General features: G+C 36.0%; 1 protein-coding gene and 1 long non-coding RNA gene across 12 annotated transcripts; one reads left to right on the forward strand and one right to left on the reverse strand.

Annotated features, from left to right (window-relative positions):
• Nucleotides 1-23713: 23713 nt before the first annotated feature.
• LOC112579949 lies at nucleotides 23714-25730 on the reverse strand. The gene is made up of 2 exons (XR_003104290.2): nucleotides 25580-25730; nucleotides 23714-24055 (listed from the first exon to the last, which is right to left on the reverse strand). It is a non-coding gene; the product is annotated as an uncharacterized LOC112579949 (long non-coding RNA).
• Nucleotides 25731-25860: 130 nt separating this feature from the next.
• On the forward strand, nucleotides 25861-232698 carry KIAA1109 (KIAA1109 ortholog). Of its 11 annotated transcripts, none has more exons than XM_025268008.3 (88): nucleotides 25861-26066; nucleotides 27482-27568; nucleotides 44656-44785; nucleotides 48051-48167; nucleotides 49167-49245; nucleotides 50361-50425; nucleotides 59030-59216; nucleotides 64134-64215; nucleotides 65011-65204; nucleotides 67165-67244; nucleotides 69031-69181; nucleotides 72965-73121; nucleotides 74139-74217; nucleotides 76777-76868; nucleotides 78165-78282; nucleotides 88007-88162; nucleotides 88423-88520; nucleotides 90616-90794; nucleotides 90957-91063; nucleotides 92051-92256; nucleotides 94335-94562; nucleotides 95356-95493; nucleotides 102242-102421; nucleotides 105120-105248; nucleotides 107211-107330; nucleotides 108038-108318; nucleotides 112646-112896; nucleotides 115828-116086; nucleotides 117258-118095; nucleotides 121475-121545; nucleotides 122067-122240; nucleotides 123680-123800; nucleotides 128243-128389; nucleotides 128925-129052; nucleotides 129378-129577; nucleotides 131064-131261; nucleotides 135446-135657; nucleotides 139427-139578; nucleotides 140042-140192; nucleotides 140356-140508; nucleotides 142202-142442; nucleotides 143537-143679; nucleotides 146378-146597; nucleotides 147059-147217; nucleotides 149184-149359; nucleotides 152226-152401; nucleotides 154850-155556; nucleotides 156083-156322; nucleotides 156824-156917; nucleotides 158834-158884; nucleotides 163258-163464; nucleotides 165169-165407; nucleotides 169182-169426; nucleotides 171533-171638; nucleotides 175809-175906; nucleotides 176650-176835; nucleotides 178809-178977; nucleotides 180781-180992; nucleotides 182073-182271; nucleotides 185237-185296; nucleotides 187101-187327; nucleotides 188078-188278; nucleotides 188473-188603; nucleotides 189888-190011; nucleotides 191762-191871; nucleotides 192932-193022; nucleotides 193540-193602; nucleotides 196104-196357; nucleotides 197141-197356; nucleotides 198506-198686; nucleotides 201092-201293; nucleotides 202960-203121; nucleotides 204031-204170; nucleotides 206384-206585; nucleotides 208305-208505; nucleotides 209245-209424; nucleotides 212047-212184; nucleotides 212859-213116; nucleotides 213582-213732; nucleotides 214141-214298; nucleotides 214411-214603; nucleotides 214823-215040; nucleotides 217953-218204; nucleotides 218884-219087; nucleotides 220806-221000; nucleotides 221427-221561; nucleotides 230089-230254; nucleotides 231956-232698. In XM_025268008.3, the coding sequence occupies exons 3-88, from the start codon at nucleotides 44689-44691 to the stop codon at nucleotides 232170-232172; spliced, it is 15273 nt and encodes a 5090-aa protein (XP_025123793.2). In that variant the 5' UTR covers nucleotides 25861-26066; nucleotides 27482-27568; nucleotides 44656-44688; the 3' UTR covers nucleotides 232173-232698. The 11 variants fall into 11 exon arrangements, with proteins under 11 accessions (XP_025123793.2, XP_025123796.2, XP_025123802.2 ...); XM_025268011.3 differs by having other exon boundaries at nucleotides 102245-102421; XM_025268016.3 differs by having other exon boundaries at nucleotides 25862-26066; nucleotides 201092-201188.
• The last annotated feature ends 13851 nt before the right edge of the window (nucleotides 232699-246549 follow it).

Below are 246549 nucleotides of genomic sequence, written 5' to 3' on the forward strand. Positions count from 1 at the left end.
GGGAGAATGTGTGTGTGTGTTAGTTATTCAGTCATGTCTGACTCTTTGTGAGCCCATTGACTGTAGCCCACCAGGCTCCTCTGTTTACGGAATTCTCCAGGCAGGAAGACTGGAGTGGGTTGCCATTTCCTTCTCCAGGGGATCTTCCTGACCCAGAGATTGAGCCCACATCTCTTATGTCTCCAGCATTGGCAGGCAGGTTCTTTACCACTAGCACCACCTGGGAAGCCCCCATCTGGGGGAGAATGAATTCATGTATATGTATGGTTGAGTCCCTTTGCTGTCTACCTGAAACTATCACAACATTGTTAATTGGCTATACTCTAATATAAAATAAAAAGTTAAAAAAATAGTAGCTGTGAGGATTGCAGTATTTGGGTGGTATTGCTAACCTCCACTGATGCCCTACATAAAGTTGAGAGCCAGGTAGCAGACAATTAAAAAGAACTCTGGAAGCCAAAAGGCCTCTTTGTTTACATACAAATAAGCTCAACTCCTATAGCAAGAGAGCCGAGAAAGTTGAGGCTCAAGATCAGACATTATGGTCTAAGTGGCTGAATTTCAGAGAAATTTAATGTCCAACAATAGTAGTCTGTTGGACTAAGGTAAGGCCTCTGATGGGGAAAACTTAGGCAACTCTTGGATGGAGGCATCTGAGCCAATGCTTCCAAAGGGTTAGACTCCTCATACTCCCCTGAAACTTCTGAGTCTGTAGCAATGTCCCGGTCCTCCCTGTTGAAAACTAGCAATGCACCCACATTGGAAGAAGTTTTGGAGTCCTCTGCACCAGGAAGAAAGCACCCCTCTCACGATCTGCCCCATCTCCCCTCTGCCCTGTTGTTGTTCAGTCATTGAGTCATGTCCAACTCTTTGTTGGATGCCAGACTTGCTAGACTTTCCTGACTTTTGCCATCTCCCAGAGCTTGCTCAAACTCATGTCCATTGAGTTGGTGATGCCATTCAACCATCTTGTCCTCTGTCATCCCCTTTTCTCCTCGTCCTTCAATCTTCCCCAGCATCAGGGTCTTTTCCAATGAGTCGGCTGTTCGCATCACATGGCCAAAGCTTCAGCTTCAGGATTAGTCCTTGCAATGAATATTCAGGGTTGATTTCCTTTAGGATGGACTGGATGGATTTCCTTGCAGTCCAAGGGACTCTTCCGGAGAAGGCAATGGCACCCCACTCCAGTACTCTTGCCTGGAAAATCCCATGGACGGAGAAGCCTGGTAAGCTGCAGTCCATGGGGTCGCTAAGAATCAGACATGACTGAGCGACTTCACTTTCACTTTTCACTTTCATGCATTGGAGAAGGAAATGGCAACTCACTCCAGTGTTCTTGCCTGGAGAATCCCAGCGACGGGGGAGCCTGGTGAGCTGCCGTCTATGGGGTCGCACAGAGTCGGACACGACTGAAGTGACTTAGCAGCAGCAGCAAGGGACTCTCCAGAGTCTTCTCCAGCATCACAGTTCTAAAGCATCAATTCTTTGGCATTCAGCCTTCTTTATGGTCCATCTCTCACATCCATACATGACTACTGGAAAAACCATAGCTTTGACTGTATTGACATTTGTTGGCAAAATAATGTCTTCGTATTTTAATATGCTGTCTAGGTTAGTCGTAGCTTTCCTTCCAAGGAGCAAGTGTCTTTTAATTTCATGGCTGCAGTCATCATCTGCAGTGATTTTGGAGCCCCAAAATGAAGTCTGTCACCATCCATTTGCCATGAAGGGATGGGACCGGATGCCATGATCTTAGTTTTTTGAATGTTGAGTTGTAAGCCAGTTTTTTCACTCTCTTCTTTCATTTTCATCAAGAGGCTCTTTAGTTCCTCTTCACTTTCTGCCATAAGGATGGTGTCACCTGCATATCTGAGGTTATTGATATTTCTCCTGGCAATCTTGATTCCAGCTTGTGCTTCCTCCAGTCCAGTGTTTCTCATGATGTACTCTGCATATAAGTTAAATAAGCAGGGTGACAGTATACATCCCTGATGGACTCCTTTCCCAATTTGGAACCAGTCTGTTGCTCCATGCCTGGTTCTAAATGTTGCTCCTTGACCTGCATACAGATTTCACAGGAGGCAGGTCAGGTGGCCTGGTATTCCCATCTCTAAAAATTTTCCACAGTTTATGGTGATCCACACAGTCAAAGGCTTTGGCATAGTCAATAAAGCAGAAGTAGATGTTATTTCTGGAATTCTCTTGCTTTTTATATAATCCAACAGATGTTGGCAATTTGTTCTCTGGTTCCTCTGCATTTTCTAAATCCAGCTTGAACATCTAGACGTGCTTGGTTCACATACTGTTGCAGCCTGGCTTGGTGAATTTTGAGCATTACTTTGCTAGCATGTGAAATGAGTGCAATTGTGTGGTAGTTAGGGTTAAGTCACAAAATAACTGGGACTGATCTGGGCCTGATCATGGAGGATAAAAATTATACCTTAAAGGAGCTGCTAGACTATGGTAGCAGGTATTAGGAGCTGGGAGATTATTTTTTTAAGATCTAACATTTAAAAAAATTTTTTTGAATTTCAGAAATTTTGTTATAATTTTAAAGATAGGTATTACATTTGGGGTAAAATGTTTCCCTCTAAAAATTTTTTTATTGTAGTATAGTTCCTTTTCAATGTTGTGTTAGTTTCTACTGTACAGCAAAGTGAATCAGCTATAAATATACACATATCTCCTCTTTTTGGATTTCCTTCCCATTTAATTCACCACAGAACATTGAGTAGAGTCCCCTGTGCTGTACAACAGGTTCTTATTAGTTATCTATTTTATACATAGTATCAATAGTGTATATATGTCAATCTCAGTCTCTCAGTTCATTCCATACCCTCCTTCCCCACTTGGTATCCATATATTTGTTCTCTATATATGTGTCTTTATTTCTGCTTTGTAAATGAGATTGTCTATACCAATTTTTTTCAGATGTAGAGATGTGCGTGGACCTAGAGATTGTCATGCAGAGTGAAGTAAGTCAGAAATCAAACAATGAATATTTTATATTAATGCAGATATGTAGAATCTGATAATATGTATTGACTGGATTCTGAGGGTCCTGATCAAAGGAAATGTTTATTGACTAGGGAGCATTCTACTAAGATGAAGCATTTAATAGTCTTGCAAAGGGCCCAGGAGATGGTGTGAACTTGCTTCTGATATGCCTCCTAGAGGCATGGATAAAGCCTGTCAATATGACACCCATATCATGGCCCACACTGAACAGACTTGAAATGCCACAGTTTCCCTGGTAAACAGCAGTGGGAAGGATTTGAAAGATTGGGGGAGTGAGCATGTGGATGGATGCAGCACAATGATAAAATTTGGCAGATGATTACATTCCACAGGAAGGCCCAGGGGATGTATCATTTACTAAGGCTATGAGAATGAACTTGGCTCACTGACAGAAATGAGGATGATAGAATCCCAAAGTAACAGAAGGCAGAGGGTGGCACTGAAGAGGCAGAAGCCAAAGGACAACAATTATTATGATGAGCAAGATCAGATTGGAAGCCAAGAGGTCTGATACAGAAAAAAGTACAGAGATTATTAATAGTATAGAGCATCCCCAAGGGTAAAGTCAATGGGTAGCAATCATGGAAGCTGTTTCACTTATATCAGCAGAAATGAAGAACAGATGACCCACGGGTGAGAAATATGATTCCTTGCACAGTTCTTCACCTGAGTGAGGTTTCAGATGAAAAACTCATTGACTAAAAGTTGGCAGTGGGAGGGAGCCTGTAACACCATGCCAAATACATGGTGATGATTTCTTCAGTCCTTCCCTAGAGAGATTTATAGCCATTTGTATAGGTAACTATGCATCAACGAAAAGGAAATACCCAGACATTCTAGGACTGATGGACCCAGTGTCTAGGTGACATTGTAATATGGAGTGCTGAAGTATCGTCATGGTCCCCTGTTAATATGGAAAAATATCAGGATCAGTTAACAGGGTTCTGGTCAAGACGAGGCTTACATTGCATTCTCTGAGTCCCATTGGTCATTTCCCCAGTCCCTGAATTGAGACTGATACACTTGGCAGTTGGCATAACCCTCATATGGCTTCTTGGTTTATGGATTGAGAGTAGAGAAGACCACTACTTCAATGGTAGGGTGAAAGACTCTACCATCCCTTGCCAAAACATTAGATACAAAACACAGTATTGCTTCCCAAAGGCAGCAGAAATTAGTGCTGCCTTTAAGACTCTAAATGATGCAGCAGTTATGGTCTGCATTCACTTAATTCACCAGTCTGGTCCCTGCTGAAACCAAATTAATGCTGGAGGATAATTATAAACTACCATAAGTTCAACCAACTGATACCCCTGGTCACAGCCACCATGCTGGATGTGGTATCTTTGCTAGAAAAAATGAATATGGCCTCATAGATATAATACAGCCATCAATTTAGTGAATGTTTTCTTTTCTATCCCAATCAGGAAAGAGGATCACATTGAACTGTTCTACTCCAGATCTCTGTTAGCCCTCTTATCCTCTATCATAATATAGTCTGAAGAGGTCTGGACTATCCAGACTTTCCACATAAATGCACATTATTCCATTATATAGATGGCATTATGTTGATGAGACTACATAAACACAAGTGGTTGGTGTGCTGGAGGCCTTAGTAAGATCCACGTGTTCCAGAGTGTGGATGATAAACCATGGAGTTTCAAGGGCATAGTACATCTGGAAAAATGTTTAAAGTTTCAATGGTCAGGGTTGTGTTGAGGTTATCCCCTAAAAGAGAAAAGTTAAGGTTTTGCCTTTGGGCCTCCTTCCAGGAAAAGAGAAGTATTGGTAGGTTTACATTCTAGAAACAACACTTCTGGTCATAGAATGAGGGATGAATGGCTGCCAATTTTGAATAAAGTCCAGAGCAAGAAAGAGATCTGCAGCAGATGCAAATTACTTTCTTTTTAATTTACTTTTAATTGGAGTATAATTGCTTTACAATGTTGTGGTAGTTTTTGCTGTATGACCACATGAATCATCTGTAAGTATATATATATATATAGATCCAAGTTTCTATGCAAGCAGTTTGACCCCTGGGTCAGGTGCACTCTAGAACCTATGAAAGTCACAAAGCTGGGTCCCTGCAGTTCCAGAGCAAGGCCACACCATCTGTAGCAGAAAATTATGTACCTGGCATGCTTCTTGGACCCTATAGAGGTGGAGTATCATGGGGGATCAAGTGACCATACCTCAGGAATTGCCTCTTATGAGAACTTACAAATTCATAAAATTGAGCAGGTTCCAGCAACAGTCTCTCATAAGATGGAAGTGGAACTTTCAGCACCATTGAGCTCAATCAGGGCCAGAGGGCACAGAGCAAGCTGCATGTGCAGGTAATCCAGATTTCTATGACACCCACCACTGTTATACCAGTGCCTGTCACTCAGAGGAAAAAGGGAAAAAAAAATCTGATCTCAATTTATGGATGAGTCAGCTCTATGTGTGGATGCAAGCTGAGATGGAAGACAGCTGCACCATAGCTTCATTCAGAGGAGGCCTTGGCAGTGATGAGAGAAAATTATTTCAGTGGGCAGAGGCCTCAGGAGCAGTGGCTTGACCAAGACGACCAATGACAAAGAGTTCTGGAATAGAAGCATGTGGGTGGACATTCGGAAGTGTACACTTGTGGAAGGAAGATTTTTACATTATATCTTAACGCACACCAGAGAGCTTCCATTATGAGAGACAACCAAGTAGACAAAACGATTTGGCCAGTCAATGCCTACCCATGTACTAGTGTGTTAAATACAAGTATCAATATGATATGTTTATTTCCTACCACAGTCCATGGGGTTGCTAAGAGTCAGACACAACTGAGCGACTTCACTTTCGCTTTTCACTTTCATGCATTGGAGAAGGAAATGGCAACCCACTCCAGTGTTCTTGCCTGGAAAATCCCAGGGATGGGGGAGCCTGGTGGGCTGCCGTCTATGGGGTCACACAGAGTTGGACACGACTGAAGCGACTTAGCAGCAGCAGCAGCAATGAGTACATCTAGTTCTCAGATCTTGGTTTTTAAAATACCAATATCCATTTAAAAGAAAGGAGGAATCCTCCAACATTTCCTCATTGGAGAAATGGTTGACTCCAAATCTGGGACGGAAAAAGTACAAGGTGAGCCTGAAACGCTTCTTCATACCAAAAAAGCAGTGAAAAGCTGAAAAGGTCACAGGTGCCATGGTGAAGGAGTTCCCACTGACCAAACTTGGGACAGTTTGAACATCAAATTGAATAATGATGCTGATGAATTATAACACACTGAATAAAAAGGCAATCATAAGTCCATAGTGTTCTTTTCTAAAAATGAGAGGGAGAGGAGAGGAAAAAGAGAAAGCTTTTATATATAAAGGAATACAAGCCAAAGATGCAATGGAAATGCTAAGTAAGAAAATCGCCATTTTGCAACCACCGATTGATATAGGTGGGAATCATTAATGGATGCTAAAACTCAATATAAAAAGTTATTGGGGAACAGGCTATTTACACAGTTTTCAAATAGCATGCTGCAGATTACTTATTCATTATAAACAGCGGGGGAAAGATGTGATTTTATAATAGATCTGGTGGACACCAGTGTAACCAAGTAATGAAATTGCCTTGTCAATAATGGAGTGGATATTTTTAACTTCTTGTTGTGATGAACAGAGAAAGACACAACATCATCTATGCTATGCTCTTGCCAGAGTGTTAACCTGAATATAACTATGAGAAAAACAATCAGGTAAATCCAGATTATAAGACAATTTACAGTAAAACAAGCTTCCCAAAATGTCAATCATTAAAAGCAAAACAAAAGATAGGGGAATCTCTTCTATATGAAAGAAGATTAAATTCTTCTATATTAAAGAAATGCAGTGCATGGCCTTTGATTGAATATTAGGTCAAAAATTAAAAATGAAAGATAATTAGAAGGCACATTTTGGGGACAATGGGAGAAAATTAAGTATTGGACAGTATATTAGGTTAAAATAGTGTGTTGGTGTTAAATTTCTTAGGTATGATGATGCTATGGTGGTTATATGGCAGAATGTACTTATTCATCAGAGATATAAATACTTTGTGAAGTATTTAGGGATGAAGTGTCCTGAGAGAAAAAGAGAGTGTGGCAGAATATTAACAATGGGTAAATTAGGTTGCAAGATAAGAATCATTTTACTTTTACTATTTGTTCAACTCTTTTTATTGGTTTGGACTTTCTTCAAAATAAGCAGTGGGGGAGGGAGCAAACTCTTCAAAATATGATACATTCAAACACTTTGAAGAACTGATTTTGTGCTATTGATAAACAATAAAGCAGTTTGAAAAGATAAAAGACAACGAGAACAGCATTGCACGACGGAGACAAGGCTGAAAAACAAATGATTGAGAAGGAGGAAAAGCTTCCATCAGTTGCAGTGAACGCCGGGGAGAAAGATGGAAATTGACAGGGAGAGGCTGCATATGCAGTGCAATAGTGTTTCCTGCAGCTAGAAGGAAATTGGTGCAAGATAAAGATTTGAACAGGACTCCCCCTAAAAATTCTCTGGTGGCTCAGAGGTTGAAGCGTCTGCCTGCAATGAGGGAGAGACCTGGGTTCGATCCCTGGGTCCAGAAGATCCCTGGAGCAGGAGATGGCAACCCACTCCAGTATTCTTCCCTGGAGAAGCCTATGGAGGGAGGAGCCTGGTAGGCTACAGTCCACGGGGTCACAAAGAGTCGAACACGACTGAGCGACTTCACTTTCACTTTCTCCCCGGCAGAGGGTGAAGTTTAGGGAAAGATGATGAGGATAATGGAGGGGAAGTGGAAGGAAAAAGCAGATTGAAGAAGTGTTATGTCACCGTCGCTACCAGCATTCTCTGCTCTTCCAACAAGTTCATGCGATTGAGGGAAATGATACACAGACCCACTCAACCACCTAAAGCTTTTGTACACCCTTGAGAAAGGTGTCAGGTCTTTAGGTCACCTTGAGACGTCAGTTCTCTTGGCTTTTTCTAAATAACTCATTGTTCCAATTATATTGACACCAGAGGATCTAGGATCATGTTTTTCTTAAAGCTTCCTTTAAGAAAGGTCCTTCTTCCATGACCCCTGAAAATAAATTGAGATATAAGCAGTGCATGAATTGGATATTGGAGATAAATTATTGAAAAGCCAGCATTTTCTAGGCTGTTATAATTATGGAATTAAGTTTGGAAACATGTGGTGCTTTCTCCAGACCGGATGGAAGATATGACACATTTAACAGCTATATAACTTTCTTTCTGTTGCATAAACATTTCCTCATTATTAACATTTCATTCTCAACAAATCAAAGTGAAGTTAGCCATGTAAAACTCTGTGTTTACCTGCTCTGGGGACAGTAATGTACTCCACTATAAGACAAGTGATAAAATTCATATTTTCCTTCAATAAGAATAAGCCATAATAAGGCAGGAAAAGATTTCGTAATTAAGGTTTCCAATAGTTGTTCTCAGGATTGGAAAAAAATTTACAACTTTTGTATCACATTCACATGTACTAATTACTGTTTTGGCAAAATGTTTTGTTGCCATCTAGAGGATGTCTGGCTTTTAAAAAAATATAATTTGATTCCAGTCAGAAAAACACATCCATCTGAGTTATTCTTTTTAAATTGATTTTTCTCACTGGAGCATAGAATAGTACTGTGGAGGCTGAAGCTCAGAAGAGGAATAGGACATCCTAGGATGTTAGGGCTACAAAGTGCCTTGGAGGTCATTCAGTGCAATCCATATCCGGTTCATGAAACCTGCACACATTGTCCTCAATGACATCAAGAACTGAAAGTCTATCCAACAAAGATGAGAGCAGAGCTACTTGTTTTTCAGACATCTTGAGCAAGAAGCTTTACAATTCTCCTTTTAAAACTATGAAACTGAGTCTGAAATAATCATCTGGGTTAATATTAACAAAAATGGCTAAGAAGCCAAATTCCTTTCTTAAAACAATTTGTTTGATTAGTGTAATAGACTTGCTAGACTACATGAAACAGCCATGAAGTGTTTTTATTAGACGAACAATGCAGGTCCTATACATAAGAATGAAATATCCTTTGTCAACTTGTGCACCTGCTGTATTTATTTTCAGGTGCCTATAGGGCAGAGAGTTGGGCCAATCTTGTTCAGTCTTTCAGTAATATCCAACTCTTTGCGACCCCATGGACTGCAGCACACCAGCGGGCTAATCTTACTCCTTAGTTTTAAGTACTTTATCAATATCTACCCGTAACCTCATATTCTTCTCTTCCCTTAGGCCTCCATTCTAATTAAAGACAATTACAAGGATAATGTTTGCAACTATATTTATCCTTGTAAAATATATAGTATTAGATGCAGTGCTATTTTGATAAGTATAGCATTGTACTATAAATCTCATTCTTTATTTTACTATTTATATTATTTTTGATACATATAAATTTGCTTTATATAATACGTATGATGATTTTTTGGCTATAGTATGCACCTATCATATTTTATATATCCATTCTTCCAGCTTCAGCTCCCTACAATCACTAGTAGCGTTACTAGTGATTGTAGGGAGCTGAAAATAGCCCTTCAAAAATAGCCCTTCAAGGACTTGTAGAAAGATTTTCTCTGGGATATACCAGAATAGGTCACTGGGTCACAGGATGTACACATATCTCCTTCCTTTGTCCATGATCAGATCATTTCCAGAGTGACTCACATTAGCAGTGCATGATTATTCACCAAAACCTTAGCAACATGCATCTTTATCATTTAAATAACATGATAGGCTAACATAGCATATTATCAAATATTTCCATTTCTCTGGTTACTAATGAATTTGGGACTCGTCAGTATGCTTGTTGGACATTGGGTTTCCTCTTCTGTGAATGCTTATTCATGTCCTATGCCCATTTTTCCCCCCATTATATCCGAACTTGAAATTATACCTTCACTTGCTTTTTATGCTCCCTTGTTTTGTTTCTTTTTATCTTAATGATGGTTGGTTTTTTAAATACTGCAAATATATTTTCTTAGTCACCTGTGTACTAAAGATACCTGTGATATCTTACCCTGAACAAATATTGTTTTCTTTAATTTGGACATAGTCAGCATCATTTTTTCATCTTATTGTTTGCCTTCAGGATCTTGTTTAGGAAGCCTGTCCTCTGCTTTTTTTTTTCCCTCCATATTTTTTTCCATTAGCGCTGTTGTTTGCCTTTAGTCTACCTGTTTATATGAATAAGGTAGGAATACATATATATTTTTATATACTGAACTAGTTATTGCAGTGCTCCTGAAAATAGGCACATTTTCTCCACTGTTCTGGGGTAAGAATTTCATATAACAGCTTTTACACACACACACACACACACACACACACACACACACTGTTCTGTTCCACTGGCTTATTTATTTGTTCCTGTTCCAGTACCATATTGTTTTTACTAATAAAGCTTTGCTTTAGTCAATGCCTAATAAGACATGTCCCTGCTCTTTCGTTTATTAAAATTGATTTAGGTATTTGTTAGCTTCTATCCATCAATATAAAATTTAAAATGAGCTTGTTGTGTTCCTCATACTTCAGCTGCATTTACTAATTCAATTTCATTGAATTTATGTATTAAATATAATTCACACTATTCTAAATTAAAACATTATGAGCATAGCTATATTTTCACCAACTTAAATCTTTTATATCCCTTAAAATTTTGTTCATAAGTGTTTATGCATTCTTTCATTAATGCCTAGTTCTATTAATAGTTTTGTTAATGGTGTCCCATTTTCTATATTTCTAATTGGAATTGTTTAATGAAGATATATTATAGTATTTATATACTGTAAAAAAATAATACCACTGCCTTTGAGAGGAAACTAAATTTTGTAGTTAAGTCCATGTTTGTAAAGTGAAGACACTTTTAAACCACTGTGTGTATATCTGTCTCTTTCCATGGTAAATTCCACACCCAGTTCTAATCTTCATTTCTACTCAGCTCAGATCCCCTAGCTTGCCTTCTCACAGCATTAAAAACATGCCCTTTAAAGAAACTAAAATGATGTGAAGTATAGCCTCTATATTTATATACTTTTTAAAGTTTTATTCAGATTCTTCTCGTCTCACTCACTTTCACTTCTTAACTCAAAAGACAGGGACTTTCAAAGTGTTTTCAGACCAAAAAGCTCATAACCTGATTTTACTATCTGCTAACATTTGTGTTGGCCACTAGGGAGATGATTAGTTTATGTAAACTTAGATGAAACTTGTCATAAATTGTTAGATTTTGCAACTATCATTAATTTAGGGGAAAAGTAGCAAGGGATTGCTTAAGATAGCTGTATGAATGGGGCAATAATTCAGTTACATGTTATTAAAGTGGGAGTTTATAGAAGAGAAAATATGATTAGAGTGCAATAAAAGTGTACGTTAGAGAATTACATCTTTGATGTAGAGTAACAAGTAAACAAACTACCATATTTTTTTCTAATGAAAATGCTGACACTGATTTGTGACATTGAATAACTTAGTGTGTCCCATAAAAATTGCCACTGAGAATTATAGCTATTGCTGAAAAGCTTTAGTAATTTTATTTATTTTTTTAATTTTATTTTATTTTTAAACTTTACATAATTGTATTAGTTTTGCCAAATATCAAAATGAATCCACCACAGGTATACCTGTGTTCCCCATCCTGAAACCTCCTCCCTCCTCCCTCCCCATACCATCCCTCTGGGTCGTCCCAGTGCACCAGCCCCAAGCATCCAGTATCGTGCATCGAACCTGGACTGGCAACTCGTTTCATACATGATATTTTACATGTTTCAATGCCATTCTCCCAAATCTTCCCACCCTCTCCCTCTCCCACAGAGTCCAAAAGACTGTTCTATACATCAGTGTCTCTTTTGCTGTCTCGTACACAGGGTTATTGTTACCATCTTTCTAAATTCCATATATATGCGTTAGTATACTGTATTGGTGTTTTTCTTTCTGGCTTACTTCACTCTGTATAATAGGCTCCAGTTTCATCCACCTCATTAGAACTGATTCAAATGTATTCTATTTAATGGCTGAGTAATACTCCATTGTGTATATGTACCACCGCTTTCTTATCCATTCATCTGCTGATGGACATCTAGGTTGCTTCCATGTCCTGGCTATTATAAACAGTGCTGCGATGAACATTGGGGTACACGTGTCTCTTTCCCTTCTGGTTTCCTCAGTGTGTATGCCCAGCAGTGGGATTGCTGTGTCATAAGGCAGTTCTATTTTCAGTTTTTTAAGGAATTCCACACTGTTCTCCATAGTGGCTGTACTAGTTTGCATTCCCACCAACAGTGTAAGAGGGTTCCCTTTTCTCCACACCCTCTCCAGCATTTATTGCTTGTAGACTTTTGGATCGCAGCCATTCTGACTGGTGTGAAATGGTACCTCATAGTGGTTTTGATTTGCATTTCTCTGATAATGAGTGATGCTGAGCATCTTTTCATGTGTTTGTTAGCCATCTGGATGTCTTCTTTGGAGAAATGTCTGCTTAGTTCTTTGGCCCATTTTTTGATTGGGTCATTTATTTTTCTGGAGTTGAGCTGTAGGAGTTGCTTGTATATTCTCGAGATTAGTTGTTTGTCAGTTGCTTCATTTGCTATTATCTTCTCCCATTCTGAAGGCTGTCTTTTCACCTTGCTAATAGTTTCCTTTGATGTGCAGAAGCTTTTAAGGTTAATTAGGTCCCATTTGTTTATTTTTGCTTTTATTTCCAATATTCTGGGAGGTGGGTCATAGAGGATCCTGCTGTGATGTATGTCAGAGAGTGTTTTGCCTATGTTCTCCTCTAGGAGTTTTATAGTTTCTGGTCTTACATTGAGATCTTTAATCCATTTTGAGTTTACTTTTGTGTATGGTGTTAGAAAGTGTTCTAGTTTCATTCTTTTACAAGTGGTTGACCAGAGTTCCCAGCACCACTTGTTAAAGAGATTGTCTTTAATCCATTGTATATTCTTGCCTCCTTTGTCAAAGATAAGGTGTCCATATGTGCGTGGATTTATCTCTGGGCTTTCTATTTTGTTCCATTGATCTATATTTCTGTCTTTGTGCCAGTACCATACTGTCTTGATAACTGTGGCTTTGTACTAGAGCCTGAAGTCAGGTAGGTTGATTCCTCCAGTTCCATTCTTCTTTCTCAAGATCGCTTTGGCTATTCGAGGTTTTTTGTATTTCCATACAAATTGTGAAATTATTTGTTCTAGCTCTGTGAAGAATACCATTGGTAGCTTGATAGGGATTGCATTGAATCTATAGATTGCTTTGGGTAGTATACTCATTTTCACTATATTGATTCTTCCAATCCATGAACATGGTATATTTCTCCATCTGTTAGTGTCCTCTTTGATTTCTTTCACCAGTGTTTTATAGTTTTCTATATATAGGTCTTTAGTTTCTTTAGGTAGATATATTCCTAAGTATTTTATTCTTTCCGTTGCAATGGTGAATGGAATTGTTTCCTTAATTTCTCTTTCTGTTTTCTCATTATTAGTGTATAGGAATGCAAGGGATTTCTGGGTGTTGATTTTATATCCTGCAACTTTACTATAGTCATTGATTAGTTCTAGTAGTTTTCTGGTGGAGTCTTTAGGGTTTTCTATGTAGAGGATCATGTCATCTGCAAATAGTAAGAGCTTTACTTCTTCTTTTCCAATTTGCATTCCTTTTATTTCTTTTTCTGCTCTGATTGCTGTGGCCAAAACTTCCAAAACTATGTTGAATAGTAATGGTGAAAGTGGGCACCCTTGTCTTTTTCCTGACTTTAGAGGAAATGCTTTCAATTTTTCACCATTGAGGATAATGTTTGCTGTGGGTTTGTCATATATAGCTTTGATTATGTTGAGGTATGTTCCTTCTATTCCTGCTTTCTGGAGAGTTTTTATCATAAATGGATGTTGAATTTTGTCAAAGGCTTTCTCTGCATCTATTGAGATAATCATATGGTTTTTATTTTTCAATTTGTTAATGTGGTGTATTACATTGATTGATTTGCGAATATTGAAGAATCCTCGAATCCCTGGGATAAAGCCCACTTGGTCATGGTGTATGATCTTTTTAATGTGTTGTTGGATTCTGATTGCTAGAATTTTGTTAAGGATTTTTGCATCTATGTTCATCGTGATATTGGCCTGTAGTTTTCTTTTTTTGTGGGATCTTTGTCAGGTTTTGGTATTAGGGTGATGGTGGCCTCATAGAATGAGATTGGAAGTTTACCATCCTCTGCAATTTTCTGGAAGAGTTTGAGCAGGATAGGTGTTAGCTCTTCTCTAAATTTTTGGTAGAATTCAGCTGTGAAGCCGTCTGGGCCTGGGCTTTTGTTTGCTGGAAGATTTTTGATTACAGTTTCAATTTCCGTACTTGTGATGGGTCTGTTAAGATTTTCTATTTCTTCCTGGTCGAGTTTTGGAAAGTTGTACTTTTCTAAGAAGTTGTCCATTTCTTCCACGTTGTCCATTTTATTGGCATATAATTGTTGATAGTACTCTCTTATGATCCTTTGTATTTCTGTGTTGTCTGTTGTGATCTCTCCATTTTCATTTCTAATTTTATTGATTTGATTTTTCTCCCTTTGTTTCTTGATGAGTCTGGCTAATGGTTTGTCAATTTTATTTATCCTTTCAAAAAACCAGCTTTAGTAATTTTAGAAAAATAATTCAGTGGTAGTGTTCAGTTCAGTTCAGTTCAGTCACTCAGTCGTGTTCAACTCTGTGACCCCATGGACTGCAGCACGCCAGGCCTCCCTGTCTATCACCAACTCCCAGAGTTTACTCAAACTCATGTTCATTGAGTCAGTGATGCTATCCAACCATTTTGGCCTCTGTTGTCCCCTTCTCCTCCTGCCTTAAATCTTTCCCAACATCAGGGTCTTGTCAAATGAGTCAGCTCTTCACATCACGTGGCCAAAGTATTGGAGTTTCAGCTTCAACATCAGGCCTTCCAATGAACACTCAAGACTGATTTCCTTAGAATGGAGTAGTTGGATCTACTTGCAGTCCAAGGGACTCTCAAGAGTCTTTTCCAACACCACAGTTCAAAAGCATCAATTCTTTGGCACACTGCTTTCTTTACAGTCCAACTCTCACATCCATACATGACGACTGGGAGAACCTAGCCTTGACTAGATGGACCTTTGTTGACAAAGTAATGTCTCTGCTTTTTAATATGCTGTCTAGGTTGGTCATAACTTTCCTTCCAAGGAGTAAGCATCTTTTAATTTCATGGCTGAAGTTACCACCTGCAGCAATTTTGGAGCCCCCCAAAATAAAGTCTGTCACTGTTTCTACTGTTTCCCCATCTATTTGCCATGAAGTGATGGGACCAGATGCCACGATATTTGTTTTCTGAATGCTGAGCTTTAAGCCAAACTTTTTCACTCTCCTCTTTCATTTTCATCAGAAGCCCTTTACTTCTTCACTTTCTGCCATAAGGGTGGTGTCATCTGCATATCTGAGGTTATTTTCTCCCAGCAATCTTTATTCCAGCTTGTGCTTCTTCCAGCCCAGCATTTCTCATGATGTACTCTGCATATAAGTTAAATAAGCAGGGTGACAATATACAGCCTTGATATACTCCTTTTCCTATTTGGAACCAGTCTGCTGTTCCATGTCCAGTTCTCACTGTTGCTTCCTGACCTGCATATAAGTTTCTCAAGAGGCAGGTCAGATGGTCTGGTATTCCCATCTCTTTCAGAATTCTCCACAGTTTATTGTGATCCACACAGTCAAAGGCTTTGGAATAACCAATAAAGCAGAAATAGATGTTTTTCTGGAAATCTCTTGCTTTTTCAGTAATCCAGTGAATGTTGGCAATTTGATCTCTGGTTCCTCTGCCTTTCCAAAACCAGCTTGAACATCTGGAAGTTCATGGTTCACATATTATTGAAGCCTGGCTTGGAGAATTTTGAGCATTATTTTGCTAGCATGTGAGATGAGTGCAATTGTGTGGTAGTCTGAGCATTCTTTGGTAGTGTATCCAACATTTAAATTTGATTGGGACAGAAAAAATTTAATTCCAGAGTAATAAAATAGGATATATGTACACTAACTGAAATATGTTTCTTTATGCCATTAATAGAGTGAAGAGGGCAACTTTTGCTGTTATTTATCTTTGCTGTTACTCAGAACTTTAATTCTGCTAAGGAGAAACACAAGAAAACTTAAGTCAAATTTAGGAAATTTAGAATTTTATTTTGCATATTTATTAATTCATCAAAAATAAAATCAGTTCTATAGGTTTTCTGTATAGATAAGCTCCCCTAAGTTCTCTGTAAAATGTCTATCTTACAATTTCCACCCATAAATTGTAGTCATATTTTGCCTACCTCCTTTTGTTACTGATGAAAAAGTTCATCTTTCAGTTGCAATTGCATTTTTAGTCTATGGAACATATCTCCATTGTGAAATATTAACCTCTCTTGGCTTCCTTGCCATACTGCCTTTTGTGGTTTCCTTCCCACCTTATTTGCCACTTGGTCCCATTTTGTCTGGCTTTTCTTTCTCTATCCCCTGGTCAATGCTAGAGATTGTTACAGTTCAATCTGGAGCTATCCTTTAATCTCATGCGTTACTTCCTTCCTGGGTGTTCCAATGCATTTTCTTGACTTTCAGTTCAGTTCAGTTCAGTTCAGTCACTCAGTTGTGTCCGACTCTTTGCGACCCCATGAATCGCAGCACGCCAGGCCTCCCTGTCCATCACCAACTCCTGGAGTTCACTCAGACTCATGTCCATCGAGTCAGTGATGCCATCCAGCCATCTCATCCTCTGTCTTCCCCTTCTCCTCCTGCCCCCAATCTCTCCCAGCATCAGAGTCTTTTCCAATGAGTCAACTCTTTGCATGAGGTGGCCAAAGTATTGGAGTTTCAGCTTTAGCATCATTCCTTCCAAAGAAATCCCAGGGCTGATCTCCTTCAGAATGGACTGGTTGGATCTCCTTGCAGTCCAAGGGACTCTCAAGAGTCTTCTCCAACACCACAGTTCAAAAGAATCAATTCTTCGGCGCTCAGCCTTCTTCACAGTCCAACTCTCACATCCATACATGACCACAGGAAAAACCATAGCCTTGACTAGACGAACCTTTGTTGGCAAAGTAATGTCTCTGCTTTTGAATATGCTATCTAGGTTGGTCATAACTTTCCTTCCAAGGAGTAAGTGTCTTTTAATTTCATGGCTGCAGTCACCATTTGCAGTGATTTTGGAGCTCAGAAAAATAAAGTCTGACACTGTTTCCACGTTTCCCCATCTATTTCCTATGAAGTGATGGGACCGGATGCCATGATCTTCGTTTTCTGAACGTTGAGCTTTAAGCCAACTTTTTCGCTCTCCACTTTCACCTTCATCAAGAGGTTTTTGAGTTCCTCTTCACTTTCTGCCATAAGGGTGGTGTCATCTGCATATCTGAGGTTATTGATATTTCTCCCGGCAATCTTGATTCCAGCCCAAATGTACATCCCTGGAGGTCACCCTAAAAATGAAAGCACATCAAATAAACTAAAAAATCATATTTTAACTTAAAGACACAAAGAAGTATGAGGGAGCTAAATTGAGAGAGGGACAAACCCTTTTGAATTAGCAGGAACCTGGGGCTGCTTCCATCCTGAGAGCTATTTGCTGGGTCTTGAGACATAGGAGGGTGAAGGAGCAAGTCTGCTATAGCTAGAACTCTGCTTGGACAAGGAGAAACCAGTCAGTTTTTTAAATCTATTTTTAAACTGTTTTATAAGATAAAATCTATACCATTTTTCCATACAAAATATATTATTCCATGTTTTCCTTTTTTTTTTTTCATGTAATCTTAGGATTATGCAATCATCATCACAGTCTCATTTTAAAACACACTTGTGCCTCTCAAAAGGAACCCTATAACATCAGCAGTGAATCCCCATCCCCTCCTCCTCCAGCCTAAGCAACCATAAATCTACTTTGTATATCTATGAATTTGCCTAATCTGGATATTTCATATAAATGGAATTTTGCAATATATGGTCTTTTGTGACTGACATTTATCATAATGTTTTCAAGTTTAATCATGTTGGAGCAAGTATCAGCACCTCATTTTTTATTGCTGAATAATATTTCATTTTATTGAGGTAGCACATTTGGTTTATCCACCCATCAGTTAATAATATTTGTTTTTCCCCTTTTGGGTTTCATAAATGATGCTGCCATGGACATCCATGTATACATTTTTATGTGAATATATGTTTTCAATTTTAGAATCCACCTCCCAACGCAGGAGGCGTAAAAGACCTGGGTTCAATTCCTGGGTTGGGAAGGTCCTCTGGAAGAGGAAATGGCATCCCACTCCAGTATTGTTGCCTGGAAATCCCATGGACAGAGGAATCTGGTGGGTTATAGTTCATGGGATTACAAAGATTGTGGACATGTCATTTTACATTCCCATCAGCAAAATATGAGGGCTCCAATTTCTCAACACATCCCATTCCACACATCTGTTGTTTTGATTATGGCCATCCTAGTTAGTGTGAAAAGGCATCTCATTGTGGTTTTGATTTGCATTTTCTTAATGAGTAATGACATTGGGCATCTTATGTGCTTATTAGCCATTTGTATATCTTTTTTGAGGAACAGATAGTCAAATAGTTTGCCCATTTAAAAACTGGGTAATTTATATATTTTTTGTTGAGTCATAGTAGTTCTTTATGTATTTTGGATATAAATTCTTTATCAGATATGACAAAATTCTTATCCTATTCTGTGGGTTGTCTTTTCACTTACTGATAATACCATTTGTAGAACAAAAGTTTTTAATTTTGATGCACTCCAATTTATATTTTCTTTTGTTTCTTGTGTTTTTGGTATCATATCTAAGAAGCCATTGCCTAACTCAAGGTTATGAAGATTTATCTGTGTTTTCTTCTAACATTTTATATGTTTATATTTTATATCTATATAAATGTGCATTCTCCATTTAATTGCTTTTGCTCCTTTGTCAAAGATCAGTTGACTATATTTGTGTGGGCCTACTTTGAGGCTCTCTTTTATGTTCTATTGATCTATGTGTCTCAGTTCAGTTCAGTTCAGTTGCTCAGTTGTGTCCGACTCTTTGTGACTCCATGAATCGCAGCACGCCAGGCCTCCCTGTCCATCACCAACTCCCTGAGTTCACTCAGACTCATGTCCATCGAGTCAGTGATGCTATCCAGCCATCTCATCCTCTGTCGTCCCCTTCTCCTCCTGCCCCCAATCCCTCCCAGCATCAGAGTCTTTTCCAATGAGTCAACTCTTTGCATGAGGTAGCCAAAGTATTGGAGTTTCAGCCTTAGCATCATTCCTTCCAAAGAAATCCCAGGGCTGATCTCCTTCAGAATGGACTGGTTGGATCTCCTTGCAGTCCAAGGGACTCTCAAGAGTCTTCTCCAACACCAAAAGAGTTCTATGTGTCTAGTCTTTCACTAATGTCACATTGTATTGATCTAGTAACCATTGGTGTGATAAAAAGAGAGAACTCTGATTTAGGCCAAATAACAAGTGGTCCTATAGAAATTCTAAGGTTTTCACTCTTTACCACTGCACATGCATTGAACCACTGGTCCACTGACAGAGTGTTAGCATTCATGAACCAGTATCAGTGAGAAGATACTAATAGGGCCACAAAAAGTATCTACCTCACTGGTCCTACCTTTCCAAACTAACCGAGGGAAGCATGTTCATACTACTCCCTGACATTTAAAACTGCACAATGGACCATTTGAGGTTTGGCAAATGGATTTCATACATCTGCCTAGTCTCATAGACCTAAAAATTTTTTAGTTGTTGTTTGTATATTTTCATACTGGGCTGGAGCTTTCTCTTGTAGGCAAGTCAGTGCTTCTTCCATGGCTAAAATTTTGTCAGAAAAGATTATTCCTACCAGGGGAACACCTTCCTTCCAAACTTCACAGTGTTTGAGGAATCCGTTTTACTTTCTAGATACTTCTGAGAAGTCTTTGCTGTTGGCTGGTTTTATAACACTTTCACTGTGTTTACCATACCCAATCCCAAGAGTTAGTCTAACATACAAATGGCATTATTAAGACACAATTGGCAAAATTTGTAGAGACCCTCCAAATACCCTGGCCCAAAGCACTGCTATTAGTCTTTCTACATCTCAGGTCTACCCCTTTCAGAACTCATAAACTCTAACCCTTGGAGATAGTCCCTGGACGCCCAATGCACTTGACCTTTGCCTCTTTTCATCTGTAGCTGATAAAAGGAGATGTATTTCAACATTGTAAAGGCCTAACTTCTTCTCTTAAAAATAATCTTGCTCTGGTGGAGCACCTTTTCACAGTGTGCTCTTGGAAGATGAAGACCTTAAGCATCACAACTAGAGATTTTTGTCTATTGGAAGAGATACCTCCAGAAGGATCCTTTTCTGTCTCACTAGAGAGGGCCCTATCAGGTACTGTTAACAAACCCATGTGCTGATGAGCTCAGGGAACAGACTCCTGGATTCCAATGATTCATCGAAAAAAGCACCAAGTCCTGAGTGGACCTGCACATTATCTGGGGACTCAAAGGCCAAAATTTCCTGGAACTGAAGCAGACAACAACTGGTAAGCCAGCTTTTCTAAGATATCCAGATCAGGCCTGTCAGAAGGTTTAGAATTCACAGAAGTCTCTTTTTCATCTGTGGACTTCCCTGGTGGCTCAGATGGTAAAGAATCTGCCTGCAATGCAGGAGACCCAGATTCCTGGGTCTGGAAGATCCCCTGGAGAAGGGAATGGCTACCCACTCTGGTATTCTTGCCTGGAGAATCCTATGGACAGAAGAGCCTGGTGGGCTGCAATAGATGGAGTTGCAAGGAGTCAGACATGACTGAGTGACTAACACTTTTTTTTTATCTAGACTATGAACTGACTCTGGATCCTTTTCTAAATTCATAGTCTGAATTTGCAACCTACAAGCTGTATTACTGATAAAGCAATTGGTTCCAAACAGTTTCTTTTGAGATAACAGCATTGTTTAATTACTTCATGTTTGTTCCTGCACTATGTTTTCCCAAAGAACTTGTTTAATTCTTTCAATTTTGAGTGTGTTCTTGCTGGATGCACTATACTAAGATACAGATTTTAGGTAGGAAATGCCTGAGACATCCTCCTTCTACCCCTTCTGTTACACAAGCGTGACCACACAATTGGTTTCTGAACTGTGAAATTTCCTTCTGACATGGGAAATGACACTCAGGAAAGGTCCTTCTGGGCACTGAGGAACAAAAGGCCACTAAACGCTGATAAAAAATAAAAGTAAAACCTAACAGTCTTTTATCTATACAAACAAAGTAGCAGTGGTAGCTTGTATACTTTGGTCATGTGTGAATATTTCTATATGATTTGTTTCTAGAAATGGAATTGCTGGGTCAAAAGATACAAGCACTTAAAGTTTTAAAAAGATTGCCCTCCATTAAGGCTAAACCAGTTCATGCCCACCAGCAAGGTAAGAGAGTGTCTATTTCTTCAAACTCTTTCTAATATTGAGTTATCAAAAATGTTTTGAGCTTTGTCAGTTGAAGAGAAAAGAAATGGTGCAACTTTAGCTTTAATCAGCCTTTATACTTTTATGAGAATTATGACCATCTTTTTTAATGTTTTAGGTCCAGTTGTATTTCTTTTTATGTGAACTATATGTTTGTATATTTTGCTCATTAGGTTGTTGGTTTTCTTGTTGATTTGTAGGATATTATATGTCATTACAGTTCAAATCCTCATTAGAAAGCTGGATTTTTCTAGCGTATCAAAAGATGTACCAACTTCCTCTTTTAAAACACATGTTCATCTACTTTCACTTTTTCATCAGCTTTAAAGTATGTAATTCTGGTTTTCTTAACATATTTTCAACTTAAATGTCATTGGTTTGTTTGTTTTAGCATTGGTGGCTCCTGGGACACAGAAGCTTGAATTGTGGCCTACGTTGGCTGGGGTAAGTGAAATGAAAGAAATAATTTAAGTTGGTATATATATTGGGAAATAATATAGGAAACTATTATTTTTGTGTGTGTATGTTTTTATAGACTTACTGGTGTTACCTTTTTCTTCTTTTTGTTATGAGAATTAACTTCAGACTTGGTATGGTGCTATAAAAAGTGTATAACAATTTTGGAACATTCAAGTTTGTACATGGAGAAATTGTGATTTTAAGAAATTATTAAAAGATAGTGAAATAAAAATCTGAAGTAAACATTCACAATAACTAACATATTGATGCCATTAAATTCCTTTATGCATTAAAATACAGACAATATGCTGCTGTAGCATTATTGTTTTAAAATTATCTATACAGTAGTTGTGTTGCTGAACCAAACGAGTCAGCTTACCCCAGTGCAATAAAGCCCATCTACTGACACTGGATGGTTGTGGAGGAAAGTGCAACATTTATTGCAGGTACCAAGCAAGGAGTCCTGGCAGCTAGTGCTCAAAAGGCCCAAACACCCTGATGGCTTCCAGGGAAAGGTTTTTAAAACCAGAGTGAGGGAGTGGGTTGCGGGGTGTGTGATCAGCTCACGGACATTCTTTTGCGTGATTGGTGGTGAAGTAATGGTGAGTCAGCATCATCAACCTTCTGGTTCCAGCTGGTCTGGGGTTTATGTGCTTGTGGGCAGTATACAATTAACTTCTTCCACCTCATGGGGGTTTCAGTGTCTGTAAAACAGCTCAAAGGACATGGCTTAGAATATTATCTATAGTCCTTGAAGAAGAACTGATTTAATCAGACATCAGAATGGCTTCTATATGTGAGCCAGTGAGTGGCAAATGAGAGTAACAAAGGGAAGAGACAAAGTTGAAAAAGGTAAATTTCACCTTGGTCTCAACTTAAAAAAAAATAGTCCTCTGCAGTGGGCCAAAAGAGATGAAGCTAAAGAAAATACAGTTATTTACAGTAGCTTTATTTGTATTAAACCCACATGAAGTGAAGTGAAGTGAAAGTGACCCACATGGGAAACAACCAAAATGTTCCTCAGTAGGTGAATGGTTAAACAGATTGGAACGCTCAGCAATAAAAAGAATAAACTGTCAATATATGCAACAACTTGGATAGATCTCAAGGGCATTGTGCTGGTGAAAAAAGCCAGTCTTTAAAGGTCACTTATATGGTTTCATGAAAATAATATTCTTGAAATAATTACATTTATAGAGATTGAAGACAGATTAGTGATTGCCAGAGGCTAGTAATAGTACAGGGAGAGTAAGTGTGACTATAGCCTGAGGGGATATATTTATGGTGATAGAATAGCTCTTTTCTTGTTTGCAGAGATGGTTACATGACTTTACATGTGATAAAATGATATAAAGCTATATATGCACATTACACCAATGTCAAATACCTGGTTTTCATGTTGTATTGTAATTATGTATAATTATATAATTATTGGGAGAAACTGGGTGAAGTGTACACAAAATCACTGTGTATTACCTTTGCAACTTCTGTGTATCTATAATGATTTAAAAGTAAAAAGTTAAAAAAAAGACACCAAAAATCATTCAAGAGAGGGCTTCCATCATGAGAGCAATTCTTATTGTCTCTGGATGGAGATAGTTGCCTTTGTATTCTTAGTTTAGTGGGATGCTGGTGAAAAAATGAAGGTAGATGGCAGATAAGTGAAGGGAATAAGTAAGCTTTTTCCTGAAAAGTAGTGAATGAAATGGTCAGATAGCTTAATGATCTTCACAACATTAAAAACCTTAAGAATAGAGAGGCTTTTAAATAATTCATTTTTATGATGCTATCTAATGCATATCTGCAGTTACAAGGTGGCTCTTGGTCTTAGGGATGAAAGGAAGTAGAGTCAGAAACTTTTAGATTCCAGTTCTCCACTCAGTGATTAGATGAACATAGTGAATTTCACCTCCATCTTCCCTCTTTGCTATTAACTCCTTGCGTAGCTCCAGGGCAATTTAGTTTCAGTTTAGTTTTTAATTTGAGGAACGTGAACCACATCTTAGTATTCCTCGTCCAGAGAACTTGTGCTGGGACAATTTCCCTCTGGAAAAGTTGACTGTAGCAAACTTGAATCCTTGTGGACGTCTTGGAGTCTCACTAGGGAATAAGGATTAAGAATGACTGGAAGATTCTTCTAGACTTTCAAAGAGATTATTGAAATTAATTTGTTTGTAGAAGTGCAGAAATAAGCTCTAAAGAGTTCATTCAAATAAGGGAGGTAGGTGTGTCTTGGTGGCAGGTGGAAGTAACTAAGATAATGTATACTTTTTTCTTCTTGGCTTTCATTCAGTCCCTTCATAAACCACTCTTGCTTGGGCCTCCATTTCCTTATAGGCAATAATGGTGAGTACAATACTTCATGTGATTACCTTTCTCTGGCTTTATTTTAAATTTGGCTTCATAGCTGTTCTGAGGTAAAAATGGAGCTCCCACATAAAAATGTTAGGGGAGTGGCACTTCAGCTAAAGGAAATCACAACGCGAGATTTAGATATTTAGAATTTAAGAGGCAGACCCTGATGCTGGGAAAGACTGAAGGCAGGAGGAGAAGGGGACCACAGAGGACGAGATGGTTGGATGGCATCACCAACTCAATGGACATGAGTCCATTGAGCAAGCTCTGGGACATGCTGAAGGACACAGAGGCCTGGCATTCTGCAGTTCATGGGGTCGCAAAGAGTCAGACACGACTGAGCAACTGAACAACAATACAATAATGCTTAAGAGCATACACTTTGGAGTCATACTGCTTAGGAACCCTAGCTCTACAGTTTGGCAAGTTATTTAGCCTCTTTCTGTACCTTAGTTTTTAATTTGTGAAATGGAAGTAAGTGGAGATAATAGTAATATTTATCTCACAGGGTTTGGGGAAGATTAAATGTCAGTAAATATAAAGTGCTTAGAACAGTGCCTCGCTCAAGCTTGACACTGTATTAGCTATTGCTAGTGCCACTCCAGTACTCTTGCCTAGAAAATCGCATGGACGGAGGAGCCTGGTAGGCTGCAGTCCATGGGGTCGCGAAGAGTCAGACACGACTGCGCGACTTCACTTTCACGCATTGGAGAAGGAAACGGCAACCCACTCTAGTGTTCTTGACTGGAGAAACCCAAGGACGGCGGAGCCTGGTGGGCTGCCGTCTATGGGGTCGCACAGAGTCGGACACGACTGAAGCGACTTAGCAGCAGCAGCAGCAGCAGCAGCATTAGTATATTATCGTTTGCATTTCTAGTTATCTTATGTACGTATCCTACATCTGCCCCAAGCAATCAGAAAACTTTTATAGAGTTAAAGGCTGTTTCTCACCTTTCTCTTTCCATTACAACTGGTACCTAAGACGTGTGCAAAATATCTATAGTAAGCCTGTAAGTCCAGGAAGTCATTTGCTTTGGTTCACCCTCGAATATTACGAAGAGCTTTTCTCTTCAAAACTGGTATCAAACCACTTGTCATTAGTGTAACAATAAGAGACTTAGCTGAGCGATTCACCGTGGCAGCATTTCACACTGTCAAGCTCCCCTATGTTGATAAGAGTCATAGGAATACTGCTCTCTATTCTGAGCGGATTCACTTCAAATCAGAGCACCGGTCTGATTCTCCTTTTTGTTAGCGATCTGTCCCTACCTTTGTTCATCTCTCTCAGGGCCTCAAGTAGAGCAATTCATTAACATTCCTTTACGGTGGGTAACAAAATGATTTTTCACATTCGCCCCTTATCTCCGCCTCAACGTCCAGGTTCCGCCCCAAGTCCGGAGAAACGGGAGAGGGGCGGGGCGCCCCAATTCCTGGGCGGGGCTCGGGTGGCGTGCCTCGAGGCGCCGGCGCCGTGACGCGTGACGTTACCAGTTGACGCAGCCGCAGTGCCGCCCGGCCCCCATCTCGGACCCCTCCCATCCTCCTCCGCCCCTCTCTGTGTCAGAGGTTGGGGCCCCCGGCCGCAGGTCGGGCGGCGGGCCGGGTGGCTGGGCGAGAGGGTGTGGACCCTGGCAGCGCTCAGCAGACTGTGTTTGGCTGGGCGCAGCAGCTGCCGCCGCCGCCGCCGCCGCCCAAGGCCCTCGGCGTCCCCGGGAGAGAGACCCGAGCAGTTCCGATAGCCCCGGCGCTCGCTCAGGTGAAGGGGGGACGGGTCGGGCTGGGCAGGGTCTGTGTGGGCAGCACTCTTCCCAGCATCTCTGGACCGCAGCCTGGTCAGAATCAGGGAGGTGTGGCTTCGTCGCGGCTGCTTGCTGCAGCGTCGACTCGTTTGCCATCTTGACCTGCGGCACAGAGACTTGAACACCGGGTGTCCGAGGTCAGTGAGAAGGCCTGAAAGGGCCATGACAGTCAGGTGATTAGGGCCTCGAATGCAGGAACTGGCCCGGTGAATGGTGGTAAGACAGGCGGGCGACGCCCACCTGCTGGTATGTGGGAAGGACCATATATATACCTGTAAGCTCTGGCTTTAGCCTTGTTAGCTGCATGGGGCTGCAGGAGACCCCAGAGTGGTTAACGCAGGGTAGATTGTGGACCAAGGGCAAGGGAGCCTTTGAAACCCTCTCTACTCCTCAGGGGTGGTGTGCTTGTATTCTGATTATCGTTGCTTGCTGAGTCTACACTATGGAAGAGTACATTTCAGCGGAAACATCTTTTGACAAAGGAAGGTGAAGGGAAGTTGATCTTCCCTCTACAGAATTGTCCCCCTCCTGCTTCTTGGCCTTAGTCTTGACAGAAGCCAGTTAGGGACGCTTGTTAAAGGGAGAGAGTTCTTGTAAATTTCTTCTGTAAGGAAATAATTGTTTTCCGTGACTGTTGAAACATCTGAGTTTCAACTGGTTTCACGTTGCTGCTTTCAGCTCTGTGCATAGCAATGAAGCTGATTTATTTTAAATTAGCGAGATATATGAAGTATAAAAATAAATGAATTAACCAGAGTATTTATCTTATCGAAGTACTGGTGTTACATGCTTTATGTTCATATCTCATTTAATAATCATAACAATCCTGTCATGTAAAGTCTGTTTTTAACTCTCATTTTATAGATGAGAGAACTAAATCCCACAGCCCTAAAAACAACTTGTCCAAAGTCAGAGCTGTGATTTAAATCAGGTAATTGGACTCTGGTTCAGAGTCCTTTAAGTAGTATGGTTTACCACTCCCAAGCAGCTTGAGAACTTGCAAGGTGATTTTCATTTGATAAAAAATGCTGGGAACAGGAAGGAAATTGAGGCATCATTTTTGCTGGCAAGGACCCAGGAGTATGTTTTAAAGGTAACATCTGACCTCTAGAATCCTCTGATTACCAAAATCATGCTCTTTCCATCCGTACAGTGGGTTTGAAATCTTTGGAAGACTGTAGTTTGGAAACGTGTGGTCTTCTAGTTTTAGAAATATTTTTTGAAGAAAATATAACATTGGATTAATATTAGTTTCCTTGTGTGTGCACACATGCAAGGGCATGTGTAATGAAATCATTTAATCTGAAATGGTGAAACTGCTGATAAAGCCAGAATATCTTGTATAATTGGTTAAAATTGGTATTCTTTTCAGATGTGTTAAGATGAAACACTTCAGATAGGCCTTCTGATCAAGAAAAGGAAAACAACATTACAGACTCTGGAAAAAAACAACTACTTGGTAAATATTTTGGGTTGTCAATTAAAGTTCACGTAGAGAAAATCTAACTTGCTGCTTCAGTCGTAATTTAACCTGCTTAAATTAACCGGCTTAAATTGGTCTAAGAATGGGGGTGGGTGACAGTGTTGTATAAGGACCTGTCAGTCATTTTACCTGAGTTTTGAACTGTTGCTACGACTGACAGTTGAGTCATGTGCTTAGCTTGTGTGTTGGCAGGAGAAAGCCAAGGGAAGTGTTTGTTTGATTATCTATTAAGTGTCAACTTTCTGTTCTCTCTTTTGCTTCCTCATCAATCTGCCCACGTTATAAAGGATTTTAAAAAGAAAGGAAGAAAATTATAGTTGATTTTTGGTTTGTTATTCATAGAATACTGTGTATAGTTGAACATAAGTATATTTTTCACCATGAGTTCTACAGAGAATAATAGAAGACATAGTTAAACATGATTGAGAGAATCTTAATTTCATAAATAAGTACTCAATTACTGTTTGAGTACCATATGTCAGGCATTTTTTTCAGGCTTCTGATAAGAGTTGTGGTCATCATGGCTCTGGAGAGTACTAGAGTAGTGAACTTTTTTCTAGAAGGCAATATTTTTGTTAACCCATATCTTTTTTAAAAAGTTTTATATGCAGGAATGTTTTTGGTTTATGTAAAAACTAGGAAAACAGCACTACTCATATAGTAGTGTTTATAATCTTTCATATTATTGTAGTTAATAAAGGAAGGTCCTCTTATTAGTGCTACTTTAAGGTGCAGTGGGAAACCAGAATTCTTACAGACTTCACTTTTGTGTACTGTTTTCCATGACAGAGATAGTTGTAGACCGTATCTTCTTATCCATTCTTCTTTTGATGGGGCTGGGTTGTTGCCATATCTTGGCTATTGTAAATAATGCTGTGATATATACTCAGCAGTAAAAAAGGATGTAACTTTGCCATTTGTTACAACATGGATAGCTTTTGAGGATTTAATGCTAACTGAAATAAGATGAAATGCAAATACATGATTTCATTCATATGTAGAATATAAAAAACAAGGTGAAATAGGAAAATAAGATCAATGTATGCTAATGAATAGAAACTAAATTTTTGGTGGTGAACACATTGTAGTTTATACAGAAGTAAAACTATAATGAAACTTAATATTATAAACTGATGTTACCTCAAAAATAAATTAAAAACTATAGTGTTAGAATCCCAAAAGTTCAAGGGAGATTAAGAAAATTAACTCTTTAATTTGAGAAATTTTCAGGGAACTTATATATGACAAAAAGAAGAGACATGGTCAGAGAGGTAACAATCTGCATGATAATTGGAGAGAGATGAGCTTGGAAGCATGGCAGTCAGTTAGAGGCTATTGTAATCTAGGTGGCAAATAAGCCTTAGAAGCAAAGCAGAGCAAATGGGAATTAAGAGATGGCGATGGATTAAATAGATACAAAGGAGATAAAATGGGTAATATTTAGTAGGCTTGAGGGAAAGTGGAGTCAGGATGACTTCTAGCCATTATCATGTTCAGTTTTGTTATTAATACTTAATATTTTCAGGATAAATGAACTAAATTATCTGATATCTAGCTGATATCTAGAAACTGAGTGGATTCTGGGCCCATTTACTGAGGGAGTATGTAGGAAGAGAAATATATTGAGATGCATGGTTGGCGGAGACAAGTTCAGATTGGGGCTTTTATATTTTAGGCATCTGTGACTTCCAAGAAATGTCATTAGGTAGTTGTATATATGGATCTGAGTTAAGAAGAAGACTCAGCCTGATATTTAAATTTGAAGTCTTAGTTTATAGATGATAGTTAAAAGCAATGGGAATGTGTGAGATCAGTAAGGGAAAAACATGTCGAGTAAAAGAAGAGATATGAGAATGGGGAGTAATATTTAAGGGTATTTAATAAGGATAGGATTCTCAGGTGTCTCAGGGGTAAAGAATCTGGCTACCAATGCAGGAGATGTGGGTTTGATCCCTGGGTCAGGAAGATCCCCTGGAGAAGGAAATGGCAACCCACTCCAGTATTCTTGCCTGAAAAATTCCATGGACAGAGGAGCCTGGAATCTCCTACAGGGCTACAGTCTATGGGGTCACAAAAGAGTTGGACACAGCTGAATGGCTAAACAGCAATAAGGGTAAGGTGAAAGGAAAACATACCTCAAAGATGAGGTAGTAGGCAGGGAAGTAGAAGAAAATCAGTCACAAGTAAATGAAAGTCCTGAATTTGGAAGAAAGGAATGAGTATTAGGCATCTTTGAGGCATCAGCTAAAATGAAGATAACAAAAATATCCACTGGACATGTCAGTTAAGTTGTTGACCTCAGCAGGAGCAATTATGTAGATGGATCCAGTTCACACTGGGTAGAAGATAGGGAAAAGAAATAGCTGATGTCATTTGCCCTTTCAGAAAGTTTGGCTTTTAAATAGTTAATGGGATAGTTAGAGATATGAGTTTGATAGAGAGTGTTTGTTTTTTAAAGGTATGAATGATATGAATACATTTATAGTTTTTATTTGCTGAGGATAAAAAATCATCAGAAAGAGAATTTGAAGACAGAGGAATAAAGGAGAAGAATTGGTGGAGCAGGGTCATTAACCAAGTTGGAAGGGATAGAATACAAGGATGCAGGTCAAGTGTGCTTTAGATGTCTCCTTAGACAAGAGGGAAGGAAGCGGTGATGATTATGGGTATAGATAAATTCGTTGGAGACAGGGTAGAGGTTGCTCCCCAGAGTCCTTGCAAGAGATTTGCACTTCATGGTAGAGGATTTGGTTCACTCATGTGATCAGTGGCCTTCTCCATGTGGTTTTGCTGACTCCTAATCATTTGGTGAAGAGGAGTGAGGGTAGTGCAGCTTAAGATGGCAGATTTGAATCATCAGGGTAGAGATAGCTTGCAGATATCTCACAAAATTACCTTTCTCATACTTTGTATTAGTTATCTGTTGCAGAGTAAGAAATTATCCCCAAACTTAGTCACTTTTATTATCTCAGAGTTTCTGTGGGTTGGGAATTTGGGAGTGACTTGAACTGATTGTTTCTGGCTTCAGGTCCCTCATGAGGTTGTAGTTGATTGGCTGGGACGTCAGTTAGGTGAGTGCCCAGTTGGGGCTAGAGGATTTGCTTCCATGATGGTTCATTCACGTGGCTTTTGGCTGGAGGCCTCAAATTCTCACCACATGAACTCCTCTAGGGCTTCCTAAGTGTCCAAACAAAGCACCTGCAGCTGTCTTGCTCTGGAGCAAATGATCAGAGCGAGAGAGAGCACACGCACACAAAGAGGAAGCTATGATGCCAGTTTTCACAGGGTGAGACGTCATTCCATTGCCCTGTTCTTTTAGAACTGAATCGGTAAGTCCAGCCCACACTTGGGAATGAGTTAAGCACCACTTCTTGAAGGGAGGAATATCAAATACTTTTTGTACATATTATTAAAGCTTCCACATAGCTGCTATCAATTGTCAGTTTCTTTAGGGGGAAAATAAGCTCCGTAAAAATATATAGCTACAGCCTTTATGTCTTCCAGGAGAGAGAGAAGTATAGAAAAGTGAGGAGGTGGTTCAGTCAGATTTGACTTTACAATTTATCCTCCTTTACCATTGATTAGGCTCAATAACTTGATGTGTTGCCTCTTGTAGTTAATTTTAAAAAGTGACTACTGGCCTTTAATTTATTTGAGAATTCTTTTAGAAGAAAAAAAAATGCCATACTGGGCAAAATATGAATTTTTTATACCAAAATGTGGATTTTGGTAACATTAAATATTAGTTCCTGATCTAGAATTTAGAGGTGGAAGGAAGGGATTCATTTTTGTAGTTAAAAAAAGTGGGAACCAAAAGACAATTACAGGCTGATTTCTGTGAACGTATGTATGAAGCACAAGGTGAAATGAAGATTGCCAGGAGAAATATCAATAACCTCAATGCAGATGACACCACCCTTATGGCAGAAAGTGAAGAGGAACTAAAAAACCTCTTGATGAAAGTGAAAGAGGAAAGTGAAAAAGTTGGCTTAAAACTCAGCATTCAGAAAACTAAGATCATGGCATCTGATCCCATCACTTCATGGCAAATAGATGGGGAAACAGTAACAGACTTTATTTTCTTGGGCTTCAAAATCACTGCAGGTTGTGACTGCAGCTGCGAAATTAAAAGATGCTTGATCCTTGGAAGAAAAGTTATGACCAACCTAGACAGCGTATTAAAAAGCAGACACATTACTTTACCAACAAAGGTCTGTCTAGACAAAGCTATGGTTTTTCCAGTAGTCATGTATGGATGTGAGAGTTGGACTATAAAGAAAGCTGAGTGCCAAAGAATTGATGCTTTTGAACTGTGGTGTTAGAAAAGACCCTTGAGAGTTCCCAACCAGTCCATCCTAAAGGAAATCAGTCCTGAATATTCATCGGAAGGACTGATGTTGAAGCTGAAACTCCAATACTTTGGCCACCTGATGTGAAGAACTGACTCATTAGAAAAGACCCTGATGCTGGGAAAGATGGAAGGCAGGAGGAGAAGGGGATGACAGAGAATGAGATGGTTGGATGGCATCACCGACTCGATAGACATGAGTTTGAGTAAGCTCCAGGAGTTGGTGATGGACAGGGAGGCCTGGTGTGCTGCAGTCCATGGGGTTGCAAAGAGTTGGACACGACTAAGTAACTGAACTGATATGATATGAGAGGTAATATAAATTTACACAGACTGTAAAGCCAAACTGTATAGGTTCATATCCTAGATTGGCCATATCTTAGCTGTGTTTGTGCTTTGCTTCTCATTGCCACAGTTTTCTGTCTGTAAAATGGGGAATTGTTAATAAGTAGTTATTTCTAACAGATCAGTAACTGTATGTAAAGTGTTTAGAACAGTGCTTAGCACATAACAGGCAGTGAATAAATGTTGGCCATTTTATAATGGTAGCTATATTTTATCATTATAATGGTGAGTTAATAGCATGGAATGAACATTTAAAAGAGGAATATAACATTGTCCAAAATGTTTGTAAGTCTAAACTTTAGAGTACTGACCTTATTGGACCTTGTCACTTTTTATATATATGTGAAGTGTGTTTTATCCAGCTCCATATCCACTTAAAATACTGTTTCAGGTTTCACCTGTAGTATAAGGTTGTATCTGCATAAAATTCCTAAAGCAGCCTCTTTATGTTATAGTATTTATGTAAAAGTTCAATTTAACTGTTCTCAGTTCATAGAGATTGGCTATTAAATGGATGTTAGTTCTCTGCATAGCAACATCCTAATAAAAATAATTGCTTTGGACTTCGTACGATGAGAATGTTGGTAAACACACATGGCCAGTTACTTCCTCCCTCTCCCCCATATCCATATCCCTTGTGACTCAGCTGGTAAAGAATCCGTCTACAATGTGGGAGACCTGGGTTCGATCCCTGGGTTGGGAAGATCCCCTGGAGAAGGGAAAGGCTACCCACTCCAGTATTCTGGCCTGGAAAATTCCATGGACTGTATAGTCCATGTTGTCGCAAAGTCAGACCTGACTGAGGAACTTTCACTTGCACTTTGAGTCAGTTACTTCTTAATTAAGGCAGACATAAAATGACTTTGAAATTGAGACCTGTACAAAGGTATCTCAAGATAATTTCTTACGAATGTGCAGAAACCAAACCATACCTGGAAAGTTTTCAAGTAAGTTTGAAATATATTCTGTAACAGTTAATGTAGAATCTGTATATATTGTGTAACAGTTAATGTAAAATCAGTCTAGTTTGGTTTATGGGCAAACAATGCAGAAATGTCTACAAAGTGAATGCTTCACAGAATTTCTAGTGTACAGAATGCTGCTATGTGCTGATAGATACGCTTGATGTTGAAGAGAATGTCAGTGTTGATGAAGTTTAAAGGAAAGCTGTAAAGCTAATGTATTTTCCAGCTCTTAAAACCTGTTTAGCATAGTAATCTATATGCAATATCCTGTGTATAAACCAAAATGACAAACCAAAATGAAACATAATATATAAAAATGTTTATATATAAACATTTATATATATATATATAAATATATAAAAAATATAAAAAAAAAACTGAGTTACTTTGCTGTACAGCAGAGATTGGCACAACATTGTAAGTCAACTATACTTCAATAAAAAAGAAATTAAAAAACCCCAAACAACCATATAGTTTTCTTTATGAAAAGGAACTGTGGTTAAATTCAAAGAACTTTAACAATCTGAAGATATGTGAATAACTTTTATACATATAATTGTGACTTAATTGTTACATGAGAGATTTGAGTATGATTATTTTTTCCTTCATTTTTGTTATATATGGAATGGGTTATCAAGATGTTGAATATCCTTTTCTTAAACTCAAGTAAATGAAAACCAAATTTTCTTGAGTGTGAAAAAGATCATCTAGGAGTCTCTTGGCCTTGAATAAGTACTTACCTTTGGCAATAGTTCATAATTATGTACTTTGTACAGTGATGCGCTTATTTCATTCATTTATGAAACAAGTATTTATTGAGAGACTACTGCATACCAGGAACTTTTTTGACTATTGCATAGGCAGATGAATAGGGCAAAGTGAAGTTGCTCAGTCGTGTCCAACTCTTTGCGACCCCATGGACTATAGCCTACCAGGCTCCTCTGTCCATGGGATTTTCCAGGCAATAGTCCTCGAGTGGATTGCCATCTCCTTCTCCAGGGGATCTTCCCAACCCAGGGATCGAACCCGGGTCTAACGCATTGTACACAGACGCTTTACCATCTGAGCCACCAGGGCAGACAGAATAGCAAAGACATCCTTAAAGAGCAGTTAGCAGTCTTGTGGGGAACAGACTTCGAAACTAATAGTTAAAATGTGATGAATGCTAAGATACAGTTACTACTGTGGGCAGCTGGAGCTCACTACCACTGGGGATCTCTCACAGACCAAATAAAATATGCGTCAGAGTTATCCCAAGTCAAGAGCAGGGAGGCTGCAGGTGTTTATCCAATGACTTTCTAGGCATCATTGACTTTAATTCTGGCATTTCTGGCCTACCCTAAGTACAGACTGAACACATTTCTGCAGTCAGAAAGCAGCCTACAGTAGGGTGTTACAAGTGTTCAGAATGAGTAATCTTCTGGTGTAGAGGTGAATATCAACAGTATACGGGTAAGGCACGAGTGGCATTGATTGCCAGCATCAGGCATTTACACAGTATATTAACCTACTGTGTGCCAGAGTTGTTCTAAATGCTTTACGTGTCCAAACTGTAAACTCTGTGAGGTAGATACTATTAGTGTTCTCATTTTACAGATGAATAAGAGCACAGAGAGGTTAGGTAACTTGCCCATGGTCACATAGCTATAATCTTCGAACTGGTTTTTGAATCCAGGCAGTCTCAGTCGATGCTCTCAATCCACACTGTGGTCTGCTTTTGGAACAATACAGTCTGAAGCAGGGCCTTTTGACTCTTCTTTTATTCCTTGATAACTGCTTCCTCTTTCTCCCTTCCTCCAATCTCTTTCCTGTTGGTGTTTTTCCTTCTTTGTTTGTAACCTAGCCCTTTCCCCTTTTAGATAATGGTACAACTGTTCAGCTTCCGTTCTTACACTCAGAGCTATCAAATCAAGTAATTCTTGCTGAGGTGTTAGCTGATATTTCTGAGGTTTTAATGAAGCCTTTGAGTTTGATATTGCTTGGTATTTGCATTTTAATTTGTTTTTAAAAGACAAGGACTTAAGAACTGAAGAAAGACAGACTTGGTGGTAGAATGACAGATGATCAATTGACAGATGATCAAGTTGATATTCTAGAGGTGGGAGAAACCTGTTCCTTGGCCATAGTTATAAGGAGAGGCTGTGGCGTGTGTGCTTGGGCAGGAAAAGCCCCTTTCTTGCCTGTCATGTCCTGTCTCCCAGCCACCACCCTCCTTTTTTTTTTTTTTTTTAATTAAGGAATAATTACAAGCCAGTTGTAAAATATTTAAATAATAGTTATCTCTCAGAAGCAATGGCTTTGCTAATGTCTTTGCAGATTAATAAAAGTATATACATATACACATCACATATACATATATGCATATGTGGTGTATATATATGGTTTAGATATGTAATACATATAATGGATAGTCTATTATTTTTAAATATAAGTAGAGTACTATACAGCTTTTTGCTCAACTTGCTTTTCTCCTCCTAACATTACATATATCCTGAACATTTCTCTATATTCCCTATAGAGCTGTTTTATTCTTTTAAAAAGGCTACATATTATTTCACATAGTAAGAGTATTATATATGGTAAGGGTGTCCCATAATTCAACTGTTTTCCTATTAACTGACATTTTTCTATTTCCTCAGTATGATATATAATGCTGCAGTGATTATCCTTGAAAAAACATCTTTGTTTCTAAGTATTTCTGAGAAATAAATAGAGCCCTGGAACTGAAATTTTTAAATCAGAACATGTACATTTTTGTAGTATCTGATAAATTGTTCTTCTCAAAGTCACTTTACTTCTGTCAACTATAAGAGTGCCCATTTCCCTGTACTTGTGCCAATGTAGTTGTTTGTAATCTTTCTAAAATTTTTTGCTTTTATGACTGCTGCTGCTGCTGCTAAGTCACTTCAGTCGTGTCCGACTCTGTGCGACGCCATAGACGGCAGCCCAGCAGGCTCCCCTGTCCCTGGGATTCTCCAGGCAAGAACACTGGAGTGGGTTGCCATTTCCTTCTCCAATGCATGAAAGTGAAAAGTGAAAGTGAAGTTGCTCAGTCATGTCCGACTCCCAGCGACCCCATGGACTGTAGCCTACGAGGCTTCTCCGTCTATGGGATTTTCCAGGCAAGAGTACTGGAGTGGGGTGCCATTGCCTTCTCCAGCTTTTATGACTAGTGAGTGATAAATTGTGAATGTTGCCAATTGCTAGTGATATTATCTTTCTGTATGAATTACCTGTTTATAAATTTTCTCATTTTTCTGTCAGATTATTTGTTTTTTTTTTTTATTGATTTGTAGGCTGACTTCTATTCTTGTAGGACCAGATCAAGATTTGGAGTTCTGTATTTAAAAATCTGATGATGCAAGTATTAGATGTTAGTTTTGTTCCTTCATGCAAGTGGGAGAGAAAATAAGTTGAATATAGTATTTGAAAGGTTTTACAGATAATTCACTAAGAAAAGTAATTTTTTTTTTTTGAAAAACTGTTTCTAAGAATTGTGATAGTGGTGGTGGTATTAGGAACTTTGATAAATCTCTGGCCGTTGCTGTGTTTGATTAAACTGTTTCACATTTTTGTGCTTTTCTTTGTACGTCACTAAAATAGTAATTGCCACAATTTCTTTTCTAATGTGGACAGCAGTTTTGAAATGAGTCCCATGGATTTCAGGAAGAATGAACAGAATATAGGTGAATAAAATACTGAGAGAACATGTCTTAAAACGTGTAGATCAATGTTACTTTTTGTGTAATAGATAAAAATACCATTTAAAATGACATACTTGAAATTAATGGCTGTGTTCAAGGCATTGTTACTGGTATTGTGGATACAAAGTTGAATAAAACAATCTTTATTCGTCATTATGATTGAGAGGAGAGAAGCAGGATAGATTAGATTCAGGTTATGTGTCTTTGCAGGAATATCAAGGAAGTGAGACGGTTTTCTTGGAAGGCAGCTATGCTCACCACTATACTACCAACACTAGGCTGTTTTCTTCATTAAAAAGTAAATGATTTTGATTTATACCTATATTGATGGTGTTTACTTTGATCACTTGGGCTTCCCTGATAGCTCAGAGGGAAAGAATGTGCTTGCAATGCAGAAGACACAGGAGACGCAGGTTTGATCCCTGGGTCAGGAAGATCCCCTGGAGAAGGAAATGGCAGCCCACTCTGGTATTCTTGCCTGGAAAACCCAATGGACAGAGGAGCCTGGTGGGCTACAGGCCAAAGGATTGCAGAGAGTCGTACACAACTAAGCACACAGGAACTTTGATCACTTAATTGTCAGCTGTCTCAAACTTCCTCTTTTCCCCTTCTTCATTAATAGTTATTTTGGAGACCAGTTATTCTAAGACATAAGTATGCTGTTGCTCATCAAAATTTAGTTGATTTTTTATATTGGTATGGATTCATAAATTTGTATTTATTAAATGGGTTGTGGTTTGTTACTATTATTTATGGCAGTGCTTAAATTGTCCCAGATTTTGCCAATGGGAGCCTCTTAAAGCTGGTTTTTACTTCCTTTTAACATTTTCCATCATTCTTTGACACTTCTTTCCTTTATGGAAAAAAAGCTCATCCTGACTTTCCCTGCCCTAGTTGTAGAATTAGCCATTTCTTCAAGGACCCCTCTAAAGAGAAAATGGTTTTCAGAAGAGAAGTCTTCTGTTCATTTATATTGGGTTGCTGCTCTCAGGGTCTGTGAATGAACTATGCACACATATACATATGCAGCTATAGCTATTTCTGTATCCATTTATATTGAAAGCCATACCTCTAGTTTTTATTCAACACCACAGGGTTAATTCTGATTTTCTTCCTTTATATATCCTCTGACAGTGAGAAACTTGGCTTCCATTATTCTTGATATACTTACTAGATTAACTCCCTCCACATCCCCTGCATGAGCCACCTCCCAGGTGTTTGTCCTCCTATCCTGCTCCTGTCGTATTCCAGATCACCCTCCTGCATGGAAGCTCTGCTTATCTCTTTGGGATCTGATGCCTTCCTCTTGGGTTCTGACACCCTGCACTAGGAAGCCTCCCTGTTTGAATGACCTTCTTTCCTCCCCAGGCTCTAATACCTGAGCTGGACTGCTCCTGCCCTCTCCCCCTGCCTTGGATGCCCTTGTCCTTCCACCCAGGCTCCAGCACCTGAGCTGGACTGCTCCTGCCCTCTCCCCCTGCCTTGGATGCCCTTGTCCTTCCACCCAGGCTCCAGCACCTGGGAAGTACTCCTCCTCATCCTGCTATGGCTTTGATACCCTAAAATACTGCTGCTTTCCCTCTACCCTTTTCAACACACAAATGGATACTTAGAGTATTTAAGGTTTTATTTGGCTCTGACTTTCTTCTTTTGGCCATTGAGACTCCTGTCCCTCTCCTCCCCAGTACATATGCCTTACTCTAGTTCACTTCAGTTCAATCACTCAGTCATGTCTGACTCTTTGTGACTCCATGGCCTGCAGCACACCAGGCCTCCCTGTCCATTGCCAGCTCCTGGAGTTTACCCAAACTCATGTCCATTGAGTCAGTGATGCCATCCAACCATCTCATCCTCTGTCATCCCCTTCTCCTCCTGCCTTCCGTCTTTCCCAGCATCAGGGTCTTTTCAAATGAGTCAGTTCTTTGCATCAGGTGGCCAAAGTATTGGAATTTCAGCTTCAGCATCAGTCCTTCCAATGAATATTCAGGACTGATTTCCTTTAGGATGGACTGGTTGGATCTCCTTGCAGTCCAAGGGACTCTCAAGAGTCTTCTCCAACACCACAGTTCAAAAGCATCAATACTTCAGTGCTCAGCTTTCTTTATAGTCCAACTCTCATATCCATACATGACTACTGGAAAAACCATAGCTTTGACTAGACAGACCTTTGTTAGCAAAGTGATGTGTCTGCTTTTTAATATGTTGTCTAGGTTGGTTATAACTTTTCCTCCAAGGAGTAAGCATCTTTAAATTTCATGGCTACAGTCACCACGTGCAGTGATTTTGGAACCCAAGAAAAATGTCTGTCACTGTTTCCATTGTTTCCCCATCTATTTGCCATGAAGTCATGGGACTGGATGCCATGATCTTAGTTTTCTCAATGTTGAATTTTAAGCCAACTTTTCCACTCTCCTCTTTCACTTTCATCAAGAAGCTCTTTAGCTGTTCTTCACTTTCTGCCATAAGGGTGATGTCATCTGCATGTCTGAGGTTATTGATATTTCTCCTGGCAATCCTGATTCCAGCTTGTGCTTCATCCAGTCCAGCATTTCTCATGATGTACTCTGCATATAAGTTAAATAAGCAGGGTGACAATATACAGTCTTGATCTACTCCTTTTCCTATTTGGAACCAGTCTGTTACTCCATGTCCAGTTCTAACTGTTGCTTCCTGACCTGCATACAGGTTTCTCAAGAGGCAGGTCAGGTGGCCTGGTATTCCCTTCTCTTTAAGAATATTCCAGAGTTTGTTGTGGTTCACACAATCAAAGGGTTTATAGTCACAGTCATAGTCAATAAAGCAGAAGTAGATGTTTTTCTAGAACTCTTGCTTTTTTGATGGTCCAGTGGATATTGGCAATTTGATCTCTGGTTCCTCTTCCTTTTCTAAATCTAGCTTGAACATATGGAAGTTAACGGTTCACATATTGTTGAAGCCTGGCTTGGAGAATTTTGAGCATTACTTTATTAGTGTGTGAGATGAGTGCAATTGTGCAGTAGTTTGAGCATTCTTTGGCATTGCCTTTCTTTGCCATTAGAATGAAAACTGACCTTTTCCAGTCCTGTGGCCACGACTGAGTTTTCCAAATTTGCTGACATATTGATTGCAGTGCTTTCACAGCATCATCTTTTAGGATTTGAAATAGCTGCACTGGAATTCCATCACCTCCACTAGCTTTGTTTGTAGTGATGCTTCCTAAGGCCCACTTGACTTCGCATTCCAGGGTGTCTGGCTCTAGGTCAGTGATCACACCATTGTGATTATCTGGGTCATGAAGATCTTTTTTTGTACAGTTCTTCTGTGTATTCTTGCCATCTCTTCTTAATATCTTCTGCTTCTGTTAGGTCCATACCATTTCTGTCCTTTATTGTGCCCATCTTTGCATGAAAAGTTCCCTTTGTAACTCTAATTTTCTTGAAGAGATCGCTAGTCTTTCCCATTCTGTTGTTTTCCTCTGTTTCTTTACATTGATTACTGAGGAAGGCTTTCTTATCTCTCCTTGCTATTCTTTGGAACTTTGCATTCAAATAGATATATCTTTCCTTTTCTCCTTTGCCATTTGTGTCTTTTCTTTTCTCAACTTTTTAAGGCCTCATCAGACAACTATTTTGCCTTTTTGCATTTCCTTTCCTTGTGGATTGTCTTGATCCCTGCCTCCTGTACAGTGTCACAAACCTCCATCCATAGTTCTTCAGGCACTCTATCAGATCTAATTCCTTGATCTTTTTATCACTTCCACTGTATAATCATAAGGGATTTGATTTAGGTCATACCTGAATGATCTAGTAGTTTTCCCTACTTTCTTCAATTTAGGTCTGAATTTGTCAATAAGAAGTACATTATCTGAGCCACAGTCAGCTCCCAGTCTTGTTTTTGCTGACTGTATAGAGCTTATCCATCTGTGGTTTCAAAGAATATAATCAGTCTGATTTTGGTATTGACCATCTGGTGACCTCCATGTGTAGAGTCTTCTCTTGTGTTGTTGGAAGAGGGTGTTTGCTATGACAAGTGCATTGTCTTGGCAAAACTCTATTTGCCTTTGCCCTGCTTCATTCTGTACTCCAAGGCCAAATTTGCCTCTTACTCCATGTATTTCTTGACTCCCTACTTTTGCATTCCAGTCCCCTATAATGAAAAGGACATCTTTTTTCGGTGTTAATTCTAGATGGTCTAGTAGGTATTCATAGAACTGTTCAGCTTCAGCTTCTTCAGCATTGCTGGTCTGGGCATAGACTTGGATTACTGTGATAGTGAATGGTTTGCCTTGGTAATGAACAGAGATCATTTTGTCATTTTTGAGATTGCATCCAGGTACTGCATTTTGGACCCTTTTGTTGACTAGGATGGCTACTCCATTTATTCTAAGGGATTCTTGCCAACAGTAGTAGGTATAATGGTCATCCTAATTAAATTCACCAATTTGAATTTTAGTTTTTAGTTTGCTGATACATAAAATGTCAATGTTCACTCATCATCTCCTGTTTGACCACTTCCAATTTGCCTTGATTCACAGACCTAACATTCCAGGTTCCTATGCAATATTGCCCTTTACAGTGTCGGACTTTACTTCCATCACCAGTCACCTCCCCAACTGGGTGTCTTTTTTTTGCTTTGGCTCTGTCTCTTCATGCTGTCTGGAGTTATTTCTCCACTGTTCTCCAGTAGCATATTGGACACCTACCGACCTGTGGAGTTCATCTTTCAGTGTCCTGTCTTTTTGCCTTTTCATACTGTTCATGGGGTTCTCAAGGCAGGAATACTGAAGTGGTTTGTCATTCCCTTCTCCAGTGGACCATGTTTTGTCAGAACTCTCCACCATGACCCGTCCGTCTTGGGTGACCCTACATTGCATGGCTCATAGTTTCATTGAGTTCGACAAGGCTGTGGTCCATGTGATCAGATTGGTTAGTTTCCTGTGATTGTGGTTTTCAGTCTGTCTGCCCTCTGATGGAAATGGGTAAGAGGCTTATGGAAGCTTCCTGATGGGAGAGACTGACTTCACCTTGTGGCTTTTAGCATAAACTGTTTAGGTAGGAAAGAGGAAACAACCAGGTTGTTTTTTATTCCATCATTTACTCAGTGAAGATTATGCAGTAGGTTCTTAAATCAATCTCCACTTCATCTTCTTTAAGGGATTGTCTGTGTGGCACTTAAGCAATGTGGCAAAGTGTATAGCCCCAGTTCAGTCTGGGTTTTCTGTGTCCAGTGTTGTTTTTAGACACTTCCCTTAGGCCAGAATGTCTCCTTTATTTTAGGGCCTTTGTTAAGGCTTAGCCTTTACTTCTATACTTGCTCAAAATATATTCTTTTAACTACTGTTAACAACAGTATAGCAGCCTTTGTCTGTTGATTTCTGTTAATGATTTTGCATTAACTAGTAATTGGACAAATGTTGGTAAAACTGTGATACTGCAGCTTTCTGTCTTGACAATTCTTAAAGTGATGGGTGGTCCAAGTGATTTTGCAAGAAGACTGTGGATCCTTTTGGCAGAGAGATCACTTCCCCTTTTATATGGAGATCTGAATGCCAGGGTATATCCCTCATGGAGTAACCGCTAGGAGTCACTAGGTGTTCTTTTCATCAACTCAGTAGTGTGCTGGCGATACATGTCTAAAATGGAAAAATAAGTTTGAGATAGGTTCAGACGTTATTTTATAATATGTAAACCATTATATAATATATGAATATTTGGTTTAGATTGTAGGCCTTCTCAAAGTGTTTTCTCCCTTTTAAAATTTTTACTTTTTTTAGTCTCAAAAGATAAGAAAGAGAAAGCTCATGTTGTAAAAATTAGCCTCCTAATTTTGCTACTAGTTCATAGATTTTTTTCAAAGTATTGTAAAATGTAGCATTTCACCTCAGTTTTATTTAAATATAATTGACATATAACACGGTATTACTTCAAGGTGTACCACATAATGATTGATATATGTATATATTGCAAAATGATAACCACAATATGTTTAGATAACATCCATCATCTCGAATAAGTACACATTGTTCTCATGATATGAACGTTTAAAACATATTTTCTTAGCAGCTTTCAATATGCACTGCACTATTGTTAACTACAGTCACCATGCTGTTTTTACATTCCCAGAACTTATTTATCTTATAACTGAAAGTCTGTATCCTTTGACCCTCTTCAGTCATTTCCACCACCCCATGCCCTTGCCTTCCACTCCCTGGATGAGGGTATGGCAGCCCACTCCAGTTTTCTTGCCTGGAGAATCCCCTTGGACAGAGGAGCCTGGCGGGCACAATCCATGGGGTCGCAAGAGCTGGAACAACTGAGTGACTAAGCACAGCACGGCATGCCTTTTACTACCACCAATGTTTTCAATACATGAACATTTCTTACTTACTTTCTAAACCATAGGAAAAAAAGTTTACTGAAAAATGAAAACATTAAAGTTGCTCTAGCAATTTTGCCCTAGGTTTTCATATACTTTTAATAATAAACCTTTTGTTATTGAACTCATTTTTTTAAAATAAATTTTTAATTTGCCTCTAAATTATAGTGTTTTCAGCAATGCAGACATATGAAATGTTGTAATCCTCTTGTAGACAGTATATTGCAATGTTGTCTCATCCAGTTTTTAAACTTGTTTTGTGACCTGTGAAGATAGGATTGTGGTGAGTAAACAGAAAAACATTTTGAGAAGGTGATAAGCTAACTGTATGGAATTTCAACTAGAAAGTTGTCCTCACATATCTTTCTATTTTAAAATCTGTTTTTCTGACTCTCCATAAAAGTCATGTATGCTCTTTGATCATAAAGGATTTATTAACTGTGTAGCTTTCTTTGTCTAACTTTTCTCCTCCTTTTCCTGATTTATCACAAGGTAATTTTGTTATAGATGGGTTGGGTTAGTCATGTTAATACTGTACTGTCAGAGGGATAATTTTCTGTTTCTTAGATCATAAAAAGAAGAACTTGCATTCCTTTTTGCTGATTCTCAGTCCATATACATATATACACACATACACGCACATATACACATACACATACATACACATACTCAGTTACACACACATAAATACATTTGCACATCTGGTCACAATTTGACGTGTATTATATTTTATCCTGAGCATCTGATAGCAGGAGATCTGCTTAGTGTCCAAATTCTATCTAGAATGAATTTAAACTAGGAAGATTGTTTCTTCATGGAATAATGGGAATACACAGCTGATAGAGGTTAAGAAGGATTACTAAAGCTTAATATATAAATACATTATAATTAAGTGGTAGTTTTGGGTACAAGTCTAGATGAATTTGTCTAATATTGATGACTGATATTTCCTGATTGTTGAGAATAAATATTGGGAGTTGGTGATAGACAGGGAGGCCTGGCGTGCTGTGATTCATGGGGTCGCAAAGAGTCGGACACGACTGAGTGACTGATCTGATCTGATCTGAAGACTAATTATGTCCCTCTTATTTTGAGCCAGAGTTTAGTAATTGAACTTGGATCTCTATTCATACTTAGATTGGTGAATCAGGACTTTAAAAATATGATACATTGTTTTATATTTTATGTAGAAATGTGGACATCTTTGTTATTACTGTTTGTTATAGTTTTACATTCCTCTCTTTGAAGAAAGCAGAATATGATTTAGTAAACTTTCACATTTATTAAATTCACCTTTCTTCCCCTTGCATAGGTTAAATTCTGAATTTAACTTTTGATCTCTTTCAGGCCTTTAGATGCTATTCTGGAAAAATTTTAGTAATGGATCAAAGAAAGAATGAGAGTATTGTTCCTAGTATCACTCAACTAGAAGATTTTCTTACAGAACACAATTCCAACGTTGTTTGGCTCCTTGTTGGTAAGTAGAATATATTTTCTTGTACTTTATTTTGTGTATGGATTAACAGCTGCCAGATTTTAAACAGTAGTTCACTGAGGTTAGAGTGCTTACAATACCATTTGTTTGTGTTTTTGGAGACAAGTATTTTAATCTGTGTTTCTATGAATATTTGCTCTGGAAACTGCTCTTGAGGGCTGTTTTCCTTAGGCTGCTTCCTTGTCTGTGTTAGGGGAAGTGGGATGATAAGAGACCTAGCTTTTCTTTACTGTTTCAGATCAGCTCTTCCATTTCCCGTCCCAACATACACGCAAACACTTTTGTTTTATTATAAAGTGGTAAATCCTCATGGTAAATGTTTTTGCCTAATTAAATGTTATCTCTTTCCTCACTCCTTATGTACCTGACAGTGGAATTTTCCAGTAATGATTTTTTTTGTCTTCCAGAACTTTTCTAGGTGTACACAAATAATACAAAGCAGTATATAATTGAATTGCAGAGAGAGGGAAGACGTATGAGTGAGTGAATGAATATGAACAGATAAGGAGAAATACATCAAGTACTGAGGAAGGGAGCAATTACTGTAGGTTGTTACTGTCCAGGATGTTTCATGGAAGAACGCTATTTGATTTGAATTTTAGCATAGGAATTAGAAAAGTGCAGAGAGGAAAATAGAAAGGGTAAGATGGAGTGAGAGAGGAAAGGGAGGTAATGGAAATATTTATTAAACATCTGTGTACCTTGTGCCACAGGCATTTTGTGTATGTTATCTCAGTAATGTTCACAGCAGACTTATGAAGGTAGCTGATATTTTCCTATTAACCTATTGGGGAAATGAGACCCATAAAAATTAAATAACTTACACAGGTTACACAACTGTTCTTTTTCTTGAGTGTAGGCTTGTGCTTCTTTTATGATGCTGTGTGATAGGGTTACAATAGAGGAGAAGTGTATATAAAGGGAATTATGATGATTTATGGTTTGTAGGTAGGATTGGCTTACCATTTAAACTTTGTTTTTTCTCCCCTGATTGATGAACATGAACTATTCTAAATTATCATAATGAAAACTTAAAAGTAAAATGAAGTGCAAAACAATAATATGAAATGTAATTTCATAAAAACAGCATTGAAAATTATCTTTTAGTTTAATTAAAGGCAGACATCTTTCTTACATCCTGTGTGCCCCCTTTCCTATCATTTAGAATTTCTGGGTTTTTTTATGCATGGTATACAGCTCCTTTCTTTCAGGTGAAAATAATAACAACAACCAGGAAAACAATGAGGGGCTGTTTAATCTCTTTATTTTACTAATGGTCTTACAATATGGAAGGGCATGGAGAGGGGAGGGACATGATACACTGAAAGGGCCACAGCTCCCAGGGGGTCTACTTTCTGAGATGAGAGCATGCTTTCTCAGCAAATACCTTTGCCTTTCTGAAGAGCCCATAGCAACTTGCTGTTCACACAGTGATTCACGGTAAAAATTAATACAGGATGACTGTAAGTTTAAAATAATATTGTATCATCAAAATAATTGTTCAAAAGAATTGTTCTAGAAATAATTTTTATGGACAAATCATAGCACTTGCTACCTCAAAGCTATTAACATCAGTCTAAGCTACCATAAGTAATTAATGATGTATTTTGACTCTCAGTGACTGCTTTGTTTTAGGTATGTTAACATAATTTTTTAAAAGTACAAACTTAATGCAGTGTTGCTAAAAGGTTACATATATTAAATTGCTTTATATTACTTTGTCTTAATCTAGAAAATAGTTATATTTTTCAAATGCATAAGTAAAAGAAAATTTATCAAAAAATACATTCTTGTATTTTGTCATTTATGAATTAAGGAGCTAGGTGTTTTGGGAGGAATATTACAGATTTTATTAGTGACTATAAACTTTTCATGAAAAATGGTCAAATATAGAATACCATGTATTGAAGTGTATTTAATGGTGTTCTTTAAAAGTAAATTATTGTCTTACCAATTGCAACATAATAGTATTAATATTTGGTGGCCTACTCAATATAGATAGGCCTTTCAGTTCAGTCACTCAGTTGTGTCCGACTCTTTGCGACCCCATGAATCGCAGCACGCCAGGCCTCCCTGTCCATCACCAACTCCCGGAGTTCACCCAGACTCACGTCCATCGAGTCAGTGATGCCATCCAGCCATCTCATCCTCTGTCATCCCCTTCTCCTGCCCCCAGTCCCTCCCAGCATCAGAGTCTTTTCCAATGAGTCAACTCTTCGCATGAGATGGCCAAAGTACTGGAGTTTCAGCTTTAGCATCATTCCTTCCAAAGAAATCCCAGGGCTGATCTCCTTCAGAATGGACTGGTTGGATCTCCTTGCAGTCCAAGGGACTCTCAAGAGTCTTCTCCAACACCACAGTTCAAAAGCATCAATTCTTCGGCGCTCAGCCTTCTTCACAGTCCAACTCTCACATCCATACGTGACCACAAGAAAAACCATAGCCTTGACTAGATGAACCTTTGTTTGCAAAGTAATGTCTCTGCTTTTGAATATGCTATCTAGGTTGGTCATAACTTTCCGTCCAAGGAGTAAGCGTCTTTTAATTTCATGGCTGCAGTCACCATCTGTAGTGATTTTGGAGCCCAGAAAAATAAAGTCTGACACTGTTTCCACTGTTTCCCCATCTATTTCCCATGAAGTGATGGGACCAGATGCCATGATATGCCTTTAAGTAGGTTAAATTTCTCACTTCTTTCCAACAGTATTTTAAAAGCAGAGACTGTTGATTTTTTTTTAAAGTGACTTTTCTCCGATGTAAAAAAATCATCAGTTTTCTTGGTAAGTGACTGTAGCCTTTAGGAAATAGCTTAGAAATGAACTCTGAGTCTAATAAAGGTAGATTTTTTTTTTTTTTCCAGAATATTTAGAAATACGGGCTTTCTCTTCCCAGAACACTTTGTGTATGTTTAATAAATAAAACTGTACAAAGTAGTGTAAAATGAAACAGAAAAAAAGGAAAGTAGTTTTACTTGAAACATTGTTTTACTTGATCTGATTGAAATCTCTATTTTTCTGGGGAATGACTAAAGAGAATGAATTTGAAAGGTGGGCAAAGTAGAATCAACCTCTGGTTTTAAAAATTCAGGTATTAAATTATAAGAGGACATGTTACCGTTTGGAAGAAAATCTTCTCGTTTCTGAACATGATAAATGATCTTTTACTAACAAATTTTTATTAAAATGTTAAGGTGATCAAAAGGAAATATATAGTGAGATCCTTTTTTTGCATTCTTTTCTTCCAACAGCTACTATTTTGTCTTGTGGATGGATTATTTATCTCACATATTATAATTCTCGGAATGTTGGCCTTATTTTAACACTGGTTCTTAACAGGTTATACAAGCATGGCTATATTCATATTGGTAAGTCTGAGTAATTTTTTTTTCTTCTGTGTAATCTGGAAATTGTAAGTTTATTTTGTAAACACGCAATAGCTTTAGAAATTTACTTTTGTTTCACGAAAGTTAAACTAATCTACCTGAAATTTCTCTAATATAGTACCCCAACTAGAGTTGAACTACGATTTGGTTATGTCCTTTACCTCGTTCTTATTTCTCAAAGGGTTTCTGTAGTAGCCTTTTGACTTTTTTGGATTACAAGAGATCCTCATTAAAATAATTTGAGATATCTGGACACATATAAAAAATGGAACTGGATATTTCTCAACATTCTACCATCCAAAGAAAATTTCTAATGCTTGATGAAGTTTTGCTTTTTTTAAAAAAACTGATACCTAAAAAATCTATAACGAAGTGGATTCATCTTGTGTACTTCATTTTGTAGCTTTTGTTATTAATTTAACCTACTTATAAATGGGAAGTTTGCAAGTAGATAGGAGGGTATATTAGGAAGTCATATTCTTTGGAAAAATCCTGAACCACTGGGAAAAAGAGGTGAGGGATCACCCAATAGAATATTTCTGCTCTTCCTTAGAGTACCTCTTACTGGTCATAAATAAAAGTTCTCTCAAACATAAGTAGTCTTTCATTAATTTGAGGTGATGACTGGTTCCTGGAGTCACCGAAATTAATGGAGAAAAATGGTGAACTGCTTTGGGTTCATTTAATGACTGTGCCTAATCAAGAGAATTATTCATAGAAGTAGCTGTTAAACTAACGTCCTCATATAATTATTTAGTAACTCAGTTCATAGTAATGATATCTATGGCACTTTTTCTTATATTTGAGGGGAAAATGACAAGATTAATAAGGCTGTAAGGATATCAGGAAAGAAGTAGGAAAAGAACATTTAATTATTGAATAAATTGAATGTGAAGATTATTTAAAGCTTTTAGGGCTCTACTGTTTTTCAAAGCAATTACAGTAATTGCTGTTGGTTTGTTTTTTTTTTTCCTACAACAGGTTCATTTTCTTTCTCTGTTCTTTCTGGAAAAGTCATGGTTCGTGAAATCTATTATATTACAGAAGACATGTCTATTAGGTAAAAATAAATGTCCATCTTAAATCTGAAATTTTATAAACTTTTTAAATTATAATACTGAATTGAATATGGCTTGCTTTTTCATAGGAACAATGTTGGATTTTCAAATAAAACCATAAATCAGCAATCATTTTTTTCAGTGGTTCATACCTGGTGAATTGATTTTTTTTTTTTTTAATGTTTCTATCCATGGATTAATTTAGCTAAGGTTCACATTGGCCAAAAAAATCATATTTGAATAGCAGCTTATAGAAATGGACAATCTCATATCATCCCTAGTTTTAAAAATTGAGCATTAGATTACTTGAGCATTTTTGTTGTAGAATTCATTGTGGTCATTTATTATATAAGCAAGGATCAGGAGTGTTGATATCTCTTATCCATTATCCCCTTTTTATATATAGTGAATTTTTAGAATAATTTAACCTTAATAGCATTTCTAGTTTTACCTAATGAAAGAGATGAAAATTGAATATAATGAAAAATGATAATTCATATATTTGATATAGTCTGTCTTCTGTAAGCCTTGAAAAAAAGCTTACTCTATTCATGTGATTTTCTTAAAATTTGTTACTTGGATAAAACTTGGAGACACTAAATTAGTTGAGAAGTGCTAGAGTTTAGCAGCACTCATACCTCACTTACAATAGTAGAGGTAACTTCTTTAAGAGTCTAAAACTATCTCCAAGTTAAAAGTAAAAGTTAGGCTATAATTCTACCCTTTGGGGAGATGTAGTGATATGTCATTATAGAAATGAAAGAAAATCTTTAAAAGTTTTCCTTTTGTGTGCTAATATCTCCCTTTCAAGATTTGACTTTTAGTTTATATAATTTTCATTTAAAAAATATCACTTGAAAAAGAAAAAGTTTTTTCTGTTAACACTTTATTTTCCTACTAAATGTTATTTGGTATTACAGTTTACCTAAACAGAAGAATCTAAGAGCTTTTGCAGATCTTTTCCTTTCTTAATTGGAAGAGTATGAAACGTCTAAGTATGCTAGTGTCCAGTTTTCTGTATTTCCCTATTATCAGTTTCCTGCTTTTTATGATAACTAAGAAATGAGTTAAATAAATTGTTGTTTAAGCTTTCACTTTTGTAATTTATCTTGCTTAGAATTCAAGATGGATTTATAATTTTTCGGTGGTGGAAAATGTATAATCCAAAGCAGAAGCAACATGGTAAGCAACATGGTTTCATTTTTTCATGTATTTGAAATCTTCAGTAATATAATCAGAATTTTCATTTGTAGATGTTGAAATGTTTCACAATTTGTAATAGATAAAAATATTTTTAAAAGCTTTGGAGTTTACAGAAGTGATTTTAACATTCCTTAGCTGAAAATCCTGCAGCAGCTTTCCTCTGCATGGTTGAATTTAGTTTCCTTAGTCTATTGTTTATTTAGGGTTATTCTCAGTATGACCTTTACCCACATTTCTAGTCTTACCTCCTATTACCTCTGTGGACTTAATCCCATACTGTGGTTAAAGTGGCTTTCCTAGCACTCTTTGATCACTCTACTAAGATACTTATCTTTTTAGCTTCTTTGCTTTATTCATACTTTTACGTAACATTGCTACTAATTCGCATTTATCTACTATGGTAAGAATGTGTAGGAAAGAGGAAATGCATACTCTAGACTCTACTGTTTCTGCTTTTTATCATCAGAATTTTATCTCAGTATATTCTGTTCACCTGTTCATTTCACAACTCTAGGTGCCCCTGTCTGTGCCTGTAACTTTTCTTCTCTACATTAACCACACCAGTGGCCTCAAGGAGAGGAAACCTTGTCTTTACTTTCTAGAATAGTAATTCGCAAACATGTTTGATCTCAGGATTTGTTACATTATAAATAATTGAGGATTCCAAAAAGGTTTTATTTATTAAGTTGTATCTGTTTAATATTTGCTGCATTCAAAATTAAGCCTGGTCATTATAGAAACATGTTAATCATTAAAAATATTTATAATAAATCCATTACATGTTAATGGAGAAGACAATGGCAACCCACTCCAGTACTCTTGCCTGGAGAATCCTATGGACGCAGGAGCCTGGTAGGCTGCCGTCTACGGGGTCGCACAGAGTCAGACACGACTGAAGCGACTTAGCTGCATTACATGTTAAATAGCACTTTATGAAGAATAATTTTTCCAAATCAAAAATATAGTGAGAAGACTGACATCGTTTTAAATTTTGCAAATATTTTAAATGTTTGTCCTAATGGAAGGTAATTGAATTCTCACCTCTGCTTTCATATTCATATAATTCTTATAGCCTTTAAAAAACCCCATTGTCCACTCATTTGAAAATGACTCTTAAAAAGTCAAATATCTTAGTATAATAATATTATCAAAATAATTTTGACTTTGTGTTCCCCAAGAAAGGGTCTCAGGCTCCCCCCAGAGGTCCCTGGACCATACTTTTTGATAACTACTTTTAAGGAGAATTTAAGTGCCACCTGGGAGTGTAGGGTCAAAAGGGAATGAAACCCCTCCACCTTTTCTTAGGTATGAGGACCTGCGTTTCAGGCTCCCCAGTGAGATTCTGAAATGGTGGTTGGTTCTGTATAATTTTGGAACTTTACAACTAAGTGTTGGGTTGTGTGTGTGTGAGCTCCCCTAAGAATCTCATCATGATGTATACTGTTTTTTCTATGGGAAAATAGATTTAAAGTTCTGAAAGTTTTAAAACTTAGCAAAAGTTTGAGCTACCCTAAATTATTTTTAGATTTCCCTATTGTTTCACTGTTGTTTAGTCTTTTTTTTTTTTTAAACTATCATTGCCTTGCTCCCACATATCTTTCATCCCTCCTATATAATACATAATGTACTCTACCTTGAAAATGTTGGCATTAATGGGTTAGAATTTGACATCTGCAGAGTTAATGAAACCTGAATTATTAGAAAGAATAATGGGCAAATTTCATTTCTGGAAAAAGTTTTCTAAAAATTAGAGTTGTATATTAGATAGTTTTGAACAGAAGCTCAGTGACTTCTTATGATAAAAGTGTTCTGTGGACCTTTGGAATAGGCTTTTTGCAGTCTCTCATCTGTGATTGAGAATGGCTCTGTGTTATTACCTGTCTTCAGTTTATGATTTTGGAATTTTGGTTGTTAAACCAACCTTTTTACCTCATTTCTTAGTAGTTACTTTAAGCATTCTCACAGGAGAATAAAATGTCCTTTAGGTAATATGTTAGTGCATTGGGAATCTTTTGTTTTTAAGTTTTGACTTTTTATTAATATGAAAGCACTTTCCTACATTGCTTAGGTATTGTGGAGAGATTATTCTTGATTCTTTTTTAAATTTGACTGTAAGTCTTACAGGTGGTACTTAAAGATATCTTAAACTTTAGAGGTGGTTAAAGCTCATTCCTGAGAGCCAGGTTCTTTTGAGTTTAGTTCTAGTTTCTAACACATTCACTTAATTTTGGGCATGCCCAGTATTTCTACCCTTGATTTAGTTTGAAAAGTGCATCTAGCTTGTGCCTTAGAGATAGATTTCTTTAGCAGAGTATTTTTCCTCAGCATGTCATGCTTCTGTTAATCTTGCAGTCTGTGTGGTAAGGTCTTGCTGTTTTGATTTAATCTTTTTTCTTTTTACATGTTAGTTAACATAAATTTTGAAAGCCAAAACAAAAGTTCTCTTCATTTATATAGCTCGTTTGTAGTAAAACAAACAAACCCACCCTATTTTATATTTGCATTAGAAGTTTTATTCCAGATTTTTTCCCCCCTTGGTGTTTTAAAATGATAATGTGAACTGATAAAGCTGTAGGGAAATGGTGGGTTGAGGAGGCCCATTTGACCTAACACCACCCCACCCAATGCTTTTGACTCCAGAATTCCAAGGAACACAGAAAACAACCGATTTTTCTCAAAATCCATCATCAATTTGGAAACAGCTAATGTCCTCAAAGCCCCCTCATTTTGCAGATGGAAAAATCATAAATTCCTGTGATTATAGCTGTTAAAATCAGGGCAAAAACCCAGGTCTGCTAACTTCCAGTCTAGTGTCCCTTGTATTTATTAAATAACCTTGTCAAATGTGGCCCAAGGGGGTTCTTGAAGATTCTTATGTATAAATAAACACTTATCACAGCTTATGGGAGGAATGAAGGCATTTGCAGTATCCAGAGGTAACTGCAGGTTGTAAATTAGGCCTACTGGGATTGCCCACTTGAGAATTTTCATTGATATGGGGGATACCGTCTTAAATTGTTTATAGTCTTTTGTTTTGAAGAAAATAATTACTTCAGTTTATCATGAAATGTTAACGTCTCCTTAAAGTGGTTTGCTGTTCACCAAAATTCTTGAATGAGGGTCAAGAATAACTGACCCAAGTTCTTTAAGAAAGAGTTAACTTTCGATGAAAATCTTAATTTAACAGATACTTATTTTACATTCACTCTACTGTGATCATTGTGCTAATCTGGAGGGGGAATAAAAAATCAAAGAGTATTATCTAAATCTATTTGAGGGAATAAATGCATACAAACAATTGTAATTAAAGAAAAAAGGGAACAATGAGTGTGTGTTGAGGAAAAACAGTGAACCATCCTTAGAATTACCAGTTTTGATATGGACCACTTGATGTGGTCCCAGCAAATTCATGGTGTTTAAAGTTCTATTTGTCAAAGAGGCAGAATGGTAGAGGGCTTCCCAGGTGGCGCTAGTGGTAAAGAACCTGCTTGCCAGTGCTGCAGATGTAAGAGACCTGGGTTCAATCTTGGGTTGGGAAAATTCCCTGGAGGAGGAAATGGCAACTCACTCCAGTATTCTTGCCTGGAGAATCCCTTGGACAGAGGAGATTGGCAGGCTACAGTCCATAGGGTCCCAAAGAGTCGGACACATCTGAAGTGACTTAGCACGCATGCAGACACGCACAGAATGGTAAAGCTGTTGTGAAAGTTCCATCTCTTAAGTAGCATGCTTGGTGATGACAGTGAATATAGGATTGTGTCAGGTATAGGTGGAGTGGAAGGGAGGGTAGCTCAGATGGAATAACTGGTTTGACCAATGGCATTGAGGTTGGAAAACAGGTGTGTGCAATGGCACCCCACTCCAGTACTCTTGCCTGGAAAATCCCATGGATGGAGGAGCCTGGTGGGCTGCAGTCCATGGGGTCACTAGAGTCGGACACGACTGAGCGACTTCACTTTCACTTTCATGCATTGGAGAAGGAAATGGCAACCCACTCCAGTATTCTTGCCTGGAGAATCCCAGGGACGGGGGAGCCTGTTGGGCTGCCGTCTGTGGGGTTGCACAGAGTCAGACACGACTGAAGTGACTTAGCAGTAACAGTTAGCAGGAATTAACAATGCCATATGGTGGTAAATATAAGGTAAAGGAATAATAGGGGATAAGATGGAAGCTATGTAATGGAGGATGTTGAACACTGGGAAGCCACTGCCATGAAAGGTTTTGGGGCAGGGGAGTGACATGAACTTAGCTCATTTCAAAGAATATAGCAAAATGTAATCACTACTTAAGATGCATAAATGCAGTCTAATATAAATTGCTCTAATATTGGTTCTTTCATGACTGGCTCTCCCCTGTCATTTCTTTATGTCTCGGATTCTTTTTGTCACTCTTAATGCTAACATAAATCTCTGTTTCTGCCCTCTCTGTAATTGTCCATAATGTAGAGCAGAAACATTATCATGATTTTTGGATATTTTATGTTCTTCTTAATACTGAAGAACATTTAGTCTAAATTGTTCTTTCTTGTTTTTTTATGCCAGCAGTTTGCAGTAGAAAAAAGATTTCAAACCTCCATTTTACAGTAATGTTAAAAGTTGGTAGGCTTTACCAGTTATACTTTTATAATTCTAATTATTTGCTCATAGTTTTACCTACATTTGAAAATTTACATGTATGTGCTCATGAAGAGCACAACTTTGATGAATGGCCAAAGAAGTTTCTCTTCCATATGCTTTTAAAATATATTCTCTGTTGTACATGTATACCTGTGGCAGATTCATTTTGATATTTGGCAAAACTAATACAATTATGTAAAGTTTAAAGATAAAATAAAATTTAAAAAAAATATATATATATATTCTCTGTTGTAAAGGATGACATTCTTAACAATGTGCTCATAGTCACATCCTTCAAAGGTAAAGACACAATGCCAAATAGCAGTGCAGGAATAATCAGTTTGGTCTAAGTACATGATTAGTCTGGCATGATTAATGGGCATCATTTAGAATATAGTGTATGGAGGAGTGAATAGGCCAAAAGTAAGCTTTTGATAAAAGTTGTACAATATTGTAGAATATGGGTTAAAATAGTAGGCTATATTCAATAATATGACCTTACAGTCTGGTTATTATTTCTTGCTTATTAAGGGCAGATCCATGTGTGTTGATAGTTAATCAAGAGGAAATAGAGATAATTGATGTTTCTTTGTGACAAATTTAAAAGCCTAACTGGGGCATGTGTCTGAGTAGATATATGGCCACTAGCCATCTAAGGAGACAGGTCCCTTCTGTGAGTAGGGTCAAGATTTTCATTAGGAAGTTTTAGAACTCCTCTATTAGGAGAAAAGAAGAGTGTCCAGTGCAAAACTACTATGCCATAGAGCTTGGTTGAGATAATTTAAGCCAGGAGCAGTTTTAAAGTTGTTACTTGTCCAGTGTAACTCTTTACAAAAGAGAAAAAAATAATACATCTAATTTGTTTACCATAGAATTTGTTGTAAAATATTTCCTAAGTCATGAACTAGTGATCCTGTTATAGATGGTTGTTGACTAAAGACCATTTAATGAGAATTTCAGTCAAAAGTCTTTATTTTGAGGATACTTAATTTTAAGGGATTCTTTTGGGAAACAAATAGCAGGACCAGTTACCTCTTAATATATGGTGATATATCATAGTATTTAAATTCATACTAGTCTGACTAGCTAGACATGCATCCTTCTTATCCAGAGGAATTCTTAGATTATTAAGGAGTGAAAAGGTGATGGTAAAGTATGTCCCTATTATTTTGTTGCTTAGAAGTTTTAGCCTGATATAATCTAGTACTGTTAAATTTGTAGCATCTAAATCTTGTTTGTTAAATACATGAAGGAAATAAAAATCCCTGAACAATTTTTGAAAGGTCAATAGACTTGATTCTGAGTATATTACAAGGCCTTGGTAGCACTTAGATTTTTTACTACAAATAACATGTGTCCCAGTTGCATAATTAAATAGTGCCTTTTTCCTGATTTCCCTTTGGAGAATAAGTCTCAATTAGCTATTTGTTCAGGAGACTTACACTGTTCTACAACATTTATTTACTTTTTTCCTTCATAAATTAACTGCTTGTTAAGAGCCTTTTACGTCTGTACTTATATCTATTGGGCGATGCTTACTCCTTGAAAGGAAAGCTATGACAAACCTAGACAGTGTATTAAAAAGCAGAGACATCACTTTGCCAAGAAAGGTCCAGACAGGCAAAGCCATGATTTTTCCAGTAACCGTATACAGATGTGAGAGTTGGACCGTAGAGAAGTTTGAGTGCCAAAGAATTGATGCTTTCGCACTATGGTACTGGAAAGACTCTTGAGAGTCCCTTGGACAGTAAGGAGATCAAACTGGTCAATCCTAAAGGAAATTAACCCTGAATATTCATCAGACTGATGCTAAAACTGAAGCTCTGATGCGAACAGCCCACTCATTGGAAAAGACCCTGATGCTGAGAAAGATTGAGGGCAGGAAGAGAAGGGGGCGACAGAGGATAAGATGGTTAGATAGCATCTCTGACTCAATGGACATGAGTTTGAGCAAATTGTGGGAGATAGTGGAGGACAGAGGAGCCTGGCATGCAACAGTCCTTGGGGTCGTAAAGAGTCAGACACACCTTAGTGACTGAATAACAATGAACACTTTATTAACAAATGAATTTGGGAAGCTCATTATATGAATGTTAGATGACAAGAAGTATGAGAAGAAGATTCTGCCTTCAAGTGTAGAACATTATTAATGTAGAGAGATTTAAAAGAGCCAGTTGATTATACCTTTCTTAAATTATGTATTAATTAAAATTTTCTGTTTGACTCCAAGTGTCATCAGAATGAATGAAACCTAAAAATTGCTTTTAAAATTTCCAGGAGAGATAAATGTCAGTGAGAAATCTAGTGTTACCAGAATTTAACAATTAAATACTGTGTTTAAGGTATGACTATTGATCAGTTTTTTGTAAAATGCAAAGAAATAACTGGACCCTTTTGACACATTTTTGTTTTCAGGGATTAATAACACTTTTGCTTTTGAAATAGCCATTATATTTATTGATAAAATTATTATTAAGTAATTTTATTTTGTGTTTAAGAACCAGTATTTGGAGACCTGGATTTTAGTCTTCCTCTGAGTTATATAATCTTGGGCTCTGACTGCTAAGGTTTGTTGTGAGGATTAAATGAAATTCTATGAGTAAAGTGCCTAGAACAGTACCTAGAACATAGCAACTGTTCAATAGAGATGAGCTGTTTTTATTATATCACACTATGAAATGGAAGATTATTTAAAAAGAAAATTTGTTATAAGTCAGTATAATTAGTAAGAATTTGACCTGCTAAAGCAAGGAAACTAGTATTTATGGTATAACCATCTTACAGGTAGGTAGAGGTATTCTCATTTTATAGAGAGAATGAGGCAATGAGGCTAAGGGTGGTTAATGTACTGCCTTAGATCATAACATTTGTAAACAGTGTTACAGGAATTTACATCCTTTTTACTGTTTATTTACTGTCTTTTTCTAGTTCCTGGAGAATCTAGTGTTGATTTTCCCAACTTTTTTTTTTTTCCCCCAAAGAACCTGTGTATGTGTGTTGCTGAAATTTGGCCTGTGTACACTGGTGCTGGATTAAATCTCGGAGTCAGAGTTTTGGATGAAGTCGAGAGAGAGAATTTCATTGCTTTGCCAGGCTAGAGGGGCTACTGCCCTCAAGACTGTGTGTCCCACCTTGGAGAGAGTCTTATAGTGTTCAAAGGGCAGGGCGTGATCAGCTCACAGACATTCTTCTCATTGGTTGGTGGTGGGGTAATGGGGAGTCAGCGTCATCACCCTTCTGGTTCCAGCTGGTCTGCGGTTTATGTACTAGTGGACAGCATACAATTAACTTCTTCCCCCTTACAGGGATTTCAGTATCTGCAGAAGAGTTCAGAGGACATGGCTCAGAATATTATCTGTAGCCCTTGAGGAAGAACTAAAGGTCCTTGACTTTGTGTAATGGCTAAACTATTATTATTTTGTCTTGCTTGACTCTTTTAATACAGTTACATCTTTTATTTGAGATTATTATTAATATTTGAACCTACAATTCATGAAATCTTTGTTTTAGCATTGTGTAGTTTTTAAAAACAAACTATTATTTATAAAGTCATAGTTTCTATGATGCACAAGTTCAAATACTAGTGTGATATTTTAATGCATTATAACTTGAACATTTTACTATGTATATTTTAGTATACACTTATGGCTATATTGGGGTAAAGTTTTACTCTGTAAATGGCATTGTGCTCTTCTTGGCATAAAATCTTTTTGTTGTTATACAACTGGGATGTAGAAATTCAGATTGTTTTGAAATGCCAAGCTGAAATACTATAGTGACATCAGCTTTTTTTCTTTGTCGATGTTTTATTACTTTAAAAATGTAATTCCCTTTTATCGTAGAATTCTATTTTAAAATAAATCATTTGAGTTACTTTAGCTTTGGAAAAGGATTTGACTTAAAACTCTAACTAAAGTTTTTAAAAAGTTGACTAAAAACTTTTTTTTTTTGTAATTGATATCTTTAGATCCAAAAGCAGAAACTAGATTATACATCACAGTCAATGACTTTGAATTTCATGTCTATAATCGTTCGGATCTTTATGGACATCTTCAAGAATTGTTTGGTTTGGAGCCAACGATAATTCCACCCAAGAAAGAAGATGATAAAACACGAGAAAATGGAAGAACAAGAACCCAGTCCAAAATTGAAAGGTTGAAGTCACAATTGAATTTTATTAATCTCCAACATTTAAACATCTGCTTTTATTAGAGTATTATTAACACTGTTCACCTAAATATAGCCTAATCTTTCTTTGTAGATTAACTAAAACTTTTATTCTTATAAGATTCTTTAAAAATTATATAGAATAATATAGAATAGATTATGTAAAATATATAGAATTATGTAAAAAAGATTAGATCTCAGCTTAAAGCTGTCCAGTCTGCTCTGCTTACCAGTTCTACTTCTCTCATGTTGATAACTACTGCTATCAATTTGTTTTTTATTCTTTTAAATACACACATATAAGTCTAAACATTATTTTTCATGCCAAGTTAAAAGCACATTGTATTTCCTTCCTGACCACTTGCCCAGTCCCCATCTCTTCGAGAGAGAAAAGCTTCATCTAATTTATTTCATCTGATTGATGACTGTTATTTATAACTTTATTGCTACTTCTATCTTGGGTATTCCTTTGGAAAAGGTATATGGATTCATTACATATTCTAATGTATTTCTATAGATTATAAGATAAAGTCAAGCATGTATCTGCTGATACTTTTTAAGTTGACCTGTCTTTATACTTAGAAATGTCTCTTAATAGTAGGCGTCCCTGGTGGCTCAGATGGTAAAGACTCTCCTGCAATGCAGGATCCCTGGTTCGGGAAGATCCCCCGGAGAAGGAAATGGCAACCCACTCCAGTAATCTTGCCTGGAGAATTCCATGAACAGAGGAGCCAGGCAGGCTACAGCCCATGGGGTTGCAAAGAGTCATGAATGACTGAGCAACTATCACTCTCAAGTCTAAAAATATATATACATAGTTAGGTGCATATACAATTATACAATTTCATTTTATTGGTTTCTAGGTTCTGTGTTCTGTTTCATTGACCTATTCATTTTCTTTCACACAATTCCACAGTGTGTTGATTTCTGTAGTTTTGTGGTTTAAGTCTTGAAATCAACTGATGTCATTCCTCCAACGTTGCTTTTCTCCTTCATTATTTTCTTGGCTATTCTTGATCTTTTGCTTCTTCAAATAAATTTTAGAATCCATTTGCCAGTATTCACAGAATACCTTGTTGAGATTTCAGTAGGGATTGCATTGAATCTATAAATCAAGTTGGGAAGAATTGACATCTTGACAGTGTTGTGTCTTCCTATCAATGAACATGGAATGTCTGTCTAATTATTTAGTTCTCTTTGATATCTTTCATCAGAGTTTTATAGTTTTCCTCACATAGATCTTATATAAAAATTGTTAAATATACACCTAAGTGTTTAATTTTCTGTGGTGCTAAAGTATAGTAATATGTTTTAAATTTCAAAATCCATTTTCTCATTACTAGTATATAGGAAAGTGATTGATACTTGTATATTACTAATCTTGTATCTTGCAACCTTGCTATAGTTACTTATTAGTTCTAAGAGTATTTTTGGTCACTTCTTTCCAATTTTTCTACATGGATGATTATGTCAGCTGCAAGGAAAGACTCTTATTTTGTCTTATTTCTTCCTTCCAAGTCTTTATACCTTTTCTTTCCTTTTTTTTTTTTTTTTTTGGTCTTACTGCAGTAGCTAGAACACTTCTAGTACAAATTTGGAGAAAAGTAATGACAAGGAACATCCTTGCTTTGTACCTAGTCTTTGTGGGAAAACTTCTAGTTTCTCACTATTAAGTATGATGTTAACTGTAGTTTTTATGGTAGATATTCTTTATCAAGTTGAGGAAGTCCCCCTCTATTCATTGTTTACCATGAGGTTTTAATCGTGAGTAAGTATTGGATTTTGTCAAATTTTTTTGTGTCTCTTGGTATGATCCTTTGATTTTTCGCTTTTAGACTGTTGATTTTTGAATGTTGAAGCAGCCTTGTATACAAAATAGTTTTTTTTTTTTAGATTAATTTATGTATGGCTGTGTTGTGTCTTCATTGCTGCATGCGAGCTTTTTCTAGTTGCAGTGCCTGGTCTTCTCATTTCAGTGGCTTCTCTTGTTGCAGAGCATAGGTTCCACAGCATGCAGACGTCAGTAGTTGTGGTGCGTGGGCTCTAGAGCTCGGGCTCAGTAGTTGTGGTGCACAGGTGTAGTTGGTCTGAGGTATATGAGATCATCCTGGGTGAGGGCTCGAACCAGTATCCTCTACATTGCAAGGCGAGCCCCTTAACCACTGGAACACCAGGGAAGTCACCTTTTTTTTTTTTAAAGTAGATGATGAGGATGTTTATTTCTCAGTTAAATGTGTAATGCATATTATGTCCCAGGCATTGAGCTTAGGTACTGAAGATAGTGAGAATATGATAACTTCTTGAGGGAATTTACAGCCTACTATGGGAGTTCGAACACTTAATAGACAATTTTAGTGCAAGAAATATAACAGGGACAAAACAGAATTCTATGGGCACATACAGGAGGATCAGGAGTTTGAAGCCTTAAGGGTAAATGACTTAAGCAGAGAAGGAGATGCAGGGTCATGGAGAAGAAACGTCATATGCAATAGAGAAGTTGTTACTGAGGCTGGAGTGGATTACTTGAGGTGAGGATAAATTAAACTAAAATGGTTAGCAGGATTCACTGTTAGAAATGATGTTCAGTTCAGTCGCTCAGTCATGTCCAACTCTTTGTGACCCCATGAAATGCAGCACGCCAGGCCTCCCTGTCCATCACCAACTCCCGGAGTTAACGCAGGCTCACGTCCATCGAGTCAGTGATGCCATCCAGCCATCTCATCCTCTGTCGTCCTCTTCTCCTTCTGCCCCCAATCCCTCCCAGCATCAGAGTCTTTTCCAGTGAGTCAACTCTTGCATGAGGTGGCCAAAGTACTGGAGTTTCAGCTTTAGCATCATTCCCTCCAAAGAAATCCCAGGGCTGATCTCCTTCAGAATGGACTGGTTGGATCTTGCAGTCCAAGGGACTCTCAAGAGTCTTCTCCAACACCACAGTTCAAAAGCATCAATTCAAAGTGTTAAAAATGACCTGGCCTTACCTGAGGTCAGCAATGCTGTGTTATGATTGGAGGGAAATAAGACTGGAGGCAGGGAGACAAGATAAAAGGGTGATGTAACAGTTCAGGGTAGAGATGATCATCAACTGGCTTGTCAAAAAGAGGAAGGGAGAAAAGTGGATGGATTCCAGATACACTTAGGCAAATGGATACTTAAGAGAGTGATGGAGGAAATGTGGAGAATGAATAAGAAGAGTGAGTCAACGATGAATCCAAATTTCTAGTTTAAACAGTGGTCATGCTTAGTCTTAGGAGGAGAAGGGACGACAGAGGATGAGATGGATGGCATCACCGACTCAATGGATATGAGTTTGAGCAAGCTCTGGCAGATAGTGAAAGACAGGGAAGCCTGACGTTCTGCGATCCATGGGCTCACAAACAGCTGGACACGACTGAGCGACTGAAGAACAACATGCTTAGTTGGCTTCCCAGGTGGCATGAGTGGTAAACAATCTGCCTGCAATGCAGATTGACCCGGGTTGGGTCCCTGAGTCAGGGAAGTTCACCTGGAGGAGAGGGCACGGCAACACACTCCAGTATTCTTGCCTGGAGAGGAGCCTGGACGACTATAGTCCATAGGGTTGCAGAGAGTTGGACATGACTGAAGTGACTTGGCATGCACGAAAGGAACCTTGGAGAAAGAGGTTCGGGGCTGGTTGTGAGGTTAGTTTTGAATTTAGTTTTAAGCACTGAGGGCCACCTTACAAATACAGCTCTAGAAGTGTGACTTAGGAGTTACCGAATTATTGAAGAGACGTGCCTCAAGTTTTTATATGAAATCTTTAGTGAATTGCTAAGAATTTTTCATTTCTTGAATTTTGTGTACTTTGTGTATGGACAGTTCCTTTGGAAGGAAAGTTATGACCAACCTAGACAGCATATTCAAAAGCAGAGACATTACTTTGCCAACAAAGGTCCATCTAGTCAAGGCTATGGTTTTTCCAATAGTCATGTATAGACGTGAGAGTTGGACTATAAAGAAAGCTGAGCACCGAAGAATTGATGCTTTTGAACTGTGGTGTTGGAGAAGACTCTTGAGAGTCCCTTGGACTGCAAGGAGATCCAACTAGTCCGTCTTAAAGGAGATCAGTCCTGAGTGTTCATTGGAGGAACTGATGTTGAAGCTGAAACTCCAGTACTTTGGTCACCTGATGCGAAGAGCTGACTCATTTGAAAAGACCCTGATTCTGGGAAAGATTGAAGGCAGGAGGAGAAGGGGATGACAGAGGATGAGATGGTTGGATGGCATCACTGACTCAGTGGACATGAGTTTAAGTAAACTCCGGGAGTTGGTGATGGACAGGGAGGCCTGGCGTGCTGTGGTCCATGGGGTCACAAAGAGTTGGACACGACTGACTGAACTGAACTGAACTGAATTTCCTTTTTTTTTTTTTTTTTATTCTTGATCTATCCTTTTTCATTTTATTAAAAGAAAATTATTTTGTCACCAAGTGGTGGGAGTAGGGAAGGAAAAGGATCAGCTGAACTGTTAGAAGTACTTGAAGCACTTAAAACATCTGAATGACGTGTACCTTGATCATTTTTGTTTTAATTATAATTTTTGCTCTTTTGTAAAATGTTACATTTTTGTGTCATGGACATAATGGTAGATATAATGACAGCAAATCAAAATTTAGACTTTTGTCATTAAAGTTTGTCATTCTAAAAATATTCTTTTCTGTTACAACTTCTTATGTAAAAATTGATATGTGGTAAGAGAACATTTTATGAGACATTTTAGGGATATTAGTTTTCCATTAGATAGTCCTTTTGTTACTCAATAGTCTTTAGCTATATTTGTAAAGGTACAGCTAATATTAATGATGTGTATTGTGAGGAAGTCAACAGTATTCTTAGGTACTTATTCTCATTTTCTCATATATGTCAATTTTTGTTTTTTCTTTTCAGAGTTAAAGTAAAAACAGAATCTCAAGACCCCACATCTTCATGGAGATCACTTATTCCTGTCATAAAGGTCAATGTTAGCACAGTAAGTAAATTCTGCTATAGTTAATATTTGATGGGTAATAGCTAAGAGTCGGACATGACTGAGCGACTTCCCTTTCACTTTTCACTTTCATGCATCGGAGAAGGAAATGGCAACCCACTCCAGCGTTCTTGCCTGGAGAATCCCAGGGATGGGGGAGCCTGGTGAGCTGCTGTCTATGGGGTCTCACAGAGTCGGACACGACTGAAGTGACTTAGCAGCAGCAGAACCTTTTAATTTTGTGGATACAGTTTTCACTTAAGAAAAAAAGTAATTAGTTTCTGGGCTACATTTTTTGTTTAGTGAAAGAACTATTTCAATACCAAGACCATTTTAGCACAAATGTGTACACCTTAAAGGCTGTTTATTTATTCACAGGTGCTTGAATTTCTTTAAACACTGGTCTAAATTGATTGGTGTGCATGTGTGGTCAGTCATGTCTGACTCTTTGCAACCCCATGAACTATAGCCTGCCAGTCCTCCTCTGTCCATTGGATTTTTCCAGTGTTTCTCCAAAATACTGGAGTGGGTTGCCATTTTCTCCTTCAGGGAATTTTCCCGATCCAGGAGTTGAATCTGCTTCTCCTGCATTGGCAGGTGGATTCTTTAGCACTGGACCATCTGGGAAGCCAAAATGGAGCAACTTAAATAGTATTACTGCTAAAATGAAATCATTTAGTAGTTGTTTGAAAATGCTTGTTATTAGGTCACCTAAGGGAAAAAACAATATCCTAGATAGTATGCCATATCTTTTTAATCTGTTTTTTTGTTTTTTTTTTTGTTTTTGTTTTTTTTTAGGGGCGTTTGGCTTTTGGAAATCATTACCAACCTCAAACTCTGTGCATCAACTTTGATGATGCTTTCTTAACTTATACTACAAAACCACCTTCCAGTCATCTTGACCAGTTCATGCATATTGTGAAAGGAAAGCTTGAAAATGTTCGAGTCATGCTTGTTCCTAGTCCAAGATATGTTGGTCTTCAAAATGATGAGTAAGAAAGTCATAAAAATAACAGATAACTTCTTTATATGTAATGTAGCTATCATTTAGAATCTTCAGTATCCTTTTAATTTCTTTGCTGTAAGTTTGGCAATAATTAGTTATACCTTTCTGTTAAATCAGTTGATAATATTCCTGCTTTATAAGATAAATGGAGTTTATCCATTGGTCTACCCCTATTTTAAATATTTTTCTATAAACTTATAATTTTTCTATCCTTTTCTGCTTAGAGTATTTGGGAAATTTATTTTGGGCAGTTAAGCCTCGATGTTTGTATGTTAGAAAATACACTTTACAGGTAGGTTTTTACTTTCAGAAGGGATGGATAAATAGCAAATTTAACAAATTCATTATAGTGGAATACCATTTGAGTTAATGAAAAGTTGAAAACGAAATCAGAATTAATCTCGGAAAACTGATGAAGTTAAGACAGTTTTGGGGCTTGCTTGACATTTAAGCCCCTGTCAGTTTTCCACCTAGCTTTCCAGATTTCCTTTTCTTCAGTGAAGTAGCTGCTTGCGTTTAGGAGACATGTTGTAATGATGCACACTAGAGTCGTCTCATTGTGGTGGGATGCTTCCTTTCTAGAGGACTGCAACCCTCAGTTAACAGCAGACACATAAATCCCATCTGACTCCAGTCCATATGCTCATGAGTTATATTAGGGCTCTTGTAATTTTTATTATTCTCAATCTCTGTTATTTTTTGTTAAGGAATCTCTGTGGTTAAATTTGTATAATGTAAGTACTCATATGATGAGTTTCTGCTGTCTCAATTTTTAGCTTTGTGTGTAGGCAATATAAAGTTTTAGGTTATGAGAAGCATGATTATTCCTTTTTAGTTCAGCTTTTGAATAGCTTGCGATTAGATTTTCTAGGGCTTGGCTAGAGTGACATAGTCATTTTCTCTGCTTGTGTACCAGGGAGGCTGTGGATCTACCTGGTTTCACTCTTCAGATCACTGAATTTGCTAAGTATCTTGAAATGTATGCTATGCACACTGTTCTATATTTATGGGTACAAGTTGTAATACTGAAAAAATAAATCCTGGGTTTTGTGAAAATTATAGAGAGTAAAATGAAAAAGTATCCCACTGTTTTTGTAAGAAGAGTTAAAGTTGTATTTTTCATTCTTCAAAAGTAAGCATGGAGATAGTATGATGAAATTGAATGCTAAACTTTATGATTTAGTATACATTTAGAAGAAGACTGTTGAATTTGTATGTGCTATATTATCTAATGATTTAGATGTTAATTTTGATATGGAAGGAAGATATTGTGGTATATGACAAAGATAAGGGTTGTTAAAGCAAGTAAAGTGGGAAATTGTTTGATGGCTCAGAAACACTCATTCCAGAATGAGTTCAAGATGTGTGCTTTAAATTTATTTTGATTTATTTAAGTTGATCAACTAAATATTCTTGGAAATACATAATATAAAGTTGTTGAAAATGACAAAAGATTTTTTTATTTAATGTTTCTGAAAGGTTATACTTTGTTTTACAGTATATAAGGTGATATTTCTCAATAAGTTTTATAGTATTATTATTATAAATTGGTTGAATTCAAAGTCTAATTTTAAACTTATCATTGAAAATGTAGAATATGATTATTCCAGTGAACATTGTTTTTCATTGTATTTAATTAGACTTTGTTTTAAATTGATTTCTCTTATTCAAAACAAAATGCCAAACATTTTTTTCTTTCTTAAACCAATTTACTGATCAAAAATTTTTCAGTGCCTACTTTTTAAATAGTCTAATATAGAAAGCAGTTATGGAACAATTTATTGTAAATGTGAAAGATGTTTTCCCTTTTCAAGATGCTACACTTGATTGCTTTTTAGTTTTCTTTTTTCTTTTTTGCTTTTACCTATTACCATCATTAATTAAAATACCAAACATTTTATATTCTGGAGATGTACTTAGTTTGCCTTCTTCCTTCCTTTGTGTAGACCACCAAGATTAATGGGAGAAGGTTTTGTGGTGATGCAGTCAAATGATGTCGACATCTACTATTACATGGATGAGCCAGGTACTATTTTTTAAAATATGTTTTATAGCTACAGTTCTGTTTGTTCTATGAAATGCTGATATGTACTATTATTTAAGTATCTTTACTTAGGATATAAATAAGCATCAGTAATGGTAAATGTGCATGTGAGAATGCCTGCCTAAAAAATATCTGTGTCATTTGTCCTAAGTTGAATATTATTAATACTTCAGTATTTCATATCAAAAAAGAACAGTATAGAAATCATTCCTTCAGATTCCATTTTTGCAAGTACACTTCAGAAATTGTAAATACAAATGACTGTGAGTGAAAGCCATTAGAGAATGTGGTGATAGTTAAAGTAGTTCATGCTGACCTAGGGAGGAAAAAAAATCACACTAAGTTAAATTTGAGGCTTAAAGTTTAAGGATTGAATTCTAGCTATTTATAGTACTTCACAGGTGGTCTCAGTTTTATAAAGTAGCTAAATATTGGATTTTTAGTCATATTTTCCTAATTCTCTTTTTCATACCTTTCAGGAGGTTTATGAGGTCAGAGTATTTTCAGAATTAGGACGTTATTTGCCTTTTTTTTTGGTCATATTGTACTGATGATGCAAAAGTTATGGTGGACAAAACTGCTGATGCTTTAGCATGAATCAAAGGCAGTGATTCCAAACTATAGCAGTAATCTCTTTTTTACTGCGACACATTCACAATAACAACAAATGCCAGTATGCTTTACTGTGTCTTTCTTTTATCAAGTCTTGACCCTTAACTAAACTTCTAAATATTCACTTCTTAAAATAAGTACACATAATGTACTTCTGCCCCATACCAGAGTACACTGATGTTTTGAGGAAAATCACCGTGTGATTGAGTTTCAAGCTGAATTGTTTGCACTTTTCAAGGAATACCAGTTTTGCTTCAAAGAGCAACTAGAGACAAACGATAGTTTTGTGCTTTCATGTGAAAATTTGAATTTTGGAAAATTAGAGTCTGCCACTGTGAGCTTGACGACTTTTCTGATGAGACTACCAGTGATATTAACAATATGAATTTTTAGATATTTAATAATGAAATTTGTCTGGGAAAAGTATGCATATTTCAGTGAACCAATATTTTCCAAATGATCAATTCATGATGTCTGTAAAAGATTTATTCAAAGTGCAAAGGCAATCAGTAAATTTTAATGTATCAGAATGTGAAAAGTTCAGGGATTTAATTTCAGATTCCACATTGCAAGTATTCTCTAAGAAATTACCACTTGTTGAAATTTGGTGTAGTGTCAAAGAATATTCAAAATTATCTGAAAAAGCAGTTGAAATAGTCCTCCCTTTTCTATTTGTATGAGGCTAGATTTTCTTCAGATCCTTGAGTAACAGATTAAATGCAGAAACAACTATGAGAATTCACTTGTTTTCTATTAAGCTGAATATTTAAGAGGTTTGCCAAGATAAAAACAATGCCAGTGTTTCTTATTAATTTGTTTCAGAAAGTAATAATTATTTAATATTTCAAGTAAAAAACTTTTGTATTTTCATTAAAATGTAGTGGTTTTTTTGCATATTTTCAGTAAATCTTAGACATTTTGTTTTGTCAACATGTAATGAGTTTTATTTAAAAGTAAATTTTAAAATATGGCTCAATTCAAATTTCAAAGTCAGTAAAATATGATAGATATAATACAAAAAAAATTCCCACTTTGGTGTCCTCAATAATTTTTTAGAGTATAAGGATTTCTTAGGTCAAAAAATTTTTAAAACTGTTGGTCTAGGGAAACCTTTTAATGGTTAAGCTGTCTTCATATTGTATATTCTGCAATATAGGACTTGTTCCAGAAGAAACAGAAGAAAATGTTGAAGGAGAAATGAGCACTGAAGATTGCAAATTACAAGACTTGCCTCCGTGTTGGGGATTGGATATAGTTTGTGGTAAAGGAACAGATTTCAACTATGGGCCATGGGCTGATAGGCAGAGGTACTTGATTAAATTACATTTCTACTAAGTCAAATGTATTGGGATAATACCATAATTTTTATTAAAAAACTAGCTCAGTATTTTTATAAGCTATTTTATTATGGCAGGGTAAAATATCACTAAACATTTTAATCCAAATAATTTGTAGAACAATTGGTATAAGCAAGTTTGCTCTAAAGGAGGTGCTAATTCATTAGAAAAGTGGTGAATGAGCAGCATATTATTGGTTGGTTGGTTTTTTCTTTTGTATTTAATCAGTGAATATACCAGGATTGTTGGGATTATGGAGATTTCAGAGCTAAAAGTTCAGTTTAGGAAAAAAGAAACAAAAGAGTTTTATTAAGATGAAGAACTTAGAAAAGCACTGTGTTAGTTTTACTAAGGCTGCCATAACAAAGTACCACCAACTTTGTGGCTTAAACAGCAGAAATTTCTCATAGTTCTGAAGGTTAGAATTCTGAGACCAAGGTATTGGCAGGATTGGTTCCTTCTGAGGGCTGTGAGGGAAGGATGTGTTCAAGGCCTCTTTCCTTGGGCTGTAGATGGTCATTCTGTATCTTCACACAATCTACCCTCTTATATGTTTTATAGGTCTCTGTGTCCAAATTTCCTCCTCTTAGAAGAACGCCAGACATACTGGCCTAGGGCCCACCCTATTGATCGCTTTTTAACTTAAGTTTTAACTTAAGTGATTTCTGCCTAGCATTGTTAGAATTATATACTTTGTCAAGTACTACATTCTTTTAACCTTGGTATCTCTAGTGTATAGGAATACCAGTTGCCTTAAGTAGCTATTTAAATAACAGTTGAATGGTAAATGTGTAAGTAAGTATGTTTGAAAACTTGCAATATACTAATATAATAATTAAATTTTGGGTTAGATTTTTAGAGTTGAAAGTAAACAGCTTAAAATTTCAGGTTAGGAAACAAATATTTTTCAAATTACTGGATTTAAATGTTCCTTTTATGATAAAATTTTTCATACACTAAACCATGATGCTTTTTCTGTGGAATAGTTGAAAGTGAGGAGCTTTACATTCCATTAAGTAACAGTTATATTTGAAAGGAAAAAATTAAAGCACTGCTTTAACACAGACACATAAAATATTTTTGCATTTTAGCATTTGAATAAAGTGCAGTTCTTCTTAAGCTGTATTTAATTTTAATGCATTAAAAAAAAGTATTAGGCTATATTTACATGAAAATCCAAGCCGAAATTCCTTTAGTATATCGTCATAGAGAAATGATACTGAAGATGATGTGAAAAAAAAAAAGTTGTCTTTACCAACTCCATTCAGTTAGTCCTGCCACTGCTAGGAGAGAACAGCAATACATTTCTTAACCTGAACTTAACAGAACCATTCAGATTTATTAAAAAGAAAGAAGAAAAATTTATCACTTGAGTTTAGTTTCCTTTTGTGAGTAGCCATAGTACTTATCTCCTCCCTTACATACTAAAATTGTGCATTTCCTTTTCTGTAGCCGTTTCCTTTACTCCTTCCCCATATTGAGTTTCTAAACAAATATGAACTGTTATCAGAATGTTACTTAGGTCAGTTTTTTTAAGCATTTACCTGTTAGTGTAAAAAATGTAGGAGAAAATCTCACCTGTTTTATTATTGGATAGTTTACTCAGCATGGTGAGTTGTTGGTTTTTGTTTTTTTTTTTAATATTTACTTATTTGGCTGCATCAGGTCTTAATTGTGGGTAATGGGTTCAGTTCTCCTGGAGCACGTGGGGTCTTTGATCCCCAACCAGGGATCAAACCTGTGTCCCCTGCATTACAAGATGGATTCTTAACCATTGGACCACCAGAGAAGTTTTTAATCTCTGATTAAAAAGGCATGACCTTATTTAGCTTGTAGATTTTTTATGTCTATCACTTTTATATGATTTTCTCAATCTTTAAGATATTCAGCTTTTCAGGTGTTTTCATGACAGTTAAAATCCAAACTTTATAAATTTGTGCTTAACTCCTTAATGATAAACTATAATAATGCTAATATTCCTGACCTTGTCTGGCCTCTTATTGCTTTCACTTAAGTGCTTTCAGAGCTTTCCAGGTGGGGCTAGTGGTAAAGAATCAGCCTGCCAATGCAGGAGACATTAGAGACATGGGTTTGGTCTCTGGGTTGGGAAGATCCCCTGGAGGAGAACATAGCAACCCACTCCAGTATTCTTGCCCAGAGAACTCCATGAAAGAAGAGCCTTGCGGATTACAGTCCATGGGGTTGCAGAGACTGAAGCAACTTAGCACTTAAGTGCTTTCATTTATATTTTCACAACTCAGTGAGAGACACTAGGACAAGTGTGGTGAACTGATTATACCTGTGAAAGAATGGAGATGCAGAGAGGTTCAGTGATTTGGGCAAGATAAGGAAGCTGTACCATCTGGAGCCAAGATTCAAACCAACCCTTCAAGTCTACTGCTCTTTTCATTATATCTTGCTGCCCATTTTATAGTCCCTGATCATCTAATGATCAGATGGATTCTTTATCATTAATATCTTAGTTATATATATTTGTGTGTCTTCACCAAAACATTTATAAATTTAATTTTCTTTTCATGTCGTTAATGATGGCAAATTAAAGTCTAAAATCAATCAGTTTGCAAATTTTGTTCTGTTCATCTAATTTTTCTCTGTTCATTCCAAGCAGTATTTCCAGTTACTTATGACTCCTTCCTCATATTTTCCTTTTAAAAGTCACAAACTGATACTTTTTCTGAATGTATGAGTAACATGCTAATTTTTTAATTACATAGAAGAGTCTGAATTGAAAATTTCTTGATTTCTTTCATCTTTTGTCACATAAGGGGAGGCAAATACATTAGAGCTCTAGCTTACAAACACTTGCATCTTTTTAGAAACCTGTTTCTCTTTAGACTCTTATTGTTATAATATTGATTAAAAATGATTATAAAAATAATAGAATAACATTTCTTTCTATGTGCCATGTACTACCAAGTGTTTGATGTGTGTTGTCATTTAATTCTTGGATCTATTCTCTGAGACTGGTTATGATAAACCTCATTTACAAGTGAGGAAGCAGGCAAGTATCCTCAGAAAGGTTAAGTGATTATCCAGAAAGTAAAAATGATTGTAATTAAACCATTCCCCTTCAACTCTTTATTTGCCATTTGTACATTTGATATACTTGTAGAAAGTCTTTCTCAACGGTATTGGTTGAATAGTGTAAACTGGGTCTTGCTGCTGCTGCTGCTGCTGCTGCTAAGTCGCTTCAGTCGTGTCCGACTCTGTGCTTCCCCGTAGACGGCAGCCCACCAGGCTCTGCCGTCCCTGGGGTTCTCCAGGCAAGAACACTGGAGTGGGTTGCCATTTCCTTCTCCAATGCATGAAAGTGAAAAGTGAAAGTGAAGTCACTCAGTCGTGTCCGACTCTTAGCGACCCCATGGACTGCTGCAGCCTACCAGGCTCCTCCATCCATGGGATTTTCCAGGCAAGAGTACTGGAGTGGGGTGCCATTGCCTTCTCCGAAACTTGGTCTTACCCACGTCTTATTTTATAGCAGTATATTAGGTGCTCAAAGTTCATTGATCTCTGAAAATAGAAAACAATGGAGAAAATATGTCTTTCATTTTACTGAAAGGAAACTATAATAGGTATTATTTTGTGACTTATTTTTTTGAAATTTATGTCCAATTGTTAAATGAGATAGCAATGATAATATCAGTATAAAGTATAATACTGATTTTAGTCTTTTTTATGAGAAGCAATTTTATTTGAATAACTTGTCATTATTCTTTCTTCCTCCTTATTTAGAGATTGTCTGTGGAAGTTCTTCTTCCCTCCTGATTATCAAGTTCTGAAAGTTTCTGAAATTGCACAGCCTGGGAGACCAAGACAGATCCTTGCTTTTGAACTACGAATGAATATTATTGCAGATGCTACAATTGACTTGTTGTTTACCAAAAATAGGGTAATTATTGAAATAGTAGAAAGTAATGTTTAAAATTTGACCATTATCTTCCAGAGTGTTTTTCTGGTAATTAGTCCCATGCGTGTGTGCTAAGTTGCTTCCAGTTGTGGTTGACTCTTTGAGACCCTATAGACTTTAGCCTACCAGGCTCCTCTGTTCATGGAATTCTCCAGGCAAGAATACTGGAGTGGGTTTTCCTCCTCCAGGGTGTCTTCCCTACCCAAGGATTGAACCCACATCTCTTATGTCTTCTGCATTGGTAGGTGAGTCCTTACCCTAGTGCCACATGGGAAACCCGACTAGTGCTATACTTGGATTCATTTCTGTGAGCTTTGCCTGACCCCTATCCCCAGTATGTATGTTACATCATTAAGTGCCAAATACTGGAAAGAACTAATGAAAATAGACTTTGATACTGTAGTCTCCTTCTTCTTCTCCTTTGAATCTAGCCAAATTGTTTTAGTGTATTTTTGGTATAAATTTGAACTTTTGCTCTTAGAACTTTTAATACCTATTTAATATTGTTGTTGTGGCTCAGTGCCTAACTCTTTGCAATCCCATGGACTGTAGCCTGCTAGGCTCCTCTGTCCATGGGATATTCCAGGCAAGAATACTGGCGTGGGTTGCCATTTTTTTCTTCAGGGAATCTTCCCGACCCAAGGCTTGAACTTTGGCGGGCAGAGTCTTTACCACTGAGCCACCTGGGAAGCCCTATTTAATATTGTGGATGTGTTCTATGCTCAGTTGTGTTTGACTATTTGTGGTCCTTTGTACAATAGCTTCCCAGGCTCCTCTGTCCATGGAATTTTTCAGGCAAGAATACTGGCATGGCTTTCCATTTCCTCCTCCAGGTGATCTTGTTGACCCTACGAGTGAACCCATGTCTCCTGTATTGCAGGCAGATTTCTTTTCTGCTGAGCCATTGGATTGATGATTGATTTTTGTCTGCGTTAATAACTGAAAAGTAAAGATGTGAGAATAATTATAGTGTCTCATATGAATTTTTTCTTTTGGTAGGAAACAAATGCTGTACATGTAAATGTTGGAGCTGGTTCATATTTAGAAATTAATATTCCAATGACGGTTGAGGAAAATGGTAAGCTACAATGAGTGTTTTTCTTTTTAAGTGATTATGGGCATAATTAATATATAAATAATTATTAATCTACTTAGACTAAAATTAATTGAGTTTTCTCTTTCAGTTTTCTGTTATATTTTAATGTGCCCTTGAAAAGTGAAAGTGAAGTCACTCAGTCATGTTCAACTCTTTGCGACCCCATGGACTGTAGCCTACAAGGCTCCTCTGTCTATGGGATTTTCCAGGCAATAGTACTGGAGTGGATTGCCATTTCCTTCTCCAGGGGATCTTCCCGACCCAGGGATTGAACCCAGGTCTCCTACATTGTAGGCAGGTGCTTTACCATCTGAGCCACCAGGGAAGTCCTATGTGTGTCCTTAGTAAATGCTATATAATTATTCATGCACCTAGAGAGAAGAGAAAAACTGTTTTATTCAAGCTAGGTCTTATTTGTGCTGTCATTGTACTTTATACCTTTCTTTTGTAAGATTGTGCATAATTTGCTTAGCATATGGTTTTCCTACTAGTTTATTGCTCTGTAAAAGCAGGTGCTGTATATTTCGTTTTACCAGTGTATACCTGGTACCAAACCCAAGACCTGGCACATGAAACATGGTCCATGGGCAGAAATTGATCCAGTAGCTAATAAGCTTTAAGTTATATCTTTAGTAGATTTTTGTCAGAAAGTAAGCTTGTTCTTTGAGTAGCATAACTTTAAGAAAGCAGAATATTTCATGTTTAACATATTAAATCATGTCCTGATAGTTGTAGTTTCATCTGAGGTAAAATAATCTAAGTTCATTATGCATTTGAAATTTGGGCCCTGATACAGATTAACCAGTAACATTAAACATTAAATACTTTTTGTTAAATTTATCAAAATGTCAAATAGTCTTCCTAATTTTTCTTTGTTTTTCCTATTCTCTTATTACATTTGTAATTGAGAACAATTGAAATTCTGCTTTATTCACTCTTGAGAGTGTGGAGAGTAGCAGCTTACCCTTATTTTTAAATTACCGTCTAGCAATGTTTCTATCACTTTCCCAGAAGCATGAGTAGAGTAATTTTTATATGATTGGCTCTCTTTCCTTGTTTCTGTCACTCATTTTGTTTCTACAATAAGAAGAAAGCAGGCAAAGGGGTTGACTAGATTTATTAGTTTGTGTTAAAAAGATAGCAGTTGAGTCTGCCTGCTTAGATAATTAATCGAAAAAGTGATTTAAAATGAGGTAGTATCTTTTCCCTTTAACTTTAGAGCTATTATAGTGAAGAACTAAACCTTATCTTAGTTACTTTTAAAAGAATAATCATACTAAATCTTAAAGCAGATATTGAGATTCTCTAGGATTCAGAGTAGTCGGTTGGAAAGTAGCATCTTTTAGGATAGCCTTAATTACTGACATATAGGTAATTCTGTAGGGGAAAGACAATTGGGTGTTGCATAAAATTGAGACTAGTTCAGTTAAGGGAGTGCTTTTGCCTTTTTAAACTGATGATGCAAATAGGATAACATTTGTACATATTTTTTAGGGGTACAGTTATTGGTGCACAGGGGTAAAGGGGCCATTTGAGGACTGAGGCATCATCATCTGGACCTATCATGAATTCATGGGAAGTGCCACAGCACAGTGACTGTGGAACTACATGAGCAAAGGTCTAAGGAAAACCCAGTCAGATTCTTGGTAAAGTTGTTGTTTAGTTGCTTGGTCATGTCCAACTCTTTTGCAACCCCGTGGACTATAGCCTGCCAGGCTCCTCTGTCCATGGAATTTCCCAGGCAAGAATTCTGGTGTGAGTTGCCATTTCCTTCTCCAGAGGATCTTTCTGACCCAGGGATCGAACCCACATCTCCTGCATTGACAGGAGGATTCTTTACCACTGAGTCACCAGGAAGCCTGGTAAAGGTTAGATGGCTTTTAAGATGACTATCTTCAGAGAGAAAAATAGACTGAAGTCTTAGATAATAACAAAACATTTAAAACTTCCCCAAAAGATTCAGGTGTTTGGGGGAAAAAATGCCCAGAGTGGGATGCATGTTGAATTAACCATATAATAATGATCATAGTTTTAGTGTTCATAGGAGGACAGTCCATCAAAAAAAGAAGTGAAATACTCTGAACTTTTCTGCTTTTATTCAGAAAAGGGCTGTGTTGTTTGATAACTGTCATTATGTAAGGAATAGCTGTTGTTCAGAAACTCACTATATAATGAGTAGTTGAAAATGATGAATATATGTACCCTTGAGTTAATGGGGAAAAAAAAATCATGGGAGCAGTCTTAAAAACTTGCTTATTAATCATTTAGAAAATAGACTTGTAGTTTTGCATTAGAAAGCAAGATCAGGATAGATATTATATGAAAATGGAACTTTTTTTTTCCATCAGAGCTGTCCAAAATGAGAAAGGTTATGGATTAGATAGCATAGTCTACATTATTGGAAGTGTATTTAAATAGTAACTAATCACCAATTTTCAGGAATTCCTTCTTTGGGTGGTGGGGGAATTTGTTTCCAGTTTCTGAAAATTTTAATTATCTATTTTTTTAGGTTCTTATTTTTTATGTTTTCACCTATTTTAGGTTATACCCCTGCGATTAAAGGACAGCTGTTACATGTTGATGCCACTACGAGCATGCAATACCGGACTCTCTTAGAAGCAGAAATGTTAGCAGTAAGTCTTACGTATATGATGATATGCATATACCTATAAAATACAAATTTGGGTTTTATTTTTTAATATAAAATTTTAATGGTCAAGTCATCAAATGATCTGTCTTCTTACTCAGGAACCACCAGGTGCTCTTGCCCATATTTTTGGGAAGAAGAGTAGATTCTCAATGCTTTGGATTCCTTTTGGCCTCTCCCTATTCTCTTCTTTTAGGGGAAATGAATATAAGGCAGCAACACATGGGTTTTTGGCCTTTAAAAATTTGAGAAGTTGTTAGAAATTTTTTTTTAAACTTTATTGTATGGCTGGACACTCTCCTGTGCTGTAAATAATTAGATAAATTTTTACTGTATGTTTCCTGGCCCCATCAGATTCTTTCTCAAGGTTAATAGTTCACTGTCCTTTTTACTTGATGAATAAAGTACAAGGAAGAAAATCTTATTGATACCCTAAATTGCACCACATTAGAAACAGAATTAATGTGGAAACACTTATGATTAAAAATTGCAGGCCAGGAACTCATTAATCAAGCTGATTGTTATTTTTTCTCAGGGATAAAAATAATAACCAAATTTACTGTGTGGAATAACTAATATTCAGAGAGGATTGTTTTATTTAGATGGTATCATTAGGTCCTTAATTGTTTATCTAAACAAGCACATTTACACAATATATGTAAATTAAGAGGAAAATTTTACAGTTATCCAAGAATATATTGAGTACTATAAATATGTGTTAAACTGACATATTTAGCATTTTAATGAATTCCTGAGCTATTGCTGATAAATGGTACTCTGCAATACTGCTATTCCTGGTCAGGCAGCTCTTGCCTTTGGAGAACTGCCAAGTCTTGGCAGGTGAAATATATCACAGAGCACCATGTCAGGTTTATAACTACTGTGCTGTCAAATGAGAAGCCAGGAGGCACTGGTGGCCAAACTTCTGTGTGACAGGGTGCATTGCACTCTACCCTCCTTGACCCTGAGCCTCTCACTTAATAGATTAAGTTTAAAGAAGAATTAATGAGGTTACTCTCTTTGTTTAGCTACAGTATCAAAACTGTAGCCTGATTTGTTCTTAACCTTTTTTGGCCACATCATGGCTTAGTATTTCATGAGCTGGATGTAACCATGGGTACTGACCTTTAGCCACAGCAATTTGAAAATCTGTATAGGACCCTCTGTTCAACTCGGTAGGAAAATAAGTTTTAATTACCAGTTTGTGTGAGTTCATTTCTAATGCTGTTCACACAATGTCATGTTTTAACGTCTAACATTTTGCTTAACATTTGGTTTGCAGTTTCACATCAATGCCAGCTACCCCCGAATATGGAACATGCCACAAACGTGGCAGTGTGAATTAGAGGTTTATAAAGCCACCTACCACTTCATCTTTGCACAGAAGAATTTTTTCACAGGTAATTTTCTAATAAGTAAAAATACAGTGAGATTTATCAGAGAGAATTTGTTTATATTAATTAAGTTTTGCTTTTAGATTCAACATAGAGACTTAATAACACAATTCATACTTTTTCACTTTTATACTTCTTTTGGGGCTGAGATTATTAGAGGAAAAATTTAAATATATATGTTCTGTGCTGTCTTTTAACCCATAGAAGGAAACTGGGAACCCAAAATTGACCTTGGAAGGAAGTGCAAGAATTCTTTTTTGTGTCACTCTAACGGGGGAGTTAGATGGGGAGAATGAATTGGTTTTTTCCTCTTTATGAATTAGGCATCATAGTGGATTTATTATTTTGTTTTAATTATTATAATCCACAGACAATATATTCACATAGTCAAATATGTTTTTGTATTCAGAGTCCCTACTTAACTCCTTTCTGTTGATGTGTATAATTGAATTGATACTATCGTTAGTTGGAAAAATTCTTTTATTTCTTGCAGCATGTTATGATAGCTACTTATTACATTTTATGAGTATGGGAATGTGTAGTCTTAGTCTCTGAATAACATAAATGTTTAATCACTACAGTAATTTAAATTATTACATAAAAGTAAGCATCTTTTTAGCCTTTCTGTAAGAAGTTTAACCAAACAGAATCAGTCTGCTTTTCCAGGATCAGCGGCTACCCCAGAATTTCTGATATTTGTTTGACTGATTGCTACATTTATCCATTTGTTTGTCCACCCACCAGTTGTTTATTTGTGGGTATAGCAGTGATTAAGATATGCATAGGTAGTCCTGTCATGACATTATTTACTAGTAATATGATGTGGGCCAAATTGTTTAATTGTTTAAGCTTCAGTACCTTATCAATGAAATAGAGACGAGTTACATGATTCTTCTCCAGGATTCAGGTTTCAAGGTCTCAGTAGTAGAAACTTTTGTCAGTGAAGCTGGACAATGAATACTTAATTCAGGTTTATGAAAAAAATATATATATCTAGAACTTAGTGTGTATTAGTGTCTGTCTCTGTTTTAAGCAGTTTCATATATTAAATCATTTACTTCTATAATAACTCTCTGAGGTCAATTTTATTATCATTATTTTATAGAAGAGGGTAGTCAGTTACAGAGTGGTTAAGCACTTTGTCCAGGTTTAGGTTGACTAGGTCAGGTTAGGATTCCAACCCAATAGTCTGGCCCAAGAATCTGTTTTTATATAAATAACTTCTTTTCCTTCTCACTTAATATTTTGTCATTTCTAACTTTGCTTGTCTTTTAAAGTAGATTCCAGTTTCTTTATTTTAGATTTTTTAGATTATAAATTATTTAATTTATTTAAACTTAAAAAACCCAACATTTTCAAGCATGTTATACTTTACATTGTGTTTCCTCCAGATTTCACAATCTCAGACACAGTAATGCTAAGAATAGTTAGATAGAAGTATAAATTCCTCAAGATTTAATGTTTATTTTGTAGTAGTGCTTACATTTAGACTGAATATTTTATTAAACAAGTATTCATTTCTTAAATTATAATTGTGTTTTTCTTGAATCTTTTTCTTTCTCTAACTCTAATCTTTATGCTTCTATCTGTTGAAATTCATTTTTGAGTTACTTTTTTTCTAAAATTGATTTGGAGAAATATTTAAAATGTAGAAAGGTACAAAGCTTAAGTTCTCATTTCCCAGATTTAACAACTGTAATATTTAGATGTATTACTTCTGAAATCTTTCTGCTGCCGTGTGCATGCTCAGTAGTGTCTTACTCTGCGACCCCATGGACTAGTAACTCACCAGGCAACTCTGTTGATGGGATTTTCCAAGCAAGAACACTGGAGTGGGTTGCCATTTCCTTCTCCAGGGGATCTTTCCAACCCAGGGATCGAACCTGTATCACCTGCATTGGCAGGAGGATTCTTTGCCGCTGCACCACCTAAGAAACCCCCAGAAATCTTTCTAGAATCCTTTAAAAACTTTTTTATTCTTTAAAAAAGATAGAGTAATATTAGTCTAATCTTGGAGAAAATACACTTGGTCATAGTGTTTGAATTGCTTTTCTTTTTTCTCAGTTTTACATTTCTTTATTGACAGATTTTTGCAGAAAATAAATTATCTATTTGTATGTCTCATGAACCATTCTCACATTAGGCATTAGTGAGCTAAAATTTTTCATAAGCAATTTCAATGTGAGACAAAGATCACTTCATGATAAAAACAATATAGAGCTGCCTCAAGAACGAAAGATTCAAAATAAAGGCAGAAGTAAAGTCTTTACTGGCAATAGTGAAATTGACTTATATTTACTCTAAGAGAAGAACACGACATTATAATAGTATTACAATCCCAGTACCACTTGATGGATATTTTATAGGGTGTAGCTTTCCTGGTAGCTCAGCTGGTAAAGTATCCACCTGCAATGCAGGGGACCCCAGTTTGATTCCTGGGTTGGGAAGATCTCGCGGGAGAGGGGATAGGCTACCCACTCCAGTATTCTTGGGTTTCTCTGGTGACTCATCCAGTAAAAAATCCACCTTCAATGTGGGAGACCTGGGTTCAATCCCTGGGTTTGGAAGATCCCCGGAGAAGAGAATGGCTACCTACTCCAGTATTCTAGCCTGGAGAAATCCATGGACTATATTACAGTCTGAGGGGTCGCAAAGAGTTGGACACGACTGAGCGACTTTTGCTGGCCTAACAAATAGGCCAGCAAATTATAAAGCAAGTTGTAATTATATAGTAATTACTTAATTACTATATTACTTAATTAATTATAAGTAATTAATTATTTAAGTAATTATTACAACTTACTTAATTATAAAGTAAGTTGTAAATGAGGTTTTTTCCCAGACTAATATTTAGATTACCAACTTCACAACTTTTTTTTTTCCATTCCCAATATTTGTTGAGACATGTTTTATAGTTTGGTCCATTACCATTGAAAAAAATTCCATGTATATTTGAAATGCATGTAGTTAATAAATTGCCTATTAGTTCATGTTTAGCTGAATTTTTCAAAAATTCTGTATATTTACTGATATTTAGTATGCTTGACTTATCAATAATTAAGCATCAAGCATCAAAAACCTTCCTTTTTCTGGTAAATTTATTTGGTAAAACCATCTGGTAATAAGAGCATTTTTTGGTTTAAAAAGAAATACATATTGGAAATAGTTTTTGAGGTTCCTAGTAAAAATATTTTGTTACCATAATTTTTAATATTTATCAGTAAAGATGTTGTGTAAGCTGGTGGGGAAACTGTACTGCAGAATATATTGAAATTGTAGATAAGATACTTGAAAAACTTGTAAGATATTAAAATAGAAATTGACTAATAACTATAAAATTACATTGGTTTCCTTAGATTAGTAGATTATTTGAATTTTTGTTTATTTCATTAGCAATTATATTTCAGCCTTTTAATTAGTAGTATCAACTAAATAAATGCAACCACTATAAGCTGAGAGTCTCTTATGAATGATGATTCAAAACAAATATAAACCATGATCTCAACCTGTAGAAAATTAGGAGGGTATCGGGAGAGGGAGCTCTGGAGCCTGAGCCTACCTTGGAGCAAGGGAGTCTTGGCTCCAGGCCCCCTTCTGGGCATGGAGGGCAGCGTGTGATTCCTGTAGGTCAAGAAGGAGGTGGGCTGGGGGCTCAAAACCAGGGGCAAAAGGGACTTAGCTGCAGCGTCTGTCACCCCCATCCCTCTGGCCTCCCTCAGTTCCCCACACTTAGGTCTTTACTTCCTCTCACTCTGACTCTGTCCCTTCCCTATAGCCCAGCCTGGATCCATCCCCATGACCTATCTGCACCCTCCCACTGCTCCCCTGACCACGGCCCTCCCCCTGCAGCCACCCTCTCTTCTACATGGGTGATCCGCTTCACTCTATCTGGGGTCTCACCTCTAGCCAGTCTCCAGCTTTCTGCTGTAGTCTAACCTCAAGCCCTTCTGTTGTGGTCTAACCTCTGAACTTTCCACTGTGGTCATGCCCTTGACCTGCAGTCTAACATCCAGCCCTCTCCTGTACTTTCACCTCTCACCCTCCCACAGCAGCTTCACTGCCCTTATGGTGTAACATCCAACCATTCCAGTGGTCCAAGGTCCACCCTAGAACTCTCCCTTGCTATTTAACCTCCAACTAATGTGGTCTAGATTTCCCTGATGGCTCAGCTGTTAAAGAATCCATCTGCAGTGCAGAGGAGACAAGAGAGGCAGGTTCGATCCCTGGGTCGGGAAGATCCCCTAGAGAAGGAAATGGTAACCCACTCCAGTATTCTTGCCTGAAAAATCCCATGGACAGAGGAGCCTGGCAAGCTACGGTCCAGAGGGTTGCAAAGAGTCAGACACGACTGAGCAACTGAGCACATCGCTTATGTGCATATCTTTATTTATCAATCTCAAGTATATTGCACAGCCATGAATTGTGACCCTGACAAGTACATGTAAGATGTGAATACAGAGGAAATCCCCATGATCGGAAGGCAATTAGAGAAAGTAAGGAAGGGCATTAAGATCTGAAATAATCTTTGTAAATGAACTCAGTAACATTAATGAAAATTTGCATAGTGTTTTCATAAAACATTCCAAAGCATATTCATTTTTATCACCTTCACAACTCTGAAAAGAGACAGCTGTTACTGTTATCCCTGAGTTAATGGTGAGGAGGTTGAAGAAACATTCAACAACTTGGGCAGACTCATGAAGTCAATAAGTGGGAGAGACATTTAAGAACAATTTTTTGACTATAGACCCTTGTTCTCTCTGTATGGTCATGCTATTGTTAAAGATGGTTAGCATTTTCCTTAACAAAGAGGTTACCAAAGAGTGTGTTTATTTTAGAAGGGATGAATAATTTGAATAAAAGTACAGAACCAAGCATGTTTATGAGGAAAAAACATGAGGAAAAACAACTTGATGAGTGATAAATTTTGTTTTGTGTAGTTGGTTAATCGCAGAGATGACGTTTGGGCACCTCCTGAGTGCTGACCATTGTGTTAAAGCCAGTGATGATGCAGTCAGGATAGTTAGGTACAATAGTATGTAGAAATAAAGTTTTAGAAGTAAGCATAGATACTGTAAGATATGATGACTATTGGGATTGCTTTTTAAAAGAAATAAAAATGTATGTAAAATAAAGTAAAATTAAGTGGAATTTTCCTTTCTCTAGTCTCAGAATAGGTTAATTGGTCATATGCCTTTTATTGCTGATATAGTAAAATTCTGCATCTTATTAATATTAATTTTTATTGAAACTTGATATTAAATTATTTTGTCATTTTCCCGAGAGGATTTAATATATGTGTACAAGTTTCTGTATGTTGCAGTTATTTTTAAAATGAGTTCATACGATATTTGACTTCTGAGTTCTTTACTGAATCTAATATTTCCCCTTTAAAGATATCCTTTAAAATTCAAGGAAAATGACTTTAAATTTATAATTAATTTTGCCTATTATTTTTCTTAGAATATCTTTAATAAGTGCCACCATTCATGTGCTATCTTGTGACAGTTTCTGTGCTAAAAGTTCACTTATTATCCCCTCAATTTTCACAATAAGTCTTTGCAGTTGTCCCCATTTTGTAAAAGAGAAGACCAATAGAATTTCAGTCATTTGTTCAAGATTATATAACTAGTAAAATGATAAGCCAGAATATAAACCCAGGACTATCTGGTTGTCAAGAGTTTGTGTTATAACAATGGTACTTGCTTCTCTCCATCAAATACACAAAGTTCTGGTTTTGTAGCACTGTATTATGTACTGAGTGTACAAAGATGAGCTTGACACCTTTAGGAGGATACGATTTATTAAAGAATGTGATTCCTGTGAGTATACAATACATGCAAATGATGTGAATGCCAGAAGGAAAAGCACTGTGACATCTTTATATAGTATAAGGAGCTTTTGCCTGTTGGGTTTAAAAAAATATTTAAGTATGAAAGGATATGCAGACAAAATATATGAACACAATTTTGAAAAGCAACAAATAAACCATCTAATGCAGCAGTACAATAAATCAGCAGTCAGTAAAGCTGATTGACTGTAATTCTACAGCCAAGACTTTGTTTTGCTCACATTGTATTCCCAGGGTCTAGAACAGAGTATGCACACAGTAGACATTCTGTAGATATTTGTTTTGTGAATAAAGTGACATGAAAAAATATTCAACCCTCCTTGTAACTAAAATATTCAATTAAACTGAGATATCATTTTTCAGTTATCAGAAATCAAGCTGCAGCACCCCAGCTGCCATCAAAAAAATAAAAATAGAGGTAGAAAGAAATATAATGCAGGAACAGGTACAGTGAAACAGATAGTTGACCATACATTTTTAATAACATAAATTGATCTACTACTTTTGGAAAGCAGTTTGTGATTTATTGTTCCTTAGTCACTCAGTCGTGTTCAACTCTTTGCGACCCTATGGACTATAGCTCTCCAGGCACCTCTGTCCACAGGATTTCCCAGGAAAGAATACTGGAGTGGGTTGACATTTCCCTCTGTAGGGGGTCTTCCTGACCCAGGAATCAAACCTGCGTCTCCTGCATCTCCTGCGTTGGCAGGTAGATTTCATACCACTGAGCCAGCTGGGGAGTCTTTGTGATTTATAATAGCCTTCAGTTCAGTTCAGTTCAGTCGCTCAATCGTGTCCGACTCTTTGCGACCCCATGAATCGCAGCACACCAGGCCTCCCTGTCCATCACCAACTCCCGGAGTTCACTCAGACTCACGTCCATCCAGTCAGTGATGCCATCCAGCCATCTCATCCTCTGTCGTCCCCTTCTCCTCCTGCCCCCAATCCCTCCCAGCATCAGAGTCTTTTCCAGTGAGTCAACTCTTGAATGAGGTGGCCAAAGTACTGGAGTTTCAGCTTTAGCATCATTCCCTCCAAAGAAATCCCAGGGCTGATCTCCTTCAGAATGGACTGGTTGGATCTCCTTGCAGTCCAAGGGCCTCTCAAGAGTCTTCTCCAACACCACAGTTCAAAAGCATCAATTCTTCAGCGCTCAGCCTTCTTCACAGTCCAACTCTCACATCCATACATGACCACAGGAAAATCCATAGCCTTGACTAGACGGACCTTTATTGGCAAAGTAATGTCTCTGCTTTTGAATACGCTATCTAGGTTGGACATAACTTTCCTTCGAAGGAGTAAGCGTCTTTTAATTTCATGGCTGCAGTCACCATCTGCAGTGATTTTGGAGCCCAAAAAAATAAAGTCTGACACTGTTTCCACTGTTTCCCCATCTATTTCCCATGAAGTGATGGGACCAGATGTCGTGATCTTCATTTTCTGAATGTGGAGCTTTAAGCCAACTTTTTCACTCTCCTCTTTCACTTACATCAAGAGGCTTTTTAGTTCCTCTTCACTTTCTGCCATAAGGATGGTGTCATCTGCCTATCTGAGGTTATTGATATTTCTCCTGGCAATCTTGATTCCAGCTTGTGTTTCTTCCAGCCCAGCGTTTCTCATGATGTACTCTGCATAGAAGTTAAATAAAGAGGGTGACAGTACACAGCCTTGACGTACTCCTTTTCCTATTTGGAACCAGTCTGTTGTTCCATGTCCAGTTCTAACTGTTGCTTCCTGACCTGCATACAGATTTCTCAAGAGGCAGATCGGGTGGTCTGGTATTCCCATCTCTTTCAGAATTTCCCACAGTTTATTGTGATCCGCATAGTCAAAGGCTTTGGCATAGTCAATAAAACAGAAATAGATGTTTTTCTGGAACTCTCTTGCTTTTTCCATGATCCAGCGGATGTTGGCAATTTGATCTCTGGTTCCTCTGCCTTTTCTAAAACCATCTTGAACATCAGGAAGTTCACGGTTCACATATTGTTGAAGCCTGGCTTGGAGAATTTTGAGCATTACTTTACTAGCGTGTGAGATGAGTACAATTGTGCGGTAGTTTGAGCATTCTTTGGCATTGCCTTTCTTTGGGATTGGAATGAAAGCTGACCTTTTCCAGTCCTGTGGCCACTGCTGAGTTTTCCAAATTTGCTGGCATATTGAGTGCAGCACTTTCACAACATCATCTTTCAGGATTTGAAATAGCTCAACTGGAATTCCATTACCTCCACTTCTTTGTTCATAGTGATGCTTTCTAAGGCCCGCTTGACTTCACATTCCGGGATGTCTGGCTCTAGGTCAGTGATCACACCATGGTGATAATCTGGGTCGTGACGATCTTTTTTGTACAGTTCTTCTGTGTATTCTTGCCACCTCTTCTTGATATCTTCTGCTTCTGTTAGGTCCATACTTTTTCTGTCCTTTATCAAGCCCATCTTTAAAAAATTCATAAACTTTGATCTAGCAAATCTACTTTTGAAATCTGTCCTGACAGAATAATTCTGAATATGTAAAATATCTTGTATGGAAATATATGCAATAATATCATCTACAACAAAAATTTGAAGAAAGTCTAAATATCCAAGTACAGTAAATGGTTAAATAAATCTTTACAGATCTTTTTAATGAGCTATCATTAAAATCTTTGTTACTGTCTATTAAATAACATGGCAAAATTTTGAGTTCAGTGAAAAAAAGTAATACATAAAACATGTGCATCTTAGGATACTATAAAAATTTACATTGAGAACAAACTAGAATGAGATATGTCCACAATATTAGATATTTGAGTAGCAGAATATCAGGTGATTTTCTTGCTCTTTTATCTTCTTAAGTTTCTTTAAAGATATAATATGTATATGAAATACATTAAAAATTTTCTTATTTGTAACTGTGATTAGTAAGTAAGCATTTTTACTGTCAAACTGTTTGTTATTGTTGTACTTCAGTTCCTAAGTCATTTCCAACTCTTTGCGAACCCATGAACTGCAGCACATCAGGCTTTTCTGTCCTTCACTATCTCCCTGACTTTACTTAAACTCATGTCCGTTGAGTCAGTGATGCTATCCAACCATCTCATCCTTTGTCGCCTCCTTCTCCTCTTGCCCTCAGTCTTTCCCAGCATCAGGGTCTTTTCCAGTGAGTCAGCTCTTCACATCAAGTAGTCAAAGTATTGGAGCTTCAGTTTCAGCATTAGATCTTCCAGTGAATATTCAGGATTAATTTCCTTTAGTATTGACTGGTTTGATCTCTTTGCTGTCCAGGGGACTCTCAAGAGTCTTCTCCAACACCACAGTTTGAAAGTTGTCAGTTCTTTAGAAGGCATTCAGCCTTCTTTATGGTTCAACTCTCACATCTGTACATGACTACTGGAAAAACCATAGCTTTGACTATACTGAACTTTGTCAGCAAAGTAATGTCTCTGCTTTATAATACACTGTCTACGTTTGTCATAGGTATTTTTCAAAGGAGCAAACTTTTTTAATTTAGTGGCTGCAGTCACCATCTGTATTGATTTTGGAGCCCAAGAAAATGAAATCTGACACTGTTTCCACATTTTCCCCATCTGTTTGCCATGATCTTAGTTTTCTGAATGTTGAGTTTTGAGCCAGCTTTTTCACTGTCCTCTCTCACCTTCATCAAGAGGCTCTTAAGTTCCTCTTCATTTTCTGTCATTCAAGAGGTATCATCTGCATATACGAGGTTGTTGATAATTCTCCTGCAATCTTAATTTAGCTCCATTTTAATCACCTTTTAATATTTTTGTATAAAAATTTTTTTAAGTTACAATTGAAAACATCATTTTTGATGTTAAAATATTTTTATTTTGTTTTCTGAATTTCAATTAATTGTACATTTTGTCTCCTACTCCAATTATTTTAGATTTAATTCAAGACTGGTCAAGTGATAGTGCACCAGACATTTTTTCATTTGTTCCATATACATGGAATTTTAAAATCATGTTTCATCAATTTGAAATGATTTGGGCAGCTAATCAGCACAACTGGATCGACTGTTCCACTAAACAACAGGAAAATGGTAGGTACTTTAAAAAAATTAGGTTAAATATTCTGTTCATTAAGACAAATATCAACAAAGAAAATTGGTGTTGATTTTGTAGTTTTAATAGGTACTAGAATTGACCTTTTTTTGCATTGTCTTGTGAGGCTCTCAGAGAACTATTTCAGAATTCATATTGAACTAAGCAGTTAAATTTAATTTTGTTTAGGTATGTAGTTAAGGCAGTTTTTATTTCTTTTTTTTTTGGAAATTAAATTTCTTTTTCTCTTTTTTTGCAGTGTACCTGGCAGCCTGTGGGGAAACATTAAACATTGATTTTTCTTTACCTTTTACGGACTTTGTTCCAGCTACATGTAATACCAAGTTCTCTTTAAAAGTACGTATAATTGGATGCATTGTTTGTTCCACAAGGTCTATTAATAAGTTTGATTTCCCGGTGCTTATCTTTATTCTCTCCTGCCCATTCTGTTGCCAGCCTGCAGTATTTTGGCTTTCCTCCACTGTTCAGTAACTTTAGTGTCACAGAATTGCTTCTGGTTTTTTTTTTTTTTTTTTGGTAGTTAATTGCAATATTCTGCCATTCCTGTAAATTCCCTAAGTTCCCCTAAGAAATTGCACAATAATTTGAAAACATATGTGTACTCCAGTATTCATGGCAGCATTATTTACAGTAGCCAGGATATGGAAGCAACCTTAGTGCCCATTGACAGATGAATGAATGTGGATGAAGAAAATGTGGTATATATACTCATTGGAGTATTACTTAGCCTTAAAAAAGAATGAGATCGTAGCATTTGTGACATAGATGACCTAGAAATGGGTATTATGCATAGTGAAATAAGTCAGACAGAGAAAAACAAATACTGTATGTTTTCACTTATATTTGGAATCTAAAGAACAAAATGAATGAATAAAGCAGAAATAGACTCTCAGATACAAAAAACAAACTAATGGTTACTAGAAGGGGGAGGGGTGAAATAGGTGAAGGAGATTAAAAGGTATAAATTACCAGTTATAAAATAAATAGGTCACAGAGATGTAATGTAGAGCACAGGGAATAAAATCAATACCTTGTCATAACTTTGTGTAATGTGTAATCCATAAAAACATTGAAATACTCTGTTGTGCAACTAAAACGAGTATATTAAATAATATTGTACTTCAGTTAAAAAGAAGTTGGCTCATAAAAAATAATTCCTTGAGTCAATTATTTTGTTAGAGCTCATTTCTAACCTCTATGTAGAACTAATCTTTATTTTCTCTTAAGAATTTATTGTAGCTCTAATGTTTTACTAAGTTTGTGAGCTAGATTTTACATTTTTTTGTACAGTTGACCCTTCAACAGTCTGGGGATTGGGGTGCTGACTGTCCCTCCCATCAGAAAATTCATGTGCAACTTAGAGTTGGTTCTTCTTAGATCCTCCATATCCTTGGTTCCTCTGTATCCAAGGTTCATGATCTGCAGATTCAACCAACTGCAGAGCATATAGTAATGTAGTATTTACCACTGGAAAAAAAACCCATGCATAAGTGGACTTGTGCATTCACACCTGTATTATTCAAAAATCAACAGTATTTCATTTCTAATTGTACCCTTGAATTCAGGGAATAAACACAAGGACCGTCTTCCTTTTATCCAAAAGCCAGCTCTGAGGAGTTCAAAATTCATGGTACATCTAATTTTAAGGTATATACAGTCAATAGTAGTTGTAGTATTGATGGAGGTTATGGTGGTAAGAAATAAAAACAGTAGTATGAGCAGCCAGCACTTTTTAACATCTTCTTAGTGCCAGACACTATTCCAATTGCTTTATGTGTAGTAATTCATTTAATTCTCAGAACAGCCTTCTTAAAGTAGTTGTTATGTGCATTTATGGAATGGGAAACTGAGGAGGCAAGTTTATGTAACTTGTCATTAGCTAGTGAGTGGCTAAGTTGGAATTTGGACCCAGGCAGTAAAGCTGACTGTGGTGCCTGTTAAGAAACCAGGCATCAAGATGAGCAAAGATTAGGGCACCTGTAAGGGAAAAAAGTGAAACTCAGTGAAGATCCTTTGATATAATTCTTAAAAGCCAGTTGAGGAACCAAAACCTACTAAATATAAACAATCATATTTTTAAAATTAATGAAAATATTGAGCATATTCCATCTGAGCTTATATTAGATAATTCTGGTTTTTTTTTTAAACTGAATTATATGTGAAATATCCAAGGAAACCTTCTTACTGTTCTCTAAAAATTTTGCAGTTTGTTTCCCTGGTTTTTTTCTTGACTTTCTAAGCAGAATTTCAGATAATGTAAAATCTTATTCCAGTTACTTACCTGACTATTCAGTGTAAATTTGCACTTTCAGATTTATTTTTTACTAAATTTATTCTCAAGCGTATTATAGATAGACTTGCTTGTAAATAGTATTCTAACAAACTTCTGTACCTGTTTTATTACTTTGGGTTATTATAAACTATTTTTTAGGGTGAAGATGTTGACCTTCATTTGTTTCTACCAGATTGCCACCCTAGTAAATACTCATTATTTATGCTGGTAAAGAATTGCCACCCCAATAAAATGACTCATGATACTGGTATTCCTGCTGAATGTCAAAGTGGCCAGAAAACAGTTAAACCAAAATGGCGGAACATCACTCAAGAAAAGTAAGTACTTAATATTAGCAATTTAAGTATTTTGTGTTAATGTGGAAAAATTATGCTTTCAGTCCTTTCAGAGAATAATAGTAAAATTTGTTTATATGTAACTGGTGTCTACAATTAAAGGAATAAGTACCTGACTAGAAACTTTATTTTTTACTCTTAAAGGGCTGGTTGGGTTGAATGCTGGACTGTCCCAAGTGTCATGCTTACAATTGATTATACATGGCATCCAATTTATCCACAAAAAGCAGATGAACAGCTGAAACAGTCGTGTAAGTGTTTCTGTATAATCAGTATCTTAAAATGTCAAAATTGATAAACATCAAGGATACAAAGAAGAAATTAAAACTTTTTGGAAATGCATCTATTCTTTTGACTTAATTATGCTTCTAAGATTTTTGGTATAACTTTCTTTGGGCATTTGCTATCAATTACTAGACCAAGCTGTTCCTTGGTTTACTTTATCTCATTTAATCCTTAAAGCAACTCTGTGAAATAGATATTAAAATATTATTGTCATTGTTGAATTGAGGAAATATGCTCAGAGAAAGGAATAATTTTCTCAAGGTCTGGTGGGCAGACCTGGAGTATGATATCAGGTATATGTACATCTATAGATTTAGAGTGCTTGATTTTGTAAAATGTTAGTTTCTTTAATGCATTTTGACAGCTGTCATATTATTTATAGTTTCCCAGAGGCTTAAGTGTGGCTTTATTTGGGTTCAAAGTAGAATTAGAATCTAGTGAAAATATTTTTTTTATATTTTTCCAGTAAGTATTAAAGAATAGTTTTTGTAACTTTCTTATATATAGATCTTGATAATGCCACAGTGCGTTTGTATAGCTGTTTATGTGAAAATAACTTTATAGTTTAATGTTCAAGTATAGTTAGAGCCTACTTCTGACCCAGCTTTACTGTATATTGCCAGAACTTGATAATAATATTGCCTTTGTTAATGAAAACTTTTTATTGATTCTTTGTAGTAGTAATAATAATAAGCAAAGACTTATTTGGAGCTCTTTCTGGATTTGTGTATTTTTATATGTATTTCATTGAAGTCTATTCTTTATTGCATTTTTAATTATTAGTCTTTTGGTTTTGTTTTCATTATATACTGGAGACATTTTATTAGTGTTGGTTGATTTCATATTTACAAAATAGAATTTTTCAGTGAATAGTTTCTTGAAGAACTTTTAAGAGATCCTTTTCCCCCTTTCCACTCAAACATTATTCTTTTTTTTCCCTCCATTTATTCCAGTGTCAGAAATGGAAGAAACAATGCTATCTGTGTTAAGGCCATCTCAGAAAACAGACAGAGTTGTTTCTTCTCCCTCTACTTCTTCACGTCCTCCTGTTGATCCCTCAGAACTTCCACCTGATAAACTTCATGTAGAAATGGAACTTTCTCCAGATTCTCAGATAACTCTCTATGGACCTCTATTAAATGCCTTTCTGTGTATTAAGGTAAGATTTTTAAAAAGAATGTCCATATTTTTAAATGTAGGAAAAGCAGTTAACTATCTAATTGATATTGAGACCATTTGAAATGGCCAGTTTTATGATTTAAAGCATTTAGAATATATTATATGTTCACTGAACTTGTGGTCTTAGGCTCAATTATAAAATTATTTTTTAAAAATAGTCTTAAAAACTCTTCATTTAGCATTTTTTTTGAGAAGTTAGTGTATTCTAGGAATTTTGTGCCAGTTACTAGAGATAAAAGATATAGCATCTGTTGCTAAGAAGATAAGCTAGAGCAGGATAGATATGTACCTGGACAGTTTTAACACATTGTAATTAATGTGGCAGCAGAAGTATAAAGAACTTTGTTATCTGAGGATATGTACCAAGAAAAGGCTACTTCAAGCGAGTTCATTAAAAACCAACAATTTTACTTCATGGTAAATAATAAGCAAAGAGTTATTTGAAGATCTCTCTTGAGTTCAGTTCAGTCGCTCAGTCATGTCCGACCCTTTGTGACCCATGAATCACAGCATGCCAGGCCTCCCTGTCCATCACCAGCTCCCGGAGTTCACCCAAACTCATGTCCATCAAGTCAGTGATGCCATCCAGCCATCTCATCCTCTGTTGTCCCCTTCTCCTCCTGCCCCCAATCCCTCCCAGCATCAGAGTCTTTTCCAATGAATCAGCTCTTCTCATGAGATGGCCAAAATATTGGAGTTTCAGCTTTAGCATCAGTCCTTCCAAAGAATACCCAGGGTTGATCTCCTTTAGAATGGACTGGTTGGATCTCCTTGCAGTCCAAGGGACTCGAAAGAGTCTTCTCCAATACCACAGTTCAAAAGCATCAATTCTTCGGCGCTCAGCTTTCTTCACAGTCCAACTCTCACATCCATACATGACCACTGGAAAAACCATAGCCTTGACTAGACGGACCTTTGTTGGCAAAGTAATGTCTCTGCTTTTTAGTATGCTGTCTAGGTTGGTCATAACTTTCCTTCTAAGGAGTGAGTATCTTTTAATTTCATGGCTGCAATCACCATCTGTAGTAATTTTGGAAAAAAAATAAAGTCTGACACTGTTTCCACTGTTTCCCCATCTATTTCCCATGAAGTGATGGGACCAGATACCATGATCTTCGTTTTCTGAACGTTGAGCTTTAAGCCAACGTTTTCACTCTCCTCTTACACTTTCATCAAGAGGCTTTTTAGTTCATCTTCACTTTCTGCCATAAGGGTGGTGTCATCTGCATATCTGAAGTTATTGATATTTCTTCCAGCAGTCTTGATTCTAGCTTGTGCTACTTCCAGCCCAGCATTTCTCATGATGTACTCTGCAGAGAAGTTAAATAAGCAGGGTGACGTACTTCTTTTCCTACTTGGATGTTGTTTCATGTCCAGTTTTAACTGTTTTTGCATCACCACATGTATATTGAATCTCAGTTGTTTTAACTAAAAAATTCCATAGTAGTACATAAACAAAAATAAGAACAAAGAACATAGAGAAAGAAGGATGTGCATTTACTTTAAATTTCTTTGTAAATTCTATGTTACCTACGTTAGTAGTTTATTATGTTTTGATGCAGACTCTGCATTACAGATTTTATAACAACTTTTTATTTGTGTCAAAAATTTATTACTCTAAATATTACTACTCACATTCTTCATGTTAATTCAGAACTTGTATGAAATATCTACTGAAACAAATTAAAAATTATTAAGTTTTGACACATTTTATAAGATAATTTATAATCCAGTGAACTCTCTGCTTCCATTTATTAAGAATATATAACACGTAGCTGTTTTTTGTTTTTGCCTTAGTGTCATGCTGACTTCGAGTTGTTACCTATCTTAAAGGTCTTTATTACTTATTTTTCCTCTTTAGTTTTAACTTATGTTTTATTTAGTGTCAGTGTTAGAACTTGAAAGCTTTTTGGATGTTTTATCTTGTTTTCATTTTAGGAAATAGACTAATACTCTAAAATAGGATAAGAAATGCTTGGTTTACAAATTTCAGGCTCTAAGGTGAAACATTATTGTTACATATCTCTTTTGATAGCAATTTATTCTTAATATTTATAGGAAAACTACTTTGGGGAAGATGACATGTACATGGATTTTGAAGAGGTTATTTCAAGCCCCGTTCTGTCCCTGTCAACATCATCCAGTTCTGGATGGACTGCTGTTGGGATGGAAAATGATAAAAAAGAAAATGAAAGTTCAGCAAAGTCAATTCATCCACTTACCTTGCGTCCTTGGGATATTACAGTACTTGTTAATTTGTACAAAGTTCATGGACGTCTTCCTGTTGTAAGTGTTTGCATATCAAAACAGTTGAGTCTATTATGAAATCCACCTAGCATAAGAAGTGATGTAGTTTGTGCACATACTTACATAGAATAATTCAGATTCAAAACTGTTCTATATTTATCCTTTTATCTTTATAAAGCTAGTATATTATTTTCTTCATAATCACTTGATCATTGACAATTTTCCTATTTCTCTTCTTTCACTTTAGCTCCTTCTTTGCTGTTCTGTATAACTTTAGAATATTTTGCCATGTTGTTGAATTGCTAGCTTTACAGTTAGCCTGATGGATATCATAGGACTTTACACTTAGTCTTTATCTCTGACTCTAGATCACTTTGGGACCTTTTGTTGGAACTATACAAAATCATGATTTAGGTTTGACCCTGGAGGTTGAATTGTATCATGGGTTTGGATTCTCCATAGTATCCTAGTTTACTCTAAAGATGACCCTTTGGCCTGTTGGGGCTGACCTGAAATGAGATTATATTGCCCAAAGAACCCGTGTCCGTTGGAGCCAGGCCAGATGGGGAGAGAGTGGCCCCTGGAGCATTGTGCTGCATAGTGGCTCCATATTATGTTCCTAGGGTCTCACAGGAGAGAAATCAGCTCTGGTACTTAGTTAACCTAAGATCATTTTCTGGGATACAGAATAGTTATTTTTGTCAGTAAGCACCATTCTTCCTTTTGAAAAAAATCAAAAATTTTTAATTGTATAAGTGTAATTTTTATTTTTCTGTACTTCCTTGGTCTTTAATTTTTCTATATATTGATTGTGGTTTTTGCTTGACTTTAGCATGGAACTACTGATGGTCCTGAGTGCCCTACAGCTTTTTTGGAAAGACTATGTTTTGAGATGAAAAAAGGATTTAGGGAGACCATGCTGCAACTTGTCCTGTCACCCCTGAATGTGTTTGTCAGTGATAACTATCAGGTAATGTGAAAGTGAGTTGTGGTAGAGACTCGGAAATTTATTGTTACTATTTATGTGGTGAAAACAATGTGTTAACTTCTGTGCATGGACTGTATAGCTTTTTAAATTAGGGACCTTCAGTTTAACTGTACTAAGCAGTTTTGTATTGTGTGAATTGTTTCAAGAATTTTAGCTTTTCTTTTTTTCCCCTGCTGTTCCTTATTTATGTGATCCCAAACAATTATTGTTTTTAGAAATTGTAAGAAATACTTTCTGTCTTTCTCATATGTTTATGAAAGGGTAAAACTAATTGTATAGAATGTTAGTAGAGTCTGTTGAAAATCAGAACCTAGGTTGTAATATTGTTTGTTAATTGCTCAGTCGTGCCTGACTCTTTGCAATACCATGGACTGTAGCCTGCCAGGTTCCTCTGTCCATGGAATTTCCCAGGCAAGGATACTGGAGTGAGTTACCATTTACTTCTCCAGGAGATCTTCCCAACCCAGGGATCAAACCCAGGTCTCCTGCATTGCAGGCAGATTCTTTACCATCTGAGCCACCAAAGAAAGTCCAAGTGTTAATATTAACCAGTACCATAAACCATAAATGTTGGTCATGGACAGGGAGGCCTGGCATGCTGCAGTCCATGGGGTTGCAAAGAGTTGGACACGGCTGAGTGACTGAACTGAACCATAAATCTTGAAACCATGCATATCTGTATGAACACTGATTAATTCTTTTCATGCAACATACTTACAAAGTTCTTTGTTAATACCTTCAAGATATCCCTAAAGCTCTTTTGGAAGAGAACTGGTAACATTCATCAAATGGGAATATTTTTACATTCCTGGGTACATTATCACTTTATTATTCTTTTTTTAATGATAATGACTTTTTTTGGCATCTACCCCTTCTTTAAGTCTCTTTCCTCCTTTTAATCAAGTGGTGTGCATTAGAGCTGAGATGGATTTTAATGTAGGACAAAGTAAAATTATAGACAGGGTGATGAATCTGACAGTAAATCATCAACAAATGATAATTCACCATGGATTCTGTGAAATAACTGACCATCTTATATAAAAGAGCATACCCCTTTGCACTCTTCTGCTATAGTAGGCTTCCCTGGTTGCTCAGCTGGTAAAGAAGCCACCTGTAATGTGGGATACCTGGGTTTGATAAAACTATTATTTTAATGTAGTAGCTAAAACTTAACACTTAGTGTATACTAGTTTTTGCCATAGAACATGTTTCTTTTTAAAAAACTTTTATGTCAAGCAATTATAGATTTACAGGAGATTACAGAGATAGTACAGAGAGTTTCTTCCATGTTAACCTCATACATAATTATGGTAAAATATCAAAACCTGGAGACTTTGCTGGTTATAAAAAATGTTTTATTGAGTTTATTATGAGGGTCCATATTACCCCTAATTGCACAATTATTGGCATACTTGTAAAGAAACAGAAGTGTAAAGTGTGATTTATATGGTGATAAGAAGAGGAATTCGTGGAGTAGAGATATCAAGGCAGTAATAGAAGTATTGATACTAGTGACATTTTGTTTCCCAGATGGCAAACACTTTATTATTCATGCTGAAGACAAGCATAGTCTATACATATTCTCTAGGAATTTGCTTAACAAGCATAGTCTATACATATTCTCTAGGAATTTGCTTATCTACTTAATTTGCTTACATTTTGTAGTGCTAGCATTTCTAAGAAATACTTTTTTCTTTTGTTTCTATACTAATACTCTTTTATGATGGGAAGCTTCACACTGTGACTACCCTCAAGACTCAATTCTGGGTCACTCATCTGTAGCTCCTTATTTCTGGTAGCATTTGTCTTAGTGCACAGCTTCAAGGCTAAGGCTCTAATGTGATGGGTCAGTGACCGTGTCTGACTTATGAAGCCACATACTTTTTACTTGATCATCTTATGTCTATTAGTTTTATATTAGGGCTGCCAAAGCAAAGTACCCTACACTAGGTGGCTTAAAACAACAGAAACTTACTCTTCCACAGTTCTGGAGCCTACAAGTCTGAAACTAGTGCGTTTGGCAGGGCCATGCCCTCTTTCAAGGCTCCCTTGTCTTTTCCTAGCTTTGGTGGTTACTAATAGTCCTTGGCATTCCCTGTTTTATAGCTGCAAAACAGGGAATCTGTTTTGCATCACTCAAATCTCTGTCTCCATCTTCACTTGGCATTCTCTTCATGAGTCTCTGTGTCTTAAGTTTTCCCCTTACAGAGACACTGTTAATTGGAATAAGACCCATTGTAATCCAGTGTAACTACATTTTGACTTGATTACATTTACCAAGACATTGTATCCAAATAAGATCACACTCACAGGTACCTGAGCTTTGGAATTGAATGTCTTTGTAGGGGACACAGTTCAACCCACAGAGTGATGTAAGCCATAGTACAATTCAGAATGTAGTCTTTACTGATATACCAGGTAGTCTTTACCTTTAGGACAACCCAAGATCCACATGTTTGTTTATGTTTTTGGTTTTTTGACAGTGAGTGGTGAGAGAAAGTATAGAACCCTGGATGATGTTTGGTTTTTGGCTTGGGCAGTTAACCAAGCTAGTGCATGATAAAGAATATGGGAGTAGGAACTGCTTTACAGGGGAAGAGTATGAGTTTCTGGGAATGTCGGGTTTGAAGTACCAGGAAATCAACCTTTATTTTCTAGCATTTTCCAAAGAATGAGCTGCATTATCTTTGTGAAGTAACTCAGATAAACTCACCTAAGTGTCTGTGTAGGTAGAATGTCTTTCAGAAGTCATAAATAGTTGAATTTTTGATGGTATTCTAATACACTAACAACAGATGCATATGCAGGCATCCAGCATTCTTGGAAAATACATTTGGATGGTCCCTGTGATAAATACATTTGGATAGATAGTCCCAGCCAACCATCTCATCCTCTGCCGTCCCCTTCTCCTCTTGCCCTCAATCTTTCTAGCATCAGGGTCTTTTCCAATGAGTTGGTTCTTTACATCAGGTGACCAGAGTACTGGAGCTTCAACGTCAGCATCAGTCCATCCAGTGAATATTCAGGATTGATTTCCTTTAGGATCGATATTTGTATATATATACTCACTATAATTTCTTTTTCCATTCATCCACAGATAGACACTTAGGTTATCTCCATATCTTGGCTGTTGTAAATAATAACTGCAGTGAACTTGGGGATGCATGTATCTCTTTAAATTAGTTGTTTCATTTCCTTCGAATAACTACCCAGAAGTGAAATTGCTGAATCATATGGCAGTTCTGTTTTAATTTTTGAGGAACCACCATTATCTTCCATAGTAGCTTTATCAATTTATATTCTCCTTAACAGTGCACAAGGGTTTTTTTTTTTCACATCCACACTAACATTTGTTATTTGTTTTTGATGACAGGCATTCTAACAGGTGTGAGGTGATAGGTCACTGTGATTTTGATTTGCATTTCCCTGATACTTAGTGACATTGAACATCTTTTCATGTGTCAGTTGATCATCTGCATGCCTTCTTTGGGAAAATATTCATATTCTCTGACCATTTTTTATATTGGATTGTTTGCCTTTTTTATATATTTTAGATTTTAGTCCTGTATCAGATTTATGACTGGCAAATATTTTTTTCCTTATGCTGGTTGCCTTTCCATTTGTTCATAATTTCCTTTCCTTCGAAGAAGCATTTTAGTTTGACATAGTCCCACTTGTTTATTTTTACTATTGTTGCTTTGCCTTTGGTGTTAGATTCAAAAATAATCACCAAGCTTATGTCAGAGAGTCTACTGCTGATATTTTCTTCCAGGAGTTTTATGGTTTCAGGTCTTACATTCAAGTCTGTAATTCAATTTTAGTTGATTTTTGTGTGTGGTATAAAATAGTGATCATGTTTCATTCTTTTAGTATGTGGTACCCAGTTTTCCCAGCACTGACTATTGAAGAGGCTCTTATTTCCTCATTATATATTTTTGGATCCTCTGTCATAAATTAACTGGCCGTATATATGTGTGTTTATTTCTGGGCTCTCTATTTTGTTCCATTGATTTATGTGTCTGTTTTTATGCTAATACCATACTGTTTTGATTATCACAGCTTTGTGATAGAGTTTGAGGTAAGAGAATATGATGCCTCCAGTTTTGTTCTTCAAGATTGCTTTGGCTATTTGGGATTTTTGTGTTTCTATACAAATTTTAGGAGTATTTGCTATTTCTTTGAAAGATGGCATTGGAATTTTGATAGGGGTTGCATTCAGTCTATCAATTGCTTTGGGTGGTGTGAACATTTGAACAGTATTGATTCATCTAAGCCAAGATCCATATGTATCTTTGAACTCAAGAAAAGCTATCAAAAACTTTGTATTGAGAATTATAGAATATCAATGCCAGAAGTCATCTTCATTGACCATCCTCTCCAGCTGCCTCACAGAAAATAGAAGGGAATTGATGCCTGGAGATAGGTGATTTTATATACTGTCACACAGCTTAGACAAAAAATGTATCAGAAGACTCTCTAGAGCTTTTATAGTCACAATTTGAAATGACCTTTTAAGAATACCATATGAATTAGATTTAGCCCTATCCTTAAAAACACTTGTTAATGAATGCAGTCTCCAAAATTTGTGCTGAAACAAGGAACATTAACCCTGTAAGATGGCCTGCACATACACAAAAAAGACTGTCATGGTAAAATTAAGATGATTAATTTCAAGTGTAAAAAGTGCTGCATGGAAAGGAATGAAGTGCTTTGGTAGCATATAATGGCTTTGAGATAACTGTTGTTATTCAGTCACTAAATCATGTCCTACTCTGCAACCCCATAGATTGCAGCATGCCAAGCTCCTCTGTCCTCCACTGTCTCCTGGAGTTTGTTCAGATTCAGGTCCATTGAGTTGGTGATGCTACCTAACCATTTCATCCTCTGCTGCCCTCTTCTCCTTTTGCCTTCAGTCTTTCCTAGCATCAGGGTCTTTTCCAATGAGTTGGCTGATTGCATCAGCTGGCCAAAGTATTGGAGCTTCAGCTTCAGAATCATTGAATATTCAGGATTGATTTCCTTTAGGATTGACTGGTTTGATCTCCTTGCTGTCCAAGGAACTCTCAAGCATTTTCTATAGCACCACAATTTGAAACCATCAATTCTTCAGGGCTCAGCCTTCTTTAAGGTGCAACTCTTACATTCGTACATGACTACTGGAAAAGCTATAGCTTTGACTATATGGACCTTTGTCGGCAAAGTGATATTTCTGGTTTTTAATATGCTGTCTAGGTTTTTCATAGCTTTTTCCAGGAAGCAAGCATCTTTTAATTTTATGTCTGCAGTCACCACTTGCTATGATTTTGGAGCCTAAGGAAATAAAATCTGTCACTATTTCTACTTTTTCCCCATCTGTTTGCTATGAAGCAATGGGACTGGATGCCATGATCTTCATTTTTTGAATGTTGAGTTTCAAGCCAGCTTTTTCACTCTCCTCTTTCACCCTCATCAAGAGGCTGTTTAGTTCCCTATCACTTTTCCCATTAGGGTGGTATCATCTGCATATCTGAAGTTTTTGATAGTTCTTCCAACAGTCTTCATTCCAGCTTGTGATTTATCCAGGCTGGCATTTCTCATGATGTACTCTGCATATAAATTAAATAAGCAGGGTGACAGTATACAGCCTTGTCGTAGCCGTTTTCCAATTTTGAACCAGTCAGTTGTTCCATGTCTGGTTCTAACAGTTGCTTCTTGACTTGCATACAGGTTCTCAGGAGGCAGGTAAGGTGATCTGCTATTCCCATCTCTTTAAGAGTTTTTGATAGTTCGTTGTAATCTACACAGTCAAGGGTTTTAGTATAGTCAGTGAAACAGACATAGTTGTTTTTCTGGAATTCTCTTGCTTTCTCTGTGATCCAACAAATGTTGATAATTTGATCTCTGGTCTTGAGGTAAGAACATGGTAAAACTTGCCTTTTTAAAAGATCTCTGTGGTGTTGTTGAGTATGAAGCAGAACAGTGTAAAAGCAAATGCTGGGAGATCCTGGCAAGAGGTTGTATTATTTGAACCAGGATGATAGCAGGAAGCAGAAAGAAACTCAGTGCATTTGTGAGAGACTGGGAGGTAGATTCTATAAAAATTGGCAACTGATGGGTAGGGCATTACCAAACTTACTTGACTCTCTGTTCCTAATAACAATCTGTGAACCTAGTGTTCCATGGAATGCCCTATTTTAGGACATATCCTTTAGCTTTCTGAATAAGTGTTAGAAATTTTCTCTTTGAAATGTTGCTGCTTTTTAGTTACGAGTATATAATTATTCTCTGTAAAAGGAATCTCTTCTTTTAATATTTACATAATTCTCAAAATCTTTCTGGAAGATGGTTTTCTTTGCTAGTTCCTCATTATGGTCTTAATGGGTCTTTTTTCTTCCATGTTATTTTCTTCTTTTTGATACTTTAATCTCATGATTCCTGCCTTATCACAAAAGATTGGTCTCTCACATTCCCTGTTAGTCAGAATACTTGTTTCTTTTTATTTATTGAGGCGCCTACCAAAGAGAAGTCTGCATTTTTTTAAGACTTTGCTGTCTTGCTTTGCAGTTGGGCTTTTACAGATAATGTCACTAAAGAAGCTGAACTCAGACTACTTTTATGGATACAAGGTTGTGTTAAGAGCTTTGTATCCTAAAGTCTTATTTTCCATAGAGCATGTTTTACCATTTGTCTTTGGGGAAAAAAGCAACTAGCAATTATAAATGCTGATTTTTCTTATGCTTATTGTTTTCAGCAGCGACCGCCTGTGGATGAAGTGCTGAGGGAAGGTCACATCAATTTGTCAGGTCTCCAGCTGAGAGCACACGCTATGTTCTCAGCGGAAGGTCTTCCTTTGGGAAGTGATTCCTTAGAATACGCATGGCTAATTGATGTGCAGGCCGGAAGCCTTACAGCTAAGGTCACAGCACCACAGGTATGTTCTCAGGTCTCGGAGTGCTATCTCCTGACTTCCTTTTTCCTTTCCTGACCCACCTCCCCAAGAAAAAGTTGTATACCCATTTGAATGTTCATTTTACTTCCACTTGCCATTAAGGATTTTCTTAGTCATGGATGAGTCAGAGACAAGTTTCAGTTTTCTGGGCCACATAAAATTGATGGGTATAATTTTTTGTAGTCCTGTGTAATATTTTCAAGACTTTCTTTGAGAAGAACTCAGGATGAGAAGTTTCTGGAATTCAAGTTATATATTATTAAAATTATATTACTTGACTCTCCACTGTCGGAACAATCTTGTTTTTCCAGTACATAGGATAATTTTCGGAGAACATTACTTTTTTGTGTATTTCTTAGGTAGGATTTGAAAGAGGCATTTATAATTAAGGTAGCATGTTTCTCCACTTGTCATGTCCTAAAGCAAGGTAGCATTATTTGAATCTGCACTTAGTGATATGGATACTGATTTAGAAAAATAACAGTGAATTTATTGGCAGAAAATCTCGTGTAGAAGACTAGTTGTAATCCCTTTGGATAAGTTCTCCTTCCCTCTCAATGTCCCACTTAGTCTTTAGGAGTCTCAGAGGGCTTAAGGTTACTGTCAGCCTTCCTAACAAAGGTTCTGCATCCACAGGTTCAACCAGTCATGGATTCAGCCCACTGCAGATGTGAAGCCCATGGATACACAGGGCTGACTGTAACCCTTAGTTCTAGAATGGGCCATTGAAATTTAGCGAAATGTTTGTATTACTGTAAAATTTCACCTGTTGAGACAAATATAGTTAAACCTCATTTTCTTGTGTTTCACAGATTTTGCTTTCTGGTTGTAGGTTTGTTTTTTTTTTTTTTTAACAAATTGAAGGTTTGTGGCAATGCTGCATCAAGCAAGTCTGTTAGCACCATTTTTCTGACAGCATTTGTTCAATTTATGTATCTGTGTCACATTTTGGTAATTCTTGCACTATTTCAGACTTTTTCATTATTGATCTTTTATGTTAGTTGCTATTTCAAAAGGATCGTGACTCATTGAAGGCTCAGTTTAGCATTTTTTAACAATAAAGTGCCTTTTAATTAAGATATATATGTTGTTTTTTTAAGATATAATGCTGTTGTACACAGGATAGACTACTAGTTACTTGTAAACATAACTTATATGCACTGGGAAACCAAAAAATTTGTGACTCACTTTATTGTGGTATTCACAATGTTGCAGATTTACTGTGGTGGTCTGGAACCAAATCCACAGTGTCTGTGAGGTATGCCTGTGTTTATAATATGCATTTCATAATTAGTGTTTCAAAAGATTGAAATGTGGTGGACATGTACATACTCAGGTTTTGGTAGAATTACAAAATGAGTGTGAAACATGTAATTTAGAGGTAGATAGTGGCAACCTGCAGATAAATAAAGACTGTTGTTTGTTGTTGTTGTTGAATTGCTAAGTAGTGTCTGACTCTTTGTGACCCCATGGACTGTAGTCCACCAGGCTCCTCTGTCCATAGAATTTCCCAGGCAAGAATACTGGAGTGGGTTGCCATTCCCTTCCCGACCCAGGGATCAAGCTCAGGTATTCTGCCATGGCAGGCGGTCTCTTTACCACTGAGCCACCAGAATAGATAACTTGTATTGATTATATCTGAAGGAAATAGTTGAAGGGAAGCAAAAATTAAGATTCTGGAAATAGTAGGAAAATGAGTAGAATTGAAAAGGGATTTTTATATAAAAATGATGGAAATAAACATATAATAATGGGTAAAAACAAATATTTAGTGCTTACATACCTCATAACTATTTTTATCTGCCATTTTCTGTCTCTAAATCTATAAGTAAAAACTGAAGCATATAATAAAAACAGCTTATTCCCTAACAAGCATGCAATGAAGCCATGCTGACTCTTCAAGACTGGACACAGTTCTTTTAATCTAAAGATTGCTAGAATCTCAGCTTTTATTAGAAGTTGAAACATTTCTCTTTCTTCTACACTGAAATCCTGGCATCACTGTTTCTCTCAAGGTTCATGAATCCATTGGTGCTTTTAGTGTTTATTCCATTCTTTGTGTATTTTAAAAGTAAATTCATATTTTCTGAGAGTTTATGTACTTTTGGTGGGGGTGGGGATAATACAGTGTATACCCCTGGCTCCGTGTTTATTGTAAACTAATAAATTATGACCCTAAGATTTTTAAAAAACTCAAGATTTGATGAAAATTGATATATACTTAAACTTCTATTCATGAAAGTTCTTTAATCTTCAGAATACCTGATTTTCTAAAATTTTTGCTTAATACATATACATTTCACTTTGAACCTTGGTTTATTGTCACATAGAGAATTCTAGGTGCTTTTCTGTGCACGAAATTCTGACTAGTCATGTAAGAAGAAAGATACAACATTAAGAAAAATAACTGGCTTTAGAGGTTGCTGAAGTTTCATTTCTCAGTTGAAATGATTTTTCATTTTGGCAATGCATTTTGTCATTTACAAATGAACAGTAACATAAGCTTATAAATGATGTCAAGGTAGAAAAATGATATTGGCTAACAAGTAGATTATATAGCAGGTATAAGGCACTGTTTGGATTCTTTCGAGCTGTATTAATATTCTTGATAAACTTTTGAACCGTGAACACTTATTTAGGATGCTAACAGTGTTGTCAACCTATCATGGCTTATTTGTAGCTGGCTTGTCTCTTGGAGTGGGGACAGACATTTATTTTTCATGTGGTATGTCGAGAGTATGAACTGGAAAGACCAAAATCAGTAGTGGTATGTCAGCATGGAATTGATCGACGCTTCTGTGAATCCAAGGTATGTTAAAAATATGTTAGCAGTATTACAAATGTTTATGGGTTTTTTCAAAATGAAAGTTCACTTTTTTCAATTAAGAAAATTATTTTGCTTATTTATAGTCATTTTTATTTAGTTGTAAATATCTAAAATGAGGTAATTCTTAAAACATACATTCACAAGTAAATGGAGATATTATAAATTTGTATCTCTTAAATTTTTATTGTTAACATTAACATCTTACTGCGTTATTACACTAACTCTTTGGGATATAGCTGTGCATTTATGTAGAAGATTTAGAAGTTGGAGGAGGAAGAAGGTTGAATTCCTTGCATGACGTTGTTGGCAGACCCTTCTGGAACATACACCTTCTCCTATAATACGATAAATAATGTTGGGCATTTGCCTAGTTTCCTGACCCTAAATCTTATGCTCTTTCTACAACATTGCACTACTGTGGCTAAGGGTCATTACACTACTTTGAAGAGGGTTGTAAGAAGTATATAATAATTCCTGAAATCATGTACAGTGAGATGCATGGTGTTATTTTTTAGTAAAGAATGTTACTTATGAATTTGGGGTGTGGAACATTTTTTAAAGTATGTTCATTTGAGAAATGAGCAACTTGAAACATCGCAGTTTCAGAAAAGAAAAATAGCTGACCCTAGTTCTGCATCATAGAGATAACCATTTCTAATAGTTTGGCTTTTCTTTCCAGTTTCTTTTCTCTATGTCTTTCCTTTCTTTTTTCTTTTGTATACAAACCATATGTTTGCTATTGTATTACTGTGAATTGGAAATAATTCATTCAGCTTTTAATTTTATATCCAAAACAGTAACCTGTGCTTATTTATCATCAATAAAACAGCTATAATTGGTGATAAAAATTACTTTTTTTTTGTTACAAACACAATGCCAGGCTCTGGGGAATTGGTTCCTTAGTCATTAGTTTCTTATGGGTAATTTGTTCATGCTTGTACGCATCTCCTCCCTTTATTTTTTTTTAATACTAAAAGCTTTTTAAGTTGTATTGTAATTAAAAAAAAATCAACTTAATTGAGCCATAAATTCCATACAATAAATTCACCCCTTTTAAATTGGAGTTTTGAGAAATGTTACATGTACTGATGTAACCATTACCGCCAATAAAGATCTAGAACATTTCTGTCACCTTAGCAAATTCCTTAGTAACCCTTTGCAGTCAGCCACTATTCCTTGCAGCCCCTGATATTCTTTCTGTCATTTTAGATGAGAGTTTTTAAAAGGCCTGTTTTGTGTGGAGGAAATACATTAGTATAGAGCACTGACTGTCATATGAGACATCTTCCTTGTAGTCCTGGCTCTGCTACTGATGAGCAGAGTACATGCTGTTGGGTTGATACTTCACTCAGAACTGCTGTTTCACAAAGAAGTTCCTTGAAGTTGGTGATGTGTATGTTATCTTCCAACCTAATCATGACTAAATCTATGTTTTAGGAATAAATAATAAAATAACAAAAATAAATGTGTGTGGACTTTTCAAGATATCAGCGTAATGTTACAGTTCGTATATTTGTGGATGTGTAAAAATGTGCATGTGTATCGAGTAGGAAATACTCTTAAAATCTTAAAACTTTGAATTCCTATACAGTTCGTATAAACCTGTGATATTATTTATCAGTTTACTTTGCTATTCTTTTTAAGTTTTAATAACAAATTACATTTGTATTCTGTCAATTTAATGTTGTTGCGTGCCACTTTTGAATGAAAGTGACACATGGTTATTTATGAGTTTTCTTAATTGGCAAGAATTTAATTACTGATTATTTCATTTATCATTATAAATATATCTATATATAATTTATCATTATTAAAAGGTGAAATTTAATTGATAATTTAAAATACATATGTAACCAGAATTTTGTTTTGTTAAATAAGCACACTTACATATCAAAATAATTAATTGATGGTGAAGAATTAAGAGTTGAATCCATTTCATTTTAGTTGAGTTGTATTCCTGGGCCTTGTCCAACTTCAGATGACTTGAAGTATACCATGACTCGTTTAGCAGTAGATGGAGCTGATATTTATATTGTGGAGCATGGCTGTGCTACAAATATAAAGGTACACATTTGTCTGTTTCTTGGTCAGTGTAATCCTTTTTCCTTTAACCAAACCAAACCTCTATTTCTTTAAGTAAATCACATATTTATAGTTTGCCATCACAGAATACTACGAAATTCTAGGAGGGAGCTTTCTATTTTTTCACCTGTGTTCTTTTCCAGTCTTATTTTCTTTCAAGGCATGCTTTTACTACCTTTTTCTTTTACTGAATTTTTATAAACTTGCTTTATGACTGGAATATAAGCTAGTAGGTTGCTTTTATGACAGGAATATAAACTCATAATGTTTTTAGACGATTTACTTTTGAATGCCTTTAGGCTTTATTTATTTAACTTCTTGCCTGGCTCCTGGAAACATTTATTTGCCACCTCTGCTTTAAGGGTTACTGTTGAAAATCAGGCATTAAGATTCATTAAGATTACTTAAGGAATCAGGCATTAAGATTCATTTGTTGCTACCCTTCTTATTTTTCTTTTCTCCTTCTCTCATTACATTTGGAATTATAGTCTTCTCCTTTCATCCTCTTTTTAAATTTGAATGTTTATTTTTATTCTGTTGCTTTTTCTGTTTCCACTTTCTCATTTTTCCTTTCTTTCTTCCATTTGTCAGGCTATTTGAAGTAATTACCTATTCTATAGTTTATTGTAATAAGTTGCTTAAAAATACAGAAACTACAGTTTTGTTTCTTTTTCTTCATTCAACTTTAGATGGGTGCAATTCGGGTTGCAAACTGTAATCTCCACAATCAGTCGGTTGGGGAAGGAATAAGTGCTGCAATTCAGGATTTTCAAGTGAGACAGTATATTGAACAATTAAATAATTCCAGAGTTGGACTTCAGCCTGCAGTACTACGGAGGGCCTGTTGGCTTGAAGCTGGGTCAGCCAACTTAGGACTTATCACTGTTGATATTGCATTAGCTGCTGATCATCATTCTAAACATGAGGCACAAAGACATTTCTTAGAAACTCATGATGCTAGAACTAAGAGGTAAGTGAGATTTAGGAATGGTAATCAAGTTCAAATGAAAAGTATTAGATAATTATAGAGGAAATCCTACTGTTAGAAATAAAATAAGAACATCTTAAAGACTGAATGTGATCATGCTGGGTACACTTTAATGAGTAAATAAGAATCTCATATTTAAGTAATCACATGGTATATATCATCTCTGATGGTGTGGTTGCTGGGAAAAAAATATTTTCTGATATGTTTCTAAGCCCATGCTATTTGTGTCAATAGTGAAACAAATATAAATTACTGACCCCCCCCATAACATTTTGTAATACATTTACACCCCTTCTTTCTCACCATAGCCCTCCACTTCCAATTTGTCATTCCTAGAAAACACCATTACTAATCACCATTTATTCTACAAAACTTCTGTTGTAGGTCTTCACAGTTGCAGGGAAGACAAAAAGTACCTAAACCTTAAGAAATGATTTTTAAATAGTCTCCAAAGCTTCTTACTGAATTACATCTGTTTAAAATGATAGTATGACTTTTTCCATCCTCATCTCTTCCCTTCTAAAGTTTCTAGAGCTTATTTTAAAAATAGAGAAAACTACTAAGAAATAAAGGACAATAATTATCATAATTCTACCACATTGAATTTGTTACATTTCTTCCCAGTATTTTTAATGTATTTCTGTTAAACTTGAAATCATCCTGTATTTGCACTTTAAAATTCTGCATTTCTGTAATTGTTGCCTTTTTATAAAAAAAAGCAAAAGAACCCATTTTTTTTTTGTTTGATTTTACCAACAGCAAAGTAAGATTTTGGGGGAATAGTAAAGAATTGCAATTCAAGACAAGCAAACTTTGGCGAAACATAGGCAGGTTTGGAGAACAGAGGAGAGGGGCTTGCTTCTCTAGAGGAAAGGAAATTGGGGAGGCTGTCTGCTTCTTCATTGGCTGCAGCCCTTCGGCAGCTTGTTTTTCCTGGGTCAGAAGGCTGGGGTCAGTGAGCTGTACTTAGCCATTTCCCATATTTTAAATATATAGATTGTTTCTAAATTTCTCACTGTAAATGGAAGCTTTTCCCACAATTTCTGGGTATATCCTTTAAATAGTTTCCTCAGAAGGGGGTGTGACTGTTAAAAACTGAGCTTTTGATATGCTTTCCCAAGTTACTTCCTAGGACTCTTATTTCAATTTATATTCCCAGTGGCTGTTTAAGAGAGTCTCTGTCTTACTGCACATTTGCCACCCTCTGAGTGTTTTATAATAACTGAAAGGTGGTATCTCTTTATTTTGCATTTGTTTATTTGGGGATTATTTAATACTTTTTTCAGATAGTTATTGGATATTTTCCCTCATTTGTGAATTGCCTGCTAGTATCCTATATACATTTATTTATTGGGATCTTGGTGTATTTCTTACCCATTTTTAAGAACTCTAGAAAGATTATTGCCCTTTTTTGATCCCCGTTACTGATATTTTGCAGTTTGTTTCATTTATTTTTCTTATGTTAAATAGAGTTTAATTTTATGTATTCAAATATGTTCACCTTTCTGTTTTATAATTTTTTGTACTAATTTGAGAGCACTTTGCTAGTAATCACATGACCCGTGTACTTTATTTTTTACTATTCTATTTTTGTTATTAACATAAAACTCTAAACCATCTGGATTTTTTTTTTATGGTGTGTGTGCATTAATACAGCCAAGGATGTAAATAGTTTTTTTGGGTTTTTTTTTTTTTTTTTTTTTTTTTTGCAAATATTTGTTCAAATATAGGAAAACCAACAAACTAATACTTAACACCTACTCATTTCACAAAATGTTTAGATATTTTCACCTATTAATTTTTCCCAAAGAACTGTTTTTCTAGTTAAAAGAAATCCTATTGAGGTTTTATTGAGATTACATTAATCTTTTAGGTTTATTTAAGATACTGGTATCTTATAAATCTATTAAGAAAACTCATGTGTGGACAATGTTGTTTAAAAACACATTTTGGTTTCTTTGTTCACTATGGCCTTGGAAGCCAGTTGGTATGAAGACAGCACCTATAGATCAGATGGTAGAGCAGGGTGATAGTGAAGCTGAGGAGGTGGCTCCATGTGACTTCAGGTGCCTCACTGAGGTTAGTTTCAGTGCTCTGATTTGTTAAGAATCGTGAAGTTTGAGATTTTATCCTACTTACTAGCTAAGAAGTTTACTGTGAGTGCTAGCAGAAGACGTGTGAAACCTGGTGAGGGACACAGGACTTTATTACAGCAAAAGCACTAGCCAGAGTCAAATGTGTTTGCATTGGTTCCCCATGTCCCCCAAATAGGATTGCCAGAGAAAATACAGGATGTGCAGTTAAAATTGTTGCAGATAAACAACAGAAAACTCTTTAGTATAAATATACACCACCTGTTACATGGCACAAACTTATTTTTATTTGCCAAACCTGGCACCCCTATCCCTGAGTCCCATGGGGATGTCAGAAAAGACCCATGATGGATGTCTGCACATAGTCCAATGCATTACAGAAGTGGAACACTGAGCTGAGGTAACTTTTACCACTTTTATAGTAAGTGGAGTGAGCCTGCTCTTTTCCAGAACCCTGAGAAGTAGCTTGGTCAGAGCCTTGCATTCTTGGCATATCCAGCAAGCAAGAACAGGTAACCTGCCTGTGGTGAATTGCTTCTCCCTACATGGTAGCTCTAATGATACCACTCTAATGGCAGAAAGCAAAGAGGAACTAAAGAGCCTCTTGATGAGGGTGAAAGAGGAGAGTGAAAACACTGGCTTAAAATTCAACATTCAAAAAAACTAAGTTCATGGCATCCAGTCCCATCACTTTGTGGCAAATAGATGGGGAAAAAGTGGAAAGTGGAAACAGTGACAGATTTTATTTTCTTGGGCTTCCAAATCACTGCGGATGGTGACTGCAGCCAGGAAATTAGTTTAATAAGCCTTCCCAATGATTCTTTTTTTATTTAAACTTTTTATTTTGTGTTGGGATATAGCCAGTTAACAGTGTTGTGACTGAGCGAAGGGACTCAGCCATACATAGACACCTCCCAGTGATTCTAATGTAAGCCGAAGTTTGAGAACTAGTACATTGGTTTATATAAAGATAGGGACAGGTAGGTTACATTTGTTGCACAACTAATGTATTCCAGATTTTGCATAAGGGGTTTTACATACGTTATACATATTTTTCCTTTTGTCTTGTCCAGACTGATGTTCCTCTTCTAACTTGATATATTTATTTCTTCACTTCTAACTTGATATATTTATTCCATCTCATCTTTTACATCTCAAATATTATTTTTTTGTAATAATATTTCATTATTTTCTTTGTCACAACAGCCTCTTCTTTATTTTACAGCACTTTACTGTAATTTATGATTAGATACTATTTGTGTGACCTGTCTTTGCCCACCATAAACTTCATATGGATAAGGTTATGTCAGTTTTGCCTAGCACCATACAAGGCACATAGTAGATATTTTCAAAGAATATAAATGAATGACTGTAAAAAGGAAATTAAATACTTATTCTGTCTTCCTGTGAGAGCCCTAAGGATCCAATGAGATAATGCATGTGGAAAAGCTTAGAAAAATGGACTGTTAACATGAGGTTTTATTATTTAAAGTTGAAAAAGGAATAAAAATATATTTCTCAAGATTTATATTTTTAAGGAAGGAAGGTAGTTAACGGCTGATAATTTTGTGTGGGGGTCACTCACAGAGCCTAAAGAATTTTACAGACATTTACTCTTACTGTCTTAATTCTTAATACTTCATTCAGAGTCCTTATTACAAAATCACAATTTTTTTTCTAAAATATAGAGTGGTGGATTATTTTGATTTTATTGAGAATTTCTTACTTGCCTCATATTTATAACATTTTGGTGTACTAAATTTATCATATGACTAAGTCTTTGCAATGCTAAATATTATAATCTATACTAATAGTTCTGTCTGTTTTTTAAATTAGTGTTTAAATTTTTAGTTCTTTTGAGAATGTTTTCTGCTGTCTTTGAAGTGGATTTAAATGTTTATATATATATACACACACACACTTTATCTCTTTGATTTTTTTTAAAATTTATGTTCTGTTTCTCATTATTTTTTTTTGTTTGTTTCTCATTATTGTTCCTACTTATTTTCATCTCACCATGGTGAGACTTTTTTTTTAAAGAAAGGCAAAATAATTAAAAAGATAGTCCATAGTAAAAACAAACCTTTGTGTTTAACTTGTCTTTTAAAAACATTAACAGTTAACATATTTAATTATTTGCTCAAAAGTTTCTGATTCCTAATGAGTTTTTTTTATGTTGTTGTTCTTTTGTTTCTTTTGTTGTGTGTTCTATTTAGGTTGTGGTTTTTGTGGCCAGATGATACCCTGAAGAATAAGAGGTGTAAGAACAAGTGTGGTTGTCTTGGTGGCTGCAGGTTCTTTGGTGGCACAGTAACTGGCCTAGATTTCTTCAAACTTGAAGAGTTGACACCTTCCAGTAGCTCTGCATTTTCAAGCACAAGTGCAGAGTCTGATATGTATTATGGACAGTCTCTGCTTCAGCCTGGAGAATGGATTATTACTAAAGAAGTTCCCAAAATTGTAGATGGTAGTGTGTTGTCACTTATGTTTATCTTTTATTATCTTCATTCCTATGTCATTCTAAGAGAAGTTCAGTGTTACTTTGTTCAAATTGGTTTTTTGAGCAGTCTTTTATGTAGGGTTTAGTTATAATCTGTCTTTGTTTTGCAGGTGATTTAACGATAGCCAGATAAGACCTAGTGAGTTTTTCAGAGTTGCACAAGGCAAAAGTAGATTTACTCTTCAGATCTCCTGCTGTCAACATGGGTGATTTTTCCTAGCCCAGCTTTAAATATTTGCATATATGTCATTATTTCCCTAGAACCTAGATTCCAGAAATACACTTAGGAATAGCTGTGCTTTGAGTTTATAATTGTTTTACCAGTTTACTTCTATAGGAAAAACTTACCAATAGTAATATGTATACTATTGGCTCTCATGTTATCCACTACTTTTGCAAAATACTCTTCTTATGACTTAAATCATCCATGTCAAGAAATTTGGTGTTTCCTTAGAGCCTGTAGGATAACTTTACAGATACCTGAGTTTGGTATGAACAGTGAATGGTGGATTTAGGCATATTGAATTTATATCTATCTATTATCTTTTCTCCAAAGACTTCAGAAATACATCTTCCATTGTGTTTCTTAATTGTGTATTCCTACAATTAAATGCAATACATACTGGTAAAGTGGCCATACTGTCAAGAAGTGAAATTTAGGAAAAGTCTTGATATTGCACTAGTATTGAGCCCTTTTCCCTTGATCCATTCAAAATAATTAACTTAGCTCTGCCTTTTGTCAGTAGACAAAATAGAAAAGAAGTAATTTTAACTTTTAACAATTTATTGGCTTGATTGTCATGTATATGGAGCTCTTAGAGGAAAGAGTGGGAAATATGTATGCCAAATTCTTGTTTAAATGATTTTTCACTGAATATTAATAAATTGTATATGCTAGTTTAAGGTTACTTGACTTCAGCAGTTTTACCAGAATAAGAGCGGCTTACCTTACAAAATCAGCAAATACCAAAACTTCTTGACATTTAAAGGACTAGAAAGATACAAAACAAAATTTACTTAGCTACCTTCTTATATTACCTTTTTACTTTTGAATAATATTTGTTTTTAAAGATTTTCATAAGCATTTCTCGTTTCATCCTCAAGCTACCCATGTGAGTTCTTTATTTTCCCTGTTTGTGGTGAAATAACTGAGGTTCATCACTGAGACTGAGTTGCATGAAGTCATGCAGTCATGTATGTGGCTGAGCAGAAACCAGAATCAAGATTATCAAAGCCACTTTAGTTTTTTCCACCGTACCGCAGCTGGCACTATTTATAAAGACTATGCTTGATTCTCTAATCTGTAGATCAAATTTTTACCATCACAAATGCAAGGAAGAAAATCTACAGGGAATTTGCACATGGTATAAAAGGGAGAAAATAGCAAATTCTCTAACAGCGAACAGAAGAAACCTCATTTTAGTTCTTATGTAATAGAGAGTGTCTGTATCTCTCTCCCTCAGGAATGTGTTGTAATTGGTAAACTGCCATAAGTTTCTTGAGCAGGGAAGCTTGTAAGTTAGCCCCTTCATAGTCCCTTCATAAGTATATGACTTTCTGATTGTTGAGTTTTCCAGGAGCCACATATAGATGTACAGTGTCAGGACAGAATTAAGGAGGGCATATTGGTATAAATAAAGAATTTCCTTGGAAGGTCAGTAAATTCTAGTTTCCTATCATTTAAAAGTGAATCAAACCTATTTGGATTTTGGTTGTAATTTTTAAATTCATGATAGTAGAAGCAAATACTACTTGTATTCTAAGTTCTTAAGTCTTCTTACCACTTAAGTTCTATCTGTCTATGCCTTCTGCTTGGTGAGATGTTTTCTCCTACTAGCAGGTTCCATCCTTGTGAATAGCACAAGGATAGCTGGAGGAGAGGGGAAGTAGGGCAGCAATATATTTTTGTTCCCTAAGCAGCTCTAGAATTCTCCTTTTATCACTGTCTGCCCCCAGTTGGAGAAGGCACTGGCACCCCACTCCAGTACTTTTGCCTGGAAAATCCCATGGATGGAGGAGTCTAGTAGGCTGCAGTCCATGGGGTCACTAAGAGTCGTGTCACTTTCCCTTTTCCCTTTCATGCAATGGAGAAGGAAATGGCAACCCACTCCAGTGTTCTTGCCTGGAGAATCCCAGGGACGGAGGAGCCTTGGTGGGCTGCCGTCTGTGGGATCACACAGAGTCAGACACGACTGAAGTGACTTAGCAGCAGCAGCAGCAGCCCCCAATTTACATAACACATCACAGGGCTCTCATAAAAGGCTGAGAGAATGTTCCAGATTCAGGAAGACAGGACAACTGAATGCAGTAATATACAATCCTAGATGGGATCCTGTACTGGAGAAGGCAAAAGCCTTTAAAGGACATTATTGGGCCTTTTGAGAAAATTGGAAAGCACATGGTAGACTAGATAACCATATGGTATCAGTGCCAAATATACCAAGTTGATAACTATACTGTGTTTTTGTATTATTCTTAGGAAATAAACCTTTTGAGTGTTTAGGGTAAAAAACCATGACTGCAAGTTACTCTTAGGTGGTTCCCAAAGTATTATGTCTGTTTATATACACTGAGCAAGTGCAGGCAAAGTGTTTAAAATAGGTAATTTTGAGTGAAATAGCTTTGATTTGTTAACACTTTTGAAATTTTTCTAAGTTGGAAATTTTTCATATAAATAGTTATTTGAAAAAGAAGAAATTCAGTCTGCAAACTCTGGTTTCATATGTATGTTGATATCTTTCTGTAGTGTTTAGCATATTGCTATGTGAAATTAGTTACTTGTGCTTTTTAAAAACAACTACATACTTAACAACAGGGTATTCGATTACATTCTCATATTTTTCGTAAATTGTTTTTGGAATTATTGTGTTTATGTAACGTACTTTTTTGTTTGTTTAGGTAACGTGAATGGCATAAAGAGGAAAGAATGGGAAAACAAATCAGTGGGAATAGAAGTAGAGAGGAAAACTCAGCACCTTAGTCTTCAAGTACCATTACGATCTCATAGCTCATCCTCTTCCTCAGAGGAGAACAGTAGTTCCAGTGCTGCACAGCCCCTATTGGCTGGTGAAAAGGAAAGTCCCTCTTCTGTTGCCGATGACCATTTGGTTCAAAAAGAATTCTTGCATGGTACAAAAAGAGATGATGGCCAAGCAAGGTCAGTGTTCAGTTAGATTTAGAAACCTGATTGTAATAAGATTATAAGTGCTTAAACCTGTGGTGAGAAAAACTTTCTCCCTCTTCAGCTCACTTGCTGTAGAAAATTTTTTCTCCTCCTGAACCTGTTTTAAATACCTATTTGCTATTGTTTTTCTGATTGCGAGAGTAATACTATTCGTTCCAGATATTAAGAAAATACAGAAAAGTATAACAAAAATGAATATTTCTTGTCCTCCCACCACTGAAAGTGAATTATTGTTAACATTTGAATATTAGCCTTCCAGTGTGGTGAATAATTTTTGGTCCTCCCTTTGGTCCCTAGCTGATTACTCACTTCTTGAAAATCACTTTCCTCTTGCCTTGATAGCACACTTCAGATTTCCCCCCAGGTCCTTGGCTATTCTTTCTCGGTCTCTATTTCCAAGTCCTCCATTTTTTTCCTTTCCATTCTTCTTTCTCTTATTCTTAACAGCCTACCATTTATTAAATGTTGTTATCCCTTAAGATTCTGTTCTGTACCCTTCTCACCACTCACTTTACTATTTCCCTCTGCAGTCTTAGTAACTGTTTGGCTTCAATTATGATCTGTAGTTAACATCTTATAAGTGTAAAAACTCCATCCCATACCTGTGTCCTTGTGAGCCTAGCCATCTTCTGGATGTTTTGTGGATGGCTCAGACTCAACATATTAAAAAGTGACCTTGTGCCTATCGTGCTCAGCTTGTTACGCCTCAGGAAATGGCACTCGTATATAAGTTGCTGAAGTCAGAAATATTGGAGTTATCTATGATTTATTGCTTTCCTTTATTTCCTCTTATCTGATCAAAGACACCTGGTATATTTTGTTGGATAAACTTTTAATGGATATGGGAATAATAAGTTTACAAATGCATTAGTGTCCATGGATTATGGATAGATTATACTCCAGATTTCTTTAAATTTTTATTCTGTTTTAAGCTGACTCCATTTTTTGTTTGTTTTGTTTTTGAAATTGTATGGGGTAGAAACATATAATGTGCTATTTTGCTACTTTCTATGGGATTTTATTGTAAAAGTTTACATCTTTCTTTGTTTGTAAAAAGAATACAGAAAGATTTTACAAGTACTTCTGTTTATACTTAAATTATGTGATATGCAATAAATGTTAATAGTTTTTCTTTCTGTTTTAGCGTTCCTACAGAAATTTCAGGAAACAGCCCTGTATCTCCTAACACTCAGGAAAAGTCGGTAGGTCAGTCTCCTCTGAGATCTCCCTTGAAACGACAGGCCTCTGTGTGTTCCACCCGACTTGGAAGTACCAAGAGCCTTACTGCTGCTTTTTATGGGGACAAGCAGCCTGTTACAGTAGGAGTCCAATTTAGCAGTGATGTCTCCAGAAGTGATGAGAATGTACTAGACTCACCAAAGCAGAGGAGAAGTTTCGGTTCATTTCCATACACACCATCAGCAGACTCTAATTCATTTCATCAATATCGATCAATGGATTCAAGCATGTCAATGGCTGATAGTGAAGCCTACTTTTCTGCAGCTGAAGAATTTGAGCCCATTAGCAGTGATGAAGGCCCTGGAACTTATCCAGGTAGAAAAAAGAAGAGAAAGCAAGCCCAGCAGATTGACTACAGTAGGGGTTCCATATATCACAGTGTGGAAGGACCACTTACTGGCCAGGGAGAAAACATTCAGGATCCCCGGACTCTGCCATTCAAAACTCACCCTTCCCAGGCTTCCTTTGTTTCTGCATTAGGTGGAGAGGATGATGTTATAGAGCATCTGTATGTTGTAGAAAGTGAGAAAACAATAGAAAGCGAACAGATTACTTCTCAGCAACCTGTGATGAATTGCTATCAGACTTACCTTACACAGTTCCAGGTAATTAATTGGTCAGTGAAGCATCCAACCAACAAAAGAACCTCTAAGTCCTCACTGCATCGCCCCCTTGATCTGGAAACACCAACCAGTGAAGAAAGTTCATCATCATTTGAACAGCTTTCTGTTCCAACTTTTAAGGTATAAGCTAAATCATTAGTTTTCACTGATCAATTTATTTAGGAAAATTATTTTTAAGATGTTTTAAAAATTTCTCTCTTGGTATTTAGCTACCTTTCTGAAAGATAAAATTCCTGAAGACATGGCTTCATGTATGACAGTAGGCCTCAGGTTTATTGATGAGTATTATAAATTTAAGGCTATAAAATTAAGGAAAAGTTTCAGACTTGATTATCAGAATATTAATCATGTATAGTCCATGTCTACATTATATTCTGAGATTAGGATCAAGTCTCTGTGAATTCATATTTTCTGTCTTTAAAAGTAAAATTTTGGAATTGTTTTAATAGTTGGTATTCTTTCTATTAATCCATAACTGCTTCTATGCAAATCCAGTTCTGCATACTTGATATTTGAGATCTTGTAATTTAGTATTAATTGATTATTGTCCGTTTCTGTAATGTATTCTGTAAATAGCTTTTTTATAGGAAAGCTAAAAATATGTCAAAATAAATTTAGTGATAAAGCCAATATTAAAACATTTTTATAAATATTTAAAAGAACTTTATGATTTTAAAGACCAAAATTGAGCATATAAAATCTTATGGAACTGATTAACATTTAAGAATTTTATGTGGTATTTACTTATGTATAATATATATACTCATTTAAACTGTCTGAATGTTAATATTCTCATTGTTAATTCCGATATTTATTATATACTACTGTGTGTTAACCATTTGATGTTCAGTGGTGAGGAAACAGACATGGGGCTTATAGTTAGGCAGTTAATATAGATAAATAGATAAGTTTAAATAGATAAGTACAGTGTATGATTACAAATTGAGAAGTCTTATAAAGATAATCAAAGGATGCTGGAATAGAGAATAATGGGGGGTAGTGGGGTTGCCTAGATTGTATTGACATGAAAGGTCTATCACAGGAGGTAATATTTAAACTGGAACTTAAAGGATGAGGACAAATTGAAGATGGGAAGATTTAGGGGTACTATATTCAGGGAATAGGACCAGGACCTTAAAGCTTCATGGGAGTTTTAAGGAACTGTGATATGATCTCTTATATTTCGGCTACCAAATAGAAGTGAATTGTCATTAAGCAAGGAGGAAGTGGGGTGATGACTTAGGAGACTGTCTCAGTAGTCTGTGCAAGACATGATATACTTGGACTTAAGTAATGATGGAAATATGATAAATTGCCGGGGTCCAGCCCTGGTGGAGTCAGGGGTTTCGAAGGGGAGATGGCTTCGGCGATCAGGAAACAACAGCTTATTTAAATGTTAATTAAAGATATAAAGAGTGGTTAAATAAGGATAGCTCAGTGAGGAAATTTAGTGGAGAAAAGAGGCTGAATAATTCAGCCAGAAGGTGAGAGAAAGAACGACATGGGGAGACCAAGCTTCGGTGAACAAGGCCCGCACTTTATTTTCCAAAGTAGTTTTTATACCTTAAATTATGCATAGAGGATAATGGAGGAAGGGGTAGAGTCATGCAGTAAGCCAGGCTTTCTTCCTGCAAACTTATCATATGCAAAAGTTTAGGTGATTTGCATCATCTTCTGGCCCAGAGGCCTGTTAATATTTTAAGACCCTTTCTTCAGAAAACTTATTTTTCTCTAAAGATGATTAGTCAGGCGCCACCCTCCAAAAGCATTAGATAAAGTTGCATTCCTACAGGGCAAAGGTGTGGTGGGCTATAACAAGAAAAAGAATTAACTCAAGGGTCCAAGGTTACAAACATTAAAGCTACTACTTACACTAATTGTATTAATCAATACACTGCTAGGGACACAGCAGGTAAGGGATATGGAAACTTAGCAGCAAACATTGGCCCAAGAAGTGAAAAACCCTTCACTAGTACAATTTCTAATCAATCTTTTAACTGCTCAAAGGAATCTGTATTTAGACAGTTTAGAACATCTTATGCCTCACAGTTGGGAGGCTCTGAACAATCACATGTGGCCGGAAAAACCTATTCAGGCAGGCTAGAGGACTTCCAAAGGAGTTTGTAGGTTGAAACACTATCACACCCAGGAACTTTATTAACTGGAGCTGTAAGTTAACTCTTTTTTCAGAGAGAGGTAGTGGGGGACAGCCCCCCTAAAGTCAGAGGTGTAGGTGAGAGCACAAAGCAGAAAGTGGGCAGACTCTGGTTTTGGGGGTAGATGCTCGAGAATTTCCAGGGGGACTCCTGAGGCTCGATCCCGCCTTTGCGTATGCCAAGCCTCCTTCCTCATGACCTTTGCCATGGGTGGAGCTCCTCACGTAGGCTCCGGCAATAAATGGAATGGAATATCCTTACAGATGTATGTATTTGAGTAATATGTATTGAAGAAAGAAGAAACATACTAACATAAAGAAAGAAGAAAATAGAAACAAAGTTTTTATTTTGTGATTGTACCCATTTCTTATCTTGCCTAAGATAAATTTCCCATGCCAAAATTTTAAAATGTTCTCTTTATTCCATGTGAAAATATGTTGGTATATGAATGTTTTAGTATAAAACCGAATGACATTTGCTTTGAAGAATTGCTGTGAGAAGTTAGAATTATTAATATTTTAGTATTTTCAATAAATCTTGTTTTGCTCAGGCAGTCAAATGTCTGGAGAAAATAAGCCAAGGAGTTCATATCTTTAGACAACTTCAAAAATAGAACATAAGATCTTTTTTCTTCACTAGATCTAAATAATAGGCTAGCATTTAAAAGGATTTAGTTTGGTTAGTTTAAGTACATTATTTATTTTGTATTCTTTTATGGATATCCCTGGAGGAGGGCACGGCAGCCCACTCCATACTCTTGCCTGGAGAATCCCATCATTAGAGGAGCCTAATGGGCTACTCTCTGTGAGGTCACAAAGAGATAGACAAACTGAAGCAACTTAGCATGCACACATGGATATAAAATACAATCTAGTTTTTCCTATAATTTAATGTTTCTTTGGGATTCTTTCCCAGTTATATACTATTTTGTCTTCTTTTGCATATGTTTAAAATTTCATAAAATGAGAAGTTTGAAAGAAAAAGTTGATTGTGCTAGAAGACTCTAAAATTAGCTTTTTCTAAGTAAAGCCCAATTTAAAGAGGAACTATGGAGGAAAGACATTTGAAGTGCTTGTTTTTAAGCTTTAGTTGTATAGTCTACTCTTGATGCTGAATCCTCGCAGCCCTACTCTGTCATTTGTCTGAATAATCAGAAAATGAAATTGACAATTGAATATTTTCTGTGATTTTTTCTCAATTTGTCTGTTAAATATTTATATTTTACATATCAAAATCACATTAACAAGGTAATTTGGATATTCAGAAATATCAGTTGATAACAAATTTACAGAATAACTAATATTATAATTCTGGTCTATAAGTAATATTTTCTTTTATTCTAGGTTATCAAACAGGGTCTCACAGCTAACTCTTTACTAGACAGAGGAATGCAACTTTCAGGATCAACTTCAAAGTAAGTAAAAATTATATACTTTTGAAGTTTTAAGCCAGTCTTTCTTGATTATTAGATCTTAGAGTTTATTCTGAGAAATAACAATTCTTTACCTGATCATAGTATTTATTTTATGATAATTGGCCCAAATAATTTAACTCTGTTGTCTTTCATGGCTTTGCCTACATTTATGAGCATTCTGTAACATTTCTTTTAGATATACTATGCAAACCACAACTTGACATATTAAAATTGGGAACTAACAAGAATTTAGTATTACAAATTTTATATTTTGGAAATGTTCCATCAACTAAGTATATCAAAAAAAGTTTTATATTTAATGTATTAACCATCTTAGATCAGCTTGCATCTTAGTGCCTCATTTGTCTTGTCCTTGAAGAGTATTTGGGACATATCTAGTCCAATTTCATGAAATTTGTAGTTGAAATAATTACAAGTTTAAAGATTAAAGAAACTCCAACTGCTAATTTTTTTGTGTGTGTGGTCTTTTAAATATATATTTTGCTTGTTAAATTGTATAGTACACCATATACTCCGCTGGAGAAGAAAGCTGTTGATAACACTGATGATGAGACATTAACAGAAGAGTGGACCTTGGATCAACCAGTCTCACAGACTAGGACCACAGCCATAGTTGAAGTAAAAGGAACTGTTGATATTGTTCTGACTCCCCTAGTGGCTGAAGCTTTAGACAGGTATTAATTTTGTGTAAAAGTACAACTACTATTTTATAAAATAATAAATGTATGTGATAATGATTAGTGTATGTGATATAATATTTTCATGAAAAAGAATGATGAATAATTATTGATGAAAGATTCTATTTTGATTGAATAAAAATGAAAATATATTTAAAAGGAACTGTGTTTCAGTTGTTATTTGTTCCTTTCTCAGCTTAAATAATTATATATTATAATATTATAATAATTATATTCCATTTTCTACTTTTTGCTTTTGGTCTGTTGAGCATAAAAATGACCAAATACCCAGGAGGTCAGGAAGCAGCAGTTAGAACTGGACATGGAACAACAGACTGGTTCCAAATAGGAAAAGGAGTACGTCAAGGCTGTATATTGTCATCCTGCTTATTTAACTTATATGGAGAGTACATCATGAGAAATGCTGGGCTGGAAGAAGCACAAGCTGGAATCAAGATTGCTGGGAGAAATATCAATAACCTCAGATATGCAGATGACACCATCCTTATGGCAGAAAGTGAAGAGGAACTAAAAGGCCTCTTGCTGAAAGTGAAAGAGGAGAGTGAAAAAGTTGGCTTAAAGCTCAACATTCAGAAAACAAAGATCATGGCATCTGGTCCCATCACTTCATGGGAAATAGACAGGGAAACAGTGTCAGACTTTATTTTTGGGGCTCCAGTATCACTACAGATGGTGATTGCAGCCATGAAATTAAAAGACACTTACTCCTTGGAAGGAAAGTTATGACCAACCTAGATAGCATATTGAAAAGCAGAGACATTACCTTGCCAACAAAGGTCCGTCTAGTCAAGGCTATGGTTTTTCCAGTAGTCGTGTATGGATGTGAGAGTTGGACTGTGAAGAAGGCTGAGGGCTGAAGAATTGATGCTTTTGAACTGCGGTGTTGGAGAAGACTCTTGAGAGTCCCTTGGACTGCAAGGAGATCCAACCAGTCCATTCTAAAGGAGATCAGTCCTGTGTGTTCATTGGAAGGACTGAAGCTAAAGCTAAAACTCCAATACTTTGGCCACCTCATGTGAAGAGTTGACTCATTGGAAAAGACTCTGATGCTGGGAGGGATTGGGGGCAGGAGGAGCAGGGGACGACAGAGGATGAGATGGCTGGATGGCATCACCGACTGGATGGATGTGAGTTTTAGTGAACTCCGGGAGTTGGTGATGGACAGGGAGGCCTGGCGTGCTGCAATTCATGGGGTCACAAAGAGTCGGACATGACTGAGCGACTGAACTGAACTGAATGAAGGGATAAAGAGGAAATAATGTATTCTCTGTCCTACAAGGAGATTATAGTCTTCTAAGGAGACAAAACTAAGATGAATAAAATTTAGAATAGAACATAATAGGGTAGATTAGATAAAATAGATCACAGTATTAAGTGATATTAACATGCTTCATTTACTGTTTTTCTTCCTTCAGGTATATTGAAGCCATGGTTCATTGTGCTAGTACTCGACATCCAGCAGCAATTGTGGATGATCTACATGTCAAAGTCCTCAGGGAAGCTGTCCAAAATAGCAAGACTACCTTCTCAGAAAATGTAAGAACTTTTTGTTGAGTGAGTGTGGCAATTTGAGTATTCTTTACATGTATATAGTAGCCAAACTCAAAAAACTTGAATATACTAAAACTTTACCATTTAAATTGGAATGCAGGTGGACATTTCTAAGCAACCTTTATATGTCATTGGCTCTGTAAGAGATAGCATATATGACTATCAGTTCAGTTCAGTCACTCTGTCGTGTCTGACTCTTTGCGACCCCATGAGAACCCCATGAACAGTATATGACTATACTATGCATTAAATAAAAGTAATATATTTATTAAAATGTGGCAATTTTTCTTTTATTTTAGAAGTAGTTTAATTCCAAGCCTTTTCTAAAGAGCTTTGGTCCTAAGTGAAGGAGTGTTCTTTGGCACTGGTACATTCATTTTCTAAGAAAGCAAATCTGTTTATTATTTTGACTTTCCTCTGTGATTAGATAACTTGTATCTTAGTATTTTTGAGGTTATTTTTGTTCACCTCTGTGAATCAAGCCACTGTCTTCTGGTGTGTGATATTTTCCTTACATTGTGGTCTGAGTCACAAAGCTACTTTCTTAGCAGTCATGTCTTAGTGCTCATCAGTGACTATCCACGTGAATTTCAAGTTTATCTGAGTTGTATTTGCACTAGGGACCAGGGGAGGTGAAATTAAACCTATTTTTAGTGATCCAGTTATTCAGAATAATTTGGCATTTCATGTGATAGGTAATTGAGCTAGAGTAGTACAAATCAAAAGAAATTTGAAAATATTCCAGCCAACAAGGAGAGCTAGTTATCAGAAACCAAATAGGTTTTCAAGTACATAGAATTTGGTGATCCTTTTAAAAAAACCTATTATTGTTATTACCATCTTTTCTGTCCCTTTTTGTGTAGGCTGATTTAGCTTTATTATGTATCAGTTTTCTCAACCTTGGGGCTGCCAGTCTGTTTCCCAGCTTTTCTAAGGTTTGGACTTTAAGAGTAGGAATGCTAACCCAGATGGCAGCTAGTATATAGATAGGTATAAAGGAGCACAGTGAATAACAAGTTGCTGTTGTAGATGATGTGGAAATTATTAAAGGTCTGTGAAATAATACTACTTTTTTTTTTTAATTTTATTTTATTTTTAAACTTTACATAATTGTATTAGTTTTGCCAAATATCAAAATGAATCCGCCACAGGTATACATGTGTTCCCCATCCTGAACCCTCCCCCCTCCTCCCTCCCCATTCTATCCCTCTGGGTCGTCCCAGTGCACCAGCCCCAAGCATCCAGTATCGTGCATCGAACCTGGACTGGCAACTCGTTTCATACATGATATTTTACATGTTTCAACACCATTCTCCCAAATCTTCCCACCCTCTCCCTCTCTCACAGAGTCCATAAGACTGTTCTATACATCAGTGTCTCTTTTGCTGTCTCGTACACAGGGTTATTGTTACCATCTTTCTAAATTCCATATATATGCGTTAGTATACTGTATCGGTGTTTTTCTTTCTGGCTTACTTCACTCTGTATAATAGGCTCCAGTTTCATCCATCTCATTAGAACTGATTCAAATGTATTCTTTTCAATGGCTGAGTAATACTCCATTGTGTATATGTACCACCGCTTTCTTATCCATTCATCTGCTGATGGACATCTAGGTTGCTTCCATGTCCTGGCTATTATAAACAGTGCTGCGATGAACATTGGGGTACATGTGTCTCTTTCCCTTCTGGTTTCCTCAGTGTGTATGCCCAGCAGTGGGATTGCTGGATCATAAGGCAGGTCTATTTCCAGTTTTTTAAGGAATCTCCACACTGTTCTCCATAGTGGCTGTACTAGTTTGCATTCCCACCAACAGTGTAAGAGGGTTCCCTTTTCTCCACACCCTCTCCAGCATTTATTACTTGTAGACTTTTGGATCGCAGCCATTCTGACTGGTGTGAAATGGTACCTCATAGTGGTTTTGATTTGCATTTCTCTGATAATGAGTGATGTTGAGCATCTTTTCATGTTTGTTAGCCATCTGTATGTCTTCTTTGGAGAAATGTCTATTTAGTTCTTCGGCCCATTTTTTGATTGGGTCATTTATTTTTCTGGAGTTGAGCTGTAGGAGTTGCTTGTATATTTTTGAGATTAGTTGCTTGTCAGTTGCTTCATTTGCTATTATCTTCTCCCATTCTGAAGTCTGTCTTTTCACCTTGCTAATAGTTTCCTTTGATGTGAAGAAGCTTTTAAGGTTAATTAGGTCCCATTTGTTTATTTTTGCTTTTATTTCCAATATTCTGGGAGGTGGGTCATAGAGGATCCTGCTGTGATGTATGTCAGAGAGTGTTTTGCCTATGTTCTCCTCTAGGAGTTTTATAGTTTCTGGTCTTACGTTCAGATCTTTAATCCATTTTGAGTTTATTTTTGTGTATGGTGTTAGAAAGTGTTCTAGTTTCATTCTTTTACAAGTGGTTGACCAGATTTCCCAGCACCACTTGTTAAAGAGATTGTCTTTAATCCATTGTATATTCTTGCCTCCTTTGTCAAAGATAAGGTGTCCGTATGTACGTGGATTTATCTCTGGGCTTTCTATTTTGTTCCATTGATCTATATTTCTGTCTTTGTGCCAGTACCATACTGTCTTGATAACTGTGGCTTTGTAGTAGAGCCTGAAGTCAGATAGGTTGATTCCTCCAGTTCCATTCTTCTTTCTCAAGATCGCTTTGGCTATTCGAGGTTTTTTGTATTTCCATACAAATTGTGAAATTATTTGTTCTAGCTCTGTGAAGAATGCTGTTGGTAGCTTGATAGGGATTGCATTGAATCTATAGATTGCTTTGGGTAGTATACTCATTTTCACTATATTGATTCTTCCAATCCATGAACATGGTATATTTCTCCATCTGTTAGTGTCCTCTTTGATTTCTTTCACCAGTGTTTTATAGTTTTCTATATATAGGTCTTTAGTTTCTTTAGGTAGATATATTCCTAAGTATTTTATTCTTTCCGTTGCAATGGTGAATGGAATTGTTTCCTTAATTTCTCTTTCTGTTTTCTCATTATTAGTGTATAGGAATGCAAGGGATTTCTGGGTGTTGATTTTATATCCTGCAACTTTACTATAGTCATTGATTAGTTCTAGTGATTTTCTGGTGGAGTCTTTAGGGTTTTCTATGTAGAGGATCATGTCATCTGCAAACAGTGAGAGCTTTACTTCTTCTTTTCCAATTTGGAGTCCTTTTATTTCTTTTTCTGCTCTGATTGCTGTGGCCAAAACTTCCAAAACTATGTTGAATAGTAATGGTGAAAGTGGGCACCCTTGTCTTGTTCCTGACTTGAGAGGAAATGCTTTCAATTTTTCACCATTGAGGATAATGTTTGCTGTGGGTTTGTCATATATAGCTTTGATTATGTTGAGGTATGTTCCTTCTATTCCTGCTTTCTGGAGAGTTTTTATCATAAATGGATGTTGAATTTTGTCAAAGGCTTTCTCTGCATCTATTGAGATAATCATATGGTTTTTATTTTTCAATTTGTTAATGTGGTGTATTACATTGATTGATTTGCGGATATTGACGAATCCTTGCATCCCTGGGATAAAGCCCACTTGGTCATGGTGTATGATCTTTTTAATGTGTTGTTGGATTCTGATTGCTAGAATTTTGTTAAGGATTTTTGCATCTATGTTCATCAGTGATATTGGCCTGTAGTTTTCTTTTTTTGTGGGATCTTTGTCAGGTTTTGGTATTAGGGTGATGGTGGCCTCATAGAATGAGTTTGGGAGTTTACCATCCTCTGCAATTTTCTGGAAGAGTTTGAGCAGGATAGGTGTTAGCTCTTCTCTAAATTTTTGGTAGAATTCAGCTGTGAAGCCGTGTGGATCTGGGCTTTTGTTTGCTGGAAGATTTTTGATTACAGTTTCAATTTCCGTGCTTGTGATGGGTCTGTTAAGATTTTCTATTTCTTCCTGGTCAAGTTTTGGAAAGTTGTACTTTTCTAAGAATTTGTCCATTTCTTCCACGTTGTCCATTTTATTGGCATATAATTGTTGATAGTAGTCTCTTATGATCCTTTGTATTTCTGTGTTGTCTGTTGTGATCTCTCCATTTTCATTTCTAATTTTATTGATTTGATTTTTCTCCCTTTGTTTCTTGATGAGTCTGGCTAATGGTTTGTCAATTTTATTTATCCTTTCAAAAAACCAGCTTTTGGTTTTGTTGATTTTTGCTATGATCTCTTTTGTTTCTTTTGCATTTATTTCTGCTCTAAGTTTTAAGATTTCTTTCCTTCTCCTAACCCTGGGGTTCTTCATTTCCTCCTTTTCTAGTTGCTTTAGGTGTAGAGTTAAGTTATTTATTTGACTTTTTTCTTGTTTCTTGAGGTGTGTCTGTATTGCTATGAACTTTCCCCTTAGGACTGCTTTTACCGTGTCCCACAGGTTTTGGGTTGTTGTGTTTTCATAATACTACTTTTAATCTTTTTAGCTATCTTCTAAGCAAGATGTTAGAGGAACAAAAACTGAACACTCTACCATAGGAATGACTAATCAAGGACAAGCGCAGACAAATCCTATAATGAAGCAAGATAATGTAACAATTAAAGGTCTTCAGGCTAATGTTAGCATACCAAAGGTAAAAATTTAATATTTAAAAAAATTTTACTGAAAGAAAATATTGTGGTGATTTTTATTCTAAACTAAATGGTGGTAGAATAAAGTGTAATATCAAATTTTTTTGTTTTATTTCCTTGATCTAATGTAAGAATTAATGTAATATAAATAGTTTACCTAAACAGAATGTTGGTTAATATGTTACTAATATTTAAATAACATTAAATATTTAATGTTATTTAATTACCACTAACATTTATTTATATTAGTATTTAATCATTATTTTATTATTAAATAATTATATTAGTATTTAATTAACATTAATGTTATTTAATAAATAAGTTAATTAAATAAAACTAAAATGTTTCATATCCACCCAGTAAGAATTTCATTATTATTTTATGAGAGTTTATATTTATAAGCTTTGCCTTTATTATACTCTTGTACACATAGATATTCCATTCCTAACAGTAGTTTTTCTTTTTCCTGTATATCTTGTGTTTAAGTGGTAGCATTTTACTTTTCAACTCTGAAATATGTGACATTTTGTGTGTTAGGTGAACTTATGTTTGCTACAAGCCTCAGTAGAGGAATCTCCAAATACAGCTCCTAGTAGGAGTGTGACTCATGTTTCCTTAGTAGCACTGTGTTTTGACAGAATTGCTACACAAGTTCGTATGAACAGGTAAGAAAGAGTTTATTAACCTGAGCTGTGACTATCTTGCTGGATGTAAAAACAAACCTTAGCTGTCTTTTCAATATATATTGGAAAATTCTGATGTTAAAACTCAAGACTGATATTGGAATTTCAAATCTCATTTTTATATAAGCAAAATGGATTTTAAAAAGTTTACACGGTTTTTATTTACACTATTAGTAAACACTGAAGAATTTTTTTATTAATATTGGTTTATTTAAAATAGTGGAGTTTTTTTTAAAAACTAGTTAAATATTTTTATTGAGCCGTATTATATACATGTTAACCATCATACTCTTTCTTTTTCATGAAGAGGTGTGGTTGAAGAGAGTTCAAACGGTGCAGACCCTGGTAGAACATCAAACTTTGATAGGTACGTTCATGCTACTAAGATGCAGCCTCAGTCATCCGGATCTCTCAGATCAAATGCTGGAGTGGAAAAAGGCAAAGAGATTGCAGCCAAGTTAAACATTCATCGAGTTCATGGGCAACTGAGGGGTCTTGATACAACAGGTAGGAGTCTACAACATATTTTTTCTTTGACATATATAAATGTAAGAGGATTTTGCAAAAGGAAACATAAAATATTTTCCTTTGAATATTGCTTCAATTTTAGTATTTCATAAGAAAAAGGCATTTCTATATGAACACAGAATGTTTAACTACTGCAAAAGATAAGGTAAACTTTGGTAGGAAGATGAGTGGTATGGCCCCAAATTAGGAACTGCTTCTATCTCCCATCTGTTTGCTCATTATAGAACAGAGAGAGTATGATCTTTATAGTCTTTGCTTTCTTTTTAAAACCATTCTGTTGACACAGCTTTGTTAAAAAGGAATAATTGTGGTATCAAAAGTAGATAGTCAAATCTGTAAAATATAGTACCAATAAGAATCACAGGCATAGCTGTGGGCTTCTTAAAATACTATCTTTGAAGAATTTTCAATAAACTGAAGAAATTTTTCAGTTGACTGTTACATGAAAAGTGGGGACCAAAGCTGGGTTTGTAAAATGATCTCTAAAGAGCTGGTAGGAAACTTGGTTCAAATGTAAACATGTTACCTCTAGGTGGTAAATTTCCATGAATTTCTTTATCTTCTTTTTGCTTTTCTGTATTCATAAGCTGTAATCAGGGAAAGAAATTTTTAAAAAATGATAAAGTAAAAAACTTGGGATGATAATGTCCATATGGCATATTGAACATGATGAAATTATGGCAATCAATGTCTGTGATGAATTATTATATAAAATGTTAGCATAAAGCAATCTTTGAGTAAAAGGTATAGTTTTCCTGGGAAAGAATGTTTTTCCTAAGTCTAGGTAATTAATTTGAATAATTTTTATTTTGTAAAATCACAAGTCAGTATTTAAAATAATTTACTATGAAGCTGAATTATTCAGGAACTTTTTTAAGTTTAGACTTTTAGATTTTTTTTCTATATAATCTTTTGGAAATTATCCTGTCTCTGAATAATTATTTGTTACTTACGGAATCTTCTTTTCACCTTCTTACTTTAACATGATTCTGGAACTTTTTAATTAGTATGACATTAGGCAGCGTTCAGAGAAGGCAATGGCAACCCACTCTAGTATTTTTGCCTGGCAAATCCCATGGACGGAGGAGCCTGGTAGGCTGCAGTCCATGGGGTCCCTGGGAGTTGGACATGACTGAGCGACTTCACTTTCACTTTTCACTTTCCTGCATTGGGGAAGGAAATGGCGGCCCACTCCAGTGTTCTTGCCTGGAGAATCCCAGGGACGGGGGAGCCTGGTGGGCTGCCGCCTATGGGGTCGCACAGAGTCGGATACGACTGAAGCGACTTAGCAGCAGCAGCAGCAGGCAGTGTTGTTTTAGAAACTGGTTGCTTCATTGTTTTTTCTTTGACAGAATGCTAAGATATCTTTTAGGACAACCACTGTGTCAAATGTTTACATTATTTATTGTTTTTTAAAAATAAACCTCTTTTTAAAAATGGTTATTTTGTTCTCTTTTGATAATAGATATCGGTACCTGTGCCATCACTGCTATTCCTTTTGAGAAGTCCAAAGTTTTATTTACTCTTGAAGAGCTGGATGAGTTTGCTTTTGTGGATGAAACTGATCAGCAAGCTATTCCAGATGTAACTCGAATAGGTCCCAGCCAGGAAAAATGGGGTTGGATAATGTTTGAATGTGGACTTGAAAATTTAACAATAAAAGGTAAGCTTTTTAAATTTCTGCTTTAAGGGAACAAATTGGACACAGATTGCTGAAATGTTTTGAACAATCATGACTTTCAGTAAGCTGAATCAGCATATTCAAGCAGAAAGTATGGCATCTGAGATTATTTAATAGAAGTGGGTGCCCCATCCCAATTGTGTAAGTGGATCTTTATGGAATAATCATGTGATTCAAAACTGGCAGAGCATCTAGACATACAAATCATCAATGCCTGAGCAAAGCAGTGTATAGTTCAGAAAAAATTCTTGCATAAAATATAAAACAACTTTAGGAACTTTGTGTCTTTGGAAACTGGGTCTTTGATTATTAGAGTCTTGCCATGTAGGATGAAAATACTGTAAATCCTTTATTCACTGATCAGTCAATTCAGACAGTCAATCATGTACAACTCTTTGTGACCCCATGGACTGAAGCACACCAGGCTTTCCTGTCAATCACCAACTCACAGAGCTTGCTTATTAAACTCATGTCCATAGAGTCAGTGATGCCATCCAACCATCTTATCCTATGTCAACCCCTTCTCCTACTGCCTTCAATCTTTCCCAGTGTCAGGATCTTTTCCACTGAGTCAGTTCTTCATATCAAGTGGCCAAAGTGTTGGAGCTTCAGCATCACTCCTTCCAATGAATATTCAGGACTAGTTTCCTTTAGGATGGACTGGTTTGATCTCTTTGTGGTCCAAGGGACTCTCAAGAGTCTTCTGCAACACCACAGTTCAAAAGCATCAGTTCTTCAGTGCTCCACTTTCTTTATAGTCCAACTCTCCCATCCATACATGACTACTGGAAAAACCATAGCTTTGACTAGATGGAACTTTGTCCGCAGAGTAATGTCTCTGCTTTATATTATCCTCAATTTGTCATAACTTTTCCTCCAAGGAGCAAGTGTCTTAATTTCAAGGCTGCGGTCACCATCTTCAGTGATTTTGGAGCCCAAGAAAATAAAGTCTGTCACTGTTTGCATTGTTTCCTCATCTATTTGCCATGAAGTGATGGGACTGGATGCCATGATCTTAGTTGTCTGAATATTAAGCCAACTTTTTCACTCTTCTTTTTCACTTTCATCAAGAGGCTCTTTAGTTTTTCCTCACTTTCTGCCATAAGGGTGGTGTCATCTGTGTTTCTGAGGTTATTCATGTTTCTCCTGGCAATCTTGATTCCAGTTTGTGCTTCATCCAGCCCAGCATTTCTCATGATGTACTCTGCATATAAATTAATTAACCAGGGTGACACTATACAGCCTTGATGGACCTATCCCGATTTGGAACCAGTCTGTTGTTCCATGTCCAGTTTTAACTGTTGCTTCTTGACCTGCATGCAGATTTCTCAGGAGGCAGGACAGGTGGTCTGATATTCCCATCTTGAAGAATTTTCCACAGTTTGTTGTGATCCACACAGTCAAAGGATTTGGCATAGTCAATAAAGCAGAAGTAGATGTTATTCTGGAACTCTCTTGATTTTCGATGATCCACGGATGTTGGCAATTTGATCTCTGGTCCCTCTGCCTTTTCTAAAATCCAGCTTGGACATCTGGAAGTTCACAGTTCATGTACTGTTGAAGCCTGACTTGGAGAATTTGAGCATTACTTTGCTAGTATGTGAGAAGAGTGCAATTGTGTGGTAGTTTGAACATTCTTTGTCATTGGAATGAAAACTGACCTTTTCCAGTCCTGTGGCCACTGCTGAGTTTTCCAAATTTGCTGGCATATTGAGTACAGCACTTTCACAACATCATCGTTTAGGATTTGAAATAGCTCAACTGAAATTCCATCACCTCCACTAGCTTTGTTTGTAGTGATGCTTCCAGATGCCCACTTGACTTTGCATTCCAGGTATGGCTCTAGGTGAGTAATCACACCATTGTGGTTATCTGGGTCATGAAGATCTTTTTTGTATAGTTCTGTGTATTCTTGCCCCCTCTTCTTAATATCTTCTGCTTCTGTTAGGTCCATACCATTTCTGTCCTTTATTGTGCTCATCTTTACATGAAATATTCCCTTGGTATCTCTAATTTTCTTGAAGAGATCTCTAGTCTTTCCCATTCTATTGTTTTCCTCTATTTCTTTGCATTGATCACTGAGGAAGGCTTTCTTATCTCTCCTTGATATTCTTTGGAACTCTGTTGCCTTCAAAGGGTATATCTTTCCTTTTCTTCTTTGCCTTTAGCTTCTCTTCTTTTCTCATCTATTTGTAAGGCCTTGTCAGACAACCATTTTGCCTTTTTGCATTTCCTTTTCTTGGGGATGGTCTGATCATTGCTTCCTGTACAATGTCATGAACCTCCACCCACAGTTCTTCACGCACTCTGTCTATCAGATCTAATCCCATGAATCTATTTGTCACTTCCACCGTATAATCGTAAGGGATTTTATTTAGGTCATACCTGAATGGTTTAGTGGTTTTCCCTACTTTCTTCAATTTAAGTCTGAATTTTGCAATAAGGAGTTCATGATCTGAGCCACAGTCAACCCCCAGTCTTGTTTTTGCTGATTGTATACAGCTTCTCCATCTTTGGCTGCAAAGAATACACTCAGTCTGATTTTGGTACTGACCATCTGGTGATGTCCATATGTAGTATCTTCTCTTGTGTTTTTGGAAGAGGGTGTTTGCTATGACCAGTGCATTCTCTTGGCAAAATTCTGTTAGCTTTTGCCCTTCTTCATTTTGTGCTCCAAGGCCAAATTTGCCTTGGAGCAAATTACTCAAGGTGTTTCTTGACTTCCTACTTTTGCATACTAGTCCGTTATGATGAAATGGACATCTTTTTTGGGTGTTAATTCTAGAAGGTCTTGTAGGTCTTCATAGAACCATTCAGCTTCAGCTTCTTCAGCATTATTGGTTGAGACATAGACTTGGATTACTGGGATATTGAACGGTTTGCCTTGAAAATGAACAGAGATCATTCTTTCATTTTTGAGACTGCACAAAAGTACTGCATTTTGGACTCGCTTGTTGACTGTGAGGGCTACCCCATTTTTTTCTAAGGGATTCTTGCCCACAGTAGTAAATATAATGGTCATCTGAATTAAATTTGCCCATTCCAGTCCATTTTAGTTCACGGATTCCTAAATTGTTGATATTCACTCTTGCCATATCCTGTTGGCCACCTCCAATATACCTTGATTCATGGACCTAACATTCCAGGTTCCTATGCAATGTTGTTCTTTACAGCATCGGACTTTACTTCCATCACCAGTCACATCCACAGCTGAGCGTTGTTTTTGCTTTGGCTCTGTCTCTTCGTTCTTTCTAGAGTTATTTCTTCACTCTTCTCCATTAGCATATTGAGCACCTCCTGATCTCCAGAATTCATCTTTCAGTATCATATCTTTTGTTTTTTCATACTGTTGATGGGGTTCTCATGGCAAGAATACTGAAGTGGTTTGCCATTTCCTTCACCATTGGACCGCAGTTTGTTAGAACTCTACATCATGACCCATCCATCTTCTGTGGCCCTACATGGCATGGAGTTAGGCAAGGCTGTGGTCCATGTGATCAGTTTGATTAGTTTTCTGTGAGTGTGGTTTTCATTCTATCTGCCTTCTGATGGATTAGGATAAGAGGCTAATGGAAGCTTCCTGATGGGAGAGACTGGCTGTCTACTGACTTATATTTTCTTTTTTTTTTTTTTTTTAATTTTATTTTATTTTTAAACTTTACATAATTGTATTAGTTTTGTATATTTTCTTTTACATTATTGAATATAACTTTAAAATAGGAAGGCTGAATTGTGTATAAGACTTTCAGAAATAGTCTCTTGCGTGCATGGGCTTAGTCGCTCCATTGTGTCTGACACTTGCAACCCATAGACTGTAGCCCGCCAGGCTCCTTTGTCCATGGGATTCTCCAGGCAGGAATACTGGAGTGGGTTGCCATTTCCTTCTCTAGGGGATCTTCCTGACCCAGGGATTGAACCCAGGTCTCCTGCATTGCAGATTCCTTACTGACTGAGCTATGAGGGAAGCCTCAATGTAGTAGTAGTGTTTATGCCTACAATTCCTTACCTGATGACCCAATATTATATCACTTTTATATATAAGGATAAAGTTTTGGTAGGAAAAAAAATCTTTATGAGGTTTTTATTTTTTCCTTTATAAAAATTGTAGAGTACAGCATTGAGATAAGACTAATGTTTTTAATAAATAAATTCTTTCATTTGTATAGGAGGAAGACAGTCTGGTGCTGTTTTATATAATGCTTTTGGAATTATGGGTAAAGCTAATGTCACAGAAAGGGGTGGAGTGCTGACATCCAATAATTCTTCTGATTCTCCAACTGGCAGCGGCTATAATACTGATGTCTCTGATGATAATCTTCCTTGTGACCGAACAAGCCCTTCTTCAGACTTAAATGGAAATTCTGTTTCTGATGAACAAGTTGGTGAATTTCTTATAATAATAATGCTTTGGAAAAATAGAAAATTGTTTACCCAAGTCACAGTCAATTTCTGGAGTATATTTGCTTATCTTTCCATGTTGTAGATTTTGCATAAATGGTAGCCAAGGCATTTTGGTGATTATATTCTACAAGTGTAATTGCTAAAATTGCACTTATATCTGTGAATATATAATAACATTATACTTTGCTTATGTCAAACAATTTTATTTGTTGAATTAATGGAATTTCAGAAAATTAGAACTTTGTTTTTATCTTGTTTAAAGGATTTTAGCCGAATTCATTTTTTAAATAAACAGTTTTATTACTGGTAGTATTTCACGTTTAAATATTTTAACATTTTTGTCAATATCTGCCTATTTTTTTTGCAGGTGTATAGAAATGAGTTCAAATGCAACTCATTATTTTTGTCATGGTATAATTTAATGATGAATATAGTAATAGCAATAATGAAAATGTTCAAAATTCTATAGACTACTGAATACTTGTACTACTACCTGATTGCTGATCTTGGGCACATTTTTTTTTTTTTTTTAGCATCTTGTGTGTTTCTGAAATGAGTATTGTAATGATATTAACATTCTAGAGTTATGATGATTGAAGGAGGCAGGTCATAAGAAAGACTTAGCTTGGTGTCTAAAGCATAGTAAGAACTTGGTAAACGTTGTTCTTAGACACACACACACTTCTGCTCATTTGAAGATTAGACCAATTGAAGAAGAAACTACCTTTTAACTAAGAAATATGTCTTAGTCATCCAGTATACCTTGGTACAATCACTTCTGAACTCTAGGTCTCTGGAAATTTATTTTTGAAATGTTTATTTTGATTCGATGCATAGTAAATAGGTTTTTTTAATTTTAATTTTTTTTATTTTTCTCAATTATGAAAGTATGATAACACAATTACAGGAAACTTGGGAAATACAGAACAAGGGTGCATATGGTTCCACTATATATTATAATTATTTTTTTAAGTAGATAAATTCTTTTTTAGTTAGAGTTTCAATATCAAACTCTCATAAATTAATAGAATGAATATACAGAGAAGTAGAAGAATATAGTGTGGGCTTCCCTGGTGGCTCAGATAGTAAAGAATCTGCCTGCAATGCAGGAGACCTAGGTTCAATCCCTGGATATACAAATAGTGACATAATTTTTAAAAGTTATATTCCAGTGCTATATAGGTGCTTCTCAGGTGGTGCAGTGGTAAAGAACTCACCTGCCAGTGCAGGAGACACAGGAGATGCAGGTTCAGTCCCTGGGTTAGGAAGATCCCCTGGATAATGGAATGGCCACCCACTCTAGTATTCTTGCCTAGAGAATCCCACGGAGAGAGGAGCCATGGCTTTCAGTCCATGGTGTTGCAGAGTCAGACACACGACAAAGCGTAAAACAAAGCTTTCACCTGATCTTCAGAATTATATCCATAACCTTTTAGATATCATCATTGAGATGTGCCATAGGCACCAAAAATTCAGTCAGTGTAAATCCAAATTTATTATTACTTTGTTTCACATGTTGTTTTAATTACTTGCTTATTTACAAGGCCCTTTCCCTTTATTTAAAGTTCAGATTCCTCTAGACTGTTTTCTGTATATTTGTATATTCTCAGTTGCCTGGCTCACAGCCCTTGTCTGAAACCCAAATGTATTTGAGAATTCAGATTTTTTTTCTTTAAAAGAAAGATCATATGCCATAGCCCTATATTTTGTTCTCTATATCTATGAGCCTGCTTCTTTTTTGTTATATTTACTAGTTTGTTGTATTTTTTTAGATTCCACATACACCTAATTAAGAAGTGCAGACTATTAGTATAAAATAAGCTACAAGAATATATTACACATCACAGGGAATAAACCAATATTTTATGATGACTATAAATAGAATATAGTATTCAGTCACTCGGTCATGTCTGATTCTTGTGACCACATGGACTGTAGCCCATTAGCTCCTCTGTCTGTGGGATTTCCCAGGCAAGAATACTGGAGTGGGTTGCCATTTCCTTCTCCAGGAGATCTTCCCTGACCCAGGGATTGAACCTGCATTTCTTGGGTCTCCTGCATGGGTGGGTGAGTTCTTTACCACTGTGCCATGTGAGAAGCACCTAAATGAGGTATAACCCTTAAAAATCGTGTCACTATGTTGTATACCTGTAACATATAATATTGTACATCTATGAAAAGAAAGAAAGAAAGAAAGTGAAATCGCTCAGTTGTGTCCGACTCTTTGTGACCCCATGGACTGTAGCCTACCAGGCTCCTCTGTCCCTGGGATTTTCCAGGCAATAGTACTGGAGTGTATTGCCATTTCCTTCTCCAGGGGAGCTTCCCAACCCAGGGCTCGAACCCAGGTCTCCTGCATTGTAGACAGACGCTTTACTGTTTGAGCCACCAGGGAAGTCCAATACTTCCATAAAAAAAAAAAATATATATATATACATATATATATATAAATTAAAAAGAAGATAATATGGCGTGTGTGAAATCTTAGATAACATTAATGTTGCATCTTGAAATATTGACTATTTTTGCAGCATGACATTAATAAAAATACCAAATAGGATAGTCTCTCACACATTCATATCAGATTTTGATGCCACATTTACAAAACAGATTTAGATTTTCAGAATGTTCTGGATGTTGGAATTGCAGATAAGGGAATGTAGACTTCTGTTTAGTGCCTGCTGACTTTAAAATTGCTATAATCTATGACTCATATTTTTTTTTATAACATTTAGGATTCACAGCTGTTTTGTGGATACTCTCTATTCCTTAATCATCCCACAAGCAAATGCCGACCTTTTCTTTATTTTGACCAATAATATCTAAAAGTGAATTAGAGACCTGTAAACAGATATAACAAGAAGTGGACTTTTTTTCTTTAATAATATGCTTTTTCCCTCCCTGCATTCTGAAGAGTGGTGATTACACGTTGAAAAAATATTATGCCTGTGGCAGATTCATTTTGATATTTGGCAAAACTAATAAAATTATGTAAAGTTTAAAAATAAAATAAAATTAAAAAAAAAAAGAAAAAGTATTATGCCTATTTTTTTCAATACAGGTTCAGATTAGCATATAACTAAGAATTTTCTATTGTGGAAAGTGTTACTTATTTGAACATAGACTGTAATAGTATTTCTCATGGCACTTTATTTGGAAGTTTGAAATTTCCCCTTAAAATAGAATGGAAAATAGATTGCAGTAAGAAGCAGAAGACCTTAATGCTGTCACTTGTCCTCTGATGTAATAGTTGGATGACCTCTGTGCTGTGTGTGCTCAGTCGCTCATTGATACCTGACTCTTTGCAACCCCATGGACTGTAGCCCACCAGGCTCCTCTGTCCATGGGACTTCCCAAGCAGGAATTCTGGAGTGTTGCCATTTGCTTCTCCAGGGGATATTCCCAACCCCGGGATCAAACTCGGGTATCCTGCATTGGCAGGTGGATTCTTAACCACTGAGCCACCAGTGAATCCCCTAAAGGCAGTTAATCCTAATTCCATGGATTTCCCTGGTGGCTCAGATGGTAAGGAGGCTGCCTCCAATGCAGGCTACAGTTCTTACCTAGAAAATGCATATGCAGGAGATCTCACATTGGTGGGAGCTGCAAAGCTAATAAACCTGTTTTATTTCACACTGTTATCTATAGAACTTGTTTTGATGGAAAAGTTTTGTGCTTAAAACACTCTGTGCTAGTGGTTTTAAGGGACTATACATTAATAACTTTTGGTACTCTATTTTATATAGGATGAAGGAGTTGAATCTGATGATTTGAAAAAAGATCTACCTCTAATGCCTCCACCTCCAGATTCATGTAGCATGAAGTTGACCATCAAGGAAATTTGGTTTAGTTTTGCAGCTCCAACCAATGTGAGATCTCCTGCACATGCATTTTCTAGGTAAGAAATTTTTAAAATAGATTACTATCCCTTGATTCCCCTGATTTTTTTATTTAATTTTAAATTACATAAATTCTGTGTCATGTATCTTTTTGCATTGTTTTTCTAATATATCTAGTATTAGGGTTGCTACTTCTTTCCCATCTTTCTTACTTCATACTTTCTGTAGACATTATTCTCAGCTTATTTAACCCTTTTTCTTTTCTAAAGTTTTATTTTAATTTTACATGTCACCCTGTCATGAGCTTTTTACTTTTTTCACCTCTAACAGACTTTTGTATTTTTCTTTCTAATTCTATCATCCTTTGCATTTCCTACTTATATATTCAGAATCTATCTGCTGGTCAGAAGGAAAAGTAATGTTGCCTAAATGAAATAGCCACAGAGTACAATATGTATGGGAGAGTATTTGAAATACTCTTAAAAAACATTTGTTTATATATATATTTTTTCATTTTAAAAGGCAGCTGAACCTTTTAAGCACTGCAACTCCAGCTGTTGGTGCATGGCTTGTTCCCATTGATCAACTCAAGTCATCTTTAAACAAATTAGAAACTGAGGGGACCTTGAGAATTTGTGCTGTTATGGGATGCATAATGACAGAAGCATTAGAGGTATGTCTTTCAACAATGCAAAGTGTCATACAAAGTTTATTATTGGAAATACTCCCTTATTATTTATTGTTGTTGGAAAATATCAGACCTGCAAGTTTTTAATTTTTTTTGTTTATTGTATCTTTGCTATATCCTTATAAATCTGTTGTTTTGCTTTTCTCAGAATAAAAGTGTACATTTTCCCTTAAGAAGTAAATATAACAGACTTACAAAAGTTGCCCGTTTTCTCCAAGAAAATCCTTCATGTTTGCTGTGCAATATATTACATCACTACCTTCACCAGGCAAATTACTCCATCATTGATGATGCTACAATGGTGAGTTACTGGAATCATACGTTAGTTTTAAAAAAGCCTCTATTCTGTTGGTTAGCCACTGACACACAAGGTTTGAGATGAGTATGGAAAGTCCAAAGGAGAAATTTGGTTAGAAATCCAGGCTTATAGACAAGATTGGGCTCAGATTAATGGTTTAGGTGTTGCCAGTATTAGAAGTATTAGAAGCAGTGAACATGGATGAGTCTTCTAAGAATATGTTGAGTGAGAAACTGGTCAGGGATGGATCCTTGATAAATACTGAAATGAAAGGGGCGTGGAGAGAGTGCATAGAGGTACACAAAGTGCTGAGGAGGGAAAGGAGGAGAACCAGGAAAGACCATCTTAGAGGACAAGGTATAAAGAATTGCAAGGAAACGAGTAGTCATTAGTCATATTTCACATAAATGTTTAATAAGGACTAGTTAATAATTGAGGGGGGAATATATAACTATATGAAGAGATCCAATATATCTCTGCCCTAGAAAAGCACTGTGGAAGGTGTAACAAATCGTGGTTAAGAGCTTAGAGCTTGAGGACCTCCCGCTCCACTCCAAGCTTCTGATCAACAGAGAATACATAAGAATCTTCAGCTAAAGTAATAATCAATGTATCAGTACTGTTGATGGCCAGTCATGCTCCTGATAACCTCTAATGAAAGAATCTGGAGTAAATTATGGATTTCATAAAGGTACTCAGACCTTAGGTTAGTATAGTGCCTTCTACTACCACTCTGTGAACTGAAGACTGGGAGGCCACAGTCCAAGGTTAACTTGCCCATCTAGGCATAGGCAGAGAAATTAGAACAGAAAGAATGGCAGGAATTTCGCATGGATGGATGCTCTGCCAGGATATGGTTTCCATTTAAGAGGAAGAAATACAAGAGACCCTCCTTCCTTGAGTCTAGGAATGAAAGGGAAGGCTAAGGAACCTGATATTCCTCAGAAAGTAAATGAATGATTCCTGCCATCTAGTAAGTGGCTGTCTTCAGTCAGAACCATTACTCCTAACACAAGGAATTGTAGGGAAGGGGAAGGAGAGGAGTTGGGTATTTTCTCCTTTAGGCTAAATCTACAACAGGCAAGTTTTCTTTCTTAAAATTATCACTATGTGGAATAAAATATATTCTAAATGTTGTAATTGTTACTGATAATATATTGTTTCAAAACAGTTATGAATCCTTTGTCTACCATTTAACTATAATAATTTGTAAAAATAGAGGTAGTAATCTAATTTTTGGAGGAAATATTTTTGTTTCCTCTTTGCTTAATGAATATTCCAGGGGGCACAAAATACATTTAATTCTTCAGTTGATCAAAACAGGTGAAGTGCATTGAATGCTTCTTACAGGGAATCCCACTTTTATACCCCATGTTTAACCTCTTATTTACCTGGTACAGTCTGTAGCGTTGCACAGAGTCAGACACGACTGAAGTGACTTAGCACACATGCACACATGCTGTGTTGTTTATTATGGAAAGATGCAACTTTGTGTTTAGAGAGTGAGTTCTGTCATCAGTTTGAAATAGTGACTCCATTGGGTAAACCTGGACAAATGACTCAACATATAAATTCTCGTTTCCTCATCTCTGAATGGGAGTTATGAGATTTAAATGAATAAATGCATATAGAACACTAAATAGTAATTATTATTGTTACACTAAGATGACTCCTTACCATGTCATTGTTGTCACAGAGTGATGGCCTTCCCGCTCTGGTAACTTTAAAGAAAGGTTTGGTTGCACTGGCAAGGCAGTGGATGAAGTTTATTGTAGTAACACCAGCCTTTAAAGGAGTTAGTTTACATCGACCTGCTCAGTCCCTGAAACCTCAGTCAGCTGTGGACCATGAACATGAAGATGGGCTTGGGCTGGACAATGGAGGTGGTCTTCAAAGTGATACCAGTGCTGATGGAGCAGAATTTGAATTTGATGCAGGTGATTCTGTAAATATTTTGGTTGGCTATTATGTACTTGGAACCTAATACTTTTGATATTTTAATACGCTTTGTCCCAAATTTGAAAATATCATGGCTTAATTATACAAGTCTGATTTGTGTTGGTCCAAATAAATGGTGATGATGTTGGAATCTTTATGCACACTTCACTTTGAAGTTTAATTTTGTGAAATGCAATAGAAATACAGAGGAATTCTCCTAATCTGGCTAGTACAATTAAGAGACATCTTTGTATAACTAGACTGTTTTGAGTGAAACACATGAATTTTTTGAAATTTGTATTTCTGTTTATCAAACTCCCTATGCCAGTCTTTTGTAGATTTGGATTTTACCTGGTGGTTTGATTCTGAATTTGTGTAATGTTTAAAGATATGCATTCAGCCTATAATTCTGTCATTATTATTATGACTGCAGGACAGAGGCAGTAGATAATGCATTTCAGAAATACTTGCATACTTTAATGCTTTTTCAAAGAGTAATTTTTATTTTTATCATGATATATAATATTCAATGGAAATTTATCTTACAATATTTTGAAAAAATATTAAAAGTACCATGGAAAAGGACAGTAATCTTAAAATTAGAGCTTTCAGAACATTGATATATATTACTTTACCAAGCTTTAAAAAAATTTCTTTTAAATTTCATATTTAACAACTAAGTATGTTATGAGTAATAGGCTGGATTTTTGTTATTTTGAAAATTTTCAAGTCTAACCAAAAATTGAAAAAAATAGTGCAGAAATATTCTTTCTAATTGTGTGCAGATACCTAGGTTAATTTGTGAACATTTTGTACTTTCTTCAGTATATAGTTGAATTGGTTTTTAATCTCTATGCCATTTGGGAGAAATATGTGAAAGATTAGAAGCTGTTTGTTCCTTTCTTGAGATTGAGTGAAACGATTGGGGTTGAAAGAATAAAAGAAAGAAGAATAAATATTATAGCAGAATCCTTAATTTTCAAGAAATACAAAGAATTGAGTTTTGCTATACCACCAGGAACATTGGAGTGTTTCAAGGTGTTTCAAGACTATATGATAATCTATAGCCCACTTATTCTTTTGTACGTTTCAGCCACAGTCAGTGAACACACAATGCTACTGGAGGGAACAGCCAACCGGCCTCCACCTGGTAGCTCTGGACCTGTAACTGGAGCTGAGATAATGAGGAAGCTTTCTAAGACTCATACGCATAGTGACTCTGCATTAAAAATAAAGGTACATTGTTGCTGTCTTTGTTAGAGTTATTTCAATTTACAGAGAAGACCTAAGCTTTTGTTATCTCAAATGTAAATATTAGGTATTCACCCTAAATATCCAAATAGCACTTATAAGTGTAAACTTATAGTTTACACATTTCAAAGAAAATTATATTAACAATCAGTAATTAATATTGAACGAGGGCTCCTTTAATTACCAAGCCTTAGGGCTGTCTTTTCAATTTATTGACTGCTGTATTCAATAAAAGGACTTCCCTGTAGCTCAAACAGTAAAGAATATGTCTGCGAAGCAGGACTCCAGGGTTTGACCCTGCATTGGGAAGTTCCTATGGAGAAGGGAATGGCAATCCACTCCAGTAGCCTTGCCTGGAGAACTCCATGGACAGAGAAGCCTGGCAGGCTATAATCCGTGGGATTGCAAAGAGTCGGACACGACTGAGTGACTAACGCACACATGCACACGTATTCAGTAAAAAACAGTGTTGAATAAGGGTGTACCTATGGCTGATTTTTGTTGATGTATGACAAAAAACCACAAAATTCTGTAATGGGAATAAATATCCTTCAATTAAAAAAATAAAGTGGAAAAAATTTTTTAAATGTTGATCAGCTTATAATTATTAGTTTTAATGAGAAGTCTTACTGGTAGTGCATGATCAATATAGAGTTTAAATAGTTAATAAAATTAAATAGTTAATAAAGTTAAATAGTGTATGTTGTTGAACATATAAGAAAAGAGACATTTTCATTCATACTAGCACTGGGTGGGAGTGTAAATTGGCATAACCTCTTTGAAGAGCAATTTGTCAATTTTTAATTGTAAAATTTTAAACATAATGCCTTTTAACCCGAATGCTCAAAGACATATGTCCAAGAATGTTCTTTACAACACTGTTTATGATAGGAAAATAATGGAATCAACAAATAACTTGAGAACTAATAAATAATGTACCTTCATATGGATGCATATTATGAAGACTTCAAAAAGATAGAGTAGATCTCTAAATGGACATGGAATGATCACCAAAGCACATTGATTCAAGTAAAAATAAGGTATAGGACAATATATATATCTCTGTGTTAAAAAGGATAAATATGTATATGTGCTTATATAGGCAAATTATTTATAGAAGGATAGATAAGAAATAGTTAAGAGGACTTTGGGGCAAAGGATCTAGTAGACTGGAGTTCAGGAGATGCTTTTTGTTGGCTAGTCTTTGTGCTTTTGAAAGTTTTATTCTGTGTAAGCATTGTTCTTATAATGAAAACATTTAATGACAGTTTGGTATACATTTTTTAAAGTTTGGGCTATAAGGCTTATTCTGTTTCTGCTATACAGTTACAAGCCTGGGACACTTTAAATTATCAACCCCTTAATCTGTCTTAGAATTACTCCTTTTCTTTTAAAAAAATTATTTATTTTTAATTGGAAGATCATTGCTTTACAATGTTGTGTTGGTTTCTGCCATATATAATTTGAATCAGCCATAGGTATACACATGTGCCCTAGAATTATTCCTAGTTTATGATCTTTCCAAAGGCTCTGATCATATTACTGTTAATGCTATTCTCAGAAATTTTTTGAACATTCCTTTGTTTATGGATTATGAAAATCCAAAGAATTGAAATTTAAAAGTACTTTGTTTCAGATCTCCACTCATTAGGATATTTCTGTCTGCATGGTCTTTCTTTGTACTGTTTTAAACTGATCTGGAATTCCAGTCTTAAATGTGACAGATCAGATAGAGATTGGTCAATTGTGTAACTTTTGATTTTTTTTAATTTTCTTCAGAGAATTGCTGAAAATTCTTTTTTGCATATTAGAGCTTTACAGAGAATCAGGTCTTAGCACAGAGATTTATTATCAGAATATTAAGAAGGGTGGTATAGTATGAAGAATTTTGGGTCTTGACACTAGACTCCCACTTCAGATTTTAAAGGGAGTTGTAGCTATGAGTGTGCTCAGTTTTGTCTGACTGACTGTGACACATGGACTGTAGCCCGCTGGACTTCTCTGTCCATGGAATTTTCCAGGCAAGGAAACTGGAGCAGGTTGCCATTTCCTATTCCAGGGGATCTTGCCGACCTAGGAATCTAGCCCCTATCTCTTGTGTCTCCTGCACTGCAGGCAGATTCTTTACCACTGAGCTACCAGGGAAGCTCCCAAAGGGAGGTTGCTGCTGCTAAGTCGCTTCAGTCGTGTCTGACTCTGTGCGACCTCTGTGCCATAGACGGCAGCCCACCAGGCTCCCCCGTCCCTGGGATTCTCCAGGCAAGAACACTGGAGTGGGTTGCCATTTCCTTCTCCAATGCATGAAAGTGAAAAGTGAAAGTGAAGTTGCTCAGTCGTGTCCAACTCTTAGCGACCCCATGGACTGCAGCCCACCAGGCTCCTCCATCCATGGGATTTTCCAGACTAGTACTGGAGTGGGGTGCCATTGCCTTCTCCGCAAAGGGAGGTTAATCATTGTTAAAATTAAGTGAATGATACTAAATGCTGTCCTTTGCATTGTACTGTAGAGTTTTAAAACATTAATACATACATTTGAGATTCACTGCAATTCTAGTAGACACAAACTGTTTAGACACTGTTGTATTAATGTGAATAATATAGTAATAAAAACAGTGAGTCATTGTGGTTATCCGTAGTCTTTTTTATGTGCATAAGAAAGAGCCGCATGTTGTTCCCTCTGTAGGGCATTCATCCGTACCATTCTCTGAGCTATACCAGTGGTGACACTGCCACAGATTCTCCGGTGCATGTGGGACGTGCAGGAGTACCGGTTAAGGAGAGTCCAAGGAAGGAAAGCCTACTCAGCTACCTGACTGGAAGTTTTCCAAGCTTGCACAACCTTCTGGAAGGGACCCCTCAGAGAAGTAGTACAGCAGTGAAAAGTAGCTCCCTGACAAGAACAGGTATATCCTTAGTTCTGACAATTATCAGTTTACTTCTGTGGGAGATTTAAACAAAACAAAAAAAATGGGACTTATGTTTATTCAGATATATATTTTGGATGCATACCTAGTCTTTTGTATGACAACTTATCTTTGAGAATGTTTTTTTGGGAAACTCTTCTGTTTAATTTGTTGATGTCTCTTAGTTTGCATTTTTAAATAGTAGCATTTGCTGCTACTCTCAACCTAGGCATGGTGTGTAATGCTGTCTAGACCAGCCAAGAGTGAATATTCTCATTATAGTCTCAGTAAATTATTTATTAATGCCTTAATATCCAAATGCCAAGAGTATGTAGTGAGTTTTAAAGACATATGCAAAAGGAAGATAATTTAACCTGAGTTTTTAAAAATGATTACATAAATCACATTTTCTGCTCCTTAGTACAGAAGTAATGCTATACTCAGTAAAACTTTATTTTCAGGAAACACAATGGCCTCTGATATGTTATCTGAACACCCCTTGTTATCTGAGCCATCATCTGTGAGTTTCTATAACTGGATGTCAAATGCTGTGGGTAACCGAGGAAGTGTGGTACAGGAGTCCCCTGTCACAAAATCAGGACACAATAGTCTCCCAACAGGTATTGAGCTATTATGTTATTTTACTTAACTGTCTAAGGGGTGCATGTAAAGTTATAGTAAATCCTATTTTTCAAAGGATGATTAAAAATATCTCAGAGGTTTAAGTTTACCGTGTAGTTGCAATCGTCCCATTTACCTTTGATAATATTGCAATTGAGAGAGTCATAAGCAGTAGCTCAGTGTTCTTGTGGAAAGGAAAATATGTCAAATGTGAGATATATAATTTAAAAAGTTTAAAATTTCCATTTAATGTGTCTGGTTTAATTTTCAAAGTACCAAAAGGAGATAAATGAAAATATGCAAAGTATAATGACTATATCATGTACCTACAATACAGAAAATACTTTCAGCTTATCCAGAGTCCTCTGCAGAGTAATAACAAACATTTTTCTCTGGTGGCTTAAAAGGTAAAAAACCCACCTCCAATGCAGGAGACCTGTGTTCAATCCCTGGGTTGGGAAGATCCATTGGAGGAGGGCATGACAACCCACTCCAGTATTCTTGCCTTGGAGAATCCCCAAGGAGAGAGGAGCCTGATGGGCTACAGTCCATGGGGTCGCAAAGACTCGAACATAATAGAGCAACTAAGAACAGCAGTACATACTCTTTATAGTTACTTAAATATTTAATTAAATCTAAAGAAGTACTAAAAGCAATAAAGGAAGCTTCTTGCCCTCAAGGAGGGAAACAAATAAGGAAAATTTATTCATTTTAAAGGGGTTTTTATCTTCCCTTGTGGCTCAGACGGTAAAGCGTCTGCCTACAATGCGGGAGACCCAGGTTCGATCCCTGGGTCGGGAAGTTCCCCTGGAGAAGGAAATGGCACCCCACTCCGGTATTCTTGCCTGGAAAAATCCCATGGATGGAGGAGCCTGGTAGGCTACAGTCCATGAGGTCGCAAAGAGTCGGGTACGACTGAGCGACTTCACTTCACTTTATAAGTAGCAGGAAAATAGGCAGAGAATTCACAAAGAAATACTGTTGGCTATTTCCAATAACATAAATGGAGTCAGTCCTTTCTTATTGTTTTCTATTTTTCTCTTATTTTTCCAAATTTCCTATATGTATGTATTATTTTATTGTGAAAGTGTGTATATATTTTTTAAAAGAATATGTGAAGTAGCCTTTGTTCCTAGTTACTTTGGGCAGCTGAAATTAATCTGTGTAACATCTGTTTGGATCACTTTTAAATTCTATTCAGACAAAAATATGAAATTATGAAAAGTGACTGATAAATGACTACTCAGTACATTTTATTTTTTGGCCATTGTGTGGACCACGTTTGAATCTGCAACCAATTCTAATTCTGACTCTAGACGTGCAGACATGTGCTAATTTCTAGTATTGGCCCTTGATTGAAGGAGATAGAAGGCTGGTTCTTCCACCAGCTCTCAGCACTTTCCTGCAGCTAATCTTACTACTACAGAGTTTAAATTTCAGGAGAGCTGAAAGGAACATTTCGTCTGTATCACAGATCCTTTGCCTGACAAGTTAACAGATAACAGAGTACAGAAGAAAGAAGTAGTGCCATTTTATTTTTGTTTTACCTTGAGAAATAATAGGAAGAAAATTAGATGTGGGGATTCTGTGACACTTGTGGTTTTTGCCATGTAACCGTGCTCCTATCTATAATCTCGTTCCTCTGTGCAAAGCTAATGGGATATCAAATGCTTTTCAAAGTTCTTACAGCCCTATAGTTTTATATTTTGGACTGACTGGCTCTAATACATACTTCATGTATGAAGATGAGTGATATTATTCTGAAAATACAGAATATTAAAATTAATTCACTTTTTATTAGGGTCTGTAAAATAACCTGAAAATGTGGTTTTTTGCCTTCTCAATTTAAATGGTCTGGTAATACAATTATAATACAAGCTTCGTAAGTTTACTTTGCTGTATCCCTTTATGTTCTTTTCGTTTCCCAAGAATTTAGAATTTATTTTTGAATACTTACTCTTTTAGGTGTTGCACCCAATCTTCCTACAATACCCTCAGCCTCAGATTTCAACACTGTCTTGTCTAGTGACCAGAATACTTTGGATGGGACACATTCTCAGCATAGCACTAGTCAGGATGATGTGGCAGGTGTAGAAGAAGCCAACCAAGGTTTTCCTGCTGTACAGCTTGCTGATGCTCAGGTGAGTCACTCCATTTTTCCCTAACTATAGTGACTGTGTATTAGGCAGTACTTAGCAGCTGGAACCATCAAGTGTGTGCACCGTGGAATTCCATTGAAAATCTTTTTCCTTGCCTATCTGCCTAAAGCCTTCATGTAAAAAGGAGGAGCCTTTAAAAAGTACATGCTGCTGCTGCTGCTGCTTCTGCCAAGTCGCTTCAGTCGTGTCCGACTCTATGCGACCCCATTGACAGCAGCCCACCAGGCTCCTCCATCCCTGGGATTCTCCAGGCAAGAACACTGGAGTGGGTTGCCATTTCCTTCCCCATTGCAGGAAAGTGAAAAGTGAAAGTGAAGTCGCCCAGTCCTCTCCGGCTCTTAGCGACCCCAGAGACTGCAGCCTACCAGGCTCCTCCGTCCATGGGATTTTCTAGGCAAAAGTACATAGGTTAATTATAAATACAAATTAAGCATATATAGATATTCATTAAACTGAAGAATGGTGTATAGTTAGTCTGCCTCATACAGCAACATTCTTGTTATTTGGGGATGGAGACTGGCTAAATAATAGGAGTAGAAAGTTAAGTTTAATCATTTCCTACAGTTTTAAGTGCTCGGTGAAGGCTTGAGTGAGCAACGCAGAGGCATCGAAGATTTTAGAACAGAGGAATAAAGTGCCTGGAATTGTACATGTGGAAGTGTTGTATAGGTTGCGATGTGTTAAGTGGATTGAAATGGAGAACTAGAGGTGAAAAGATGAGTTAATGAAATAGTTCATGGAAGTGGTAATGAAACTAATGGAACTCTTAGCTTAGGTGGGCATGCCTTTGATAAGGTAAAAGAGAAATACAGTGGAGGTCTTATTTAATTGACTAAATGTAGGGAGTGGAGAACAAAATTCCCCAAGGCAAATGGGAGAGTGGGAGATGGGTATTTAGAAGTGTTGTCTTTTTAGGATGAAGGAGGCCTGAGCGTATTTTTTATTTAGGACGAATTAAGAGAGTTCTACTAAAAAAAAAAAAAATGGCAAACTGATTGAGAAAGATTCAGAGAAGGATAAGTGTTGGAATTTAGAGTCCTTTATAGAGAGAAAGAACTTTTTGACATAAAATGTACTTTTTCTCCAAAGAATGTTTGGGAAGGCAATATGGACAATTCATAACTGTACTGGTTAGTTTGCAAATTTACAGCCTCAGTTTTCTATCACAGTAGGAGGCGACTTACATTAAGAAATGTGTCAGGCACTTTTAAACTTTTTTGAGATTTATTTCTTCAATACCTTGGAGTTGATTTTAGGGATTCTTTCACTTTTTTTTTTTTTAAAGAGAAAAGAAATTATTTTTTATGTTTGTTTTGGCCTGGATAAACATTCATGGTATTTATTAGCATCCAATACACATTATTAGAGACAACTATACTATTTTACATATAAGACTCTAAAATTGATCAGAGACAGTAATATTAAGTAATACAATAAAAAACTATGTAAGGTGATTTAAATATATGTAAAGGTTGGAGTGAAATTGCAAGAGAGCTCACCACAGATCCACAGAAGGATTACCAAATACTGCTGAGAGTCTAGTTATTTAGAACCTCTTGTTGTCCTTATTAGCTTAGCTATAGGAGTAGAAGAGGATTAATCCAAAGCAGATGTAGCAAGACAAGTCTTGGAAGTTGCTGAAAAGGAGTTTAAGGTAAGATTATGAGAGAAAAAGGAAGTCACCTAACTTTGGAATTAAAGCATTGGTTATTTCCGTGGCCAGAGAAGCCTTTTAGGATGGTAATCTGGGATGGGAAAAGGAAAGAACTAAAATGACTGGTGGGTTTGCACGGTTAACTAAGGGGCATACAGATAACAAAGATTAGGAAAGATGGAGGATGGCTTGAACCTTGAAGAATGTTTCCTTTGGGATGAAAGAGCAAATCCAAGAAAGAGTAAACCCAAGAAAGTGTATGCCAAGCAAATATACAAGGGAGAGAAAAATTCTCCCTAAATTTCCAGTGTAGAGTGAATTGTCTGAATTCTGTCATTCTAGACCTTCAGGCCTTCACAGGAGTAGTAGCCTATCTTCCCAAGCCAAACACATGAGGTGACATAGAGACAAGTGAAAATGTAGACTGGAGTCTCACTGCAAAAATGGCACACCTCCATTTTGATAGATTTTTTTTTAGGCTTCAGGAAAAGAGAATGTGTGGTGAAAAAGAGTTAGAAAGGAGTCAGTGAAGCAGTTTAGGATGTAGAAGAAGGAAAAGAAACCATGCAGCAGAGAATGAGTAGTCAAAATTATTATTACTGATCTACTGTGAATACATAGAGTTGCTTTTATTTGGGTTAGCACTTAGTGACTATGAGGTTCAGTTAACTAGGGACTTAGCCAGAATGATGTATTTCCACAGCATATATGATACTTAAAATGTAAAAGTTCTTTGTCAGCAAATGTTAAATGACTTTTGCAACCAAGGGATGCCATTTAAAAATAGATCAGCTATTTATAATACAACATATAAAATGTTTTTATATTAACAGAGGAGATTGATAAGCTCTTTTCTGAACCTTTTATAGCAGATATTTATGGAAACACAGTAGATATCCATGCCTTTTTTAAAACAAGAAGTAGAATGCTTTAAACTAATTTTATTTTCCTTGTACTTTCACTCAAGCACAATCAAGGAACTTTGTGTTTATGATTAATTTGAAGATGGGTGGCACATAGTAGGTGCTCAAAAATACTAAGTTTTAAGTAAAATTAGAACATATTTATTGTACAAGGCCTTTTTTCCCCTTCACATTACAGTAATAATATGTACTGAGATAATATGTAAGAAAAATAGCCACAATAAATGTTGAATTATAAAATGAGCTAATATAAATGTGTTATATCTTTTAGGTTGTTTTCAAACCTCTTCTGAGTCATACAGGGATCCAGTCACAGGATGCAATGCCACTCTGCTACCGAATGTACTTCGGAGAACACCTTTCATTTTCAGGGACTTTGGACTGCCTTCGAGCAGATATTGTGGATTCAGACACGGCCAAAGAGAGAAAAGGCAAAAGAGCAAGAAGGTGTCTTGCATTATTATTGGTTATATGTAAAAATTTGTACAAAAGTTGTAATATCTGCTTTTTAACTTTGCTTTCTTCTAGTGTTTTATGTGGAAGTAATTTTAATAGCCTAAGGAAAAGATAACTTCCGCTTAACAGAAATAGTAGCCACGTTTTCTTAATAATTTGTTGATTTTATCACTAAGTTGTGAGACTATTTTTAGGTATATTTTTGTAAGATGTTAGTACATGTATGTTGTTGTTTACTTGCTGAGTCGTGTCTCTTTTGCGACCCCATGGACCATAGCCTTCCAGGCTCCTTGTCCATGGCATTTTCCAGGCACAAATACTGGGGTGAGTTGCCATTTCCTTCTCCGGGGGATCTTCTTGACCCAGGAATTGAACTCATGACTTCTGCATTGGCAGGTGGAATCTTTACCAGTGAGCCACCAGGGAAGCCATGAAAATTACATGTATCAGGGTCAGCCAAAGCACATATGTTGATAAATGTACTTTATTTACTGTTGTAGTACTATTTTATGATCTTACGGATTAATTTTATATACTATTTTTAGAATTTATTCCTGACCTCCTTTCTAAGTTGACTTGTAGCAGGTAGTATTTTCCATTAAGAACAGAGTAGATGTCATGTTGAGAGTATAGCCTTGTCTTTCTGACAGTAGTATGGTACCATAACAGTAACCAGGCAAGCTGAAACACTGCAGAAGTGACCTTAATGATTATTAAGATTAATGGGGAAAATTACCTTTGTTTTGTGACCTGGAAAAATATTTCTCAAAATATTAAAAAGTCTTTTACTGTTTATTATACGTGTATAGGAAAATGAAAAATATAATAAAACTGATATTTTGTGCATACAGTTTAAAACATTAGAAACATTTGAGAATTAAAATGTTTTCTTTTTTAAAAAACTAGAGGGTAGTTTGTATTAGTCCTTGTCTGCTTGCATCATAGTAGCTTACAACACAGAAGGAGCATCTTTTCTGTGCTTTGGCAAATGTCGTACTCCATTCTAAGCAATTTCCAGTGTTTTACCTTTGCACTTGCAGTGTTGTAATATGTCTTCACTAGTTCTTTTCAGCCCCCATCACTTTCTTTGGGATAGCTTCATCCCTTTTGTCATGACCACATCTTCTTTGTGCCAGTAAGTTTGCCTTCTCTGAGTTCCATGAGCTGCATATCTAGAGTTTCTAGATGGAAGTGCCAACATTTTCATACTCAGTTGTTTTCTTTTATAACTCCATTAACTTTTTAAAAATTTATTTTTATTGAGTTAATATTGATCTATAACATTATATATATATATATATATATATATATAAATAATGTGTACAACATTCTGTTTCTACTCTTGTATACACAACAGCATGCTTGCTACCAAAAGATTAGTTTCCTTTTGTCATCATACATTTGAGTTCCCTTACTCATTTTGTTCTCCCCTCCCTTAACTCAGCCCGTACCTCTCTGGTAACCACTACTCTGTTCTTTCTATCTGTGTGTGTGTTTTGTTTGGCTTGGTTATTTATCTTATTATTTGTTTTTTGTTTTTTATATTTCACATGTAAGTGAAATCATACTGTATTTGTCTTTCTTTTTGACTTATTTCACTTAGCGTAATGCCATCAAGTTCCATCCACGTTGTTGCAGAGGACAAGGACTTCATCTTTTGTTATGCTGAGTAGTAGTCTATGTGTGTGTGCACTTTGTGTGTCTATATTTTCTTCATCCATTCATCCATTGGTGGGCTCTTAAGTTGTTTTCATATCTTGGCCATTGTAAATAATGCTGTGATGAATATAGAGGTACATATATATCTTTGAGAATTAGTGTTTTTGTATTCTTTGGAAAAACACCCAGAAGTAAGAAAACTGGATCATAAGGTAGTTCTAATCTTAATTTTTGGAGGAATCTCTATATACTGTATCCCATAGTGGTATACCAATTTATATTTCCCACCAACAGTGTATGAGAATCCTTTTTCTCCACATCCTTGCCCACACTTGTTATTTCTCACGTTTTTGATGATAGCTGTTCTAACATATATAAGGTGGTATCTCATCATGGTTTTGCTTTGTATTTCTCTAATAATCAGTGATGTTGAAAATCTTTTCTCATGTGCCTGCTGGCCATCTGTATGTATTCTCTGGAAAGTTACCCATCTATGACTGACTATGTCAAAGTCACTATGAGTGACTAACACATACCACCCATTTTTAATCATTTTTTAAATTACTGAGTTGTATGTAAGTGTGATTTTGACTCGACGTAGAATAAGATCAAGAAAGAAGAGTTAAGGCCTAGTTTCCAACTTGTAAAAATAAGAAGTGTGTTGACTTAGAACATACTTCATCTTGGAGATTATTTTGCTAACAAGTTAATAAAAACTGTATTATTCTGGGGAAAAAGAAAAACAACCTTGTCATTTTCTTTTTTTTTCCACATTTTTAGGCAAGGCCATGTGAATCTTCCTCCACTTGAGTTCAAACCGGCATTGATGTTGGAAACCTTTAGCATCAGCGCTGTTGTAATGGAAAAATCTGTGTGCACCCCTCAGAACTCTACCAGTGCTCTTTCTTTTCATGATCTCAATAAGCGTTACTATAATACTTTTCACTGCAACTTTACTATTTCCTGTCAGTCAATAAGCCAGCATGTAGATATGGCTTTAGTTCGTCTCATTCATCAGTTTAGTACGATGATAGATGACATCAAAGCGACTCAGACTGACATTAAACTTAGCAGATATACAGCTGGATCAGCTTCCCCAACACCTACTTTCAAAACCAGAAAACACCGGGATTTCCGCTCCTCTGACTTCAGCCGCAGTTCTAGGGGAAGTCTTAACGGTGGCAATAGAGTAAATAATACAAAGAACAAACGGACCAACAACGAGAATAACAAAAAGGAGTCTCGAAACAAAAATTCATTAGGAAGATCTGAAAGAAGAACTTCAAAAGTATCTAGGAAAGGTTCAAAAGATGTGGTGGATCATATGACTATCCACATGGATGACTCTGATTCAATTACAGTATCAGAACAAAGCGAGCCTTCAGCCGAGTGCTGGCAGAATATGTATAAATTGCTTAACTTCTATTCACTTATCTCTGATCCAACAGGAATACTGGAAAAATCTTCAGAAACATTTGGACCAGCAGGTAATGGATATTATTCAGGATGGGGAACACATGTATACCTGTGGCGGATTCATTTTGATATTTGGCAAAACTAATACAATTTTGTAAAGTTTAAAAATAAAATAAAATTAAAAAAAAAAAAAACAAAAAAAAATCTGTTTAGAACAACAATAATGCTAAAAAAAAAAAAGGTTATTCACCATGTATTCTTGTTGTCATAAGAAATGGATAATTGAATGCATAAAATTGGCAGTCACCCAAAGAGAGAGAATAGTGATGGTGATCAGATATTCTACTGCCCCTTTTCCCATCCTTTCTAACTTTTACACAGTCAGCTCTTAAAGAATTCAGACAGACCTGCTTTCAAATACCTGAGTCTCCTATTTATTTTCAAATATGACCATGGGAAAATGGTGGAAATTTTGAAAAATCATTTTGGTGGAGAAGAGGACAAAAAGGGCTAGTTTGGAGTGTAAAGGAAAGAAAAACAAGGTAGCATCCTTCCATTTTGCAGTATGTAAGCCCACATATTTCCATTTACTTAAAGGAGTTCGGAGCCCTACAGAGCCGACATGTAAAGTTGTGTTTGAGAATGAACAAGACAATACTAGTGTGACTAAGAGGAAACGTAGTTTGGTAACTGCTGAACCTCAGCATGTTACTCTGATAGTGTTTGGGATTGGCATGGTGAACCGCACACACCTGGAGGCAGACATTGGTGGGCTAACAATGGAATCGGAACTGAAGAGGATTCATGGCAGTTTTACACTTAAGGAAAAAATGAAAGGTATGATGACATCCTGATACTGGAGTGCCACTTTTCTGAAGAAAGCCAATGCCAAGTCTCATAAATTCCTACGTGGTGATTTTTCTTCAGAAAATGGAACTTCCCATTTATATGGATCAAGAGTGCTAGTGTATATAGTTTTTTTTCCTATTCTTAATGGTTTAAAATTTTTCTAAATATTTTGTGCTACTAGTTCTGAGATTTAAAATGTCATTGGACTATTTAATGGCATTAGGCTCTTTAATGCATGAATGGCATGGTAAACTACATATTTTGCATTATTCCAGTTTTGACACATAACACATATGTATATGTGAATGGATAGAAAAACCTTCAAGGAAATTTTTTTTTAATTTGTTCTGGAATAGTTTAAATTTCATTGTACCTTTAAAATTATCTTTTCTCACTGAATATATTATGGATGAAATGAAATTTTAATATGAAGTGCAACTAAATTTCCAAAATTCATAGTTTTTTTTGTTTCTTTTTTCACATTTTAAGATGTTTTACATCAAAAGATGACTGAGACGTGTGCCACTGCTCATATCGGTGGGGTTAATATTGTGCTGCTTGAAGGGATTACACCAAATATACAGTAAGTGTGTTGTCTTTTTAATTATTAAAGTTGTTTGTTATAGTATTATAGGAAACTTAAAATTCATTGGATGAATCCTGTACCTAGTAAGACTTGAGATTTATATAATATTGACAGATACTGTGCTTCTATCACTAAGAATATTACCAAATGAATTTTTTTTCAGAAAAATTATTTGCTCCCTTTATAAAATTGGTTTACTGCCAGTCCTACCACCCTAAAAAACTGACTGCCAGTACATTTTAAGATTGTGTAACAGGAAAAATGATTACAATGTAAATTTCAGTTAAACATAAAAGATGCAAGAGCTCACATAACTAAAATAGGTAAAACAAAATTATAATCAGAAAACAGTCTCTTGATTTTACTAACTAATCATTGCCCAGTATTCATGCTGGGTTTCAAAACTTCATCTTGCCATTTTTTCATTTAAATAATTTAACAATAAAGCCTATGACACCCTCCTAATAGTATAAATAAGCTTTCTACAGTGAGTATACCATTCCATATTGCTTTCTTTTGACTCTTTGCTCTCACCTTTTCATGTTCTTTTTGTGCATCTGTCCAAAATTGTTCTAATAATAATTACCTTTACACATGATATTTAGATCACTAATTAGTTATCAATACATTTAACCATTCACTTTGCTCATACACTTGGGAATATATACCTTCATTCCTAACTTTCTTTCAGTAGAACAGTTTTATGCTATAACTCAAATTGTATTTTGATAATTTAGTCAGATTTTGAGAATTTGTTCATTTTTAGCAACTAGTTAATGTCCTACTATTGTCCCTTAAAGCATCTATCATGCTAAATACTGACAAAATAGAGGATCTAGTTCAATGTTATAAAAATTAAATATTAGTCAAAAATTGACTCATTACAGGTCTATTCATGACATTTCATACATGGGTAATATGATGACTGTCTTGGGGAACATTTCCTGAAATGGATGTGTAAATCTTGCTGGGGCAGTTATGACTTGTGTATCTAGAACCAAAGAGTATATTTCATTATAGCTGCTTAAATGGTCCCGATCACATTTCCTAAGCTGGCTTTCTAAAGACCAGAAATTCCAGTAGTTGTGAGATAAGATATTTTCCGACTATTCAGAATTGGAGGAGGGGTATTATTATGTAATAATTACAATTTAAAGGAGCATCTATTGTGGACCAGGAACCTCATATACATTATTTAATCCTCACTACAATCCTATTAACTGGGGCGGTTTTATCCCCACTGTTAATAAATAAATCGAGATTCAGAAAGATCAGAGTGTTTTCCTAAAATGCTTAAAGTCATATACTCAGTAAGAAGAGGTGCCTGAATCTCCACACCTTCTCCCTCACTATGATGCTTCAAAGAAAGTCACCACAGACTTAGGTTTCATGATTCCTTTGTTGACTCTGAATTTAAAGTATCATGGTTACTTGAACCTATTCAGAAGTACAACAAATTTCTTTAAATGTCTCCTGTGTTTTATTTACTCCATCCTCTCAATACTCTTATCTGCATTAGCTAAAAGAAGGCTTCAAATAGTCTCTAAATTTGCAAAACATATTTATAAAATAATTTTTTAAGTATTAGTTGATATTTTTTTGTCTCTAAAAAAGAGGTCAAGCCAAGATCCCTTAACTTTTTCATTAAAAAAGTAAAACTGTATTTATTACTTGCTACCAAACTCTAATAGTATTGATAAGACTTTCTGGATTTATTCTTGGGGTTTTCATTTCTAGTTTCAATTAAAAGGAAACGGAATTTCAAAAAAGTTGAAAAAGTTCTTCGAGTGAAAATTTTTAAAATGGGAAATAAAAGCTTTCCAGATGATTGGTCATATTGTAACTAATTTATGCATGAATGTTTATTTGCTTCCTTTTTGTTTTCCTGCTTTCTCTTGAATCTTCATCTGTAGACTGGAGGATTTTCCTACATCTCCTACAAGCACAGCCAAACAAGAGTTTCTGTATGTCATTATTATTCTTTTTCATGGACTTTGTGATTAACATCGTATTAGATAGTTTTAGAGATAAAATATTAATATTTAGATTATCTGCATGGCTGTGAATTATGTAGTTATTATTTTGTAGCTTTAATATAGATCCTTTCATAGATTATACAGTTTGCTAATATTCATGGAAAACACACAGGTAAGAACTACCTTTTTGGTAATTCATACCTTGTTTTATTGTTGAAATATTCAAAATTATAGTTGTATGTTGCTTTGAGCTCTTTTAAGACCTGTTAATATTAAAATTTATATTATCACAAATCCTCATTAATATTGGATGTGATAATAGAAGCTGAAATTTTTAACTTTGCAAGAGAGATTTGACAGGTTTGCAAAACTAATTATTAAAACACTAATATATGAAAATATCTACATTGCTCATCCTTCTAATTCTGTCTGTAATATGTAGAGAGTTTGCTCTATTGTCAAATTTTATATGTGGCTTTTATACTGTATATACTTAAATATTTTTGATTGGCTTGATTTTACCTATGTATATCTGATATTTTGTGGTAGTGAGCTCTACCAAGCATTACGTATAAATAAATATTTGTGATGTAAATCTTAACCGCCATGACAATTTAGTATGTTACTTAGCACTAATTATTTATTTGAACATTTTCTATAAAATTCAAGTATGCTGAATAAATTTAGTTGAATCTGCATATTTTGTTCCAGGCTAGTAAGATTATCAATAACTGGTGAGATTTATTTCACTGTGTATTGATAATAGGCCATAGACAAAATATCATCAATTAAGAACGCTTTTTTGGGATTATCAGTGATCTATATCACTTTATCAGCCAACTAAAGTACTAATAAAGAATAAATGCACTAATACTAAATTAGAAAATTGATTGTTTTTTGGAAACCACTCTTCCATATTAATATCATGTTAAAAGGTATAGAAAAAAATAGCGATTTCCACTTTAGTATTTGTAATAGCTAGAGAAGATTTATTGTTTCTTTTTTTATCACTGAGTTCTCTGGATGTATAACAAAAAAATAAGCATGGCTTTAGAAAGGATGCTTTTTAATGACTGAAGATCACATATTCATCTGCTCAACTAACTAAGTTTCTAGGTTACAAATTATTGTCTGCACACTATGTTAGGTCTCAAAGATGGAACAGTAAGCAAATGAGAGGGAGTTCCTGTCATAATATCACTTTATAGGCCTACTCCCTCCTTTTTCAGGCCTTCCTGCTAGGAGAGTTAACATATAAAGTACAATTGCCAAATACGAAAGACAGTTCCAGTGATTTTTAATAGATAACTAGACAATATGTGATCATAACACTCTCTGTCCCCACTGTAGAGATTTTCAGGCAAAACTGAGTTGAGGCAGGCAACATGGGTCAGGGTGCCTTCCTTTTCCTGCCCCTAAAGTTTGGGCCTGAATGGTCAAGGAAGTAGGGTGGTTGTTGGAGATAGAAATAATGAGGATCTGAATTAAATCCTCAAATTCTTAACCTGTATGGGTAAGCGTGGCTGGTCTACCTATAAGGCCCTATTGTCTGGACACAGGAAGAAAAAGAAGATGAGAAAAACTCCTTGCCTCATTAGACACTGTGGTCATTATAACTTAGGTTCAGAGTGCATCTAGCAGAACTTTGTCAAATAGACCAGCATTGTCAATGAATTCTCAAACCAAACTTCTTGGTCACTTGCTGTGAACTTTTTGCATATATGAGGCATGCCTGGCATGCTACAGGTTTTTATAGTCATCTGTTTAAAAAGACTTTGACCACTTCTTTCCTGTGTAAAAGTTTACTACATGTTTTATGATACAGATTAAGGCACAGCTCTTTTAAGAGTTAAAATAGAGTTATGAATAGTTAATTCATTTGGCAGCTTGTAAATTGTTTAATTCCACATTCTGGGTCTCCTTACATCTTTAACATGTACAGTATGACAAGAGTTAATCAGATTCTCTGCAGTGTGTGGTTCAGTTTGATCAGTGTAGAACTATCCTATTGTCTAGCTCCAAGAAACATTACTCACGCTATAGTCATGGGCATCATTTATGTAGCCTCCAGTGTGAATGATGCCCTCTGGAGTTGGGCAACACAGAGTCCTTGAAGTTCTTAACATCACAGTTTCCACTGGTAATACACAGATCTGCAGTAGCAAAGTAGTCAGCACTTTCTATTCTGACATTTGGTGTATAATTGAAAATCAAGGGTTGTGTATAGGCTACTATAATCAAAAGTAACATTTAAGGAGACTTCTATAGATTATAAAGTAAAATAATAAGATAGGTGTAGAATTTCTTGACTGTCATGATGACAAGACTTCTTTGTAAATGTATGCTTAGTTTTATTCAATGCTGCTAAGTCGCTTCAGTCATGTCCGACTCTGTGCGACCCCATAGACGGCAGCCCACCTGGCTCCCCCGTCCCTGGGAGTCTCCAGGCAAAAACACTAGAGTGGGTTGCCATTTCCTTCTCCAATGCATGAAAGTGAAAAGTGAAAGGGAAGTCGCTCAGTCGTGTCCAACTCTTAGCGACTCCATGGACTGCAGCCTACCAGGCTCCTCCGTCCATGAGATTTTCCAGGCAAGAGTATTGGAGTGGGGTGCCATTGCCTTCTCCAAGTTTTATTCAGTAAGTGAATGCTATTCACAAGTATAAAGTCTTTTGCATTTTAGCATCATCTAAGTGTTTTGTCTTATGTTGAAATTGATTTTAAAATGGAATCGTTTTATTATTAGAATAATTAAGATTCAAAATTCAGTAACTAGTCAGCATTCTAAAATCTACCATCATTCTGGTTAGAACAGTTCCATAGATTACTTTTTTCCTTTCTCTAATCAGTGAAAGTCTTTTTTTTTTTTATTGATCAAAGATAATTTATTAAAATTTTTTTAATATTTTATTTTTTTATTTTTATTTTTTTTAATTTTATTTTTAAACTTTACATAATTGTATTAGTTTTGCCAAATATCAAAATGAATCCGCCGCAGGTATACATGTGTTCCCCATCCTGAACCTTCCCCCCTCCTCCCTCCCCATACCATCCCTCTGGGTCGTCCCAGTGCACTAGCCCCAAGCATCCAGTATCGTGCATCGAACCTGGACTGGCAACTCGTTTCATACATGATATTTTACATGTTGGAAGAAGAAGGCAGATATAGTTCTGTAGTAAACATTTTTGAAGTTAGTATAATACCTGGATTTCACTATCTGTAAATAATCAAAACTTCTGATAGAACCACTCTTAACGCTTCTCAAGATTTGTTCTAATATAAGTTAAATGTAATGCATTGATTCCTTAGGTCCTTGAGACTATAAATAAATTGTCAGTGAATCCTTTGTAGCCTAAGTAGAGATAAATATATGTGAACTGATCCGTAGTTGATATGATATTTGCACTTTTTGTGTTTTGCTTAATCTGTTGTCAAGTATCCTTTGCCCATTTGAAAGATAACATTTATGTTAAGCTTTCAATTTATGACAGGGCCTTTAGTGGTGTAGTTCATTGACATGAACCTTTCTGTTGTATGTGTCAAGACTGCTTCATCGTGACTTTTACATACATGATTTTTACAACATGCTATCTGTGGAATCTCACAGTTGTAGTGTTGAGTCATTCTTCTGCTGTACTTCTTTCTGCTCATTTATTTCACAAAATTCAGTGAGTGTCTGCCATGTTCAAAGCATTGTTCTAGGTACTAGAAGGAAAAAACAAGAAACCAAGAAAGACAGTATTTCTATTTTATATTTGTACCAGTAAAACTTACCAAAATTTAACTAAGTAGTTACTCTTTATGAATTGGACTTCTATCATTTCTTTGCCACTCACTGAAAATAAAAAAAATGGAAAATGCAAGTTGAATTTCATCTTTCTCATTAATTTCTTTTAGCTTATTAGCTGATTATAAGATTAATTTCTTTGACTGATTAGATTTTAAGAGGTATAATGGTATTTTTCTTCCTTTTGAAGTTCACTGTCTGTGTTTTCTTAGTGGTTGTAGAGATGCCTGAAATAAGTTGAAGAAAAATGGAGTTCTGAATGGGGAAAAATAAAAATGGAATTTTGTGTTGTATATGTGTAATATGTCAGTGTTCATTCTCTTCCGTATAAGCACATAGATATATTCTTCTAGAAACTCTTTATTAAAGAAATACAATAATATTCCATACAAACATAATAAAATGTATGTCAGTATTTTTAGAAGATATTATTTCTTCAGTATGATTTAAATGCATGGAAAATCTTATTTACTTCAATAAATGATTTAAAAGCATTTGTCTTGCTCTCAAAATACATTTTCAAAATTTCTCTTTATTTGTCCATATTTTAATGATCCTCCTTCTCTATTAATAGAACTGTAGTGAAATGTAGTATTGCCAAGTCCCAAGCCCTCTACAGTGCCCAGAGGGGATTGAAGACTAACAATGCCGCCGTGTTCAAAGTAGGAGCTATCAGCATCAATATTCCCCAGCACCCTGCCACCTTGCACAGCATGATGGTTCGAAGTTCTCACCAACTATCTAAGCAGATCTCAGATCTCATCAGACAGCCTTCTACAGCGTAAGTTATTTATTCAAGTTTTGTGATTCTGTATAGTATTTCATGTCATTTTTTGCTGTGTAACAGTAGTTTGGAGGAAGACAGAGGTTACATCTAGAGAAGTGACTATTATGGATAGTGGGGCGAGTGAAAAGTAGCTAAACATGATTGTGGAAGAATCATATTGAAGTGTGCGTATTATTGAAGTAGTGTATTACAGATGCAATTGTCAATCTTTCATATTACATCAGTAAAGCTTAGGAGAGCCTAAGGATTAGTGGACATTATAAAGGGGTACTACTAAAAGGCAAACTGAAAAATTCTAGGACTGTAACAATCTTTATTTCCTTTAATTTCATTGAAATTTGTGACTACATAGATTTATAAAGTTGCAGGGCCGTTTCTGTCTCGTGCATGGTTTTGTGCTGTCCTTCATATGAAATTCTTGTACATGGTTCAAGAAAGGATTTGATAGTACTATTTACATATTTTAAAAGGCAGTGAATGGGACTTCTACAGAGTAACCTTTAGCCAGGGTTTGTACTGCTGAGCTCTTTTCCTGGTCTCCAAAGCTGTAACTAATGAATAACTAATAAAAATTTAAGTAAAAGCTAAAAGTTTGCCTTGTTACATTTCCTTTTTTCCTAGTCTATAAGGCAGAAAGACATTAGTGTGTTTTTTGATGGTAGCTTAAAGCAGTGATTTTTTTTTTCCAGTTTGTTCTATCTAGATCTTTAAATTCTGATGTAGTATTAATTCATGTCTAGTTGATTAAGTAGTAATAACTCACATGTTTTTCCTGTCACTGGAATATGAAATCCAGAATGTATATATGAGCCTTAGTTATAAAATTCTCTAAGGAATTTTTTCTTATTAGAATGCATTGGCAAACAGAGTGGAGTAGTTAGAAAAAAAAAAAAAAGACTCGAGTCAAACTGCGTGTGTGCTCAGTCTCTAAGCCATGAGCAATTCTTTGCAGATACAATCTTATAGCCTGCCAGGGTCCTTCTGTCCATGGCATTTTCCAGGCAAGAATACTGGAGTGGGTTGCCATTTCCTTCTCCAGGGGATCTTCCCAACCCAGGGATTGAACTCACGTCTCCTGCACTGGCAGGCGAGTTCTTTACCACTGAGCCACCAGGGAAGCCCAGGGTCAGACTGATTGAATTCAAAACTGATTTACAACTTCATAATTATGCTTCCTCATTGGTAAAATGAAGATAATAGTACCTACTCACAGGATTTTTGTTAGATGAATAAATGATATGAAATGTATAAGGCACTAAGAATAGTACTTGCACATAGGAGGCACTCAAATAACTATTATTTGTTTTTGTTGATGTTAGTTATTATTATTTATAGTGGTAGTAATAATAGTGGCAAGTAATAGTATTGTATCAACAGAATTGCATGATGGTTAAGTCATAGAATCTGGAATCAGACAAATTTCTGGTTTCACATTAATGATATGAATGATCTTCAGACAGCCTTAACATCCAGTTTATATTGTTATTGTTTACTTTTCCAGATCATTTTTCAGTGGCTGTTTGAGGAAGACTTAATATGATCTGGTATTGGAAAGAAAATGTGTTCACAGTTCATTTTTTCTGTTTTCATTGAGAATTCCAATTTTATACAATTTTTATTTTTTATACAGTTTAAATCTTAGTAGCTATTCTATTTGTGTCCCTTTATCACCTTTTAAACTTTCTTTTTGCTTTATAGCCCACAGCCTGTAAAAGAAGATATTGCAACCCCCCTACCTTCTGAAAAAACCCCAACAAGTGTTAATCAAACTCCTGTTGAAACAAATGAATTTCCTCAGCTACCGGAAGGTTTAGAGAAGAAGCCTATTGTCCTTAAGTTCAGTGCCATGTTAGATGGTATAGCCATTGGAGCAGCACTTTTACCATCTCTGAAAGCAGAATACAAGATGGGACGAATGAGAAGCCACGGAATGACAGGTAACACTGAAGTTTGAATTCATTCTTAAAATGTATTAGTGGTTTTGAGTATTAGTAATATTTTGGTGAAAGGCAAATTTGGTTTTATAGAATTATATTAAAATTTAAATCATTTTAATCAAAACACTTTTTAAATTTCATAAACAGTGTTTTTCATTGAGTCAAGTGAAAATAGCAACACACTTCATTGAGTGACCATCATGGACCCTGTTTTCATTCGAAGTCTTTAGAGTTATCCACTATTTAGAGACCATTTCCAACTTAAGTTGGATACATTTTTACATCTGTTAGGTTCCTATAGCCTGAATTGGTTTATTTTCACATTGAGTATGTTTAGCTTTAATCAGAGGTTGTGTTTTGTGATCCTTACATATCCTCTCCAAAAATCACTTCACTGTTGTATTTTTTTTCTGAAATGTATCCTATTTTTCAATCTGTTAAAATATTTTTCTCTTATTTTATTGACATTATAAATTACATTAATAGTTTAAAAACATGTATACACATATGTGAGTTCAGTTCAGTTCAGTCGTTTAGTCATGTCCGACTCTGCAACCCCATGGACTGCAGCACGCCAGGCCTCTATGTCCATTACCAACTCACAGTGCTTACTCAGACTCATGTCCATAGACTTGATGATGCCATCCAACCATCTCTTCCTTTGTCTACATCTTCTCCTCCTGCCTTCAATCTTTCCCAGCATCAGAGTCTTTTCCTATGAGTCAGTTCTTCACATCAGGTGGCCAAACTATTGGAGTTTCAGCCTCAGCATCAGTCCTTCCAATGAATATTCAGGACTGATTTCCTTTAGGATGAACTGCTTGGATCTCCTTGCAGTCCAAGGACTCTCAAGAGCCTTCTCCGACACCATAGTTCAAAAGCATCAATTCTTTGGTGCTCAGCTTTCTTTGTATTCCAACTCTGACATCCGTACATGACTACTGGAAAAACCATAGCTTTGACCAGACAGACCTGTTGGCAAAGTAATGTCTCTGCTTTTGAATATGCTGTCTAGGTTGGTCTTAGCTTTTCTTCCAAGGAACAAGCGTCTTTTAATTTTATGACTACAATCACCATCTGCAGTGATTTTGGAGCCCAAGAAAATAAAGTCTGTCACTGTTGCCATTGTTTCCCTATTTGCCATGAAGTGATGGGACCGGATGCCATGACTTAGTTCTCTGAATGTTGAGTTTTAAGCAAACTTTTTCACTCTCCTGTTTCACTTTCATCAAGAGGCTCTTTAGTTCTTCTTCACTTTCTGCCATAAGGATGGTGTCTTCTGCATATCTGAGGTTATTGATACTTCTCCCGGCAATCTTGATTCCAGCTTGTGCTTCATCCAGCCCAGCATTTCTCATGATTTACTCTGCATATAGGTACATATGGTACCTGGTAAATAACCAGGGTGACAGTATACAGCTTTGATGTATTTCTTTCCCTACTTGGAGCCAGTCCGTTGTTCCATGTCTGGTTCTAACTGTTGCTTCTTGACCTGTATACAGATTTCTCTGGAGGCAGGTCAGGTGGTCTAGTATTCCCATCTCTTTCAGAATTTTCTACAGTTTGTTGTGATCCACACAGTCAGAGGCTTTGGCGTAGTCAATAAAGCAGAAATAGATGTTTTTCTGGAACTCTTGCTTTTTTGATGATCCAAAAGATGTTGGCAATTTGATCTCTGGTTCTTCTGCCTTTTCTAAAACCAGCTTGAACATCTGGAAGTTCACAGTTCACATACTGTTGAAGCCTGGTTTGGAGAATTTTGAGCATTATTTTGCTAGTGTGTGAAATGAGTGCAATTGTGCAGTAGTTTGGACATTCTTTGGCATTGCCTTTCTTTGGGATTGGAATGAAAACTGACCTTTTCCAGTCCTGTGGCCACTGCTGAGTTTTCCAAATTTGCTGGCATATTGAATGCAGCACTTTCACAGCATCATCTTTCAGGATTTGAAATAGCTCAACTGGAATTCCATCACCTCCACTAGTTTTGTTCTTACAGTGATGCTTCGTAAGGCCCACTTTACTTTTCATTCCAGGATGTCTGGGTCTAGGTGAGTGATCATACCATCGTGGGTATCTGGGTCATGAAGATCTTTTTTGTATAGTTCTTTTGTGTATTCCTGCCACCTCTTCTTAATATCTTCTGCTTCTGTTAGGTCCATACCATTTCTGTCCTTTATTGAGTACATCTTTGCATGAAATGTTACATACCATTTCTGTCCTTTATTGTGTACATCTTTGCATGAAATGTTCCCTTGGTATCTCTGATTTTCTTGAAGAGATCTCTAGTCTTTCCCATTCTGTTGTTTTCCTCTCATTCTTTGCATTGATCACTGAGGAAGGCTTTCTTATCTCTCCTTGCTGTTCTTTGGAACCCAACATTCAAATGGGTATATCTTTCCTTTTGTCCTTTGCCTTTTATGTCTTTTCTTTTCTCAGCTATTTGTAAGACCTTCTTAGACAATCACTTTGCCTTTTTGCATTTCTTTTTCTTGGGAATGCTCTTGATCACTGCCTCCTGTACAGTGTCACAAACCTCAGTCCATAGTTCTTCAGGCACTCTGTTTATCAGATCTAATCCCTTGAATCCATTTGTCACTTCAGCTGTGTGTAAGGGATTTGATTTAGGTCTTACCTGAATGGTCTACTGGTTTTCCCCTACTTGGTTCAATTTAAGTCTGAATTTGGCAATAAGAATTTATGAATAAATGTATGTATGTATCTATATATATGTGTATATGTATATAGTGTGTATGTGTATGTATTTATTCCTGGCCACAGATCTTGATTTTAATAAAGTTTCTGCTACTCTTTAATTCCCTCATAAGGAATTGGGGAAATTTGGCCTGAATAATGGTTTAGGTTGTATATTTATAATTGAACACCTACACGCCAAATTGTTGATTTAAGTGTTTAGAACCAGCAGTAAACTGCAACTCATGCCATATCTTTATTTGGAATATGTTCCCATTATTAATTATTGTTAAAGTCAAAGATACATGCGATTATATAATTTTATACTTAATGTTTTCAGTAAGTATATGTTAATTGATTTGACAGTTTCTCTGTTTCCTTCCATACCAAGTCAAGATCAGGAGGCAAGTTATCAACTGCTAACTGTTCTCTGTGAAGAAAACATTGTGTGGATTAGTGCTTTCTATTTTTTTGTTTTGTTTTTGCACTTAGTGAATTTCTCTTGTTTTAACTTTTGTAATAAGGGCAGTTTCTTTTCTACCTTCTGTGAAATTAAAAACATTTTTAAGTGTTTCTCTAGCACCAATGCTGCACACCTATTAGGCTTAATAAGTGATAGTTGCTGGCTTAATAATACTGGCTGACTGTTTATAGTAACCATTTGTTGTTATTCAGTTACTAAGTCATGTCTGACTGTTACCCCATAGACTGCAGCATGCCAGGCTCCCCTGTTCTTCACTATTTCCCGGGGTTTGCTCAGATTCATGTCCACTGGAGTTAGTGATCTTATCTAATCATCTCATCCTCTGCTGCCCTGTTCTGCTTTTGCCTTCAATCTTTCCCAGCATTAGGGTCTTTTCCAATGAGTCAGCTTTTTTCAGGTGGCCAAAGTATTGGGGCTACATATATTTAAAAACAGGAAAATTTTCTAAGCAAATTTAAAGTATCCTTCTCATATCTTTAATCATAGGTTTTGGGAAATGCATACTTTTTTCATACTCACCATTTATTGCACATAGTAAGTAATGAAATGAGTGAATGAGCACCTGAACAACAAAAATAATTTCTCTTTTTTTCTTACAGGTGCACAGACCAGGTTTACATTTGAGCTGCCAAATCACAGACTGCGTTTTACTTCAAAAGTTTCTGCCACAGATATGTCAACCATTCCTCCTTCTGCCAGTCTTAACCTTCCTCCCGTTACTATGTCAGGGAAATATATAATGGAAGAGCATGATAGTTACTCAGATCAAGTGTGGAGTATAGATGAACTGCCTTCTAAACAAGGGTACTATTTACAGGGAAATTATCTACGTTGTGTGGCAGAAGTAAGTTCACTTTTAAATTTTCTTATTCTTTGTAATTTAGGAGCCTTTGGGCTTTAGGTGTACCAAAATACGTAGTGATCCAAATTTTTGAAAGAAATCATCAAATCATTTATTCCTACAGAATTTTGTGCTATGTCTGGTGGGAGTGTGTGTGTGTGTACAGGTATCTCTCTCCTTATAGTTTTATTTAAACATTTTTTTCTTGCTTTAGTCATCTTTGGATTCATATTTATTGGTTTCCACATGCATCTCTGCAGTATTTTCATTATTCTTTTGATTATAAAAAAGCTAATAGTATTTAACATTTGTCAGGTGCTGCATGTGCACTGACTTGTACAGTTCTTAAATCAGATCTTTGAGATAGATATTTTATTCTCATTTATAAGTAGAGAAACTCAACCTTTAGGGTGATTACGTGATTCATCTAGGTATACATACTTATTAACAACATAAAGGTCACACAGAGAGAAAAAATAATTATAAGCACATTCACAGACTAGTTTCTGTACTAGGGCAAGTTGAAAACAAGCATACCTGAGTCCATCATTATTTTTTCCCTTTATATCTGTACAATTAGCACAAGTTTAAAAAGCATTTGGGTATGTTTTTCATTTGATTCATTGTAAGTAGGTCATTTGTTACTGTCCTAATTTGTTACAGTAGAAAATTGAATTTAAAGAGATTAAATGACTTTCCCTAAGTCCCCCAGCTATCAATTGAGAGATGCTTGAATCAAAGGCATGCTTGTCCCTCAGCTTACTTTGTCAGAAAAAGCTGCAACCTTCTCAGAAATCAATTTGACAACTATTTGTTTTATAAATTTTATTCTCTAGAATCTGAAGCATCTATAAGAATGCTCTTTGGCTTCTTTCTAGAAACATTACAGCTTGTAGGATATAGCCAAGTCTGGTTTGCCTTCTTTAGACTCTGCTTGTCCTAGAACCTCTCATGTACAACATGCTAGAAGTCTAATATTTACTTACTAAAAAGTAGATTATAAAGGCTATTTCATTTGTGCTTTCTACTTCTGAAAAATAAGTGTCCCAAACTCTAGTTTTGTAATACTATTATTAATATTTCATTTGACAGAAAATAAAGCAAATCCAATCCAGTATATTGCATAATTCCTTATTAATATTAGCTATTATAAAGATATAAAGTTTATAATTGGGACAGAACACCATCCTAAATTTACTGAGAATGCACTTAATTATAAACATTTGAAAGAGTCTAAAGTTGCATCTCTCTGAGAGTTGCCCATTTTACTATGGCCTGAAATAGACACATGTGAAAATCATCTTTACCCATCTGATACTACTCTGTCCACAATGAAAATGCAACTTAGACTTATGTGACTTCTCATTTAAGAAAAGACTGCTTACATGTATTTTGCACTTTTGATCAACATATGAACACTATCAAAGTGACAAATGTTGAAGCATTTCCCTTACTCATAAAGATGCTTCGATTCATTGTAAATAAACTCGAATCCAATTAAGCCCTGCTTTCTATTTAATCTATTAGTTAATTGTCAGAAATTCTTTATACTAATCATGGGGCATGCATTATAGTAAAGCTGAGTTTAGTATATCTGATTTGCTAATTCAGCTTCATGTAAGCTAATATAAGTTTCATGAGAACCATAATTTTGTTGTTTTTATTCACAGTTGTATCCTTAGCATCTAATGCAATACACAGAATAGATGGTCAGTAAATATTTGAATGAGTAAAAACATTTTCTTTCACTTATACTGGTCCATTGTTCTAACACTAAAACAGTGGTCATTAAAAATAAATATTACTCTGCATAATAAGTATTGAAATTAGCAGGTTACATAGTTAAAGTATAATTTTCATTCATTTTCAAAAGATTTCTCTTACCTTATTATCTGCCATTATTTTTTTAAAATAAGGGGAAATGGTGTCTAACAATGTCAGGCCAGTAGAGTATTAAGGAATCTGAGTATTTTGACCCTTCTTTGGTATATTAATTTAAAGTATCATGTAAGTAATTGTTCTTCCTCACAGTTTGGGATGACTTATGTGAGATGTCTTTAAGATTAATATAGTCAATATGTAATCTAATATTCTGATTTTGTTTGGCAGGTTGGTTCATTTGAACATAATCTTACAACTGATCTTCTAAATCACCTGGTATTTGTACAGAAAGTATTCATGAAGGAAGTTAATGAAGTAATACAAAAAGTTTCTGGTAAGATGATCTGCTACCTTACAATATAGAACATTCTCATTGGCTATAGGATGGTCCACGTACCAGTGATATAAGTATTGATGCTGTCATTTAGATAAAATTGTTAACCTCCTAAAAACTCTGTATTCCTTTTATGGCTTTCTCACCTACAGATGCTCCTGCTTATTACTTTTTTTTATGTGTAATATATACATTTACAATTTATTTACTGTAAACTACACAAAGCTCCCTATGCTTCCCTTCCAAAAAAAAAAACAGCTTAGAATGTGTCTATTAATTAACTAATCTTAATTATTGTGGACAGAATTTAGATCAGTTTTAAGATTTTGATTTTAATCTACATCAGATGGTGACTATATGCTGGCTACATGGTAAATTGTCTGTAGCAACCCTTATTATATTTTTGCTGTTTCTCAAGAGTCGATTACAAGTAACCTTCTTAATCCCTATTTTACATTTTAACAGGAAATATGTCTTATTTAAAAATGTTTATTTGATTTTTAATTCACAAGATAGAGTATTAAGAGGAATTAGGGTGGAAAACAAGTTAACTGTATAACAGTTCTTGAGGCTGAATATTTCCAAAGTGAATATAATCATTTTAATATAATAGTTAAGCTTCACCAATAAAATGGCATCACGAGGTGAGTCCTCCATTGTTGATAAATAAATTCATTTTACAAATTTATTAAGTATCTATTCAATTATAATTGTGATGAGTTCTCTGAATGACAAGAAGAGGGTGCTGTGTCTATGCCAAAGGAGAAACTAATGTATTCTAAGGAATCAGAAAAGGCTTCACCCAGAGGAAGTCATATTCAAAACCTCACAAGTGAAGTCTCATTTGGCAAGAAAGGAGAGAGAAGATTCAGGCAGAGCTTATGGGCCAGTATTTGATAAGGCTTTGAAGGAGGACAGAACATGGATTAGGAAATTGAATTACATGGATTAGGAAATTGAAATATGTATAGCAACTGTGCGTGCAAGAGATTTTCCTGGTTCTCCTGGGTTGATTCTGCTTGTGTCTGAGGTTAGGAAGCTACTTGATGGTCACACTGATGAGGCCTAACAGAGACAAGTGAAGTAGAACAAATCAATTGGGAGTTTTGGAATTTTTCTGAAAATGGTTGAATACAAACCGTTAAGGAAGTGATGAATATATAGCAGAAGCCCTTTCTGCCACTAAAGGTGTCTCTTCTTGAAGATATACAGAAGTTTTGATGTGGCCTATTTAGCTGGTTAAAGTCACATTAGAACATTATTTATACAAACTAAGACCTTTTCAAGACTGCTATTGCTAAATATGTATAATTAAAAAAACAAACCCTTCCAGTAATCTTGTATCTCTTACAGTACAAGTGTCGAGTTCCTGGTATTAGTATGGTACTGTAAGCCGTACTTAAAGTGGTTTTGATGAAAGAGAAAGGCTTTTCTTAACCTTTGAATTACATCACTAGGAGTTATAAGAAAAGTAGGTCTATGAATAATGAACTGGAAAAGGAAACTGGAAATTAATGTTCTACCCATGAAGACTTGCCAATCACTGTGAAAAATAAAGAGCTCAGAAAATGATGTCAACATCATTTAGTGGCTAGATCTGCTTCCTGAACCATTCCTTCCTAACTGCAGAGACAGCATGAATCCTAGGGAAATAGCTGAAACATAAGTCACATATCATCCAGATGGTCCAGGGCCTCATGGAACACAGATGTTCCCTTATCTTTCTCAAAACCAGAGAATGTAACAGATTATTGAGAGGGAGTGCTTTGAATCCTTGTAGCCCAATTTCTTAGTATTCTAATGTCTGTATTGCTTCCCTACTCTCCCATAATCCTCACCATGATTTTCCTTATTTATTTTTAAAACTTTTTCCTCATGCTTTCCCTTTATGTTACATTTAGGTTTAGGATATTTTCTATTGCATAGGAATACTCATGTTCACAACCATCATCAAGTTTGTTAGGAAAATTCTTTTTTGAAGAATCAGTTCTTACAATCTTAATTGTGCATAGCCTGCCTGGGTTTCAGAAAGCTGTAGGTAAGCACTGACCTGGTAAAGAGAGATCTATCGTTTATTATGTACAGCCCAATGTGTGTAATGTATTTGTAATGTATTAGTAATATATTTGGAGAAGGCAATGGCACCCCACTCCAATACTTTTGCTTGGAAAATCCCATGGACGGAGGAGCCTGGTGGGCTGCTGTCCATGGGGTCCGCTAAGAGTAGGATACAACTGAGCAACTTCACTTTCACTTTTTACTTTCATGCATTGGAGAAGGAAATGGCAACCCACTCCAGTGTTCTTGCCTGGAGAATCCCAGGGATGGGGGAGCCTGGTAGGCTGCTGTCTATGGGGTCACACAGAGTTGGACACGACTGAAGTGACTTAGTATTAGTAATATATTTATATATATATGAAATAAGGTTACCAGTTTTACAATTAGATCAGGTATATGTTTAATTCATAACAAGGTAAAAAACTGTAGAGTTAATGTACCTAATAGTATCTCTGATATTTCCATAAACTAAAAAGATTGTGTAATACATTTTGTAAGAGGCAGATCTTGTCTTTTAAATTAAAATTTTTTGAAACTATGTAAAACATATCTGGTTTGTCCTTATATTTCAATATTTTATTGGCTATTCTGGGTATTTTGTCTCTTCACATACACCTTAGAATGAGTTTGTTGATATCCACAAAATAAGTTGGTAGGATTTGGATTGCATTGAATTTAGAGATCAAGTTAAGAAGAACTGATGTCTATCTTTTATCAGAGTTTTGTAGTTTTTCTCATGTAGATCTTGTACATATGTTGTTAATTTATATTAATACCTAAGCATTTTAATTTTTGTGGAAATGTAAATGGTATTGGGTTTTAAATTTCACATTCCACTGTTTATTGCTGCTTTATAGGAAAGTGATTGATGTTTGTATATTATTAAACTTTGTATCCTGTAACCTTGCTATAATCACTTATTGGTTCCAGGAACTTCTACATAGATGATCAAGTCATTTGTGAACAAAGACAGTTTTATTTCTTCCTTCCCAATTTGTATATCTTTTATTTCCTTTTCTTGTCATATTGCATTAGCTAGGACTTCTTGTATGATGTTGAAAAGGATTGGTAAGAGGGGCTATGCTTGCTTTGTACTATGAGGGGTATGTCTATGAGGGCTATGCTTTGCTTCCATTATCATAGTGGAAAAACTGAAAGCTTTTCACCAATTAGCATGGTTTTAGCTGAAGATTTTTTTTTTTCAGATATTCTCTATCAAATTGAGGAAGTTTTACTCTGTTTTTAGTTTATTGAAAGTCTTTATTATCAGTAGGTTTTGAATTTTGTCCAATGCTTTTTTTGCATCTCTTAATAAGATCATGTGACTTTTATCTTTTAGCCTGTTGATGTGATTGATGAATTACATTAATTTATTACCTACTGGGAAGAAACTTCCCATCTCACATTTGCTCCCTTGGATGATGCTAAATTCAATACACATAGAAAAAGAGGAATCATTTTGAGATAGAATATTTGAAAGATAAACATGCAGAAAAGCTTTTAAAATAAGACAAAGAGAAGTGGAAGCAGAGATTGGATTTCAAAATGTTAGAACATTATTTCCTGAATACCACATAGCCTGAGCAACAAATGGTTTATTAATAGGAACTTTATCCCCAGGGTCCTCTACCCCAATTTTTTCTTAAATGTATAGGCCAAACTTTTATTATCACACTCTTTGTTATTAAAATCTGTTATCTTATTTTTCATTTCTCCACATTTAGTTTTTCTTTCATTCTTTTTGTTTATAGAACATGTAGAAATAAATAACCAAGGTCATATTTTTGATTGAAGAAATTTTTTCATTGTACTTTTTGCTTCAAATATATTTTCTGAGATGTATAATCATGTTTAGTATAGTTATATGTATAATGTTTTAATTTAGGCCATATAAAAAGTTCTTAATTTTCTATATATGTAGTACTGTCCTTATCTTATATCTTCCATCTGCCTCAGTGAAATGTGCCATGGCTAGTGTTCCCTGTTAAAGATTCAGTTAATGATCAGTAAAAAGAGAATGTGTGTGTGTTTAAACACATTACATAATTACTCTATTCCTTTTGAAGAAATTGCCTCAGACCTTCAATTATTTAATTAGTTACCCTCTTTTAGGTGGGGAGCAGCCCATTCCTCTTTGGAATGAACATGACGGAACAGCAGATGGAGAGAAGCCTAAAATTCTACTCTATTCTTTGAACTTGCAGTTTAAGGTAACATAAATAATAATATAATAATGATTCCTTAAGAAGTATTTTTCCACTTAATGTATGCTTATAGAAAACTCATATGATACATGAATATTCCAAATAGAAAATAAAATTGAAGTATTAAATATAACCCTATCCACTTAGAGAAGAAGCCTTAACAATTGAATATCCTTTAGGATTTTTTCTGTTTGTATTTAAATATATATATATTTCTGCCTTTTTAAAAACTTTGAATACCTCTCCACTTCAGAACATTTAGATCTACTTTATCTTCTTAAACGGCTATGCTATATTATACAGTTGTAACAATTTAAGTACTTCCTTCTAATGAACATTGATTTTTTTCTGATTATTGCTATTATAAATTACTCTGTAAGAAATGTTTTGTACACTTGTCCAATTAAAATAATACCTTAATGTAAATCTTATTGCTTCTAATATTTATGATATTAGTGTTCTTAAAAATAAAAATTATTCATACCAAATAGCTACTTGTTATTAATGTATTTAACCCATGAAGAGTCTGTATTTTGAATACAAAATACTGAAATGAAATTTAATAGCTAAAAAAGTTTCTACTGACATGAGAAATTAAAGGATGTTGCCAGTTTTATCAGTTCAGTAGGCATCCAAGATATTTTAGAACATGGTATTTTATTTATCACGTATTGAAAGATTTCATTTGAATGGGTATGTATTGTTGATTTAAGATTATTTTTTTCCTCCAAACATATATAAACTACTAGGGTATTCAGGTAACAGCCACAACTCCCTCAATGAGAGCTGTACGATTTGAAACTGGGTTGATTGAACTGGAACTTTCAAACAGACTTCAAACCAAAGCTTCACCAGGAAGTAGCAGCTATCTGAAACTGTTTGGTAAATGCCAAGTGGATTTAAATCTGGCTTTAGGACAGATTGTCAAACATCAGGTGAGTACTGAATATGTTGATATTAAAACTGACTTTTAAACGCTGCATATCATTTTGAACTACTTTAAGTATTATTATACTTTAAAAAGTATTTAGTTTAAGTTCTGAAAATTTGATTGTAAATTCTAATGAAAATTCATTAAAGAAAGCCCTTATAATTTTATCTGGCATTCATTTGAGTATTTTGGCAGTATATTGTTCTGGCAAATACAATCACATGAAATTTAATCTAGTATCTTCATGAATACTTATAATTTCTCTTGAAATTAGAGTTTTGTTAACACTCTGTATTAACATTGCACGTGTGCTAAGTAGCTTCAATCATGTCCAACTCTGTGTGACCCTATGGAGTGTAGCCCACCAGGCTCCTCTGTCCATTGGATTCTCCAGACAAGAATATTGGAGTGGGTTGCCATGCCCTTCTCCAGGGGATCTTCCTAACCCAGGGATCCAACCTGCATTACCTGCATTTGCCAGGTAGGTTTTTTTTTTACCACTAGTGCCATCTAGGAAGCCCCCTGTATTAACATTAGTCAATCCTTTAAATGTTACTGGGCTTCCCTGGTGGCTGAGATGGTAAAGAACCTGCCTGCAATGCAGGAAACCTGGGTTCGATCCTGGGGTTGGGAAGATCCCCTGGAGGAGGGCATGGCAACCCACTCCAGTATTCCTGCCTGGAAAATCCCCATGGACAAAGGAGCCTGGCAGCCTACAGTCCATGGGGTCACAGAGTCAAACATGAATGAGCGACTAAGCTCCTGTCTGAATAATGGCAAATTTTGCATGCCATAATGTTAAACATGTAAAGTTAAGCATATATATAAACACACACACACACACATAGAGTAGTAAATCAGATGCTGTTTTATAAAAACTTAGCTTTCATAGCTCATGAGGGAATTTCTGTTTTGCTAAAAATTAGGTAGATTTTTAGGAGAAGGCAGTGGCACCCCACTACAGTACTTTTGCCCAGAAAATCCCATGGATGGAGGAGCCTGGTAGGCTGCAGTCCATGGGGTCAATAGAGTCAAACACGACCGAGCGACTTCACTTTCATTTTTCACTTTCATGCAATGGAGAAGGAAATGGCAACCCACTCCAGTGTTCTTGCCTGGAGAATCCCAGGGACGGGAAGCCTGGTGGGCTGCTGTCTATGGGGTCGCACAGAGTCGGACACGACTAAAGTGACGCAGCAGCAGGTAGATTTTTAACCATTTTCCTTCTTTACTTTGAAGACCTGATTAAAAGAATACCAGTCACACTTTTAAAACTGAATGGCTATATTAAAGATTATGTGGGGGAATAAATGAACAAAAATTTCTTGTCAACTCTAGAAAAACTAATTTTTTCTAATAGAAGCACAGTTTGAGAGATCTAATTATCTTGCCATTGAGGATATGAACCTAATCCTAGGTGTTGTATGAATTTTATGTATCACTTCCTATTTACTTCTTATATACCCTTTCATATTGTATATCAATTTCAAATGTTATGGTATAGAGTATCAGGAATTTATCATTGACAAATGAAATGAAGAAAAGTGTACTGTAGTTCTTTTGGTGAACAATACCAGCTTCCCTGATAGCTCAGTTGGTAGAGTCTGCCTGCAATGCAGGAGACCCCGGTTCAATTCCTGGGTCAGGAGGATCTGCTGGAGAAGGAATAGGTACCCACTCCAGTATTCTTGGGCTTCCCTTGTGGCTCAGCTGGTAAAGAATCCACCTGCAATGTGGGAGACCTGGGTTCAATCCCTGGGTTGGGAAGATCCCCTGGAGAAGGGAAAGGCTACCCACTCCAGTATTCTTGCCTGGAGAATTCCATGGACTATACAGTCCATGGGTCGCAAAGAGTTGGACACAACTAAGCGACTTTCACTTTCACCATTAATGGTGTTAAAACTTTTAATTTTAAAAATTAAAACATTTAAAACATTTCCGTTATTTGATTTTATTGAGCTTTTCATTTTATCTTAGGTTTATGAGGAAGCTGGTTCTGATTTTCATCAAGTTGCCTATTTTAAAACTAGAATTGGATTAAGAAATGCCCTGCGAGAAGAAATAAGTGGTTCTTCAGATAGGGAAGCTGTGCTTATTACCTTGAATCGACCAATTGTGTATGCACAGCCCGTGGCCTTTGATAGAGGTAAGATGAAGTCTATCAATACTACTTTGTCAGATTTAAAAATGTTTTAGTAATACTAGAGAAAGTCATCTGTAGTTTACCAGTGTAAATGCTTGACAGTAAATGTCTCTTAAATTTGAAATGTGAGCATCCAAAAAAGGTTTGTATATTCTCATCAGTTTTTGAAGTTACTTTACTTTTTAAATTATTTGCTTTTTACATGAATCTATAGGAATGTCTGATTCAGAATTTTAATTTTAATGCTAAGTTTTTTGGTTTGGGTAACTATTGCACCCATTCTTCTTGGCAGTCTTTATTCATTTATTCTATAAACATTTATTGTTGACTATATAAAAGTGGAATACACATACAGAAAACAGGAACTCTGCCCTCAAGGAGCTCTCAGTTCATTGGAAAGAGAGCAAAGTTGACTGCAGAGTTGAAATATATATATATATATTTGTTTCTTCTGATATATTAGGGAGTTCTCTAACTTTCTCTGTGCTTGTCAGAGAAGAAATTAATGTTTTAGATTCAACTTGGAGTTAGGAGTTTACTCAGGAGATAGGAAATGCAAGCTTGTCCTATTTTACCTCTGTAGTTAGGAACTAAATAAATATTTGCCAAGTGAAAAAGAAAAGGAATATACATATATAAATATATATTAGCACAGGGGCCCAGGAAAATATAGCAGCAACTTTCATAAAGGAAAATGATGAGAAATAAAGCTGAATGATAGGGTCTAATTAATGTCTCTTGGGCAAATAGTAATGGTTATTTTAGAAGTAATAAAGAACCATTTATGAAGCCATAAAATAAACTGGTGATGGGCATTGGATGTTGATAAGATCAGTTTGTTAGAAAACTACCTCTAACATTTTGTTTTGCTAAATCTAGTACACTTTTTTTTTTTTTTTTCCATTTCTCATCTTAGCATCCTCTGGTCAGCTTCCAATGATTCCTTAAAAGTACTTTCTACTCTTGTATCCATGTCATAACTCTTGCTTTTCCTTCTACTTCTCTGACCTCTTCATCTTTATCTTAAGACTCCCCCTCTGTATATAGCATTAAATGATGGTTTATTTACCCTCAGATTCCATTTTAATTACAAACTCAAATTGTTTGTATTCCTCTCTCTAAATCACACTTTTAAAATGTATGCTTCTAGTACTACATATCTCTCCTTCAAGAATTTTTAACAGTTGTAACAGAAAGCTTTGTACGGTCAGGGACCATGTTTGTTTTCCTTTGTGATTCCGTCCCAGTGCTTAGCATAAAGTAGGCATTTCACAAGTAATTCATTAAATGAGTGACTAGACCTGAATTATCTTCTGTGTTTTGCCATTTTGCAGTTTCCTGCTTTCTGCTTTTTTCATTTGTCTGGTTGACTATATCCTCTTAGATTCTTTTTTTTTGTTGTTTTTTGTTTCATACATGATATTACACATGTTTCAATGCCATTCTCCCAAATCTTCCCACCCTCTCCCTCTCCCACAGAGTCCATAAGACTGTTCTATACATCAGTGTCTCTTTTGCTGTCTCGTACACAGGGTTATTGTTACCATCTTTCTAAATTCCATATGTATGTGTTAGTATACTGTATTGGTGTTTTTCTTTCTGGCTTACTTCACCCTGTATAATAGGCTCCAGTTTCATCCACCTCATTAGAACTGATTCTTAGATTCTTTCTAGTTCTAATTTTACAATTTTCTGGGACTAATTTTTATTAATCAACAAGATTTTATAGTAATACAGTTTTACTTGCCATGTAGATTTACAGCTTTGATTTTAATATTTCCTTTGCCCTGTCTTAATTATCAAAAGCTGTGCTGTTTTGGCTGAATTATAAAGCTGCATATGACAATTGGAATGAACAACGAATGGCTTTACATAAAGATATTCATATGGCTACGAAGGAAGTGGTAGATATGCTGCCTGGTATCCAGCAAACGTCAGCCCAGGCATTTGGGACTCTCTTCCTGCAGCTCACTGTGAATGATCTGGGAATTTGCCTGCCTATCACAAATACTGCACAGGTATAAAAAATAGAATCATAGTCCAAGATTTAGAACCAAACATTTCTACTAACCATTTTTTTTGTATGTATAGAGTATAACAATAAATATTTTCAGAATAACAGTTTATAATTTGAGTTTAATAAATAGTAAGATTGAACTCCTTTCAACATTATTCATCCACAGAGTATTAAATGTGGATCTCATGAGACCTTTCTCTGAATCATTTTGATGTGGCTCATAACAGTAATGAGATTGACACCCATCTAATAAATCTTTATTTTTACTTTGAATTTAGCAAAGACATCTTTGGCATATATTTGTTGATAAAATAGAAATCTAACATATTTAAGAATATGATATAATATTTATTAACTTCATCTAAAACAGGGTAGGGAATATCCGAAGTCTTTTAAACTGTAATATTTAATGGTAACAAACTTCCAAGGTATGTGTACTGGATTGAGCAGAAATACTCTTTATGGTTTAAGAACAGTTCTCGGGAATGCACATTTGCATGCTCACTTGTATAACAGAAAAAGCTGTGAACCCCTATTATGCTATGAAGTTATGATTATAACAAATAAAGAGGTCTGTGTTTTATTGTTACAGTTTACCTTAACCTGTAACCAGTTGTTGAATGAATTTATCTTCTAGTTATTGTTTGACAGGAAAGTGTTAAGAAAACTTCTGGGTTGAGGATTGGCAGTATGTGTTATGTTTGTGCTTCAAAAGTTGAAAAATGATAATACAGCATGTTGGACAGAGTTCAGGAAGGCTATACACAGCAGGGATGGTTGTCAAAATGAATGTTCCCTACAACTAAAACAGACCTGAGATTTTAAAAAATAGATAATCAGCCTTTTACACGTTTAGTGTTTAAAAAACTAAATGGCAAGTGCATATCACATGGGCAGTTTAATGTTTTAAAGTAGCATGCTTCTAAGCTGCTTTTTAACAGAGCTCTCTAAGGTTGACTCTTTCTGTATGTTGGGTCTTCTAAATCCTGGATTTCCAAACTTGAAAAATTGTCACCTTTTTTTGTATTTTGTATTTGTATTTTGTATTAAAAAGTTGTCACCTTTTTAATGTATTTTGCAGTCTAATCACACTGGAGATCTTGACACTGGTTCTGCCTTAGTACTGACCATTGAAAGTACTCTCATCACTGCTTGTTCTTCAGAATCTCTAGTCAGTAAAGGACATTTCAAAAACTTCTGTATCCGTTTTGCTGATGGCTTTGAGACGTCATGGGATGACTGGAAACCAGAAATTCGTGGGGACCTAGTGATGAATGCCTGTGAGTATTTCTTATTTTCTGTATGAGCTTTATAATTTTTAAAAATTAAAAATAACCCCAACATCATTAGTAAAACTAAAGGATGTTCATATATAGGAATTTTATTGGACTTTGTGAAATAAAGACTGTTTCTAATTAAAGATACCAGAACATATTTGTGAAAAACTGCAGCTTTCAGTAGTTTGGGTAAGTAAACCAACTTGATATTCTTATTGATGGTATAGCATTTGCTCACCCCCTGATTTTCCCTGTAATTGATTTATGAATGACCAGGTAAAGTATCTTTGTTCTGTGGGAATCTTGAAAGAAAGTGATATATGTATAAGATCCAGTTCATTCTATAACATAATACAGGATAATCAGGAACTTGAGCCATAGGTAAATCCACACTTCCAAATATGTAGTATACAGAGTATAATTTGGGTGAATTCCTCTGATTCCATAATGCTCAAGGTTGGGAATAACTGAAGCTGTGTTAAATATGCTATTTTGAAGATACAGGAGTTTGTTTTTATTTTAATATTTTAAATATTATAGCAGATTTGATAAAGTATCATTAATCTTATAATGAAAAATTATTTGAGAATTAAAGGTTGTGAATTAAAATTCCTCAGTTAATCTGTAGACCAAAATTAATACTTACTTTCCAGAAGATGATATGCTATTATTTAGCAATTTTCCCCTCTCTCCATTGGAAGAAAATCCCTCCAGTTGTGAGTTTTCTTTAGGTATTTGGAAGACTTTCCAAAATGTATTTAATTTTGGTAAAATTTTAGGTGAAATTCCTGGTTTTGAATGCTTTGCATTTAGATAATTAATAGGTAAAATACTAGGATGTCTTTGAAATACTTCAGGTTACTAAGAAGACTTGCTATCGAAGTACTCAGGCTTAATACCCAAAAGACCAAAAATAGCCTTCATTAGCGACCTTTACAAGTAATCATTTTACATGGCTGTTATATATATTTTAAAAAGTCACCATAACTGTCTTTTGTTTGTATTGTTTTTTTTCCCTTAAAATAAATTTAAACCTATTGATTTTTATTAAGGTGATATTTTGTCATCATTGTAGTCATATTGGATAAAGTATATTTGGAAGCAAAGGAAGAATACTGTTTCCTTAACAGTTTAAACAAAGGGAAAATGCATAAGAAATATACGTCTGACTCCATATCAAAAACATATTAAGAATATAAACAATAACTTAGCACTTCAGTGGACATTATACCAACAAAGTAGAACACTAATATGCTATAATAATTGTGAAAATCATAATTTATTTTGAGTTTTGGAGGTTATCAAATGACTTGTATTTGTAACATGCTTATTGTTGAGTGTCTTGGGAGGATGGCAAAGGAGGTGAGTAGAGTAGTTGTTTTGTCGATAAAAAAGAATTCCAAATTGCAAATTTGCCAAGTAGTTTACTATTTTGTAGTTTTTATTAGTAATAAGTATACTTGCATGTAACTGATAATTTTTTTTTAAAGAGTTGAGTTTAGGGCAGAGAAATAAAAATTCAGATTTTTTTTCAAGGATCATTTAAAAGTCATACCCTAAAAAAAAGGTGACCCACTGTAATTTCTTCTCTCAGTAATAATATTTGGGGGAAATGCAGTTAAAATTAGAAAGCACGATCTGTAGGAAGTGTTCCATGGACCATTTAAATAAATAGTAAAGATTAGACTCTTTTCATTAACATGTACTTAGAGAAGCTAAACTATTAGAAGTTTGAAAAATTCCAGTCTTTCTGCTAACACCTGGATAACAGCATTTGTTTGTCACAGCAAGAAAACAGCCATCCTGGATTTTGGTTGGTCCAACTCAAAGATGACAAGTACAATGGGAAGGAGCCCAGTTGGTTTCCTACTTCTCACTTTGAGGATTCAGGTCTAATCCTAAGAATTTTAATGTTCCTTATTAATACACCATGGCTCTGTATTCTATGAATTTATATAATTTTTTTTTAACTTTAAAAAATTCTCTTCCATTTCTTTGGATTGGAAGTCCTCAATGTTTTCTACCCTTTTTTAATTTACTAGCCTTAGTTATATTTCTCCAGTTTCAAAGGATTTTGCTTTCATTCTAGCATGTTTAGATTTGAAAGGTTTGTTTAGGTTTTTCTTCTATTTTGCTCTGTTTTATAACTATGACATTAAAGGTGAATTAGGTAATGTGAGTTGCAGAAATACTGTATTTGGGGAGAGTCTATTAAACAATATAGGTTTTATTTTCTTTAAAAATTGTTTCAAGGATGGTATGTCTCTACTTTTAAAACTGTTGATTTAATTAACCTCTAAAAAAAAGCTGAAGTTATCTGATTAAAGCTAAGTAGTAGAAAATGCTTCAAAGTTAAAGTTAGATGTATTCTGAGCATAAGTCAATGAGCTCAGGAGACTGATCTTTTGAGACTGACATCATGGCAGGCAGTCTTTTTTTTTTAATTCTCATAAAAAGGTCCTTGTCAAAGTAAAAGACAGGGCTGATGAATCATGTCTGTGAACTGATGTGGCAGTTCTTAGTTATCAAAAAATCAGTTTTAAAGTGTTTGCATTCTCAAAGTGCCATTTACTCATGATGGTACAAATTGTCCCAGCATCAAGAAACTGGAGTTTCAGAGTTGGCCAGATATTGACCAACAGATGAGGAAATCACACATAGAATGTAAAGGTAAAACTGCAGTTAAATTCTTTTTCTTTATTGAAGTATAGTTGATTTATATTCTATTAATTTAAGGTATATGAGTTTAATTCTTAAAATCAATAAGAATAAAATATTGTGAGATATGAAGTAGATTTTGCAAGTCATCTAAGGTAGTCCTTTTCTTTCTCCAGATTAGAAACTGAAATCTAGAGAGACTAGTAATCCTATTTATATTTAGATAATGATTTTTGAAAGAAGAATTACAGTATATTTAACCACAAGCATAATTTTGTTAAAGATTATTTTGGGGGTGATTTTTGTGCAGGTGTAGTTCCAGATGGTACCTATGAAGTATGTTCCAGGACTACAGGACAAGCAGCTGCTGGTAAGTTCATATTTGGTATTACTTTTGCTATATGTATCAGGTAGAATTCTGCTTTTTTTTAATCTATTTTTCCTGCCTTTGTATTAGAGGATCTTTTAACTAAAACTCATTCTGTTATTCCCTAGTTTTTAAAAACTATTTTGCAATAACAGTATATTTTTATTTATTTAACAATTAATTAGACAAGACCAGTGTATAACATAACTACACAATGTTTTGGGAAAGACAAAGATGAATAAGATACACTTTCTACTCTATAAATTTAAATTCTAACAGTGTAGTTATGGCTCTGCAGTACAACTATAAACTGTAATAAGTGATAAGCTCAATAAAATATTGATACAAAATTCCAGTTGCTATTGAAATTTATAGGAGGCAGATAAAATTTCTAAATTACAAAGGATACTAGAATGAGAGAAAGCTTTATGGAAGAACTAGCATTTAAACAGGGACTTGAAAGATGGATAAAATTGTTTCTTAGGCAAAAATGGAAAATATGAATAGGGAAAATTCAGGCAGAGAGAAAAATACCTGTTTTGTTAGAACACAGGTTCTAGTTAGCACTGTCCAAATTGGCTGGAATAGTTATGTGAAAATAAGATGGGAAAAATCTTAAATCCCAAAATAAGGAGTTTGGACTTGATCTGGTGGACAATGAGAAAAGCACTGAATATTTTTGAGCAAGAAAGCAGAGGTGGCATTATCAAAAGGGATACTTTCATGGGTTAGTTAGGAGAAAAATCTAGGAAACTGGTTAGGAGATACTATAGAAGTAATAACCTGTCTTGTCTCTGAGATAATAGCATAGTGTAAATTTTTATTATTTTGCCTGGTATAGAATTAGGGTAAGCGGGAGATATTTAAGAGCTCTTCAGATGTTGAGGAGCAGTAGAAACTGATTAAGATTACTAGATTTCCTTTTCTCCTTATTATTCCCTCTTATCCTCCCAAACATAGTCCAAGTGCCCATCCTAAGTAACTTGTCCCAGAAAATAGCAAGGCCTGAAGTCCCCACTGACTGAAAAGGTTAGCAAATTTCCAGCAATAATGTTAGAAGAAAAATGTGATAACTGACATAAACATACATAATGGGAGGAAGAGCACGCAAGTCTTTGTCCGGACTCTGGCTTTTTAGTGAAAACAACACACTCAAACTAGCTTAAGCAAAAGCAGGAACTTATCAAAAGAATTATTTGCAGATCACAGTTAAACTTAAGAATGGCTGTCTCAGTGAAGAGAAGGAACCAGGTCAATTCAAGTTAGTCTAGAAACAAGATTGCAGCTGTCACCAGGGCGCTTTCCAGCTCTTGTCTTTTCTTCATTCTGGCTGCCCACATTTTCTTACTGCTGACGTCCTTACACGTGGCATGAAACACAGCTGCCAGCAGCTCATGAACCTCATTTCCCCACCCTCAGTTACTAGAAAGGGACCATATTTTCTCAAGTCTAAGAGAGGATTCTTAGCTTTCCAACTTTGACCCTTACTTAGACTGATTATCTAATTAATTCTGGCTAATGAGGGAGGCTCATGCCAGTCCTGCTATAGACACAGGAAGGCAGATGAACGTGGGGCTTGGGGAGGGGGGAATAGGTCACATGGGGAAAGTAGAGTGCTGCACAGAGGAAGCAGGAATTACACACCATATCACAGGCAAATCAGCCCCATAGTCTCACGTTTCTGACAGAACTATGAGAGGTATTCGTTATTACACAGGGCCATCATCCATTTTATTCCTTGAATGTAGAATTATTTAAATTTCTATACTTAAGACTTACCAAAAATGCCTCTTCTTTATTTAAACAGAAAGTAGTAGTGCTGGAACCTGGACACTCAACGTATTGTGGAAAATGTGTGGGATTGATGTCCACATGGATCCTAACATTGGGAAAAGACTGAATGCTCTGGGTAACACCCTTACAACCCTGACAGGAGAAGAAGACATAGATGACATTGCTGATCTAAACTCAGTGAATATAGCTGACTTGTCAGATGAGGATGAAGTTGACACTATGTCTCCCACTATCCATACTGTAAGTAAATTCACACTGTTAGACTTTTTCAAGACTGGCTTTTACCCTATGAAAGGGATATTATTAAATCATTGTTACTTATTATAGTTGCTAATTGTGAAGGAAGAAAGGTAGTGGCGGTTCTTTGTACCTACATTTATATAATTTTTTGTATTTCATAATATTGTCTTTGAATTGCTTGTTTCATAATGACTGTCAGCCAGCTTGTGCCTTAACCTACAGATAACGCATTAACAATAAAAGCAAAGAGCAAGCAAATCTGGAGAGAGAAAGTAGATTAGTGGTTGCCTAGGCCTGGGAGTGTTTAGCGGGGTTGGGAGAGGGGAAGGAAGAGACTGCTAACGTTATAAAGTTTTGTTTGGGAGGTGTGAAAATCTGATGGTTGCACAGTTTTATGAATATTCTAAAAACCACTGCACTGTACATTTTAAATGGGTGACTTTTATGGCATGTGAATTATATCTCAATAATGATTTTAAAAAATGAAAGTCAAAAGCAAAGTGCACACACAAAATATACATTTAAAAAATGTGTATTTCCATGTATACTTTACATATTCTGTCTGTAGTATCAGATTATTTGATCAGTAATTATTCTTTATTAGTTAAAAGGAAAGTTTCTCTCTGCTTTCATTCCAGTATTAATTTTTAAAAAAATCTGAAACCTCTTTTAACTACTGTATCATGAATTAGTTTTGTTCTTGGAAAGAAAATTTTATTTAAAAAGTTAACGTTACTGTTTATTGTTTAGAGTTCAGATGGAAGTGCAGTAAGTGGAGATGGCCACAAGCTCACCTTTGGGCAGCGACTTGTAAATCACCTACTAGGCCTCAGGCCCCCACATCAGCGCTATTCTGTTCCTGCAGAGTATCTATGTGACCCAGAGATGTGGGCCTCCCCTCAGTCTAGCCAGTCCCATTTGAAAGCATGCAGAGCTCACTCATGGGGAAATGTAGGTAGCAACTAGATTCCTTATGAAAATGAAGGGGTTTGAATCACTGGAGAATTCCAATCATCTTACTTAACATAGATCGCTTTGATTCCTGCATGCTTCTTTTGATTTAAGGTGCTATCTCTGTGATAAGATAAGATTTGCTTTGGGACCTGGGGGTGTTACTTTTGACAGACATGCTTTTGATTTTTCAGGAAGCTGTTGATTATCGAAGACAAGGAGCATCTGGTAGCCAGCCAGGAGAACTTAGAGGAAGAAAAATTATGAAGCGTATAGTAGATATCCGAGAATTGAATGAACAGGCCAAAGTAATAGATGATCTTAAGTATGTATAATGATTTTTAATTCAGTATAATATTCCCTAATAATAGAACCATGAGCTTTTAAATGAGAAGGGAACTGGATTGGAGCTAGTACAACCCCCTTTAGTTAAGTAAATGAGATCACCAAGGTCCAGAGAAGTTTGGTAATTTGTCTGAGATCATACATTCATTAGTAATAAAGCTGAAAACATTAATCTAGTGCTTATCACAGCTCCCCATTTCTGAGCATTTTAAGACTGACTTTATGTCGCATATATGCATCTCTACATGTCTATTTACATGTATCTTTACGTAGGTATATATGTGTGAGTGTTTTGCTAGCAATATTTTTGGAATGTGAATGTTTGAAGAGAGGAAGCAAGTTTAGAATTTATTAAGTACTTATTGTGAATCTAGCATCTTATCTCAATTTAATCCTCACAACATTTCTGCAAGGGTAGATGGCATTATCCAAACTTTATAGATAAGAAAATTGGCTCAGGGAGATTTAAAAATCAGAATTTGAACTTGTCTTTGTCTGAATTCAAACTTCATACTTTTTTTTGTTTGCCTGTTTTAGCAGGTCACTAGAACTGAAGTGAGTCTAGGGCAAGTCAAGAGCAGGGAGTAGGTGGTACTAATTTTTTTATCTGTTGCCTACTATATAGTACTGACTAGGTCATACTTGTTCTGTAAAGGCTAAATATTCTTCTTGCCAAACTTCATAATTTTGTTTCCCCCCAAGGTGGTAGTCATACTTCAGCTTTTCTAATATTGGTACACCTGTATCTGTGGGGGTTTTTTGTATTCAAGGATTTAACAGAAATGTATGCAATATGTAGTGAAAGTTATTCTCGAAAAACTTTTCTGTAAAATCAGTTACAATGATTCATATTTTCTTGTTGACTTATGTTACAGTTTGAGTTTTGTAATCAGTGGAAAAAATGACTTGTAGCAAAGTATACTTCCTCTAAAATCTTTTCTGAAACTTAAAATTATACATAAAATTTTACATACAGATATTATTCTGCAGAGCAGTTCCATAGCTTTTGTAAGATTATTAAAGAGACTTCTTGATGTAGAAACAGATAAGAACCATTTCCTAAAACATTAAAGACAGTTTTTCCTTTTTTTTTTTTTTTTTTTACAGTTTGCCAGGTATGGGTATTAACATTATGAAGAGTTTTGGCCTGTCCATACATAATCTTTGATAGTCTGATAAGTTAAAGAATCAAAAAGGAGCAAGTAAAACTTATTCTTCCTTTGTTAACTCTTTACACTAACTGCCATATTTGTTTTGCATCCAGAAAACTAGGTGCAAGTGAAGGAACTATAAACCAGGAAATTCAACGTTATCAACAGTTAGAATCTGTTGCTGTGAATGATATTAGAAGAGATGTTCGTAAAAAGTTACGGAGGTCCAGTATGCGAGTGAGTAAACAAAGAGGATTTTATTAAATTATACTACTTAAAAAATGCTTTTATTTTATGAAAATTATGATGAGTTATGTTGTTCTCTTGCCTTCTCCATTGCTGGTGATAACACTTGATTTTTATACCTCATGTTTACTATGTACTAAGCACTGTTTAAAGCACTTTACACTTAACAACCCATTAAATCTTTATAACAACCCTATGTGTTAGCTTGTATCATTGAATATTTTCCCCATGTTAAAGATGAGGAAACTGAGGCACAAAGAACTCAAGTAATTTCACCAAGGTTACACAGCCAGTAATTCCAATGGAGCCAAGATTCAAACCCAAACAGTGGGATTCTACAGGTTATGCCCGTAGCCACTGTGTTTTGTTTGCCTATCATAAAGTCATACTCTCTTTTTTGACGCTAAGCAAATGTGAAATCTTGAAATGTCCATTCTACCCCATCCCATTATCCACAGCTGACTTTACTCTTAGCCACTACATACTCTCAGCACTTTACTCTTACCTTTATTATTTGCATGTTTAGTTGCCCTTACTAGAGTTTGAGTCTCTTAAAGGACAAGTTATTTATCTTTGACCCTACCATCTACCACATTCTCGGATTTAGCCTAGTTGCTGAACAACTGAAATAAATATAGTAGAAAATAATTATAAAACTTATTCAAGTAGAGGTAGGTTGCTTTGGGTCAAGGTGGTCTTCTTAGTAGAAGAACTAAATATTTTAAAATATAGTCAGCAGAACCCTCCATTAACCAGAATAAGGTTTTGAGTACCAATACATAAGAACTGATTAAATCAGAGCTGCTAAGGTTAGAGGAAGCGGAGAAGGCTTCAGGGATCCTTAGTTCATTGGCTTGAGCTATCTTTCCTTGGTCACCACCAGAGTCCCAGACAACCTCATTTGAATACTGTTCTAAATTATTTAAATTAGGGAAAATTCAACTTAATATTCATCACTGGCTTCTGATGGTACTAAATGGACAGTGATGATCAGTAATATATAACTTTAAAGTTTATGACACTATGTACTTCACAGTCATGTGAAGGAAATACATAGTGTTAATGTTGCTTGCATACTATTTATAAGTTAGTTTATACTTGGCCCAACTTTAAAAAATAAAACTAGGTAGAGAGGATTAGGGAAATTATTGAAATTACATCTATGTTCTTAACATTTGTCAAATTTGTCAATTCCCTTTTAATTCCACTCAGTTCCCTTTTAATTCTTTTGCTTTCTTAACTCCATTATTAGACTTTTTAATATCCAGTCTCTCCAAACTACAAATTTGAAGAAGGATTTAGAGACAAGGAGGGTGTTCCAGTCATCACTTCTTTCCTTTTCTGTAATTAAGAGCTCTCTTGGTGGGGTAGTACTTGAAATGATTAGTATCACTCTCTACCTCACCTTTCTCCCAGAGTCTTTCTTTCCAATTCTCATTTCTTTTCTGTTTTCTTTTTTTCTCCTGATTTCTGTACCTCTCAGTCTTGCTCCCAGTCTTTCCTCTCAGGTCAGCTAGCGTGTCTTATTTTCCTTGTAAGAGGAACTGACATGTGGACTGAAGAGTAGCTGATTCCTGCTGTACTCTGATCCATCTCTGTTGTTAAGTGATATTTAAAGTCAAAATTTAAAATAACTTGTTATTGATCTGAAGGAGACTAACTTGTTAACTAGCAGAAAATTTTGTCTGAAGTCAGATACTGTAACAGTTAAAGTCACCCTATTTCTTGCCCCTTTCATTAGGCTGCTTCTCTAAAGGATAAGTGGGGTTTGGGTTACAAACCAAGTTACAGCAGATCGAAGAGCATTTCAGCTTCTGGAAGACCACCTCTTAAGCGAATGGAAAGAACAAGGTAATATATTTCAATCGATGAAACAGTAATAAAATTGCTGACTCTTTTGCCAAAGTTCACTACTTATTTATTTTGTTTTAATTGGGGAAGTTACAAAATTAAGGTAGCAAATGGATGCTGTCAGTATAAGAAGTTTGAGGACTTCTGTCTCATTTAAATACACTTTTATATTATAAAAGTCATTGTGTACTTTTTAGTATGAAGTACATTGCCATTTAGACAAATTTATGTGTAAACTTATAGAAATGAATATTTGCATATTAGTAACTGTAGCTTTAAATTTGTCACTGTAGAAAAGTTCTTTTATATGGAAAAATGTAAATTTTATATATTACAGAAAAATATACAGAAAAATATAGTTTTACTAATAAATAAAAAACACTATAGGGACTTCCCTGGTGGTCCAATGGTTAAGACTTTGCCTTCCAATGCAGGGGGTGGAGGTTTGATCCTTGGTCAGGGAACTAAGATCCCACATGCCTTGTAGCCAAAAAACAAAACCTAAAACAACAGAAGCAATATTGTAACAAATTCAATAAAGATTTTAGTCCACAGCACATACACACACACAAACTTAAAAAAAAAAAGAAACCTTAAAAACACTATACCATAAGTATAAATTGTTTTTTATAAGGTTTGGTTTTAGAAAATCTTGTGTTAATCAAAGCAGTGAATTTTGTTTTATGCGATGCTAAAGATTGACATTGACATTGAAGTCGCTCAGTCATGTCCGATTCTTTGGGACCCCATGGACTGTAGCCTACCAGGCTCCTCCGTCCATGGAATTTTCCAGGCAAGAGTACTGGAGTGGTTTGCCATTTCCTTCTCCAGGAGATCTTCCTGCCCCAGGGATCGAACCTGGGTCTCCCGCGTTGTAGGCAGATGCTTTACCATCTGAGCCACCGGGAAGTCTCTAAAGATTAAGGAGTACCAAAAGTTCAATCCTTGGATAAAGTAAATATTTAGAAATAAAGTGTTAATGTCATTAATCAGACTTTTATAAAAGTTCAGGGTTTTTTTAAGAATATTAATGTTTAATAACCTTATATTTTACTTATAGTTCTCGAGTAGGAGAAACTGAGGAGCTGCCAGAAATCCGTGTGGATGCAGCATCTCCTGGACCCAGAGTCACTTTCAATATCCAAGATACAGTAAGAGAGAGACTATTTGTTGGTGATATACAGTGCTAAAGAATCTTTAGTAATTACGAAATTATATGAGTTACTCAGTTTAGAAATACTAATTCCTACAAGTGGAAGTATGGATTGTGATGGTTAAAGTCTCTGTACTTTACCAAATAGGGCTCTGCCCAAATGCTATCATTTGAGAGCCGTACTGCAAGAATTAGTGTTTTGTGTATACAGTAGTCTCCATACTGCTTGCTCATAAGTAGAAATGTTTTGTTGAATAATTTCTTTCAAGTTCAGTTCCACATTAAACTAGGTATTTTATACAAATGTAAATGTTTTTTATTTAATTTATTTTATTATTTATATACTTTAGCTTAGAATATATAGAAATAATATCAGAAACTAGTAGTCAAAAAGTCAGTTTCAAAGCATGTTAAAATTTATGTTAAAATGTTTGTTCTTTTTTGTTGTTTACTTTTAAAACATTGGTTTTTTAACATAATAAATTTTTATAAATTTTCTTATTATTTTAATTAAGTTGAAAAAAACAGTATGGGGAAGTGCACCACAATCCAGCTGTCCTGGGGAAGGGTATTTTCAGGTACTTTTTAAGAACAACATAAGTTTTCCTTTAAAATTATTTAACCACTCTGAAAATCTGTTTTCAAAATGTCTTCCTCTCATTTTCATACTAAACTCAGATCTTGAAAATATTTTACATAAAGCTTTAAAATGATTGAATTTTTTTTATCATGTATATTTCATAAACTCTTGCATGAATATATTTTAGTATTATTTAACCTCAAAAATTAAAGGACTAAATCAGTGTACCAAGTTAATGAAATCATAAACCAAAAACTGCCATATATTAGTTATTTGCTAATCTTTAAGTGAATCTCTTTTTCCCTACATTCATCTGTAAAAAGAATCTTTTAAAAAAATGAGTTACCTAATTCAAACTAGAATCAAACTATCTTGGAATAACAAATTAATTATTGAATATTATTTATTGAATCACTGATATAAAAAAGCATATATAAAAGTATTAAAAATTATGTTCAAAACAGTATGGAATGTGCTACACAATCATTTATAAGTTAAATTAACACTTTTAACCACGTTTTCCCTAAATATAGTTGTAAGAGTAAAATTTAATTTTAAAATTGTAATTGTATAGTAGGTATATAAATCTTTGTTTAGAAATTTTCCACCAAGTTACATTTAAAAATTGGAACTTACTCCACATTTGTTTTGTTTCACTTCCCCCACTCTTTTAAGATAGCCTCAATATATATCCCATAGTTCCACTGAATTTAGTCAAGCTAAATTGTTTTAGAATTATTCAGTTGTAATAGAGTAAGCTTAACAGACATGTCCTGTTTTCTAAAACTGAACTTGGAAATAAATCATTTATAGTGAATTGAATAGATTCTACAAATTTATTATTTCACCTGTCCAACATTTTTTAAATCAAGAAAATTGACATGTAACATTATTTTCAAATGTACAGCATAATTATTTGATATATGTATATACTGTGAAATGACTGATTTATTCTTAAAGGCATTAACATTTGAATTGATTCAAGTCCTGTGTCTAAATTGTGTATGCTATTTATAAAAACAGTATATAAAAATAATGTTACAAAATAGATCATTGCTGCTGCTAAGTCACCTCAATCGTGTCCGACTCTGTGTGACCCCATAGACGTCAGCCCACCAGGCTCCCCCGTCCCTGGGATTCTCCAGGCAAGAACACTGGAGTGGGTTGCCATTTCCTTCTCCAGTGCATGAAAATGAAAAGTGAAAGTGAAGTTGCTCAGTCGTGTCCGACTCTTAGCGACCCCATGGACTGCAGCCTACCAGGCTCTTCCATCCATGGGATTTTCCAGGGAAGAGTACTGGAGTGGGGTCCCATTGCCTTCTCCAAATAGATCATTAAGCATGGTTAAATAGAAAGTGAAAGTTAAAGAAGCTCAGTTGTGTCAGATTCTTTGCAACCCCAAGATTATACAGTCCATGGAATTCTCCAGGTCAGAATACTAGAGTCAGTAGCCTTTCCTTTCTCCAGGGGATCTTCCCCACCCAGGGATCGAACCCACGTCTCCCACATTGCAGGCAGATTCTTTACCAGCTGAGCCACAAGGGAAGCCTGGTTAAATAGAAAATAAATATAAAACACAGGGATATTTATCTACATAAACTCTTAGCACAGCTTTAAAGATTCAAAGATTTTCTTATAAAATATGACTTACTTATTTACTAAATGATGTTTTGAAGAAAAGCTATAAAGAAAATCTAGATTCTGCAAATGTTTGAAATTTTGATTATAGGATTTCACTATGCATCTAATTGTAGTATCAGTAAATTTACCTTGCACATTATACATTTCAAAGGCTTGTCACATTCTCAAAGAATATGTAAGCAACTCTCAAAACTTGGAATCAAAATTAGGACACAGAAGTTTGGTGGTTTTTTTTTTTTTTTTTTTTTTTTTTTGCCTACTTAAATGAGATGGCCTCATGGTACCGTCCTCAGGGAACAAAATTATACAAACTATTCACCTTAAAATATAGGATTCTTACATTGGATTGGCTGACATGCTTAATTATGTAACTATTTACACATCTTTCTTCATCCCTTTAAGGGCCCGTTTTAAAAAGATATATCCACAAAAAGTATTCTAGAAGCACAAAGTACATTCTGTACTAACACCAGCATGCTCTTCCATCACTAATTGCTCTCTTGACCTTCTGATTTAAAATTGATCACATTGTTTCCTCTTGTCTCCATACTATGATTAACTATTCTTTAAAGAATTACAGTATGTACTAATCAACATGATGCTACATGCTTACATAAAGTAAAATTTCACTCTGTGATTTTTAGTGTGTGGTGGTATGACTTTCTGTGGTTTGAACTTCTTCCTTCCTTGTTTTGTATACCATTTCATATGTTCACAGAGCTGACTTTTCAGTTCAGAGTGAGGAAATCCAATTTTGAGATTTTAAATGCTTAAACATGTATTTTTTCTTTGTCTTTTTTAACTTGAAAAGAGGTTTGTAATATGAACCTGATTCATGTTTTCTCTCTTTACATTCAGTTTCCAGAGGAGACAGAGTTGGACCTCTTGTCAGTAACCATTGAAGGTCCTTCCCATTATTCATCAAATAGTGAAGGATCATATTCCGTGTTCAGTTCTCCCAAAACCCCAGGAGGCTTTTCACCAGGCATTTCTTTCCAGTCTGAAGAGGGTCGACGGGATGACAGTTTGTCTTCTACCAGTGAAGATTCTGACAAAGATGAAAAGGATGACGACCACGAGAGGGAAAGGTTTTATATTTACAGGAAACCCTCGTGAGTAGTAGCCTTTTTGTTTAAGATTCTTAGGCAGTACCTTAGAGCTGAGGTTAAAACATTTTACAACTGTTAATGTTTACAGAAAAACAAATAAATCTTACTGTGCCTAGCCAGAGTGAGACTGAGACATATCCATGATTTACTAATATAATCTAGCTCCATATGGCATTATTGTTTTCTTTCCCCTCCTTTTTTTTTTAATAAAATCTGGAAAATAGAATTTAAATTTTATAGTTTGTGAAATGAAATCTCCTCCAAAATGTAGAATGTAGGTCATATTCTGATATTCAGACTCTTTATTAGCCAGTGATTGTGCCTGTGTCCCAAGTACTTAGCACATTGCCTGGCACATAATAATTCTTCAGTACATAGTTGTTGAATAAAGTGTGACTCCATTAAACTTTGGAAACACCTCAGTTAGTAAGAGCTATCTGGGTAATTTGTGTGAATTTATAAAATACTAAAATTTATTTACAGACTTTATTTCCAAAGTTATTTGGCTCAAACAGTAAAGAATCTGCCTGTAATGCAGTAAACCTGGGTTCGATCCCTGGGTCAGGAAAATCCCCTGGAGGATGGCACGACAACCCACTCCAGTATTCTTGCCTGGAGAATCCCATGGACAGAGGATCCTGGCAGGCTACAGTCCATGGGGTCACAAAGAGTTGGACACAGCTGAGCAACTAACACTTTCATTGCTCACGTAACATGTTGGAAAATAGTTTGCTGAAAACTCTTCCCATTTTACTACAATATAATAACCAGCTGTTCTTTCTCTAGACATACATCTCGTAAAAAAGCAACAGGCTTTGCTGCTGTTCATCAGCTATTTACAGAACGCTGGCCAACAGCCCCAGCCAATAGAAGTCTTAGTGGCACAGCTACAGAGAGAAATATTGACTTTGAACTTGATATTCGAGTTGAAATTGATAGTGGAAAATGTGTGCTCCACCCAACCACACTTCTACAAGAACATGATGATATAAGCTTGAGAAGGTAAGATATTGGTCAGAAAGGGGTACATATAACTTCATTTGTTAGGAATACTATTTATATATCACTAATCATAACAAACATTTCTCCCCACATCCCAAAATGCAGATTTAAAGAGTATTTTTAATCATAGTTGGAATGTTTGAGTGTTCATTTGTATATCATTCTATTTCCTTAAGCAAATGTATAATATTTTTTGGTGATTAGAAATGGATGACTGATTTAGATTCTGCAAATTTGTTAAACAGTTTTATCTTTGGAATTCTCCAAGTATGAATTTCTCACTTAGTCCTTATCCTTTTATTCACATTTATGTTTCAAAGAACGGTACAATACTCAAAGGTGTCTTGTTATTGAGAATTTGATGAATTCATAAAGAAATAAGAAAGATTGGGAACAAAGAGGCCTCAGAAAACTGGAATGTTGCTCAGGCTGTAACAGTAGCTTTACCACATTTCCATCATTGAAGAAATAGTTGTATAAACAGGCCTAAAGTTAGATTAGTTCTTCTTTGAATTTCTGTTTTGCTTTTCCTTCCTAATCTAAAAAAAAATTAGAGAAAATAATAGTATTAATAATCTAGTGGATGAGTAAGAAATGCGTGGAAATGCAGGTAAAACGGGTAGGAAGAATGCTGACAGTTGTTGAAGCTGGGAGAACCCATGGGGGTTCATTCTACCATTCCATTTACATTTATATGTTTGTAATTTTCTATAATAAAAGATCTTTAAATGTCTCATTGTCTAATGAAGATTTTTATACAATGAGATGACAAAAAGGCAGTATAACCAGTTAAAGTATTTGAAGTGTAATAGTGATGATAAAAAGAATGTTAATTTATTTTTGGTTGAACTGCAATAAACCAAAATAAACTTCTGGTATTCAGCTATATTTACCTACGTAAAGAGTAGTTTCATTTGGTTCAGCCTTCGTTTGGAAGAGTTGTGACCTCAGGAAAGGACAAAGGTAACTGCCCTGTATGGTTATGGAACATACAACATAAACCTCACCCATGCAAGGATTAGCCAGTTTAGCTAGAGATAATGACCAGCCTCACTTTTTCAACTTTATTAATAGAAATTTGACTTTAAACAACATAAGAGAAATGTCTTACAAAAAGATTTAAAAAACCCATTTTTTTTCTTTTTATAGGAGTTATGACAGAAGTTCCAGGAGTTTAGATCAAGAATCTCCTTCCAAAAAGAAGAAGTTTCAAACTAATTATGCTTCTACCACCCATTTAATGACTGGCAAGAAAGTGCCATCATCTCTACAAACAAAGCCCAGTGACTTAGAAACAACAGTGTTTTATATTCCTGGAGTTGATGTAAAGGTAAAAATCTAAATATCTAGGATAAGAAATTAGATTATTAGTAGCCAGGTTTATTTCCTATCATATATATTCTTCCTTCACTGCTGCTGCTGCTGCTGCTAAGTCGCTTCAGTCGTGTCTGACACTAGTTACATTAAAATGAGACTTTCTGAAGTTTTCTCTAGTGTAGCTGTATTATGAACAAGAGACCTTCTAAATTGCACATTGCCCCATGTGCATGAAATTTTCCATGATTTTGACAGGAATAAGTTTATTTTCTTTTTCTTTTTTTTTAATTTAAATTTATTTATTTTAATTAGAGGCTAATTACTTTACAATATTGTATTGGTTTTTGCCATACATCAACATGAATCCGCCATGGGTGTACACGTGTTCCCAATCCTGAACCCCCCTCCCGCCTCCCTTCCCATACCATCCCTCTGGGTCATCCCAGTGCACCAGCTTCAAGCATCCTGTATCCTGCATTGAACCTGGACTAGCAATTCGTTTCTTATATGATATTATACATGTTTCAATGCCATTCTCCCAAATCACCCTGCCCCTCTCTCTCCCACAGAGTCCAAAAGACTGTTCTATACATCTGTGTCTCTTTTGCTGGGTTATCGTTACCATCTTTCTAAATTCCATATATATGCATTAGTATACTGTATTGGTGTTTTTCTTTCTGGCTTACTTCACTCTGTATAATCGGCTCCAGTTTCATCCACCTCATTAGAACTGATTCAAATGTATTCTATTTAATGGCTGAGTAATACTCCATTGTGTATATGTACCACAGCTTTCTTATCCATTCATCTGCTGATGGACATCTAGGTTGCTTCCATGTCCTGGCTTTTATAAACGGTGCTGCGATGAACATTGGGGTACATGTGTCTCTTTCCCTTCTGGTTTCCTCGGTGTGTATGCCCAGCAGTGGGATTGCTGGGTCATATGGCAGTTCTATTTCCAGTTTTTTAAGGAATCTCCACACTGTTCTCCATAGTGGCTGTACTAGTTTGCATTCCCACCAACAGTGTAAGAGGGTTCCCTTTTCTCCACACCCTCTCCAGCATTTATTACTTGTAGACTTTTGGATCGCAGCCATTCTGACTGGTGTGAAATGGTACCTCATAGTGGTTTTGATTTGCATTTCTCTGATAATGAGTGATGTTGAGCATCTTTTCATGTGTTTGTTAGCCATCTGTATGTCTTCTTTGGAGAAATGTCTGTTTAGTTCTTCGGCCCATTTTTTGATTGGGTCATTTATTTTTCTGGAATTGAGCTGCAGGAGTTGCTTGTATATTTTTGAGATTAGTTGTTTGTCAGTTGCTTCATTTGCTATTATTTTCTCCCATTCTGAAGGCTGTCTTTTCACCTTGCTTATAGTTTCTTTTGTTGTGCAGAAGCTTTTAATTTTAATTAAATCTCATTTCTTTATTTTTGCTTTTATTTCCAATATTCTGGGAGGTGGGTCATAGAGGAGCATGCTGTGATTTGTGTCGGAGAGTGTTTTGCCTATGTTCTTCTCTAAGAGTTTTATAGTTTCTGGTCTTACGTTTAGATCTTTAATCCATTTTGAGTTTATTTTTGTGTATGGTGTTAGAAAGTGTTCTAGTTTCATTCTTTTACAAGTGGTTGACCAGTTTTCCCAGCACTACTTGTTAAAGAGATTGTCTTTTCTCCATTGGATAGTCTTGCCTCCTTTGTCAAAGATAAGGTGTCCATAGGTGCGTGGATTTATCTCTGGGCTTTTTATTTTGTTCCATTGATCTGTATCTCTGTCTTTGTGCCAGTACCATACTGTCTTGATGACTGTGGCTTTGTAGTAGAGCCTGAAGTCAGGCAGGTTGATTCCTCCAGTTCCATTCTTCTTTCTCAAGATTGCTTTGGCTATTCGAGGTTTTTTGTATTTCCATACAGATTGTGAGATTATTTGTTCTAGCTCTGTGAAAAATACCGTTGGTAGCTTGATTGGGATTGCACTGAATCTATAGATTGCTTTGGGTAGTATACTCATTTCACTATATTGATTCTTCCAATCCATGAACATGGTATATTTCTCCATCTATTAGTGTCGTCTCTGATTTCTTTCACCAGTGTTTTATAGTTTTCTATATATAGGTCTTTAGTATCTTAAACATTGATATTCATGTTTGCAAAACATTGCTTAGTGCAACTTTTTTAGATTCTAGAATTATACATTCCTAGAATGTTAAGCTAGAAAGAATTTAAAATAGTATCTGGGATGACCTATTTTCACCTTAAAAATGAAAAAAAGCTAATAAGGAATTTGCTAGAATCACAGAGCTAACTTGAAAAATCTTCTGGTTCCTGGATCAGTGTTCTTTCTGCCGTGTTTTAGTACATTTTTTTGTTTTCCTCATGTGCATAATTTTAATTTTGGAAGTTTATTTGTTTCAATACAGTTGCATTACAATTCCAAGACTCTAAAGACTGAATCACCTAATGCCTCCAGAGGATCTTCCTTGCCACGAACACTCTCTAAAGAGTCCAAGCTGTATGGTATGAAAGATAGTGCAACATCTCCTCCTTCTCCTCCTTTACCTTGCACTGTCCAGAGCAAGACTAACACCTTACTTCCTCCCCAACCCCCACCTATTCCCTCAGGTATTTAAGGAAAATATACTTTAATTTTTTTCATAAATTAATTTCAAGTCATCACCTACTTGCTCTAGTAAGACTTTCAAATTCACATGTTTAAGAAAAAAGGACTTAGACTTGCCAACAATGACTGTACAAAATTCATGTATGGAAGTGTAAGCTAATTCCTTTTGCCTAGTTTTCAAATTGCTATTACCTTAGAATATCAGTTTTTACTTAATTTTTTAGATCTATGTATATTTAGAAAGTCTTATATAGCTCAAATTTGGGAGCTTATGATCTAGATGGAAACATCAGACTTATATATTTAAGACAGAATACATTGAACTTAAACCATATTTATTATCTATTATTGCATAACAAATTATCCCAAACTTAGTGGCTTATAATCTTGGACATAGTTTCTGTGGATCAGAAATTCAGAAGCAGTGGGGCTGAGTGCATCTAACCTCACAGTTTTCTATGAAGTTGCAGTCAGGATGTTGGCTAGGGATACAGTCATCCAAATGCTTGACTGGGTCTGGAAAATCTGCTTCCATCATATCCCATTCACATGGCTGACAAGCTGGTGCTTTAGTTTCTCCCCACGACTGGGCTGCTTGAGTGTTCTCATGACATGGCAGCTGACATTCCCTCAAAAGGAGTGATACAAAAGAATACATGGCTGAAGCTGCAATATCTTCTATGCTTTAGTCTTAGAAGTCACATACCATCATTTCCACATATCTTATTGATCATATAGGTGACCCGTATTCAGTGTGGGAGGGAACTACACAAGAGCATTAGTACCAGGAGGAAAGGACCATTGGAAGTTATTTTGGAATCTGGCTACTATACCACATGAATAATACCTTATATATATAATAGAATTTCCAAAATGGGAATATTGGGTTGGACAAGAAAAAGCTTTGAGAGATGGAACTTGACATAAATTTTTCAAAGTAGCCAGTAATCAGGATAATGCCTAATATTTTTATATCACTTTTAAATTGACAAGACATATCTATGTCCATTAAGTACAGGGCAGGTATTATTATCCCCATTTTATATATGAAGAAAGTTAAAGCTCATAAAAGTTGAATTTCTTTCCTAGGTTTACAAACTAATACATGATAGACTTGGAAACCTAAGCCAAAGTTATCTAAATCTTAGCTGTTATATCATTCTGTTGACATGGAAATATTTAGTCAGGTAGAAGGAAGGAGAGATGCAGTATATACATGCCTCCTTACATGCCCATGTAAGGAGGCATGTAAATATTTACCAGGTAAGAACAGCAAGAACCTAAGAAAATGTAAAAACTGATGTTTTTCCTCACTTGCCACAAATTATCATTAGTCAGAGTTCTCTATATCTTCTTAAGTTGACAAATAATACTAAATGAGAGGCTAAATGCTAAAATACTAATGAAAGAGTTAGCAAAATATAAATTTGAAAAACTGAACCAAAATTTGTGACCTAGAGCAAGTAGGAGTAACTGTTGTATTTATATACATCACTGATCATCTCTGTATTCTAACAATAAGATTTCTATCAACCTATTTTTATTGCATTCTTGTGTGGTTTTAAGTACAAGGTGCTTCACCTGATTAAACTCATATAATTCTAATTTCTCACAAGATTATGTTTTCTGGAAACTATTAAATTCATCTCACATCTATACATGTTCTAGCCAAAGGAAAAGGAAGTGGAGGAGTAAAAACAGCCAAGTTATATGCCTGGGTAGCACTTCAGTCATTGCCAGAAGAAATGGTAATCAGTCCCTGCCTGTTAGACTTTCTGGAAAAGGCTCTGGAAACTATCCCAATTACACCAATTGAAAGGAACTATACAAGTGAGTGTCCTCTTAAATACCTAATTGCCCATCACATGTATTTTGCGGTCCTATTACTAGAAGGATTTTGTAATGCTTTTATATATTACCGTATAATACATTCAATGATAAAGAAATTATAGAACAGAAAAAGAACTTGAGAGACCATCTAGTCTTGGTGGGGTTTATGATTCCTCCATGGCTACAGCTACTTAATGACAAAATTAACATCCTTAGTCCTGTGTTTGAAGAAGGAAATGGCAACCCACTACAGTATTCTTTCGTGGGAAATCCCATGGATAGTGGAACCTGGCAGGCTGCAGCCCACACATTCACAAAAGTTGGACATGACTTAACAACTAAACAACAACTGCTGCCAAGTCACTTCAGTCATGTCCGACTCTGTGCGACCCCATGGACTGCAGCCTACCAGGCTTCTCTGTCCATGGGATTCTCCAGGCAAGAACACTGGAGTGGGTTGCCATTTCCTTCTCCAATACATGAAAGTGGAAAGTGAAAGTGAAGTCACTCAGTCGTGTCTGACTCTTAGCGACCCCATGGACTGCAGCCCACCAGGCTCCTCCATCCATGAGATTTTCCGGACAACAGTACTGGAGTGGGGTGCCATTGCCTTCTCCCTAACAACAACAGATCCTGTATTAGAGTGACTCTTGGACTGGAAACACTCCTTGAGGACAATGGCAAAATTACTGTTTTCTTTGTATGTTGTTTGGTACAGCAGTGGGAATCAAGAGTTTGAAGGAATGAGTAAGAGGTTTGAATAGGGAAAGATGTAATGAATAATGGGCTACAGAAGCCAATGTTTCTGTGCATTCATACCCCTGATCTCAGTACTAGCAAAAAAGAAAAAGATCTTTTAATAAACAGTTTGCCTTTACCCTAATACTAAAACTTTAAATATTTTAACAGCTGTCAGCTCTCAAGATGAAGATATGGGACATTTTGAAATACCAGATCCTATGGAAGAATCAACAACATCACTAGTATCATCTTCAACATCTGCTTACTCTTCCTTCCCTGTAGATGTTGTGGTTTATGTACGAGTTCAGGTAATATACTTCATCTATTCCTTTTTATTTTAAAGAAGAATATGTTTTTTTAAGTTTATTTGAACATATACAATATTAATTCCTTTTAAAGTTTTCTTAAGGTTCATGGACCTTTAGTACGTTTATCGTGGCCTAGAGGTTGCCTGAACCTCTGGGAAGTATATGTACAATTTTATGTGTTATTTATTTGTCTGCTGAGGAAGTTCATATCTTTGAGTATTCAGAATTGAGATCTCATTCTTTTGTGGCAAAAGTAAAAATATGTAAGTTAAAACCCTTTTTTTTTTTAGCACATTATACCTTTTTAAAATTATATCATGGCATCTGTATTTCTTGTCATTATGGTTATTTGTGGGCAGACATAAAGTGAAATTGAGATATAAAGTCACAATAGTACCTTTTTTAGATTCTTCTAAGGGTTATATGGTGACTGCAGCCATGAAATTAAAAGAGGCTTACTCCTTGGAAGGAAAGTTATGACCAACCTAGATAGCATATTCAAAAGCAGAGACATTACTTTGCCAACAAAGGTTCGTCTAGTCAAGGCTATGGTTTTTCCTGTGGTCATGTATGGATGTGAGAGTTGGACTGTGAAGAAGGCTGAGCGCCGAAGAATTGATGCTTTTGAACTGTGGTGTTGGAGAAGACTTGAGAGTCCCTTGGACTACAAGGAGATCCAACCAGTTCATTCTGAAGGAGATCAGCCCTGGGATTTCTTTGGAAGGAATGATGCTAAAGCTGAAACTCCAGTACTTTGGCCACCTCATGCGAAGAGTTGACTCATTGGAAAAGACTCTGATACTGGGAGGGATTGGGGGCAAGAGGAGAAGGGGACCACAGAGGATGAGATGGCTGGATGGCATCACTGACTCGATGGACGTGAGTCTGAGTGAACTCCAGGAATTGGTGATGGACAGGGAGGCCTGGCGTGCTGCGATTCATGGGGTCACAAAGAGTCGGACACGACTGAGCGACTGATCTGATCTGATCTGAAGGGTTATATAGTTATGTATTTAATAATTTTATTCTAAAATTCAGTCCTGTTTCAGGCCTGTAGAAGTATAGGCTACCCCTCTGATACTGTGGTTCCAGACCACCACTGTAATAAAGCAAATGCTGAAGTGAAGCAAGTTACATTTTTTTTTAATTTCCCAGTGCATATAAAATTGTTTACACTATCCTATATTCTATTAAGTATGTACTAGTATTATATCTAAAATAAAACAATACCTACCTTAAGTAAAAAAGAATGCTTAGAAAAACTGTACCATTAGACTTGCTCAAGGAAGGGTTGCCAAAAACTATCATTTTATAAAAAGAAAAAAAACACTCAACATCTACAAAGCACAGTGAAATCAGGTATATTAGCATCCAACTGAGTCTGTTTATTAAGGAGGATTTAACTTGTATCCAAACTTCAAGGTTTAGTTTACCTTCAATTAAAACTTTTTTTTTTAATTTTATTTTATTTTTAAATTTTACATAATTGTATTAGTTTTGCCAAATATCAAAATGAATCCGCCACAGGTATACAATTAAAACTTTATGATCAGTGTCAAGAATAAAAGAAACACTAATGATCATCTCTTCAGATAAATTTCTACAAAAGCAATTTGGCCAAAAGAATTTCAGTCTGATCTTCTGGAGTTTTGCACTAGTTTTTTTGAAGATCTGATGAAAACATGTAATAAGTGAGGCCTTGAGAGTTTGTAAAACTTCTGTTATAAATGCAATAATAGCCTTTTAAAATTTCAGCATAAAGAAATTACTTCCTTTAAAATACTTGATTATGAACAACATGGACATGAACATATTTAATATTCTGAATTATCTAAATGTCTACATATTTACTGTTTAGAATTCCTCAAATATTTAGTTTTAAAGTGATACAATTTTGTTGATGCATTTTGCTTAATGTATCATGTGTCTGTTTGAAAAAGGTAGGGCACCTGTGGCGGATTCATTTTGATATTTGGCAAATCTAATACAGTTATGTAAAGTTTAAAAATAAAATAAAATTAAAAAAAAAAAATAAAAAAAAAAAAAAAAAAAAAAAAAAAAAAGAAAAAGGTAGGGCATTAAATTCAAAATAATAAATTTGAAATATGTAGACTGAGGTGGAAACTGAATGTAATTTCTGGAGTCCAACAGAAAAATTTTTAATCACTTAGTTCCTAGAAACTTTTCTTTCTTTGTCTTTCTGTACTTTTCAGCCCTCACAGATCAAGTTTAGCTGTTTACCAGTGTCAAGAGTAGAATGCATGCTAAAGCTGCCATCCCTGGATTTGGTGTTTTCTTCAAACCGAGGGGAACTGGAGACTTTAGGGGCTGCGTATCCTGCAGAAACCTTATCCCCTGGAGGTAGTGCTCCTCCAAGTGGAACAAAAACCTCCTCGAGCAAAACTGGAGTACCAGGTGTGGAAACGTTCTTTTATTCAATTAGCATAAAAAGCCAAGTACTATTTTAATAGTAATTAATAAACATTTCCAAATAAATACATTTGGAAAAGGAGAATATTTGAGAATTAGGGTATTTATAGAAAAAATCTATAGTGGATCAAAGTTTTGAGTGTATTTCATTATACCCAAGGAATGGCAGTTGCATAGCGTTTTGTTGTCCACTCATGTGCATATTCCATCTACTGTGAAGTGTGAATGATAATGTGTTCAAATACTTTTGAATGTTTTATTTTAGGCTGTATTTTTACTTTATGAGTGATCAGTGTTGCAAATGGTAAGTAAGAGCTGTAGTCTTAACTTGCAAGGATTTCTTATCACACTGAATTAAAAGTATATCAAATTGTGTGTATATGTATAAAAAATTTTTAGTGGTAAAATTTTGTTACTTAACTCAAATGTCTGTTTCATGAAAGGTTTAGGTATTAAAGTAGAACTGATGATTTCCTGATGAGATAGTCATTTTTCACTCAGTGTCACTTCTGCCCTAAAAATCATCTGGAGATCACAAATGCAAGTAATAAAGATTTTTGGGGATATTTAAAAAAAAAAAAAAAACAGAATGAATGAAAATGTAAAAGAACTGATAAGAGAACTAATAATAAGACAGTTTAACAGTTCTACCCCTAAAGCAGATATTGGAATATACACTTTTTTCTTAATATCAAAATGTCATAAATTAACACATTATTATAGCAGTATATATGCACTATGCTAGGAATATATAATGTAGGAATATATAATGAAAGGAATATAAAATGAGCAGCTATTTTTATGCCCACATTTCTTTTAGAAAATGAAAAAGTGAAGTAGCACCCCTTATGTTACCATAATAAAACATGCAGGAAGGAATGATGATGAGAATAAATGTATAAAAAATGTAGATTATGACAATATCCATTCTTTGAAAGGATCTCGATGAACTTGACTGAGTTCTGGATCAGTGCTAAGGGCTGGATATACTGTAGTGAACTTAGCTAACAAGCATATTCCTTGCTAATGTGAAACTTAAATTGAATTTGGAGAAATAGATAATAAGCAAACAAGTGTATTTTCAGTGCAAACATGAAGGTGGTAAGTATGAGTTAGCCACATAGACAGTTGGGGGAATAAAACACTCCAGGTATACAGTATAAAGTCTATAAAGTAGGAAAGAGTTTGGCAACTCTTTGAAATTAGCCTGTTCCACTCATGTTGAATGTTGCCAATAAGGTCTTCTTGATTTCTAAGAGAGAGACCTTTAACTTTCTCCATTTGTGTACTTTGCTCTGTTTCCACTGTTTCTGTGGAAATGTGGACTCCAGTTGTATGATTTGGATTTTTTACAGTTCATTCTCCTCCACTGCTTAAGACTCAGCTATTTTGTACCTCTTCCAACCGCCTGCTTCTAGTAAGAACAAAGGAGAAATTAAACAGGAAACCTTGGAGTTGGCCAGTCATATGTATAAATAATTATTTCAACAATGAACAGAATATCCAACCCTGGTTTATACAGTATATTAATTGGAAAATACATCTAAACCCTCATGTTAAGGATTTAAATCTACTGATTAGTTAATGTTTGACTATTTCCATTTTATTTTCAAATCATGTTTGGTTTTTGAGACTATATTAAGACAGTTTTTTTTAGTACTTTCTGTGTCTTATTCTATTTTGGGTTTCTTGTGTTCCCTATAGGTTCATCAGGATTAGGCAGCCCTCTTGGCAGAAGTCGACATAGTAGTAGTCAGTCAGATCTGACCAGTTCCAGCAGCAGTTCCTCTGGGCTGAGCTTCACTGCATGCATGTCTGACTTTTCCCTTTATGTATTTCATCCATATGGAGCAGGGAAACAAAAAACCACTGTTTCTGGCCTTACACCCGGATCAGGAGGATTAGGTATACTTAGCATGTTTGCCTCTTTTTCAAATTTATCACATCTTTTCAAGCTTTCATCTTTTTAAAAATGATGTTATCTTTAATAATGGATATAAAATGAGATCAGAAACTTTTTCTTCTTGATAATATCTATCCTGTCTCTACATTAAATAAACAGAAATATGAAATAAGTAATGTAGGTAAATCATATAAGATTTTAAAATTCAAAATATTTTATAAGTGATATACACTGTGTAATCTCTTCAGATATGAGGTTACTTATGCTGTGTTTAAATGTTTCATCAAATTGCTATTTGTATAAAAAATTATATTCTGTCAGTAGTTAAAATTTTAAATTGTGTACATCATCACATTTGTTAATTTAAAGTGATACTCTTTAATATGACTATTTAGTGAACTTAAATTCCACTGCCATTTTAAAGTACAGATTTACCACTAAAAATACATAGGATGTTGGTATTAGTGAATGTTATTAACTTATTTAGACAAATAATAGACACACTCCACGTCAGTGCTAGTTTTTGTTGAGATGTAAAAATCATCGTTATGGTTATGGACTTGAACCTATTATTGTTAGGAATGTCTAATGTTCATTAGGTCATTCTGCTTAAATTTTAACCTCATTTAAGTGATTTTAATTAATAGCATATTATAGCCTATTGAATAACTTCATGTAACTAGTTGTTGGGGATTTGTGTGTGTGTGTGTGTGTGTGTTTTCACATATATTTTTTTTTAAGGGAATGTAGATGAAGAACCCACTTCAGTCACTGGTCGAAAAGACTCACTCAGTATAAATCTTGAGTTTGTAAAAGTGAGTTTGTCTCGGATAAGGCGTTCTGGAGGTGCCTCATTTTTTGAAAGTCAGTCTGTAAGCAAGTCTGCAAGCAAAATGGATACTACACTAATAAATATATCTGGTATTCAATTTTATATTTTTTAATTGAAATATTGTTTTCCCAGCATTAAATAAGGGCCTCCTTTTAAGTGTTTAAATATTAAATAATTTAATAATGTTAAGCATTTAGTGATAAGCTGATTTAAAGGAGAAGAATAACTTCTAGCCAAGTACTATCTCAGTCCAGTAAGATATCAGTGTTAGAAATAGGATTTCTAGATACATACATGGAAATATCACCCAAGGGCCAAAATATGCCTATTTAAGTTGCTAAAAACTGCTTCTTCACTTCTCTACCATGAGTTGGTATAACTTCTGACTTATTTTTTGATTTTTTAATTGTAAAATCTTAAAACACTAAGGAAGAATGGGTGTTGAAAAATTTTTACTTGGTATCGTAAGATCTTGAGTTGTGTACCTGTGTATCACTAGCTTTATTATAAAGCTAACTAGTTATATATGATGGACAAATGACTTACTCACTTTCTGTACACTGTGATTTGAGTATTTAAAACTGAGTAGAACATTTTGAAGAATTCAGAGTACTAAGTGAGTGAAAACTTTAAAAATTATTAATCCAACAAGTATAGGTAAGTACACTTAATCCACTCAACACAATATATGTTTGGTCATTCAGCAAACATGTAATTGAGCCTGTATTTTACAGAGAACTTGTGCCAGGCACTCTGCTAGGTACTTGAAGATGCCCACATGAATAAAGCAAGGTCATGAAGTGAAATGAAGTGAAGTCGCTCAGTCGTGTCTGACTCTTTGCGACCCCATGGACTGTAGCCTACCAGGCTCCTCTGTCCATGGGATTTTCCAGGCAATAGTCCTGGAGTGGATTACCATTTCCTTCTCCAGGGGATCTTCCCAACCCAGGGATCGAACCTGGGTCTCCCGCATTGTAGACAGACGCTGTACCGTCTGAGCCACCAGGGAAGTCCAGGCAAGGTCTTATGAGTAGACAAATTACAGTGCAGTGTGACAAATCCTATAATGGAAGTTTACTTAAAGAGGAGGAAACAAATTCTGTTTTATATAAGAGATCAGAGAAGGTTTCACAAAGGATATGATGTTGGGGCCAGTCTTTAAAATTATGTAGGAATATTCTTGGCTATGGCAACATGGTATTTAATGGTCAGAGCATCAGAAAGTATGCTTTTGGATCATACTTTGATTCACTGAGTTAAAGCATAGGTGTAACTGAACACTGAGTTAGTTGTACAAAGTAGATGGGTTCAGAGACAGGGAGGACTTGACTAGAGGTAAAGCTGATAAAATAGCCCAGGACATGACTGTGGGGTGGGGGGACTCCTACCATGCTAAAAAATGGGGTTCTGATCCTTTGGGCAAGGAGAAGCCATTAGCAGTTTTTAAGAACTGTATGACAACACTGTCCTTAAAGATAGCAATACTGTTGTGTACACTGAAAAATCTGTTAAGAGGGTAGATTTCATGTTAAGTATTCTTGCCACAAAAAAGAACAACCAAAATTATACATGCATTATAAAATCTATGTTTTTTAAAAAAGGAATGATCCTTAAGATTGATGTTTTAGGAAGAGAGCTGATAGGAGAATGGTAAGAGATGGTAGAGTGGAACGATGCTTGGGGACACTGTTGAAGTAGACTAAGCAATAGGGGATGAGGGCCTGAATTGTGACAGTAAAAAAAGAGGAGAGAGAATGGTTTCAAGATAAATATGAAAATCCACAAGCTTAAGGACAAGTTGTATGAGCAGCAATAGAGGAGGCAACAATGCCTCAGGCTTTTAGCTTAGGTAGCTCAAGGGGCATTGAGGTCACTGCCTTTAGAAAATAAAGAAGGAAATACTTATATGACACTGAGGTAGAGGGATCTGATAGGCAATTGGCTATTGGGCTGTGTGGATATGGGCTCAGGCTGAAATGGAAAGTTCAGGTTTAAGGGACACTGACATGTGAATGCAACAGAAGCTCTGATGGAGGACTGGAGGAGCACCTGAAGCAGAAGTAGCAGAGCAAAAACCCCAAGTCAGCCATCAGAACACTTTGAGACTGACAATTCGCTGCTTAGCTGGTAAAGAGTCCACCTGCAAGGCAGGAGACCTGGGTTCGATCCCTGGATTAGGAAGATCCCCTGGAAAGGGAAAGGCTACCCACTCCAGTATTCTGGCCTGGAGAATTCCATGAAATGTACAGTCCATGGGGTCGCAGAGTCAGACACGACTGAGCGACTTTCACTCACAAAATACTAACTTCTGCCATACAGTTACTTGGTTTGCAGCTGCTTTTGAAGAAGTCTGTATTCTAGCTAATCCTGATGATTCATTTTCCATATCTGAGATGGGCCCTGTGTTAAAGCTGGAAGCTGTCTATAACACTGACCTTAGATCCTGTGTGAGAATTTCATGATAAAGTGGTAACAGAATTCCAGTTTGCTCTCACCTCAAAAATGGAAATGGAACTAATGGTGCTAGAATGTGCTATTTTTATCAGCTGCGAAAGGAACACATTATCACTTACTGATCATACTATATACCTCATTTTGGCATTTCAAGAATTGTAACAGAATTATAATTCAGTTGTGTAATATTATATCTACCATGTGAAAATATTAAAGGTTTTGGAAATATGTTCTAACAAATTTCATTGATGTATCAGCTGTTTGTGATATAGGGTCTGCTTCCTTTAAATATGATATGCGCCGCCTCAGTGAAATTCTGGCATTTCCAAGAGCCTGGTATAGGAGGAGTATTGCAAGACGCCTATTTCTTGGAGACCAAACTATTAATTTGCCAAGTAAGCTTGTTTATGTAATTATAGATTATACTTAGGCTGCTTTTAATTTTGATTACAATAATAATAAGATTCATGATTGATAACACAAACTTTGTCTTACTTGGTAAACTACTCTGCAGTTCTTTCACTTATTCAACAAATGTCAGTGGAGCCCCTTTAATGTGCTAGTAACCACTGGGAATGGACTAGCATTGGAGGTCACAAAATGCTTGCTCTTTCGGGGATTATTTTGTTCTGTGGTTACCCTGTAATCTCTGTAAAATCTGGAAATGCATAAATAATTTAACCAACTTAATCATGGTTAAACATGGAAAATAGAAAATATTGGGGACATGCTACCATATTTTTTTCTCTTCAACATAGATATTGCTGTAGTAGTACATTGTGTAAGTGAAAGTAAAGAGATAGCATTATACAGTAGAAAATATTAGAAATTTGGATTCTAGGTCTATTCCCTCAACTGTAATATGGGACAGAGTGCCTGTCCTACCCTTCTCATATATTTTCTGTGAGAATTAAATAACATGCTGGAATTGTGCAAACTGGACATTGTACAGTTTTCAGAGAACTTGAAGAAATACAAAATGTGATTAGAAGTGGTGGAGTGATGAATGTTTTATAGCATGGAGATATTTTCCTGTTAATTTTGTTTTTGTTATCTACTTTCCTTTTAGCATCTGGCCCAGGGACACCTGATTCCATTGAAGGTGTAAGCCAACACCTTTCTCCCGAATCATCAAGAAAAGCTTACTGCAGGACCTGGGAGCAGCCTAGTCAGTCAGCCTCCTTCACCCACATGCCTCAGTCACCTAATGTGTTCAATGAGCATATGACGAACAGCACCATGTCACCAGGGACAGCAGCACAGAGCCTAAAATCCCCAGCCTCCATAAGGTCAAGAAGTGTGTCTGATTCTTCAGTTCCCCGAAGAGGTAACACTGTTCTTTTGTTAGCCCTCTAGAGCTCCTAATATAAAAATCTTAATTGGTTACTCCCAGATTTTTGCCCCAACTGCACAAAGAGATTACAGGTTTTTACAGAAGATGTGGGGTGGGGGTAGGAGTCCCAAATGGAACAACACACACATACACACACTTGACAGTATTTGCTAGCAGATGAGACAGCTGGACGGCTAGTTGCTTTGAAAAGGGATAGAGAGAAAGAAATGAGCATAGTGTTAGCGTGCTCCATATGGTACTTATTGTTAGAAGTAAAACACACCTACAGTGTTGTAATAGGTACTTGATATTGAAAAAGTGTGACAGCTAGTAAATGTTAGGTTTAACACAAAAATATCATAATTTTACTCTTTGGATTATAGTGATAAGAGTGGTCTTTGCTTTGTAATTGGCTGAACATCTATATAAATAAATGTACATTTTATTTTCTATTTTTAGATTCACTTTCAAAAACATCAACTCCTTTTAACAAATCAAACAAAGCAGCAAGCCAACAAGGGACCCCATGGGAAACACTTGTCGTGTTTGCTATCAACTTGAAGCAATTAAACGTTCAAATGAATATGAGTAATGTAATGGGAAATACAACGTAAGCTATTCAGATACAAAGATACAAAGAAAATATATCTAATCATCATATATAATGTTTCTAATTGTTGTAAAGCAATACAAAACCTTTTTCAAATGCTGAAATGTTTAAGACAGTAAATAGATAAATTATAAATTGCTTTACCCTGAAAATGGTTTAATCCTAAAGATACTATAACATAGAAACAGCATGAAATATGTGTTCTAAAAAGAAAATAAGGAAAGTAGCATAATTTTCTAGCTAAGAATAAAGCTTCATTATTAATGTTAATATTCAAATGTTTACCATAGTTTTTATAAGAAATGTATTGTTTCATTGTCCAATTTTTTTTTAATCATACAACTCCTGTTTTAATTCATGACATTGGAAGCCATATGTCTATTTAATAAGCCTTTTTCTTTTTGATAGCTGGACAACTAGTGGTTTGAAGAGCCAAGGCCGCCTGTCAGTAGGAAGTAATCGAGATCGAGAAATAAGCATGTCTGTTGGTCTGGGAAGATCACAGTTAGATTCTAAAGGAGGAGTAGTTGGAGGCACTATAGATGTAAATGCTTTGGAGATGGTTGGTACGTTGAAATTTTACAGCTGAAAAATATATTGAGAAAAGCATTTGAAAACCGATTTTGATGAGTTTTTATTAGGCATTTCTGTGAAAAGTAATTATTGTTTCTATTTTAGCTCATATTTCTGAACATCCAAACCAGCAACCCAGTCACAAAATTCAGATTACTATGGGTTCTACTGAAGCTCGTGTGGATTACATGGGCTCAAGTATTCTCATGGGTATCTTCAGTAATGCTGACCTCAAGCTTCAGGATGAATGGAAAGTAAATCTGTATAACACACTGGATTCAAGCATGACTGATAAAAGGTATTTAGTGAAATATTACTTTTTCAGTACTTTACATGACTGCTTTTAACATATTTTCTATCATTCAGTGAAAAGACTCAAACCATTTTTCCTGCAATTACATGATTTTTCTGTCATACAATTAATATGAATGAAAAGCTGGTGGGGAAGAGACTTTTTTGGGTGCTTTTAAACTGTTTTCTATAAGATATATGATAAAGACTCTGTTTTATGCTCTAGTGAAATTTTTGTCCATGGAGATCTGAAGTGGGATATTTTCCAAGTAATGATATCAAGATCAACTACACCAGACCTGATAAAAATAGGAATGAAGCTCCAGGAATTTTTCACTCAGCAGTTTGACACCAGCAAACGAGCTCTGTCTACCTGGGGACCAGTTCCTTATCTTCCACCTAAGACAATGACTAATAACCTAGAGAAAAGTTCACAAGAACAATGTAAGAGTTAGAAAACTAAGACTTTATATATACTTTATCTTTCACTATGTGTTACAATTTTAATTTAAAACATTTAAATACCATACTTACAAAGGGGTCCATATGCTCTTTATCCTACTCACTCAGCAAAGTATTCATGTCCTACCCACCAATGGAATTAGAAGCCATCATTTGGAAAGACATTCATTCATTATCTCCCCTGCCACAAACCATCTATAATCATACCATTATTACAAACTACATCAGTATATTACAAATTAATACTTTTTACATAATTACAAGTTACAACTAATGATTATATTTTGATTCTGAATAACTTACATTGTATTTCCTATTACATTACTCATATTCATTTGATTGTTTAATACATTTCATTATACTTCATGCTCTTGAATACTAATTATGATAATACCATGTTCTGGTTCAGAGCATGGGCTATGGAATCAGAATGTCTGAATTTGGATTTACTGGCTGTGTCATGTTACACAGTTTATTATTTTCAGTCAGTAATTCAAATATTATGTATCAACCATGTTCTTAAGCACTGTTTTAGGCATAGGGGATCTACTAGTGGAAAAAGTTCCTATTCTCCATTAAATTTTAATGGGAGAGACAGACCACAACTAACTAACTGTGTAAGATAATTTCAGGTAGAGAGAAATGCAGAGAAAAAGAACAAAGCAGGGCAAGAATATAGAAAATGATAGTCTGTGAGGATAAATATTTTAGAAAGGGTGGTAAAGGAAACCTTTTCTAAAATGAAAGAGCTAGGCTAAGATCTTGGAAGAAGAGTTCTAGGCAAAGTGGGCTATGAGAAGGTGCAGAGCCACTACAGTTGGGAGGAAACTTGCTTGTTTGATGATCATTGAGGTGGCCCACTGTGGTGAAACAGAGTGAGCAAGCAGGAAAATACTTAACATGAATTCAGAGAAGCTGCAGATAAGATTTTTAATATGTTGGGGAGCTACTGAAGAATTCTGAACAGATGTGATACTATTTGATTTACTTCTTACAAAAATAATCCTTTTTAAAGCATCACTCTGGCTTCTGTGTGGGGAACAGACTGAGGTGGTTAAGAAAGAAAGTAAGGAAATCACTGTAGTATCACTATTAATACAATAACTGCTATTACTACACACTTATACTTTTAATACCATTGTAAGGAGGATATTCTGAGAGTCCAGGCAAAAGACAGTGGTGGCTTTAACTAGATTGATAGAGTTAAAAGTGAAAAGTAGGCTGTAGTAGGACAACTTTTAATGATTTTTATCACAGGAGCAGTACATGTGCATTGGGAAACAATGTGCATTGGGGAAGAATGTACATATCCAAGCAAAAAATAAAAACCTCACATTCTGCCCAGAAATCATGACTGCGATTACTTTATATAGAGTATATACTCTCAGATACTTTTCTAGGCACGCATGTGTGTGCACACATACACACACACATGTATACATGCACATATATATATATATATATATATATATATATATAGTTTACCAGAATATTATTCATATTGTTTTTTAACCTTTTCCAGTCAACAATCTCGAACTTTACATTACATTAATTATCGCCTCTAGCCACCTCATCGCAGTTGACAACTGACCTTAAATTATCTTTACAACTGGGTTATCCAAACCAGTATATCCAATTCGAGACCACAGGTTAAAAATGGTTATGTTTCTTTACTCTTTTTAAATTCTACTGAATTTAGTCCCTTTTTTAGTGACTTGACTTGCTAAGAGACTTGGCTAATTATCCTGCAGAATATCCTACTTTCTCAGTCTTTCAGTTGTCTTTTTATGGTTTCATTTATCTTGTTCTCCAAGTCCCTTCATTACCTTTAAACTGGAATTGGTATCAGACATAAACTAACAGATGGATGTTCCCCAAAATGTCTGGCCTGGACTTTTCCAAAAACCTTTGTCACGGGCAACAAACAAACAGGCTTAAGGAGTTGTCTTAGATTAAAGGAAACTAAAGAGATATGCAAACTGCATACAATGCATGATCTTTGGGTGGATCCAGAATGAGAACTATAGAAAACAGCCAGAAGGATATCACTGGGGAAAGTGGGTAATACAGATACGGACTGTACAGTGAGACATGTGTGAACTCTGCAGGCCCACACACAGGTTCTTAATAGCCGTGAGTACTGTGGTACTACATGATCTATGCCTGGTTGAATCCTGATGGAAGTGTGGATATGGAGGGCCAACTTTAAGTAATACATGGATTTTTGACTTTGTGGAGGTTCAGTGTCCCTGTATATCAACCCCCATGTTGTTCAGTGTTCAACTTAGTATCTGATTAGCTCTCCTTGAACTTTAATGTGCATCTGAAACACCCGGAGATCTTATTAAAATGCAGATTCTGATACAGTAAATATGGATAGACATAAGAGTGAATTTCTAACAAGCTCCCAAGTGATGCTGATGCTGCTGGTTCTCAGACCTCACTTTTGAGTAGCAAGGTTATAAAAGATTTTTTTTTAAGTACTTAAAATCAGGCATCTGCCTTTGATATCTAGGTCTTCTGATCACTGGTTTACTTAGCCCCTCTTCTGTAAACTAGGTGTTTTCTCTAGATGACACACCTCGTTTATAAAGTTACTGTGAGAATTGGATAAAATTTCATGCAGGCACTTTATAAATCATTATTATAGAAGCATTAGTTGTAATTATTATTATAAGATTGTTACTTTCCTTAGTTCTATCCATCTTTACACAGCATCTTTTCCAAGACTGTATTCTTATTAGCTTCTGCTTACTATTAACCAGGGACTGAACTGTTTTATCCCTTATCTGAGTCACTTTAGTTGTAGAAAGTAGCCATGTGCTGTCTTCCTACCCAGCACTCAGGATGTTCATGAGATACTTTGGGATAAATGGTTCTTTGTTTTCTTGCAGTGCTCGATGCAGCTCATCATCGACATTGGCCAGGAGTATTGAAGGTGGTGTCAGGATGCCACATATCCTTATTTCAGATTCCGTTACCTGAAGATGGAATGCAGTTTGGAGGATCAATGAGCTTACATGGAAATCATATGACACTAGCTTGTTTTCATGGCCCAAATTTCCGTTCAAAATCCTGGGCCCTTTTTCATTTAGAGGAACCAAATATTGCTTTTTGGACTGAAGCTCAGAAAATATGGGAAGATGGTAAACTTCCATTTTCAGCTTTCACTTTTACCCATCTTCTTATGTGATTATATACGACAAAGTAGTTTTCTTTTCCCGTATCATTTGTCTGTTTTCTTATGATACTTCTGAAATCCATCTCTATTATTATGTACCTGACATGTTAAGGAGTTTACTGCCAATGAGTCAGTATCTATAAAGACTGGCACATGTTAAAGGGCTTGTTTCTGAATTTACCATCTTATTCTGTTTTTTACTTAGGCAATTAAATTTCTGCTGCCATGGCTGGTCATAGTTAAGTCATAGTTATTGTAAATATTTCTTAGAGAAACATGAAGAGAAGACAACACACAGTGGTAGTGTAAGGAAACTAACTGCCAGTCAGGACTATTTTACAAAACTTTTATGGACAAAGCTGTACTTCTACCTCTATTAACAGTTTCTTTTAGCTTTAATTTTCTACTCTCTGATATCTTAATGATGAAGGAAATAAGTGGTTGATGTTCTTCATCTTCTTGGGATAAATCCAGTTATAACTAAAAGAAAAAGAATTTTATTTTTTTTCTCGCTTAATGTACTCCCTGTTTTTACACCTTCTCTATGTATGACTTAACTAGCTGAAACTATTGCTCTAGGGCCACAACTCTTCTTCCATCTAAAATATAGTTTGTTACATTAAGAAACTTGTTCCCCCCTCTAGGCTCTAATGATCACTCTACATATATTGTACAAACACTGGATTTTCATCTGGGCCACAATACCATGGTTACCAAACCGTGTGGTGCTTTGGAAAGTCCTATGGCAACAATAACCAAGATAACCAGGCGTCGCCATGAAAATCCACCCCATGGAGTAGCAAGTGTGAAAGAATGGTTCAATTATGTTACGGCCACAAGGAATGAAGGTTAAAAGTTTGATTCCTTGGAAAGATCTGTTTTGTATTCTCTATTTTTGGTTCTGTTGTCTGTGTTTAGAATTTAAGTTAAGTGGAGGGAGCATTAATTAAAGTGGAGAGAGCATTTCCATTTCTTTCAACAAGCTTCATTTTATTCTAGCACCATAAGTAGCAATATTACTACATGAGTCAACACCCTAGCAGTGCCACATCTCATGGACTAAAATTATTTTCAATGTAACTGAAAACATTCAAAATAAAATTGGTTTACATAAGTGAAATTGTTTATTATAATTTGAAAATATATTTTTATACTGATGTTCACAATTGGAGGTTTGGGAAAACCAATATGATATTGTAAAGTTTAAAAATAAAATAAAATAAAAAAAACAACTAAATAACAGAATAACACAAAGTTCAGATGGCTGGAATAAAATGAAACTAAATATTAGTATTCCAGTGAAGTCGTAAGTTTAATAAAGAGTGCTTTTGATGAATTTTTCATTTGATTAGATTCACGGGTCTCGCAGTAATGCAGTCATGAAAATTCTTATTCTGTGGTTGTTTTTCTGTTACAGTTTAGAGTACTGCTTTGTATCAATCATTTCATCTGTACTGAAAAGCTGACTAAACTGAGACATGTTAAGACTTGAATGTTTTGCTTAAAAATGACTTCCTTTCAGAGTGGAAAAGAACATGGCTTGGGCCTCATGGAAAATAGTTACTATGCATTGGCAAACCTAGGGATCAAAGACTGTTAAAAAATGTTCCGAGAACAAAGGAGGATAAGGAAGTAAATTAGAAAATTCTGCATATATTGATTATTCTACCTTCTCAATAAGAGACTTTGGGGGAAGGAGTTCTTTTGAACTGGGATACAATGGAGGGGCTGTTAGCATACTGAACTGCTACCTGTGTAACTAGAAAATGCTAATTTTTATGACAACTCTGTTGGCATATATAGCACATATACAACATATAGCAACATAACACATATGTTGGGGAAACTCAGGACTTATACCTAGTCCCAAGATCGGGGTTGTATTTAATCATACCTTATAAGAGAGAATTATTTAACCTATGAAAAACTTTGAGCTTAATAAAGCTCTTAAATTCAGATATGATTTCAATTGAGAGTAATATTCAAAGAAACAAAAATCAAAATGTATTGGATTTATCCAAAACCATGTTATAACAGCTTCAGTATTGAGAATATTGACAGGCGCAGTCTTTACAGTCTAAGCCACTAAGGAAGTCCATTGTGTATGGATATATATATAAATACATGTGTCCATATTTATATCTGGGGGCTTCCCAGGTGGCGCTAGTGGTAAAGAATCTGCCTGCCAGTGCAGGAGATACCAGAGACTCAGGTGCAATCCCTGGGTCAGGAAGATCCCCCTGGAGTAGGAAATGGCACCCCATTCCAGTATTCTTGCCTGGAAAATTTCATGGACAGAGGAGCCTGGTGGGCTATAGTCACAAAGAGTCAGACACATACGACCGACTGAGCACATGACATGTGACTGAGCACAGCACACATATTTGTACCTATATAGGTATATAACCAGTCTCAAAGCCAAAGCTTTAATATGCCTCTTTTTTAAAAAGTCTTCATTTTCCATCTTTTGAAATGATAAAAGTTCTGTATACCAATGTCATGACAGCTATATGCTTACCCATGCCTATTAATTTGATTCTTACTGTCTTTATTATTATGCTTGTAGAGCTAAACCTGCTTCGTAATGTTGATGCTAATAACACTGAGAATAGCACAACAGTGAAGAATTCTAGTTTGCTCAGCGGATTTAGAGGAGGTTCCAGCTACAATCATGAAACAGAGACAATCTTTGCACTACCAAGAATGCAGCTTGACTTTAAATCCATTCATGTTCAAGAACCACAAGAACCTTCATTACAGGGTATGTGGAAAACAATCTTTAGTTTCTAAAGTTAACTAAGAAAATTCTACAGGATCTTCAAGCTTCCTTTTTTCCTCAGAGATTATTTTTGTTTTATAATGAAACTGATTTTCTGGTTTAAACTGATTTGTATTCTCACCAGCTGATGATGTCTGGCAAAAAATGTACTCCACTTGTGCCTCTTCTTCCTCAAATGGAGCTAGCAGGACTTCATTCATTAGTTTTTTATGAGGAATAAATAACATATACTTCTATAATGCTTGTAAATTATCATCATCCTCCTATAAATCACATACAGAAACTACTGGTTTCTCTATAGTTGCATTTAAGTGGATGGCTTTACATGGACCCATGTAAATCCCTTGTTAATGGGAAGAGGGACTTATTTCAATAATCTTTTAATATAGAAGAACTCTGCCATTGCAGATGCCAGCCTGAAGCCAAAGGTAGAATGCAGTGTGGTGACAGAGTTCACTGACCACATCTGTGTGACGATGGATGCTGAGCTCATCATGTTTCTTCATGACTTAGTATCAGCTTATCTTAAAGAAAAAGAAAAAGGTGGGTAACACAGTTGGTTCTTTTCACTACCATTTATATGAATTTGACCCAGACTTGCCCATGAGTGTCCATGAGTCTCTGGCAGAGGCGTGGGTCCGCGGTGGCCTGCTGCAGGCTTGGAGGCACTGAGTATAGCAGCACATGCATGGGACTTTTTGAAGGAGGTCAACATTATCTTCACTGGCCCATCAAAACCAGACCCAGTTTACCCCTCAGTCAGTCTCTACCATCAGGAAGCTTCCAAAAGCTTCTTATCCTTCTCCATCAGAGGGCAGACAGAATGAAGACCACAATCACAGAAAACTGACCAATCTGATCACATGAACCACAGCCTTATCTAACTCAGCGAAACTATGAGCCATGCCAGCTAGGGCCACACAAGACGGATGGGTCATGGTAGAGAGTTCTGACAAAACGTGGTCCACTGGAAAAGGGAATGGCAAACCACTTCAGTGTCCTTGCCTTGAGAACCCCATGAACAGTATGAAAAGGCAAAAAAGTGTGGCACTGAAAGATGAATTCCCCAGGTCGGTAGGTGCCCAATATGCTACTGGAGATCAGTGGAGAAACAACTCCAGAAAGAATGAAGAGACAGAACCAAAGCAACAACACCACCCAGTTGTGGATGTGATTGGTGATAGAAGTAAAGTCCGATGCTGTACAAAGCAAGATTGCATAGAAACCTGGAATATTAGATCCATGAAAGAAAAGTGAAAGTGAAGTTGTTCAGTCGTATCCGACTCTTTGCGACCCCATGGACTGTAGCCTACCAGGCTTCTCAGTCCATGGGATTTTTCCAAGCAGGAGTACTGGAGTGTGTTGCCATTTAGGTCCATGAATCAAGGCAAATTGGAAGTGGTCAATCAGGAGACGGCAAGAGTGAACATTGACATTTTGGAATCAGCAAACTAAAATTAACTGGAATGGGTGAATTTAATGCAGATGACCATTATATCTACTACTGTGGGCAAGAATCCCTTAGAAGAAATGGAGTATCCATCATAGTCAACAAAAGAGTCCAAAATGCAGTACTTGGATGCAATCTCAAAAATGACAGAACGATCTCTGTTCATTTCCAAGGCAAACCATTCACTATCACAGTAATCCAATCTGTGCCCCGACCAGTAATGCTGAAGACGCTAAAGTTGAAAGGTTCTATGAAGACCTACAAGGCCTTCTAGAACTAACACCTTAAAAAGATGTCCTTTTATTATAGGGGACTGGAATGCAAAAGCAGGAAGTCAAGAAATACCTGGAGTAACTGGCAAATTTGGCCTTGGAGTACAGAGTGAAGCAGGGCAAACGCTAATAGAGTTTTGCCAAGAGAATGCACTGGTCATAGCAAACATCCTCTTCCAAGAACACAAGAGAAGACTCTACACATGGAGGTCACCAGATGGTCAATACCAAAATCAGACTGATTATATTCTTTGAAACCACAGATGGATAAGCTCTATACAGTCAGCAAAAACAAGACTGGGAGCTGACTGTGGCTCAGATCATGAACTCCTCATTGCCAAATTAGACTTAAATTGAAGAAAGTAGGGAAAACCACTAGACCATTCAGGTATGATCTAAATCAAATCCCTTACGATCATACAGTGGAAGTGACAAATAGAGTCAAAGGATTAGATCTGATAGAGTGCCTGAGAACTATGGACAGAGGTTCGTGACATTGTAGAGGAGGCAGGGATCAAGAGCATCCCCAAGAAAAGGAAATGCGAAGAGGCAAAATGGTTGTCTGACAAGGCCTTACAAATAGCTGTCAAAAGAAGAGAAGCTGCAGGCAAAGGAAAAAAGGAAAGATATACCCATTTGAATGCAGGGTTCCAAAGAACAGCAAGGAGAGATAAGAAAGCCTTCTTCAGAGATCAATGCAAAGAAATAGAGGAAAACAACAGAATGGGAAAGACTAGAGATCTCTTCAAGAAAATTGGAGATACCAAGGGAACATTTCATGCAAAGATGGGCTCAATAAAGGATAGAAATGGTAGGGACCTAACAGAACCAGAAGATATGAAGAAGAGGTTGGCAAGAATACACAGAAGAACAATACAAAAAAGATCTTCACGACCCAGATAACCACGATAGTGTGATCACTCACCTAGAGCCAGACATGCTGGAATGCGAAGTCAAGTGGGCCTTAGGAAGCATCACTACGAACAAATCTAGTGGAGGTGATGGAATTTCATTTGAGCTGTTTCAAATCCTGGAAGATGATGCTGTAAAAGTGCTGGACTCAATATGCCAGCAAATTTGGAAAACTCAGCAGTGGCCACAGGACTGGAAGAGGTCAGTTTTCATTCTAATCCCAAAGAAAGGCAATACCAAAGAATGCTCAAACTACTGCACAATTGCACTCATCTCACACGCTAGCAAAGTAATGCTCAAAATTCTCCAAGCCAGGCTTCAATAGTATGTGAACTATGAAATTCCAGATGTTCAAGCTGGATTTAGAAAAGGCAGCGGAACCAGAGATCAAATTACCAACATCCGTTGGATCATCTAAAAAGTGAGAGAGTTCCAGAAAAACATCTACTTCTGCTTTATTGACTATGCCAAAGCTTTTGACTGTGTGAAGCACAACAAACTGTGGAAAATTCTTCAGAAAATGGGAATACCAGACCACCTGACCTGCCTCCTGAGAAATCTGTATGCAGTTCAAGAAGCAACAGTTAGAACCAGACATGGAACAACAGACTGGTTCAAAATCGAGATGAGAGTATGTCAAGGCTGTATATTGGCACGCTGCTTATTTAACTTATATGCAGAGTACATCATGAGAAATGCTGGACTGGATGAAGCACAAGCTGGAATCAGGATTGCCAGGAGAAATATCAATAACCTCAGATATGCAGATGTCACCACCCTTATGACAGAAAGTGAAGAACTAAAGATCCTCTTGATGAAAGTGAAATAGGAGAGTGAAAAAGTTGGCTTAAAACTCAACATTCAGAAAACTAAGAGCATGGCATCCAGTCCCATCACTTCATAGCAAATAGATGGGGAAACAGTGACAGACTTTATTTTGGGGTGCTCTAAAATCACTGTAGATGAATGTAGCCATGAAATTAAAAGATACTTGCTCCTTGGAAGAAAAGTTATGACCAACCTAGACAGCATATTAAAAAGCAGAGACATTACTTTGTCAACAATGGTCCATCTAGATAAAGCTATGGTTTATCAAGTGGTCATGTATGGATGTGAGAGTTGGACTGTGAAGAAAGCTGAGCACCGAAGAATTGATGCTTTTGAACCATGGTGTTGGAGAAGACTCTTGAGAGTTCCTTGGACTGCAAGGAGATCCAAGCAGTCCATCCTAAAGGAGATCAGTCCTGAATATTCATTGGAAGGACTGATACTGAAGCTGAAACTCCAATAGTTTGGCCACCTGATGTGAAGAACTGACTCCATGGAAAAGACCCTGATGCTGGGAAAGGTCCAAAGATGTGAGAAGGGGACGACAGAGGATGAGATGGTTGGATGGCATCACCAGCCAATGGAGATGAGTTTGAGTAAATTCCAGGAGTTTGTGATGGCCAGGGAGGCCTGGATTGCTGCAGTGTATGGAGTCACAAAGAGTCAGCCACAACTGAATGACTAAACTGAACTGAACTGATATGAATTTTTATAGTCCAGTGATAAAATGAGTGGAATGTGTCTCCTTCCTCTGTGAGTTACAAATATCAATAAAATGTATTAGTAAGACTGTTTGATAGGCTTTCTGAGTATCTGCTAGGTACAGGGCATTTTTTCCTAACTATACCTCAAACTGAATGATGTTTTATACTTTAAAAATGTTTCCATATATGTCATGTATATTATCATATCTGGTAAGATATTATCACAAAGTTGGAAAAAAAACCTCTTTGAGGAAATATTGCTAGTCAAAATGACTAGAGAACCAACTATACTACATAATAAAGTTAGCAAGTTATATACATAGATGGGAAAATTGAATTAAAGAAGATAAATCTGTTTGGAATGCACAGAACATTATAGATAAATTCAGTTCAGTTCAGTTGCTCAGTTGTGTCCAACTCTTTGCAACGCCATGAACCGCAGCACACCAGGCCTCCCTGTCCATCACCAACTCCCGGAGTCCACCCAAACCCATGTCCATTGAGTCAGTGATGCCAATCAGCCATCTTATTCTCTGTCATCCCCTTCTTCTCTTGCCCTCAATCTTTCCCAGCATCAGGGTCTTTTCCAATGAGTCAGCTCTTCGCATCAGGTGGCCAAAGTATTGGAGTTTCAGCTTCAGCATCAGTCCTTCCAGTGAACACCCAGGACTGATCTCCTTTAGGATGGACTGGCTGGATCTCCTTACTTAGCTCTTAGTAGTGGTGTCTTGTTTTTATGAGTAAAATAACATTGGTTTCCTTGCTGGAAACTTAAATGTTTACCCACTAAGAAACACATGGTCACCCTAATATCCATGTGCTGTTGGCTGAATACAATACAATGAAATAAAATACTCTGTAGCTGTTTAAAAGAATGAGATAGTTTGAAATGTCATGAAATGGAATGCTCTCCAAATATATTGTCTTTATTCACTCAAAAATATTTATGTACAACTATATATGAATATACAATGCTAAAAGGTGCTTTTAAAAAATGCTTGGAATAGGTCACACTGTAATACTGCTTCATTTTTTCAAGAAGATAAAACTATAAAATTTATCTTGAAGATATTTCAAAATAGCCTCACGATGAAATGTTTGAGTGAAGAAAATATAGATTATCAAAAGACCACATGGAAAGAGTGCAAAAGTAGCATACTTAAATTGAATTGCTCTTCCATTACTGTTTAATCTAGATGTACCAAACATTCAGGGAGAATGAAATCAATAATATGGATAAGAGAAATTTATGAGATATTTCAGGTAAAATGATAGCAAATATATAACAAAATATTATATATAATATACATGGATATACATATTCTTGCCTGGAGAATTCCATGGACAGAGGAGCCTGGCAGGCTACAGTCCATGGGGTGCAAAGAGCCAGACACGACTGAGCGACTAAGCACAACATCCATAGATCCAGTCTTCAAATAGAGTAACAGCATATACCAGACACTGTTTATCCTCCTGGTTTTCTCTCTGCCTTAATATTTAAACTTCATGTGGAGAAACAGATTCTAAAGTTCTTTGAAGTTCAATATTATCTTAGTGTACCTAAATACAAATGCCTGCCAGATTTCTTTCCCTCAGAAATTATGTGGAACCTTTGTCATTTTATGAAATACTGTGTTTGTTTTCCATAAGCTGTATTTCTTTTCAAAAGTGTATTTTTTATAGAAATTGTTCTAAGAACTTATTTCAGTAAGAAAGAGGAAATATTTGATTATCGAAATTACAATAACAAAATTATTACCTAAAGATATAAACATCTGAATGCAGAGTTCCAAAGAATAGCAAGAAGATATAAGAAAGCCTTCTTCAGCGATCAGTGCAAAGAAATAGAGGAAAACAACAGAATGGGAAAGACTAGGGATCTCTTCAAGAAAATCAGAGATACCAAAGGAACATTTCATGCAAAGATGGGCTAAATAAAGGACAGAAATGGTATGGACCTAACAGAAGCAGAAGATACTAAGAAGAGATGGCAAGAATACACAGAGGAACTGTACAAAAAAGATCTTCACAACCCAGATAATCACGATGGTGTGATCACTGACCTAGAGTCAGACATCCTGGAATGTGAAGTCAAGTGGGCCTTAGAAAGCATCACTATGAACAAAGCTAGTGGAGGTGATGGAATTCCAGTGGAGCTATTCCAAATCCTGAAAGATGATGCTGTGAAAGTGCTGCAACTCAATATGCCAGCCAATTTGGAAAACTCAGCAGTAGCCACAGGACTGGAAAAGGTCAGTTTTCATTCCAATCCCAAAGAAAGGCAATGCCAAAGAATGCTCACTCTACCGCACAATTGCACTCATCTCACACGCTAGTAAAGTAATGCTCAAAATTCTCCAAGCCAGGCTTCAGCAATATGTGAACCGTGAACTTCCTGATGTTCAAGCTGGTTTTAGAAAAGGCAGAGGAATCAGAGATCAAATTGCCAACATCCGCTGATCATGAAAAAAGCCAAAGAGTTCCAGAAAAGCATCTATTTCTGCTTTATTGACTATGCCAAAGCCTTTGACTGTGTGGATCACAATAAACTGTGGAAAATTCTGAAAGAGATGGGAATACCAGACCACCTGATCTGCCTCTTGAGAAATTTGTATGCAGGTCAGGAAGCAACAGTTAGAACTGGACATGGAACAACAGACTGGTTCCAAATAGGAAAAGGAGTTCGTCAAGGCTGTATATTGTCACCCTGTTTCTTTAACTTATATGCAGAGTACATCATGAGAAACGCTGGACTGGAAGAAACACAAGCTGGAATCAAGATTGCCGGGAGAAATATCAATAACCTCAGATATGCAGATGACACCACCCTTATGGCAGAAAGTGAAGAGGAACTCAAAAGCCTCTTGATGAAAGTGAAAGTGGAAAGTAAAAAAGTTGGCTTAAAGCTCAACATTCAGAAAACGAAGATCATGGCATCCGGTCCCATCACTTCATGGGAAATAGATGGGGAAACAGTGGAAACAGTGTCAGACTTTATTTTTCTGGGCTCCAGAATCACTACAGATGGTGACTTCAGCCATGAAATTAAAAGATGCTTACTCCTTGGAAGGAAAGTTATGACCAACCTAGATAGCATATTCAAAAGCAGAGACATTACTTTGCCAACAAAGGTTCGTCTAGTCAAGGCTATGGTTTTTCTTGTGGTCATGTATGGATGTGAGAGTTGGACTGTGAAGAAGGCTGAGCGCTGAAGAATTGATGCTTTTGAACTGTGGTGTTGGAGAAGACCCTTGAGAGTCCCTTGGACTGCAAGGAGATCCAACCAGTCCATTCTGAAGGAGATCAGCCCTGGGATTTCTTTGGAAGGAATGATGCTAAAGCTGAAACTCCAGTAGTTTGGCCACCTCATGCAAAGAGTTGACTCATTGGAAAAGACTCTGATGCTGGGAGGGATTGGGGGCAAGAGAAGGGGACGACAGAGGATGAGATGGCTGGATGGCATCACTGACTCGATGGACATGAGTCTGAGTGAACTCTGGGAGTTGGTGATGGACAGGGAGGCCTGGTGTGCTGCGATTCATGGGGTCACAAAGAGTCGGACACGACTGAACGACTGATCTGATCTGATCTGATGGGGATTTTAATTATAAATAAAAATATTTCAATAGCTTTAAGTTGTTTTGCTTTTAAAAATTAAAGCAAGTTGTTTTGGCAAAAATAAATATAAACATGCCTTAGAAAATTCTTAACAGCATGTTTAGAGCAGAATCAACATATTTCCAGAACATCAAGATTAATTATACTGTGTCCACCACAATAAACAAAAGCAGAGCAACAGAACAGCAATAACTGAAGACATCTGTATTCTGATGTGGTATAATAGTACAGCTTCATTCCTAGATTAATTCCTTATCAATATATTATCACACCGCTGCTGCTAAGTCGCTTCAGTCGTGTCCGACTCTGTGCAACCCCATAGACGGCAGCCCACCAGGCTCCCCCGTCCCTGGGATTCTCCAGGCAAGAACACTGGAGTGGGTTGCCATTTCCTCCAATGCATGAAGTGAAAAGTGAAAGTGAAGTCGCTCAGTCGTGTCCAACTCTTAGCAACCCCATGGACTGAAGCCCACCAGGCTCCTCCGCCCGTGGGATTTTCCAGGCAAGAGTACTGGAGTGGGGTGCCTTGCCTTCTCCATCACACTGCTGCTGCTGCTGCTGCTAAGTCACTTCACTCGTATCCGATTCTGTGCGACCCCATAGATGGCAGCCCACCAGGCTCCCCCATCCCTGGGATTCTACAGGAGTGGGTTGCCATTTCCTTTTCTCACACTGCTAGTTAACAGTTATAACCAGAGGTACATAATACATACTATGTTTCATAATATTTTATGCCCAATTTGTGTGTTTAAAATCTGTGCCCTATAGACATCATACTGTATTTATTAAAGATCATATGTAAGCTACCTTTGTCTCCAATTTTATTTTAAATATATCTTTTATGATGTCTTCATTTTTCATAAAGCATTTATTTGAGTACTCAACTATGAAGAGTGAAAAAAAAGTGCTTACCTAAAAAACTCCTGTTAGTACCGTTCATATATATATATATATATATAGCCATTAACATTAAAAAACCATTGAATTATACACTTGAAATGAGTGAATTTTATCTCAATAGAGCTATTTAAATAACTTTGATATTGTCTTTCTCCAAGAAATACCAAAAATTGGCACTTATCTATGGCTTATTTTAAAATACTACTTTTTTTTTTTATAATGGGATATTTAATCATAGTTCTGAATAATACTTTTCAAGAAATGTAATTAAATGAGGCTTTGGCCAGTTCATAAATAAAAATAGAGCCAATTACTTTGTTCATATAGTGATTTAAAATAAATTTGTAATACATATTTGCAATATTAACATGTCATTTTCATTATAGCCATTTTTCCACCTCGGATTTTATCTACTCGACCAGGACAGAAAAGTCCAGTTATCATTCATGATGAAAATTCCTCTGACAAAGACAGAGAAGACAGCATCACTTACACTACTGTGGACTGGAGAGATTTTATGTGCAAAACGTGGCATCTAGAACCCACTCTTAGGTAAGTAATGGGTGTATATTTTTACCTATTTCCTATGAGATTATTATGAGAAAAAGGTTATAAATAATTCAGTAGGTTAAATGTGGTTTACCAACAAATATTTTCATGTTAATCACTTATAACCTCTACAGCTGCTGACTTTTTGCTTTTCTGATGTGGTGTGATAGTACAGCTTCATTCCTAGAATAATTCCCAATCAATATATTATCACACTGCTAATTAACAATTATAACCAGAGTCACATAATACATATTTCATGTTAGTTATCTGTATTTAATAGAATTTGTGGAAACCAAATACAAGCACTTTGGTATTAATAACACATATCCTTATGAGAAATAGTAACAGTGTCAATACTCAGGAGAAATATTAAGATACTGCAAAGGTCCTAGTGCAAAAAACTAGTATATATAAATATCAAATATAATGAAATTGACTTATCTTTTAATTTAAAATGAGAATAAAAATAGTTAAATTTGCCATAAACATTTATTTTTCTTCTTTTGAAAACTATAAAGAGACTAGTTAAGTTATATGATATAGTAGTGGAGAATATGGTTAAAAATCTCTGCTCTAAGCTCAGCTATATAGCATAGTGGCTGAGTGACCTGGGCCAAAGGATCTAACTGTCTTAGGTGCCTCATATGAAGATTTTGGAAAATGGTATTACCTACCTTATACGGTTGTTACAATGGTTACATGAGTTAACTAATGCAAATTGCTTATAACTGTTAACAGTTTTAGCAGACTAATGATTAATACCCTCTTTTTCCCTACCTAAGTTCAGGATCAACTGAAATAGTGAGATGCAGCTAGAAATCAAAATGACACCTTTAATACTGATAAAGCTGATAACAGAGAATGTTGTTTAGTGTCAGGCAACAGTGTCTTTCTATTACAAAGTCCAGGTTTGGACTTACCTACAGGGTCTCAATGATACAGAGCTCAGGGGGGTTGGGGGTTGGGGGCAGAGGAATGCTAGAGTTGTGCAGTCAGCAGACCTGCTTTCTCACCTAGTTACAGGCAGCCATAAACAGTCTTGAGCTAACTATTTGGGGACCTGTTCTTGAAAAATCTCTGGCATGGAAGAACAGTTTAAGACAAATGGCTCCAAAAGAGTAGGTGGTGAGGAGGGTACTTAATTACCCTACTCATTTCCTCTGTTAATTTGCCAAGTAGATAAACCATCAGTAAGGGGGCAGAGAAAGACCAGGAATATTCCATTAATGCTGTTCTTCTATATGGAAGGAAATATGGTTCTTCTTCAAAGATGTTTAGCACATAGCAAACAGTAAATTTTAGTCTTTTTTCCCCCCAGCTTTATTGAAGTATAATTGAGAAAATAGATATTTTAAGGGTATAACGTCATAATTGGATATACATGTAAGTCATGAAAAGATTTCCCCCACCCCCATAAAGTTAATCAACATCTTTGAGTGAAACAGGTGTCCTTTAAAGGTTTTAAGAAGACCACATAACTTGAGGCCTAAACTAAATTAATCACAATGAAATACACTAAACTCCATTGCTGTGTAGGCTCACATTTTTTGAGTGCTGTTATAGTGAATCTAGGAATTATAGGTTAGATAATCAGTTGTATCTACTGAAAATATTTTTCTTGAGCATACCGTGGAGGCTTAGGGATGTTCCTGAACCTACCTTCAGGACGTCATTAATAATAATGATTTATAATTATTTTAGATTAATTTCTTGGACTGGAAGAAAAATTGATCCAGTAGGCGTTGATTATATTCTTCAAAAATTGGGCTTTCATCATGCCAGGACTACTATTCCTAAATGGCTTCAAAGAGGAGTCATGGATCCACTGGACAAGGTTCTGTCAGTTCTTATTAAAAAACTCGGTACTGCACTACAGGATGAAAAGGAAAAGAAAGGAAAAGACAAAGAAGAACACTAAAAAAGTAACTTAATCTGTGAACAAACTTTGATTCTGTCCGTTAAGCTTTATTACACTGGAGTGTTGGGGTGGGTGGGTTTGTATAATAAAATTATTTTAAATATAACTTTAAAAAATTTAATTTTGTGGCCATTATATTAAGTTTGTAACTTAACCTGTTTGTTCTAGTTCCACCATTCTGTACACAGTGAAGTATTGCATGATAATGTAAATTTTGTGAAAAACTAGATTAAAATATACAAATCTGTTCAGCAAGGTTTATAATTATATTATGTGCAATATGATTCCTGCATCTTTAAAATATTTTCAGAATAACTGTGAATTTCCTTTGTTATTGGCCATAACTTTAGAAAAAATCTTGTTGATACTGTGAGGGATATTTTTTTGGACATTAATTGCTTTTTCTTTTTTATTTTAAATGTAGACTTGTATAAATACTTATTGTATATAGTTTGAGTAACTGTGATATGAATAAATACCACTAAAGTATTGTTTGTAACTATTGTAATAAAGTCACAATAATTGATTTCAGTCTATAGTTGAGATTTTTCTTCCTTTTATAGTTTATTTTTACAATTAATAGATGCCCCTCCTGTGTCAGTTACTGTGTCAGTTAATTATTTCATATAAAATAATACTTATAAAAATTAGCTCTGGGAGAGGCATAGCAGAGGCTTCAGAAATACTAGATTTTGTTCTGCTAAGCTACTGGTGAGTACACAGCTCTTCTATTATACTGTGTTCTTTACACATTTATATGTATTCTTTGTGTATATGAATTTGTATACTATACATATAATAAATAAAAAATTGTAAAGGAATAGCAAAATATAACATTCAAAGGTAGCTGTAATACTATTAATCACAACTCAGGCTTGAAATCTAGCCAATTTTTGAAATACAGTTAGTTGGATCAACAGTAGAACTGAAGTACCATGAGCTAGAAAACACCTCAAGAAAGCCTCTGGTGCAGACTTTTGTGCTTCTTTTCTCTGACAGATTAAAAAACAACTCAAGAGTCAAGACACTTAGCCACAGGTATATGTGTGCAGGTATGTATGTAAATACGTATGTATGATAAGTGTTGGTGGGAGAATTAAGAAGTGCTATGTATGGTCACACAGCAATTCAGTAGCAGAACTAAAACCCTAGAGTCTAGAGTCATAATTTTGTATTTCCCCAAACCATCTTATGCATCATTTTCCTGATCTCTGTTTCCCACTTGGCACTTCTAGCGTTGGGAGCTATACATGTATATTATTGCTATTGGTCAAGCTTACCAGAGAAGTATCTAAGATAGTTACTTTATAAAACAAGTAAAAAATTTTTAAATCAGTTCCTTGAATTGCACTTCAGGTATTAACTCTCTGCTTCAAAGAAACAGTGTGCTAGTAGTAAGTTCTAAATGTTAAAAATTTCCCATGGTCTTTATGTTGATATGGAGATTACCAAAAATGACAAGTATAAACTCTGTTTCTGGCCCCTACTGTGATAATGCTTTAAAAAGAAAGCTGCTGTGGCGGATTCATTTTGATATTTGGCAAATCTAATACAGTTATGTAAAGTTTAAAAATAAAATAAAATTAAAAAAAAAAAAGTATCACAGAAAAAAAAAAAAAAAAAAAAAAGAAAGCTGCTGCTGGAGCTGTGTGCATGTTAGGTAGTGTCTGACTCTTTGCCACCCCGTGGACTGTAGCCCACCAACCTCCTCTGTCCATGGGATTTCCCAGGCAAGAATACTGGAGCAAGCTGCCATTTCCTCCTCCAGGGGATCTTCCTGATCCAGTGACTAAACCCGAGTCTCCTGCACATGGATTCTTTATTGCTAAGCCACCTGAGAAGCCCATAAAAAGAAAAGGGGAATATAAATCTAAAACTGTTCAAAATTCCTGTGGCTTTACTGGACAAAACTATGAGAAAAACATATTTTGGGGGACACTGCTAGTAGGAATGTAAATTGGCACAACCCCAATGGAGGACAATTAGGCAAGAGCTATTAAAGACATATAATCTCTTCTTGAACAGTCTCATTCATTACTGGGCATTCTTTATTATGTGTGAAATAATTATGTAAGAATATTCACTGCAGTATTCTTCATAAATGATTGGAAACAATTCAAATGTCCATCAATAGAAGACAGATTAAATGGCCCACTTAGTGAAATAGTATGCAATTATAAAAAAAAAAAAAAAGAACAATCTCTAGTATTTATTCTTGAATCAAAAAAGCATGATACAGCTCTATGTAGATAACAGTTTCCAGGCAGTCTGCCAAAATTATATTTTGAGTATCATGTACCTTACCCTAGTCTAGTAAATCACATTATACATCTAAGATTTTCTATAAAATTCCAATGATGTAACAAAATTAAAAGGATTCACAAACTATCTAAAGAACAATTTTTTAAATTACCTATTTGTGTTTTTCTTTCTGAAGACACAAATAGGTAATTTAAAAAATGGTTCTTTAGATAGTTTGTGAATCCTTTTAATTTTGTAGAAAGAAAAACACCAATACAGTATACTAACGCATATATATGGAATTTAGAAAGATGGTAACAATAACCCTGTGTACGAGACAGCAAAAGAGACACTGATGTATAGAACAGTCTTATGGACTCTGTGGGAGAGGGAGAGGGTGGGAAGATTTGGGAGAATGGCATTGAAACATGTAAAATATCATGTATGAAATGAGTTGCCAGTCCAGGTTCGATGCACGATACTGGATGCTTGGGGCTAGTGCACTGGGACGACCCAGAGGGATGGTATGGGGAGGGAGGAGGGAGGAGGGTTCAGGGTGGGGAACACATGTATACCTGTGGTGGATTCATTTTGATATTTGGCAAAACTAATATAATTATGTAAAGTTTAAAAATAAAATAAAATTAAAAAAAAAAATAAATTACCTATTTGAAACACCAAATACAGATCTGCAGTAACAGTCTAAACTACCAAAGCAATACCTGTAAAATACAGTAAAAATCAATTACTTGAAAACATTTTATACAATATTCAAGAACATATGAAATGAAAGCTCAAATTTTAAACTTTTAGATTCAGTTTTACTATTAGTGTTATGTTCTACAGACTACTGTAAGAATTTCTAAACACAAACTCTCAATTGCTATACTTCTTACACAACATTAATAATTCAGTGACCTCAGTCCATGGAGTATGCTAAACAGAATTGCTCTAGAACTTTCTCTATCCTCACTAAGGAATGGTGTCTTCTAAAGTTTAGTGGAATAAACCTGCTTGCCTGCATGGGCTTATAATCTATGTTAAAACTACTGGTAGCACCGTACTTGGAATGCTATGCCCTTCACACAGTGAGAGTTAGTTACCCATCTCCCTTTGTCTCTAGCACATTGTCTAAGGTCAGTTGAGAATCTCTTTTTGTTGTTTCCATTTGGGACCTCAAGCATAGACTATCCTTAAATATTTAGACGGATAGATAGCCCTCAACTGAGCCCAGTACTCTGTAAGTTCTGGATTTGTGAATTTTGTCTGCTTTACCTGTGTAGGTCAGAGCTGAGCAACTCAAAGCCCAGGAAAGGCTCTGAACTCAAGTTCAAATAGTTTTTTCAGGCAATGATATGTGATAAGCCCCAGCAAAGCTCTCAAAAGAACCATCAGATGTTGGGAGGCATTTCTGAAGTGAAATGCTGTTTAAAAAAAAAAAATGCCAAAGAGAGAGAAAATGCTGTCAAGGACAAGCTGACAATGGCAAGAAGACCCTGGTCATTGGGTGTATACCCAGTGGTCTAGATATGGGGGGTGGGGGGGGCAGGTAGTGGGTAACAGGAGGTAACAAGAAAGCTTGAGTGCTCAGAATGAATACAGGTTGATCAATCAGGTAATCAAGTCAACTGCCAAGTAAAGTGGTACAGGATAGACAAATGGCTAAACTACCTCTGATAAGCTCCTTTCCCTAGGCTTCATGTTTCCACTAAGTGCCTTTCCAGAATATAATAACCCAATTTCTCTCCCAACTTGGTGTTCACTACTCCCCAGAAGTGACCTAATCCATTTGGGTGCTCTAGAGATAAGAAAATGAGCTAAGCCTATTCTCATTTCACCTTCTGAAGCCAGCCTGTTTGCAAGGAGGATGCAATTCTGATTTCCTCCCTTGTGCGTACTGTAAGGGGCAAGCAAGTTGGGTTTGTCCAGTTTGTGTTACTAGAACAAGGAAGTTTGTATATTTAGAGAGTGACAGCAACCCCATTTGGCCAGACAGCTGAGCACATTTTCTAATTTAGATTCATTAGGCAATAAAGCTGGCTTTTAATATCCATAACTCTGATATGTGTCTCAATGAATTTCAACCTTTGGAGAGGAGGAAGCAGGTTATTTATTGATCTTAAGCATAATAGTTTTCTTTTTAAATACTTTACTATTATTATTGTTAGTATTACTTTAATATTAGTGTCTTGTTAACAGGTTTATTCATTTTTTTTTAATTTTATTTTATTTTTAAAACCTCAAACACTGTATTAGTTTTGCCAAACATCAAAACGAATCCGTTTTTAACAGAATGAAAATTTACCTACCTTACGATGAAAAAAAGCTGATGCCCATGGGTTTCACTAGTTTTATCATTACCCATATGCAGCTGGACTTAGAATGGTAGACTAGCCTATTGAAGATCCAGTGATTTCTCAACCTAAGAAACATATAGCTGGGGTGGTACCCTACACAATGTAGTAGATGTTTTAAACTTGTGTTCAGTGTCTCATACTGTTACCTCTCAGAAGATATAGATCTGATAACAGAGTTGAAATATAAAGTATCTCCTTTCACTATTATACCGAACAAGCACCTTCAAAATGTATAGCTTCATCCAATTCCACTGAAAACAGCTCTCAGTATCCAAGGGAGGAATGTTTCCATGAGGAACACACAGCAGTCTCATTAAATTAGAATCTGAGGATGCCACCTAGTTATTTGGGTTTTAAGATGCCAATTGGTTGAACTAGAAAAGGTACTGGGTACAGAACTGATTGTTTTATTAATAATTGTGGGGAAATAGGGTTGCTGCTACAAATGGGGGCAACATAGATCACTCCAAGGCAAACCCTATTAGTGCCTCTAAATGAGTGGCAGAGTATAGCAACCACAGGCATCTCTGTTAGCACTCACATCTCTCAGAAAGAAAGATTATCTTGGAAGATATTCTCAGTGTGTCTCCCACATTTCCACACATTTTGCAAGCAAGACTCTTAACCACTCTCTGTTCAGAACTGTATTTTCAATGATATTTGTACAGCCAACAACTCTGGAAAATAAGAGATGCTACCCAGCCCCAGAGCAAAGGGTAGATTCACCTACAGCCCTGGAAGATATAAGATCTCCTTTGTCATAAAAAAGTAAGAGTTTTTCTCAGTTGGTAAAGAATCCACCTGCAATGAAGGAGACTCCGGTTCAATTCCTGGGTTGGGAAGATCCTCTGGAGAAGGGATAGGCTACCCACTCCAGCATTCTTGGGCTTCCCTTGTGGCTCAGCTGGTAAAGAATCCATTTGCAATGCAGGAGACCTGGGTTCAATCCCTGGGTTGGGAAGATCTCCTGGAGAAGGGAAAGGCTACCAACTCCAGTATTCTGGCCTGGAGAAGTCCATGGATTATATAGTCATGGGGTCTCAAAGAGTTGGACACAACTGAGAGACTTTCACTTTCAATATGAATTAACTATTCATAACTCTTTTAACTTTTAAGTTCTTCTCTTGTAACACCACCTCACTGTGTGTGCAGCATTCATCTGGACCTATACATGCTGCTTCCATGGGACTTGGGGACAAGGAGAAACATTCAGACATGCTGATACCCACACTGTGAATAAAAAAGTTCTTTATCACTGACTCATGAATCTCATGTGTTCTGCCAACATCCATGAAGTTGAGGCAGGCTAACTTTAAAGTTTTCAAGTACTGTACAGTAAAACCAGAAATCCTCCATAGTTCCTGACAGATTATTCTACTGAATAAGGAGCCCCAATCATCTGAAATACTAACTGAAGGCAACTGACATGGAATGGGTGGTACAAGAAATATCCAACCACCATATGACCATTTGAAATGAGGGTTCTACCACCTATTTAACTTCTGTCTTAGAAGTTTTATATGTTAAATTGTGACAAACATTTAAAAGTTAACCTTTAAAATTTCAGTGCTTATTCATATATGAGACAAAATAATACCAAGCATTTACTGAGTAACAGGTATAGTGCTAAACTGTTTCTGTCTACCAATTAATGGATTCCTCCCAACAACTGTGTGAAGTAGATGATAACCTGCTAATTTTGCAAATAAATTGAGACTCAGAGGAGTCTCAAGGAAAGGAGTCAGTGATAGTTCCTGGAGATAGCCAAGAAAATTATGTTAATTAGATAAGTTAGAAATAACATTTGTTCTTTAGGCCAAAGAAGACCCAAACCAAGGCCATACAGCTTGGTTAGCAAAGTGAAGGTGGACTTGAGCCCCACTTGCCCCCTTGGCTTGGTGTCCTCATTCACAACCTTACACTATGGCCTTGCTCCTGGGTTTTCAGCTTGTACAACTTGGTTAATGATGGTGTCGAGTATGAGATGGGGAATTCAGTATCCCACCCAATTCCCATAGTTTTCCTTGTCAAATTATAAGACAATCATGTCAAGTATGAAGGATCAAAGTACTATAGTTTAACAGTTCCCAAAATGTCCTTTAAATCACACAGTATATTCTGGCCATCTGATGTTTAGTTAACTTTATATCAGTATGTCAGAAGTGTGAAAGCAAGGATTTAAAACATGGTGTTTTTTCACTTACACACTGGCACTCAATCATTTGTTTTTTAATATAAATATTAATATTTCCATATATTAAATCTAAGGCAGTTTATGAAAATCATATAGCAACACTCATATAGTTTTGAAATAAAAGATCATGTAAGTTAAATACTGAAATGCCTTAAACACTAAAATTTTTACTGTGTAATTCACTGAAAATAATGCAAATTATGTGAATTATCTGTCCCAGAGCCTCAATCAGGTAAATCTCACCTAAAATTTATCAATCTTCGGCTGTGTCAAAATTCTAATCACTTAAAAAAATGGGGCCCAAAACATCATACTACATCTCTACAGTATTCATATGCTAAACTTAACGTACTGTTCTCTGTGCAAGCATAGAAGCAATGACACTTTGGAAGCAATGAAACATAAAGCAACAAGTACAACTAGCTCTAAGATGTTAGTTTATCACTATCATTATCCAATAAAAATAACCAGGGGTTCCTGGAAAAATGGCCAATTTTAAGTCTAAGGGATGGAAAATAGAAGCATATTATAGTTCCAGAAAATAAATAAATACTTTTTAAAAATAGGAAGATGTCAAAAGGGTACAGGAGACTACAATGAAAGAGATCCCAGTGCTGGAATAATGTGAGCAACAAAATAATGAGTATTGGCGTATACTCATAATAAATATCAGTGGCCCCACACTAGCATGTAAGGGGAAGAATTTTTTCTTAAAATGAATTTCAAAAAACAAATATGAAAGGAATGAGAGAAACAGAAAATTACCATTAGAACCCCACAGTAGAAATTCTGGTTCAAGATAGTGAAGTAGGAAGATCCTGAACTTACCTCCTCCCACAGACACACTGAATGTACAGCTACATATAGAAAAACTTCCTCTGAAAGAAACCACAAAACTATAGCTGAGAGACTCCTACGCAACGGGCAATCCAAAAAACCCCAAATCAACACAGGTAGGAGCAGATGAGACACAATCTTGCTGAAAACTCCACCCATAGTGTGGTGACCCACAATCCGTAGGAAACTCATGATTCCGAGCTTCCCCCTGAGGAGCAAAGGGTCTGAACCCCACATCTGGCAATTTCAAGACCCGTACCTGAGATACGAACTCCTAAAACATCTAGCAATGAAAGCCAATAGGGCTTGCATTCACAAAACATACAAGTTGCTGGATATAAAATCAGTATACAAAAACCTGGTGCATTCATATACACTAATAAAGAATTATCAGGAAGAGAAATTAAGAAACAATCCCATTTAAAATTGGATCAAAAAAGAATAAATTACCTAGGAAGAAACGATCTAAGAAGTTGAAAAATGTATACACTAAAAACTGTAGACACTGATAAAAGAAACTGAAGATGACACAAATAAATATTTGTGTGGAAACAGTCCAGTCTCATGGATTGAAAAAATTAATGTTGGTAATATGTCCATATTACTCAAGCAATCGACAAGATTCAATGCAATCCCTCTCAAATTTCCAATGGCATTTTTAAAACAAGGCAAGCAATATTAAAATTTGTGTGCAACAACAAAACATCCTAAATAGCCAAGGCAATCGTGAGAAATAACAAAGCCAGAGGCATCACACTTCCTAACTTTATACTATAAACTATGGTAGTCAAAACAGCATGACACTGGCACAAAACAGATGCATGGATCAACGGAGTAGACCAGCGAGCACAAAAATAAACTCATGAATTTGTGGTAAATTAATTTACGACAAATGAGCCAAGATATACAATGATTCAGTTCAGTTCAGTCGCTCAGTCATATGCAACTCTTTGCGACTCCATGAATCACAGCACGCCAGGCCTCCCTGTCCATCACCAACTTCCAGACTTCACTCAGACTCACCTCCATTGAGTCAGTGATGCCATCCAGCCATCTCATCCTCTGTCGTCCCCTTCTCCTTCTGCCCCCAATCCCTCCCAGCATCAGGGTCTTTTCCAATGAGTCAACTCTTTGCATGAGGTGGCCAAACTACTGGAGTTTCAGCTTCAGCATCAGTCCTTCCAATGAACACCCAGGACTGATCTTTAGGATAGACTGGCTGGACCTCCTTTCAGTCCAAGGGACTCTCAAGAGTCTTCTCCAACACCACAGTTCAAAAGCATCAATTCTTCGGCACTCAGCTTTCTTCACAGTCCGACTCGTACATCCATACATGACCACAGGAAAAACCATAGCCTTGACCAGACAGACCTTTGTTGGCAAAGTAATGTCTCTGCTTTTGAATATGCTATCTAGGTTGGTCATAACTTTCCTTCCAAGGAGTAAGCGTCTTTTAATTTCATGGCTGCAATCACCATCTGCAGTGATTTTGGAGCCCAAAAAAATAAAGTCTGACATTGTTTCCACTGTTTCCCCATCTATTTCGCATGAAGTGATGGGAACAGATGCCATGATCTTCGTTTTCTGAACGTTGAGCTTTAGGCTGTATATTGTCACCCTGTTTATTTAACTTATATACAGAGTACATCATGAGAAACGCTGGACTGGAAGAAACACAAGCTGGAATCAAGATTGCCGGGAGAAATATCAATAACCTCAGATATGCAGATGACACCAGCCTTATGGCAGAAAGTGAAGAGGAACTGAAAAGCCTCTTGATGAGGGTGAAAGTGAAGACTGAGAAGGTTGGCTTGAAGCTCAACATTCAGAAAACGAAGATCATGGCATCCAGTCCCATCACTTCATGGGAAATAGATGGGGAAACAGTGGAAACAGTGTCAGACTTTATTTTTCTGGGCTCCAAAATCACTACAGATGGTGACTGCAGCCATGAAATTAAGAGGCTTACTCCTTGGAAGGAAAGTTATGACCAACCTAGATAGCATATTCAAAAGCAGAGACATTACTTTGCCAACAAAGGTTCGTCTAGTCAAGGCTATGGTTTTTCCTGTGGTCATGTATGGATGTGAGAGTTGGACTGTGAAGAAGGCTGAGCACCGAAGAATTGATGCTTTTGAACTGTGGTGTTGGAGAAGACTCTTGCGAGTCCCTTGGACTGCAAGGAGATCCAACCAGGCCATTCTAAAGATCGGACCTGGGATTTCTTTGGAAGGAATGATGCTAAAGCTGAAACTCCAGTAGTTTGGCCACCTCATGCAAAGAGTTGACTCATTGGAAAAGACTCTGATGCTGGGAGGGATTGGGGGCAGGAGGAGAAGGGGACGACAGAGGATGAGATGGCTGGATGGCATCACCGACTTGTTGGACCTGAGTCTCAGTGAACTCCGGGAGTTGGTGATGGACAGGAGGCCTGGTGTGCTGCGATTCATGGGGTCGCAAAGAGTCGGACACGACTGAGCGACTGATCTGATCTGAAGCCAACTTTTTCACACTTCTCTTTCACTTACATCAAGAGGCTTTTTAGTTCCTCTTCACTTTCTGCCATAAGGGTGGTGTCATCTGCATATCTGAGGTTATTGAGATTTCTCCCGGCAATCTTGATTCCAGCTTGTGCTTCTTCGAGCCCAGCATTTCTCATGATGTACTCTGCATAGAAGTTAAATAAGCAGGGTGACAATATACAGCCCTGATGTACTCCTTTTCCTATTTGGAACCAGTCTGTAGTTCCATGTCCAGTTCTAACTGTTGCCTCCTGACCTGCATATAGGTTTCTCAAGAGGCAGGTCAGGTGGTCTGGTATTCCTATCTCTTTCAGAATTTTCCACAGTTTATTATGATCCACACAGTCAAAGGCTTTCGCATAGTCAACAAAGCAGAAATAGATGTTTTTCTGGAACTCTCTTGCTTTTTCCATGATCCAGCAGATGTTGGCAATTTGATCTCTGGTTCCTCTGCCTTTTCTAAAACCAGCTTGAACATGTGGAAGTTCATGGTTCACATATTGCTAAAGCCTGGCCTGGAGAATTTTGAGCATTACTTTACTAGCGTGTGAGATGAGTGCAATTGTGTGATTAGTCTTTCCAATAAAACTGGACAGCCCATGCAAAAAAATGAAACGAGATGACTATCTCACACCATACACAAAAATAAACTCAAAATGGATTAAAGACTTGAACATAAGACAAAAGCATAAAACTCCTAATAGAAACATAGGTAAAAGGTGAAAATAAACAAGTCGGACCATAATAAACAAGTCATACTAAAAAGTTTCTACATAGGAAAGGAAGCCATTAACAAAATGAAAAAGCAACCTCTGGAATGAATAAAAAATTTTAAATCCTATATCTGATAAGGGTTAATATCCAAAATATATAAAAAGCTCATAAAACTCAGTAACAAAAACCTAATCTGATTTTAAAAACGGAGAGAAGATTTGAATATGTATTTTTTTCCAAAGAAGGTATACATATGGCCAAAAGGTACATGAAAAGGTGCTCAACATCACTAATTATCAAGGAAATCAATGCAAATCAAAACACAATAAGACACTAATTAACATCTGATAGGACGGTTATTATCTAAAAGACAATAACAAGTGTGGGTGAGGATGTGAAGAAAAAGGGAACTCTCATACACCATTGGTGGGAATATAAATCTATTCAGTGGCAATGGATAACAGTATGGAAGTTCACAAAAAATTAAATATAGAACTATGATATGATCCAGCATTTCCACCACTGGTTATTTATCTCAAGGAAATAAAACCAATAACTGGAAAAGATATCTGCACCCTCATGTTTACTGCAGCATTATTTACCGTAGCCAAGGCATGGAACAACCTAAATGTCCCTTAATGGAGGATTGAATAAAGGTGTGATATATATACATACAAGTGAATATTATTCACCCTTAGAAAGAAGAAAATGCTATCATTTGTGACAACATGGATTGACCTTGAGGGTTTTATGCTAAGTGAAATAAGACAGAGAAATATAAACACTGTATGATCTCACCTACATATGGAATTTTTAAAAAATGAGGTCATAAATACAAAGAACAAACTGGTGGTTGCCAGAGGCAAGGGGTGGGCATGTCAAAAGGTACAAACTTCCTGTTATAAAATAAATAAGTCCCGGGCATGTCACACACAGTATTTGCTACGATGTGTGTGAGTCACTCAGTCATGTCTGACTCTTTGAAACCCCATAGACTGTAGTTCGCCAGACTTCTCTGTTCATGGAATTCTCTAGGCAAGAACACTAGAGTGGGTTGTCATGCCCTTCTCCAGGGGAGCTTCCTAACTCAGGGATCAAACCTGGGTCTCCTGCATGGCAGGCAGATTCTTTACCGTCTGAGCCACCAGGAAGCCCAGTAGATCTTAAAAGTTCTTATCACAAGAAAAAATATTTATAACTGTATGTGGTGATATTAACTAGACTTGTGGTGACCATTCTGCAGTATGGACATATACCAAAACATATGTTTTACACATGAAACTAATGTTATGTGTTAACCGTGTGTGTTAGTCACTCAGTCGTGTCTGACTTTTTATGACTCCATGGACTGTAGCCCTCCAGGCTTCTCTGTCCATGGGATTCTTCAGGCAAGAATACTGATGTAGGTTGCCATTTCCTTCTCCAATGTGTTAATTATATTTTAATAAAAAAGAAGAAATTTAACTCTCAAAACATTTTAAAAAAGAATACCACAGTAAAAACTGCCTCAGGCAAAGTGAAAATTAATGAATCACACTCTAGGGCAAAACAGGATATTTTCATATCCTCAAATTATCTTCCTCGAATTACTTATTAATATGTTGGTTTTAACATATGTCCACAAACTCTGGGGCTTCCCAGGTGGCACTAGTGGTAAAGAACCTGCCTGCCAATGTAGGAAATATAAGAGATGCAAGTTCGATCCCTGGGTCAGGAAGATCTCCTGGAGTAGGTCATGGCAGCCCATTCTAGTATTCTTGCCTGGAGAATCCCATGGATAGAGGATCTAGGCTGGATATGGTCCATGGGGTCGCAAAGAGTCAGAAATGACTGAAGCAACTTAGCAGAGCACACCACAAACTCTGTGGTACTCCTCTCTCCAGAAGGTGGATCTCTATTTCCCTCCCCTCATGTCTTTGCTGCCTTCTAACAGAGTACAGAAAAGGGAAAATAGTAACTTCATAGTGGAGACGCCAGACACAACTTTAGCCAAGTCATCAAGAAAACATCACCACTAATAGTTGCTGATATCATGTACTCTTTGATATGCCACAAGACGTGCACTTCACCTCCATCTTACCAAATATCCTTAATTCTAGTCTAACCAAGAGAAAACATCAGCAAATGTAAACTAAGGCCCATTCCACAAAATATCAAAATCATGAAAAAGGATCAAAGCATCACATCATGAAAAACAAGTGAAGACTGAAAAACTATTTCAGACCACAGAAGACTAAGGAGATGTGATGGCATGGTATCCTGGATTGAATCTGGACTTTAGTTAAAATCCTGGTGAAATCCAAATAAAGTATACAGTACAGTTAGTAGTAGTACTGTACCAATGTTAATTTCTTAAGTTTTGATAAATATACTACACTATTTAAGATGATAACACTAGGGGAAATGGATGCAAGAATATAGAGGCACTCTATCTTTACAATTCTGTAAATCTAAAATTATTTCAAAATAAAACATTTATATATGCTGTATCTTTAAGAGTAATTTCTAAACATTCCTTTTACTTTTTCAGCTTCTATTTCCATTCCATGTCCCTACTCAAATTTGGTCCTAATGAAATTATCTATTTTTGTACTTTTAAGCTTTAATCACCATCCTGACCACACTTCTTGGCAACATTTTAATTTTTTAACTCCTGTAAGCAAAAGTTTCTCAATGTTAAGAAAAAAATCTAAACTGAGTTATTGTTAAAATCATTAATGAGCACTTGATCAAAGCATCAGAGTCAACACATCTGATAATCTCTAAAGAAAAATATGCTGCTTCTATTGAAAATGAATTATTTAATGAGAGATATGAGGCTATTTTTTCTCCCAATTAGCCCATGTATTTGTGGATGGATATTACTTCTTGCTATAATGATACAGAATACCATCAATTCTGTTATTTTTCTTTTTAAGTGATTTAACCCTTGAGAAACCTTTCCCAGATAAAAAAGTAGAGGAGCATTTAAATTTTGTTATAGCAATCTCCCTCAATCCCTTGAAGTCCTTGTGGGTTACATGCCAAGATCTGTTGAAATACTTGTAAAATACTATTTAAAATATTTTCAATGATCTATCAGCAACACCTCCATTAGCACCTCCTTCATCTTTCCCAAGAGCAAAGAACTGGGGACACTCACTTTGTGTGTGTCATGCATGTATCAGTCATTAGCTTCTCAAGCCCCAACCAGTTTTCGAAACTGTTGCTTATTTGGCTCCACTTGAGGCTTCCGCCAAGAGTCCAGGGAGGCTTTTTTTCTGTAAACAACACACACACCATAAGGCCAAACCTTATCCACAGGTACCTTCTGAGAGTATAACTGGACAAAGCAAAGGGTCTCCTGAAACTACCCACACTCTAGGTACCCTAGGACTGCCTCCAAGGATCCTATAATAGATAGGAGTGCTCAGTCATGTCCGATTCTTTGCAGCCCCATCGACTGTAGCCCACCAGGCTCCTCTTTCCTCGGGATTTTCTCTGCAAGAATACTGGTGTGCGCTGCCATTTCC

The sequence above is a fragment of the Bubalus bubalis genome, chromosome 17 (genome assembly GCF_019923935.1).
Source record: "Bubalus bubalis isolate 160015118507 breed Murrah chromosome 17, NDDB_SH_1, whole genome shotgun sequence".
Taxonomy (NCBI): Eukaryota; Metazoa; Chordata; class Mammalia; order Artiodactyla; family Bovidae; genus Bubalus; species Bubalus bubalis.

Coding starts and splice junctions, on each gene's coding strand:
- KIAA1109 (XM_025268008.3), top strand. CDS start 44,689: ATGGATCAAAGAAAGAATGAGAGTATTGTTCCTAGTATCACTCAACTA. Junction 135,658..139,426: donor ATTCTGTTTCTGATGAACAA/GTTGGTGAATTT, acceptor TATTTTATATAG/GATGAAGGAGTTGAATCTGA. Junction 196,358..197,140: donor TATATTTACAGGAAACCCTC/GTGAGTAGTAGC, acceptor TTCTTTCTCTAG/ACATACATCTCGTAAAAAAG.